A 203,864-nucleotide genomic window follows, 5' to 3' on the forward strand; every position below is an offset into this window, starting at 1 on the left:
TATGTATAAAATTAGATATTCTCCATTGTAATTTCCACTGCTAGTGAACTGTAAAATTATTTACCAAGAAGAGTATTTTGTTATACATTGAAGTTCATTATTAGGGAAATAGAAGTAGAAAGATAAAGTACTAAACCTTGATAGCGGAGGCAGAGTGCTGCACATGTGGCAGTTGCAGCATTTTGAAGTTGGTGAGATCCAAGCATTGACAGCTTTACATCAAACAACTCAATGAACTGCAAGATTTGACATACAGTTGACAGTATCAATGATCATTAGACATAAAAGAACACAAACCATGACCTACTCATGAAGTCCAAGAAGTTGAAGAAAAAAAAGCCAAAAGCTTACCAATTGCAAGTCCTTCTCAATTTGAATTACTATGTCACAAACCTGGCCCGGTTTACCATATAAATTGCACAAGCCTTTTATTTTGCTTCTGTTTCCAGGATCAGATGCAGACACTACAGATGCAGACATTGATGATGCTTTATCACGAAGAATATGCTCAATATGTGGAAGGAATGGTCCACCCAGCACCACCTGAGAAGATTAGCCGATCAGTGTCAAGTTTGAGCACCCAGCATCAAATGAGAAATTGGGTCCAGTAGGGACATTATAAAACAAAGGCTGGATATGTGGAGTGGTTGAAGATTAATGCAGCACAATCAGTAGAATGAACATAAAGTGAAAGATAAAGCTGCTGCACAGAATGTATACCTGTCAATCCCAAAGTAAAATAAAATGAACAGAACTAGTTGGAGGTACTATATGTAGATTAGATATCATAACGAGCGTTAAATGCCACAAATAAATTATACTTGATTTACTGAAGATGAAGCTCAAATGATCAAAGCCAAAGGTTATATGATGTACTTCACTTGTTTATGTCTACATAATTTAATATGGGATTGAGAATACAATTACAGTTTTTCATCCATACTGTTGTTTCATGGATCCATGTTGCTGAGTTGTTTCATGGATAACTCAAAACACAATTACAGTCTCTACATGAATGTTCAAATGTTAACGTGTCAAGATGGAATTTGGATCTCCAAACTTTTCTACCAAGAATGTAATATCTCCATCTAGGAATTGATCACTTTATGGTGTATTTTCAAGTGTAAGCCTCATGAGGTAACACAGAATCTCCAAAATCTCATTGTCCGATAATCAAGTTCTGTCATCTCTCCTTCAAGGATCTACTTCTGTACTACCTGTGAGATAGCATGTTGATCTCCATATTCACTTCCCCCAAAGATTGAGACTTGATTCACCTCACCACACATCCTCAGCTTGACCAACATAACTCTCTGCTCAAGTGTCTCCTCATGCATTCCCTCTGCCATGTAAAGCCAAGATCTCCAAATTTGTTATCCATTAAGTTCTTAAGAAGTTAATCTCCAACCTCAAGAGCTTAAATTGAGACAGAATTAGGTCTCCATCTGTATGGCACTTACAAGGCTTGCCAGTTAGAGACTAGAGATACAGGTTCCGTCAAGGCTTTGATCCTCCCTAGGGGGAGCTTAGTCTCTATCAATCTTCAGCCATCATATTCCTGTAATTATTCATTACACCCTATTCATAGAGTGTCGAGTCATATCCAATTGCCCGCTTCACATCCCTTGCACTTGACTTTTAGGACAAACCTCCTTTATAAATAGGTGTCTCAAGCCATTGGAAAGAGAATAATCAAAATATTGGAATTCTCTCTCCACCGCCTCTAACTTACTTTCAAAATTGATTGCCAAGCTCCAGCACTAGCTATTCATGTATGCTTGATGCCTACCACCAGTACAACCCTCTACAAAAAATCATAGCAAGACTGGATAATAGGTAGCTTGAATTCAATTTAAGATTGAAGGGGAAGAAAAGAAGTTTCAATAACCAATCTTGGGATTACCGTCCTTGTGCGGTCCCCCACCGCTCGTGCCCTCGATTTCGACAAAGGAGGTAAATCACAGGTGGAGGCATTGCCTCACTGCGCAAGACAAGGAATCGAGCCCACGCCAGGCCAAATAGGTTGATCATTTATCTTTATTCTAGAGCCTTAATAGTTCATTAAGCTATGTCCTGAATTCGGTAAAGAAAAATTGCAAATGGAGTAAAATTTGGTTCCCTTATCTCAAATCAATTCAAGAAAACTTGTGGCCAACAGAAGAGACTTGGTCCTTTAAAAGCATACTTACCCACACTTCCGACACCGCCAATTCCATTAAGAACTCCAAATCCAAGTATATTCAAACACACCACATCATTGGGGAACCTACACACCAATTCCCCACCCCTCAGATCTGCTCTAAATTGTCCACACATCAGACCAACCAATATCCCATATTTCCAGATAACAATCATCATTAACATGATGGAATCTAAAACCACACCACAGCTACTGCAGATAATAAAATAAGTTGAATTTACCACAGTGCTCTACAGTCTACATTGGCAACTGCCCGTGTGAGTCCAAACAACTGAAGTACGTCATGAGGAGCCTAATATTGCTAGCATAGATCTTCACCGGCCTATTGCAACAAAAAAAATCTTCTTACGCAATTCTAGCAGAACTTCAGACTTCAACATGACTTCGGCCTGAGTTTGGAACACTCCTGAGTTGCATAGTCCACAAAGTGATTGCATCTTCTAACTTGCAACTGTGGAAGCCAAAAATCAGCCATTACAAACTGCCAACACAAGGGCCACACTAGTAAATGCATCTACTAATCATGGGGAAAAAACTTCAGTGTCCCTAGTAATCAAGTAGCCTATGGGTTAGCTGTCTGACAGTTCAAATGATTAATACATGCCCCATATCCATTAGTCATAAACAAGTTACTCCATCTAGACGTACATAGATGAAACAAGCAGAAAATGATGTTAAAATTGAAAAAGGGATTAGCATGTAAATTATGGTATCTAGCAAAACTGATGCAGATAATTTTTTTTTTTTTTTTTTCCCTAGGTAAAGCAGATTAAATTTGAAAAAAAAAAAAAAAATCATTAGGAATATGTAAGGAGGAACCACCTAACTGGACGACCATATTTGATTATTCCTGACTTTGCTATTGCAATGCTTTCCAAAGAACCCCCAAGTGCAGCCAGATGTTCTGCACCAACTGTTGTTATGATTGAAGCAACAAGCCCAGAACTAGAAATAATGTTTGTTGCATCCCGTGCCCCACCCAACCCTGCCTGTTCAATTGGAGAAGTCAATATTAGTCCCAAGTGACTTGCTATCAGCATTTGCTACCATGGGAAACAGAGGGGAAAACAAGTAAAAAATTTAAATTAACCGATGAAACACCAAAAGCCAATCATAGGTGGTTGAGATTTACACTGACTGGTTCAAAAAATATATCAAGGAAAAGATTTACCTCAATAATTGCAATATCAACATTCTCTTGAGCAAATAAGCTGAATGCTATGGCAGTGAAAACCTGAAACATCAAAAATAAAAGCAACATAAATATAAAAAAAAAAGGAAAAAAAAGAGGCAGCATTTACATCAAATTGTCAATATGTTATAGCGTTAGGTGTACATTATAATCCTTGGAGAGAGAGAGAGAAAGAGAGAGAGAGAGAGAGATCACGCTTGTACACATGAGAATGTCAAAATCAATAACAGAATGCATGATCAAACAAGTGAACAAAATATTAACCAATATACGAAGGAGGTACAGGTTGTGGTGAAATGTGAAGTTTTGGAAAATGAAACAGACCATGCAACTTAAAAATAAAATTCACATAATAACCAGTCTAGAATTACCATTCTGACCACAAGGTAAGTGATAGGTCCCGATTCATTGGACTTATCAAAGAAGGTCCAAGAGGCAGGGTGGTAAATTGGTTGGCTGGCATAACAACCAGCCATATGCGTAAGGGATAGAGTGGGGAAATTGTTGGGTTGTGTAACAACCTAGCAAGTGTGCATAATAGAATGCGGTTGAGGAGGAGAGAGAGCGATATATGTAAAGGGTGAAGATATTTGTAGGGGGAGAGAAGAATTTGGTATTGAGTTCTTGGGAGAGTTAAGGGCCTCTCGAATGCCTAGTTTTCTTCTTGTAATCGGATTGAGTTGGTGAATTGAATAGAAGTTTCAGTGTTTTTTTTTTTTTTTCTGGTTCCTATCAATTTGGTATCAGAGCCTCATCAATCCTAATTGTGAACTTGATGGACCAAGTAGGAAAATTGGAAGGGAGGATGGAAGGCATGCAACGGGAACTTGTTGCCATGAGGGGTGTGGTTCAATCGGTGGGGAAAAAGGTAGCGAGCTTGTTGGAACAGTTCGCTTGGATGAGAACGAGGTGGGAAGAGCAAGAATGGAGAGGAAGAATGAGGAGAGACGAGAGGACTAGGAGAAAGGGAGGAAGGGGAAATAGTCTGGCGAGCACTTACCGATGGGGCCGTCCCTCACTGAGAAGGCCACGCCGTAACTGGGAAATCGGCACATGGAAGCTGGCAGTGAGTACGACGTCTATGGGAGGTCGGACGGAATGGGCCAATGCCTGGAGATGCCAATGTTTGAAGAAGACGACCCGGACAGTTGGGTGTTTCGGGCCGAGCGATACTTCTCTGTGAATCAGTTGTCGGATGCGGAGAAGTTAGACTACGTTGCTCTCGGCTTCGAAGGAGCTGCTCTTGCTTGGTTCTAGTGGGAGCAGCGAAGGCGACTGGTGAGGAGTTGGGGGGAGCTTAAGGCGACGGGTGAGGAGTTAGGAGTTGCGGTGAATGGGCTGGCTGACGAGGAGAAGATGGACACAACAACACTGTGTTTGGAGGGTGCTGCACTTTCATGGGTCCAATCCGAGTAACGAAAACGAAGAGTGAGAAGCTAGGAAGAGTTGAAGGGGCTGCTAAGGAATCGCTTAGGGTCCACGCAGGGAGGCGCGGTGGAGAAGTCGGACAAGCTGCATATTGAAGGGGGATTGGCGATTGAGCAGAACATGGTGTCGCGAGGTAGAGTGGCTACCGACGACAATGGTGTTGGGGAGTTCTCCGTCGAGGCAGAAGGGCAGCCAACGATCAGTCCATTTAAAATGCCACGAACAGCTGATCCGATGACAGCCAAGGAGAGCATCTTGCCGAGAATTGGGGCGCCATCAATGTTCCATGATGTCTAGGAAGCTGGTTTGACTCATAGCCAGGTTTTTCAAAGATTTTACATGGGGTTGGTTGATAATGGAGGGCCCCCTATGTATTCTCACCATCATGAGGGGGTGGGTGCCTCGTCCAAGCAGGTTATGACGGTGGAAGGGCAGCATGTTACTAGTAGTCGAGGGCTTAATTTGCATTATGTTGTGGAGTCTAATGGTATAGACCCAAAGATCTTAAATATTGATGGGAATTTGGGCATAAAAGTTATCTACGGAGGATTGACTGCTGCTGCTCTAAGAAACTTAAAGGTGTGGATCATGTTTAGGGTGCCAATAGGCTCTTCAGATACACTACCTATAGTTTATGAACGAGACCATCTCTTCTCCAAAGTTAAAAAGAGATGTCATTTGATGGTCGTGGTTGCTGAGGTTGACCAGATTCTCAGCTTAGAAGGGAAACTGATTGTTCGCAACAAAGTGGAGATCATCAACGAGGTGGAGGAAAGGATTGGGAGGATGCCGTACAAGCGGTCTCTAACCCCATCGTATGTGTTATAGGTGCTCATGCAATGGAAGGGGCTACCCCCATTGGAAGGAAGCTACTCGGGAGCCTTACCTTTTGATCCAGCAGCAATTTCCATTTTTCCACCTTGAGGACAAGGTGAAAGTTGGGGGGAGGGAGTAATGATAGGTCCCAGTTCATTGGACTTATCAAAGAAGGTCCAAGAGGCAGGGGTAGGGTGGTAAATTGGTTAGCTGGCATAACAGCCAGCCATGTGTGTAAGGGATAGAGTACACAACCCAGCAAGTGTGTGTAATAGAATGCGGTTGAGGAGGAGAGAGGGATATATGTAGAGGGTGAAGATATTGGTAGGGGGAGAGAAGAATTTGGTATTGAGTTCTTGGGAGAGTTAAGGGCCTCTCGAATGCCCAGTTTTCTTCTTGTAATCAGATTGACTTGGTAAATAGAATAGAAGTTTCAATGTTTTTCTTTTCTGGTTCCTATCAGTAAGCACAAGAAATTTTGAAAAGGAAAGGAGAGGCACTGAAAGAAAGAGAGGTCAACTAGATTAATCAAGATATAACTTTGACTTAGACTTGAGGAACTTAGACCAACAGTTATTGCTTTAATGAAGGCATTAGGAGAATCTCACAGGTAGTGAGTTTCTATTTGACATAAAAAAAAAAAATTAGTATTCATGCAAGCCAAAAAAAAAAAAAAAACAGTATTGTTCTTTCTTCTATAAAAGAACACAAATGTACATTTATTCAGTTAAACGGCTTTACATTATGTTGCACAGGCATACAGTACATACCTCAAAATGACTGAGACACCCGTTTTCAAGTTCCACTGCCTGGTCAAGTACCTTCTTAATCCTTTGAAACAGATAATTCAATGCCTTTACTGAGACTGGCTTGCCAGATCTTCCCACTGATATGCGTTCCCTGATGGTCTGAATATGAGGGCTGCTCAAAGAAAATGAAGCCTGCTGTTATGAAGATCTACAAAGAAAATTCATTTCCTTGAGGTAAAAAGTGGTGAAGTTCTTATTTTATAGCAAGCACTTTTAGAAACCAAGGCAGGCAGAATAGTAAGAGAATATACCTAGTATAGCATCCAACCAAATAACCTTCTGCTCGTAAAATGTTGGAGATAAATGCAGCAGTTGATCCTTTTCCTTTGGTCCCAGCAACATGAACTGCCTATAATTCATTAAAATCAAGTCCAGCAAAAGCTACTGCAACAAGAAAAACAAGGTGGAAGGCATATAGATCATATACCAACAAGCTTCAAATTACCCAACAACCACATGATCAAATGTGATAATTAGCAGAATTAGGGGGAAGATGGGGAAACCCAAGCTTCAAAAGTTCTATTTTTGACCAATATATTTTTGAGTATTTCTTATAAGAAACTATCTTTTGGTCATCCATAACAGTTTGGAGGTCCGCCACTAGCAGCTAAAAAAGATGCCTGCCGTTTCATATTGATTTCCTTCTAATCAAGAAGCTAAAATATTCCATTAGTTTCACAAATGATGCTTCCTGATACCAAGCGCATCTTCATAATTTCCACAGTTCAAGCGGAAAATAAGATTCGGAATTGCTATGTCCTTATACTGGATTTGTAGTATGTACACATTTTGTATGAATCAATAACAACAATCTCTCTTCACTTTATTATCATTCTCTAACCTTCGCCAAAAAAAAAAAAAAAAAGTTCTCTTTCAATTTTCCTAAACAATCTCAACCACCAAGCGGAGCTCAAGAAAATAATAATCCACTGGAAGATAAAGTATAACGCAGACCTTGAACCTGGATTGAGGGTTACCAAGTAATTCCATTAGCCGCCTCATCCTTCCGAGGTCGAACCCGTCTTTCGAGTCGGTTCCAGCGCCTTTGGGGACGCCAGACTTTTCAAAGTTCTTCAGATTGTCCATGTAATCCATAAACTCCTTCAGCTCTGGATCCCCTGAGTCGGCAGAGAAGCCCCGACGGAAGAATTGGTTGCTGAATATTCTACAAGGTGCTGAAACCAAGGCGTCTCTGCGAGTGAAGATGAATCCTCGAGTGAGAACTCCGAGAATTTTCATTTTCTCACCTTTTTTTCTAGGGCAAATCTGTTCGTTGTTGCCGCCGAAAGCAACCGCATCGACAGCGGCGGACGACGATAGGAAGAATTCGTTACTGAATGGTGAGATATGATCGCGGAAACTTATCGGGGGGCGAGTGTTTTGAAACGCCAATAATTTAAAAAAAAAAATTTATGATTATTTTATAATATTAAAAAAATATTTTAAATTTAAAAACGTATTTTTATTTACGAATAGAAATATTTTTTTATTTTTAACTTAAAATTTTTAATTTTTTTATAATTTATTTCTAGAATTTATTTAAATTTATGTTTATTTTAAAATAAATAATTATTTTTTATAAATTTGTATATTAAAAATTATATTTAACAACTTTTTTATATTTTTAAATTTATCCATATTTTAATTTATTAATTTTTTAAAAAATAATATTTTTTTATTTTTACTTCGTATCATATTATTTTTTCATTTCTATTCTCAGATAGTGGCCAGCTGCAAGGAATTGGTTAAAAGAAAATAATATAAAAATTGAAATGAAAATATTACTTAAACACAATTTTAATATCTAACATAACATTCAGTAATCAGTATTAATACTAAAAGTTACGTAATTATCAATTAATAAATAATTTATTGGTTTTTAACTATCAATATTAAATGTCAGAAATTATGTAAAAAATAATATTATTAAAATTGAAAGACGAATCAATTTAATAAAGTATGAGGCCGTCACCCATTTACTTACACATTTGAAAATTTGTTTCCTTTTTTTTTTATTTGTATTTCATATTTAAAATTTAGAAGTATTCTATCAAAGGACTAAAATGACTAAATTCCTCTCAAAATTTATAATTTGAGATCCTTAATTTTTTATAATTTTATTTTTATGATATATTTTTTTATAACAGATTAAATTTATATGCTAAAAAATAAACTAACCACAATGTCACAATAAATTTTAAATAATTTTATTATTATAAATTAAATAAAAATACAAATACAAATTATACAAAAAGATTGATATAACTTGTTTTGATATAGCAATTGGAAAGTCCATACAGTAAATTTCCTTCATATGCGTAATGAAACCAATAATTTTGGAAGATATAATGTATGAAACTTGCACTTTATTAAAATATTCTTTTAAACTTGATATTATGGTTGTTGTATAGACTCATGCTTTCGATTTTGACAAAAAAGATAAATCGTAAGACTTTATTTCACTGCACAAAGCAATGAATCGAATTCATGACCTGCTAATGTAAATCTTAATTTATTGTGACTTAACCACTTGAGTTATGTTTTAAAAGTAATATTTTTTTAAAATTTTTTTAATAGTGAGTTTGTACTTCTAAATCTCTCTCTACTTTAGTATCTGCATCTTTTCCCAAGTTAAAGTTTCACGCCATAGACATGATACATTGATAAATTATTTGAAATTTTATATAAAATATCAGAGTTTGAATCAGTACAGCGATTTAAAAAATAAATTTATTATTAAAATATAATAATAATGCTAGAAGGTAAGTCTCATAGATTGCATGAATGTCTAGTTATGAGTATATATAAAATGTGTCTATATTTAGATTTATTTTGAAGATGTATTAAGAAAAGATTATTTATTTTTTAGAATTAGTCGGACGGAACTCAGGTAAGATAAAAAAAAATTAAAGCTTTATTGAATATTGACTATTTACCATTTGATTAAGACGGCCAATTGGAACTACAATTGTCCCACAAGGTAAAGAATCGTGTCTTGGAAGCCGCAGCGGCAGCGGCGCTCCAGTTTCCTTTCTTTCTTTCTTTCCTGACTGCCCGCTTGACCGGACGCAAAGCACAGTTTCTATGATTTCTTTTTCTGTTACTTATTTGCTTCACTGATTGCGAACCCTATTATTGGAAGAGCTCTTCGTCTCCGAAACCCTGGAATGAGTCGGTGCGCCATGCTTATCTACTGTGATAACTCCATTCTACTTCACTGCAATCTATTCTACTTGAATTTTCCTTGCCCTGTTCCCTATTTGGTTGGCCTGAAACCCTGAAAGAAGAAAGATAATTTTGAAGTGCTTCCAGCTCTATGTACTTGCTGCGGGTCCTCTTTGACTTTCTTGCCATCTATTCTCACTCCCCTTTTCGTATTTCCTGTTTGGTTGCCCGAAAAGTCGGGTAGGAGAATAATAATTTGAAGTCTAATTATCTGCTGTAAGTCCTCTTTTTAACTCCCTTGCTATCTGTTTCGATTTTTCTTTTTCCACTGCTCGGCGTTTGGTTGTAGACAAATGCCTGACGACGTTCAATTTTTTTCCGTATCTTTTTCAGTTTTATCTGGTAATCTTTGTGATTGGTGTTTTTTTGTGGCAAGATCATAAAGTGTATGTTGGTTTGCTAGAGTTGACTGATGGATTTGGAGAAATCCACGGGAGTTGGTTTGGTAATGGAAGGGAAAGAAGCTATGACGTGTGAGGTGGGTTCACATACAGAGTTCCAACACTGTAGAGATAAATGCAAAGAATTGGAGGAGAGGAGTAAGAAGGCTGAACAGAGGTGCATGGTGCTGGAACTAGAGATTGAGAAGCGGAAGGCTGAGTTTGTATTGCTTGAAGGTAAATTCAGAGCGTTAGAAGTTGGAAAGATCTGGATTGAAGATGAGCTAAAGGTTTTGAAGAGAAGGAATGTTGAACTTGAAAAGCAAATGGCGAAGATTGGAAATGTAACTACAGTTTTAAGCGGAGAGAATGGTGGGGGGAAGGTTGTCGATTTGACTGAGGAGAAGGACGAGGAAGAGAAGGTTATGCAACTGATGGTTGAGAACAAGATTTTGGAGTGTGAGAAGAAAAGGGCTGAATTTGAGGCTGAGCGTTGGGAGTTGAAGTATAGAGACTTGGAGTTGCGATTCTTACAGCTGGAGAAAGATACTTCGACCTTGATGGTGCCCAGTCCATCAGAAATGCATGAAAGGCAGACAACTAAAGCAAATGGCTTAAAAGCTGGGCTAAATGTAGTAACTAGTACAGACTGTTTGGAAACAGAAAACAAAACGGTTGATCATGAGGAAACTATACGTGCTGCAACCAGAGTAAACTCAACTTGTCCTAAGGCAACTGATGATATGCAAAGGACAGGTATTAAAGACATTACTTATTGATTTTAATTGCTTCTTGGAGGTTAAAACCCAACTTTTCTAGGGCAAAGACATTTGTTTCTCAAATTTTCCATTTTAGATAATATTGTCAAAAAAAAATCATGCATGCTGATCTTCAAGTTTTTGACCATCCAAACATTTTTGCTTACACGGCAGATGATTTTTTTAGTTGTGGAACAACTGGGTATTGGCACAACCACATTAAAGTTGTTGCTACTGAACCTGTTGCTTGGTGATTTTTTTCAGTCTAGGAGGATTCTATAACTTCCCGATTCTATTTTTGGATTATATACTTGGCCTTTTTGCAAACAATTGTGCCATATCTCATAAAGGGTAGTGAGCACATCCATGAAATTAAACATGTTTGGAGCGATTATTTGCATTCAAAAGTGTAAGGATGTTTTAGGTGGAAACCGTAGTTACCAGGAACATCATACGATTTTGGGTCATGGTAGGGGAACAGGTGCAGGGTTCTTTTTTACATGCTAATTTTGTGGTACAGAAGGGGTAGGCTCACTTGCTTCATTATTTTGGGTCTTGGTATGTCTTATAGTTGTATTCAAGTCAAAATTACTTGGATTGATACTTTGTTATTATGTAAGCTGATTTGCTTTGTTTTGAATTCTTTTCTTTTTCCATGTACAATGAATGCATTGAACATTTAGTTGGCATTCTAGAGTTATAGACTTTATGAAATTCATTTTCCATTCATAAGAACTAGCTTAAGTTACTATATTATAGAAAGTAGCTCTGAAATTTATTTATATATTTGCTAAGGCTGAAATATATATTTCAATTCATAGCAGTAGCACTGAAATCTACATATTTATTTTGATGTTAACTTGTGCATTGAACCAGCAGTATAAATCATTTATTATATATTTAGATGGTATTCTAGAGTAAAAAAACATTTGGCTGGCATTGAACATTTATATATATTACTATCGAATTGATTTCTGTAAGTTAATAAATAATTTAATTTTCTTAAGAAAAGATAAAAGTAAAGGAAATATCAACAGGCCTTCCCCTTCGGGGGAACATATTCACTTTTATTACACACCTATGCACCCAAAGAAAAAAAAAAAAGGAAAAGAAAAGCCTGAATCATTTTGAACAGTGAGTCTAGGAGAGACTCTTTTTCTCATCCTCTGCACCCCATTTTAGGTACACCTCTGATTGACATTCTAACTAAGCAGTCTACACAAGCTGAGGAAAGAGGAGGAGGTTTCCAGTTCGAAACTAGACTAGGCCATGGTATCCGAGTGAGAAAACAGTTGGCATTTGATGAAGAGGGCAGTCTGAGCAAGAAGTTGGCCCCACCAACACCAGGGAGTGAAAGAGCTTCTTCTTTTGGCATCATTGATATCAGCGACAGTGAAGATGAACCGACTAATACAAATGTTCATATGCCTCTTGAGAGTCAAGAAAATAGGATGGTTTGTGTTTCAACTGATTTTCCATCAAGGGATACCATGGATAATGAAAATAAAAGGATTCCTGATGGTAATATAAAGAGGCCCCTTTTAGACCAAAGCGACAAGGTAAATACGGATGGTCGAAAGGGGAATTCCCCCTTCATTTCAACACCCAAAAGGAGAAGAACTTCCAATATCGTCACTACTGACAGCGAGAGTGATGATGATAATGTTCCAATCTGTAAGATCAAGACTAAATATCCACAGGAATTAAAGAAGGATGAATTGAATTGCTGTCCAAATACTGCAAATGTTTATGAAGAGAAGGCCAGAGAATCTGCAACTCCTAGGCGGCGCCTTGTGACATTGGGAAACTGCAATACGAAAAATGCACCAGAACATAATTCTCCTTGTAATTCTAATCACGACAGAGCTAATTATCATTCTGGAGTCCCTACCAATCAGGGTATTGAAAATGATGAAATGGAAGATGAGTCAGAATCAGACACTGAGGATGAAAGCTTGGGTGGATTCATTGTGAGTAGCTCTGATGTTTCTGATAGTGATAATGGTTCTAGTGCATCAGAAGAAGTCTCAGATGATGATGTGGACTTTGACGAAGTTCTATCTAGATTTCGAAGGAGCACAGGCCAGAAATTGAAGTGGGAGTTTGAGGCTGATATGCTTGCAGCATTTGGTAAGGATCTTGAGCTGTGCATGAAGGCTGTATGTGCTCTTTATAGGCAGCAGACATCTGAGGAAAAGATTAGCAAGGGAACATTATATTCCAATCAGCGAGGGTTTAGCCAATGTGATGCATTCAGGTACGGGTCTTGAATGTTAACTTTTATGAACTGGTGTCAATTAATGTGTTTTTTTATTGCATATATTAAATAGTCGTCACATATATGTTTGTTGTTGAGACAATGGTTTGTGTCTCTGTTGAAACAGTGGCATTATTTGTTGTTGATGTGAAGCTATGGGCCATTTGTTTTGTTGCAACTAGTCCATACTTGTTTGTGTTACTTGTATCCATCCTCCCTCTTGCCTTGTTACGATGCAGTGGATAGAAAATATAATTTTTGTTCTCCCTCTTTTTATTAGGGCAAAATCTACCTCACTGTAAATCGAGTAATTTTGTTGCTTGCTAAATAGGAAAATTAGACTTTACCTAAGTTTATCTTTCTAGTTTCTCGGCAAGAAACATGTACTGTTATGCCATCTCAGATGCTTTAGTCCACCTTCTTTGCTATTGGACCCCTGCTGTTTCCAACAATCAAAACATTAGTCCTGAATTTGTAAATTTGAATTCTGAATGCATCGATGATATATTTTTGTAGGTTAAATGTGTTCTGTTGGTTTGATAGATTAATTTGCCGTTTAAAATTCGGTCAACATTTTATAGGGGTACTACTTTGGCCGAGTTTCTTGCTGATGGGGACCCGAAAGGTGATCTGAAGAAAACTGTGGAGGAGTTAAGCAAGTATGATCCCAAGGGGCCGGAACTTTGCAGAACACTGGCAACGCGATACTCCAAGCAATTGTTTGCAATCTACAAGAACAATGAGGATCCCCTTTTTCTCCCTCCTTGACATGGCTAGCCTTTTGGTGCTACTGCAGAAAGTTCAGAATCTCTACATTTTGTGTTTCAGGAAATTCAATGGTTTTCAATGCTTAAATAAATGAATATGGTCGGTTAACTTTCCACGTTTTGTTGCCAGGAATATTGGAACATATAAAAACTCCTATATATGTATAGATATTTGTATTTCTGCAGCCACAGTCAAGAGCTGGAGACTGCATTTTTTGTTTGCTGTATATTGGTGAAATTGAAGTGACAGTTCCATCTTTTCTGTATTCGTATATTACTATGCTGTCAAAGACAAGGTGTATGCTGCCTTTGCCCGCCCTTATATACGTATATATTGGATTGGAAGCTGCATGCTTTAGTTAGGTAGCATCTTTTTACATCAACAGTAATACATCATTAAAGCCTTAGTTCCACTCATCGGCCGGATCAGTTATTTCTATTTATGATTATATATTTTCACTAGGTTCCTGCCAAAATTTTCTTTGATGTGTTGTACATTCCTTATGTCTTTGTGGTCACTTTCTATGTTGTTTGGTCAATATCAGAAAAGTGTTTTTAAATGGTGGGTTCAAGTTATTTTTCTTTTGTGAAATAGAAGCCATAGTTTAGAACTTTTATTACAGATGAGAAGGAGAAGCTGAAAGTAATATTGTTTTTAGATCAACCAATAATTATTCTCACAAAAGCCCCTTTGTCAATGATTTTCCCTATTGAAGAATTTCACACAGCAATGTCAAATGGGCATGAAGCTGAAATTTTTCCTGGTTGTCACGAGCTTAAATAATTTACTTGTTTTAATCTTCTATTTAACTTGAACTCCACACCACCAACACTCCAAAATTTTAATTTCGTAAAAATAATTATATATATAATTTCATCAATCATCTTTATAATTGTTAGTTTATAGAAAATTGTAGCTCAATTGGTCTTAAAGAGTAAAAATAATTGTGTTGATCTGAAATTTAAATTATGTAAATTCAACTTGAATATGTTATTTCTTAGAATTAGAACTTATTTTTCGAGTAGAGTCTTACTTGATTTATGTGTATGAATCGGTATATATAAATTTATATAAAAAAAAAAAACTAGTTAGGTAAAATCTGAAACCGTGCATTACCTCTAAAAGAGAGAGAAAAAAAAAAACTCCAATTGGTCTGCCCAGACAAATTGCCATGCTACTCTTGTTTGTATTCCTCCCAAATTGCACCTAGAATTCAATCTGAGACTCTTTGAGATAAAAATTCAAATTTAGCCAATATTTTTGGATAGAAGTTTGTCGTATTATAAATGATATCATTACTATTTAAGAGTTGAGAAGACCATTATATGTATGCAAGATGAGAGAATATTATCAAAAATTGTAAAACTAAACGACGGAAATCCCTGCAAGGAAGGGCATACCAAGATGGGAGAATGTTCTAAGTTTAATGTTAATTTGATTGAGGTATTAAAATTGTGCTCTATTTGAATTTTTAATTTTTAATTTTAAATTTATTTTTATTTTTTTATTTTAATAATCTATTTTTAGAAAATTAAAAACGCCTTCTATTTAATATTTTGAAAAATTATTTTTTAAAATAAAAAATTAAAAAACGTATTTTGTTTGAAATTTTAAGAATAATTTTTTAAAAATATTTTATTTAATAAATTTAATTATTCAATAAATTAGAACTACTTAATACTAATATATTATTAAAATATATATATATTTTAAAGTTGATGAATCTTACAATATTAATAAAATATAAATAAATAAATAAATTGACTTAATAAAAAAATAAGAAAAATAAAAATAAAAATTAAAGACATAAACCGATAATTATATAATATAATTGTGAATGATAAGATTGTATTAAACAATTTAATAATAAGTGTCATACGATTACAAGTCTCAATATAAATACTAAAAATAAATATAATTTAAGAATTAAAATAATAAAATAAATATATTATTTAACATATATATATATATATACCTATTATTATTATGCTCAAAAAACCCACCCACTTGTTCTCTTCATTTCTCTCTTTTCTTCTCTTCCTCCCTTCCTTGGCCTCATATCTCTTTAGTGACTTGAATCCAGTGACAGAGAGGCGATCGAGACAAAGAAGCTGGTGAGTCAACGTGCATCAACGGATGGCGGAGTTGTGGGCGAGAGGGGCTGGCCCTCGTTGGCAGCCGTTGTTTGCTTCTATCGCGGCCAGGTTCACCGTCAACTTCGTCGTTGCCACTGCCACCCATTGTCGCTTCATTGTGATCGCCACTTCGCTACTGTTTGATCTTCAGCAGTCGTGCTTTCTCGTCATCGATGGCGGCTACTGCCTTTGCCGCTTGCTTCCCTTGGTCACGCTTGCCGTCGATCTTGTCACCGCTGCTATCGATGGTCTCTCACGGCCGTCGTCTCGTGCCTGCCTTTGCCGCTTGCTTCCCATGGGACTTCTGGAATTTACCCATTTTTTTTCACGTTTTTATTGTTTTGGCTAAAAGCAGTCAATTGTTTTGAGTTTTTTTTTTTTTAATTTTTTTATTTCTGAAAATAATAAAATAAACATATTTTTACTATTTTAAAAAATTAAAATAAATTAAAAATAATAAAAAGAACGCAATCAAAAATTTTGGCAGAATGAATGTTTTAGGGCAATGTGAAAGTTTTAACTGTACACTTATATGCCATCAACATAGATTTGATAAAATCCAGAATTTTCACAATCCTTAAACTGAAACCAGAATTTTCTAACTATGGCTCACTGCCGGGATATTGAGTTTGTAATCGGCATTAAGCTGTCATTCGGCTGTATATTGGCTCTATCTGTTCTCTATGTATATCAAAATTAATCTTGGGAAAGGTAATTCCAATCTACGTTGTCCCTTTCTCATGCGAACAACAATTCCTACAAGTGGATCATTCTAATTCAAGCCAAAGATACACATCACGATTCCATGGAGTAGTTTTTTTATTTTTTTTTATTTTTATAAGAGTAAAATCAACATTAAGGAACTCTTACAATCTCGCCTAGTTCTCACCTCGACCATGAGGCTTAAGCTTTATAGGGTCGTTTTAACATTCTTTTGCTCATGCTACACAAAATTATCATCTAGGCCTGCTAATGTGGATAACTCCTAACAGCCAATTGGTGGCAGTATCATCAACCATTTCACCTGACTCTTAAACCTCATTTAAGCATAGTAGGCACAGCAGCAATCTAAGTCGCATGCGGCACAACTCTCGAACTCAAAACCACTGCTTCAGTTTCCTGAAACACATTGTATGCAAAACAATGCAAGCATGTTATAATTGATGTAGTTTTTTCTTTCTTTCTTTCTTTTTTGGGGGGGGGGAGGGGGGGTTGTAATAGTTAAGAAGTCCAAGAATTGTCAAAACTCTGGTTAATCCTCCAGGAATTCTGACAAATTTACCCGAATTTTCCAGGGAAAAAACAGTTAAAGCAATAAGCAAAGAATTGGTGTGCCTAAGACTTGTCCTAGCCAATAAATTTCCAGAAAGAAGCAAAATCATGCATGCCGGATAAAAGTTCATCAAATTCGTCATTTCCAAAGTCAAAAACGTAGGACACTTAATAAACCTTGACAAATCCTCCCTGATTACCTCTTCAAGTCCAAATAGTGTAGCTTCTCTAGAATATCATAGTTTTGAAAGAAGCAGAGCTAGTTGCTTGTCCGACATCATAACATCAACACATGCTCCCAGTGATGCTGCAAGTCTAGCAGCTAATTGATGTTTACACTGGTGAAAAAGGGCAAATAATAAAGGCTTTACACGAAGAATGAGGGCTTTTGACAAAAGTAACCATGGCACCGAAGAAATAAACAAGGGATTTTGCCAACATAAGTAATGTATAACTAGAATATGCTCAACTTACACAAAGCTGTTCTCCTTTGTTTACAATGTCATAGAAAAATGAATAACAACCACAGTAGTTTTCCGGGAAACAGAAATATTCCTCCTTCCTCCGAGATTCACCTACAACCTAAAAAGCGTAAATAAAAAGCATCAGCGTTACAATTTCTCCAAATAAAAGGAGGGGTGGAAAATACCATCTATGACTAGTTTGCAGTGAACACGCAAAAATCCGTGACTAACACCTATGTGGTTAAATTTTCATTTCCACTTTCTGTTTCAGACTTTTTCTAGTTATCTAGCTATAAGCATCAAATTCAAATAAACTTCTAACTTGCTTCACCTACATTTTGGGAAGATAAAACAATAGACGGAAATAATTGACGAGCAAAAATTTATTTAGCCAACCCACATTCTAATTGCTCTTGTTCTCCATGATCAGGAATTCTGAATTTAGTGCAGAATCTGCTGAATTTCTTTACAGCTCACAATTGGCAATTCCAAAACTGTAAGGCTGCGTTCTCTTTGACTTTCAATTTTTAGTTTTGAGTTTTAAATTTATTTTTAATTTTTATTTTGGTAGTTTATTTTCAGAAAACAGAAAATGCGCACTATTTGTCATTCTAAAAAATTGTTTCTCAAAATAGAAAACTAGAAAACGCGTTCTGTTTGGAATTTTAAAAATAATTTTTTAATGATATTTTATTTAATAAATTAGAACTATTTAATACTAATATATTATTAAGAAATATATACATTTTAAAGTTGATGAATCTTGCAATATTTTTTTCCGTTACAAGAATAAAATACGAATAAATAAATAAATTACCTTCTCTTTTCCGGTTTTTTGATTGTTTTGGATAAAAACAACCAAAACAACTTTTTGTTGTTTTGATTTTTCTTTATAATTTTTTTTTTATTTTTGAAAATGCGTTTTTGAAAACAACAAAGTAAACACGTTTTCACTGTTTTAGAAAACTGAAAATGACTTAAAAACAGTAAAGAAAATGGGCCCTAAGTTGCCCAATTTTGAGTTGGCTCATTTATGAATTGGATAATCCGTGATTTTGGTGTTGTAAAAACAAAATAACCCCCAAAACACTAGGTAAAACCAAAACAACTGAACACGTAACAAATTATTTTCTATGGAAAATCCAGTCCAGTTAATTCTTTCTAAACTGTGGGGAAAAAAGAATCCATCTGTTCCTACACAGAAGTTGTATAAGAAGATCTTGAATATATAAGTTGGATCATATAACCTGATTGTTCAACTCCTTTAACCAATTCTTTTGATTTTGAGTGAATTCTTATAGTTATGTGACTGTCTCTACACTTGTGTTATGCTAGGACATCAATAACCATCATCTGAAGAAACGACATTTTGAATACTAGAGATTCAAGAATACACCATCTATAGCTAACTCCTTGAAAAATGATAAATTATAAAAAGTACTAACCTAAATTCAGCAGGTACAAAGAACACCATAGAGCACAATCTGACCAACAGGTATACAGAATACCATGAGAGCTCGATCTTGTGGTTGTTCCTTACAGTATCAAGAGCAACAATTGTTCAACTACATGATTACACTCTTTGGTATCACCCTACTTCAGCTGATTTGCTTTCAACAAAAGCATTGAAGTATTTCCCCCAAAAAAAGAGGTTTTAATAAAAATTATTAAAATAACAACCTAAACAAACCATTTACCAAACTAGCATTAGATCTGCCACCTCAAATGCACATGAAGTGTAGGTGAATAGCAGCCGGTTCTCACATGGCATGGCCAATTCAATGCTAATTTGGAAAATAATTTGTTTTTAATAAAGTTTACTAAACTAATATTATTTTGAAAAACTCAAACACATACATTTGACATTTAAAACTTGGGAAATTGACATACATAAATCTTGAATTGCCTCATTATATACTGAGAAATGTTAAATCTGTCCAATCAATAGAGAGTAATTTTAATTGCACAACCAAGAAGGCCCTCACTGAATAAGCAAAAGATAAAGAGTATTAAAGACTGCAAATAAAATGAAAGGACGGGATACGGAAATTAACCTGAAAGATGGATCGCCCACTTGGTTCACCGCAGATCTTCTTCACACCTCGTTGATCTACTATCCTAGTAGCCCGCTCAAAGTTCTTCCCGAACAAAAAGTGCAATCTGTAAGCGGACAAATGGCATGTTATTTTCCAAGATCTGCATCTACAGGCGCTTCTTAATCAATTAAAGTAGCATGCACTTATGCATCTGTATGTCCACTGACATTGATAGCTGTTCGTCGGTGACTATAGGATTCACAAGAAAGTCGACGGCCCGAGGCAGATAGAGATGCAGAGTCAAATGAAACAATCAGTAAAGAAAACACAGAGAGAGAGAGAGAGAGAGAGAGTTTGAAATGAAGAAACATGGAGGATAATCGAAGGACCTGAACGAGCCGAAGCGATGTCTCTCCACACGGTTTCTGCAACCAAATTACTGCTAGCGTTCATATTCTTTTTCTCGAAACCTTGCGTCGTTTGGTTGATGAGAAAGCGCAAACGAATAAAATGAAGCCGGCGGAAAAGCAACTGGGCTTGCCCGGAGTCCAAGGGTGGGTTGGGCTTTCCGTCCAGCCGCCGCTTGGTGAATTTAGTTGTGGTTTCGCAATATAATAATTTATTAATTTTGAATTATTTGAATTTTAATATATTTTAGGTTGTACTTGAATAAATGATTGAATGAATTTTAAATGATATAATTGAAATATTTATATTTAAATAATTCATTTAAAATTCTAATATTTTAAATCTAATTATTTATATCATAGTTATTCATCTCATCTTAGACTAAGTATTACATATCATATTCAAACAATTAGTGTTACATGTACTAATTGTTCAATATATATTTTTATTTATCTTGTTTAATAATATATGTTATAAATTTTTTATAGTGACATATCTAAAAGGATATTTTTTGTACTTTTGTTAAAAATATTTATTTTAGATATGTTATTATAAATCTATCATAAATGATACTCAGATATATATCTTTTGACATTAGTAATTTACATTATCAATGATAAAAATTATATTTTGTTCGATATAGTTTGGATAAATATAATAAATAAAAGGATTTTCAATTTATTATTTAGGTATAAATCTTATTTTGAATTTATTATTTAGTAACATTCTGGTAATATTTTTATTCATATATCATGTTTTATGAAAATGAAAAATAGACAAAACACAGAGTGTGATTTAAATATATTAAATTTATAAATAAATAAATGTTTAATTTTTTAAATATCCAAATGATTTTAATTAAAACTTTTGTATTAAGAAGATTATCCAAATTATTTCCTTTTGCTCTGTTCCATTATTTAACATTTCATTCCCTATCCCGTGGGTCTCCAACCATAATAAACATAAATATAAGAAGTGTCTAAAAAATAATCAAATTACATGGAATTTATTTTTTTAAATAATAAAAAATAAAAAAATTAGCTTGCTTTTTCTTTGCTGTTTTTAAGTCATTTTTAATTTTCGATTTTCTAAAATAATAAAAATGCATTCTATTTGTTATTTTTAAAAATTTATTTTTGAAAACAAAAAAAAAAAATTGTAAAGAAAACTTAAAACAACAAAAAGTTATTTTGAATGTTTTCATTCAAAACAAATTCTAAACTCAAAATACATTTATTTATTTATTTATTCATATTTTATTATTATAATGAAAAAATATTACAAAATTAATTAATTTTAAAATGTATATATATTTTTAATAATATATTAACATTAAACATTTTTAATTTACTGAATAATCAAATTTATTGAATAAAATATCATTAAAAAATTATTTTCAAAATTTGAGAGATAACGCATTTTCTAATTTTTTTGTTTTGAAAAATAATTTTTCAAAATAATAAAGAGAACGTATTTTCAATTTTATAAAAATAAATTTCCAAAACAAAAAACTGAAAATGAATTCAAAACTCAAAATTAAAAATTGAAAAATAAAAACAACACAGTCTTACTAATTTGGAAACCACCTCTCTAGTTTACAAATTTAGAACTCATAATAAACAATACTTTTGCTGTTAACCAACATTAGTTAACTTTAAAAATAATAAAAACATTATTATAGGTTATTTTCTCTATATTTTCTCCACTTTTCTCTTTCTTTTGCATGGAAATGATGATAATATTATAGCTTATTATTTGGGAATGTCATGACATATCTATCCTTGTTTTTTTATTTATCTATTTTTTCTCTTTTTCTTTATCTATCTTGGTGATAGTTAAGGTTGAAATCAAATCATCGTTGAGATTAAAGCCAAATATCACATACTAAAATTAAAACCTTAAATTTTGTCAATTGTTAACATTAGTTCTGCTGATGTTTAGTGATTGATAAATCTAATTTTTTATAAGATGAGAGAAAGGAAGAGAAAAGAGACAAAATGCAAGGATATAATTTTTAATTTAATTTATTTTAAAAATGAAATATTCAAATAATATTTTAAATTGAATAAGTAGTTTTTATAAATTTGATACCAGCACTTATTGTAATGGAAAATATTATTTATATTTTTTGGACAATATCTTAAATTATATAATATAATTAAAATGATAAAAATATTTCACAAGGTGATAAAGTAGGAAAAATATTTTAAATATTTATGTGCTTTTGTAGTCAAAATGTAGCCCTTACGAGCTTATTGTAATTTGTAATTTGAGTTAATTTTATACTCGTATACGCGTGAGGTTGAGGGTAATGGTTGCAATTGTAGCTGTAAAAGGCAAAGCGGTAAATTGAACTCATTAAGACGAGAAGTCCTCCTCCTTCCTTTTATCTTCCATTCCGCGAGACTCGCCCCATCTGGCGCAATGGCAAACCCTAGTAAAGCCCGTGGCCAAGCGTTCCCCGATAGACTTAAGGGTATGTTTGTCTACCATCGCGGGATCGCATTTTATTTTTCAATTTTGTGCGTGTTTTTGGGCTCAATTTTTGAGGCGCCACCAAACGCAGCCCTAGTTCCAGAGACTTCTCTTGCTTCTCTCCCCTCCTCCAGTCCAAGTATTTCAATTCTCGCCTTCCGTTACAAGGTTTCCTATTCCCCAAGGAACTTGTATAAACGCTTTCGTTTCTTTAGGAATTTTCATCTCAAAAGACCTAATCCCCAAAGCTTAAGATCAAAAGGTACTTTCTGTTCCTTTTTTTCTCCATTGATTCCATTGATTATGTTTCCAGAAACAACAATTGAATCGTTTTACGTTCAGTATTTATTGTATGGTTCGGATAGCAGTGAGTTGACTGTCTGTGGACACGCGTTACAGGTTGGACCTTTTTGATCAAGTTTTGGGAGTACAGATAGCGAAGTTGCGAAAAAGAATGGTTGAACAATCGGTCGATACTCGGGATCCATGGATGAGTTTAGACCAGTCCTCGAGAGTTGAGATTGACAAAGCCGTGTCGTTGATGACGGATTCGATGGTGACAGAGGCAATTGTAGCGTCCCATTCTCAGCGTCCGCGTTTAAACTCTGCATCCGATGGCCAATTAGGTCTCGCAGAGAGAGCATTCTCCGCCGCCGGTGCGTCATTCGTATCGGCAATCCTCGTCAACCCGCTTGACGTTGCCAAGGTTTTTTTTCTTTCCCTTGCGCCTTTAATTATATTCTCTCTTGTTCGATTATGCTGTTTTGTTCATTTTCTTTTTCATTTGTGATTACGCTCATTGACATGCCCACGCTTTTCTGTTTTATTTTTTTGCTGCTTTGTAGCTTGATATATGGTATCTTCTAGTTGGGCATTCTGGCTTGCAGCTGTGATTTTTGCTCTTGCGGCCATAATCTATATTGTCATAGACCCTAGTTTGTCTTTTGTATTTGTTTCTGGTGCCTTTTTCACAAACTATGTGAAAGAGGCACCAACTATGTCATAAATCCTAGTTTGTCTGTTACTTTCATGGTCTTGATTATTTTTTTTTTGTTTGTTTCTTGGTTTGAGTAATTACCTATAGGATGGTTAATTTGGTTTCTGTTAAATGTTCATATTTTTTGCACTTCTTATATCGTGTTACTTCGATCATTTATTCATGTCTCAATCCCGATTTATATGTTATGTTATTTGCCACTAGTGCCACCTACGGTACGCTCGATGTGTGTTTTCTTGCTTGAATGTTAATTATTTATAGTTAAGATGTTCACATTCAAGGTATGGAAAGATTATCTGTTGCTTTTATTATTTTTTTTAAATACCATTGACAATTTGTGTAGGCTAAATTTTGCTGATCATTCTCTTATGTGGTGTTTTGCAGACAAGGTTGCAAGCACAGGCTGCTGGAGTTCCTTACACCCATCCCCTAAGTAATGTTACAAGTCGAATGGCATTTTTTGGACCAAACATGGTTTGTACTAAATCCATTTGTTTCTTGTCGAGTAAAGCTTTGGTTCCTTAAGTATATTGGTTTTGAAATTGATATATATGGAGATTATACCAGAAATATAAGTCCAATGACAGATGACTGATGAGCAAGGCATGATTCCTTAACAGTCAACATGACATTCTACTACTTCTATATTATGCATTCTTCTTACAAGCTTTTTTTTTTTTTTTTTTAATTTATTTTTACTTTTTTGCAATTGTACATGCTCAAATTTTTGTCATCAGTTTTTTCTCACATCATAGGAGTTTTCTAGGACCGTTACAATCTGTACTACCAATGACATTAATCTACCTCTGCTATATTTTTGTTCAGATTTTTGCTGATCTAAGGTGTTGTCCATCATGCACTCGTGCTGGTATTCATGGAACTGTAGCAATTTGTCCTCCTGATTGCTTCCAATACAAAGGAACTTTAGATGTTTTCTATAAAATCATTCGGCAGGTTTGTGGTTCATGCAATAATTTATAAACATATCGATTATAGTTCTACTTTTATGGCAGAATGCTTTTGTAGCCAGGTGTGTTCTTCCACACGAATTTATTGTGAAATTAATGCTGCTAAATTAGTTGTTTTATCAGACAAAGTGTTTCTAACTTGTGTTTCTGCATGTAAGTGCTTTTTTAAGGACCAGTATTATTCCATTTGTTTTCCACAGGAAGGATTTGCAAGGCTATGGAGAGGTACAAATGCAGGTTTGGCTCTTGCCGTACCAACTGTAAGTTCCTTGATGACCTGAAGATCCATATATATTATTAAGATTTCTTGCTTGCTACATTATTTTTGTGTCCATATTCTGAAATTATTAATGTTCAATCTTGCCCCCTGAGAAGGTTGGAATCTACTTGCCATGTTACGACATTTTCCGCAACAAGTTGGAGGAATTCACGGCCCAAAATATTCCAAGCATGACTCCATATGCACCTTTAGTGGCAGGTTCATTAGCACGCTCGTTAGCTTGCACAACTTGCTACCCTATTGAACTTGCTAGAACACGAATGCAGGTATGCTACATATTTTTGACATAAATACTTTTGAATTCTCCATTGTATGGTTTGGCAGGCTTTTACTGCCGGGTCGGGGTGTTTGGGGTGGCGGGTGCGGGTGCTTTGAGGGACCAGTTTCTGTTTGCTCCCCCCCCCCCCCCCTCCTTTTCCTCTCTTACTCTCTTTTTAAATTTTTATAGTTTCTTTGTATTTTTTTTAGAAGTATATTAAAAAACACCACAAAAAAATGCGGCAAAACTCTGCACAAAAAGCATGTCTGCTAGGTTATTTTATCATCAAAATAGACAAAGGAGGGAATACCAAAAGTGTAATCCTGTTTAGCCCCAAAAACAAAAATTGAGAAGTGTTTTCTTCAATAAATTTGTGGATCACTCACACTTTCAAAAAATTCTTGTTTTCTTTTTATTCATTATTTCATTCTTTAATGTCTTTTCCCGTGTTGTTTCTTTTTTTCTTTTTGGTAGCTTCTTTTTTTTTTTTTTTTTTTCTGATATTAGCTTTTAGAACAACCAAGCATTTTGATTTTCGTCATGCCATTGCAAATCATGAACTAAAATGCCATGTACTCGTTATTTATTTACAGTGTCTTTATGCATAGCATCTTCCATGTATACTTTTAAGCTAATCCGTGCTCTTATGTTATTCTTCATTTGTTTTATTCTGTTCTTCTAATTTCCTCTTTTCTTTGATTTATTGCTGTTTATAGGCATTTAAAGGGGTTCACACTGATAAGAAGCCGCCTGGTGTGTGGAGGACTTTGATCGAAGCTATGTCTAATGTCAAGAGCACAACTAACCATCAGAACAACTGTAAGATAACTCTTTTTTTTTTTTTTTTAAACATATATGGGTTTTACATGTATTAATGATTACCTTTTAGTTCTAGACTATATAACGTATTAGCTTGCCCAAATTAGATGGTTGTACTGATGTAGAACAATTGAGGTGTAATACCCGGGAAATTCTTGAGGCTATAAATGAGATTTTACGAGGGATATAAGTGGAAATTTTTGGAAGAATAGGGCTATAGGGTATACTATCACAGTTTTGTGTGACTGAATCGATGGCAGGGAATGCCCCAGACCCTAGATATTTAAGGAAAATGGAATAGTATCGACGAGTAACTCGAGGCATGATTTTAGGTGTAAAAAAAAATTGGATCGGGAACAATTTTCGGTATAGTTGTGGATCGGGCTGAAAAATCGAATCGTCGTAGGGGACTTTTGAAAAGTCAACAGAACCCTAAGGGGGCTCCAATTTTGCGTAAGGATTAACTCTGAAGTGGTTTCGGGATGAAACAAGTGTCCTGTGAGGGCTCGAGGGCAAAATCGTCCTTATCGTAAGTCTTAAGTTATTAATTTTGGATTTTAAGTATCTCAATGATTATTAATTTAATATTTGAGGATATAATTGCAATTATGCAATGCCTAAAGTGGGATTAAGAATTTGATTGAGGGATTTATATACAATTTTCATGATTTTAATATATATGATATAATAATTTATATATAAATTATACATATGCGTGGGCATCAAGTAGTGGTTAAGTGATGAAGGAATTGGAATTGAACTTGAGTTGCATAGGTATATAATATATATACCAAACCGTGGCTGCCAAGGATAATTATATATCCATGTGATGACCACTTTAGTTATTATATATTATACATGCCTATGTTCATGCGTGATGGTGGTTAAGGCAAATGAATATATTAAAGAATTGAGATTAAATCAAAGAGCATGTGCTTATGAGTGGCAACTTTAATATAAATATATATATATTATGCAAGTGAATGAATGGAGGCCAAGCTTTGCGTGTGATGCCCAAGTGAAGTGGTAGCCAAACATACCATTAAAATAATACATATGATGCTTGGTCACTAAGGGAGGAAAGCCTATAAATAGGCTTGGGCACAATGGGCAGAAGGCGGGGAAGGAAAATAGGAAGGAGGAAGGAGAAGAGAAAAAGGAAGAGGAGGAGAAGGAGAGAAAAAAAGAGGAAGAGAAAGAAAAGGAAGGAAAAAAGAGGGAGAAAAAAATAGTAAAAGGTTTTTGAAAAATTTTAGAAATTTATTTGAAGCTCGAGGATTGTGTTGGGGTTTGAAATTTAGCATTTAAAAGCTTGACACCAAAGTCGAGGTTGAGCTCTAATTTCGAGGCATTTTGAATTACATTTAAGGTGAGTGTTCGCCTCCAAAACTTGATTTATTGTGGGTGTTTCCACCATAAAACTTGGTATTTGTGCTACCTAAATGTGTTATGATTTCATGCAAAATGATTTTGTTGCATGCGAGGTTTAACCGGTGACGTTTGGTTTCATGTGGGAGGTTCGTCCCGAAACGTTTTATACATGTGCATTAAATTTTGTGCGATAAATTATGTACATGAAGTGTTGTTTATATGATGCATTGAGTTGTGAAATGTGGCATTGTCATGCATTTTGTGTTGTTCATATGGAATGTTAGCCTGAAATGTTGTTTGGATAGTGTAGCCATAATTCCCCAAGGGTGTTGCCGGAATAATATATAGGGGTATCTTGTGTTGGTGTGCATGCCGAGATAGTCGCCTAGGTTTTCGTGCCGGGCTGTATGGCCAGAGAAGTTGCACTAGGATGACTGGTGGTCTATATGGGATTTGTGTTGGGATTGGGTAGTGGTTTCTGGATGCTTTTGAGTGGGAATGTAATCCCTGACGTGATTGTGGTGAGCCGGGTTCCTGCGTTGATGTGACCCTTCTGGGTCGGGAGTGGTAACGATTGTTCCCGAGGTGTTGGGGAGATACGTTGACCTTGCCCCTCTTAAGCTAGGACTCTGTTGTGTCAATATGTCGGTGTGGTGATATTGCCTTTAAAGAGATTACTCTTTCTTTGTGATTGGGTTAAGCGTTGTGTGGGATTCTCTTAGGTTAGGGCTTCTCGGATTGTATCGGTTTATTCATGTCTTGCATACATTCATGAAAACGTGTTTTAAACTCTCACTTAGATAATTCATCATCTAATATGGATTTTACAACATATCCAGCCTTTATCCCACTATGTGGGGTCGGCTACATGAATTCTAGACTTCCATGTATTTCTGTCTTTTATCATATCTTCATTGATGTCCATACACTTCATATCAAACTTTAATGTTTCTCCCAAAGTCTTCTTAAGTCTGCCTCTACCTCTTTTTTTGACTAATTGTTCCATTTCATCCACTCTCCTCACAGGAGCGTCTCTTGGTCTCCTTTTCACATGACCAAACCATCTTAGTCTAGTCTCTCTCATCTTCTCCTCTATTGGCACTACTCCTACCTTATTACGAATAACTTCATTTCTGATTTTATCTTTTCTTGTATGACCGCACATCCATTTTAACATCCTCATCTCCGCTACGCTCGTCTTTTGCTCGTGCTGGTATTTGACTGCCCAACATTCTGATCCGTACAACAAAACTGGTCTTATAGCTGTCCTATAGAATTTTCTTTTCATTTTTAATGGGATTTTACTATCACATAACACCCCCGATGCATTTCTCCATTTTAGCCAACCTGCTTTAATTCTATGTGTGACATCCTTGTGAATTTCTCCATCTTTTTGAATCACTGATCCCAAATATCTAATATGAATTTTGTCCCTGGAATATTCAAACGTTCCAGATGAAGGTAGCGGTGCGAAGGGAAAAAGGATTGGCGAGGAGTGACGGCGATTAGTAGATAGTTTATAGAATGTCGTTTTCAATTAAGTTGTTTATTTTGATGACGTCACGTAAAACGCTAGTTTGGCTTTTAAGTTATGAATAAGATGGTTTCGGTTGTATACCATTTCAGGTTATGATCTAACTTTTGCATTTGAGATAAATTATATGTTTTAGTTTATTAATGATTCTAAGTTGATATACTGAGAAGGTGTATTGAGATTATCGGGGAACGGTTTATGTGTTGAGTTTTTGTTGGAAAAAAAAAAAAAAAATCCCTAAAATCTTACGTTATCTAATGCTCTGGGAATGTGGGGTGTTACACGAGGAAATTGGGTCTAATGCTGCCTAGAATTGACAATCGTGATGGGTTTGGGTTACAGTTCTAAAGGTTGTAAACGGCTTTCAGGGTTCCTAGATGGAGGAGAGTTTTAGCTTGTGTCCAAGAAGTGTTTGGTTAAATGATTTTCACAGAATAATTACTAAGTCTTTGGAATGAATAATTTATCCCCCCCCCCCCCCTTTTCTAGTGAGACCAATAATGGCTTTGTGGGGATATGATTTTAATTTAAATCCAAAGGATACTTTAAAGGTTAACTTGGGTTTAATAGAGAAAGTTTTGGAGATCATGGATGGATGGTATTTTGGACTATGAACTAAAACCCTAGATCTTTTTTTTTTTTTTTTTTTTCTCTTTTCTAACTTTCATGAATGAAATGAAAAATAACAATATAGTTATTGGAATTCAAACAACAAAGGCCATTTCTAATGTTGAATTGTCCTATGTTATTTGATAAAATGGATAATATTTATCACTTTAAACTTCGTATTTTTCATTGCAACTGGAGTGCAATCTTTAGGTTTCCTTGTTTTTCTTTTTACAAAATTTATTTAGAGAGATCCACTCTAGTACTACAACATCAACAATTGTTCAGCAAACAGGAAAAAAAAAAAAATCAACAATCACAAAACTTAATCCCACTAGATGTGGTTGGCTACATGAAGTCTATAGCTCCAACCATCTCTATCCTTGGCCATGTATTGTATGATATTGTTCTTGCAATATGTGACTTTTAATATTTCCATTGCAGTGCAGAACTACCGTGTATTGTGGACAGGCCTCGGGTCACAGCTTGCACGTGATGTTCCTTTCTCTGCTATATGTTGGTCAACACTTGAGCCAGTGAGAAATTGTTCTCTTTGACACGCTTTTCTATTCTGGTTGCTCGCATTCCTTATATTCTATTTTTCTGATGTATCTGGACAGATCAGAAGAAGACTACTTGGTTTAACAGGTGAAGAATCCAATGCAGCCACTGTCCTTGGAGCAAATTTTTCTGCTGGTTTTGTTGCAGGAAGCCTTGCTGCTGCAACTACATGTCCATTGGATGTTGCAAAAACCCGGAGGCAGATAGAGGTTTGTTTTCTTGCCCTTGAACTGAACTTTTATATTGAACTATTGGAATGTAGAGAAAAATCAGTAGATGAGACTGAAGCACATTATCTGATTCCCGTGTGTGCATATGGAAAAATGTTAATCTTTTGATTCCCAAGCTATAAATTTGTTAATGAAGTTAATCTCTTACTCTGATGGCATTTATTCCCATCATTTGCCATATGTGAGACGTCTCTAGCTTTGGAATTCCTTACTTTTCCTTACTTTCTTATGCTTTGACTCATTACCAACCCCTACCTAGAGTAGGTTGTCTAACCACCTTGGGCTCTTTCTTGTTCTTCTGTTATTTCCTTTCAGTTGACATCATTAGTAGCTGCTCTCTCCGTGTTCCTGTCTGCCTTAGGAGTTCAAATAACTTCATAACTCCGTACCAGTGCTTCTATCATATATTGTGCAAAATATGAGTAAAAAATGAATAGCATAATCAACTAGTGCTTGTTGAGATAGAGTTATATGATCAGGTTTAGTTACCTTATTCTCTGCTTGAGCTTCTGGTGCAGTCATTGGCATCTGGCAAAATACCCCTAGGCTGGTTGTTGTTTCCATGTTGACATATGAACTTTGTGATGCTTGTTCGTATCAACTATATTTGAGAATTGGAATAGCATGATGATGGATATTGTGCAGTAACTATTTTAACTTACACCCCTTTCTCTCTCTACTCCTCAGAAGGATCCTACAAGGGCATTGAGGATGACAACAAGACAAACGCTGATGGAGGTTTGGAGGTAAAAGCTATAGTTACATATATATAATGTGTATCTGTGCATGCCTTGTATGCAGAGCATGTACCAATTCGTTTGGGTTAAAATGAAAATTGTTAACTGCATGTTGGTTATAGACTACTACTGAATTTACCGATAGATATGATGGAACTATCTGTTTGTTTTTGTTTTGATTTTTTTTCTTATTTATTTATTTATTTTTTTGTTTTAGTGGTGGAAAGTTTTCATCTCTGTAAACAATAACACGTGACCTTACTGAATGGTCCTAGCCATCCAATAACATTCCACTTTTCCTCTATTTTCTAGTTTCAGTTCTCATAGATTGGTTCCCTGTATCAAAATACAGGTAGAACCCCCAAAAAGTGACATCTATTAGGCAGCACTCCATCTTGTTTGATTGTTATATTATAACTGTTGCATTAAAGTCCATCTTTTTGAATTTCAACTAAAATTCATTGGGAGGTTTTCACAGAAACCATTTTTTCTTATTTCATTAGTTCAAATCTTAGTTATAATATCCCATTCTTGCAGTGTTCTATTTCTTATTGGTACCTGTAACTGTATTTTACTGTACAATTTTGAATTTGTTGCTATATCTATTATGTTTTTAAATATATATACTTTATCCATAAAATTTAATCTACATTATATAATATTACCTAGCCTTACTATCGTTCAATATTAAGTTGTTTCATAATAGTATAACAATATTGTCAATCGTACATATGCTTATAGACACAGCAACTAAAGGCTTAAACGATACATATTCAAGATACCAATATAAATCTTTTGTATGATTCTTGTTATTTATTAATTAATCTTGATAAACTGTAACTTGTGGTTTTTCAGGAGTTTTAATTTTTTTTTCAAAAAAAAAAAAAAATACATATATAGAAAGAGAATTAATAATGTAGAACACATTTAAATAAAATATTAAAATTTAAAACTGTAAATATCCAATGCAAACTGGTAAACTCATAAAGTGCTGGTATTGTCTGGTACTACTTGATAAAACCGCTGTGTAAATTGTTACAAAATTTTGTATAGCGCCTTTGATTTGGTATGAGCATGAATTGAGCTAGCTAATGATATGTTCCAATATTTGGAAGTATGTGGCATGAACGCATCCAAAATTTTGTTTGCTGCAGGGATGGAGGGATTAAGGGACTGTTTACGGGTGCTGGTGCTCGTGTTGGCCGTGCTGGCCCTTCTGTTGGGATCGTTGTGTCATTTTACGAGGTTGTGAAGTATGTCGTGCATCATCAATATGCAACTTCATGAGCATACTCCGAGGGTTGGCTTCTTCCTAAGTTTTGCTACTCTTTTACGGAACATTGCTTGGCTTAACAGAGACACTTGTTCCATGAGAAAACACCTAAACGGTATTTACATGGTGAATATTGTAGCATACAGAGAGAAGTTTTGATGAGTGTAGAGTTCAGGAAATAATCACTTTTTAACCCCATTTTTTTCCATCCAATTTTGGCTGTTCTCTTTTTAACCCTTTAGGTTTATAAGACAAACTTTGTAACCTTCTGGTTCTTCAATAAACAGTAAGCAATTTTTTCCTGAGGTGATATCTCAGGTTTGCTTTATTCAGCTCTGCCCTTGTCATTGTCTCCTAATTCCGAAGTTATTGATCAACATGGAAACACTCATTGAAAGGGTTCGTAACTTAATTGGCAAAATGATGCTATCGCATATCATCTTCGTTGGTGAGTTAAACTATGTATCTGTTAACCGGGCAGCAAGCAAGCTAGTTGTTGGAAAACATCACTGTTCAATACAACACTGAATGGAAGAATGTGTTCTCAAATAAGATAACATTACATCTTTTCCAGGAAACTAGCAAATTATTCCTTGACATGACCCCGCCCCGTATTCATTTCCTTCGCCAATTCATGAAGAAGATGAACCTCGCTATTTGATAACTCTAAAGATTTTATAGCGAGATCTTTATTTAACATAATAAGACTCCCGTCAAGTGTTTGGAATCTTCACAACATAAAAAGTAAACCAAGGTTACCACAATGAGTGGTAACTTTACAGACAGATATAGAATAACATACTAAATTTTTATTTCATTACGGGCTGGGCTGAGCTGAGCTGAGCTGCCCATTACATGAATTATATCATTTCATTCTCGATCTTAAATAATAAACGGTAAAAACTACCATTTTCAGATATGATTTTCTTGCAGAGTCGTGAGAGCTTTTAGTCGCAAACATTCATTTGGTTTGCAATAAGCGAACAAGTTAGAATAATAAAACTAAGCAATACAACAGTAAACAAACGAGGCAAAGAGAATGTAGAGAGAGAATCCATTTGGAAAGATAAGCATTATCACGAGAAAAACATCCAAATGTACACTTTACAACTTAATCCAATAAACCCCCAATCCCATCTACCAAAATATAAACAAAGAAACAAATAAGAACATTCATCCCCTCTTTCTAATGAAAAGAATTACTCCAATTGACGAACACAATCTTCTTTTCTTTTTTTTTTCTCTCGTCTTCTCTCTCTGTCTCTTAAGTTTTGATCATAAATCTTGAAGAAAACCGAGGGGCAAACAATGAATCAATGACAATTGCGCATCGGCAAGGTCAGTGAATCAGGTATGTCAGCGCCAAAGCAACCAGCATCAAAACGCACGCTACCCCTTGGTCTATGGTTGTTCCTGCAAAATTTGGAATTCTTTTAGACGCGCATGGATGGAGGAATTTCAATTTCTTTTATTTCTTGAATCTGAATTCAAGGTGAAATGATCCTCTTGGAATGCAGTGCACAACAAAAATTTGTTCATATAATAAACATCGTTTCATTTTCCTGTTTCTCTACACATACCGTCGCTGGTCGGAGCGGGAGCCGGAGCGGCAGATTGAGCGGCAGCGGCCGGGAAAAAGACTGTGAAGATGAGAGCGAGCATGGCCACCGCCAGCAGTGAAGCCCTAGTAACCTCCATTTTCCTCTGTAAATTAATCTCTCTCCACCTTCTTCTCTCTCCAATCGGCGTTAGGGTTAACAGGAGAGATAAAAAAGCAGAGAGAGAGGAGAGGAGAAATCAACTTGCCCGCAAGAACGTGCAAAAGAATCGGAGCCGAGTCTCGGAGGTGAACGACGTGTGTGCGTGTATATGTACTTATATAGCGATGAAGAGAGATTCTGAAGATTGATTGGGAGAAGAAGACGGGAAAGCCACACAGAGAATATATGGCCCATCCGCTAATTTTGGGGGACCGATCCCATGTGACCGTTGATTCTCTGCTTCGCTTTGGTGGCTGACACTCTGGAAAATCTGGTTCCTGAAAGCTGTTGCCAGCACAGATTCCGCCATTTTTGAGCCTTCCTGGTTCAAGCTTATCCACCTTTTTTGGGCTTTTGCTTTTGCTGTTTATACTTTATACCACTTCTCATTACAGTGATTTTTTTATAGATATATATTGTTATGTTTCCTTCTGTTAATCCCCAATTTTCCTTAAAAAGAGTTTGGCGATGCAAACTTGTGCAATTTTATTATTCTTTCAGCAACTCAAAAATAACATCAACATCATGAGAGCCTATTACTTAGATTCACACACCAAGACAATTATTGATTTAGTGACAAATGTAAGTGAAAAAAATAAATTGTGCCCCTTATGTTATTTTATTTTATTTTTTGTAATTTTGTATAGAATAATAACAACATATATATTAAGTCTTGATTCCTATATGGGTTTTAGGTTGTCAATCATCTCAGTTGTGTTCATATAAATTCACACATCTTTTCCATGATTTTCATTTTTACATACTATTTTAAATAATACATGTAATTATCAAATGAATAGTATCGTGCTGTTGCCACTAAATTACATAATGATTTTTGGTAGCATTTATGCAATTAATAGTTGAAATTGATATATATGATATGGAATTTGAAAATTTATGACTTAATGACAATTATTAAATTCAATTTTTATGTAATATGCATTATATATGTATATATTATATGCATAAATATATAACAATATATGTTGCAACATTTCAAATTTGAAATTCTACAGAGGGAACCCTGGTGGGGGCGGGGGGCGGGCCCGGCATGCCACAAAATTGTGTTGGCCCGGCCTGCTTAACATCTATGTGGCACACAAATAGGACTTAGCTGGAAGGAGAAAAGGAAGTCGGTTGACTGGAGAAGCGGACATAGAAATATGCTCCTTCGTAAGAAGCAACTCAATAAATTGGAGGCTATCAAGGGATAGTGCCATAGTGGAATTTTTCCATCTAAAGTTTGAAATAACCTACCCAATAATTTTCCAGAACGAAAGGTTTAACCTTGAAAGAAGTCACGTCGAAGAATATCTCCAATTCTCTGTCGTGTATCCTGACTTTGACCTTGTGGGCAAGGTTATTTTTGAGGATGGAGATACTGAATACACAATTAGGGTTCAGCTAGAAGAAGAGAAGGAAATCAGTTGACTGGAGGTTTGCAGCCAGTAGACTGAAGAGACCAGAATCCTTAATAGGGTTGCTGCCTTATGACTTAGTCGACTGAGAATTTTAACCAGTCAGTTGAAAGAGAGTAGGCTGTTGGTCATTGGTGTCCTGCTAGAGGGTTATCAAGCGCGATGGCAGAGTAGCTGGAAAAAGGGCAGAGATATAAGGCAACAGTGTTGGAACTTGAGCTGAAGGAGAATTGATGAAGAAGAGTTGTTGGAGCATGTTTCAACTGAGATGGAGAACGAACAGCCAAACTCGTATAGTTAGTTTTCAGTTTGTTGAGCTGTCTAATTTAGTTGGAAAGTTTGAAAGAGGTTTAGAGTCAGTTGTCAATTCTATAAGACAATTGCGGGGTAGTTTAGATCACAGAAGCGTTGTATAAAAGGGAGGTCTCCGATTGTATTGAAATTTGCTCTTGAGAGGAGCAAGTTCCATAATATTGCTGAAATGGAGGGCAAGTTTCTCAATGTTGCTAAAATAGTTTGAAAGTTATAGTATTTCTTTTTTAACAAGCTTTTAAATTGTAATATTTTTTGTATAAATTTTCTTACAAACAAGGTTATATAAGATTGTGGGCAAAGGCATATATAAGACGTACTCTCTCAACCTTTGCACAAGTGGGAAGTCTTGTGCTCGGTGACACCCTTTTTGTATTATTCCTAGATTCTATGGAAGCTCGTGTTCTGGGTTCTAGCATTTTCTTTCCAAGTGTCCTAGCAAATCAAATAGGCAGTGGCAATATAATGCTAATGACCATTTGTTACCTCAGATATTTGTCTACTTCATTTTGTGAGCACTGATCAATTCTTTAAGTCTGCCCATTGTTGGCCAGCGGTTCATTCCCATGTGTTATTTACATGACTTCTGTTCTGCACGCCACATACACGTATTTACGTGTGTTTCAATATATTTATATAATTCATACATCTTGACTTTGGTTTATTTCAAGTCATGTATCAGATTTTCTTATGCTGATTATTCTTGATTTTAGTCACGATTTGAAACTACATTTCTTGCTCTACCTTGCAAATGTTGACTTATTAATGTATCTGTATCTCTCTTCTTTTAGTTTCTCATCAAATGTGTACAGAATTGTTGTCGAAAGGATTCGATCGGAGGTAGCTTGGATGAGACCACATCGAGTCAAGTCATGTGCATATATGCATTGGACTTCCCATAAGTTATGTTTCTGCACTAATGCTTCTTCAGTACGTAGTTTCAATGAAACTGGGAAATCAGAACTCAACCTCATCACCCGCTTAGCCTTATAACTGTTCAATCCCACTACTAGTACTAAAGCTGATTAGGATCAATATCACCATACGTCGTTTTAAGTTGAATCCTAAACCCAATAAATAAGGTACATAAAAGCGAAAGCTTGATTAGGACCCCTTGTCTATAGATTATTGATGATGAGATTGAGAACGCATTTTGGGCTCTTCTCTAAGAGAAGGGACAAATTAAGACATGCATTAATGCCAACCAAACAACTGGCAGTCAATCCTAGCTGTCCACACCATAACAGATCACATATGCCAAAAAGATCCCCAATATCAAATTTTAAAATTAGGAACAATATTTTGGTTTCATTTATCTCAAGTAAAAGGAAAAAAAAAAAAAGTAATTTTGAATTTCAATGCATACTTATGTTTGTAGATGGAGCATACGTACACAACTCCACCCATTAGGTTATGTTTGGTGGGGTTAATTTTGTGTTAAACTTTCTCTTATTGTACTCGTGTAGTATTTATGGACTTCACATTCAATATTTTATGCTAACCTTTGATTACAACATCATTAACTCTTTTTTACCCTTAAATTATCCCTCTAGTGGTATACTAATTTTTACTGGAAGTTTTAAGTTAGTATAATTTGCCAGAAATAGAAGAAAGAAAATTAAAGGGGATTAAAGTTTAAATCAACGTATTCAACGAAATAGCATTGCACTTGGTTACGCATATCCTTGATTTTTTCTAAGCAAAAGAATATCCATGTAACCCTTACTTTGTTAATTCCCTTGTTGTTAACCAAAGACATAGTTTTAAACGTCTTAATCTACAATATAATACTAGATAAAGCAAGTGTATATAATGTCCCCCATAGCACACAACGCTAGCATTAGCAAGTCTCTCCCTATCGGGAAAAATGGCTTCCGACAACCTTGCTATGCTCAATGCTCTCGACACTGCTCGAATTCAATGGTACCATTTCAAAGCCATTGTTATTGCCGGCATGGGATTCTTCACAGATGCTTATGATCTCTTCTGCATCTCCACCATCTCCAAGCTCTTGGGCCGTCTTTACTACTATAATCCTTCCACGTCCAAGCCTGGGAAACTCCCTCATAATGTCAACAATTTTGTCGTCGGAGTTGCTCTTGTTGGAACCCTCACCGGCCAGTTAGTCTTCGGTTGGCTTGGTGACAAGCTCGGCCGGAAGAAAGTTTATGGCATCACGTTGATTCTCATGGTCATCTGCGCCATCGGCTCCGGCCTTTCTTTCGGTTCCACCGCACAATCGGTGATAACTACCCTTTGCTTCTTCCGGTTTTGGCTGGGCTTCGGAATCGGCGGTGACTACCCCCTCTCCGCCACCATCATGTCCGAGTACGCCAACAAGAAAACTAGAGGAGCTTTCATAGCAGCTGTTTTTGCCATGCAAGGCGTTGGGATTATCTTCGCTGGGCTCGTCACCATGACCTTGTCCAAGCTCTTCCTCCTCAATTACAAAGGCCCGATATTCAACGACGAGCATGTCCTCTCCACGGAACCAGAGGCCGATTTCATGTGGCGAATTGTGCTCATGCTCGGAGCCCTTCCGGCAATCTTGACTTACTATTGGCGGATGAAGATGCCAGAAACTGGACGGTACACAGCCCTCATACAAGGGAATGCAAAGCAAGCTGCTCTTGATATGGGTACTGTAATTAATTTAAGATTAGAACCAGATCGAATTTGAATTAATTATTTGAAGCAATATAATTGCTTAATCATGATGATATTTTAGATAACTTTTTCTATAATATTCATTCTTTTAAGTCCGCGCATATTTCTTCTAACTGCAGGTATGGTTCTTGATGTGGAGATCCAGGCTGATCAAGACAAGGTGGCAGAATTTAGGGCTTCCAACAGCTACGGCCTGCTCTCTAATCAGTTCTTCCGAAAGCATGGACATCACTTGATTGGAACCATGAGCACGTGGTTCTTGTTGGACATAGCCTTCTACAGCCAAAACCTGGCTCAGAAGGATATATTTCCAGCCATGGGTCTCACTGATAAAGACGTCAACGTCAGTGCTCTCACAGAAGCTTTCCAGACATCCAAGGCCATGTTCATAATTGCGTTGCTTGGTACATTTCCGGGCTATTGGTTCACAGTGTATTTCATCGAAAAGATTGGGCGTTTCTACATTCAACTAGTGGGCTTCTTCATGATGTCGGTTTTCATGCTCATTATGGGGCTCAAGTATGATGATCTGAAGGAAAACAAATTCTACTTTGCTGTTTTGTATGGCCTCACCTTCTTCTTCGCTAATTTTGGCCCCAACAGCACGACGTTCGTGCTGCCAGCAGAGTTGTTCCCGACCCGGCTGAGATCCACATGTCATGCGCTGAGCGCGGCTTCAGGGAAGGCTGGTGCCATGGTCGGGACGTTTGGGGTGCAGAGCTACACCTTGGATGGAAGCTCTAAGAAAATCAGAAATGCTATGATCTTTTTGGCCTTCACAAATATGATTGGATTTTGTTGTACCTTCTTGGTGAGCGAGACCAAGGGGCGGTCTTTAGAGGAGATCTCTGGTGAGGATGGCAGCGAGCAGGAGACCCAGAAGGGCAGTCGAGCGTCGGGCGCTAACCAAGAAGCTTCATGGGGGTGACGAAGAGCTAGAGTTTGCTGCAATTCGTGTGCGCTGCAGGTCTAGTACTCTTGGGTATGGGAATTACTAGTTACCAGGAATAAGGGCCTAATAAAATAAAACGATTGTGCTCTCTCTATATAATATACATACATAGATGGACTATATACCCTCAACCCCACAAATAAGAAGTGCTGGTGTACCTTTACAGTTGTCTGAGAGGGAGATTTTTTTTGTTTTGTTTTTATCACGAACAGTGTTATGAGTCTATGAAATGAATGGATGTGTTTTGCAATCGTATTAATCCAACATTTATTTTCTTTCAATATTATTAAACACCAAAAATTAAAATATATTGTGCACTAATTTAATATTTTTTTATCTTACTTTTAAAAGTTAGTTATATTTACATTTGATTAACTCTTTAAAAAATGTGATGGATACTTGATCACTCTTATATTAAGGAAAATCAAGATAATCTCTAAAACGTTGGATTTTGGAAAAATAAAAGATGTAAATTCTAGTTAGCTCAGTTAGACGGCTTTTAAAAAATTTAATACGGTATTATAATATTGGCCTTTATTAATTAATAATAATAATATTATTATTTGTATAATAATAGAATTTGTTATTTTTAAACAAACAAAATAGAAACTGCAGTGCCAGTGCACAGATAGACAGAGTGGTTCTGGAACCTTTACAATTTAAATTCTGTTCGTATGATGGTGAATGGGCCTGGTAAGTGTCAACAACGACAAGCCCCCCCGTTGATTGACCTTCCAGAGCAAGCCCCAGAATCTGGGATTTCCCTCCAATTTCAAACCCCAGGATATGGGATTTCCCTCGTGGAATTGGAAATGGAAGAGATCGAAGCAGATCAGTCGTCGAGATAATCTCAGGCTTGCATTGCACGACAAGCTTTGCGACGCTCTCCGTTCCATCATGTCCTTCGCTTAATCTGACGTCGTTTTCTTCAACAAGCCATTTCGCTGCAATTTCAAAGGTCCGGAGCACGACAAATGCAGCCGGATCGGGTTCGAGTGTCTCGATCGCGATCATAGCCCGAGCTCTTCCATGTGAGTTATTTATTTATTTCGACATGTCGTTGTGATTTTGATAGGGTTTCGTTTTTGTGTTTGATTGCGGAGGAAGTAGAAGCAAATGTAATGGGTTGGGGAGTAGACTCCTATGGTTCATGATATCCTGTCGCTTTGCAGCGTGGAAAGATGAAGAAGCTTCTTATTGGAGCCTTGTTTACCTCCATTTGGGCATTATTTTGACTGCTATGCTGCAGATAATGCAAATGCTTATAGTTTTTGTGTTTATTAAGCTCTCTATATGCTGTTCCTTTTGGTTAAATGAATAGTTTTCCAAAATAGTTGAGAGGCGTTAATCTTCAGAAAGGAATATGAAGTTGCTTATTTTGTATTGTGTGCATACGAAAGCTTATATGCGAGTGTTCTATTTTCTAATAAGGGAAATAGAATATTCTGAGAATATACATAGAATCAGAGACAAGATATATAAGATTTCTAACATCACCCCCAAATTCAAGGCGGATGCAATGAAGCCAGCTGGAGTTTGTTAACTAAAGTAAGGAAATACCTGAGTGGGTGAGCTTTGATGAAGATGTCACCAGCTTGATCAACAGAGGAAGGAACAAGGTAAATGGCACCACGAAAATATATTTGGTGTGCTCATGAAAAGCATCATTTTGAGCAATTTGAATTTCTCATCGATTGCCACAAATGATAGGCATTGTTGTTGAATGAGTTACCCCAATATCATGTAAAAGCTCTAGTAGCTATAGCAGTTCAGATGTTGTATCTGCAAGAGGTCAGTATTTAGCTTTTGAACTAGAGTGAGCAACATCAATTTGTTTGTTGTTGCCAAGAAAGAAGAGAATTGCTAAGGAAGAACCAGTATCCTGTAGTGGAGTGACTATTTTAGTCAGATCACCGGCCACAATGGCATCAGCATAGCCTTGTAACTCAAGGGAGGATTGGGCAGAGAAATGAAGACCATAAGAGACTACCCTTAGCATAATGTAGGATACGAATTATGGCAACAACAGTGAGTGATACGAGGAGGGAACATGACTAATAATATGCAGAACATAGACAATATTTGGATGAGTAACAGTGGATGAGTACCATTAGTAGTTGTAAAGCAAACGTTGGTCCCTAGAGGAGTAGAATCTATTTTTCTATCAGAGACCTCAGCTTGAACAAGAAGATCAGTAACATATTTGACTTGAGATAAAAAATATCCCGTATCATTAGGGCAAACCTCCAAGCCAAGAAAAGAACTGAGGAAACTGAATCTTTCATTTCAAACTATGCACTAAGAATTTTTTTGTGGTGAGCAATACCTGCGAGATCATCTCTACACAAGGACTAAGAGAACAACATAACCAAAGACAGATTTGTGAACAAAAAGACAAGTGGATAGGGGATAGAAGAGAAAGCTAAAACTTAGGACGTTAGAGCTAATTTGACAAACTAGGCTCGAGGAGCCTGCTTCAGGGCATAGGGATCTGAGCGAACGTGGCACACCTTATTGGGTGATACCATGCTAATCTTAAGGAAAGAATATAACGTTGTATATCATATTATGTGCGTACAGGGCTTACAAGAGTCCCATCTAATAAAGGAAATAGGGTATTCTGGAAATTTAAGAGAATTGAAGAAATACTGAGAATATGCATAGAATCAGAGAGAAACTATATAAGATCTTATCTCTATTCTCTAACTAGAGGAACAACAAACAAAACAATGCCAATCAACTAGGTGAGGCTTGAGAAAGAGTTAAAATATGATTAACAACATGCGGTCTCAACTGGGGATTATTGTGCTTTGTCATTTCGAATGATAATTCGACACGTCAATCTGTGATGTTTTAGATGGTCATACAGGCAAGGGAACAAATGAGTGGAAGAATGTGAAGAGGCTGAAAATGTTTGCTAAAATTGTGAAAACTAGATTGCCTCTCTCTCTTTTAATCAAGAGCTTTTTTTTTTTATGAGTCTCCTAACCTAACAAATCAGTGATCACTGGCTGAAAGTTCTTATTAATCTCATTTGCTGAAAAGTGCTAAGGTTAGTTTGGGCAGGAACTTCGGACTGATATCTGTTTTTGGATCACATCCCTTCCCTTATTCTCAGCACTTATCTCCTAGATATTGGAAATTTAGTGATGTTAGAGTTTCGTTCCATATCTAGGAATTAAATTATCGGGAAAGATGGAAATCCATTCACATACTAGAGGAGTTGCTGATTGCATATCCCATCAGCAATGATTTTATGAAAAATGCGTGTCTTCTCCACTGATTTTGGAACTGCAATGATGTGACAACTTTTTTGTTAATTGATTTAATTGTCTTATGCTCTTGATATGGGTAGAATTAGTGTAAAAAACTGGGGATTGGTGATATTTTGGAGCACCCAGTGAGTCCCTTCATTTAGCTTTGTATAAGAAAATCAGCATCTCGATGTAATTCATGGTGCAGCATTGATGAAGTTCAGAGACTGAACAGAAGGTTGAAGGATGCAACCATGGGCTTCCTGTTTGTTCTTACTTTGGTCACATATCCTGAAGGTGAGGATATAATTTGGTTACAGCTTTATTCTTTTTAGAACTTGTTTCTTTTTTTGTTTTTTAACATAGGTATTATATGCACAAGTGACCAATTGTTATAGCTTTTAATTCGTTTTTGTCCTCCTCTCCCTGGAAGGGTAGACAAGGAGGGCATTTTCACCATAGTTTGCATGGCTGGGTTAAAAGCATGAATACTTGTGACTTTAAAGAGTAGTAAACCTATACCTTGGGCCATTTGAGTTTAATTTCCAGTGGATGAATATTAATGCTAGTAATGCTTCATGGTAATATAATTTGTTGTCAATATTAATAACAGATGGTCATGATGCAATAACTGGTTCTTGATTTTGAGCTAGCGAGGAGCTTCTTCTTTTTTCTTTCTACTACTCTCTTCCACAAATACTTAAAAATTACACAGCATCACTGCTATAGCTGTATCATGTATACTAGTCTTCAGATTAGTGCGGTTAATGTTATAATTTTCTGCAGTTTGCTTGTGGGCTCTAGAAATGTGTTTATGCATTTATTGCCATTTCACGTTTGCAAGTGCTTTTGGATGCTTTGCTGTTTTGTTCATTTTCTATGTTGCAGTCTGCAGATTGCTCAAATGTAGCAGTGGGCATAAAGAGACGGTGATTGCACGCATAGAGCCAGCCATTTTTGCAATGGGATTGGCTGAGCATCATTATCCTGAACCTGGTAAGAACTTTGAATCTCATTAAAGTAAGAAGATCAAGTGATCTCATAAAAGTTCCTCTTTCTAGTTCAATTTCACCAGAAATCCCTTCAAACTCGATCATGATAGTAGTGTTAAATTTACTATTCTATCCATCAATGCTAATTCCAATAGAAAAAAAGACTTAGACCTGTAAATGGAGTAAAATAATGATTTTGGACTGTTTTAAGATTAGATTGCAGGATTGGACCAAATTAAAAGTCTATTCTGTTGATTTTCAATGCTAGTATAAACATAGATGATTAGGTTGGCGTTGTAATTATGATGTCATTATAAAGAACTTCACCGACTTATATCAATTGGAAAAACAAAATGCTGCATTTTCTACCAATTTTATGCTAGTATAAATGTAGATGATTGGATTCTTTTTGGTTGCCTCTAGCTAGGTTATTGCTTTTATCTGCTAATCCCATGTTTCGATGCCCACTCCACGCAAAAACTCTCTTTCCTGCTTAGGATCGATTGACGTAGTTTTCAGTTTCTATTTTTAATTTTTTGGCGGTGAGAGGACGAAAATGAATGAAAACAAAAGAAAAGCGTGAAAATCCTTTTTATTGTTTTCAAAATGATTTAATAAAATTCAAAATTGAAAATGAAGGCCTAGGAGAGGGTGTTTGGCTTGGCTTAAATTGTGGTTGAATGGAGTTTATAAACTCAACAACAAATTAAATATTTGTTTTCTATCTGTTAGCAAATCTGGATTAGCTTCTAAATTCTTCCAACAATTTATTTGGTAAGTTTAGTATCTTTCTTATGGCCTTTTTTTAAATAATTTATAAGTTTTCTCAAAATAAATTAGTGTTAGCAGGAATGATGTATTGCCCACGTGGGACTAGAGGGGGGTGGGTGTGTGTGGGTCCCACACCTTCCATGAACCCACGCCCTCTCTCTCAATTTGTCCACATTAGGCATAAAAATTTCAAACCAAATAAATGTCAAAATTATAATCTTTCATCTACACTCTAGAACATATATATGAGCCCTTAATTGCTAGTGGTACAAGCAAGAACAATTGAACCGCTTGAATACTCCCGTGCCCCTAAGGTTTAATTTTTCTCCTTGAGTATATATTAACGGAAAAATCGTAAAGTGTTTAATTTGATAGTTAGATAAAATATATATATATATTTTTAAAAAAAAATAAATATTTTTGAGACATAAGTTTGTCAATTTTTGATTGACTTATTTATTGTGCGGAATTTATAAATAATTGTGTGCATTTGAAATTTATTTAATATATGTTTAAAAAATAATGATTATAAATTCGTTATTAAAAAAAGCTCCAATATTCTATTGAGCTAGGCTTGAGCATCCATTCCATCCTCCTATTCTTCAAACAAATCCTTCAAAGTGGCATGCATGGGCCCGGTCTGCTAGTCTACATTGATCAGAGTCATCAGACCACCTGACGGTTCAAAATCAAAATGTATATCACGGCCGGTGTGGACTGGTCACCGGCCCAACGTAATAAAACATAGTTGTGTTGACGTGATCCACGCCGAGAGTTTTTATCCGCACCTCAGCAGCAGCAGCTGATAGCGCCTACCATTACTTACCAACAACCATGGACCCAATACATGTTTTGGTGCCCCCATCACCATGTGAAAAACATCTCCTCCTCCTCCTCATCATCATCATCACTGTTTTTTATTTTTGCTAGATCATCATCATTGATTTCAAGTTAAAAAGAAATAATATCACTATGATAGATAGTAGCTCAAGTTAAGTGGCACAAGAGTTCAGAGTGTTGTGTTAGAGAAAAAATTTATGTTTTGAGTTATCTTTTGGAACAAGGTTTTTTTTTTATTCTTTTGAGGTTTGATTTATACTATTTCTTATAAGATTGTATCTTGAATTTAAAAGTGAGTAAACTAATGAAACTCTCATTCATACTTAATAATGAATAATGAAGAAGATCTAAATATTATACATGTTCTTATATATATATATATATGTATATATTAATTTCTTGTTACATAATGACTAATAATTATTAGAATGATGGTGTCTTTATCATCTTCACAACCATCTAATGAATATTAGAATGTGAAGGAACGAGGATTGCGATTGGTTGGAGGATCGATCATTCATTCAGTCATCCACAAATTAAGAATGAAAAAGTCATCATCCAACTAAAAGAATGTCGAAAGTTTCAAAGAATGTCGGAGAGGACTTTGCGGTTGTTGACATTATTATAAGGCCTTTCCTTTTGACTTTCTTTTTTTTTTTTCTTTCCAATGAGAATCCCACCCCATTATATATCTTGCAAAGCTATCATCTTTTGAATTCTTATTGGATCCAAAGACCAAAATCCTACTTGATTTACGCCAGTGATAATGATAATCCTATCCCATTCGATCCATACATAGAAGACAAGACCAAAACCAAAAGCAAAACAAAAAAACATACTTTTCCTGCTGTTTAATCAACTTTCCATTAATCTTTCTGTCTAATCCAGCTCATCCAGAATCAAGGCATCATAAATAAATCTCTTGTTTTCGCGCGTAATGTAATGTCGGATGATTAATTACTCTCCAATCACTTCACTAGATATGCTTAACGTCAGTCATATCTCAACTTCAATCGTTAATTATTCTACCTTTTTTGGAATTAAAAGGTTGCATTATGATTATAGGCAGGCAGGCATGCATGCATGTATATATGCATGCTCAATGTTTGAAAATTAATGCTAGTCAGCAGTCAGTCAAACTCATTCCTTTTTTTATTATTACGGTGAATTATATTGTGCACTCTTTAATTAGATTTTATGTAAATATATATAGAGAGAGAGAATATATCTCACATCTTAAAATTTACATTGTCTGTCTATCTATTTATTGTTTAAGAACTGCATCATATCATCTCATGTCATTTAGATTTACATTTAATTTGTTTATTCAATTACTTTTTATTGTGACATTTATGCTAAAGCCAATACTCTTGACATTTATAGACTTGTATGAATTTTATAATATTAGCCATTGTGACTTGAACCAGGTGTGAAGCTAATGATGGCCACTTTTATAAAGCAAGATTTTGCCAGTCACAAGGCCAATCACCCAATTTTTGTAGGGTAAACGGTCGGCTTAATGGACCCCCCCGCCCTACAAACTGGGCTCGGCCCACGTCTCTAAATAATTATAATAATCAGTCATATTATTCTAAATATTTTTTTAGAGGGGTTAAAGAACTAAAACAACATGTTAAATTTGGTCACACGTTTGTTTTGAAGTTTCAATTTTATCAATCGATTATCAGAAAACTTTAAAAACTGTATCAATTGTGATTTGTTATCAAACTGTCGAGTGCGTAGGAAGGAAACAATGTGGCAGTGAATTTGAGTTAGCTTGGGTGAGTTGGCCAGAATTTAGAGGAAAATCAAAAGGGGAACACTTACTATAACCATTGCGTAATTTTCTTTTAATACAATGTTGATGTCAAACCACAATTAGCATAATTTTTTAAAAGTTTGGTACTTAATTGATGAGATTAAAAATTAAAGATAAATCTGCAACGTAGGCTAAAGTTTGGTCATTTACCCATTTTAACATACATTAAGATCCCAAACGAGCTTTTGAATGATGACTTTTTTGATAATACAGAAAGTACATATTTCACATGCCACCGCACTGTTAGTTATCAATAAATAAGTGGCAGTGTGGCACCCACTCACTCTTGATAGTTCAAATGATACCATACAGTAGAAGGTTAAAGAGTTTAATGTGGATGCAGGAATTCTAGACATTTCCAATCTTTTCATAGATGGTTTTGTGGCCCATTAGGTGTGGAAAGCTTTGTAGGTGGCTGGAGGTAGTAGGGCCAATATGGGGCCACCATTAGATTTGGATTGGTAAAAGATCTAAGACTTCGGTGCTTCATTTTTTTCTTCTTCTCACGTGATTAATGGGGTAAAAAGAAATTGTATATTCGCTATCTTTGGAATAATAAAAAAAATTGAAAGTGACATCTCCCCAGATTAAGTCAGGGTTGGACCAAAACTTTAGTCTCTAATTAAATTCTCATCCTAAAATAAGAACGGATTGTCACAAAAGGTAGGGAGAGGAGGGAAAAAAATGGTGACCATAAGAGCATTAATAGCTTGTTTGGGCATAAATAAATGAGTCAAAAAAAAAATAAAAAATCAAGCGGATGAAATCATTTCACTGCAATTTTATGCTCTTTGGCTGATAACAAAATGTATTTTTGCATGCCAACGATGGTTATTTTTATCTTATCATCGAGAAAAATGATAAAATATGCTCAATAAAAATAATTAGCTTTCACATAAAAAAGACACATAAATGGTTGATTCAACAGGGTTGTAATCTTAAGTAGTAACGGTCTTGATGCTCTAGAAAAGTGTTTCGAGTTTTAGTCTTAGGAGGAAGGACTTGCTTTTATTTATTTATTCATTTTTACTCTTATAGTCTGATTGATTTTGCTAATTAGATAAAGTTAGAATTTAATGGGAGAAAAGACTTGGTAATACTGTGAAAGAGCTCCCTAAAAGCAATTTTACCTAAAATTAAATTGGTGGGTAACTTAGCACTACAAGAAGCCTAAAGACGTGAAGGAGTGTTGTGTTGTATCATGAAGCTTCCTTTCCCTAGTGCCCTTCCCTTCCTTTCCCTTCACTACTAGGGTAAGAAAGAGAGGTGGGGGTGGGGGGACCCCGATGGTAGGGAAAGATGCAGCGGGTTTGGTTACAAATGCACAGTTACCAAAAACCAATACAACCAAGCAAGTGGCTAGTAAGTATTATACATCCAATCCCCATCCTCCATGATGCATGTCCAAGCGAGATGCTCTGTTACATTTGATTTGCTTATTATGAGCCATCTCTTTCAGCTGGTTGGTTTTTTCCTTAATTGTATTAAAAGCCTAGCCTGCTGCTAACTTAACACTTGACACTTGCCTCTCTTCCCCAATCCCCACTGCCCTCCTGCCCCAGCTTCCATTTTTATTCAAACTGCATCAGTCCAGCGGGTCAACTGAGCGATCGATTGAAAGCCCACTTCTATCGTTGCAGCTAAATCCAATCAACCATGCATCTTTGAAAATAAATAAATAAATAAATCACTATTTTTGTCTTTTACATGAACATTAAATAAATCCATATATAATAACTTACAAATCACTTATATATAAATTAAATAAATAAATATATATATATATATATGACTTGGTTTTTTTTTTTGGGTGAGTGGGAGTGGGAGTGGGAGTGGTTGCATTCATTATTATTATTATTATTCTTTCAAGTACGTACTAATTGTGTCTTATTTGAGCAATGGCAGTTTTGGCTTTTACGTGAAGCTTCTGCTAATTTTTGATAAGGTTTCCTCTGTTAACGGGGGGCAGCTGGCAAGTTCTCTACCTTTCACCCACCCAAATCATCTGTCTGAAATCTAGATTGCAGCAAAATGGAAATCTCAAGTAAGATATAAATTAAAAAATATAAGATAAAGAGTTTTTTTTATAAATATAATTTTTAATATAAAAAATAATTTAAATATAATACAAATAAACATAAATAATATGCATAAGTTTTATAATGTATTTCAAGAAATATAAACATAAAATTTATAGTGTATTCAAACAATCATCAACAATATTTATAATTACAGCCAATCATTAAAAATGTCAAGTCAATGGGGTCAACGTACACAAAAAAATGGGTTAGATTTAACAATTGAATTTCGATAGATCTAGTTTTTTAAGTTTTTGGCCAAAACGGAAAGCACACTGCCAATTGCCAGAGCCACTATGGCCGGTGGATTCTGGCCATCAAAGGTAGTCATTCGACATTGTTACTCTCAACGACTAACATATTAAAAATTAGCAAGATTTAACGGTCATATATTCGTAGATCTAGGTTAAACTTTCTAGCCAAAGACCCAAATGTGTATATATACATATATATCAATGGATCTTGCTGCAAAAGTTGCTAATAAAATTGAAAGAATTATTTCTTTATAGATCTGAGCCATTTTCATAATGAAAATGTGGTATGATCGAAGATTAGATAGTTGAACTTTACAAAATCTGTGAATCTAGATGTGTTCTTAAGAAAGTGTTGTAGAAAGAACGAGAGAAAAAGAAAAAAAAAGAAAAAGAGAAAGAGAGGTAATTCAAATAATAAAATGGTGGCGATCGAGAGAGAGGGAATGATTGGCGGTGTGGGAATGGTAATCTTTGGTGAGGGAACAACGGGGAAGCACCCGAAACAACAACTTCTGATGACCGAGAGAAGGAACTTCAAGATTTGGAAACAAAATATTGAAAGAAGAAGAAGAAAAAGAATAAGAAGAAGACTGAAAAAAGATAGAGAACTTTGTGATTCTTGATATTGGGTTGACAGGGCATAAATGTGTTTCTGGTCATTTTATGTAATTTGTGAAATGACTCCAAAATATTTTACAAATTACATAAACGAATTGAAAAATATTTTAGACCATTTTTACAGTTTTCAAAATAGGAAACACTAAAATGATGTATCCAAACTGTTTTGGTCAGCATGAAATTGACATATTATTAATTAAAGGAGATTAAATTAACAAAGATGTCCATTTTAACCTTCAACATTTTGCCTAATACAGTAACACGAAAGACATTATGGGCGTGCTTTGAAAAGTCAACTTAGTCAACTCTCGGTGGCTTGAGCTCGAGGAAAAGTAAGACATAGCAAATCAATACATCCTAAGAACTTCGCTAAAGATTAGGGGTGGGGTGTCAAAACAGGTGGGTTAATTTTAGTGTCGCTCAGATCATTATTGGCTGGTGATCTATTAAGTACTAATTTTAATTTTAATTTAATTTAATAGATTAAAAACTCTCCATTTTATTTTAATTTAATTTAAAGATATTAACTAAACAAATAAACAGACTAATTTGTTAAATATCTATTAAGGGTCAACTCAACTTATTAATTTCATATTGAGTTTTGGTTGAGCCAAGTGATCTATTAGTAGCTTTCCCTAAAACATAAGCATACATACTTGATGCATAAGTAATTTAAAACAAATTAGGTAAAAATGAAACAATTATATTAGCCAAAACCAAAATCAAATGAATAAATAGATAAATAAAAGGGGAAGAGCAGCAATTAAGTGACAAGAGAAACTGTGGTAGGGTGCATGAATTTGGGAGTCTTGGTAATTGAACACCAAAGCCATCCATCCAGCCATGTCGGCCATCTACGTTTGCATTTGAGCTCACATTTACCTCGATCTTATTCATACCAATTGTTATTATTGTTACTCTGACCACTGAGCAAAGCTAATGGTTTTGAAATTCAAGATAATAATATGTTTCTGTCATTTCATATAAGTTATAGTGAAAGTATATTAATTTTAAAAAATCAGAAATAAAAAGAGCTCTTCAAAGACGCATAAAAATCTTAAATGTTAAACAAAGAAGAATTCTTATTAATAATAGATTTGCCCAAAAGTATAATTAAATATTCTTTTCTCTCCATCAACTTGTCAGTCAGTCAGTCAGTCTTGGTTATCATTTATTTGCACCCAACTTGCACATATGACAGTTTGACCCACTCATCACTTACTATTTATGCATTCCACTCCAGTAGTTTTGTTTCATAATCACGATTAAGAACAGTTTAATGGTAATTTAAGTTAGATGGTTTCGCAAGAAATTAAACTTGGAATAGATTTGTGTTGTTAATAAGAAGAAGAAATGGTGATTTTTAAATTGAAGAGAAAAGGAAATATGATCTCACGACACGTGAGGAAATTAAGAACTCATCATGAAGACTGATGAGAGGCAATTAAGAAGCCGAGATTGATTAATTAGGAAGCGATCGAGGAGGAGGAGGGTTGAAGAGTAAGACATGACCGGCTACGTAAGTACGGTACGAAGCCAAAATTTATTTAATAATCCAAAGCCTACCCACGAAAACAAAAAACAATGATTACGCGATGATTTTACAGAGCCCTTTCCTCCTCTGGAAGAAGAGCTTCTCGTGTTACGCCCATGTCTCTCTCTCTCTCTCTCATCCACGCTTTGAGTTTTGAGTTCTGATGATGCGATTAAAGCAGCCGTCCGATCAAACTGCCCATTTTGATGATCCAAGTTTCTTTAATCCAATCATCCCCAAGCAGCTGCACTGCATCATCATCTCATCTGTGCAGCTTAATTACTTATTAAGAAAGCTGCCAAAAAAATATATATATATATATTAAAGAAATTAATGTAAGCCAATTTGATTTGATCAAACCCTTTGATGATAACCTTCAATAATCACACTTAAACACCAATAAATTAATACACAACAGGAGGTGGCCTGAGTTCTGAGAGAGGGAGCATCCGGGACTTGTAAAATTTAAACACAATCTATATATCAAAATTTCCCAAACAAGTCAATTCTAGCTAGCACACTAAATATGACAAGTAATGGAATGAAATAATTAATCATCATTCCCATTACTAATTAACAATCATACTAAACATGATGACAGCTAAATAAAATAATCATTCTATTTCAATTTTCCAATCTGCAAATCAAAAGGTACCTTAGATGACTACCACCCAACCGAATGGGAGAGAATAAAAAAAAAATGAGGTCACGGATGAGGTCTAAAGTCGCAGGTAGGTAGGCTAGAATAGTCGGACTCCCCTGGAGACCAGACCAATGGCACCAGTGGTGGGAAAATAAGACCCCCTTCCCAGGAAACTATATATATATATATATATGTCTTGTCTCTCCGAAATTAAATTCGGCGATTCTTTTCACTTGTTCGACGAATTAACGTTGCTTCCTCGGAACACGGGGGCCCACAACCCAACTCGGATTTCATTATTTTTCACATTTTCCTGAAGCTATTAGCTATATGTTAGGAGAGACCGTACTGATGAGGCTGACTTAGAAATAACGGCTAAAATCGATTTCTTTAATTTGTATAAAATGGTTTCCAATCTCAAATTTAATTTATATATATAAAATTTCTAGCTTTTATTTTTTTATTTAAAATTTGGAAAAGCATTCAAATGTAAGAACTAATTTTTAATCTAAAAATTATAAAATATGTAATTTATTTTTAAGACAGTCGACTGTGTTGGGTGCGTCGACTAAAGGGCGTATGGGAGGTGGGACATGCAATCATCGGAACAACTATCCCGGGCGGGCGGTGTCGACGACCCTGTTCTGACTTGGGTTAGCTATACGTTAAACACGTGGAATGCGCATGGTGGCAGAATTCAGAGGCAGTGCCCCTTTGAGTAAGTCTGAAGTTATAGTCCTCCTCCTCCTCCTCCTCCTCCTCCTGCCTCCTGCTCGTGGAAGTGTATATACATACATGCAACTCACACCACATGCACCTCATGATTATATACACATCACCGATCGATATCATCCATCCCACCACCACCACCACCATCTTTCTCATATCACCCCTAGTTCCATTTCTTGTACAAAATTTTGGGAAAAACATCATTTTCAGTAAAAAAGAAAAAAACAAAACAAAAAGATTATCCTTAAAAGCCTAAACAATGAACCAATAATTGAACTCATTATTTCTACTTCTTTTATGTACAAAGTCTCTCCGGACATAATACTATAAACAAAAATCTTGATAAGATTTTCATATGGGCAATTGAAACTCTCTCGATCAATCTTATAAGTTATGCTTAATTTATATTTAAAAAATAAAGAGTCACGACAACACAGTTGAGCAGCCAAGCAGGAGTGGGTCAGTACGTGGGAGTACATTGATGCTCAAAATGAAGCCTAATTTGATTGAACCCCACTTCCCCTACCCTACCCTTCCCTTATTTGTTCCGTACTCCAACGAATTTGCGTCGCCTTTTGGCATTTGGCTCTCTTACTCTTAGAGGCATAATCAATTGATTTACCTTCTTCTTATTGACTATTCACATTAAACTTCAATTTTCTGTCTCGTCGAATCGATGCTACAATAATTCTTTCTGTTAATAATCAAAATTGAAATCTTTTATCAAAGCGCAAAAGGATCAGACACAGATTTCATTCTATTGGATTCAAAATACTTGGTTGGACTCACTCGGATTAAGCAATCAAGGAGCAAGGAAGCAGAAAAAGGAGTGATCGACTGGGGTTCCGTACGATCACGCCACCGACCCGGCTCGTGCCAGCCAGCCAGCCAGCCAGGCAGTCAAAGAGCAGAGCACCAATTGCGCCGCGCCAGCCCGTGTGGGGGCAAAAAGAATGCCACTGTGGCGAAGGAGATCTCCTCCCATTAACTACTACTGCCTAAACAAACATCACACGTGCCATCTCCATCTCCATCTCCATCTCACGTTTAACTCTGTCCATTTAACTTTAAAAATGTAAAAAAAAAAAAATTGGGTGCACTAGACAACTTTATTTTGGAAGATTATAACATCTTCGTGTGGCATCAATTATTACTATTTTATTAATTGAAATTTTATTATTTAAAAAAGTTAAAAAGAGATTGGAAAGAGAGTTGGAGAAAGAAAATTTAATTCCAGTCCGTTTTATTTATAGCGAGAGCATAAAATCTTACATAACTCCGTACATATCTCCGTTAATTTTAACGGAGACGCCTACCACAAACAAACAGACAAACAAACAAACAAACCACCGGTGTGTAGAGCAGACGAACAAGGAAAGCCCGCCATTACGCTGTCACCGCCGGTACAAAATTTGCCGGAAAATCGACAATCCGGCGGCGACGGGACCTCATTATAGCGCCATTGAAGGATCCGAGCTGAAGAAATCGCAGCCCAGATCTTGGAAGTAATCGTCGACTTGCCACGTCGACGGCGATCCGAAGTCCTTGGCTGAATCGACGAACATGTCGCCTAAATCTTCGTTCAAGAAGACACTGTTGTGTAGATTCGGCGGTTCGTCGAATGGAACTGGTTTGTCGTCGAAGACTATCGGCTCCGGCGACTCGAAGTTGAAGAAATCGTCTAAGTACGGAATGTCCATTGGCAAGTAATCGGGGGCCTCGGCTTGTAAATTCGTTTCGTCTTGGGATTCTTCCTGCGACTGAACCGGATCTGGTACCGGTTCAGATAGTTTGACTGGCTTGGCGGTCTTTTCTGGTTCGGTTGTTCTGAATCGCAAGACTGATGTTGGAGAAGCCAGGCTGTGGGAGTGGGACTCGTTGCCGGACTCGTAGCCGGAAACGGAGGTCTGGTTAATCTCCGGCATGTCTTTGGCCGGCGGCGTCAGGAAGTTCGTCAGGGCGTCCGGTCCACGGAGCTTGATCGCCGCGTTGTCGTACACCATCGCCGCCTCCTCGGCCGTGTCGTAAGTCCCCAGCCAAAGCCTCACGCGCCTCGCCGGGTCTCTGATCTCCGCCGCCCATTTACCCCACGGCCGCTGCCGCACGCCGCGGAACTTCCTCCCACTACCGCCTGCCGCTGCCGACTTCATTGGCTTCCGGCTCACCTTCACTGGCTTCTTCCCAACCAAAGCACTGGTCTTCCAAGCAGTTTCGATGTTGATCTCGTTGACGTATTTCTTCACTCGTTGCCGGCCGAAGAGGTCGTCCTCCTCATCGCTCGATGAGTCCGTGGCATTCGGGTCCGTCACCGATATCCGAACAACTCTGGGACAGTTCATCTCCGGCGGGATCCTCCGGCCGTCGGAGACGGCCCCTTTTCTGGGCTTTTTAACCTTCTTGGTAACACTTCTGTGCTCGGAGTACTTGATCGGCCATAGCAAGTTCATACTCTCGTCCATCTTGCTCAAGCTGCTGCTCAGATTCTCACTATTCGCATCGAAAACCATGAAAAGCGATATTCATAAGAGAGGAGCGTGAATTTAAAGGAAGATTGCTTTGAGAGAGTAGACACGGGGGAGAATAAAGATGGAGGAAGAAAGTGAAGTGAATCGTCCAAGAGAAGCTTCAAACGCAGAGAAAACCAGAAGGCAGGCCGGTACAGTAAAATCTGACAGAAAAGGAAACATTAAAAGGTGGGATTGGATTCAAAAGAAATCAAAGTTGACACAAAGGCTTTGTCGAATAATAGGGGCAAGCCCTTTTACCAAAGCGAAGGAGATTATATCGACCCAATAAGGAAACCAAGTCACTCCCCACAAATCTAAACGTTTCCGGGGGGATTTTCCGGGTAAGTTTGAGGGATTTCCTGGGAAGAATTTAAGGAAAGGGCAGGGCCAGAAGCTCGGAGAGAGAGAGAGAGAGAGAGAGAGAGAGAGAGAGAGACGCACACAGAGACAGAGACAGAGACAGAGAGGGAGTACGAGTAGAAGGAAGGCAGGCTTAGTCCTTGCGGTGGAGACTCAGAACACTGAAATCGCTGTTTTATAGGATCCAACAGCCGAAATCGGAAACCGCGAAACCTGCAGCCCATTTAATAAATAAAATCTTTTTCCTTTTCCTTTTCTCGTAATTAACTTCACCATTTCATTTTCTTCTCTCTTTTCTCTTTTTTCTTTTTTCCATATATTCCTATTTCCTCCTCGATCCTAACATATGTCCGCAACGTAACATCGGCTCCACCGCCGGCATAAGATTCCGGCAGCCGGCGGCCGTGAACAGATCGCCACTTCCATACATACGGACCTGTCAGATTCGGCCACGTAGGGAGCGTTGGCCCAATGAGTGAAGATCGGAAGGTGCCGCGTCAGCACGTGCGTGAGGATTTATGATTATGATTCTCTCCAAATCTGGGTCGCCGGTCACGTGAGGGCGAAGATGCCCGGCCCGGTTTAAATATGTCGGTCAAATTTGAAGCCTCCCCCCAGTGCTTTGACCAGTTTTGGCAAATTCACTTTCACATTAATAATTTTAGTTAACCGACCTGACCTTTCGGATTAGCGGTGAGTCACAGCTAAGGAGGTTAATAATAATGGGAGTTCATGGAGGGCAGTGAGGTCGATTTAGTAAGATTTTTTTTTTTTTTTTTGGGTTTTTTTAAACTGCTATTTGGAAATCATGTTTTTAACATCTTTAATATTAATAATTAAAAAATTACTTTTGTAATTATTCATTTTAAATTGGGGCTTTAAATTTTCGGTTTTTTTTTTTTTAATCTTTTAACTGTACTTTTTTACAGCTAGGAATAACATGGGAGGGGAGGCAGCCTAGAATTCGCCGCCATTTATAAATCTGGTGAAGTGTACATCTCTGGGTTTTTCTTTATTCCCCTTATCGAGACGACGTGTCCTCACCTCGACCTCGTCTCGCCGCGCGTGTCCCCACCTCCCCTAATTCGTCTAGGATTATTATTTGGACTCTAATTAGCAAGTAACTTACCAATGTTTAGAAAATCAAATCAAATCAAATTTGAAACTAAAATGGAAATATACTGATCGAATTAAAGTAAGCAAATATGTTACCCCAAATTCATTGTATATTTTTTGAATTTGACTCTTTGGCATATTTATTTAATTAATTTTTAATTTTTTTAAAATAATCAAATTCCAGGTGAATTCGTGACTAATCCAGTGGAGATATTTAGTAAATCTATTCACACTAAGGACTATGAAAATTAAAAAATAAAATTTATTACAGCACACGTAATCGATTTAAAAGTAACACTATCCTATAACTAAGAAAGTTTGTATAACAATATTAATATAAATTGGTAGTGAAAGCAAAATAAAATAAAATTCAAGATTAAATATTTCAATTAGAAATGAAATGAAAATTATAGATTCTACCTAACTAATAGGCATCAATTAGTTTAGAATAGCTTAAATTATTATTATTTGTTATGGGTATTTTTCGGAAAGAGCTAAGTGAGTTGGTCTCGACCTAACAGACAGTCCCAATCTCTTGAGGCTCAACAGGCCCAAGGCCTAAACCTTCGGAATGAGATTATTCGTCGATGGACTCAATCTCGATCGTGGATATCAAGCGACCTAACAAACAGGCCCAATTTTGGATTTTATGTAAATTGTAAACATCTCACTTTATAAATAGGAGTTAAAATCATTGTATAAAGGAGAAGAAAAAATAACCATAATAATACATTGTTACTATGTCGGAATAATTAAAGAACAGTCGTAGAGTATGTATCGTTCTAGTCGAACCACGTTAAAATACTTTTGTGTGCTTTCTCTTATTCTCTCCCATATTTATTTTTTCAATGTGAGTAAGACGAATCACGATCAACTAATTTTCACCATCAATATTATTATTATTATTATTATTAAGTTCCTGAATTCATCGGTGAAATCAGCCTAGTTTAGTGAATTAATTAATTAATTCAGCTAGAATCTTACAAAAAAATAATTAATTAATATATATTATAAATTAGACCGGAATAGTCCAACTAGTCCAGTAACAAACATGATTCCACCTCATCCTGATATAGCTGCCCTGCTCTTATTATAGAGAAGGTTTGAATTTATTTATTTTTTCTTTTAATTTATTAAAGAAAGAGCGCGACATCAGATGAAATGAGATAAGTGTACAGTGGATGGATTGATCGCGAAAAAAGGTTGGGTTGGGTTGGGTGGATTAGTCGTTTTGTTCCGATTTAATTACTTAGTATTTATTATGGGAGCGTTTGTTAAAACAGCAAGAAAATGTGGTATTAAGATAAGATTAGAATGTTTTTCGGATCAAAATATGAAATGGTTAAAATAAGACTGAAAAGTATTTCAAAATTTCTATTAAACTGTTTGTTAAATTTTTTAGAATCTACTGATAACTGTATTTTTTCTTTCCATATGTTTGTTAATACATATGATAAGTATCAAGATAAGGATTTTTTAACCAAAATATCTCTATTTCCAAATTTATGATTAAAATAGTATTTTATGATTAATATGAATTGTCAAAAAAATTAAGATTAAAATTAAAAATAATATTTTATTTTCTAAATTCATATTCAAAAATAAATTTAAAAAGAGTTGAAAAGTATAAATAATAATTGTTAGAATTACAATAATTTCACCTAAATAATTAAAAATGACTAAAACATATTTTCATAATAGATAATAAAATATAAAATTAAATAAAATAATTTAAAAATTGATGAAAGAAATTATATTAGTTAATAAAATATATAGAGAGAGAAATTTAAATTTTAAAAATGAATGAAATGAATAATGTCATTTAAATTTTAAAAATTATCAAAACATATAATAATTTTAAAATATATTAAATAATATTAATTATAAGAGTTAAATAAATAAGTTTTTAATAAATTTAAATCTGTAAAATGCATTAAATAACATTAATTATCTTACAAGGGGCAGATAAGTAATTAAGTTTTATTTTGAAAGAGCCAGATAAATTTATCCGAGGAGGAGGTCGGATAAATTTATCTTGAAATAAGGAGATAAGAGGTTACGTAAGGATTTTTTTGAAAATAGTCAGATAAACTTAACAAACACGTTGAAAATATCAAATATCCGGAATGCTTCCCATATCTGACATTTTTTTCCTCTTATCTTGATTAACAAACGTCTCCTATTTAGTAAAATTTTTAATAATACTTAAATGTAACATTTATTAGATAAATTATTGTTTGAAAAGCGGTACTGTTAATTGTCGCACGCACGCACCCATCAACGGTAAAGAAATTTGCTCTCAAAGTTCGCCACAGGCAGACGTGGCTGAGGAAGATGGGAGTATGGTACAGAGTGAGAGAGAGAGAGAGAGAGACAGCTCATCGTCGGTTGGCTTTATTAATTGTTATTGTCTACGGCGATGCGCATACAACAACAGTAATCGTCGTCGGACCTTATTATCCTTCCCCTCCTTCCAACTCAAAACTCTCAAATGAGATCGATTGAGAGAGAGTATTTGGTGGACTTCGCTCCACTCAGGGTCAGGACTCAGGGCTAGCTTAGCTAGTAGCCCCACCCACCGATGATGCTGTGGTGTGGTGTAGTCGTTTTAAGGTAATTTGTATAGTTTTGGAACAACACTATTATCCAATTTCCCACTTCCATCTTCCATTTTGCAATTTTCATTTTTAACCCCATTATTATTTTATTGTTATTATTTGGCCCGCCGTCTTGTGTCTTTCAAAATTTGTACTTTTTAACTCAAAAGAGTTTCCAGCTTCAACCCTATTATATATTAATTTTCTTATAAAAAAAAAATTATCTAACTAAATTTGTATATGTCGTGTGTACTAGCTTGTATTATTTATGATGCATGCGAGATGTTAGTAATTAATCTAACACATTCCTCTAATTAATTGGCGAATAAAGATGTAAAATGTTAGCTGAGATTACCTTTTATTTGTTTTCCTTGTCTATTCGTTATATAACACATAATTATGTATATATAAACATAATTTCTATTGACAGCAGAGCAGAGGCTAAGTACGTACACGGGATGTCGCTTTTGTATATATATTTATATGCATGGTTCAATAATTGGCCAAACAGCTCACTGCGTCAATTTCTCGAGTGAATTAATGAATTTGGGGGTACCTTTGTTGTCACCTCTGAGATATCTTTGGCTCACTGTCATCTGTTTGTGCAAATATTAATTAATTTATCTCTCCGCTTTGAAAGTTGTCTGCTGTTTGCATGCAAAGCTTAATTCAAGAGCTGCATTCTCTCTACACCCAAACACGCCCAGCACATGGATTCACACACAATGCCAAAAACCTCCGAAGAAATTGAAGCTGACATACGATCGATGTGAAAGATCAATGGCGCACATGATCGATGTTCTAGTGTGATGTTCAACATGGTTTCTATTGTCGGCATTCGCATTGAGAGAGTTAGCATATATTCATCCATTAAGCCCACTTTTGTGTTGCCTCCATGCCTAGATGTCAAGGTGTTGTTTGGATTGGTCCAGGGAGTGGCACTTTTACCTTACCTCGTCCTGTGAGTTCGTTTTATAAATTTTATTTTTTTTTTATCTAAATTTATAATAAAAAATTAATAATTTTTGTATTAGCTGTGATCTTCGTACCCAACTAAGTGGATTTTCAATTTTAAAATTAAAATGAGAAACAAATACTCAATTTAAAATGAATAAACATAATTTCTTTCATGCTTGACCCTTCCTCGCAGAGACAAATGCATAATTTTGTGAATATGTGTAATCATTTGTCTAAGTAAAATTAATGTGTAATTCAAATGTCTATTTGGTTTAATTTTTGAGATTTAGGATTTGAAATCTCAAATATTAAATGATGAAATCAAATTTGATAGAATTTTTATAGAAAGAAATAATATTGGAAAGACAGGCAGATATATGTTTAAAATGGTTCAAACTTTTGTTCACTTTCCCTTTACTTTTGCATGCAAAGGATATATAGGTAAGTATGGTACCCAACTCAACCCAAGCTATCTTTTGTGGTAAAACTACAAAAGCGCATATGCTTTGAGTTTCTCCTAATATTAAATTATATTAAAATTTTTATGTATAAGACATTACCATGCACATAAATACAGCATGATAATAATATTTTGTAGTAATAAATCATATAATATATATATAGCTATTAATTTACAAAAACATATATAGCAATAGGTGAATATATATATATATATAATTAAGCATATAATATTAAAAAAAAAAAAAAGATGAACTATTATTTGGTGGGTTGATAGAAGTAGGTTAGTATAAGTCAATCAGCATCAAGTCCAAGGTCCAGTTGGGTGTTTTACTAAGTTACTGGCTAGTGCTTTAATTAATTAGCTAGCTGGTTATATAGTTTTAATTGGCATGAATTGTATATATACATATATAAACTTCTTCTTCATCAGCCCCCATATGGCCTTGGTTACAGTGATGATCTCCAGCTAATCTTTTGATACTGCCTTCCTTTTTCTACAGTTGCCCCCATCGCTACCCACCTACCTTCCTGGTTCATGCATGCACAGCCACACCTCAAACACTAATTTTCTCTCATATATATGTATATATATATTCAATACAGAAAGTGATATTAGTACACAAAATTATATTTTAAGATAATTATATTTGTTAATAATTTTTAATAAAATTATATTTATGCCCAATCTTCACTTTAATCTCTTCCTCTTCTTGTTTTTAGGTTTTATTTTTTTTCTTTTTCATAATTTTAAAGTTACAAAAGAATAATTTTTTTGTTATTCCTACACCAATATAAGAGCAACCCTATCAAGTTAGGGTTTAGGTGATTTAAAATGAGAATACTCTTGTTGTTTTGGGTTTTTTTTAATAGACATGTCTAGTAATTTGCTTCTCATTTCTTTTCAAAATAACTATTTCATTAAGTTAAAAATATGTTAATCCTAAAAAATAAATTTAAAAAACCAAATTATAAGGACTCAGAAGAAATACAAAAGACATTCCTTAAGTGAAATATTGCCTTAAGGAAAAATAGCGACAGAATGAAGCTAAAGAATATTAATAAAGAGAGGAAAATGGGGAAGAAAACAGTGAATAATAATCCCTATGTTTCGCTAATTAATCCCCCCCAAAAGGGAATTAAAATAGTGAAACGGTAAGATCTGTTCTAAAAAGAAGGGCCAGCAGAAGCAGCAGCTCTGAAGCTTTTACGAGAAGGAGAGAGAGAGTCGGAGAAGAAGCACCCTCATCACTCACTCTCTCACACACATACACTCAGCTCGGACTTTGATGATGATGAGAGACCAACTTCTTAAATTGAAAACAAGGTTTTGCTGAATCCAATATTGTTATTATTATTATTATTAATTATGTTGGAGAAGCTCCCCAATATTTACATTATCTTTGCTCAGAAAATTAAAGTCTCCTTGTCTCAGCTCATCAGCCTTCTCTTTGAAGCAAGAGATGTTGGTCTCTTTCTCTCTCTCTCTCTCTCTCTCTCTCTCTTTCCCACCAGACATTAAATATGCATAATGAAAGCATAATAACATGTTAATTCAGTAAAAACAGGGTTGTAAAAGCACCACAAAACCAATAGAAGCCATTATTATCTGTCATGAAATGGAAAAATACTTGTACCATTATTTAAGATCTCTTGAAAGAGTAATTAAACCCATAAGACTCAAATTTAAAATTTATGTTTATTATTAATTGTCACTATAATATAACTCCAGTGTCAATATGCCATTCCTCTGGACGGACCATGCATGCTATAATAAAGAATTTTCAGTTAGTATTTTCCAACAAAATTCACTGATTCAGTCCCAAAAAGGGAGTGGTTGGACTTCAGATTTGAAATTGGACAAAAATTGATAAAGAAGATTGACTTGTGGTGCTTGATTTAAGGCCGACCCAAACCAATCCCGCCCATAAACACTCCCAAGTGGAACTAGTAGGACTCTCTTTTCTAAGCTCCTTGGTCGTAACAATTACAAACTAAAAAAATAATAATCATATAAATTTAGGATGGGTGAGAGAGAGAGAGAGAGAGAGAGAGAGAGAAAGATAATAATAAAGATTAAAAAGGCCAGTCTACGTATGTATGTATGTATGTATGTACATGGAAAGGGACTCGGCATGGCAAAGGCGGTAACGCGCTGCTACACGGACCGGACCGTGAGGGGATTTTGTCCTGTGACTTGAGGACAGTGCGGTGACCGGCTCAGGCCGCTGGGTCCCCACTGACACCTTCCTCTTTTCAGCAACCGGGAACCGGCGCCGTTTCCGCGCTTGACCTTGACCCACTCGCTTCCAGGCACGTGTGCCTCTCCACGTGGGCTTGCGGGGCCCGCATTTGGACTAACTATGCTCTTTCTTCGTTCTTACTCCCCCAGTGTCGTGTTTCTGCTTCTGCTTCTGCTTCCCCCTTTCCATCTTTTCCATTCCAAATCCCATTACGATTAATGCACATTTGTAATTAATTATAATCATATTTATTATATTCTTATATAAGTTTAAGTTTATATTGTTCTTACAAATTGTAAAATAAAAAAGTAAAATTAATCTTTTCTCACATTGAATTGTCATTAACAAATTAAGGATGAAGCCTGAGTAATTATAAATCTTGCAATCAATCATAATTTGATGACATCCAACATAACATGATAATATTATAACTAGATTGAATTTTTGTGAGAAATTAGGAGTTTGATATAGGTTGGTTTGGGTGCCTCAAAACTAGGGATTTGGCAGAGGGAAAAACATGTCTGTCTTCAATCAGTTTGATTTTTACGTTGTGATTATCAATGTCCAAGTTGTAAAGGCTAAGAACAAAATGGGTTTGGTGCATGGGCTGTAGTCTGAGTTGTGATACCATAATTAGGCCATATAAAACTAGATTGTTTCATCATTGAAAAAAGAAATATATCTTCTGATGCCTCGGGTGATAGTTTAAGTGATTATTCATCTTTTGTGACAAACAAGAGATAGTAAGTTTATTTTATTTTAATTTTTTAGTATGAATATTTTCTATAATAATTCTTAAATATCACAAAAATGTATATATGTCCTAGTGTGGTAGTTTCATTGGACTTATTATTTGTATTAGGACTTAGAGATTTCAAAATCAAATATGGTATTTAGGAATTGTTTGGTTCGTTATTTATTATATATTCTTTAAGGTTTAAGGTAATAGAACTAAGGTTACTCCTTATGATAATTCCCCCCCCCAAAAAAAAAAAAAAAAACTTTATATGATGATTTAAAAATTATTTATAGGTAGACGCAAAAAGATAACATGATCCCACTGGGTGTCTCTCCCAATCAGTGCACTGCAGCCCCACTGTGGTCTGTAATCCCATTCAAACAAGCACTTTCGACAATTGTTTCAATCAGTATTCCTCAATAATTTTTGGGCAAATGTTGTTAATCAAGCTTTGGCATAAGGCGGCAGCTCAGCGAGCGAGCGAGCGAGCTAGGCAGTGGGAGTCAGCTAGGCGTTGCTCCTCCATTCTGCCTGCGGTAGGTAGAGACAAAATCTCAGTCAGGTCAGGTCACACACATAATGAACCAACCCATTAATTAATTAATTAATTAATTCATTCATTCATTAATTAAATTTGGGGGGGGGGTTTCTATTGTATATTGTATATTGTATTAAATGGGGGGGGAGGGGGGGGGGGGGGGGGCTGATTTTCAGGGGCCATGCCCCTTGCCCGTCCCCCACTCCACTCGTGGGCACGACCCATTTGCCGCTTCTATTTTAAGACTTTGTTCGTATTCGTATCGGATTCGCGACAGGATACGGAACTGACACGTGGAACCCTTGTCTTGATAATTAATAAACAACATTCAAGTTCGACCCACGGCACATCGGACATGGGTCGCCATCCCATCTCCCCCTCCCCCTCCCCCTTTGCAATTATTATTATTATTATTAATTATCACTTTAAGCGCAGTCCCTCTCGTGCATGTCTAAATAGACTAACAAATTTAATCGATCAAATTATATATATATATATATATTTAATTTTTTAAATACTATTTAAGTTAAAGTAAGTTTAGTTTTTATAATATAAAATATAAAAATTAGCTTTTACTATAACATAGTTATAAAAATATATGCTTTTTTTTTTTTTTTTAATAGAAATAGAATCTCACACTCACACACACCCTCCCCTCTCCTCGAATGGCTTTGTTCAATCTCTGTTTGGGCATAAATAATTAATTACTAAATAATGCTTCTTCGCGTTCCAAGCGTTGTCGTTTCGCTCACTCTCTACTTTTCTAGCTTAGCTTGTTAAATTTGGCTGCTAACAATTTCACTCACCTCTTCATTTTCCAATCTCATTTTTTTATAAATAACTCTTATAAATTAATATAATTTCATAATAATTTTGCACAAATTTATAATAAGCATATTTAAAATTAACAATAAATTATTCACTACAATAAACTATTATGAATTTATCTATGTCGTACCAATTTATAAGTGTTAATTATTAAATTTATTTGTAATTATAATATTTCTTTTTGAAAATTGTATATATGTGGATGTGCATGAAATTTTATTTTAATGAAGAAAAGAATATATATGCCGCCGAACATATACAAATCACAACACAACAAGCAGCTGCACAAATTATGGGATTCTATTATAATAAAGGAAATAATATATATATATATGTTAAAGATAAATATATATATATAAGTCATAGAGAAGATTATTTAACTATCTGGCAAAAGAAAATGCTGTATTCCTTAATAGAATGTAATTTTTCGAGTGAGTGATGTGTTCCAATAAAATACCTTGGATAGATAAAACTTCTAGAAACTTTATTTCTAGCATGCAAAATTGGGTTATTATTGATTATTCTAAATTTGAAAAATTATGATAGAATATATAATTTTCATGTGACATGGATCCTAACCCATGTGGAAAAATACTTAAAATGACTAATGTATAGGGCAAAACCCATTAAAAACTTGTGACATGAGATTGAGGGTTCTAGTGAGAATCATTATTATTAGAATATATGGTTAAACCTTCCATTTATTATTTGATTATAAATGACTCCTTATATACTATTACAATACTATCTACAATATATATATATACTTTGGATTCATTTTGGTAAAGGTATATCTTTATTTCAAAAACAATGAATTAATTGTTTTGTGGAAGCAACATTATGGGCATCTATATATATAGCCATCTTATCTACCTGACAAGAATGGAAAGAAAATGACGGCACATAATTAATGTAAGGAGGCATAATAATTATAGTGGGAGGACTAAAGTAAATCACGTGGCCTGGCCTTTGGGTCATCGATGCAGAAAGAACCTGTAGTTGTCTTCCCATTTTTAACAACAATATTAAAATTCTCTAATTGGGTTTTATATTATTAACGGATAACCGGCTAGATTAAGTTGGACCCAATGTCATGTCCTTAATAATGCTGCTGCTGCTGCTAACATATATCTATATCTATATATTTGGCTCTGACTGTGACTAACCACCCATATTTTAGTGTACAAAAATTATGAGAATAATATGATAAATAATGTTTTTATAGTGACAATTACGTATTTTTCTTTTTAATATATATATAATTATTAATATGTTATTGATGCCATCTAAGACAACCGAAGGTTCGGGCTCAATCGGAAAATGATTTAAGTTTGGTTTGGGCCTGGACCAGCCCACGAAACGGGATGTAGCCTACTCTCAAGTTTGGGTTATGCATTTAGCCAGCAACAAAAAGTCATGCATGTACCATCCCATCCATACAGACACACTGGAATAAAATTATTCATCTCAATATCACGTGACATCCACGCACATCACAGCACAGCACAGCACAGCGATGCAGGCATAGGTAGTGACTAGAGTCAGTCATTAGCTTAAACTTATTTATTCGTGCATTTAATAAGAAGATACAGTTTGATCTTGTAAATACCAAAATCAGTTATCTCCTCGCGCTTTGTGCTTTTCTGGATGCTCAGTGTTTCAACTCTCATCGTGCTATACTATAAGATAGTGTTGATAAATCTGAAATATGCAATTCTACTAGTCCAATTAAATTGAGTCGTCCTTGTATGGAGTATGAGAGAGTCACACAGGGGTTTATATATTGGGGGCAAAAAAATGAAATTACCCTGCTCTCTTCTCTCCTCTCCCATAGTCGTCGCTGTCGTCATCTCATTTTGCCTCGTCGATAGTCGATGCAGCCACTGTCGGCGAGACGAGATGACGACGGTAGCAAGGTGTGGCGGTGAGGCGAGGACAACGACGAGGCGGCGGCCATGAGAAGGGAGAGGAAAGAGGAGAGCATGGGGAAAATTCATCTTTTTAGCCCTATTCAGCAAGTTCGTCGATCATTCTCTCGGGCTCTCAAGACTTTTCCTAAATGAGAGAGCAAATTTGTCTTTTTGCTCCTATTCAATAAGCCCGTTAATCATCCTCTCGGGCTCTCAAGACTTTTTCTAAATTGAGATACGAAACAGATTCATTTGATCCATGTTTAACTTTTCTTTATTTCTGTTTACAGACAATAAGAATTGTAAATTTACACAGGCTTTTTCTAATGATCCATGTTTAACTTTTCTTCTTCCTCAAGAGTACGCCATTATTATGTCTGTTGTGCTGCTGCTGCTTTTGCTCTTCCTTTTCCAATGATTTGGCACCGGCAAAGTCGGCTTCTCCTTCTCACCAACCATGCTAATGTGGCTCGTATCTAATGTTCTCATTGGTATCTATAATATTATCAAGTACTATCCTCCAGTTTTGAAGGCCATCTCACCTAAGTTCATGGTCATGTTTTTTCTCAAAACATGGCCCAAAAGGACGAACAATCTTGGGTTCTGTTGTCTTGTGCATAACAGGTACTCATATATATATATATATATATAATCTTTAACTAATTGCCAATTCATGGAATAGGAGCTGAAGCTATGTTTGCTTATTTGGGCCACTTCAACTAGACTTCAATTCAGGTAGCTCCTAGCAAAAAGCATACGACTTGTAAGGTTGACCAGTTAGTTTCAGAATTCGGATAGTCTTTTTGGTAAGACTGATAATTGTCTATTGGTTTTGTGCAGTTGGCATTCTCAACTTTTGTGTACCCGGTGTTGGTGTTCACGTACGGTGGCCAAATACCTTACTTGATCAAACATCCTGACCAAATTAGCACTGCTTTCTACAATGCTATTCCTAAGCCAGTTTATTGGCCGATGTTTGTTGTGGCCACCTTGGCTGCAACTGTCGCTAGCCAGGCTATGGTGTCGGCTAGCTACTCCGTCGTCAAGCAGTCTCTGGCTCTCGGCTGCTTCCCCCGTGTCAACGTGAAGCACACTTCATCCAAACACGAAGGGCAAGTCTACTTGCCCGAAATCAACTACATTCTTGTGATCATTTGCATTTCTCTTGTGGTGGGATTCAGAGATGGTGTTCAAATAGGAAATGCTTATGGTAATCGTTCTCGCCATCTAATCTTCTTCCTTTTCTTGCTTGCGTTTCAGGTGATCGAATAACTAGTGAAATTCGTTGCGGTTTTTGCAGGAGTGGTGATTATCTGGGTGATGATCATAACAACGTTTTTGGTGACTCTAGTGATTCTGGTGACCTGGGATCTCAACGTTTTTCTCACCATTGCATTTTTCGTTCCTTTTGTACTGATTGAAGGCGCCTTTGTGATATCATTGCTGGAGAAAATACCACAAGGAGGGTGGGTACCTTTCGCTATCTCGGCATTCTTCATGGTAATCATGCTCAGCTGGACGACGACGGGTAGGAGTAGGAAGAATGCTTATGATATAGAGAGGATGATGAAAGCAGATGAACTGAATCAAATGCTATCAAGGAGCAGCAGCAGCAGTCTTCATCGTTCACCCGGCATCTGCTTCTTCTGTGCTGACCTTGTCAATGGAATCCCCACAATCATCCGACACTACATTCAACACACCAACTCTGTTCGAGAAATCATGATCATCGTCACAGTTAGGACTCTCCCCATCAAGATGGTGCTCCCGGAGGAGCGTTTGGACGTGGGCAAGCTAGGAGGAATCGAAGGAATTTACAGGTGCTTGGTTCAATATGGATACAAGGACCCAACCAACCCGGAGAGAGACGACTTCGTTGCTTCTGTCGCCGATGGAAGTGCAGAGGCTAGAGGCTGGAAGGCACATGGGGCCGTGTTCGTGCCTGGCAGGACCATCCTCAAGTCAAAAGAGAGCAATGGGTGGTTCAGCCATTTAATCAATCGACGGCCTCCATCGCTTCTTCCAAAAGAATTCGAGGTCTGCTGTTTCTCAAACTGCCTCCAGGGAAGACAATACAGGTTGGAATGCTCTATGAAATCTAAGACCACCTAATCCTCTGCAACTCTGCAAGTTCGCTTATGTTGCACAAGTATGTACATTTAGGATTGAATTAAAAACATCCATGTTTTTTGAAAGTTTATTTTCTTTATTTTAGGTTTATACTTTTATTTTATGGTTTGGCCCTCGTGATGGAATACCACCAATCATCCAAACATTACATTCGTAAGTGTCCACAAAATTTGGGGAAGCTAATGTTTCATTTCAATATAGACAGGCGCCAATCGTGATAACCGAATAGCAGACTATAAACAGCAGAGCTGAAAAGCATGGACAGTAGAACCGTTTTGTAGAAAAATATGACAGAAACTGGAAGAGTGAGGCACAACCTCGAATGAAGCTGGGGAATCATAAAAGCACTAGATTTGGGAAGGATTAATTGGTTCTTAAAATCGAGTGCCCATACAAACAACTTTAAAGAGCAATATCTATGTTCCCTCCTTTGAAGGGCATATTTGGACCTCCCTCTGTTTTCACGGTTCAAGAGGAAGTTCAGATGTCATTCATACATAAAAACTGAAATTAAAATGTATCACCAAGGCCACCCCTCACACATACCACAGCAAATTAGCCCATGGCATACTTCTGGGTCCAGCTCCTTGCAGTTGTCTCGTACTTGTTTCTGTCCGTCTTGTACATGTGAGCAATCTCCGGCACCAACGGGTCATCAGGGTTTGGGTCCGTCAACAAAGAGCAGATCGAAAGCAGCACCTAGGAAATCATGATAACTGTTTCAGCCACACTAAATACCATATGTTTGTGACTACCATCTGGAAAAGATAACTCAAAGTTTGATCTCTATGTTATAGCACAAGAACCTTGGAAATGGTTAGGGCAGGGCTCCACTGTTCCTTCAAGATGTCGAGGCATATGCTCCCATTGCTGTTGATATTTGGGTGGAACACCTTTGTTCTGAATGCCACCTGCAAGTTGGATCCACATGAGAGAGAGAGAGAGAGAGAGAGAGAGAGTTGCGTCCAAAGTTTGATCACAAATACAAGAAAGCGGTTAAAACAAAAAAATATAAGGCAATAGCAATGACAATGCTGAGAAGACATCAGATTGGCACTTGTACAATGATGTAAAAAAACAAAACTGTATTGAGTTCTTTAATAAATCTGAAGCCAACTGGAACAGAGAAAGCAGGAAGGACTACTTGCAAGATATGGAACATAAGCCAAAAAAATCTATAGAAAAGAAAACGCAATACTTATCTGCAAGAGAAGAAGTCAATAATATGGGTAGTACTCCCAGTGAACTCATTGTTTGATTCTCTTACATCTTAAAATGGAAATAAAAAATCACTACTAGTCTAAAAGAATGCAGCAATAAATGAACAAAGAAATTGAGATCATATTTTTAGTTAGATGACAAGTTCAGGGACGAACTCAACTCCAAAATCCATGGTCGTTCTCAATTGCAATAATTTGCCATTTCATGCAGCAAATCTTTTTCATGCCCTTTCTCAACAAAATTTATCTTCGAACCAACTAGTAAGAGGGGGAGAAATTCTACTTTGCTTTCTACAAAAGCATTGCAAGGCTGATGTTTTATAAAAATCATTAATCACCAGCTGCCATTTAAAAGAGGATGACATGCTAATCATATTCCGGGAGTGTAGTAATGCAATTCCATATGCATTCAAGGAACTGCAGGATCAAAGAGAATATGAACTTTGGAATTTGCATAATGTCATTACTGAGACAATTTAAAACAAGCAAATTGTTATTATATATTGGATGTGTTTGAATATATACATACATATATATATATATATATATATATATTAGATAAGTAATAGCATGATCAAAAGAACCTTAAACCTATAGAATAGAATGAGAACATTTGAATGTGTAATTTCAAAGAAATGCATAAACAAGCAAAGCAAAGAGCCAAAGACTACAGCAACAAAGACAGATCTTTGGGCACCCACAAAAAAAAAAGGTAAACAGGAATGGTTCCCTTAAAACTACCTTTCTAGACTTCTCAAAAGCTCTATTATTCCTTTCTCTCCAAATGTGTCACACTACATGGTAATGAATAAAGCTCTAAACCCAAAGATGCCTCCTACTCAAGTAAGCACACCCTAGCGAATTAAGAAATCCAAACACAAATTTTTCCATCACACATTGTACAAAAAAAAATAAGGAAAAAAACGTTCTCCAAATACATGAGCCACCAGACAGTGAAAAGGAAGATGACCGTCTTGCATGGTTAACATCAGTCAATCACTAAAGGGGTTCCTTTCTTATAAGTCAAAATAAAACTAAACAAAATTGTCCAGGCGAACAAAAAAAGAAAGAAAGAATAGAAAAGCCACTTTAAGAGGGCTTTTAAATACCACAAGTAATTTCAAAGAAAGTGAATAATATTATACCTTCTTCCTTGTATAATCAATATGGGTATTTTAAGTTATTGTTGCTTTGGTCATGCAAGATTCAGTAGAAAGACACAATCAAACCCAAACAAACAAAACGTTGAATTGAATTGTACCAGTCTCTACTGGGGGTTATTACTCATTTTTGCACTTGCTGTTTTATTTTCCAATTATTTCTTCAATTAAGAAAACAAAAGAGAATAATATCTGACTGTTCATTTAGAAGGATCGCATCGCATAATTATCTGACTGTTCTTGTCTCTACTCCAAAAAACAGAGACCAAAAGTTATTTCAGTTTCATCGAGTGAGTAAGCATGCCAAAAAGAGCAGTCATCCATTCAGTTCCCCAGTCCAAAAAGTTACCTTGAAAAGCAGAGACCAAACCAATGGCACAAAAAAAAAAAAAAAATAGAAGTTACTTATAGAAGCCAGCCAAATTATCACTAGCTAAACTAAACAAATCAGGAAAAAACTCATATCAAGGCCTAGCATCTATGGCCACAGCAACTGTCAAAACAAAATCCATCTGAAGAACCACAAACAATTTCAAAAGTCGAAAAAATGGATCCCAGACTTTCAAGATTCCTTTCCATAAGTGCTTGTATAGCAACCTACTTGGCCTAGGAGATCACCTACCCCATTGAGAACCATATTTAGCCTCATGCGCTTTCACAGCTAAATATTATTTATTTCCTCATGCACTTTCACAGAACCATAGTCTTCAGTATCATCGTGTATCATATGATACGATATATATATATGCATGCTCAATGATACAAATCAAAGAGTGTATCATGTTTTGCTTTGTTTCCCCAACACGTATTGCATGTATCATACAATACAATACAATACAATTTGGGTGTATCACATGATTCAGGTGATACAAAAAAAAAAATGAGGTTAAAAATAGAACTTTTGCAGCCTGGTCAATAGGAACAGTCTTCAAAAATGCTACTGAGTCTAAAAATCAAATCAGTTTAAATTATTCAAACAGTCATGCAAGGCTGCAAATTCGAAGAGTCTTATGGAATCCAAACAGTGATAACAGACTCCAAAGCAAATTATTGCTGACTACTGAGTTCAAAAATATACATCAATATTGAGCCAGGTTAAAAAGAAAACTTATGATGAGCATATGAACTGTCTCTTGAAGATTATTGCTCTCCAAGAAAGCTTATTTCTGGTCTCTGCCCAGCATATGAAGTCTCTTGACTCTCTCTGCTCTTTCCTATTCACAAGACATGGTTAATTTCGGATTCCTGGTAGCTTTGTTAGTGCCATACACGATATCAATATTGTTAAAATTATTAGGTTAAAATTATTGAGTATTTTCTTCATTTTATAAGTATAAACATCTTTTATATTGTATTTTTTTAAGCTATTTATCAAATTGTTACTGTGTGGTATGATACAATACAGAACAAATAAAGTAAAAATTAATACCTCTGTATATGGAATCATTTTTCTAGCTTTTCATATGCAAAAAGGAAATTTAAGTTATCTAAAGTCTCCATTAAGAGGGTGTTGGCGTAGATTAAATTTTGGTCAAATGAAGCTAATAAGCTCTCCAAAGCTTAAATTTTTTTTCTACCTGTAGCAATTCATGAAGAGCTTTAAGTTACCCAGCTTATAAGCTCTTCCAACAGTTTATTTGGCAAGTTGATACCCTATCACTTATTTTTTGATAGCTTATAAACTACCTCAAAATAAGCTGGTGGTGGCAAAGTAAAGGTCAAAATTACCCTCATTAAAATAAATAAAAAAATTCTTCAGACAAATCCCTAAATCCCCAATACCCAATCTCTGATAAGACAAGAATTATTACTATTTTCCCTAAAATTGTTAATTTGATAAGTGTCTTAAATATTTTGGATATTCCATATTTTATAAAATTTTCATTATCCACCATTTATTGGATTATATTATGTATTTATTTTTTATCCTTCAAATTATTATATCAACCATGTAAATAAAAATTAAGAAAGCTATTAATTAAATAACAAAATTATTATACTAAACCTAATATATGTTGTAATTTGTCATAAAGCACAATCAATTAATTACTTACCAAAAAATTGCTTTCAGATAGCTTTTTTTGTTAAAAAAGTAGTTTGTCCTTTTTTTATCATTTTAACTGTTCTGACAGCTTATAAATGTTTCCTTTACCGAACACATAACTTATTACTAACAGCTTATAATACACTTTATCCAAACACTAACAATTTATTAGCAAATAAGTTCTTAGAGCATTTAAGTTCCTATGATAAAAGAGTTTATTTTCTGATAAGTTATTAAAATGTTTGGATAAAGTGCTAATTTTAATGAGGATAATTTGGATATTTACTTAGTCAACACCACTGTATTTTGACATAGCTTATAAGTTACCAAAAAAATTATCTATAGTCCTAGGGCACCAGATTACCAAATAAGTTTAAAGAACTTAAAGACTAGGTAGCTTACAAGCTCTTCATATTTGCCAAGGTAGAACAATTTTTTAAGCTCTTGAAGAGCTTATAAGCTCCCTTTGACCAAAATTTAACCTGAGTCAAACACCCTCTGAGTAATTCTTCTAATTCAATGGAAACATGTACTGGGGTTTCTTAATGCTTTTTCCAGAACTAGGCATAATGCCAATGAGACTGTAGTTTTCAAGCCTACATTCCTTCTTGTTTCTTCTTCTGTACACAGATATAAACATACATACATTCCACAGCTTTATGCCCTGTAACCTAGAGCACAAACTGAAACATTTTTATTACCCCATAAGAACCTTATCACACACCAAGCTTTTCAGTAACAAAACTTGATATAATCGGCGTCCGAAATAGCCAATTTACACTCCCCAATTACCACTTGCAATGTGAGCTTAAAGAAGATAAGCTTTTTACCCATTCTCCAAAGGAAAGTAGAGCAAATGTATGAAAAGCCTTCCTAGGCTTCTGCCTATACATCACAGAGTAGGTAAGGATATGAGCTTAAAGCAAAGGAAGGCTGCTGGATTAGAAATTCATTTCCTCATAATTTTCCTAACAGGATAGAAGCTAGACAGCATAACTTCATTGGGCCAAGATTGTATATTCCTCCACTTCTCATTTTCAAAAGGCTACTCTTGTATAACCCAAAAGCCTATTCACATGGCTCATCCCTCCAAAATGACCCCACAAAGATTGTGCAAGAAATACAAACATATCCATGACATCAAACCAAGACAAATAAATGCACAATGAACAATGCTCAAACTTGACAAGATAAAGTCCACAGAGAATTGAACTCGCTACTAAAAAACAGTTACAATTACCTTCTGTCAGATCTGCGAGGATCTGGCAGTGTTCTAAGGCTGATCTCTTCCGAATGGGAGAGACCACGAAGAATCTTGTGTGAGGGAAGGAAGAATTAGAAGAATAGGGAGAGAATTGGAGAGAGAAAATGAGAGGAAAATTCACATTTCATTCAAAAATATTCATGTCCAACAGAATAAGGCCGGCCACTATTTATAGCCTTCCTCACGTGCTACATCTCCCGCCAAGGATAACTGCCTAAGTTCACAGCTCACTACTACCCTTATACAATTGTTTATATCATCTCCTCCCTACTGTTTTATTTATTACAGTATACCCCAAGTATATGACAAATACCCTCCCTTTAAAACATTTTTTGTCCTCAAGAAATAGTTAGGAGACTAGCAGCTCTTGGAAACTACTTAAGTAAGTTTGGGAGGTACTCCCAAGTGCTATTGTTGACTGGCATGTTGGACCACTGCACCAGCACCTACATGATTGTGGCTCCATGTTGATAAATAACTTTGCGATCCACAATGGCAATAGGTTTTGGGGGCAATTCAGCGTCGGATGTTCTTTGTGGTAGATGGACATTGACTGGTTGGTTCTCCACCGACTTTTTCAATAGCTATACATGAAATACCAAATGGATGTGAGTTCCCTCCAGTAGTTGCAGTTTATAGGCTACATTTCCTATCATAGCTAGAATGGGAAATGGACCAAAGTATCTGGGACTCAATTTAGAGATAGGGCCCGACGTTAAGGCTTTGAGGTGTGGTCCTTTTAGCTTAAGGTAGACTGTCTCACCCACTTGGAATGTTCTCTCACTCCTCCCTTTGTCCGCTATTTGTTTCATCCGATTCTAAGCTATGGCTAAGTCCCTTTTTAGTTGTTGAAGGACCTGCTGCAGGTGTTCATCCACCTCCGCCACACTGGTAGATACAGGAAGGGTTGGTAATAAGGGGGGTTGGTAGCCAAAAAAGGCCTCGAAATGTGTCATTTTAATGGCACTATGGTAGGAGTTATACCACCACTGTGTAACTGAGATCCACTTATGCCAACCTTTTGGGTGCATAAAACAAAGGCACCTAAGGTTTGTTTCGAGGCATTAATTCACCCTCTTGGTTTGCCCATCAGTTTGAGGGTAATAGGCAGAGGAGAGGCTTAGCTTAGCTCCCAATGATTTCATTAGCGATTGCCATAAAACGCTAGTGAAAATCTTGTCTCGGTCTGACACTATAGTTTTCAGCACTCAATTCACTTTCACCACCCAGTCTAAGAAAACCCAAGCTACTTCATGTGCTATGTAAGGGTGAGCAGGGCCATAAAATAAGCAAATTTGGAGAACATGTCTACCACCATAAATATGCAGTCCTTTCCTTCTAACATTGGAAGCCCTTCAATGAAGTCCATGGAACCACTCTCCCATGCTTGCCCGGGAATGGTCAGTGGTTGTAAAAGCCCTGGATAGGCCACAAACACCGATTTACATCTCTTGCACACATCACACGCAAGTACAAACTTCATCACCTCCTCTTTCAACTTAGGCCACCTAAATAGTTGCTTCACCTTGTGATAAGTATTTTGGACTCCAGAGTGGCCTCCAAGAGGAGATTTGTGTAAGGCCTACAGTATCCTCCTCTTCAGTTCCATGCTATTTCCCACCACCAACCTACCTTTGAATCTTATCACCCCATTCATTAGCGTATACCCCACTTTACTCGCAAGAGCAATTATCAGTTGTTTCAGAAGATTCTTGGTATGCTCGTCCCCTTCATAACTCTTAGCCACTTCTTGACACCATTTTGGAACCAGCGCTGAGATAGCAACAGTTGTCCCGTCTTCAGGGCACCTGAGGGCCTGGGTGCGCCCAGGCACGCCTGGGCAGATCTCGCCCGCCTGATTTGTTGCTAGGCGCCAGGCTTGCCCCTGGTATCAAGGCGCACTTAGGCACACCTTTAATAACACTGGGTCTAACCGATTACAATTTAATTTTACAAATATGGGAGATTTCTGGTTTTTAATTAATAGGTCTCATTTTTCACATGCAACGTTTTAACATACATCAACTATGTAAATAAACATTGCATAAAAATAGTCGATATGGTCATGGACTCAATCATGTATTCTAGGTGCAATTCCAACCATTGGAATTGTGTGGTGCATTCATGGGTATATAAATAAGGAAAACCGATAACTATTACAAGCATAATTCTTTCACATAGGGTCTTCGTTTCCTTGATTATTACAAGCATAACACTTACAACATAAACAATATCAGGCCTAATACATAGCATCACATACATTAGTCTTTCTATTGTTGAGGCATAAGGAATCCTAGACATGCATTCTCTCTTTTCTTATGTCTTGGGGCACATATCTCAAGAGAGGTGGATTCCATGTCTAAAGGGCAGCAGTCCTCTTTTAGAATCCTCTATGTTGAATCTCTTCAACACTCTTTCTATGTACTTATTTTGTGAGAGTCTTATCAATCTCTTGGTTCTATCTCTATAGATTCGTATATCGAGAATATAAGCTACTTCTCCCAAATCTTTCATAGAAAACTTACTTGACAACCAGACATTTATTGTTGACAACAATACTAAATGAGGATATGACAAAAGTGGTAGGATCATCTGAGGTGTTATGTGATGGTAAAATCCCATTAAAATTGAAAGGAAAATTTTATAGGACAGCTATAAGACCAGTCTTGCCGTATGGCTCAGAATGTTGGGCAGTCAAATACTAGCATGAACAAAAGACGAGTGTAGCGGAGATGAGGATGTTAAGATGGATGTGTGGACATACAAGAAAGGATAAAATTAGAAATGAAGTTATTCGTAATAAGGTCGGAGTAGTGCCAATCGAGGAGAAGATGAGAGAGACTAGACTAAGATGGTTTGGTCATGTGAAAAGGAGACTAAGAGACGCTCCTGTGAGGAGAGTTGATGAAATGGAACAATTAGTCACAAAAAGAGGTAGAGGTAGACCCAAGAAGACTTTGGGAGAGACATTAAAATTTGATATGAAATATATGGATCTAAATGAGGATATGACAAAAGACAGAAATACATGGAAGTCTAGAATTCATGTAGCCGACCCCACATAGTGGGATAAAGGCTGGATATGTTGTTGTAACAATACTACATGATTTCCAATGAGTAAGATATCATCTACATATAAGACAAAAAATGATATTCCACTCCCACTAACCGTTTTATAAACACAGGATTTATCAACATTTCGAATAAACCAAACAATTTGACTTCATCATCAAAACGGATGGATTTAAGCATAACGATTGGGGAAAAGGTTTCCTCATAGTCAATGCATTGCCTTTGACGATAACCTCTTACCACAAGTCTTGCCTTATAGGTCTTCTACATTTCCATCTGAACCTATCTTCTTCTTGAAGACCCATTTACATTTAATAGGTACCATACCTTCTGGTGGATTTATAAGAGTCTAGATCTAGTTCTCATACATAGAATCCATTTAAGATTTCATAGCCATATTTTTTAATCGATATCTAATATCGCCTCTTGATAAGTGGTAGGATCATCTGAGTGGTCATTGTCTCCTACAAGGAACAACTCTCCATATCTCTCAGGTTGGTGTGGTATCCTCCCACTTTTTCTAATGGGAGGTGCAACACTCGACCCTGACTCCACAATTGATACTTGGACGTCTCGTGGCATAGCTTCAGGTTCGGCGAACCCTTCGCTCAGTTCTATTTTCCTTTCATTGCCACATTCTTGAATAAACTCTTTTTCAAAAAAAATGGCATTCCTGCTAACAACTACTTGTTCCAGTTCAAGAATGTAAAACTCATATATTAAGGAATAACCTATGAAATTATAACCTCAAATTTTTCTGATTTAAGCTTTCTTACAAAAGCTGTACATCCACAAATCTTAACATGTTTAAGACTGGGCTTCCTATCAAACCATATCTCACGTAGAGTTGTAGGAACTGACTTGGAAGGAATTCTGTTTAGGATATATATTGCAGTAAGAAGGGCGTGTCCCCACAAAAATAAAGGTAAATCTGTACAACTTAACATACTTCGAATCATATCTAATAAAGTCCGATTCCTACTCTTTGAAACTCCATTCAGTTGAGGCGTTCCTGGTGGAGTCCATTGTGAAATAATACCTGAGACCTTAAAAAAATCTTCAAACTCGTTACTAAGATACTTACCTCCACGATCTGATGGTAAGGCCTTTATCTTTTTACCAATTTGATTTTCTACTTCTGTTTTAAAAATTTCAAAAGATTCTGATTTAATGAGATAAACATATCCATATCTAGACATATCATCTGTAAAAGTTATGAAGCATTGATAACCTCCTCGGGCTATTACATGAATAGGCTTACATACATCAAAATGTACAAGTCCTAACAATTTTGTGACCCTTATACCTAGCCCAGTAAAGGGTAATCTTACCAAGAATGCAAGATTCACAAGTTGGATATGGTTTAGAATCTAATGGGCCCAAAAACCCATCTTTCTCCAACTTAGTGATTCTGTCATCCCTTATAAGACCCAATCTATACTGCCACAGAATTTGATTTATCACGTGGTCTTTTATTATAATTTGACACACATAGATGTTTACTATCATCAACGGTCACATTCAAAATGTAAAAACTATTGACAAAATTACCAGTAACAATTAATTTATTTCTAAAATAAATTTCACAAACATTATTCTTAAAAGAAAATTCATGATTTTCTTTCACCAAGACAGGAATAGAAATAATATTCTTAAATGCTTCAGGTATACATAAACAATCGTTTAAAACTAAACTATGTTCATGCGATAAAATTAAAAAAACAATGTCGATAGTTGTGGCTGCAACTCTTGCCCTGTTTGCCATCTTTAGCACAATCTCATCATTTGCGAGCCTTCTACTTTGCTCCAGATCATATATAGAGGCACAAACATGAGTTGTCACTCCAGAATCTAGAATCCATAAAGTAGAAGAATAAGCAATGGAAAAGTATTCGTGAACTATCATCATACCTTCTGTTTCCTTCTTCAAGGAACTGAGGTAATCTTTATAGTTCCTCTTCCAATGCCCATCTTTGCGACAATGGAAACATTTTTCTTTGGCGACAATTTTTCCCTTCTTCTTATTAATCACTTTGGTTGCCTGACTAGCCTTCTTAGTCTTACTAGAAAAGGACACGACCATCACAGTGCATGTCTTCATGTTGCCTTGGGTTGTTATTAACATGTTCATAAGCTCCGCAGGAGAGCACTCAATCTTGTTCATATAGAAGTTTGAAATAAAACTCTCATACGAATCTGGCAAAGACTAAAAAATTGCATCCATTTGAAGATATTGATGCATCTAATTCCTTCAACTTATCCATCCAAGAGATCCTTTTGAGAACATGGTCCATCCTCTAGGAGACATCTTTGCCCGAAAGATTGCTTTAGATATCTCATATCTTGCACTACGACTTTGCTCGCCTCGCCATACAACTATTGTGAGTAACAATCGTATATGCATCCGGCATGTTATTATGTTGTCGTTTCAACTCAGTACTCATAGAAAGCATGATGTAACTCTTAACGATAAGATTATCATCTCGCCACTTTATGAAAATGTTCTGCTCCTCCTAAGTAATGCGCTCAGCAGTTAGCCTAGGGATAGGCGCATCCAAAACATATGTGATTCTTTCCAAGTTTGTAATCAGTCTTAAATTTAGAAGCCAATTATTAAAATTTGGTCCAGTTAGCCAGTTTGCGTCAATAAATCTAGAAAGTGAGTTTAGTGAAGCCATTTGATGTATCTGCAGAAAATAAGTAAATTATTACATATCTTGTTTTCTTAATTATCTGATTTTGGTCTTTAAGTAGATTAAAAATTTAGTTTGTAGGTATCCCATTTTTCAGAAAATATGGTTTAACAAATTGAAGGCAAAAGCGAAAGATTACCTAAACGGTGAAATCGAATTTCATCAAAGAGATAATCTTTCATTTTTGCCTTCAATTTGTTAAACCATATTTTTTGAAAAATGGGATACATACAAATTAAATTTTTAATCTATTTAAAGACCAAAATCAGATAATTAAGAAAATAAGATATCTAATAATCTACTTATTTTCTGCAAATACATCAAATGGCTTCACTAAACTCACTTTCTAGATTTATTGACGCAAACCGGCTAACTGGACCAAATTTTAATGACTTGACTTCTAAATTTAAGACTGATTACAAACTTGGAAAGAATCACATATGTTTTGGATGCGCCTATATCCCTGGGCCAACTATTGAGCTCATTACTCAGGAGGAGCAAGACACTCTCACAAAGTGACGAGATGATGATCTTGTCATTAAGAGTTACATCCTGCTTTCTATGAGTACTGAGCTGAAGCGGCAACATAATAACATGCCGGATGCATATACGATTGTTACTCACTTACAAGAGTTGTATGGCGAGAGATATCTAAAGCAATCTTTCGGGCAAAGATGTCTCTTGGAGGATGGACCATGTTCTCAAAATGATCTCTTGGATGGATAAGTTGAAGGAATTAGATGTTCCGATGCATCAATATCTTCAAATAGATGCGATTCTTCAGTTTTTGCCAAATTTGTATAAGAGTTTTATTTCAAACTTCTATATGAACAAGATTGAGTGCTCTCATGCGAAGCTTATGAACATGTTAATAACAACCCAAGGCAACATGAAGACAGGCACTGTGATGGCCGTGTCCTCTTCTAGTAAGACTAAGAAGGGGAAAGGGAAAAAGAAGGCCACCCAGGCAACCAAAATGATTAATAAGAAGAGGGGAAAAACTGTCACCAAAATAAAATGTTTCCATTGTGGCAAAGATGGGCACTGGAAGAGGAACTATAAAGATTACCTCAGTTCCTTGAAGAAGGAAGCAGAAGGTATGATGATAGTTCACGAATACTTTTCCATTGCTTATTCTTCTACTTTATGGATTCTAAATTCTGGAGCGACAACTCATGTTTGTGCCTCTATACAGAGTCTGGAGCAATGTAGAAGGCTCACAAATGATGAGATCGTGCTAAAGATGACAAACAAGGCAAAAGTTGCAGTCACAGCTATCGGCATTGTTTCTTTAATTTTATCGTATGAACATAATTTAGTTTTAAACGATTGTTTGTATACCTGGAGCATTTAAGAACATTATTTCTATTCTTGTCTTGGTGAAAGAAAATCATGAATTTTCTTTTAAGAATAATGTTTGTGAAATTTATTTTAGAAATAAATTAATTGTTACTGGTAATTTTGTCAATGATTTTTACATTTTGAATGTGACCATTGATGATAGTAAACATCTATGTGTGTCAAATTATAATAAAAGACCACGTGATAAATCAAATTCTAAAATTTTGTGGCATTATAGATTGGGTCATATAAGGGATGACAAAATCACTAAGTTGGAGAAAGATGGGCTTTTGGGCCCATTAGGTTCTAAACCATATTCAACTTGTGAATCTTGCATCCTTGGTAAGATGACCAGATTACCCTTTACTGAGCAAGGTATAAGGGTCACAAAATTGTTAGGACTTATACATTCTGATGTATGTAGGCCTATTCATGTTATAGCCCGAGGAGGTTATCAATGTTTCATAACTTTTACAGATGATATGTCTAGATATGGATATGTTTATCTCATTAAATCAAAATCTTTTGAAATGTTCAAAAATTTTAAAACAAAAGTAGAAAATCAAACTAATAAAAAAATAAAGGCCTTACCATCAGATCATGGAGGCGAGTCTCTTAGTAACGAATTTGAAAATTTTCTTAAGGTCTCAGGTATTATTTCACAACAGAGACCACTAGGAACGCCTCAACTGAATGGAGTTTCAGAGAGGAGGAATCGGACTTTATTAGATATGATTCAAAGTATGTTAAGTTGTACAGACTTACCTTTGTTTCTGTGGGGACATGCCCTTCTTACTGCAATATATATCCTAAACAGAGTTCCTTCCAAGTCAGTTCCTACAACTCTACATGAGATATGGTTTGATAGGAAGCCCAATCTTAAACATGTTAAGATTTGGGGATGTACAGCTTTTGTGAGAAAGCTTAAATCAGAAAAACTTGAGACACGGTCCCGAAAGGGTAATTTCGTAGGTTATTCCTTAGTATATGAGTTCTACATTCCTAAACTGAAACAAGTAGTTATTAGCAAAAATGCCATTTTTCTTGAAAAATAGTTTATTCAAGAAGGTGGCAATGAAAGGAAAATAGAACTGGGTGAAGGGTTTGCCGAACTTGAAGCTATGCCACAAGACGTTCAAGTACCAATTGAGGAGCCAGGGTCGAGTGTTACACTTCCCATTAGAAAAAGTGGGAGGATACCATGTCAACCTGAGAGATATGGTTTTCTAAATGAACAAGAGTTGTTCTTTGTAGGAGACAATGATCACTCAGATGATCTTACTACTTATCAAGAGGCGATATCAGATATCGACTCAAAAAGATAGCTAAAAGCTATGAAATTTGAAATGGATTCTATATATGAGAACCAAGTCTGAACTCTTATAGATCCACCAGAAGGTATAGTACCTATTAGATGTAAATGGGTCTTCAAGAAGAAGATAGGTTCAGATGGAGATGTAGAGACCTATAAGGCAAGACTTGTGGCAAAAGATTATCGTCAAAGGCAAGGCATTGACTGAGGAAACCTTTTCCCCAGTCATTATGCTTAAATCCATCAGAATTTTACTAGCCATTGTTACTCATTATGACTATGAGATTTGGCAAATGGATGTGAAGACAGTCTTCTTGAATGGTTATATAGATCAAGATATTTATATGGAGCAACCTAAAGGCTTCACACCCAAAGATGACACAGAAAAGGTATGCAAGTTTAAGATATCCATTTATGGTCTTAAACAAACATCTAGAAGTTGGAACATCCGTTTTGATGATGAAGTCAAATCGTTTGGTTTATTCAAAACATTGATGAATCCTGTGTTTATAAAAAGGTTAGTGGGAGTGCAATAGCATTTTTGGTCTTATATGTAAATGATATCTTACTTATTATATGAAATGATGTTATCCATTTCATCGAAGAATACGAGAATAAAATTTCTAAGGTATGGCTCGAAGATCTGGTTCATTAGGAATTGAAAAGTGGCTGGAGCATTTGTTAACCCAAAAGGCATGACAAGAAACTCATAATGGCCCTGGTGTGTTCTAAATACGCTTTGGATTCGTTTATTGGGTTCATCCAGATTTGGTGGTATCCGAATCTTAGGTCCAATTTAGAGAAGATAATGGCCTGTTTAAGTTCGTCTAGTAGGTCATCGATGAGTGGAATGCGAAATTTGTTTTTGATGGTTATCTCATTTAGCTGGCGGTAATCAATGCAAAACCACCAGGAACCATTTTTCTTTTTGACTAGCAACACAGGTGATACAAAAGGACTGTAGTTGGGTCTTCTGAGGGATTTGTTGAGCATCTCCTTAACCAATTTTTCAATCTCAATTTCCTGGAGAGTAACAGTAGGCACATATGTTAACAGGTTCTGTGTGGGGTTTGAGGTTAATAGTGTGGTCAACAGCTCGGTTTGGAGGTAAAGATTGAGGCTCTACAAATAAATTCTCAAATTCAACTAGGAGTATATTAAGTAGATCAGAATGGTATACCTCAATGTGGAATGGGGGTGAACTACTAATGGTTAACATGAATCCTCCATCTATAATTAGCTCCTCTTCTCCTTCCTCCGTGGCCTAAACAGAGAAAAGTTGAGCCACTTGGCTCATCTTGTGTTTAAGTAGCTTCTACAACCCTTTACCCATAATCATCTTGCATACCCCAACCTCCTTACTACCTCTAAGTGTCATATTCCTTTCCTTTCGAATGTCACCTCCATTTTATTAAAGTCAAAACAAACTGGACTAACATTTTTCATTCAATCGACTCCCAATACTACATCACATCTCCCTAATTTTAGTAGTCTCAAATCAGCCTTAAATCCCTCTCCCTGCATATCCCAACAGAACCCGCACATGCAAACTTGCTCATTACCTTATTCCCATTGGCCACTGTTATTGTCAATGGTTGAGTTGGAATCAGGGGGCATTTCAACCTCTTAGTTGTGCTCTCATCCAAGAAACTGTGGGTACTCCCACTATCAATTAGAATCATCAACTTACTCTCCTCCACTTGACCTTCCACCTTAATTATCTTACTGTTGGTGAGTCCCTTAAGGGCATGTAGGGATATCTCACCATTGTCTTCTTCTTCTTCTTCTTGTGCGAGTGTTGTTTCTTCCCCTTCTACTGGATTCTCTTCTTCTCCTTTTAACAACAAGAGTTGTTTCCTGCATTGATGTCTCACATAGTACTTATCTCCACTATGAAACAGAGGCCCACCTGTCTCCTTTGTTCTATGGTCTTCCCTCCTTGGGGGTTGGGAGTCGGTAGCGCCAAGTTCTTCATCCCCTAAGATCCCCTTCCCCATTCCCTAGTAAAGCTCTTGCCAGGCAGTGAATTCATTGGAGCTACACTCCTATTCACCGCCCTTTGTTTCTTCATCAATGCTTCCACCGCCACCTCATGCAACATAGCACTATTAGCAGCATGCTTAGAGTACGCGGTCTTAGCACTTTCACCAGGGGTCTCAATTCCTCGTTCAAGCTGCTTATAAAGCTTGAAACGAAATAAGCCTCGATTAGGAAGGGATTGTGGTTGAGCATTAAAGCCTTCAACTCCTCAAATCTAAGTTGGTACTCCATCAACGTTCCAACCTGTTTGATTTTGTTAAATTCTTCAACCACATTAGAGAGTCCCCGATCTCCAAACCTTTCGCAAAATTCTTCTACAAATTCTTCCCATCTGCAAAATTCCCTAACCTCGGACCACCCTTAATACCAAACGTCTCCTGCATCGTTCAAATACGTTGCAGCTATTGCTACCTTTTACCTCTCCGCTACTCCGTACCATTCAAACACTCTGTCACACCTCCTAACCCACCAGCAGGGGTTAGTCCCATCAAACAAGGGAATTTCTAGCCTCAGCATGGGTAAACCATGCAGGTTGTGGTTTATCGACGCCTCTTGTCGTCGTTCCCATCCAACTTCCCCTGGCTCACCTTGATCTTCTTCCCCAACCGATGTCTCAGTGGTCCTCGAATTCCTTCTTCTCCCCGATATCATAGGATCCGTTCTGCCTTGTCTAGTCAGAATTGGATATGTCCTCTCTCGCGGAGGAAAATCAGGTGAAATACTTACCTGATGCTGCCTGGTGAACATCACCATAAATCCTTGTAGCTCCTCTCGAATCTGAGCTATTGCTACATCCAGCTTCTTGTCCATGGCGATGATCGCCTCATGATTCCTATCTGATCCCAACTCCAATTGATCTACCCTTCCCTACAAGTCGGCCATCGAGGATCCGCATTGCTGCACTTGAGCCTCCAATCTTTTCATCTGTGTGCCTTCCACCATTGATAACTCCTTCGCTCACGATTCCCAAAAGGTGGATCTGATACTAAATTGTCAAATCCGCGAGGATCTGGCAGTGTTCTAAGGCTGATCTCTTCCGAATGGGAGAGACCACGAAGAGAATGAGAAGAATCTCATGTGAGGAAGGGAAGAATTAGAAGAATAGGGAGAGAATTTGAGAGATAGAATGAGAGGGAAATCCATATTTCATTCAAAAATATTCATGTCCAACAGAATAAGGCTGGCCACTATTTATAGCCTTCCTCACGTGCTACGTCTCCCGCCAAGGATAACCACCTAAGTTCATAGTTCACTACTACCCTTATACAATTGTTTATATCATCTCCTCCCTACTGCTTTATTTATTACAGTATACCCCAAGACACCTTCAACTAATTAGAAGTTAAAGGAAAATATCATGATATCTATCTATTTGTCTTTGTTTTTAACTTTTTATCATTGTTGCAGTGGAACTTAGTTTTATGGATTATTAATTTGTACTCCATTTTAAAGTAATACAAGCATGCAAACAAGTATTATCATATAACCTTCTATTTTCCATGAGTAACATTAACAAGAAAATTCAAAATAAATAAATAAACAAAAAAATCAAATAAGATGTGATAACAACCACCCTGAATGTCCATAAAGTGGATGAAATTAGAGTTTAATGAAATATGGTGGATCTAACAATGCTCAAGATCAAGCAAACTTTACATTCAAAGACTTGGCATACAAAAGCTTTTTGTGAACAAGTAAAACAAACAGCACAAGAATTAAACAAAATTAATAGAAAGTTAAAGAGTACAAAAGCAAATTATAGTGCGAAGCAGAACCTTAGGTGGCTTGAAAGGGTAATCTGGGGGGAAATGGATGGTGACTAGAAAAACCCCACCAGCATAAGGGCTATCTGGAGGACCCATGATTGTTGCTTGCCAATGGAACATGTCTTCAGCTACAGGACCTGAAACCAAACAAAACAAAAACAAGGAAAACAAATCATCCAAAAAATTTGCACAAGAAGTTAAAGGAGAATATTGTCTGCATCTTTCATGGAAAGAAAAACCAGTCAGATTATTAAATGAGCCACCGTAAATGAGAAGACAATAGCATTAAAATATAAGAGTTCACATGGATAGTGGATACACAAGGTGGATGAAAGAAGAAACAAAAATAGTTTAGTTAACCAACTCCAGTTCTTTTTTGCAAATTGGGAAAAATTAAAAGAAAAACAAAAGTTTACAATGCTCAACAATGTCTAAAATCATGCCACCATACCTAATCATCAAATACAGCACTTTTGGTGATGCAGGCCACTTGGTCTAGTAAGCAAGTGCCCCCACACTAATCAGAACTTGTTCCAATCACAAGATAAAATGCCTAGTTTGATAGTTAAAAAAAGTTGCATCTTCATAGCATTGTGGTACATTGATGATGAGACTATTATAATTTTACTAATAATAAATGGGTGGTGATTTCTTACTAGTTCCTGCTGTTATACAAACTCTTATGATCTAGTATGAAAAATTTGGTGGTTATGGTGCCTTGAAAACTTGGAAAATCATAAATGTCTAACACCTAAATGCACAATCTTGCCAGAAATTCAAGCCAACTCATGTAGCAAATTGCATGCAGATCATTGCTCCAACCAAAAAATCTTGAATCTGGATTGACTCTGAGAAGAAATGATACACACATAATCAAGAGCAACACAAAAAACCAACTTAATCCAACTGGAATATACAGCTCCTACAGAGACTTAGTCTTGAACCATTTGGACAGCAAGAGAAAAAACAAAATGCATACATGAGCAAACTGAGTAAGTCTGGATGCAAGATCTGATTCTTCTTCTCAAAAAGTTAGAAACCCACAATTCCATTCAACTATCTTTCCAGATCAATGATGCGATTTGTAGAACTCATCCATAAATCCCCTCAATCTGAATAAAGGCACAACCCAATCCCCCAAATCCAGTAGCCTCTATCAAGAGACTTCACAAATTAAGTCAGGGCCAACATTCAGCTGTGTTTAAAATCAAAACTTGTCATAAGTTCCAACATGTAAGAACCTTTCTATAACTCACGATCTATCCACAGAGAAGAAATACATAGAAAACCAAATCAAAGCCCATTTCTTTTCTCCTTTTTTTTTTTTTGTGTGCTGTCAATGAAAACCGAAACCACTGCCCGTAGAGTATGCACGGATAAACTCACCAGGCACACGCAATAGCCCACAAATCATCGCCCATTTCAAGTAACAAAGTATATAATCCATATAACTCATAACCCATCCACGAAGGAGAAATGCATAGACAACCAAAAAAAAAAAAAATATTTCAAACCGAATAAAGCCCCCTACATCAACCAGTAAATCAACCAAAGAAATTAAATCAACCAAAGAAATGAACATGCATGTGTAGCTAATCAAGAAAGAAAGCCGAGGGAATTCGAGAAATATACCGGCGCTGCAAGAGGTAGGCGGATCCTTCTGCAGATCCTTGAGTTCCTTCAAGATACGCTTCGAAGCCATCGATGGACCTGCAAAATTCCAAAACCGCAAGATCCAAGCACCAACACCAACATCAACCAAAAACACACGCTAGCTAGCTATTTGGAGCAATAATTTAGGGTTTATCCACAGAGAGAAAGGGAGAGATAAAGAAGAAGACATTACCTCCTGGGGAAGGGGGTTGGATCTTGAATCAGGGAGAAGAAGAAGAAGAAGAAGAAAGAAGAAGAAATGGGGGATTCTGTGGAGGTGAGGCGAGGCGAGGAGTTTTGTAACAAATCTGCAACCCCCACCCCGTCTCTCTGTATTTGTCTTTTGAAAGAGAAATTGGATAGGAGGGGATGCCCCCAGAAAAATAAAGTTATTCCCTTCCTATGGGCTCCACCTCCACCTCCACCTCCACCTCCACCTCCGCGCCTCAACTCAACACCATTTGCTTTCCGCCGAAAGCCTACCGAATACCCATATCATCCTCCTCCTCCTCTTCAATTTGAAAGTCTCCTCTCTCTTACTTTTTTACTATTTTATCATCATATCTATCTATCTATCTATACATTTTATTACAATTTAATGGCATTGCCAGTGCTACAATTTGGATAAATTTGGACTGAGGGCGGTGTGATCCTCATCCACTTCCACTCTTTACTTTGCTCATCACTTTCCCTCTTATTCGACTCTTGCCTTACATTTTCTCTTTCTTTCATTTATTATTATTAATTTTCTTTGATTTGTAACCGGTTTATATTTATTGTAATTTTGTTTGTTTGTTTATTTATACTTTGGATTCTTTTATTAATTAATTAATAATTAATTGATGTTAAAAAAATGGGAGGAAGATTAAGTCCATTAAGCATGATTTGAATCGTTAAATGAGGGGTGCAAGCAAGCGTACTATTATTTTATTAGTTAAAAGTGCCAAGTAAAAACAGATGATGGATTTACATTACATTCTCCTAATTATTATATGACTCTTGAGGTGAGTCATCATCATTACATCAAAAGGTTTAGGGGGTCACCTTGTAAAAATATATATATATATATATAATAGTTGAGGGGTTTAGGTGTAATTACATTCTTATCAGAATAATCATCAAATTAAATCATTAAGAATGTCGAGAAAAGCGGACATCATGTCTCATACACAGCTCATCTTCGCTCATTCATTCTCTTTAATTTTTAAATATTTGACTAAGAATAGGATTAAATTGAATTACTTTCCTTAATAATAATAATAATAATACACTTGTATGGTCATTTCGATGTAACGTTTATCTTATCCTAATGATGGTTATGGGACCAATGGCCACATTTGCCGACGTCAGCCATTGAATTACCAAATGATTGGCTGCTTTTGCACCCAATATCCATCATTTATTTTTAATTTTTCATATATATAAAAAGAACAAGTAAAACAACTGATCACCTCACATTGTATTATTATTATTAGTTTATTTATTTATAAGTTTGAGTCAAGCCACGTCCATAGGCGTTATATTGTTGAAAAATACTATTAGAACACCTTTGTGTACACTTTAGACTATATAAAAGTATATCAATAACAAAAATATCCTTATGAGGTGCATAGAGACGCGTGAGGCGTATGGAGAGGCGCAGAATATTTTTGTCATTGATACACTTTGTGTGGCCCAAGATGTACAAAAATAATGTATATGTAGCATGACTCTATATTGTTAACCCAATTTTCACATGTTAATTGAATTAAATAATATCATACTGATTACTGGTGTAATTTTTATAACGAGTATCCTTAAATATAATATCATAAAAAATGACCTCAAATCATAAATAAATATAATAAAACTGTAATAGCTTAAAGTAATATTACTTTTAACACATTTAAGTTGACGATATTTTATTAATTAATTATGAATACATCTTTTATCAAATTATTTAAGTGAGATGTGTATTGTTAATTTGTTTAAATATTTATATTTATTGTTTGAATGAATTATTAACATATTTTTTATTAAATTATTTAAATAAAAATATATTAATAATTAATTGATGACCTGTCGGCAACTAGCATTACTCGCCCACAGAATTTACAGAATTGGGCTTCAGCCTTCAGCAACTTGGTTGGTTTTGACGGTGGAGGTGGTCCAGGTGGAGGTGGAGGTGGAGGTGGAGCAGCCACTGGCCAGCCACAATATTATTGTTATTTATTTTTATTATTACCGCAGCCCAAATTTGGTTTTCGAGAAATTCTTCACGAGCCCCAGCCGCCAGCTCTGGGCTGGACCCACGGCTCCAACCGGCTCGATTCTACTTGCAAGTTGCATCTCCGCCTTCTAAGGCGCCTCCGGCGATCCATCGGAGCCACATTCGCATCCAAGAATGAGCCGGTTCTTGTCGCAGCGCCGAGTCCAAGTCGCCGACGCCCAACCGATTCGCCACAACGAGCCGTCAGAAACCCCTGCAAACGACGGTGAGGATGAAAGCATCATCAAAATCAGGCCGTCCGATAGCAACGTGACGGAAGATCAGGAGCCGTTCATGGGGATCAAGATCCGCCGGAAAGCCTCCAGCCGCAGAGACTACAGGGGTGATTACGTTGACATCCCTTCGCGTCCCTATCTCACGAAGATCCTCGAGAAACAAGGTCATTCTCGACTCGACGTTTCCTGGTTTGATGGCTTTTTTCTGTGATTTGTGGTGTGAATATTGTGTATTTGTGGCTTGGTGGATCAGATTTGATAAAATTTGCAATCAAATGATTAGTTTAGTACGATTGCTGATGATATAGGTTTTTGAGCCTGATTTCAGCTGTGAATTAGTTAAAAGTTGGGAAGCCATCTGGTTCTAGGTGTTTGTTTTTGTTGTAATTTAATATAAACAGGGATAGACTCTATTGATGTAGAAAATATGGAACCTATCTAGCAAGCAAGACATCAAAAAGGTCATTTAACTTGGCCTCCTTGAACATTGAGCTGGGCTACTCAGAATTTGGAAAAGAGGAAAAGCAGAAAATTGTTACTTGGGCTCCCTCTCTACCTTTCTTGGAGTTGGCAACGAGTTATTGGTATGGGAGTACAGGTAGAACTTATTAGCAGCATACCATCAGGTTCCTCTTGCTTCTATTTGTCACTGGTTATGAAGTATATTATTGGACTCTGATAATTCAGCCAATTTGATTGGCCAAATTATCATTACTTTACATTATTATCTCGTACCAGGGAATTTTCAAAATTGTTCGCTTGAAATGCGCATCTGGATCCTGTGACCCATGGCCAATTAAGGCTTCTGAACAGCAATTAGATATTTTAGCAACTGACTGTTTTGTAGGTAGCTCATGTACATTGTATTACTTGGTGAGTTTGGTCAGTTCTATTGAACACTGTCGTTCTATTTCCTTAATCTCATTTTAATATCAACCTTGTTTCTTAGTATTTAAATTGGTTGATTGTGATTACTGGGATTGCTTAGTAACCCTCTTATTCATGCTTCCCTGTTAATCCTTGGTACTGCAATGGAGTGTTTCAGTTCCATAGAGCTTGCTTACAAACAGCACCAGGAAACTAAATGTACTAGATTCCTGTTTCTTGAGAAGTCTCTTTCTACTTGGTAATGCAATTTCCCATAGAGGGATTGTAATACCCTTCACACAATGCCTTTCTTTCCCCTAGGGATGTCAGTGTTGTCTCTGCCTCTCCTCATCCACTATTTTGAGTGTAGTTCCTGATTATTCAAGTTGACTATTCATGTTATTTAAGTGAATTGAACTTCTCTTCTTTGATATCAATTAAATCAATCAAAAAGCACATTCATTTGACTCATTACAATTCACTTGGGAGAGAGAAATTGTGACCCATATAGGCTAGTAACCATAATCTGAGAAGTACCATTACAAGCATGAATAAAAAACAGATACGAAAATGGTGATTTAGAAGCAATAAAGATACAAAATTCAAGATAAGGATTAGATCTTATTCTAAGCAAGTCAATGGGTGCAACAAGGGGTGTACCTAACATGTATTTTGATTTGTCACATGAGTTATGTCACCAATGGACACATGTTTTAGTTGTATGATGGTTATGCATGTACAAAAAACATGTTAATTGTGGATACTACATTTTGGGTTTCCCAGATTTAATAGAACATAGCTTACAAGTTACAAAGATGTATAACAGTATAACCTTTTGGTCGTCCTGTCTTTGTTATTTCCAATTTCCCCTTGAATTGGACTGTCCAATATTCATATTTTTATCCATATCCATACTTCTTAGTGGAGACGGAGTCCTCCTCAAAACTCTTAGTTCTTACTTGTGAGCTGTTTCTGCTTGAAGATTTGAGAGCTTAAGAGGTTGTATCTGAGCAGTTTTCTGCATGTGTTTGGAGAAATGTGCTGGAGACCTCCTTTCATTAGACAGGAACATAGTACACACATTGGGAAAACTTATTATGCTTTTTTTTTTTTTTTTGAGTTTATAGACATTTTTTAACTATTTAATTTACTTTTTCTATTTTCATTTTTGCTTTTCTGGATAAAAGAAATCAGCTTTGTTGTTACAGGTGACAAGAAAGTTCTCTTTGCTGACAAAGTTCTCAAGTTTACTGGCTCAGGGAAGATGAAACAGCGTATTCTTCTAATTACTGATTTTGCCATTTACATGATTGATCCTGAGACCAATGCACTTAAGAGGCGGGTAGCACTAGCAGCTGTTGACAGGGTTTGCTTGAGTGAATTGAGTGATAATTTCTTTGCAGTTATCATTCCAACCGAATATGATATACTCATGGCTAGTACTCGGAAGACTGAAATTGTTAATGTTTTAGTAGAAGCTAACAAGAGCACATCAAATTATGAACTTGAGGTGGCTTTCTCCAATAGGTAAATGCATATATGCCATTACTATTCATGCTTACAAAAATAGTTGATATTCCTTTTTTTCCCTAGTTATATCATTAAATATGCTGGATAATGTTAGCTATCAATGCACGGCCACAGAATAGTTGCATACTTAATCTCAGAAGAATATTCCCCATCTTCATTGCTACTTTAATCTAGTTATCACTGGGGTTTCCCTTCTGGGCTTGTAATCTTTCTGAATTGAAGCTGGTTCAAAATTTTTGCTGATCCTTTTCTACCTTTCATGAATTGAAATGTCACTTGTTGGGTAAAAATCTTGTTGCTCTTAATGTACAATTCAATCTATTTGGTGTTGGTACATTTACATCATAGGTTTATACAATGGACCTGGATTAACTTGTAGAACTATTAGATGATGTAAAAGTTGCTCTTTGCAATATCCACCCCACTTATTTTCATACACCAATGAAACTGCTAAGAATGTGTATATGAAGATATCCTCACATGCAAGGAAGCGTGGTGTCTTTTTTTACTTATTCCTAAAAATTACTTTTGCATTGCAGAGCTGTCAAATCAAGTTAGACAGTGAAATTTTGAATATATCAGACAAGGTAGTTATTTCAACTTTTTAGAGGATGTTCAAGATAGTTCTGCCTTCACCACAAATATATATGAATGCATACTTAGGAATTGGTTCTATGGATGTACATGTCAAAACAAAATGAAGCAAGTGTTGAAAAAAAATGAAAAATAGTAAAAGCAGTTGGACTAGAAAGTATCCCAATAGAAGCATCATGGGAGAAGGGGGCATTTTTTGGTAAACAGAATTATTTAATGTGATCCTTAAATAAAAGAGGATACTAGATGAGTGGAGGAAGAGCACTTTAGTGCCTATTTATAAGAATAGGGGAAATATTCAAAGTTGTAAGAATTATAGAGTAACTAAGCTAATGAGTCACACTATGAAGCTTTGGAAGAGAGTGATTGAGCAAAGTTTAAGAAGAGAAACCAAGATGTCTGAAAACAAATTTGGGTTCACTCCTGGTGTTGGTCTCCTATTTTTGGTTTGACTCAAGAGGGGATGAATTGTGTCAATATAATTTTTAACAAATTTTAATTTTTATTAATTATTTTTGTTTGCTGTATGTTTCGAATAACGATATTAAATTTAAAATTAAGCCAACTACCTCAGGAATGAACACACAAGATTTTATGGTAGTTAGGTGCTAATCATTCTTACATATAATCTACAAGGCAAACCTACCTTGTGTTCCATTATCAATCTTATTGAGGTTTTTCCCACAAGTTCACCTCATAAACTTGATGTACAACCCCTAGATTTGATCAGACTTGTGGCAGCCAAACAACATAATGAAGGTATATATAGAGTTTATAGATCTTTGCCCATGCTTGGACCAAGTCACCAAATAGAGAAATCAAGCTCAAAAATGCAACGCTGCAGTAAAAAAGAAGATATAAACTTTACAGAGCTTAATACAAAAAGCTTTGATAATGGATCTTTAAAGTGCCTGATAATACTTGTTTTGAGCTCCAGGAGACTTGTTTTTGCTTTCTCGAGTATATAAACTCTTAATGCACTTTCATAAACCTTCCTTTGTCCCAATGATAGCTTATTTTTTGCCCAAGGACCTTTTTGAAGCTCCCGTAATTGGTCTTTTGTGTAAGACTTGATTGAGGCATTCATCCAAAAAGTCAGAATGTACAAAAACCTGGTCTTTATGGGCCCACAATTGATTGCTAGGTCAACTAAGACTAACAATTCAAATTTAAGCAAGGATGAAATCTCAGGAAGATTGATTGTCATCCTTGATGATCAACCCTTGAAACCTCATTGAAAAACCATATTTCCTGCAAGGCCAGCTGAGCCACTAACAGTCAGTTGTGAGATTAGCTGCCAATTCTAGTGACCAAAACACCTCGACTAGCTTGAGTGATAGTTGACTATTCTTGTGCTATACCATAAAGTTTCTTGGAACATTGACTCTCTTGTAGACAACTAGTTGTGATATTTTTGTGTAGTAAGATTCAGGTAAAGTTAAAAGAACAATTCTATAAGACGGTTATAAGATTGGCTTTGTAAAGATCAATATTAGCAAAATATGAGAGCAATAGAAATGAGGATGTTTAAATGGATGTGTAGCTATACAAGAAAATATGAGATTAGAAAAAAGGTTATTCATAATAAGGTCCAAGTGGCTACTACTGAAATTAAGATACATGAGATGAGACACAATTAAGATGGTTTGGTCATATGTGAACAAGACCAATAGCGGTTTTTGTGAAGATGGTGGATGAAATGGAACCAGTCTCTAAGTGTAATTTGAGTTATAAAGGCCTTCCATAAAATATAAACATAAATAAAAAAGATTGGCTAGCTATAATTCATGCAGCTGACCACCTAGTGAGATTAGGGTTTGATATGTTCTTGTTGTCATTGAAATGTGACAAACTGGAAGATATTATGGCTACTTTTTACTTTGATTGTTATCACCAATATTGTTGCTCTGAATTGTAGTTATCTATTGCCCTTTTTGTTCTATGCAATTTTGGTCGAGTTCCTGGATGTATAGGCGGCTACATATCCGTAGGTATGAAGTTATACATATGTTTATATTTATGTATGCTTGCCGTGCTTTGGCAGCTTTGAGTATCATGCAGCCGCTGATCTGGAGAAGGAAATTCAATTCGAGGAAGTAGAAGGTATGGACAAACAAAGTATCTTGTCATCTGACTAATCTTTGGTTGATTATTGTTTTGATCCTGAAATCTTTGTGTTTCCACTTTTCAGGTGGGGTCAAAACAAGAATTGTGCGGAAATAAGTTGCGTGTTGTATTTGCCATACCGTGCCAGAACCAAGCCCTTATTCCTGCCATGTAAAGGTGATTGAATTTGTTTGCTACCCAAAAAAAAAAAAAAGGTGATTGAATTTGTCCTATTTGTGAAACAGTGTTCTCAGAATTAAACCGACAAGCAAGATAGTGTAGCTCATACTTCTAAAGTTTACCCTTCCAATTGTTTTATTCCATAAGCCAAATCTCACATTGGATGTATTTGATTGTGATTATTAGTTCTTTCAGTCTATATATAAGGTAGTGTCGCCATTGCAACAGAACATCATCCATCTTCAGAACTAATTTTTTCTTTTATTTTTGAGTGTGGAGACCTCACAAAGGATACGAATACAACCTTGGATAGAGGTGACAAGATTTCTAGAATTCATTCATGATTTTTCCATGGCAAATTTTGCTCAAACGGAACATCATTCATCTTCAGAACTTGATTTTTCTTCCTTTTGTGTGTTTGTGGAGGCCTTATAAAGCATACGATCGTGAATAAAAATAGCTGGATGTCTAATTTATTCATGTAGTCAACTTCACGTGACAGGATTAAGGCACATGATTCTTCTTGTTGTTTCATGTTTGCCAATCTATTATATTAGCTCGTGACTTAGTTCTGTAACAATAAAAAAAGCAAAATCAGAGCAGTAAAGTGAATATAAATGTTGGTTCAGCTTGATTTTGGATTTTTAAGATCTACAAACTTACAATGAAAGAAATAACCAATAAAGAAATCATAAAGCTTGCATGCACTCCCATCCCAATTGGAATGAGGATACTGGCCCGGGTATGGGGATGGAGAGATTTATTTATCTGTTGCAAAAAAATTTAGTTAAATTTTAGCCAAACCATACCCTTGTGGGTTTAGTTTTAATATTTTTGGTCTCTATGGTTTGATTTTTTATTTCAAAATGAACTGGTCAAAATTTTGTCTAAAAAAATAAATTATAAAAACTGAATACTAAAATTAAATTACCGAAGGTAGTTGTAAAAATAATTCAAACCATAAGGGTAATAGGTGAAATTTATATAAAGCTTTTCTATTAGGGGTGGGTGGGTGAGAAAGTATTTTGTACCTATTATCAATGTTTCAAATTAATAATAATATGTTATCACGTGTTTATAATAAGAGTAAATTTATAAATATATTTAATAAATTTTATTTTATTACGTAGATAAAAAATTGAACTCATAATCTATTTACGCGAATTTTATCTTATCGTGATCCAACCACTTAACATTTGTTTTGAGAATTATTTATAAATTTATTCTTATTATTTACGATGTATGATTGATTTAAAATGTCTCTTAAAACATAAAATATGTTCTCATATGATGGAAATTATCAAAAACAGTTGAGCAAAAAGTAGCAGCAGCCAACTCGGGGTTTCCTTCCCTAACTTAATCATGGTTGGTTACACTTCTGTGGGGATGACCATTGCAAAAGCAGATACTAAACGAATATATATTGTTGACTCTATCCTGAAAAGGTTAATACCAATACCTAACTTTGAATATGGCTATTGAAACAGAAACAACACTGTTAACAAATTGACACCAAAAACCTCACTTTTCATGTGTAGTTAAACTAATCTGCGGTCCCAATAGTAGTCAATCAAATACAAACGAGGCAAATAGCAACAGCATGACCAAAACAATTGAAATCATGTCCCAATGGTTGACCCCCCCAAAAAAATAATCATCTAATGACAACTAACAATCCGATGAGAATCTGTGACTATGGAACTGGAACTGGAGGGGATCCTTCTTCAGCCACCACCGGTGTCCGTGCCGGCGTCGAGTCTTCCGATCTGTTTTCCGGCGACAGCCGATTGCCGGCGCCTATCCGCCGAATGTCCTCAATTCTTCTCAGAACATCAGGCGTTTTAGGCCTCTCCTCCGGCATCCTGGCTGCACAAGCCAGCCCTATTTGCAGCATTTCCACCATTTCTTCCTCTATGTTGGGATACCTCAAAAGCTCTATATCAAATACTTCAGCAGTCCACTCCTCTCTAACTACGGAATGAACCCATCTAACCAAGTGTACAACTTCATCCCCCCTTGTGGAGTAGATTGGAGACTTTCCGGTCAGAAGCTCCAGCAGCAAAACTCCAAAGCTGTAGACATCGGATGCCTGGGATGCTTTTCTGGTATCTGTTACTTCGGGAGCCCTGTACCCTACATTCCTCGTGACCGGAGAGGTTGTCGGGCTCATCAAGGTTGCCAAGCCGAGTTCAGACAAGCAACCGTAGCCTTGGGAGTTGAGGAAGATGTTTGAGGCTTTGATGTTTCCATGGATGAGCCTCCCCCCATTTTGTGTGTGGATGTGAGCCATGCCTCTTGCTGCACCAATTGCGATTCTCAGCCGGGTTTCCCAGTCTATAGGAATCCGGCATTCACCTCGTTTAGCTGCAACATTAGGATCTGTTAGAACGTTTTTGTACTTCATGTAACGGTAGAGAACCTTCCGCAGATGTTTCTATGCACAGTTCAATGATAGCAGGATAGGATAGGAGATGCAGAGAGCTAGAAGTGGATTGTTTTCTTCTAAATCTATGACTAGTTTTGTATTAGAATTCAGATGATTCGTAACAGTTGATGTTACTAAGACATGTAAATAAGGCAAAATCTAAGACAGAGTTATTGCCATAAACTTGAGCCAAAATCAAAGACGGACCACATTGTAAAAGTGTCAAAATCAAGAACTGATTACAAGGAATTGCTGGAAATCTGACAAGGACAGAGTAACCTGTCGAATAGAAAATCATTTTATAAGCCAGTGAGGAGAGGGCAAGCGCTTCCTTCCTATAATCTTCAAGACAAGCCTGGTTTGATCCATTTAATTGGTTCTTATCCCACACGATTGTGTTTAGAAGTAATTGTCTATAAAATTAGCAACTCTCAAACAGAAGTTTATTTGAGTTGAAAGGATTAGCTTACAGTAAAGAAATAGAATTGATCACCACGAGAAAGCATATTGAAATTGCTAGTAATAAAGTTGTGGTAATGAACTGAATTTATGTAAGCGATTCTAGAAGAACAGTAGTGATTCAAAATTGTTTAAAATACCGTGTAGCATGGCAGAAACGCTCCCCTGACTGTAATAGTCGTACACAATGAGCTTTTCATCCTTGTTATAGTAGTATGCTCTTAATGCAGCCACATTGTCATGCCTGATACTTCCAACAACTTCCATATGCTGCTCGAAATCTCGCTTAGCCATGCTTGCTTCCTTCAACCGCTTCACCACCACTGTTGTTGCATCTTCTAATGCCGCTTTATAAGTTGTCCCAATCGTACCCTTTCCGAGCACCTCAGCGGAGGCCCTCAACAGGTCTTCCAAGTCAAATGCAAGATTGCAGCCCTCAAAGAATACAAGCCTGCCACTCCCATCTTGGCCCCTGGAAATTGTTTTCTCCACAGACCCTGTTCTCTTCTCAGACTTGGCCGAGATCCCATCTTCGCCATCTTTCTTCAAGTAGCAAACCATCACTAGAACAGCTAGGACCACTAATCCCAGAGCACAGCCACCAATTGCGATTCCTAGTATTGCAGCTTCACTGAGGTTTGAAGATTTCTTTGCTGGTTGTTCATTGCGTGGAAGAGGTGGAGCTGTCGAATTTCCAGTCAAAAGATTGGTACCCAAAAATGCCTCTCTTGGAAACCTTTGAAGAGATTGAGGTATAGTTCCAGTGAGATTATTGTTGGATAGATCTAACAGTTGCAGGTTAGGGAGATCCAGGTCTGGAATTTCGCCGGAAAGTGAATTGTTGGCAAGATTCAGTGCTTTGAGGTGAGTTAAACTTGCAATGGAAGAAGGGATGCTTCCATTAAAACCATTGTTTGATAAGTTGATGATTGAGAGATTGTTCCAAACCGAGAAATCCACAGGCAATGGTCCAGAGAAGTCATTGAACTGAAGATGGAGGGAAGTTAACTTTCCAAGCCTGGAAAATTCAGAAGGAAAAGAACCCGACACGCCATTGGATGCCAGATTCAAGATTTCAAGAGCCGATAACTGGCCAAGAGTGTTCGATGGTAATAGCCCCTGGAACCCGAATCCAGGCAGCCGAAGAGCGATAACTCGCGATTTATCATGGTTGCAGGTCACTCCAGTCCAGTTCCTGCAGGCTGAGGTGCTCTTATTCCAGTTGAGACTCTTCAAAGGGCGTGAATAGGAAACTTCCTGCATGAAGTCAAGCAAGGCTTGTTTATCTTCCACTGGCTCACCGTTCACCGGCAGGAAAAAAGCTTGCAGCAAGAAAATTGCTAAGAAAATGAACTTGCCGGCCATTTGTTCACTCACTCAATGATCGAACCTAAAGTTGTGTATCCTCGTCTTTAGGCAGGTGGGAAAATGAAGGAAAGAAAGACGAAACTCTCCAGGCTTCACCACCCAAAACTGGCCCAAGAAACACCAGGCAGATAGTCCTCTGCCTCATTGATTGAACCTTGGTGTAACTGTAGAAACATTGAGTGAATGGGAATTAAAAGATGGGCTGCTGAAACTTGAAGGGACTGGCAGTTACGTTACAGAGAGAGATGATGATGATGATGATGATGAGGGGCCTGGTTATTTTTGCTTGTGGGAGCAGAAAGGATTAGACGATAAATGGTGATTAGCAGAGAGAACGGAGGAAGAAGAAGGTGAAGGATGAATGGACTTAAGAAAGAAGAAGACGATTTGGGAGATTGAGAATTAAGATTTCTATTTGGCCAAGGGGAACCTTCCCCACCATGCTTGCTTTTCTCTCGGGTCTTCTTAGAGATAAATATTATAAACTTGTAACAGTTTAGCAAAGTGCTTATTTTTTTAATCGGATGTTTCCCACCATGTTACTTATTTTTTTTTATTGTTCTTCTTTTCTTAAATTAAATTTTAGGGTGTGTTTGATAACATGAAATTTTCATAAAAAATGTCTATCCAAGAAATTTAATTCCATCATTATTTTTTGACACACAATATTTTGCATAGAATTCAATTCCATGGTACAACTATTTAAAACATATTTTGACCTAATTTATATGAAAAATTGATTCCAAGGGATGGTGATTTTTATTTTTCATGGAAGATACCTTTTCCAACTAAATACAATCAAATATAAGGAAAACATTTGTCATCTTCTATGGAAAATAAAAACCATCACCCTTTGAAAATTAGGTCAAAATATATTTTAAATGATTGTACCATGAAATTAAATTCCATGAAAAATATTGTGTGTCAAACAACAGTGATGGAATTAAATTTCTTGGATATGACGTTTTCTATGAAAATTTCATGCTATCAAACACACCCTTAATAATAATATCATTAACTCTTTCCTTCTTTAAATATAAACATATTTATGATGCAAAATCGCTCATATTAATGATAATATCTACTTTATTTGTTAAATAAAAATGTGTTTATTTTTATATTTAAAAAAATATTTTTATTTTCTAACACGCATTTAAAAAAAATTATACAAACTTAATATACAAAACGTAAATCAATACTGTAAAATTACATAAAGTTTTGAGTAAATTTAGCTAAAAATAACCCTGCCATTGTGAAACTGCATTAAAAGTACCAAAAGGGAAAACATTTGGCCATTAGGGAGGATAAAGTTAGGGTCAAACTTTTGTGTTTAAAAGATAAAGAAAGAAGGAAAGACAAACAACAAAGCTGGAATTAGAAATCCAAGGCGGCGTATAATTCCTGAGTGGGTGTGGGGGTGGTTGATGAGGAAAAGAGCCCGGATTCCTTCAAATTCCAGGGTTGACTTCTCTTCTCTTCTCCCCTCCCTCTCAGACAGATTGCCGCCGAATACGGATACCCTTCCCTTCCCTTCCCTTCCCTTCCCTGGTTAGCAGCGTTACCCCTTTCCCATTATTTTATTTATTTTTCCCACACTACCAAAAGATTATATTTCTTTACCCCCCACCCAAAGAAAAGAAAAAGTTAAAACACAAATTCCGAGACCCCAATTATTTACATTATTAAATTAATTTTGTAAATTATTATGTAACAATACAACAACTAGAGAAATTACTCAAATTCATGTTTTAATTAATATATAAAAAATAAGATAATATTAAGAATTATAACTTATAATGATATCATTAATTATATGGCGCTTCATTATTAGAGAAGATTAAGTAGATTGTGTGTTATTGTCTCTTCTATCTAACATATTTTTCAATAAGAATACGACACATAATTAATGATACCGTTATTAATCACGATCCTTAATATTATTTTCAAATATAATTATATTAAGAAATATAAAAAAATCAAACATGTTATCTCATTTATTTATTATGAGAGATGAATGATCACTTGAGTTACTATTAAAAAGATAATTTATTTATGCTATTCATTAAATACAACTCTTCGCCAACTTATTGAAATAAATTGACTACCCATAGAATAATAGAATTAAAATATAATATAAGGTAAGAATTCATTTTTTATAAAATTTTGGTCTAATGACACTATTTTTGTACCAATTAGGCACGATTCCAAAGGAATTCCATGACGTTATGCTGGAGAAAATAAAAATCAAAGTCTGGATAATCCAGCTACTTGGATTCCGAAGCTGATGATTGTTAATTAGCAAGCAAAGTTGGATTAAGGCTTTGGGAGAGGAGAGGGGGCTTTAACTTTAAGGATTTATTCGTCGAAGGCGGGGCGCCGTGGTCGCTTTTAATTTGGTCACATGCCCTTTCAAACTTTGACCTTAATGCACCGCCGCATAATAAAGCCATTCAAATTGGTAAGTTTTTTCTTCTCTTAGCCTAACATAACCTAATCTTCACCAACCTTCTTAGCTTCTCTCTCTCTCTCTCTCTCTTTTCTTTTCATCTGATCGTCTTAATAGAATTTATCAAAGTTGGTTTTCTTCTAAAACCAATCTTGGCTCCAAACAAATCATTATCAAACTTGATTTTCTTTTAAGGATTTATTTGTCAAAGATGAGCCATGTGCGTCATTTCTTTTGATGAATTGAGTTAAATTTGACTTATATTAAAAGAAAATTCTGACATAACTCATAGATCCCTAATAAAATGATTATAGAAAAAGATGATCGTATCATGTGCTGAGCCAACCTTAATCTTAACAAGTTAGATTATTGGATCAAATTATCCAACTTATGTAAATTGAAAAAATATATATTTTTTTAGAAAGTATTTCACAATTATTTTAAGATATAAAATTTGTTATAAAATATAAATAAACCTCTAACATTTTGAAAGTTCACATTGTATCAATTTTAAAATTTAAATTATAAATCTCATAATCATTTATATTTATTTTATTTATAATAATTTATTCGCGATCAATTGTTAAGTAGATGAAAACAAATTGATTAAAGACCATATTAAATTTAAAAAAATAAAAAATATTATGTTCTGCTTCTTCAATGTGTGCTAATTGTGAATCTTTCGTAATTAAACTTACAATTTTTTTATTAAAATCATCCATAGATTAGTGAAATTATAATTTAGATCCCATAACCTCTTCACAAAATGGTGTTTTTAATCTTTTAAATTGAATCCATAATTTTAAAAATATAACTTAAATTTATTATAATAAATTGTAATACTAGTAATTAGACTAATGTGTAATGCTCTAATGAGCAATGACAAACAAAAGTAAATGTTAAATATAACAATAACTTCAAAATTTAAATTATTATAAAGACTATTTGATATATTAATGTTTTTTTTACTTTTATAATTTTTTTAAAAATTTCTTCAAACATACTAGGATCAAATGGCCATGATGGCCAATCTAGCACGGAAACGACTCAAAAATGTCATTTCGATATTTTTGAACTATTTTTCGTTTTAAAATTATTTACGCATATTCTTTTAAAAGAATATCCATTTATTCATTTTTATTTTATATTAAAAATATTTTCTCATTTTATTTTCGTGCAACCTATATATTGGCAATGTCATGCTGTCCTCCTGATTGGGCCGTACCAAAATGACAGGATCATGTTGTGCTGAGGTATAGCGGTGGCAAATCCCTAATGGGTTGTGTCTTAGTTATATTTTATGTTGCACGGAAATGGGAAACGTTTTCGATAGAAAATAAAAACGTGAAAACAGATATTTTTCTAAAAAATAAACATAAATAAAGTCTGAAACGAAAATAAGAAACGTTTTGAAAATGGAAAAACGACATCTATGAGGTGTTTCCGTGCAACATAAGTTATACTAATAAATAAACAGGACAGTCTGGGCACGAACATTATTTGAGTAGAATTTTAGAGCTTTTGTTATAAAATAAAATTACTTTTTACACGAATTATTGGATTAATATTTAAAATTACAAAATATTAAATTTATCAAATAATATTAATTACACAAACATTTTTTGATAATTTTATCATTAAAAATAATTTTTTATTATTGATCAACACATAACATATGATAAAATTAAATATATTTTTTAAATTATTATTATCTGGATACAATAATAAATTTATTTGACTAAAAATGCATCGTTAATTTGGCTAAATTTATAAAAAAAAAAAAAACAAAAAATAATTCAACAACAATGCTAAATTATCTTTGTTTAACAACGATGTTTAGAAAAGTATATTCTCTGGAAAAGTGATTCAAGCAATAGTAAAAACTTTATAATAGTGCTACAACCGTGACTTAGAGTCTTATTGATTGGACTTAAAAAATCTCTATTTCTTTTTTAATTTTCTTATGTATTTGGCTTTACTTAATGAGCTTTTTTTTAAGTTATATAATTTAATACATCTTGGAATACTATTTATTAATCTTTATGGTTTAAAATGTCTTTAACAATTATTGTGATTTAATTTTTTATTTATATAATTTATCTAAATACATTTTTAAACTAACAAAATGTATGTTTTAAAAGTTTACAAGGCATAGATCAAATGATAAAAAGATAAGTGATATACCGGTGTAGTTTGGTGGGTTGTGAGTTTGATTCTTTTTTTACGTAAGGACCAAATGCCTAATCTACAATTTATCTTCTTTTTCATAATCGAGGGTACGAGTACAGAGAGCTGCGATGATTGTTGTAAGAATATGTCTGGAAAAAAAAATTAGGAAGACATTTTTAAAGCGGGTCTATGTGCAATGGGCAGAACCACAGGGGTTTAAATACAATTTACATTTAGCTATTTATCGAACTAAAACGGCGTCGTCTCGATCAGGCGCGTTTGGACATCGAAATGTTTCGGTGAAACGTTTCGGTACGCGATATATCGCCCTCTGCAGATACAGAAAAGAAATATTAAAGTCCATTTTTCCTAGGAAAAAAAGAAAATGGAAAACGAGAAGGATGAGAAGATCAGAAAGGCAGCTGAATAAAACCCTAACCTTCCTTCCCAAAATATCGCGATAAATGAACAAATTTTCTAAATCTGCAAGTTCCGATTCCATCTCTCTATCCGGGGCGATAACTTCTCACTTTCTATCTCTGTAAGCTCTCTTCAATTATATTTCTCGCTATTTTCTTTTTCTCTTGCTTCAACTTCCTCTATTTTCTCTGTTCGATTGTCTCCTGCGGTTGAAGTTCGAACCTATATTTATATCTGCATTCACAAAACCTGTTTGGTTGCAGAGAAAATTGGAGTAAACCACAGAAAATGTTAAAACACAGTTCCTAAATTTGTTTGATATGTTAGAAATCTCCCTAAATGGAAATATTTCTGAATCTTAATGCAGATGCAATCAGTTCAATTTGTTGTTGCATTAGTTTTTTGTTTTCCTTTTTTCTTTCTCATCTGCTCTTCTCAGCAAACGAACAGAAAATTTGTTTGTTGCACTTCTGATGTGAATCGTGTTGGTTGCTGACGCTGATGAAGCTATTATAGAGAGTTGAGAGTGTGGTAACAGTAAAAGAAATCAATCAAACAGGCAATTCGAACTTTCGCATGCTGTTTTAATCTATCGCGGCTGAGGCGGTATTGATGAGAGTTGATAAAACCCTAACTTCTTCAAGATTTTTGACTCCAGTAGTGGTTGTGATGAATTCAAGGGGTGGAAAATACTTTGTGAAATTCATTTTGCTACAAAATTTTGGGGAATGTCGGTTCTGAAGAATTCTGATGCGAATTTGAATTTTGGCATGCATTTTGGAGTTTGTTCTTTATTGTCTTGACGAATTCCATACATTTTATTCTGATTTCTGAACATCAAATTTTCAAGTGAGTGTATGAGGTTGTCACCATCTATAACAACAATTGAAGAAGAATGTTCTGCAGTTACTTTTGAGACTGGGATGTTTTTCAGGGGCGTAGTTCTTGGGACATTTGTGTTTTTAAGTTCAATTTCTTGCAATGTGGTCTTGTAAAGCAACTATTTAATTACTTGCTTTGATTGTCTTAGTAAGATTCTTGGAAAAATGCTTATTTAGGTATGTTATCCCCAGAGATAAGCCAAACCCTTCCATTTCCTGGAATATGGGACATCATCATATTTGAGATCTAAAATTGGTGTGGGCTCATAAATCAACCTACTGTTGATAGCTAAATGTTTGCTTCATTGCTCATAATTATGGTGCTAGTGCAGTTTTTATGCTAGAGGGTTCTGACTATTTACCACCGAGCACTTAACCGTCAAACTATGAGTTCTAAACATGTTCATTTATATTATCAAATCAGTTATTAATTGATGTAGCTAGTTTAAAACTTTCTTTTTTCTCTCATTCTCTTCCCATACTTTTTCTTTTAATTTAATTCTCTTCCCATACTTGATGCCTGAGTTAGTTTGTTTTCTTCTATTTTGTTCACCCTCACCCCAAATTAACTATTTTCTAATATTGTTTATTGACTTTGGTTTTCTCCCTGTTTTAGTAAGTTCAAAGGAAGCAGAACATCTCAATCATCAGTAAGTCCAAACCTTTTTCTTGTTATAAATCCCTGTTTAAGAAACTAAGTTGTCTTGAAGCAATTTAATTGCTTTCTATTGGGCTTATCATCTTCATGTTAGTTGGCATTATCTGGTTTCTGAAGCTTCTTATACACGTGTAACCTAATATTATTACACTGGAAAAAGAAGAAAATGAAGAGGAAAGAAAAAAGAAATTTTCATAATTTTACTTCTTATATCATTGGCAAAATTTGGTTTTGGTCAAAAAAGGTAATTTGATGAATCTTATTAGATATTGACTTTGACCTTCAATTATAAATTATTGACCCTGTAGCCAACCCCACCTAGTGGGATTAAGGATTGTGATTGTTGTTGTTGTTCTAGTTATAATTACTGATCCTGTGTTTATGAAGTTATAACCCAAAGATAAGTAATAACTATGGATAAGGTAACCTTTCAATTATGGGATGTGATTTAGAAGTTTGTCCGATCACAGCACCTGTAAATTGAAGAAAAGTCAACATTGACTTGTCCCAGTAATCTACATCTAACCATATTAAGGGATGCTTATTAGTTGGTTATGACTGCACTCATGTGAAATTAGAACCTTAAAAGCAAATAATATCTTTCTAATTGGAAAAGTTCCCTTTTGGTTTGTTTTTAAGTTTATATTCATTAGAAATAAATTAAGCTGTGCCAAAATTTCAAAATTAATTCTTTGATTAGATAGTGGAGAAAAGGAAACTAACTGAATTTTTTTGGCTTAATGGTTTTTGTTTTGTTCTGGCAGTGGTTCGAGAAAAAGATGTTTGTTGGGAGTATGCTGATAAGTTGGATGGAAACAAGGTGAGATGTAAATTCTGCGGCAGAGTTCTCAATGGCGGCATTAGTAGATTAAAGCATCATTTATCACGACTTCCCAGTAAAGGTGTAAATCCGTGTACCAAAGTAAGGGATGATGTTACTGATAGGGTGAGGGCTATAATAGTAACAAAGGAGGACATCAAGGAAACTCCTACTGTTAAGAAGCAAAAGCCAACTGAAGCCAAGGCCCCTGTGAGCACTTCTGCAAGCAAAGCTCTTTTGTTGATTGATGCAGCATCTCCCATTTCAAAACTTTTTCCTTCAACCCTACAAATGGGTTTCTCCCATACAAATGACCAAGAAAATGCAGAGAGAAGTATTGCTTTGTTCTTTTTTGAGAATAAATTGGACTTCAGTGTGGCTCGTTCTTTATCATATCAGCTTATGATTGATGCAATAGGAAAGTGTGGGAATGGATTTAAAGGCCCATCTGCAGAAACACTCAAGACAATATGGTTGGATAGAATCAAGTCTGAAGTGAGTTTACAATCGAAAGATATTGAGAAAGAGTGGGCTACAACAGGTTGTACTATAATTGCTGAAACATGGACAGATAATAAATCAAGAGCCTTGATCAACTTCTTAGTTTCATCTCCATCCAGAACATTTTTTCACAAATCAGTAGATGCTTCTGCATATTACAAGAATATAAAATGCCTTGCTGATTTGTTTGACTCTGTAATACAAGATTTTGGCCCAGAAAATGTTGTGCAGATAATTGTGGATAATACGCTCAACTGTACAGGTATAGTGAACCATATACTTCTGAACTATGGAACAATCTTCGTTTCCCCATGTGCTTCCCAATGTTTGAATGCAATTTTGGATGAATTTTCTAAGGTAGATTGGGTTAATAGATGCATCCTACAATCACAAGCTATTACGAAGCTCATATACAATAATTCTTCGTTGCTTGATCTGATGAAGAAGTTCACTGGGGGACATGAAATCATCAAGACTGGTGTCACAAAGTCTGTTTCCAGTTTCCTCTCCTTGCAGTCTATATTAAAGCAGAGGTCAAAGTTGAAGGCAATGTTCAACAACCCTGAGTTTTCTGGGAACCCTGCCTATGCAAATAAACCTCAAAGTTTAACTTGTATTGGCATTATTGAAGATGTTGAGTTCTGGAGAACAATTGAAGAGTGTGTTGCTGTTTCTGAGCCGATTCTGAAAGTGCTGAGAGAAGTATCTGGGGGGAAGCCTGCTGTGGGGTTTATATATGAGTTAATGACCAGGGCCAAGGAATCAATAAGGACATACTACATTATGGATGAGATTAAATGCAAGACATTTTTGGATATTGTTGACAAAAAGTGGCACAACAATTTCCATTCACCTCTCCATTCTGCAGCAGCATTTTTGAATCCTAGTATTCAATATAATCCTGAAATCAAATTTCTTGGTACTATAAAAGAAGATTTTTTCAGAGTTCTGGAGAAACTTCTCCCCACGCCCGAATTGAGACGAGACATTACAAATCAGATTCTTCTATTTACAAGGGCAACAGGAATATTTGGTTGTAACCTTGCAAAGGAAGCAATTGATACAGTTTCACCTGGTATGTCTCTAATTTCTTGGCCTCTGTTGTTAGATGAGAACCATAGTTGTGATTTGTGAATACTATAGTGTACCAGTGGTTAGGTACCATATCAGATGAAAAATTTTACCAAACTAAGGACATTCCATACCAGCTCATATATTGGTCTGTATTGGCTTGTTCCAGATATTTATGTTTTGTTAGTTCTTTTAATTTTTTATTTAACAAAGATTTAGGGCATGTCAATTAAAAATTTGGCTTCTTTTACCATAAACAAATCTCTTTTGTCTTATCTCTCTTTACTTATATCTTATCTTTTGACATATATTAACCTTTTAAAATTAATTTTTAATTGTTAGAAATATAAACTTTTCTTTACCATTCTTAAAGAGAACCACCAAAAGTTTACAAGAAAAAACCCCTCTTAAACCCTTAGTTAAAGTTGATCAATATTTAATTAATAAATAACAAGGAGGAGCATTGAAGAAGTTTATGTTTCTCATTTTGGATATGTAGAAAATTTTAAATTGTTTTATATATATGCCTATATCCAGTAGTATTGTTATATTATGAAATAACTTAATATCGAGCAATATGATATTAACTATATGGGGCTTTTAGAAGATAAGGTTATGAAGGAAATGAATATAAAATTGGAATTCATTTAGCCAACCCTACATAGTGGGATAAAGGCTTGGTATATATTTAACAATAGTAAAGATATGTAATATTATATTATCCAGGTTAAATTTTATGAATAAAATTATATATCTTTTAGCATATAGCAGATATGGTAATAAGTCTGAAATGGTACGTTGAAATGCACTGATGTTAATATGTATTTGTACTAGGTTCTCTAGCACAGGATTGACAACTATGATGAGAACTTTAGGCATGAAATTCTTTTTTGGTACAACTCTTACTGTTTCCAATTCCTTGCCAGTCACAACACGTTTTGTCTTTCTATAAACAGGTCTTTTCCCAGTTTAAAGAAATTTTCTTGTTACAAACAAGGAACTATTAGGATTCTTCTGTGCTATGTTATGTTAAGTCCATGTCCACGAGTGATATTTAGTTCTTTATATAACATTGAGGGACTAGCTTCCCATTATATGATGCAACTTTGAAAACCTTACAGCAATGTAGTTTTTAAAAAAGTTTTTTCTTAGCAATCTGTGAAAAGATATTCACAAACCTTACTTTGAATTGAAACAATAAGAAGATAATTATATTATGCTTCATAGTTCTATTCTATATATTGACTTTGTAAATGAAGAAAGAACATGTGTGAGGGAGATCACTATACAAACCTTTGAAATGGATGGATGAAATGGAGGAAGTTTGTAGCAAAAGAGGTAAAGGAAGACCAAAGAGACCTTGGTGAGAAACCATTGAACATAGGATTTAGTGGCCTTACAAAGGATATGGTCATGGATACAGATGGTTGGATACCCAGAATTCATGCAGCCTCCATCTTGTGGAATTAAGGCCTGTGATTGTTGTTGTTGTTACTTTATATGGAGAAATAGTAAATTTTCATCATAAAGTTTTCTACCTATATCCAACTAATGCCAAGAAGTTCCAAATGCACTTTTGTGTTACCTGTCATGCATCTCACTGCTGCTGCATTTCTGCAGGTGCTCCCAGTCATTCAGTTGGACTGTTAGCCAGTGATTAATAGACTATCTTGCTTTTGTAGCAAAATTGCAGCTAGACAAGTTTAAGCTCTGATTGACCCATGTTTTCCTTTCTTTTCCTTGTTTTTTTTTTTTTCTTTTTTTTAGGATTGACCCATGATTTCAGTGACGAGTCTTGTAGTGTATTCTTCATTTTTGGGGATGTACGTGTCAAAGTTAATCTATTAGTTGTACCATACATAAATCTTTTCAGTACATCAGAAATAGATATCTAAAATATGAGAGGACAAGCGTGTTTGCATTCCATGGTGAATGCTTAGGGAGAAGCCTAAAATATGAGGAGGATAAGCCTGAGTGCATTATATGGTGAATGCGAGCATCGATGTTGTCTCATTTGTGTTGTCCAATTATCTCTTCAAATGGTTAACAAGCTGCAGAAAAATTGCAGGGCTTTGGTGGGAGCAGTACGGTGATTCTGCACCTGTGTTGCAACGAGTTGCCATTAGAATATTGAGTCAGGTTTGCAGCACTTCTTCTTTTGAGAGGCAGTGGACCACGTTTCAGCAAATCCACTCTGAGAAGCGCAACAAAATTGACAAGGAAACACTGAACGACCTTATCTATATAAATTACAATCTCAAGTTAGCAAGATCGACAAAGTCCAAGTCTTCAGAAGTAGATCCTCTTCAACTTGATGATATTGATATGACTTCGGAGTGGGTAGAGGAGGCTGAAAGTTCAAGCCCCACTCAGTGGCTTGATCGCTTTGGTTCTGCCCTGGATGGTAGTGACTTAAATACAAGACAGTTTGGTGCTTCTATATTTGGTGCAAGCGACAACTTATTCGGTTTGTGATCTTGCAACTCTGATCAAGTTGACTCCTTAGTATGTACAAATCAATCTCTCATGTCAGTTTTTAGTTTTATAGTCATTTGCCTTTGCGCAAGATGAAGTAGTGGATTGATTTCTCTCCAAAAGGAGAAAAAAACGAAAAAAAGAAGAAGAAAGAAATAGTGGTTTTGTAGTTCTTGCCCTCCTGTTGATATCTTTAGTCATAAAACCTGTCTCTCTATTAGGAAAGTAAGCCTTTCCTTTGTATTTGCTTATAAATCGTACGTAAATAAATTAGATTCTTACAAGCCAGTTGAACACACAAAGGACTAGAGCTTCGGCCTTTTCCTTCTACAGCTGCCTTGAGGGGTTGTATGCTGGTGAGTTTTCAAGGGAATCAGTTTTTGACAATTCTCATTTTCATTTGCTTGTACTGTTTTATTCTTCTTAAGGGCATGCTATAACTGGCGAGGAAGTTACAAATTGTTGTCAGTTTTTTCATAAACAATTGTTGTGGGTGATTTTTCTCCAAACTAATACTGTTTTTTTTTTTTTAATCCTAACTACATGCTATCCGAACCAAACTAATTTCCATACTACTACTCTTAACTAATACTGAATTTGGCTCACATAAGAACCACTAGTTGAACCAATGTTTTTATGGTCACGTGGAAAAATCACTAGTATTTTGAAAAACAATTTGGGAGCAAGTTTAGGAATTCTTTTTAAAGAAAAGTGTTGGTTTGGGAAAAAAACAATACTTGTGGTTATTGTTCCTGGCATGCCCTTGGTAAACTATATCCTTTTGGAAACGAGCTCTATAATCCCGGGTTCTCTTACTGCATGAATCAAGATGATGCAGCTTTGGAATAATAGGCAACTGGTAGACAGGTTAGAAGATGAATTTGCCCCCCAGAACTGCTAGAACATCACATTTTTTTCTTCTTTTTGGCCGAGGACAATTGTTGTCTTACTGACGAAATATCATATTTGATGAATCTTCCCCAGAATGTTATGCTGGCATTAGTAATGATAAACCAACTCTTTTTAAGTACCACTTTTAAACTAATACTTAAACCCGCATAGGAATTTTGCAAAATGATAAAGGAAACACACGTTTTTAGAAGTCCGATAACCCCTGCAAACCTCTTCATATACATTCTCTTCACAAAAGCTCAGAAAGGAAGCAAAAACCAAGATTTAATAGAAGGCTAAACTACAAGATTTATGAAGACATCAGTAAGTCATTCGAATTGTTGACTTCAGCCTTTATTAAATGTCTTGTACAATCAGTCACCAGAGTAACATCACCAAGGCTTATAAGACACTACATAGTCCAGGTGCACGTCGTATGATACAATCCAATAGCATGAGCTTGCCGCAGCATTCTCAAGACGAGCTGTTAAGGAAGTGTGCCAAGGCCTTGTCTGTGTCGTTGTCATACATGGCCAATGCTTCTGCAACATTCTTTGATGAGAATCCCATGTCTCGCAAAAGGGTATATCCATTAACGAATTCTCTTACCTGGAAAATGAACATTTGAGTATTAACAAGTTTTAAATAGCAGAGCTAAACACGCAAAAAGGAGAATCCTTGCAAGCAATAGGAAGCGGTGGCAGCATCTTTTGAGGTAGGATTGGGCCGACCAAATCAGAACAGAGCTGTGATGCATGTGAGATACCTTAGCCGGATTGTCTCCATAACTTGCTACTGCTAGAGGCACGGCCTCTCTGCTGAGACCCGATGCTATGTATTTGCTAACAACAGGATCCACAGTGGAGCCCTGCAATTAAGTCAAATAGTGCTGTTTCAGCCTTTAAAATTGAGAAGCTAGAAAAATAAAATCAACAGACACCACGGTAACATTACTCGCATGCATGTATCATAGAAAAGCTGACAAACAATATAAAAGAACATTTGTAACATCAAAACTAAAAAAACTAAACCAAAATTACATGTTTGTAGAACTTGGAAAAAAAACAACCATAGTATATAGACAATATGAATTTCCTAACATCCAAACATGTCAAAGAATAATAGAGTTTGCACTTCTTTTTCTAAAAAAGATGTTCCCAAGTCCCAACACAAAATTCTCACTTTTGAATAACTCGGGGAGGTTCATTTTCATATACAACTACCTGACTTTGTGAAGAGGCTGTTTCACAATTTAAACCCATGACCTTCTTGTCACAAAAGACCAACGTTACCACTGCTACCAAAGCTCACCCTTAAACAGCCTCTTTATTAAGACTTAAAATTTTGGTAAACCTGGAAATGCTTCATGTTTTGTTTCACCATATAACCAGCAACAGCAGCACAACTACAATACCAAGCCTTAAGTCCCAATAGGTGGGGTTGGACAAAAATAGGCTCAGTGGAATACCACTGCAACCATGAAGACCATTTATCATAGTTCCATAGCCCCACTGTATGTAAACGACATATACATGTAACAATGCTGAATTCCAGCCACCAATGACAGGCATTTTAATAATGCCCACCATTCTTCTGGGCATAATGCATAACTTCAAATTAGTGCATGTTTTAGAACCCTACTCAAGCTTTACTATCTATTAAGTTCATAACAAGTTATATTACTGTCAATGGTTAACCTTTCATACAAAATCCAGGAAAAAAACTCAGAATAGCCTATCCTGACATGCTGCCCCCCTTGCCACATTACACAGCTTCTACAGGCATGCCAAAATTTAGTAGCTAAGAATTTGTAACATCCTGAAGAATTGGTTCACTAACTTAGTGGAACATTTTACTGTCACCTTGGAGAAATGAGATTCCTCTTTATCAACCAACTTTGCATCTGCTAGAAGTTAAATCATAACCAAATTCCCATTCATGACCAGATAGTTGTGTTTTTCCAGATAGCACTTATTTGTGCAATTCATGAACAATAAACAGCTCTCATCAACAATCCCTGTAATGCATTTTACTAGAGGATATAAATGCCCACAACTCAATCAAAACTTCATTCAACAGTAATATCTCCCTAGTTCAAATTTCAACCTGTTTGTGATAGAATAAGGCAACTATATGCCAGATGTGAACTTAGAGCTGCCTTAAAATGTCACATGTCAAATCCTTCCGCTATAATGACACACACAGCTTAAGGCACTCAAATTGAGGGCAGACCTTGGGGCGGCAGTCACAGAAATATTCTCATGCAGAGAAAAGGCTGTATAAATGCAACCCTGACCTCAGTGGCAGAAGCCACATGCACCAGGTCGCCCTTCTTGGCATTAACTACAAATCAGAAATCATGCTTCAGTTCAATTAACATTATAACCCAACTCCCCAAGTCAATTCCTATCAGTGCCTTATCCTGATACAATCTCATCCCAAAGCTAGCAAGTTCATATGACCAGATTTAGGTGAAATGACCAAGGATCAATACTAATCTCATTACAATACTATAATGCATCATAAGATGTAGAATATTAAACATCAAACATCTAAAAACAGACCAAAGAAGGTGTAGATTCTGCAATTTTAGGTGAAAGGTTTTCCAGCCCAAGCCTGCTCCAGTTTTGGCTTTCCTTCTCTGCTTCAGCAATTATTTTCCTTTCTAGGTCAAAGTCAAACTGGAAGGTGCTTCGAGGAATATCTGCGATGTGTGGTGACAGTTGAGGCTACAAAATGAGCAATATATACGTTAAAACAATTGAGCCAGGTACTCTTATTTCTTTGAACTAAATAGAAATGTGCAAATAGGAAAATTGAGGGCAATATTGTGAACAAATGGCTTATTTGATATTCAAATATTGCTTCTCCTGCCAGTATAAAGCCACACAATATACCATGGACTTTATTATTGTTAACTAGGGATCACTGGAAATTGATTCTTTAGACAGATTTAATACCTCTTACAGTCACACCCACTCATGAACGAAATATCAGGACAGAAATAGACAGCAATATCAGAATTGAAAAGAGATAAGATCAGAAAGGCAAACCACACAATGACACCAGTATTTATCCTGGTTCAGATCGTTCTTGGAACGACCCTACGTCCAGCCTTTAAACCTCCCAACGAGAGCAGTCTTCTTTATTTAGAATGATCAGTACATACACAGCCTTACCCGAGTACAATCTTGCCTTACACCTGAGATTATAAAGGACTATCACAATCTCCAGCCTTTTCTCTCTATTTGCACAGAATGCACTCACAGTAAATTGAATTGTGTCAAGCGCCTACCCCCTTGCCCCTTATTTATAGAATAAGTGGGCGGACATCTCAATATAAACGACCAGGATTGACATTACTGGTTTACCCCTCAACTAATAACAAAATTACAGTTGAATAAAACCGCCTATCTAATGAAGATACTTGACACTTGCTGCTTCCACCTGAATCCTAGACTCTACTCGAGGCAAACCTTTAACAATTATGATGACTTCATAAATACAATTCCTTTTGGGTTGCTACGAGAAAATAGAAAATTAATATGATACTTTCTCGATAAGTGAATATTTAAGTCTTACTAACGTCTTAAGCTTTTTCTGCTCAGAATGCAAGCAATAGCAAAACGAAAGCCTGTTTGGCATTACTTCATTGTTATCATTTAATGTTTTCATTCCTTTTTTGGTATTCCCAAAATTGAAAGCAGTAAAATTTGAGGGCAAAAACAAGCTTGAACGGTTTCTGATTTTTAGCAACCTGAATATTTGAAAACTTGAGAAACTTTCAAAAGAACCTCCTGAAAATTGTAACTAGAAACTTGACATTGAAATGCAGTATTAACCTATAAACATGATTATGTACAAATATAACACATATAAAAGCTGATATATTAGGTGGGAGGTTGCTGCTTTCAAGGATGGATTGACCATGCGAGGACAGATGGACCAATTAATAAGAGCACTCAGGATTGCTCTGCTATTTAATCTTTCATTTTATGTTTCCATTACCAAGATTAATTAATGCATCAATGTCTATTTGGAAGCAGGCACCCTTTCTGAACAGGCTACCTCCACTTGAGAGAGTCCCCAAGAGTTGTTACAACACCTATTATATTCTTCTCCACACAACCGCGCTTATGATCTCCCATTCTTATCTATAATATTTTTGGAGATTTGTGCTGTAAGCCTGCAACTCTCTCTCTCTCTCACGCAAATTTCTTCCGAGGAACGAGGATCCTTCAAAAACTACAAAATTTTGCATACCGATCATCCAAGTAAAATTCCTTCTAATAGGTGAGAAAGCTCGAGGAAGAAAATCATAAATATATTCATCACAGTGTAATCAACCCAGCCAAACTTAATCTAAATGATTATCAAATCATTCCAACTACGAAAAACAAAATCACGGCAAGATAAGATCAAATTCTAACAGATAACTTACAGGCGGTGAAATCCGATGCTCCGGTTTTATCGCAACCCTAATGCCCAATCCACCTGCAAAATTTCCCAACCAAAATGATTAGATCAAAACAAACAAGTCACGTAAATAGAACAAATACCAAGCGGTTGTCCTGAAACCACTCAAATCACGAAACCGAAGGTTCGGAAGCATGTTGACTTCATTCAATTCGATCTATAAAGAGAATTGATAAACCTCAAGATTCAAAACGCCGGTATGAGACTACTTACCAGGAGCGGACGGAGACGAAGAAGAAGGAGAAGAGTGACGGCCGGTCGGACCGGGCTGGCCGATCCTAGGGTAGAGGGAGGATGGTCCGTGGACCGGACGTTCCGTGGTTGGCCTGTACATTGGAATCTGGTGTGGATCGTACGGTGGATTCACTCTGTTCCTGAAATCGTAATCCATTTTTATCGCGCGTTGATCCGATCAGTTGCAGCAGAACAGAGGGATGTATATATGATACAAGAACGCAGAGCGAAGTCACCAAATTGTTCTTCGTTGACGTTTGGCAAGCAACCGCGCTTCCACTAGATATATAGAAACGCGCTCTCCCCCCGCAACACCCCCCCCCCCCACACAAAAAAAAAAAAAAAAAAAAATTGTTTATTTGGTTTTTTTAAGGTAAAAATAAATACAGAAATACATAGCAAAAAGCTAATAGACAAATAAATAAAAAACACAGTGTTCTCTCCATTTTTTATTTGTAATTCTTCATTCTGTTTTATTTTCTTTTATGCTTCCTCCCCCTCTTGCCTTTTAAATGTACAAATTTGTTTCATTATGATTTATTCTGAATCTCTTTTATTTTCATACTTTCACATGTTTTAAAAAATACATTACTGTATGAATTATTTTATAAAAAAATATTTATTTTTATTTCTTATCTTTTACATCTAACACCCTCAAAATTCGATAATAAAAATGAGAGACAAGGGAAAAAAATATTTTTAAATTTTTTAAAAAAAACTAACGATAAATGACCATCCATTCATTTGTTATAAAAGTTTTAAAACCCTTGATATAGGGGGTTTTAGTTTCATGAAAAAAGAAAAATAGAGAGATGATAAGAGAAAAGGGACAGGTATTTAGGGTATTTTAAAAATTTTAATAGGTAATTTCACATGTTAAAAGGGAAAGTAAAATGCAATATATAAGTCAAGCTAGGTTTTTATTATTTCTAATAATTATGTTTTTTTTTGTCAAATCTCAATACTGTCGTTATACTATTTTTTCATGGCACATAAATTAAAATTATTATTACGTTTGATAATATTTTAGGTTTTTTTTTTCTGAATAGAGTTGTAAATTTGACTTTTAAAATGTTTATGTACAGAAAAATGCAAAAAAAATATTATCTATGCAATTGACTACACTCTTTGTTGATCTTCAATAAAAATATCATTAGTTCATTTACACTTAAATCAAATAAATTCACAATAAATGACCAAAGCCCCAGAGAATCTCAAACCTATGACCTTTATTGAAACATCTCAACTCTCATACCACTTGAACTATTATCATGGCAGTAACATATTTGGTTTTTTTTGGGAACGGAAAATACATTTTCTCTTGAAAAAAAGTGAAACTTCGGTTGGGAACATCCTTTTGTGTTTTTGTCATAATTTGCAGAAATTTTGAAGGAAATAATGAAAGCAAAAAGATCGCCTTCATTTTGGACTTTTAAGAAAAAAATAGGAAATCAGAAAAATAAAAAGGTTACCTCACAAGCCTTAATGGATGGTCGTGCTTGGTACTGTGGCTAGCCAAACCAACTTCAAAGGGGCTCATGAATTTGCCATAGTTGAAATGAAGCAGGTGTATACTTCCAAGCTTTAAATAACATGTTTGTATACAGAAGAAACAAACAAACAAATATCACACAAAGGCTGTTTGAAAATACTGTGAGATTGTAACTTCTATCGACTGCTCTTTCATATTTTTGGGACGCTATGTCCAGTAAACTTTTGTGCGTAAAATTTCGACAACTACTCTGTGATCTCTACTCTACGGCCAAGTTTATGAACTAAATAACGTTTTATGTCTTATCTACCTGTGTCACTGCAAAATATGCAGTCCCCAAATCACTGTGAATTTTCTTTTTGAACTCAAAGGCATTCCACTAAAACCCAAATGCTGATGATCTATGCTATTTCCGCACAAAGAAAGCCTAAAAAGAATGCCGGCATCCTTTAAAAATAGCTGCAGCGCTGTAATCGTTTCATTATTTCCTTCAAATTGAGCCACGCACATCATACGCCTGCACAGATGGCTCCTGCAACCGAAACAGAACCGCGTTCATTCAGTTGAATTTGATGATTCATTATCGACCATAAGATATGAAGAAAAACACCCGCAAAAGTACTTTGTCTAAAAATTCTATAAACAGAATTGTTTTCCTATGGCAACAGATCAACTATATTTTCGCGCGCGCGCGCGCACACACACACATATATAAACAGATGTCAAGTTTTCAACTATTGGGACTCAGAACAAGTTTGCCATGTTGCTGTCAGCCTTCTGCAGCGGTCATAACTCTACCTATGTTGAGAGATTAAATTTGCAAGCCCTCCGATTTATTTTGGATGGGGAACAGTGCCAATTTACTCGATCAGTTTTCAGTGAAGAAAAATCTTCTCGTTACGAGAGAGAGAGAGAGAGAGAGAGAGAGACCTGATGACCAAGATGAACAGCAAAATGTCTTGTCGTCAACATGTTTGACGTCAAGCCCAATAAACCAGGACCCAACACTAACATCATCGTGGGCATATGTACGAAGAATGGATCTGCCAACTCAAAAGAACAAAAATTTAACAACTGTTCCTTCACACATTGAGTATAAAGAAACTACAGTGCTTCAGAGAACTGAAATTGACCTGTTTATTGAAATAAATTTTGCCAATGCTTGCGATATGATAATCATCTCGCCAGAAGCATGACGGAAGTACCTGTTCCATACAAGGAGCATTGGTTCACAAAAATAATTTGAATGTGCTAGTGCAAGAGAATTTTCTTAGGATGCTTGCAACACAGCAGTTCAACAAGTCATGTAACGCCAATTAAGCTTAGCAGCAGAAATTTAGTTTGATGAGTCAGCTACTGATAAACATATGAAGATGTGAAATTAAGAATATTATAATGCATTTAGAATGAAACTAAATACAAAACTAGCCAGCTAAAGGCAACTTTATTCTTCAATTTTGCATGTTCTAAAATCAATATACAGCAGAGAGATTAGAATCACGATTTTAGTTCACAAATTTGTTTTCTCTTTGGTTTTATAATCAAATTATTAGATAATCACAATAAATAGATTAATAAGATACATGACATGCTACATTCAAACTTTAGATTTATGGAGACAACATGGAAAAGGAAAATATATGAAAAGAAGAAATTCATCTCATTTCTGTTAGATGAGAGTTTAAAGAATGAGAAGAAAATGGATATATACTTGTAAAAATACTTTCTTTTTGGTTTTTCAATTTCCTAACAAAAACTGAATGCTTGTAAGTCAATCTCATGTTTCCTTTCCCTTGGCAAATGCAAGATTGAGAGATAGCTGCATACATTTCATTCTCCTTTCCATTTACAAATACAAGATCAAATCATAGCTGCAGTGAACCTTCCTCTTAAATCGTATACATTAATTACATGAAACAATCAGATCCCATGCCACTTACCCTTTTCTATCCCCAAATTTCCACCAATCTGGTTCATACCATTTGTGGCTCCTGCCAAATTCCAGCAAAAATAAAGGTTTCAAGAGCAGAGGAAATTGACATTGAAATTCTAATTTCTGCATGCAACTATTTTTTTTCTAAAACCATTCATAATTGAGAGAAATTTGTTGCAAAACTCACTGTTCAGAGAAAACCTCGCCAGATTTCATACACCCAATATATGCACGAGGCTTGTCTAAATGAGCTGTAAGTGAATTTCCTAGGGCATCTGCACAGAAAATATAGTACAAGCTGTAAAATCGACGAAAGCTAATCCACAAGGAGCATCTATGTGTCCATAGCATATCTTTATCTTCTAATAATGGGAAAAGTTAAGACCAAAAAGCCTATCTTAAACATCAGATTAGCTATTACTTCCAGTGTAATTGCAATTTTTAAAGCTAATTCTTCACATGCCTAATATCCACTTGGTAGACTAATACAGTAATACTTGTTTCAAGATATAAAAGGTCGTGTTGAATTAGATGAGAAAATCATAATTTTGTTTACAGTTGGTTCAAGTGTTATGCAGAAGGAACTATATTTATGCATCTATTTTTGAACAATGACCAGATCCAATATGCCTCAACCCTTAATAAAGTAGAATCCAAAAGACACTATGAGAAACTGCAATATTTTTGCTGCACTTTAGTGGAATGAAATTGCAAGTAGCTTCTAGAACTATTTACTAGACTAAACAGGTGGCTGAAACATAAAGTGCACTGAAAGTTTCCTAGTCATTCAAGTACTGCAGAAGTCACGTTATGAATTCTGATATCAAGATTCAGATATAAATAACTCAGTGATAACACAGGGTAGGAGATAATCTGGAGAGACTCAGATCAGTTTCTGATTTAGTAGGATCTAGCTTCTGAATTTCCATAGTTCTACCTAGATATTCTTAAACTAGAAATACAATTCATCTAGAAAGTCATATTTGAGAATGCCTTGATTACTGACCAATATTTACATACACGTCATCATTGAGCTTGGCATAGAACTCAGCATCCCAATTCTCTACAGCATGAGCAAAGAACAATTTTGCCTTCTTTGAAAGCTCCTCAGGTGCCTCCACATGGTTTTCCTATAAAAAAGGAAAAGTAAAAATTGCAAAATATCTGCATAAGACAAATAGGCCAGATTACCATAATAAAATGGAGTGGACAAGAAAAATATTTGAACTCCACAAGAAACTATAATTTAAACATCTGCAGCATACTTACCAGTAAGCAGTAACAACTAAGGCTGTTGTTTAGAATTTATAACATATTCAAGTCAATGATTTCATGAGAAGAATGTAGGTTGTCCTAAAATGACAACTCAGATACAAGCAACAAAGAAATGTGATTTCCTCAGTGACTTCATGAGAAGAATGTAGGTTGTCCTAAAATGCCAACTCAGATACAAGCGACAAAGAAATGTGATTTTAAAATAATTAATGATAACAAAATAATCACTCTTTCTGAAAATATTAAAGGCAGAAGATTATATATGCCTTTCAAGTCCAGAGATTATGCTTTAAGTTGTGCCTCAAAAAGTTAACTTTACAAAAATGCGCAAGGCAGGCATTCAGTATTATCTGTATATTTGAGGAATTCCTACAGGAAATGCCTTGGAGCAGGTTCTTTTGGTTGTGGCCCATGTTTCCTACACTTAAGCTTATGACATGAATTTAGAATTGACTCATCTTGATTGCTCAACCAGAAGAAATATAAAAGAAATGTATTAATATATACAAGTAAATCACAATTAACCAAAAAAAATTATATGAAGAAGGAAAAATAGGACTCTTATCTTACTAAAGCTCAGAAAGCATACAGTCTCAGGAAGTCTATCCAGTGCAATGACAGTACACCAGTTGGAAACCAAGAACCCTTGGTGCTCATGGTGAGTGCAATTGACAAAAGCCACTTCACTGTCATATTTATGATAATAAGCAAGAAGGAAGAAACCTAGTAGCCCCTAGAACTTAAATTGATGAAAGTGTGAATCATCTTCTACTGATAAATCCAGAACAATAAAATATCCTTTTTGAGGAAATAAAAAGTCCAGTTCAAATGACAACATACCAGCTGGAAACTGACAGCCACTTAGTTTTTGTTCTTATTGCAATAGAGAAGATCCCATTCAACTCAATAGACTTTGGAACTCAGCATTTTATGATATAATCTTTTGGGATTACCTAATTAGTTTTTGTTTTTCACGCGAATGACATGATAATCAAAACAATTTAAGATATTTTTGTGGTATCATCCATACCATGCACACAGGATAAAAATTGATGCAATACTGCTCAAATGGGAAAGAAGAAAAGGGAAGACAATAAAATGGGATTTGCCCCCCAAAGGGCTTCAGAATAAAAGCTAGTTTGAATTCTTCACCCAACTCCAGCAGTGCCACTATCTCTACCATATAAGTGATTGGAAATGTGTTGTGTTGCTTGGAGGCTTACTCATATTAGAACAAAATTAAACGAGGTCACACATTCATGACTAAACCCATCGCTGTGTGCACACATAGTAACAAATGAATTTCCCAGCACATAACAGAAATGAAAAACTAGACATTCAACCACAAGTTCAATATAAAATTTGGTAAAAGAATTCATGAATCGCTTGAACATACAAGAATGAAGAAGTCATCAGTTTGCTTATTTTCGTTGTCAATGCCCCTGTCTGAGCTGTCCCCACGATTAGCACTGCAAGCCAAACAATTGATCATAACATTGAAGTCCAGCTAACTACCACTGTACTTCAGATGTAAACAAAAAACATACTTGCACAAGCACGCACGCACACAAAGAAAAAAGCAACCTTCTTCCAATGACAAATCGAACAATGACACCCTTTTGGTCCTCCATCTTTTTCAAATTTGCACCTGCAAAGGTAAACAGCAGGTTTGATATTCCAAAGACGGCAACCGTACAGTAATTTTACTAATATAAGAGATTAATTTCATATTTTAAAACTTCACAATGCCAGTGGATGTCAAGTATAAAGAACTGATTCACAAAAACCTAGAAGCTGAGCCAGAAAGAAAAATTACAGAGAGAAGTCATAGTGATTGACAAAGCTGCCAGTGAGTAGACAAATGTGGCTAACAGAAGATATCTCATCAAGCAAGAATTAGTGTCAGCTTGCATTGTCCATATTTTTGCATATACAGTATGGCAGCCTTAAACACTTATTTTCACCTTATATCTTGCATTCTATCAACATTCCCATAAGGGTGCAATATTTATATCAATAAACCCCCTAGCTGAAGTAGAGATACAAGACAACCATACCCTGCAGGGTTATAACTGCTTCTCAACCATGAATTTGCCAAGCTTTCAATGAACGAAAAGTTGGCAGGGACAACAGATAAAAACTTAAAAAGAAAAAATTTAAGGCTTTACTTAGTTCAGCCGAACTCAGGCATAGCCAATGAGCTTCAGCACCATGCTTCTGTAGCTAAATAAAGTTTGCTCCATTTACGACAACATGAGGCATCTTAGATTCAGCCTGTTGTCTAACTTCACCTTTCCTCCTGCCATCTCCTTCATTCATTTCTGGCACATATCAACTTGATTATACAACTGCCTTGGTGTAAGTACAGTTCTATAACAGCTTGCTCTTTTTAATCAATTTGAAGTAAACTTGATCAAATAGCAATACATCTTAGCATCAATCTTTCTCCTGCAAAGTCACATTCTTTTCAGATTATCAAACAATGTGCATGTTTTTCAGGTTAGAAATAACATGCTACAGTGCTTAATGCAAACAAGTGGGATCCATATTCCTACTTTTAGCACATAACTTATGGATCCTCAATATTTCACAAAGCCATACTTGGGTATCTTACTTCTCAAACTAATGATTTACTGTACTAGTATAAAAGAATGAAATCCTTTGCAAGATTGATTAATAGAACAAATATCACTCAATCAAGAGAGACAAATAAAATAGGAATGTTGAAGTGCCAAAAAGTTTATATTAGCAAAAACATGACATGGAGTCCAGGACTGAACTAATAAAACATATATCACTCCAAGAAACAAAAGTAAAATAGAAACACAGTATGCTACTTTACCAGTTCCCATCCATGCTTTGCGAATCGCATCTCTGTTGTTCTTGTGACCAAACCCTGTCATTACCCCTATGACTACTAGAGGCCTCTTCTTTGATGTTCTTTTAGACTCTGACAAGTGGTTCACAGTGAAACCCTCTTGCCTGGCTGCAATGAGTTCCATCTGAAGAGCTATTAACTTCTTCTGTTGTTCCCTAATAAGCATAAGATCCTTATTTAAACTTGTTTAAATAACCAGAAATTTAATATAAGTAAAAATAACTGATGAAATTTTACCTGCATGATATAATTTTCAATGTATCATCCACTGAGATTGCAGATCGTCCCTAAAAACGAAAGCAACTTTTAACTCAACACCAACAAAGAAAGCTAAATTGTCCACTGTAAATTTGTCCATTTTGTGCTCCCTTTTTTTCCTAATTGAAGTTCTTTTTGTGCACTTGTGATTGTGAAAAGAAATGCTTCTCAGCTTGAATGCAACCAGGTACAAAAACATGAGATAGATGAAAAGCTGCTTACAGGGATCTGGCAATGCATAATGCTTCACAAACACCATCAAAATCCAAACTTCTTATTGACCTCAAACAACGTAAATTAAACATAGTTGATATTTCCACTTTGCCAATTAAACTAGTGGATATTCTAATATCATCGGCATAATAGGCCAAAAGGATTCAAATTCCTGGATACCTGAATGCGCATTTCTGCACAAGCTTATCCAGGAATTAGGAAAGGCATTGTAGGCCACAGGTATTCTCTTGCATGGTAAAACAATGTTCTATGTGGTCATGGAAATTGTAATCATCTAAGGTACAACCATATAGTCATTATCATATGACTCTTTGTATATGCCTGACTAAATTAGAATGTACTATGTGCTGATTTGGCATGCAAAAGAATTTCAATGCTACCCAACCTCAATCCCTAAAGAAAGTCCTCTGGACCACCTAATTTGTCGAGTACAACATCTATCCAGAAGAAATTGCAAGATCAACAAACATTTTATTACCTGTCCAGTAATCCTGTCAAGCTCTTTCATTAAATAGACCCTGTTCTGGGAATCCTGCCACAAACTAACTCCAGAGAATAAAAGAAAAGGAAGCATATTCAGCGATATGTCTCTTAAAAGAGAAATGACTGGTAATAATCAAATTCCAGGTGTGCTGAAATGCTTGTAGCTTGTGCATGAGCTAAAAATGCTAACTACAAATGTTGTGATCTACGTAGGATGAGGTTGGATGATAAATGTGTCTTGATAGACATGTTATATTAGATTCACATAAGCATGACCTTGTATAGTGCGTGGCTGTGAGCTAAAAAATCCTTCCAAACATCAGTGGTATTAATCATAGTTACACGGAACGTTGAACGTCCCAATTCATGGTACATATTCGGGTACAAACGTTGTACGTCCTGATTCATGGTATGTATTCGGGTACAAGGTATGCTACTTAGCTAGATACGTATTTGTGGGGGTAGGATTAGTTGGTATACAGGTTTGGTTTGTGGTTCACTTTGAATAATGTATTGGTACACTTATTACAATTCAAAGGAAATTTTTGTTATATTCATAAGATATTGCAATGAGAATAAGGTTCAACTTAACTAAAACAATAATAGTTCAACCAAAACAAGGGAAGAAAAAAAAAAATACTGAATGCTAAGATAACAAACTTGAAGCTAACAATCATCTCAAAAGCTTAATGATAAGAGCACCTAAATCCCAAATCTCTAACCAGCTTGTTTATAATTTACTTTTTTCCCCTATCTTTACAATTGCTTCCTTTCAAAAGCTTAGATGATGGCTTGTTGTATGTGGCAGCAAGCAAAGCTCTTGAGCAATCTTATGTAGCTTCCTCTTTGTTTGGCATTTCAACATATTCACCATCTAGAGAACCCAATCTCATCTCCTCCAATCTGGTAATAGAATTCTCTATGTTATAAGGTCCAACTTCATAATTTTGACAAAATCGTGATTGAAGACGAATATTCGAATGAATAAAAACCAGTTTATCAGCCCTTCTACTGTTCATAATTTTGGGATTGCCATTTTTGGCTATCCAAGTCGCATCCCTCCCTGTTTCAGTACGCATTCGTACTGCAAAACAGATTCACGCAATCGGAAATATAGTTCATGGGGGATGCCACAAATTGTGTAACTATGGTATTAATAGGGACAATTAACCAATAACCAAACCACAAATTTTGTGTTCTTTTTTCTTTCATTTCATTCATTGTACATCTTTTTTATATTATTTGCACAACAATGTGTAGTAGAATATGGTTGAATGACTGCAAAAATGAACACAAATATTTTAGGTGTCATTAACAAAGATGAAAAGTTTGATGGAAATAGTCTTGGGTTACAGCAAAATGGGCAAATTATGCTACAAGGTTTGGTAAAAGGGTTAACCAAAAAGAAACCAGAGAAAGTAGCTAATGATGATGGTAAGAACTGCAAATGAAGGGGCCGTATTTGGCTCTGCTTGGAAAATAGTGTTCTGTACCATTTCATGGAAGAACAGTTTCCTGTTCATATATGATTAACGGCAAATTCTGTGGAAAAAATATACCAAACTTGAACAAGTTTACTAAACAGGTTGATGTGGCACATATTTTCCACATTGACATCTGTTAAACACATCAGCTTGCTACATCACCCCGCTTCAACGGAGCTCTACTCCGTTAGATAATTTATCACCGTATTGTATAACTGATACATGATTAAAAGTTTATATGCAAAGTTGATAATTTTTAAGGTTTGGTGTAGAATTGATAAACTTATGAAAGTTTGGTATTTTTTAGTAATTTACCTTACGATTAAAGCTGGAAAGGAGGTATGTGTCAAAGTCCCTTACAAGCAAGCTACATCTTAGAGGTAGGGTTTGAAATGAAAAAAGTGAAATTTTAACATAGCACATCACTGGATATGCTTGCATGTATACAGGTCATACACCCAGATCCGTCAAAGCCCCACATACGCGCATATGCATATGTATTTATTTGTGTATATGAAAATATCTACTATGGAATGACAGGAAGATACATTATGGATTAACCGGAATTATGGTGAGCGGATTGAGAAATGGATAGGTAGCTGACCTAACTAGTTTGCATAAGGACTAGTCGAGCCGTGTTCACAGATGTCTACTAACTTTTATCAGTTATTTTCGGAGATAATAGCTAAACTTAATAAAACTGCGGACGTTAATCATAAACTACCAGGAAATGAAAAACATGTAATGTTAACGAACAACATATGGATCAGACAAGTAAAGTCGTGACGAGGAGATTGAGAAAACCTAAACAAAATTGAGTTACAGTTGCGAAGAATTGAACAGAGAGGGAAACAATTACCGGCCGGCGACGTAGAAGCAAGCCATGGTGGCAATCATGGAGAGCATCAGAGTCGAAATCCTGGATCTATATGCCAAGCCGGAGAGCCGGATATTGGATCCTTTGGTCTGCATTTTTCCTAATTCAGAATGAAATTTGTTCAATCTACGCGATTTCTCTTAAACAGATCGTACTGGCCGGCTTCATCAATAGATCTACATAATTCGATCGGATTTCGAGTTCAGTTCTGGTAGTAAGTGCTTTTTGTTGGAACAGTAGGGTGGAAAGGAGAGGAGAGTCGGCTTATGTGCCAACGTCCACACATTAGCCAGGTTGGTGTTTGGATTTCAGTGCCATGACGAGAGTACCACCTGTCTTTTGGGGCCGGGAAAGGCATATTTTTAGGTCGAAATTGACCCTAGTTTTCAGCGTGCCAAACACGGAAAAAAAAGTACCTTTGTTTGGGATAATTAGGGTTTGTTAAAAATAAAAATAATACTTAAAAGGATAATCGTCTATTTTTGTCGATAAGTTTTAAAATCCAGTAAATAAAAATTAGGAGTCAGGACCACCAAAATTATTAATGGTATCAGTATGCATTAAGCAGGATTTGTTTTCAACATATTAAAATATAAAAAATGCCTTCCGCTTTTCTTTTTTCTTTTTTGGTTTCTTTAATTGCAAACTGTGATGCTAATTAGCCAGCAACTAAATACAAGTCTTGGTACAATTTTATCTAAATATAATTTTATATAATAAAATCATTTAATATATAAAATTAAATAATTTTGAAATTTATATTAACACATATCGTGCTAATTTTTATTAACATAATTTGATAAAAAATAAAAAACTAAATTCGAACAAAAATTAAAGTCAAATGATTGTAATAACAAAAATTAAGTGCAATAATTAAGTAGTCACATAATATGAAATTCACTGACAAATAATAATGTAATTTACTCAAAATTTAAATGACATTATTTCAACGTTATGTCCAAACAAAACTTTTAAAAAAGAAAAAGTAATTCCAAACCAAAGGAAATAGAGGCGCCATTTTCCTCTTTCCCGCCAAACAACAGAATTCAGATTTCAGATCTGAAAGTCGAATCAATCCCACCTTCTCTCTCTCTCTCTCTCTCTCTCTCTCTCTCCAGCATTCCTCTTTCTTATCCGCAAGGCTGGAAAACCTCAGAAATCGACAATGGTGGATCCAGTAGATTACTCACAAACACAGAGGATAGTCTTGCTCATAGATCTCCAGCCACTGCTGCGCCTCCAAAACCCTAGCCCCTACCTCACAACCATCTTCGCCGCCGCGAGGAACCTAGTCGCCTTCCGACCACTCTCGTCTTGTCTCTTCGCCTTCAAGTTCTTCTTTTCATCTCTCTCGCCTCTCCTCTCCTCGTCCGCCGTCCACCGCCTCGTCCACAAACCGTCCTCCGCCGCCGCCTCACTCTCATTCGACCACCCTTCCGAAACCCTCAGTTCCCTCTCCCGAACTCTCGATTCTCTCTCTTCTTCCCCAGTATCGTCAGAATCTGCAACTTCACCCCCACGTGCCGCTCACGTGGCCGGGTCCTTGCTTCAGCTTGTCCACGATTACTCCTGGGAGTCGCAGAATGAAAATCTTTCAGGTAGAGTCAGTAATTTTCCGAATGTTCGGCCTAATTTGGTTCTTTTGTTGTTGCCACTGGACTGTGTATCGAATTCCTTATCTGAATTTATGAATGTCGGCGTGGACAATGAGTTACTAAGCAATGCAGATTTGTTCTGTAAAAATTTTCAGAATTTTTTTGGTTCTGTTAGTGATGCTTATGTTAGTAGAGATATTCACTGTACTTGGGTTGGTGTTAAGTTTATCGTGGGGGACAATGGAGACAAGATAGAGACAGATGAAACCTTGTCACAGTTGGGGTTTCTAAAGGATGGGATTAGGAGTTTAGGCTGGGGGTTCTGTTCAACGGACTCCATTATCTTGGGCTCTGCTCTTATTCCGTTTCAATTGATTTATCCAATGATGGGGATTTCATTCAGTTGTCTTAATTGTAATTATTCTAAAAGTTTCCACGCCCAACTGACTCTTGAGATATCGGATGTAATGGGAAGGCCTTTGGAGTGCAAGTGCTGTGATCTTGAAATGCTGGATTTGAAGAAGCCATCAAAACTTATGACAGCTGAAATTATGCATACACTAGACTTTAGAAACACAGAAAGTGAAGCACTTAAACAAGTTGACAGATTTTGGGAATATCTTGGTGAGGGAGTTATAAAGATTCACATAAGAGCAGTTCAGAAGTGTAAAGAGGACATGAGAATTGAAAGCTGCTCGTCTAATCTTATTTTAGTACGAGGAGGCTCCGGAGAATTAGGGAGAAGTATGAAGAAAAAATTAAGCACTTTTTTTGCTGATAGAGTTCTTAAAATTCTATTAAGTGAAATGGGTGAGCTCATTCATGGAAAGATATTTCCTATATGGCAAATTTTGTTATGTTTTCTCTGTAGGAAAGATTATGTGGCTGTTGTCTCTCTTTCAAGAGGAAATGGGAATTGTTTAACAGGTATCCTTAAGCCTTTTACTGCTCATTCCGGCCTTCTCTATATTGTAGACGAAGATATTTGTGGAAGAACTTAATTAAAGTAGATGAGTTTTTGAAGCCCTATTCTCATAACATTTCAACTGGGTCTGTCAGCTCTCAATTGGGAATTTTGTCATCTCTAAACAATGAATCTCTGGGAGATCAAAATAGAAAAAAGAATAAAAAAGTTGCATATCAGAACCTAACTTGGTTCTCATTCCACAAAGCAGCCTTTGAATGCTCTGTATTGGAGTTGGAGGAGGTCTACTTGGCCAGCAAATATAATGACTCAAAGAAGTTGAAATTTTTCAAGTGCTGGATGAAACAGATTGAGAAATCAAACTATGGTTGCTTACCTGTACCAAATGAATCCAGATCTTGTCAATATGTTGAAAGAGACATAGATGAAAGACTAATTGGAGCACATGATGAAAGTGAACAACCAATTGCCTCGTATTTCTGTAGTGGATCTTCTAACATACATGAGGGAGCTGCTTTTGTTTCTTGTTCAGAAACTTCAGAATCCTTCTTCAGTAATTTGCCTAGGAAGATCCAAGATGGTATTGAGTCCAAAGGGGTGGACTTGCAGATCTTGGCTGAGCGACTAGTGAATTTGTCCATTTACTGGTTATACCAAAAGAATGATGCAGATAATAGTCTGGAGAGTGAAACACCAACAGGAAATTCCGATACCTGTTGTGGGAAGGCAGTTGCTAGTAGTATAATAAAACTTCTTCTTAAGGAACCCAAGCAATTGAAGGAGGGGCCCAAGGATGCTGATGAATCATTTCCAGCGTCTGATCCAGGATCTGCCAATTTAACTTCAGCAGAAACAGTTAGAGAGTATCCTTTATTCCTTTATTTTTTTCTTTTCTATTTAATTATATACTACTCCATACATCTATGCATCATAAATTGGTGCTTTTGTTTTGTTAAGAAAATAAGTTATTTGGAGGTAATAATTTAGCTCCACTTCCCATGTAGTTTCCTTAATTAGTGCAAGACATGAATTGCAGATTTTATTACGCATGGAGATACTCCGATCAATGGTTGGGGAGGGTGTTGAAGCATCCACAAAACGAAAGCTTGTGAAGGAGATTTGTATGCTTTTAGAGATCATTCAATACCTTGTAGAAGGAGGGCTTCATGGCCATTTGAGCCTTTATGATTATGTTGAGAAAACCATTAAAATCAGGTATAAAGCTAGAAGACGTACCTTGACAAAATTTTATGCTACGCAGTTTTGTAGCTTGTATAGAGTGGTTGCATACTAAGATCTCATTCCCATTTTGCATGCTGGAGCAATAATTCATTCTTTGCCTAATTAATTTCTCTTCCAGATTTTCATTTTCTTTCCTTCCAGAGATTAGTCACGCAAGTATACCTATGTGTATATATTTTACTTATATCCAAGCATGTAAGCATATGTATATGGTTATAGAGAAATGCATACATTCTAAACATAGAAACTTGATCTATGATTACAATTAGTTTCACATTAATTGTTAGGAAAGGGAATTTCAAAATGAAAATGTTTTTGATCTAGTCAATGGTGTTAAACTTAATAGACCATGATCCATTCTTTGATTGTTTTAAGTTCGCTAAACAGCCTATCAATTCTCCCTCAGCGCTATTTTCACTGGCTCTCTTATCAGATTCATTTTATCATTGGACTCTAAATCAAATAAATCTGCCCTATATGTTTTAATTGCTCAATGCATGTTTCGCAATTCCTTCACAAATAAGACTTTTTTTTTCCTTTTTCTTTCTCTGGTGGTGGCAAGTGAGTTTATAGTAGTACTTCATAATTAAACTTGTGAACATTAAAGACCTCAAAAGTGTTGGATCCCACCAGGAACCTTCAGAACTGAACGCTTATCATCATGCCAAAAACTTAAACTGTTAGTAGTGACGCAACTCTTTATCCCTATCCATACTGTGTGTGCAACCTTCTTCCTAGGCCTCACAAATAGGCAATCCCACAAAGTAGTTGCTGGGGCATGAGCAATGGACCAACAATCCCCCCCTCCCCCCCCCCCCCCCAACTGCGCTGGGCCATGAACTATGGATCACTAAAATCTCTCAATCCCCCAGAACTGCCCCGGAGGAGACTCGAACCTATGACCTACTCTAATACTAGTTGGACCTCACCAAGAACCTTCAGGACTGAACGCTTATCACTGGGGCAAAGTGCTATGGATTTTATCTTTTGGAGATGAGACTTCTAATTTCTTGTTTATCTTTATTTAGTCTTTCTCATATTAAAACATATAAGGCTGTTCTTTCCTATCACATTAAATTGCCATTCAGGTTGGTTTTCCAGTTGGACTCCTTTTGGTATTTCAAATTGATCTTAAGCTGAATACCTGTCAGACAAATAGATTCATGTTCATCTTGATCGACAGCTTCAGCAATCATGAAGTTTGAATGCCCTATTTTGGTTTGTCACTTGCTGCTGAAAGCACAACAGCAACAGCGATTCCATCCTTTAATCTTATGGGTGGGGCCAGTTACAGGAATTTTAGCTTTCCATCCATCTCCATTCATGACCATATCATCTGTAAAACCATTATATCTCATGTCATGTATTATCTGGTGTTGAATACTACGACACCCCCCCCCCAACTCCAAGCCTTAATCCCACTAATATATTGCATAATACTTTTACAGGGAGCACTCTAATGTTTACAGACCTATGATTTAGTTTGCATTCGTTATAATTCTTTCAGAACAAATGATGAACGTCACTGTGTTCTTTCATTCTTGAGTTTGCAGCATAGCAGCAGTGTGATCATTGCATTGTTTACCTGAAGTTAGAATTAGAAGCAGTCAGATTAAGTCATGTTTGAATGTTAAATTTCAGGTACTCTCATGTCCTTTGCGAGGTGGTTCACAAAATCTATAGGAAAATGGATCTGTTACCATACGGTGATGAGAATGAATCCTTGATTCGACTGCTCAACAGCGAGGACAGTAATCACTCCTGGAGAGAGAAAGACAGATATGAGGCTGCTGAAACTAATAGAATTCACGAATCAACCTCAGCAGAAAATGAGTCTCTCCAATCACTGGAACATAATCAGGACAGTCCCCTTGATGTTAACAAAGAGGAGCACGCCCGCAGGTTAACCGAGGCTCAAGAGAGGAGAGAGAGGGCTCGCAGATTTGTTTCGTTCACAACCTGGGTGCCGGATTTGCAGAGGGTTTGGGCTCCAAAGCAGCCAAAGGCTGCAAGAGCAAAATCTGAGTTGTCACAGAAGCAACCAAAGAGGAAGGCTCGGCATAGGGGAAACCACGATGTAGTTTGTGAGACACCAATGATGGTGAAGAACCACAATGGGAGTAACCCCTCTGTTTCTGTTTCAAAGGCTTTGTTTCAAGATGATAGGTGATTCAAGGTCCAGATATTTTGCTGACTTGCCTGAAGAGGCGTTAGCTTTCATGCTTGGGCCAAGTAACATCCTTAATCCATTGCACACATCAAGTCAATAACTTAGCTTACACATAAGATTTGTTCCTTTATGTACTATGGGATGCCAATGTAAAATGCTGTAAACCCTTTCTAACTTCATGATACCTCCAATTGTTTATTAGTTAGCTACTTATATATATATATATACATATATATATATGTGATTCCATGTACTTGAACTCTTGCTTCTATATTTAGCTCAGTCCAATTCGATATTAGTTCAGGATTGAAAAGCTGTTAAGGTTATTAATAATAATATATTTTTAATTATACTTTATAATAATAAATAACATTAAATATTAATAATACGGCATATACATTCTACATTCTCTTCTTTTGGCACCCCAATCCTCAACCAAAGAAAACCCTTAAATTTGGTTATAAGTTTGTTTTGTAGAGTTTAAAGTTAAATGTTATATTTTGTTATTGTTTTGTTTTGTAAAGCTTGATGTTAAATTGAATGTTGAATTTGGTTATTGTTTAATTTGTTTTTTGGAGTTAGAAACTAAACTTAAAATAAAATATTGCATTATGTTGATTCTTGTTTGAATTTTTTATTAAAAAAATTTATATTAAAAATAAAAAAAGGGAGTGAATTAATTAGAACCAAATTAATTAGACCATAATAGGTTTTTATGCTTATTGTAATCATTATGCCCCTATTCTTAGTGATATAATGTTGTGCTCACCTAATATTGAATCTTAGAATTATCAGCTTTTCACGGTCTCTCGTCGTTTATGTACTCAATTTCTGTAGAAGAGGTAAATTACATATGAAAGCTTTATCTCATTACGTACGATAAAGAATTGAACTCATAATTTATTAATACAAATCTTAATTTATTATGATCCAATCACTTGACCTGTACCCTAAAAGTGCCTAATAATGAATCTTGTATGATGTATCATGTATCATGCACACCATGGCCATGTTGAAATAATTGCCAATTATTGTGGATGGGTTAAGGCTTAACCTCTATAATATTGGAATTGTGCATCGAATAACTGACGTAGTACGAAAAGAATAATGTTATTAGTATATCTTTGTGTATATCTTGAACTACATAAAGATATATTAATGATAAAAATGTCTCTTATGAGACGCATAGAGACACGTGAGGCGTATGAAGATGAGAGATATTTTGATCATAATATCCCTTTATATAATTTAATATGTACAAAAATAACGTAAAGTGAAAAACACTTTGCCTAACTGCATATTAAGTGATATGACACATGTCAATCCTCATCTGTGCACGATCCGTCGCGCGAGTTGCTTTCTTGATCAGATGGTTTACATCAACACTCCTCACTTCAGCCAAAGATGGCCGCCTACGCCCAAGCAGAAGCCGGAAAGCATAGCATCTATGGGGATCGATTTATGCACCTTAGGCTCATCAAGACAACTACTCCCATGACCACGAGGTGTGGGTTTCATTCATTCTCTAGTCTCAAGTTCCAAGCACGTTGCGATCAACGATCCCCATGCCGAGACCCTTCACGCTATCCCGCCATTTTTCAACCGCAACTAAGCTAGAAACCCCCCTTTCCTCACTCCAACCACCTAAATTTTCTCGAGAAAGCACAGCCATTTCGGAGGAGTTTTGTGGTCAAATATTGGACAAATACCCAGATATCAGAACGTTAAAAGGACTGCATGCCAAGATCATCTTTGATCAAGGTTTGCGCTCAAACCCATCCATTGGCATCAAACTTATGAGGGCTTATGCTGCTTGTGGCCATCCCGAGATCACGCGCCACGTATTCGACGAATTTCCTGACAGAGGTGTTATCTTCTTCAATGTCATGATCAGAAGCTACGTGAACAACCAGTTTTACCAAGATGCTCTTGTCGAATACAGGACCATGTCCAAGTATGGCGTTAGTCCTGATCATTATACCTTCCCTTGTGCGTTAAAAGCGTGTTCTGAGTCGGATAATTTGTTGCTTGGAATGCAAACTCATGCTGCGGTTGCGAAAATAGGGCATGATTCTAACCTTTTTACTGGTAATGGTTTGGTTGCCATGTATGGCAGATGTGGTTGTTTGGTGGAGGCTCGCAGGGTGCTCGATGAAATGCCTCACAAAGATGCTGTTTCCTGGAATTCAATGGTTGCTGTGTATGCACAGAATGGACGGTTTGATGACGCGCTTGGAGTTTGTCGAGAAATGGAGTTATTCAACATAAAAGCAGATGCTGGCACAATGGCTAGCCTCTTGCCTGCTGTAACTAACACATCTGCTAAAAATATTTCATTTGTTGAGGAGCTGTTTATGAAATTGGCTAAAGAGAGTGTGATCTCATGGAATGTGATGGTTGCAGTCTATATGAAAAATTCTATGCCTGCATTAGCAGTTGAACTTTATTTGGAGATGGAATCTCGTGGGATGGAACCTGATGCAATCACATTTGCCAGTGTTCTTCCTGCCTGTGGGGACCTCTCAGCTCTGTCACTTGGTAGGCACATCGATGAGTGTGTGGAAAGGAAAAGGCTTCGACCCAATTTGTCATTGGAAAATGGCTTGATTGACATGTATGCAAAGTGTGGATGTTTAGATGATGCAAGGGAAGTGTTTGATGGAATGCAATACCGGGATGTTGCGTCATGGACTTCAATAATTTCTGCTTATGGTAAAAGTGGGCAAGGCTGTGATGCTGTTGCTCTTTTTTCCAAAATGCAGGATTCGGGTGTCACTCCTGATTCAATTGCCTTTGTTTCCATCATCTCTGCATGCAGCCATGCGGGATTGTTGAATGAGGGAAAGTATTTTTATAAATTAATGACTAAGAAGTATAGGATGGTACCAAGGTTAGAACATTTTGCTTGCATGGTTGATCTGTTAGGACGTGCTGGGAAACTAGATGAGGCCTATGATTTCATTAAGCAGATGCCTTTGGAACCCAATGAGAGGGTTTGGGGGGCATTGTTGAGTGCTTGCCGGATTTACTCAAAGATGGATATTGGGATTATAGCTGCAGATCATCTCTTTCAATTGGTTCCGGAGCAGGCTGGTTATTATGTCTTGTTATCAAACATTTATGCGAAGGCTGGAAGATGGGAAGAAGTTTCCGCCATTCGATCAATCATGAAGGGAAGAGGAATCAAGAAAACACCTGGTTTTAGCAATGTCGAGCTTGATCATAAGGTCCACACCTTTCTTGCTGGCGACCAATCCCATCCACAATCCAAGGAGATCTACGAAGAGTTGGATGTAATGGTAGGAAAGATGAAAGAGGCAGGTTATGCACCTGAGACAGACTCAGCGCTTCATGATTTGGAGGAAGAGGATAAGCAATATCATCTAACAGTTCACAGTGAGAAGTTAGCTATCGTCTTCGCACTTATTAATACCAAACCTGGTACGCCAATCCGGATTACCAAGAATCTACGTGTTTGTGGGGACTGCCATATTGCTGTCAAGCTTATATCCAAGATTGCTGAACGCAAAATCATTGTCAGGGATACACATCGGTTTCATCATTTTCAAAATGGGGTTTGCTCATGTGGCGATTATTGGTAACGCTTCGCTTACTTAGGCTCCGTTTTGTTTGGCCAAAAACATTTTCCTTTCTCAAAAAGCACTTTCCTTGTTTTCTTGTGTTTGGCTAGCTCTAGGAAAACAACAAAGTAAAAGTAATTTACTTTCTGGTCAATGGAAAGTAAATTGCTAAAACACAAAGAAAAGAAAATTCCGAAAAGTGACTTCCTGAGTTGAAATTAGGAAGTCCCTTTCTAGAGCTTCATCATTTGCACTTTCAAAGCTTTCCAACACCTTCTCCGCCTTTGTTTTTTTGGATTACACATCATCACTCGCACTCTCGCTGAACTCATCCCTGAGTCATCATGAGAGAAGTAAACCGAAAGATATGCCCAAGTGACCAAGGTTGGAGATTGTGTCCACTGACACTTATCAAAGACCATCCCTAGAAGGAATTGCTTCTCCCAGAAATTAATCCTACACTAGCAGCCTTCAGCATCCTTCTTCGCCTTTGTTTGTCGAGCTCTACTTGCGTTGAGCGTCTTCTTCTTCTCACTCTATTAGCCTCTGTCTATGTCATCATATTAGTCGACGTCTCTATTAGGCTCCATCTCTATATAGATTTGCCTTCTACATCATCATATTGGTCACCATTTGTGTCCTTCTCCACCTCTTTCTATCTCCGCATGTGTTATCATCTTTGTCGAGGCTTCACCTACCTCAATATTTGCCTAGTCGCTATCATTATCTTGTAGAATTTATGTCTTGTTACTTTTATTATGGAGAATTTTTATGATATATGATATTATTATGTTTTGTTCTTTATTGTTATTATGTGTTTATTATATATTTTTATCTTTATGTTATAGATTTGATAATAAGAAAAAAAAAATACTATAATGGTGTTTTTAGTGAAATTTCATGAGAAGCCTAATCCCTTTTCTCTCTCTCATATTCAAATTTAGATCTAGGTATGAGATTAAGTTGATAAAAGATAAATTAATCATTTTAGTCTATGTAAAAAATAATTCTTACAATTACATAAAATTATAAATTGGTTATTTCAAATTTCCCAAATTTATATTATGAATGACAAAGAACTTAATTATATTGATGCGATGGCTAAGATTGAATTGTTGGTTGTGGAGGTTCCACAATGACCGGCACAATACATTGGGTCGGGTAAACGGGGCCATTGGGTCAACCACACATCCCTCCACTTATCTAAAAAATAAGTTGGTATTCTATATAAAACTTTTGTATAAAATTATTATTAACATAAAATAATAATAATAATTTTTATAACTGTAATTTATTTTTATAAACATTTCTAATTTTAGAATGCAGCCCGTTATTACTCTGTCATGCTATTTTATATGTATAATTTTTTATTTAATAATTTATACATATATATATATATATCGTGTATGCTGGCAGGCAACCTTTATCAGTAAGCCAAAAGCATGATTCTTAATTGGTGTTTTGCTGAGCTTACAGTAAAAATGTACATTTCAGATATTTTTGTATTGGAAAGTGGAGTTAGAAGTCATTGAAAAGATCTCCACTTGGTATATGTAAACGTAGTGATGTTATTATATTTCAACTCCCATGGTGGAGAAATTCACGACTTAAATGATATTCTGTAGGAATGCATGAATAGTTTATATTTATGATCAGTTACGGATTTAGAAATTTTTAAATAATAAAAAAATAAAATAACATAATACTAAAGAAAATATATTGATAAATTATTATAATTATGCTTGACGTGTTTTTATATTTTGATAATGTCATTATCAATTTTATTTAATATATATTTTTTAATATACATAAGTAAATTGTTATTCAATCATTGATCTCCAATTCAATTACGTAGTCAGATCTCTTGGCAAGTTTTATAACTAAAAATATTCTTTCTACTATAATAGTAACAACAAGAAGAATTAATAACAGTATCACAATTCTATAAATTAATGGATATACATTATTTTTTTTTACCGTTACTAATTTCTAGATAAGATCACTAAGATTCGTAGTCCTTCAAAATTCTTGTCAGTACGTATATTAATAATATATATTTCAAGTACATCATCAATTTATATTTCAAGTACATCACCAAGTATCAAGAGATCTGTTGATAACAAAAAAAAAAATGTATAAATAAATAATCAAGTACCAAGAGATCTGTTGGTAAAAAAAATGTAGACTGTTTAGAATCATTTTCCTTCAGATGTGCCAGCCATGCAGCTGGTAAAGCAGAAATGAAACAACAATAATTCTCAGAGCCAGCTCAAGGGGTTGGCCCTAGGCCATTATTAATTTAGGCACTAACTCCTTAATAAAAAATAAAAAATAAAAAATTATTAATTTTATTTTAATAATGAAATTAAATTAATTATTTTGTTTCAGTAATTTTCATCATTTTTTATTTTAAATTCTTTATAATTATTTTTCTCTCTCTTTTCAATTATTAATTAAAAATAAAATAATTTTAGACAATAACTAGAAGACATAATCGGCTTCTGAAATTTTTTTGGGCCCCCTAGTTTGGGGCCCTAGACACATGCTTAAATAGCCTTAGGCCGGCCTTGATAACTCGGAGTGGGTGATTTCATCAGTTTGGGATTTTGTGTTTGATTTCTAGTTTTTCTAATGTTATAAGGTTCATTAATTTAAGTGGATGAATGACATAATGCACAATATCCTTCTAATATTCTCTAGCCATTGAATCATTTTGCTACTATTTTTGCTTAGGAAAAGAGGAAATCCAAGTCAAGCACTTGAACACCACCACAACAAACAGGCCCTTAAATTAGCTCTATAAAATCCACATGAAAACAGAGTTGTTCTCATTGATTCACCACCAACAAATGGCTAGAAAACCTCAACCCACAACTTTCATCCTTTCCCTCCTCTTCCTCCTCCTGCCTCTAACCCTAACCGCCGTGGCCGGCGGAGGCATCGCCATTTACTGGGGTCAAAACGGCAAGGAGGGTACCTTAGCCGAAACATGTGCCACCAAGAAATTTTCCTTCGTAAACATAGCCTTCCTCTACATATTCGGCAAGGGTCAGACCCCAGTAATGGACCTCTCCGGCCACTGCAACCCCTCCGCCAACGGCTGCACTGCCGTGAGCGACGGCGTGCGGTTCTGCCAGAAGATGGGCATAAAAGTCATGCTCTCCATCGGTGGCGGCATTGGCAGCTACTCCTTAGCTTCCAAAGCCGATGCAAAAAATGTATCGGCCTATCTATGGAATGCTTTCTTGGGTGGAAGGTCAAAGTTTCGGCCTTTGGGCGATGCTGTATTGGATGGCATAGATTTTGACATAGAGCTTGGCTCAAACCAGTACTGGGATGATCTTGCTCTCTTTTTATCAGCTTTTGGGAAGTTCGGAAGAAGGAAAGTGTACTTAACTGCTGCACCACAGTGTCCATTTCCAGATTACTTCTTAGGCTCTGCGCTTAACAAGACTTGCCTTTTTGACTATGTTTGGGTTCAATTCTATAACAATCCTCCTTGCCAGTACACTGCAGGGAACACTGATAAGATTATCAAGTCCTGGAAGAAGTGGACTGCTTCCATACCTGCTAGGAGGGTGTTCTTGGGGTTGCCGGCGTCGCCGGGGGCCGCCGGAAGTGGGTTCATTCCGGCGAGCGTGCTGACGACCCAGATCCTGCCGGAGATAAAGTCGTCTCCCAAGTACGGCGGCGTGATGCTGTGGTCAAAGTACTGGGATGATCAGAGTGGGTACACCGACACGATTAGGGGCAGTGTTTGAATTAAACTAGTTGTCGCTTTGTTCTCAGCCTGATTAATAAACAATGCGTTTTTCAAATTCTTAGCCTTGAGTACTGGGATGATCAGAGTGGGTACACCCTCAGAGTGGTTTACTGTTTTAGTGTAATTTTTGTTCTTGCTAAATAAATGCTTAAACCACGAGATTAGATTAGGTTTTATCAAGTTAATTTGAGACTTTGTTATCTATAATACATACATAAAACGTTCTCACTACTGTATTAGTAACATCATAATAATTAACCCATTCACTTTTAAATTTGACTTAAATATAAAATATACTTAAATTGGAGACTTTTAATCTTGTTTTAATAACAACTTGAAGAGTTAGCAAAATTGGACATTTTTTTTAGATAATTTTTTAAAAAGCTGCATTTTAATTTACTAATGCATTTTCTTAAATTTATGAGTATCTGGTTCTAAGAACCGAATAGATTTTGATCACAACATAAGGGTAATTTTTTTTTTATTTTAGAGGGCTAGCTCTTTGTGGAGATAGCTCGTACTCGGACGGACCCAGCTCATCCGATTCAGTGCTAGGCCGTAGTTTGCCATAGCATGGGTTCGTGAAATCTTCTGGCCTCTAATTCTTTTGGGTCCCAAGCTTTCACTTTTTCATGCCTGCCACGTGTTTGTAAATATGCCAGGCCCAAACATTGGTTGTCTTTGTTCATCGACACCATATGCCCTGACATCAGAGACCACAAATCCGAGCCTCGTTGCCGTTGGAATATAAGAAAATACGTTTTAATAAGGTTAATCTTGTTGGAATGAAATCTGAATTTATCTAGGATATTATGCATATTAACAACAAAATGAAAACATAACTATTCAATGAAAGAAGATTTATAAAAGGACCATAAAACCTGATTGAAATGAGGTATGTCAAAGTAAACTTTCTTAAGATAAATTTTGCCTCACTAAAAGATCAATGGACGTCTATTTCCTAAAATACAACATTTATTTAAAGAATTAGTGTAGTACAATACTAACATTGACAGGTAAATCAAATTTAATAGTACTCTATTTCTTTATTTGATAGAAAAGATTAGAATCTTTTGTACTTGAAAATAATAGAGAATTATAAAAGTACGTTAGAGAACAAACGTATCAAATTAATGACTTGAATTGATTTTTAATTGTGAAATGTCATGTTCTTTAATTCAATTTAATCTGAATCTTCAAATTATATCTTTCATATTTAGACGTGACTTGACAGTTCAAATTATACCATTTGGTAAAGGTATATATCTCTTCCCTTACACCTTTCATATCCAAATAGACATGTCCATTCACCTAAACGAATATGTCCACTCTATCGCATCTCATATGAATAGTCGAGTCCGATCTTAGAAATTTTACCAATTCATATATTTAAAATCCATTAATTTCAACAAATTTAGTTTATAATAAATTAAAATTAAATAAAAAGGCAAATAAGTTATAAAATGATGCCGAGTCAAATATATATTTTAGTCCTTTACTTAGGCCTTTTCTTCATTTAGACATTAAAACTTTTTGTTATTTCAAACATATATATAAGTTACGGAGTTTCAAATCAATTACACTCTTAAACAACAAAAAAATTAAGAATACAATTGACTTGAAATTGTAAGTTCAATAGTACTTTTGAAAAAAAAAAGTTCGAATGTGTAAATGAAAAAAAATACAAGTATAAAAGGTTAAAATATGTATTTTGCCAAAAATGCCAATCTCCACTGCCGAATGCTATTATTATTGTAATAAAGATGACTATAAAACTTTTAAATGTTGGCACAAAAGAGTTAAAATATAAAATTAGAGTTTACAATTTTCAAATTTTTGAAAAATTGTATAAATCTCCCTATTTTTAATAAAATATCAAAATTATTTATTTTATCCCTTTTCTTAAATAATTCCTTTATCTTTTCTTTCCATGTCTCTCCATTCCCCTTCCACATCTTTCTATCTCTTCTTTGCAATATTTGTCACCAACAAAAAAGATCGTTGCCAATAATGAGTGTTCATTTAACTATAAGAATGTTATATTATTTATGTTGGATAACATAATATTTATAAAACACATGAGTAAAATTCGAGAGAAGCATTGGCTGAGCATGGACCCCACCCCGCTTACATGCCCGCGTGCAAGAGAATAAATCTGCATTTAACTAAGCCCTTCAATGCTTTGTTGATTGTGAAGAAGTTCTGAGTTTTACAAGTGAAATTTATGCAAAAAATATGATAAAATTTTTTACTTTTACTTAAAGTAATGTATCATTGACTGTTTATATTAATTTTTTATGTAAATGGATACAAAAACATATCTTCAACGATAATATTTGTTAAAATAAGTAAGATAAGATTTATTAATATAAGACTGAAATAATTTTCAGATCAAGATATGAAAATTGTCAAAATAAAGATAAAAAATATTCTAAAACTTTTATTTGACTATTTATTAAATTTTTTGAAATATATTAGAAGATATATAAGTCATTTTTTTTATCTATAAGGTTTAAGATAAATTTATTTGAAAAATCTTATATAAGAAGTCACGTAACTTCTTTTCAAAAGATTATCTTTTAAATTTAACAAATACAATGAAAATCACTTTTGTTCGAAATATTTTTCATATATCACTTTTCTCACCCTATATCTTGATCAACAAACACTATCTAAACAAATAATGTATTTTTAAACAAAAATAAAAATGTCTTGCTCAATTATTCATACTCTTGTTTTTTTTGTAAATTAAAAAATAAAAATCAGTAAAAAAAAACCCAATTAACAATAAAACTACCCATTAGAAGTAAAAGGAAACAAGAAGTGAGACTGCCATAAATATATGAAGATTGGGTTTAATAATAAATTTGTGACGGTTGAATTTAAAAAATATATATTTTTATTATCAACACATACACATGTATAAGATTTTAAAATTTACTATCTTACCAAGAGGGCGCTTTGGTACATCAAGAACGAAATTAGGTATCAGTAAAACCTATCTTAAAATTAAAATTATCAACTAAAAAATTTAAAATTCAAAACATCCTAAATTTAAGGTGATAATAGTAACATATTATTGTTGAACTGTCTTGGAGAAGACTCGAACTTGTGACCTACTCTCATACTAGTTGGACCCCATCAGGAATTTCAGAACTGAGCGCTTAACACCGGAGCCAAAGTGCTATAAATTTTATATTTTGGATATGAAATTTCTAATTTCTTATTTATCTTTATTTAGTCTTTCTTATATTAAAACATATAAGGCTAGCTGTTCTTTCCTCTATCACGTTAAATTGCCATTCAGGTTGGTTTTCCAGAACTCCTTTTGGTATTTCAAATTGATCTTAAGCTGAATACCTCGTCAGACAAATAGATTCATGTTCATCTTGATCGATAGCTTCAACGATCATGAAGTTTTAATGCCCTATTTTGGTTTGTCACTTGCTGCAGAAAACACAACAGCAACAGCGATTCCATCCTTTACTCAAACATGGATATTGGGATTGTTGAGTGCTTGCCGGATTTACTCAAACATGCATGGACATTGGGATTATAGCTGCAGATTGTCTCTTTCAATTGGTTCCGGAGCAGGCTGGTTATTATGTTTTGTTATCAAACATTTATGCTAAGGCTGGAAGATGGGAAGAAGTTTCCGCCATTCGATCAATCATCATGAAGGGAAGAGGAATCAAGAAAACACCTGGTTTTAGCAATGTCGAGCTTGATCATAAGGTCCACACCTTTCTTGCTGGCGACCAATCCCATCCACAATCCAAGGAGATCTACGAAGAGTTGGATGTAATGGTAGGAAAGATGAAAGAGGCAGGTTATGTACCTGAGACAGACTCAGCGCTTCATGATTTGGAGGAAGAGGATAAGCAATATCATCTAACAGTTCACAGTGAGAAGTTAGCTATCGTCCTCGCACTTATTAATACCAAACCTGGTACGCCAATCCGGATTACCAAGAATCTACGTGTTTGTGGGGACTGCCATATTGCTGTCAAGCTTATATCCAAGATTGCTGAACGCAAAATCATTGTCAGGGTTACACATCGGGTTGAATTATAGGTTGGGGAGGTTCCACAATGACCGGCACAATACATTGGGTAAACGGGCCATTGGGTCAACCACACAAGCATGTCAGGTCCAATCTGCATTATATGTCATAGGTAAAGCAACAAGAAAAGGTGACCCAGAACATATTCACTTATTCAGAAACTGTGCAACTTTTGCAAAGAAGAAACTTCAGAAAGCAGAAATTACATTTCTATGTGGCAAACTGCTTGATTCTGTAAAGTTGGTATATTAGATACTTGGAATTATCGTTTTTGTGTGATTCTCTTATACTCATATTCTTAATTTTGCAGGAAAGATAAATCGCAGAATGTGTCTAAAAAATATTAGGATTAAAACTCACAATTCATTTAAATGACACCAACATATTATGGTTCAATTTTTGTCATTTGAACCATGTCCTGAAAGCACAAATGGAGTGGTTATATATCAATTTACATCTATTATAACCTTGCCTTTCTTTGATACGCGCACACACACAAAGAGCACATAAAGACACTGCAAAACAGAAAAAACCTCACAGAATCAATCAGTTCTGGTTGCCTTTCTCTTTTTTTTAATAATTAATTTTTAAATAACTAAAAAAAATATGCAATGGCCACCCTTGACTATACGTGGATCCGCCACTGTTTATGACTAGCTTCTTCATTTTCGTTTATTCTAAATGAAAATTATTTCATAAAAATGTTGACTGTTAAAATCATTTTCCTTCGTATGTGCCAGCCATGCAGCTGGTAAAGCAGAAATGAAACAAAAATAATTCTCAGGGCCGGCAGAAGGGGTTGGGGGCTAGGTGATTATTAATTTAGGGGTCTAACTAACTCTTTAATAAAAAATAAAAAAAAAAATTTATTAATTTTATTTTAATAATAAAATTAAAATAATTATTTTATTTCAGTAACTTTTACCATTTTTTTATTTTTAATTCTTTATAATTGTTTCTCTCTCTCTCTCTCTTTTTAATTGTTAATTAGAAGTAGAACAATTTTGCACAACAACCAGCAAACATGACTGACTTTTGAAATTTTCTTGGAACCCTAGACACATGTCTCAGTCTCAGTAGCCTTTCCTTTGAGCCGGCCATAATTTTGAGTGGGTGATTTTGTCAGTTTAGGATTTTGTGTTTGATTTCCGGTTTTTCTAATATTATAAGGTTCGTTAATTTAAGTGGATGATCAATGACATAATGCACAATATATTTCTAATATTTTCTAGCCATCGAATCATTTTGCTACTATTTTTGCTTAGGAAGAGAGAAAATCCTAGTCAAGCACTTGAACACCACCACAACAAACAGGCCCTTAAATTATCTCTATAAAATCCACATGAAAACAGAGTTGTTCTCATTGATTCACCACCAACAAATGGCTAGAAAACCTCAACCCACAACTTTCATCCTTTCCCTCCTCTTACTCCTCCTGCCTCTAACCCTAACCGCCGTGGCCGGCGGAGGCATCGCCATTTACTGGGGTCAAAACGGCAAGGAGGGCACCTTAGCCGAAACATGTGCCACCAAGAAATTTTCCTTCGTAAACATAGCCTTCCTCTACATATTCGGCAAGGGTCAGACCCCAGTAATGGACCTCTCCTCCGGCCACTGCAACCCCTCCGCCAGCGGCTGCACTGCCGTGAGCGACGGCGTGCGGTTCTGCCAGAAGATGGGCATAAAAGTCATGCTCTCCATCGGTGGCGGCGTTGGCAGCTACTCCTTAGCTTCCAAAGCCGATGCAAAAAACGTATCGGCCTATCTATGGAATGCTTTCTTGGGTGGAAGGTCAAAGTTTCGGCCTTTGGGCGATGCTGTATTGGATGGCATAGATTTCGACATAGAGCTTGGCTCAAACCAGTACTGGGATGATCTTGCTCTCTATTTATCAGCTCATGGGAAGTTCGGAAGAAAGAAATTGTACTTAACCGCTGCACCACAGTGTCCTTTTCCAGATTACTTCTTAGGCTCTGCGCTTAATAAGACTTGCCTTTTTGACTATGTTTGGGTTCAATTCTATAACAATCCTCCTTGCCAGTACACTGCCGGTAACACTGATAAGATTATCACGTCCTGGAAGAAGTGGACTGCTTCCATACCTGCTAGGAGGGTGTTCTTGGGGTTGCCGGCGTCCCCGGGGGCCGCCGGAAGTGGGTTCATTCCGGCGAGCGTGCTGACGACCCAGATCCTGCCGGAGATAAAGTCGTCTCCCAAGTACGGCGGCGTGATGCTGTGGTCAAAGTACTGGGATGATCAGAGTGGGTACACCGACTCCATTAGGGGCAGTGTTTGAATTAAACTAGTTGTTGCTTTGTCCTCAGCCTGATTAATAAACAATGCGTTTTTCAAATTCTTAGCTTTGAGTTCTGGGATGATCAGAGTGGGTACACCCTCAGAGTGGTTTACTGTTTTAGTGTAATTTTTTTTCTTGCTAAATAAATGCTTAAACCAAGAGATTAGATTAAATTAGATTAGGTTTTATAAGTTAATTTGAGACTCTTTGGGACCAAAAAGGTGAACTCCCTCACTTGAGACCCCAACAGTTCAGCTCCAAAACTTTTGTAAGAGAGGTAAATTACGAAACTCAACAACGAGATTCGAATACGAATCACTACTGTATTATTAGTAACATCATAATAATTATTAATAACATACATAAAACGTTGTCACTATTATATTATTAATAGATTTTATCAAGTTAATTTGAGACTATTATTAATAACATGATAATAATTAACCCATTTACTTTTAAATTTGACTTAAATATAAAATATACTTAAATTGGAGACTTTTAATCTTCTTTTAATAACAACTTGAAGAGTTAGCAAAATTGGACTCTTTTTTTAGATAATTTTTTTAAAAAGCTGCATTTTAATTTACTAATACATTTTCTTAAATTTATGCGTATCTAATTCTAAGAACCGAATGGATTTTGATCACAACATAAGGGTAATTTTTTTATTATTTTAGAGGGGTAGCTCTTTGTGGAGATAGCTCGTACTCGGACGGACCCAGCTCATCCGATTCAGGGCTAGGCCGTAGTTTGCCATGGCATGGGGTCGTGAAATCTTCTGGCCTCTAATTCTTTTGGGTCCCAAGCTTTCACTTTTTCATGCCTCCCACGAGTTTGTAAATATGCCAGGCCCAACCGTTGGTATTCTTTGTTTGCTCCCAGAGCAATCCGAGCCTCGTTGCCGTTGGGATATAAGAAAATATGTTTTAATAAGGTAAATCTAGTGTATAATAAATTAAAATTAAATAAGAAGGCAAATAAGTTATAAAAAGATGCCAGGGCAAGTATATATTTTAGTCCTCTACTTGGGGTTTTTTTTTTTCATTTAGACATTAAAATTTTTTATTATATTAAACATACTACTAATTATTCACCTCTGCGATGCACGAAAAAAAAAAAATCACAAATAGAGAAATAAAAAATATATAAATTTTTAATATATATTAGAAACACCAGAATTTAGTTTTATTAAATTGTAAATATCATAACAAATAAAATTTATAATAAAATTAAAATTACAAATTTTTAAAACCTTCTTTGAATACAACGTTTGTGGTTGAATTTATTTGTTCTCCTTCCTTATTACATATTAATATCTTTAAACCATTCCAACTTATAACTCTTGATACAATTACGTATAACTGAACATGACTGAATATTGATTTTTTCAAATAAAGTCCTACATACAACAATGATCGCCCCCTGACTTTTGTTGATGGTCATAGCGTAGAATGCAATCAAAGAAAATTGTCTTATCTAAAACTTGAAATACAATTTTGAATTTGATGGAGTCAATGACATCCTTAGAATAAAGACCTTGTGTCCTGATACATACTTTCTAATTTTCAATATCAGATAATAGAGCAATCTATGTGAGAAAATCGAACAATCCAGAATCTGAATATTGCATAATACGTTTTCAAATGGATTCAATATATAACATGTTTTTAACTGAAATGAATAGTACTTCCTGAAAAGAAAAAAAAACTAAAGACAGTTTTTTAGCATGAAATTGTATGCAATAATATTGAAAATATGGATTTTGATTTATACTATTTAAATTTAATTTATGCAATAATAATAAAACATTGAAAATAATTAAAACATTAAAAAATATGGACGATTTTTTATGACTTAATTAATAGTTTAAGTTGTTTATTCATATTTCTCATAAATAATATTTATTTTTGATTGATTGAGGGATTAATTGATGAGAATATATGATAGAAAATATTTATTTTTGATTCATTAATTACATTGGAAAACCCGTTGGTTATTGGTGATGCACATTTTTCAATTTTCAATATCAGATAATAGAGTAGTTTATACACGAAAATCGAAGAGTCTATGATCTGAATAATGCATAACACGTTTTTAAAGAGATTCAATAACACGTTTTTAACTAGAAGGAATATTATTTCTTGAAAAAAATAAAAATTAAAAGTAGTTTTTTGACGAGAAACTGTGTGCAATAATTTTGAAAATATAGATTTTGATTTATACTATTGAAATTTAATTTATGCAATAATAACAAATCATTAAAAATATTAAAAAATATAGACGATTTTTTATGACTTAATTAATAATTTAAATTATCTATTTATATTTTTCAGAAATAATATTTATTTTTGATTGATTGAGGGATTAATTGATAAGAAGATATGACAGAAAATATTTATTTTTGATTAATTAATAAGATTAAAAAATCTTTTGGTTATTACTGATACACACTTTTCAATTTTTAATATCTGATAATAGAGCAGTCTACGCACGAAAATCGAATAGTTTAGAATCTAAATGTTGCATAATATGTTTTCAGAGAGATTCAATAACACGTTTTTTAACTTCTGAAAAAAAAAACTAAAGATAACTTTTTGGCAAGAAACTATGTGCAATAATATTGAAAATATGGATTTTGATTTATTTTATTGAAATTTAATTTATTTATGCAATAATAACAAAACATTGGAAATATTAAAAAATATGGATATTTTTTATCACTTAATTAATAGTTTAAGTTGTCTATTCATATTTTTTAGAAATAATATTTATTTTTAATTAATTGAGGGATTAATTGATGAGAAGATATGATAAAAAATATTTATTTTTGATTAATTAATAACACTGAAAAATTAATACAAATTTAATGCAAATTTTAGAAGTAGTTTTTGGATGAGAAACTGTTTGCAACAACTCTGTTACTTTAATATATATTAAGATATCTAAATTATATAATTTTAAATTAACTACACTCTTAAACAACAAAAAATTTAAAAGTATAATTAACTCAGAATTATAAGTTCAATAGTACTTTTGAAACAATAAAAAACTCAAATGTTTAAATAAAAAATATACAAATACATAAAGTTAAAATATGTATTTTGCCAAAAATGCCAATCTCCCATATTGAATGCTATTATTATTGTAATAAAGACGATTATAAAGCTTTTAAATGTTGGCACAAAAGATTTAAAAATGTGAAATTAGAGTTTACGACTCTCAAATTTTGGAAAATAGTATAAACCCCCCTTATTTTTAATAAAACATCAAGGTTAATTATTTTATCCCTTTTCTTAAATAATTCCTCTATCTTTTCCTATCATGTCTCTCATTCTCCTTCTATCTCTTTCTCTCTCTTCAATATATTTGTTACCAACAAAAAAGATCATTGTCAACGATGAGTGTCATTTAACTATGAAAATGTTATGTTATCCGTGTCAAATAACATAACATTTACTCGATAGGGGCGGATCCACAATTAAAAATAATTTTTTAATATTAAAAAATTAATATAAAAAATTATTTTTTTAATATAAAAATAATAAATTTTATTAATAATTCAGTCAAAAAAATTATAACCCATCCTAAAATTTGTGAAGTATAATTTTATATCTCAAAAAAAAAAAAAAATTACCTTCTCCTACATAGATTTTTGAATCCACCCCTATTTACTTGATGCCAACAGAAAAATAAATCTATATTTAACTAAGTCCTTCAATGCAACAGTGAAGAAGTTCTGAACCATCAGAATGGTCTACAAGTAAAATTTATCTAAAAGTATGATAAAAATAAAATTACTTTTACTTAAAAGTAATGTATCATTGACTGTTTTATCTTAATTTTTTGTGTAAATGGACACAAAGATATATCTTCTAAGATAACATTTATTAAAATAAGTAAGATATAGTTATATTAATATAAGATTAGAATGACTTTCACATCAAGATATAAAATAGTCAAGATAAACATAGAAAATATTTTAAAATTTGTATCAAACTATTTATTAAAAATTTTGAATGTATTGGGGGGTATATGAATCATTTTTTCTTATTTGTAAGTTTCAAAATAAATTTATCTGAAAAATCTCATATAAGAAGTTACGTGATTTCTTTTGTAATGATTGTCAGATAAATTCAACAAATACAGTAAAAAAATATTTTTGTTTGAAATATTTTCCATACTTTATGTTGGTCCCCTAAGGTATGGCCACTCAAGAGGAGCGTGAATTGAGTGTTTAAATTTTTTTTCCCTTTTAATGAATATTTTTTATTAATAATTATTTAAGAATATATATTTGATAAATATAATAAATTATATTTGAGATTAATAATTAATGCAAATCACAAAATATAATAAGAATAAATAATATGAGGTACAACACAATTTTATAGTGGTTCAGTGTTTCCACATACACCTAATCTACTCTCCCAATGTCTAATCACCTTTGGGGTTTAACAAAATCAAAATCATCAAGATTTCTACACTAACTCATATTGGAAACTAAATAAACACCTAGATTACAATGGGTTCTAAGCAACCACTACACCAAGATTTTCTTCCTAACTTATCTTAGAAACTAGATTCACATAGATTTTAATGATTTTATAAAACCTATAAATCCACAATAGTAATTTAAATGTTACAAATAATTTGTTTACACTTGGACACAAATAAACAATTAAGAATAAATTATACAAGACAATAATAGTTAAATAAATAAATAAATTTATAACCTCAAATCAAGAAATTCGGATTTGTCGTAGAAGATTTGAAGAACTTTTCTCCTCTTACTTTGTGGCTCTTCGATGGATGTTGTGACGTCCCATTCCCACTTACAGGTGCCACTCGTGAACAATTACCCGAATTGTCCACCTGCTCGGCCTTGGGTGAAGGGCAGACTATGTTTCAAGACGAAACGTCCTAGGTGGGAACTAGGCTCATCATTCCCTTCTCTCATTCCCTAGGATTTACTAGGGGAATTGGCTTTTAATCACACCGCATTGGCTATAAATAAATCACTTTAAGATGCCCAATCGCCATTTTCTTACTTGCTATTAATTTTTCTTCTTTCCAAAAAGTTCACCGGGCTCTTTGAAATTCACAAGCTCAATCAATACATTGATTGTACCAATTTTGGAGGAAAAACCCATCATTTTCAATTTTCTAAAATTTCTGCATTATTCTCCAAAATGCCCGAAAAAATCCCTTTAATTTGAAAATTCCTTTAGGGCCCAAAATCAATTAAGAATTTCCCCAAAAATCCACTATAATTTCAAAACTTTGAAAAAAATTGGCCGGCAGGGCCTGCTGGCGCGCCCGGGGCCTCGCAGTGCGCTGGTCGAGTGGGCTGGCCAAGCGCCGCAGCTCTGCTGCCACCTGTTGCAACTTTTCTTTATTTATTTTTTTTCTTTTGGGCCTTTAAACCCATATTTGCAAGAAATATGTACACCTCATACATGCATCAAAACATCACCTTTCACATCCCCAAAGCCTCATTTCACAACAAAAATCATTTGATTTAATTACTTTGTGCTTTCCACAACACACCAAAAATAAGGCTTTCACCAAAACTTAGGATTCAACATGCCATAAGCCACAATCTCATTTTCACAATAAGGTTAAACATTCCCAAAATATAAAATACACATGATCTTAATCTTTAACAACACATTTCCAACCAAATAAATTACAAGAAATGAACTAAACACAACAATATAGGCCTTTTATATGCTATTCACTATTCTTGGATCTTCTTTCCATGCTTTTACATGCCATTCCACCATTGCCTTTACCTTACCATGCTTTCACAATCTATATGTTAGGGTAAAACCTCATGAACTATTAAGCTCAATAAGGGTGCAATACAAAATAAATATGAACATAACAAGATTATATGATGCTAAATGCATGCAAGTGTAGCTAGGTCTCTTTGCCCTCACAACCCACCAATGTTAGATGCATCAACCCACCATTTCAACAATATTCCCAAACTAACCTATGGCCATAGGTCTCATGAACATAAAAGAACATGTCAAATGCAACATATACATTTATGAAACATACTTATAACACATTGCAAGGCCACCCTCCCATGGGGTCATCCCTTACCTTTTTCTTCTCTTTGAAGCTTTAATCCTCTTTTCAAGAGAGCTCCCACCATCATCTTTTCCCATCTTGATTTCTTCTTCATTTCTTTCTTTCATCTTCTCTATTTCTTTCTATTGGAAGATTTCAACCTTACTCTCTTGAAATGGAAAAAATTTGAGCATAAAGCTCTCTTTCCTCTTATATACTTCTTCCATTTCCTTTCTTTTCTTTTTGGATTAATTTTCTACTCTTGATATTTTAAATGCAAGACTTCATCTCCACCCTCAATTCTTTTCTCTTTTAGAGAGGAAATCCTAGCCTTCCATAACAAGCACAATCCATGTGCTTTGGAGGCTTTAATCTCATCCATCCAATTTGCAAGATTCAATCTTCACCCTTAATAGAAAACATACTCTTAAGGAGTTGGCAATCCATGCCAACCACAAGCTTCCATCCACCACCATTGGATCACAATTCCACTAAAAGATTAATCACAACCATTGGATTTATTAATTTCTCAACATTTACTAAATGGAGACAATTTTCACATATTAAAAATGAATGACATAAATCATTTCTTTCTCCATTAAATAAATCTTATATTTTCAAAGCATTAATGGGAGAACATTTTCCCATTTTCCTTTAGATTTATTTAATTCACCATAATTTCAAGCATTAATGGTGACCATTTACTTTTCTTTTTGGATTTTCTTTTAATCTAATACCATCATGCTTCTCATTAAATGCTTGAAAGACCAAAATCATTTCTTTTTGTATTTAATTAAATCACCCATTTATACTTGAACAAGACTTTGTCAAGTGTCACATTTTAAACCCATATTTGGCTCCTAAGTTCTCATCTCATCTATCCACATGGCATTACCACATTTATCTACAAAATTTAGGGAAATTCAATTATTTCTCATATACTTGAATATTCTCCATTTTCCACAATTTAATTCCTTTATGGAATTTTATTCCAAATTACAAAAATACCCTTTGTGAATTATTAATCCCATATATCTCCACATAAATACAAATTTGGGATTTAATTCACTTACACACCTAAACTCCACATAGGAATTATTTCTAATTCACCAAAATACCATTTTATTGGACTTCACTATCCAAAATACCAAAATGCCCCTCTCATAGGGCACCAATATTTTCAAGGCTCTAACACATTCACAAGGGCATTTTTAAAAGTTTTCTTACTTCCTTTCTCGTTCTCATAACTCTGGGATTACTGGGTGTTACAGATGTGCAATAATATTTCGAGAGTCTCGGATTGCTTGAATGTTTTGTTTGAAAGCGTTTGAGAGCTTTCAAGTGCTTTGGATATGCAATGAAAGTACTTGCATGCTCAAAAAATGAGTTTATGGGATATTTATAAGCATTTTGTCACTAAAGAAATGGTTAATATGAAGTTTGAAATTCAAAAAATGTTTAGAATTTCTCAAACAATAAGAAAACGTGTCTCATCTTTAATTCAAAATAAATTTATTTTTTGCATGAAAAATCAAGATTTGAAAATTCAAATATAAGCTTTTGAAATATGTTTAAAAGCAATTTCCTTTAATTCAAAATAAATTTACTTTTTGTATAAGTAAGAGAAAACATGTCTAAAAATAATTCTTCTTTAATTCAAAATTTAAAAATTCAAATATAAGTTTTTGAGACATAAATGATTAAAACAAGAAAATATTTTTAAAATTAATTATTTTTTAATTCAAAATAAATTTATTTTTTGTACGAGTAAGAGAAAATATTTATATCATAAAAATATTTTTGTTAATCATCAAAACTTAATTAATATAAGCAAGTTGGCTCAACACTTGTCGATATTCGGAATTGATCGACCGTGATTTGTCGGTTCGCACTGATGTAATGGATCTGAGAGGGAGAAAAAGGGGTAATCAGGTTCGGTTTGTTGATCCGTCGGTCGGTTGGCCCCTGCAAAATATTCCGATGCTCAAGTAAGTAAGCAAGTAAGGAAAATGTAGAGTATCAGCAAGTTAGCAGGAAAAGCATACCATGGCTGTGGGAAGAGCTAGCTAATATATGGGATGAGGAGATGTCCTCTTGCATGTGCTGTACGTCTGCAAGTGATGGGACCCAGTATCCTGTGTCGGCGGAGGTGCCCATGCAGTAGTAAGGTGCCGACGAGACCCTCATTAATGTGGATGTAATTCGTCATTAATGAGGATGAGATCTCAGGTGGACACGTGAAAATCCAGAAGTGGTTGTAATGATGTTGTAAGAGGCTAGGATGAGACTGACATGGGCTGAGAGGACGAGGCCAGGTTGGGCCTGAATAGCCCAGTTGGGACGGCCTCTAGCCCATTAATATTTTCTGGCATATAGCCTTCTCATTACGCGAGCTAATTAGTTAGACTGGCGAATTGCAAGAGTCGCTGGGAGCTTGCTCAAAGCGTAGTTGGGAGCTCACTCATATTAAGCCTGCTTGGTCCTGCGATCCAAGCTCGGGCTCCAACAATATGCGAGCTCGTTTCGATGAATTCAGCTCGCAGTCTACCGGGCCTTATGCGATTGGGCTGGCTTGCTGGGTCGAGCCCAGCCCATAAGAAATAGAGCGGAGAATACCCGTAACAACACTTTATTTTTTTTTCAACCTATATCTTGATCAACAAACATTATCTAAACAAATAATGTATTTCCGAACAAAAATAAAAATGTCTTGCTCAATTATTCATGCTGTGTTTTTTTTTTTTTGTAAATTAAAAATAAAATCAATGAAAAAACCCAATTAGCAATAAAACTACCCATTAGAAGTAAAAGGAAACAAGAAGTGAGACTGCCATAAATATATGAAGATTGGGTTTAATAATAAATTTGCAACGGTTGAATTTAAAAAAATATATTTTTATTATTAACACATAGACATGTATAAGATTTCAAAATTTACTATTTTACCAAGAGGGCGCTTTGGTACATTAAGAACGAAATTAGGTATCAGTAAAACCTATCTTAAAATTAAAATTATCAACTAAAAAATTTAAAATTCAAAACATCTAAACTTAAGTTGATAACAGTAACACATAAGAGATAAAAAAAAAAAAAAAAGATATCAATTTACAAATTATATGACTTTAGTTATTAAGTACGAGATTGGTTTAAAAATTAAAAAATAATTTATGAATTATTTGAGTCTTTTCACAGTATTTGTTACTATAAAATTAGGGACAAATCCATAAATCTATGTAGGGGAGACTAAAATTTTTGTGTGAGATATAAAATTACACATCACAAATTTTGGTGTGAGATGAAATTTTTTTTAACTAAATTATTAGTAAAATTTATTATTTTTTATATTAAAAATTATTTTTAATTATGAGTTGGCAAAGAACTTCCCATGCATGGATGCGCCCCTGAATAGAATTATATGAATTCAGTCATTGAATTTGAAGTTGGTGGAATATTCGAAAAAATAAAGATGATGTTTGTTAATTGTTATGATAAAGTGGTTGTTAAGTAAATTTTTTATTTTTTTGTTGAAAAATGATAATAAAAGGCAGCGGCCTTCAAAAAAAAAAATAAAAAAAAAAAGAGAAATAGAAAGTCAAAACACGAGAGGAGAGTAGTAGCTGGCAGGCAGGCATTTGGCACGTATTGTGTACTGAGTACGTGGAATCAGAAATCACTATTGATGGAGTGGAAATTCTGTTCAAAGCTTGCATTGTTTTCTCCTACACCTCATCAAATTTCACATCAATTTTAAAATTTTTATTTTATTCCTCTCACATCTCACAACTCACTTTCTCCTCCGAGCACTCTCGATTGTCAATCTCCGTCTCTCTCTTTTTCTCCCGTACCATATACATACATACACACACAAACACATATATATATACACACACACATATGACTGCTATTGTCAATCCACACACACTCTTTCTCTCTATATGTGAAGACATATACACAAAAAAGCATGAGCGCATATATATACACACACATGCAATCGTGTGTGTATAGGTGTGTTTGTGTGTGTATATATATATATATATCTGTGTGTGTATTCGAGAGAAAGAAAAAGATGGAGAGATAGGTATGAAAGAGTGAGAGAGGGAAAGAATTTTGACAAAAATGGCCGCCATCGTCGACCCACCTCACGACCCACGTATATAGAGAGAAAGTGTGTATGAGTCAACTGCCATGCTTGACCTAGCAATGGATTGGGTTTGCCATGACAGTCGCATGTATATACATATATATGTATGTATTTGTATATATATATATGTATATTATGTGAGAGAGAAAAAGAGAGGCGAGATGGATACTAACGGCTGAAAGGAGAAAGAGAATTGTGGGCTGTAATAGAGATAAAATAAAAATTTTAAAATTAATGCAGAATTTGGTGAGCTGTGCGCCTTGAAGAGCAAATATGCGGGAATATAATTTACCTTACGGCCGTTACGTGCGCCTCTTCCCGTATCCTACGCCCTATTTCTACCGTGCGCCCCCCGTTGCTTGCTTTCTTTTTTATGCTCCGTTCCCCCCCCCCCGCCCCCCTATTTTCTCCGCAGCTTCCCCTCTCTCTCTCTCTCTCTGTATATCGCTTTCTTTAAACCCTAGCTCGTTCTCTCTCTCTCTCTCTCTGATACATCGAACGGCGAACTGGATGCTACTATGAAGCGATAGAAAGCCAACAATTTCGAAGGTAATCGATTCTGTTTTGCTCAAAGTTTTCTGATTATTCTGTTCCATCGGCTTATGCTAGATGAGCTTCGTTTTTCTACGTCACGTTTAGCTGCCGAGGAAACCTGGACCACGGCCACGGATTGAGTGGCTCTGTGGAATTTCTAGGTTTTCTTATCCATAGGGTCGTTTTTTCTTCTCCTCAGCAGCCAAACGTCGCTTCTTAGGAAGAAATAATCTTTTTTTCTGCTGATTTGTGATAATTGATTCAGTATTTTGATCGTGGGAGTTGATTTTTTTACCTAATGATTTATTGTCCAAGGTTTGGGTCGGAGTCTTTAGAAGCGTTTATTTGTTCACACTGATTGGTCTAATATTTTTAATCTGGTGGAATTGATGGTGTCGATTACGTTGGTGGCGGCATAGAACTTCAGTTTCAGAATTTTTATGATTTGTTTGTTTCTTAACTGTGCAGGGCCTGTAGGCCATGCATCTTTGGTAGTGCTTCTGCTCCTTTTGTGTGTACGGCCTACGCTAACGCGATGAGCTGAGAACTTTTGCACATGCTCTTTCGAGAAGAACAAAAGAAAAAGAAAAAAGGAAGTAGAAAGAATAAAGAACTAAAGAAGGGTTTGATGGGTGCTGGTTTTTGGAAGACAAAATCGGAGAAGAAAACAGAAAGAAAAGATTTTTTTTTTTTTTAGCATAACCAAGAAACTAGAGATACTTAGATGTCTTTTATTGCATGTCGTACGTTGAACTTTTTTCCTGAGATATGATGATATTTGATCTTTATTGTTAGCTGGTACCAAGCTCTTGATTGTTTCTTTTTCGTTTCTGGCCTTCATTTTGAGACCCAATGCATTGCACCTGAATCATGATTCTTCTTTTTTGTGGATTTGGACATTCTTTTCTTTTCTTTTTCTTTTTCTTTTATGTCAGTGCATTCTGTTTTCTTGGCCTGGATTTGCATTTTTATATGGACTAAAAGGGTCCTCCAGGCTTGCTGATATTGTTGACACTAACTCCCTTTTTCTTGTGTTTTAGCATATAAGATATTAAAAAGTATATTATAAGAAAATACTTATACCTTTGATGTGCCCTTCTCCTCTTTTACCTTTCCACTGCCTACTAGTTAAGGGCCACTCCACCGTCTATTTCTAGATCCATTTTTCTTCAATATCTGTGGCTTTCCCAGCTTTTGAGCAGGGCAAATTTGATACGGTGTGTGTGCCTTTGATGACCTGTAAATGCTGGCAAATTGTTTGCTGAGTTCATGCTATGTTGATATCCAATACATCCAAAGTATGGAGCATCATATGAAATTAATTGAACATTATAGTAAGTTTTCAATAAAAAGATTTGCTCATCTTCCTTTAAGGGACAACTCATCTACTTAGGTTGCATTAATTGAACAAGACTCAGCAAGGTACCTGTCCGAAAACAATAAATAAAAAGAAATGTTAGTGTACTCAAAAATATGTTCCTTCCATCTGGAACAAATTCCCCCCCTCCCCCCTTTTTTTTGCTGAGTAGCACAAAGTTCCCCTTCTAATGAATTTATTTGTTCCACAACAGGATGACTGGCCAGGATGCTTTCAAGAAGGATTTGAGGCTTTGTGGATTAATGTTTTACTGCTGCTTGTGATTTTGTCAATCTATTTGTGTGTTTTAGAATGGATCGCTGTGATACATCAGGATTTGTTAGTGGGGGGTGCACTGTGTTTGATTGAGACTCTTTGAACCTCATTGCAACTTCTAAAGTCAGGAAAACGGTTTTCTGACAATTTCCAAGTTGGTTTAGCTAGGAATCTTTCTATCTGTTAACCTTAATGGACAGCACTTCTCAACATCTTGTCACTAATTTTGCATCAAAAGGGTCCAACAGTCGAGGCAATATTAGTGATGCCAGGCTTGTTTATTCCACCACTGCTGCTTTTCAACTGGATCCCCTTAGTTTGTCACGCTCTTATTTCTCAGACTCCATGGGAAGCAAAAGAAAATGGTGTGCTAATGATAATACCGGGCACCTGCAAGATGGGGCTTCTCTAGCTCTTAGTTTGGGCCATTCTTCAAATTCTTGCACTACCATGTCCTCGGGGAAAGACATCAAGGACTCTTCTTCAATGGATCTTGGTCTCAGTGTTAACCTTCATCTTCAAAAGGAGTTGATAGCTAAACAAAAGAACATTTCCATTTTGATTTCCAAGGGACTGGAAGTGGAAAAATCCAAGCTGGATCTTGAGCTGGGTCTTTCTACTAGGCATGCTGATTCTGATATAACTACTGTTACTCCAGGACTCTCATCATTTCAGAATAATAGGGAGTCTTCAGTTGTAGATGGTTCTGCACAGCTTGTGGATGAAGGATCAACATCATCTCGATGGAAACTGAGGCCTCTCGTCCCTCCACTGCATACGTTATCAAACAAAGAGAGTTCTACTCTTACTGATCTTGCTTGTAGCCATACTCACTTGCCTCCTGCCACCCCAAACTTTTCGTCAACCAGAGTAATCATGCCAAAAAGCTCCGTTCCCTCGACTTCTGAGGTAACTCATCAACAACAGAGGCACAATATGGGTATCAAAACATGTCAGTTCAGTGGATGTACTAGAGGAGCAAGGGGTGCTTCTGGCCTTTGTATTGCACATGGTGGTGGCAGAAGGTGTCAAAGGGTTGGATGTCAGAAAGGAGCTGAAGGTAAGACCGTGTTCTGCAAGGCCCATGGGGGTGGCCGTCGTTGCCAATATCTTGGGTGCACAAAGAGTGCTGAAGGCCGGACAGACTACTGCATTGGCCATGGCGGAGGGAAGAGGTGCAGCCATGAGGGTTGCACCCGTGCTGCAAGAGGAAGATCTGGCTTGTGCATTCGGCATGGGGGTGGCAAGAGGTGTAAGATGGAAAATTGTCCCAAGAGTGCTGAGGGCATTTCTGGCTTCTGCATTTCCCATGGCGGTGGCCGTCGTTGCCAGTATCCTGCCTGTACAAAAGGTGCTCAAGGGAGCACAATGTTTTGTAAAGCACATGGTGGGGGCAAAAGGTGCACATTTTTGGGGTGTACAAAAGGCGCAGAAGGGAGTACACCATTCTGTAAAGGACATGGCGGGGGAAAGAGATGCTCGTATGAAGGGGGATGCACAAAGAGTGTTCACGGAGGAACCCTGTTTTGTGTTAATCATGGTGGAGGCAAGAGATGTGCTGTTCCTGGATGCACCAAGAGTGCAAGGGGTCGTACAAACTACTGTGTTCGACATGGTGGGGGGAAAAGGTGCAAGTATGAGGGATGTACGAAGAGTGCTCAAGGCAGCACTGATTTTTGCAAGGCTCACGGTGGAGGGAAACGTTGTTCCTGGGGCCAGTTAGGTTCAGAGTTTGGTAGCCAGCCTGGTGGTCCTTGCGATAAATTTGCGAGGGGGAAGTCTGGCCTATGTGCTGCCCACGGTGCCCAGGTGCAAGAGAATCAAATCCATAATAGCAGTACATTGGTGCATTCACTGAATGCCCCACAGTCTAGCGCATCTGAGAAGATGAAAGGGAACAACCACTCCATTGATATTGAAACTGCAGGCAGTATCAGTTCCTCAATTAATTTTATGGGTTATGGGCATCAGTTGTTTCCTGTGCAGATTCCTTCCCAGGAAAATTTACCTTTTGAAAATGGTTTACATCACTTTTCACTTCCAGAAGGTCGCGTTCATGGAGGAAACCTAATTGCAATGCTAAGAGCTAGCACCGGCGTTGGTGCAGGCAGAAGTAATCAAGCTGCTGGTGGCCCATCCGAGCAAGGAAACTCCCGTCCAATGTCCTACAGCTGGGTGTAAGTAACCTTGTCTTGGAATTGAATCTTATGCTTTTTTGTCTAGTTTAGAGGTTTGGTCATCTTGGATGAGAAATTAAAGTTCTCATCTCATTAGGTTACATGATTAAAAATTGGGGAAAATAGGTTAGATGTGTGATTGCATTCTTGTATAAATCATTCCTGTAAATATTAATATATCATTATGCAGATTGCTGTTGTACATCTTTTCCGTTTGGTTCCTTGTTATTCTAAGTCTAATTGTTAACATAATGCTTTCTACATATCTATTTTCGTCACTGATACTTGTAAAATTCTAATTGCATTGGTAGACAGGTTGTGGATTGTATCCAACTGTTTTTAACTAACCTTCTGTGGTCTATTGCCATTTGCTGTATATGGGAAATGAAGCACTGTGACTATAATGTAATATATATTTTTGGTAACGAATGGGACAAGCCCGTTTGAAGTTCAGATTTAATAGTAATAAGTTAAGAATGAGACAAATTAATGATGGAATTAAATAATTTTAACTCATATTTAGTATCACACAAGGGTGAAAGAAGGTTAAGTAAATTTATCTCATTTTTTATATAATAATTTTGAAAGTAGTAGACCACTTGGTAAGTAAAAAGAGAAGGAGAGAGATTTGAGCTTTCATGTTAAAGGGGCAAAATGGTCTATTGAGGCTGCGAATTTATTGTATGGTGGAGATGGGAGTGTTTAATTCCACTTTTGATGGGATTAACTAAGTCAATTAAGCCGTGACTAAAGTAATCTCGCCTCATTTTTGTTTTTCGAATGAAGTATTGTCATGACTTATGTAATTTAACTTTCACTTTTTGTTTCCCTAATGAAGTATTGCTACATCAAATATAAAACCTCCTGCTAATCCGTGTTTAGAAGCCAAAAACTTTGTGAAGAACATAATATGCATAAGCATTGACAATTGTGAGGCAGCAGTGTCAATCTCACTGAAAGCTTCCTAGAAGAGGTCAGGATTTTGTCCAAATTTGAATTTGAAGAAACAATGTGTCGGGTCTCGGTTTGGACGTGTCTTATCTGGTTGCAGAAAAATTGAGCTTATTTCTTGAAAGGTAGTGTTTGGCTCTTGGCGCCTGCAAGTCTGTTGGGAAAACCAATCCCATAACGCCTAAGATTTAATGAATCCGGTATTACGAAGTAGTGCCTATTATTGTAAGTAACAGCTTAAATGGCAAAAGGTTGGGTATGAATTATTTAAGATGGTTGAATTCTATAAAATAGAGAACCTTGTAATTGTACGGTTAGCAGTATTTTGGAATCTCGGAATTGCACGTACTGACCACCCCATCGATAACCACCATTCATCGAGGAATCACAAGTCTTCGTGATAAATAGAAGTTCTCATATTCATGCAACCCTTTTTCTCTATTTCATTGAACCACCATTTTTTTCATTATTAAAGAGTAAAATGAAGAAACAAAAGGAAAATTGACAGAAAAAAAAAAAAACAGAAAAGAAAAAGAAAAGCACAGCCGTTGTATCTAGTAATACAACTTTGCAGAGTTTTATGAATCCAAAAATGACAATCCAACTAGGGAAGTGAGAAAAATAATATTAGGGCTCCAACATTTGAGAGATGTTCAGCTTCTCCATACGCACTCCTATCTAAACTTCCCTGACCTGGATGTTGTGAGTGGACTGGAAGCGCCATATTGGTCGACTCCCACTCTGAACAAGGGCTACCTGCTCTCCACCCTTCACCATCCCTTGCTTCTGTATATGTGAGAAAAAAAAAAAAAACAGTTCCACATATTAGAAGCCTTGTACGTGCCGCATGGCAAAAATAAACGACAAAAAAAAATTCATGCACAAATATGATAAATAAGTATCCGATTGTCCAATCTGTCCGTTTTTTGGAAGATTTAGTTCAAGCGCCAGAGTCGCAAGATTTCTCTAGAATGTATAAGGCTCACTACTTCATCAATGGAAACAGCAAGGAAACCAATTCTTGTAACTTATACCATTTGTGCTGTACATAAATTATTGGATTTTTAGGGGTTAGAAAGACCCACAATCCAAATGAGGCGTTAAGAGTATTCCCTCCCGATAACTATATATGAATTGAATGGGGTTCTCATTTTGGAGGTCATTATTTAAAAGGGAGAGCTTTATATCTGAATGCTTGCATGAAATAATTTAGCCGGTGACACCTCACCTTCAACAGATCAAATGCATTTGCAAAGGTTTCCTCAGCGTCTTCAGAGAACTGCATGTATATAGGACATACTCCTTGGTACAAAGCCAATCTTTGTTGTATTCTCTTCCTGCATGTACACCATATCACTCAGTCAAATTATTAAAAGAACTTGTTTCAAGGCCAAAATACCCACCCTTCTCATAGTCAACTAAAATATGTAGCAATGTAATTATTTCATAAAATGCACCACACACACACAAAACAACGTGAAACACCTTTTTTGGGGTTTGGGATCCATTGATTCCAACATGATACAGAGCAAACAGATAATAGGACAAGAATGTCGTGAAACTCACTCATTCGTGAAGGCAAAGATGGTGCCAGATGGTCGATAATGACTCAGTAGAATACCCATGAAGCCAGTTCTAGTGAAGACCACTGTTGAGATACCAAGAGTGTTGGACATCATTGTTGCATGGAATGCAAACATCTCGCTCATATGGTTCTGCAGGATACAAGAAGCTTTTGGTAAGTATTTAGGGTTGACATGAAATGAACCTTTTTATTGAGGTTGCATAAATTAATGTGGAGATAAATATCACAAATAAAAAATGGCACAACCTTGAAGGCTTTGCCAAGATTAGGAGGTGTTTCCCCACCAATCACAGTAGCCTCAGTGCGTAATGCTACAGTGTGCATAACTTTCACAGCTTTCAAAGGGAACCTGAACAGCAGAAATCGGTTCAAATTAACACATAAAGGAGGACTTTTTCACCTAGCAAAATACCAAAAAAGAGAAAGTACAAGATGGACTTTTTTATTTATCTACCTCTACACTTTTCTTTTTCTTTTTTGATTAGTAAAATGCATGTAAATAACCAGCAGAAATGGTGGAACTTTACACAGCTATCTCTACTATTAACAACTCAGCTTTAGATATTCAAGATGATCTCTAGTATGTTTATCATAACCCATTCGTAACAGTTACTTCTAAAAATTCTAGAATTGAATCCATACAAAGTGGCACAACCCTTTAGACATTAAAGATGTAGCCATAAAGACTCAACACGATCATTATACCAATAGGACCACCTAAACCTTGATCTGGAAGCAATTCCTCCATCTGTTTATACCCTGAAACCAAACTTGGTGCTTATGCCAGCCTATACTCCTGAACTTGATAATTTACATTGATTTTTTAACCAGTGCACACTACTTCCTCAATTGAAGTGCTGGAAACTTCAAATAACTTACTTCCCGTGAGCAGTTTCTCCAGAAAGCATAACTGCATCAGCGCCCTCTCGGACAGCAATTGCAATGTCTGACACTTCTGCCCGGGTTGGTGTTGGATGGACAATCATGCTTTCCAGCATATTTGTTGCCACAATAACAGCTTTCCCCATGCTACGGCATATCCTGATTATCTCTTCCTGCATGTTGATAATAGTTCTAGTAAATTATTGAAATTGATCTTTTCCTATATCAGAAATGCAACTGACAGATGGTGTTCTTGAATCCTCAATCTACCATTAGCACAAAGCTATACCTGCAACAGTGGAACTTCCTCAATTGGCAGCTCTGCACCAAGATCTCCTCTTGCAACCATTGCCTGTTATCAGAACATGTGTATATATGCTAGTTACAGATAAAGCAACAAAACATTTTGGACCCAGAAAGCATGAAGTCAAAATGCAACTACATGACAATCAAATGCAGTTTCTGGGAATAGCCATTGTTAAATGAATGTGAAAGGATTTTCTGAATCTCTTTCCATGAGTTCCCAATATAGGCAAGAAAGTGAAATCAGTGTCGATGCCATTTTGCAACTAAATACAGGCCCTCCACAAATTAACAGCCAGTAAGAACTGGGCCTCGGACCATGTTCAAAGCAACAATTCAGAATTTTTCTTCCATAAAGAAAGTGAAAGGAATAAAGAGGTCATGACAAAACCAAGATCAAACTCACCCCATCAGATGCTGTGATAATTGAATGCAAATTTGCAATAGAATCTGCACTTTCAATTTTCACAATAACATGTATATCAGCACCACAGCCTGCCAAAGAAATAAGAAAGAAGAAGAAAAGTTAGAAGTGTTACAGAGCCCATCATAGAGGCAGACAATATTTAACTCCATAAGGCATGCATCTTTTACATACTTTGCAGATAATTCTTCAACTCATGGACCACCGCAGCATCCTTGACAAAGGAAACAGCATAAAAGTCAACTTTATTGTCCACTCCAAACTTGATGTCGTCCCAGTCCTTTTCTGTAGTAAATTCATTCAAATGGTTACACTCATTGTAGGTATTGCTAGACAAGAAAAAATGATAAAAGCAAAAGGCCAGTAAACAGTATCATCAACAAGATGATATTTGAGTCCAACCGGTAATAGATGGCAGTGTTGCACTTTTTCCTCGGACATTCAGATGCCTTCTAGATTTGAGCTCTCCTCCATCAACAACTTCACACTTCACTGAATCTGATGTCTTGGACTTTACCATTAATGACATCATACCACCTGCATCACAAGCCAAGAGAAAGTGGCACTTAAGATCAGAGCAACAGATCTCTTATCGGGTTACTGAACAGTCAAGACGTTGATATCTCATTGAAAGTGAACTTTGTGGCATCAGTTGACTTAGAAATGCTCAGAATGTTGATATACTGGAAATGAAAGAAATATTATACTGTTTATGTTGGACACAGGCCTTCATTCTTTATTCGATATAAACTTTCTGGACAACTCCCTCAATATATTCATATGCCCGATTCATTCTTCAATATCTGTCTAGTCAATGAACATCCAAAAACTCCATCTAATGTTATTGGATATGAAAGATTTTGATGCCAGAAAATGGTGGCCTCCCATTGGAGCTTATTACTAGGCTAAAACTTCAAAGCATGTGAGAAGAAGGGAGCTAGCAGCCTACCATCAACAAGCAGCATGTCACCCACTTCCACATCATTGACAAAATCATCATAGTTAACACTAACGCAGTCTGCAGTGCCAACACCTCTTCGAATTGTGAAAGTGAATTCTTGGCCAGTTGTTAATGTGATTGGTTGAGGCAAGTCACCACTTCTAACCTCAGGGCCCTGCCAACCAAGGAAAACCATACCACCACATTAAATGCATAGAACTATACGAATAAATCAAAGAAGAGAAGTTCGGGACATAGAAGTTTTCTGTTTTTGTTAAGTTTCTGAAGAGGGTGCCATTACATTAAATTTTTAGGAAAGATCTCAGGATTCTGTCTAATTGGGAGGTCAAAATTCATACACCACTTTAGTTGCAGCAGATATAGTACATGTAACCAATTGTTTGATAATTGAAGACCAACCCAACATGTCATGGGGGGAAAATCAGAAGTTACTGATTAAGTTGTTGGTACCCCAAGATAGCACATAAAGTGCCACAAGAATCTTTTTATGCTTGATTAGGATCTTGCAGATACTCTGTCATGGCACACTTGCAAGTGATTTTACGCTTGGAGAAGTTTTAGGCCAAGTTAACCTAGGAATCCTGGTATAATAACCAAATGGTGGATATGATCTTTTTGCACTTTGCCAGTCAACTTTCACAGAATTTTTATCAAACCATACAAAGTACAATACCATAATCAGTAAATATTATAAGTTCTTTATATAAAGAAAAATTAAGGTTATAGATTTCAATGCTATTAATCAAGCTTATAATTTTTAATACTTGAATTGATGAAAATTTAATAAAGAAGAAAGACATAACAGAACCTACCTTCGTGTCAAGCATGATTGCAATAACGTTGTCCTTGGATTGAGCATTATATTCTTTGACCAAATCAATAACTTTCTGGTGAGATGCATGATCTCCATGAGACATATTCAGACGAGCAACATTCATTCCAGCCTCAGCCAGCTTCCATATCATTTCTCTAGTGTTGGTGGAAGGACCAATTGTGCAAACAATCTTGGTCTTACGCCTAACTGTAGGCTTAGACCACATGCTCACTGAATTGTCACCAAGCTGCTGAATCCCTTGTAGGTACTGGATTTGCTCTTCCATCTGATCAATAACAAACAAGAATAGTGAGAAACATGACTAAGCTGTAATTTGCAGAAATATGAACATTTACTATTATAAGATGCTTCCAGGATACAAAATCTGACTCAAAACACAACAATGGCATATAAATTTAATTGTTAAAAGAGTTATAGAAATCAGCAAATTTGACATTTACACCGACACACACAACAATGAGCCAGACTCATACAACTCAAGAGTTAATTCTTCATGCAAAATGAACACAAACAGAAGAAAAAACTATAACCCATTGAAAGAGGAAAATTATAAAAATACTCTTTTTTAGAAGGAAAACAGGAACACATAATGTAATAAAGCTTTTATGTTCGGAGCTAATTTGGCACCTAATATCTCTGTCACTGATCACTCACGCTGCCATTTCCACATCATTGTCCGGACAAATAATCTTGAAAAATAATCATATCTATGAAGCAAAACCGGGAAATAACTTAAAGGCAGCTTATTTCAAAGCCCAGAATTGAAACTTTAACTTAAATCAAAGCTTATTTGGATATAAATATAGATAATAAATCAATTTTCCCTCTAATTTCGACAATACTTCCAGCAGAAACTCAAACTAGCGAAAAATTGAACAAGCACAAGAGTTACTGTAAACTGACGCACATAAAAAAGCGACAATAACGGCAATCAAATGAAGAAAAAAATGCGACAATAAATAACGGCAATCAAATGAAGAAAAAGCGAAAGCATCAACAGAGAAAACGACGAAACAGGCGCAGAAGCTACAACCTTGGGCATATCCTCGGGCGAGACAGGAATGACCTCGGGCTCGGCATGTGCAGATCTCTGAGCGGCGAACGATGCACGAATCCCGAACACTTGGCGACTCTTCCGTGGTTGCCGAGCGAGAAGCTTTGAAGCGAAACCGGAAGATTTGATCTTCTCGACTTGGCTTTGCAGAGATCCATAGCTAGGGCTCGCTAAGGAACTGTGAATTGCCCCGGCGGAAACTGCTTGAGCCATTGCAGAAGTATTTGCAGAGAGCGCAAAGAAAAGGAGGCGAGGGAGAGACTATATAAAAAGTAGCTTCGAAGAGAACTTTGGATGTCACGGCTCTCTTCGAAGAAATCGCCGCCTTATAAGTGGCGGAGAGGAAAGAAAAGCTTCGTTTGTATCGAAGAAACGGCGGCTTTGCTCAACAACGGTTGGATTTCAGGGTTACTTGCACATAGGCCTCTTAATTATGATTTAATATCGTTTAGACACCATTTAGTTAAATATTAAATAAATGACTTGTACAATAATCTTTCCAAGGGAAAAAAAAGGATACAAGTTTTACTTCCAAGGTGCGGGTCCTACAATGGAGTGAGCAGCTTACCATAATTCACGATCCATACGACGGCGTTTAGATGCCAACAATTGCACCCTCAGCTCTTTCCTTCTTTTTTTTTTTTTTTTTTTCTTATTATCTTTTTTATTTTTCTTTTGGCTTAAATTCTTCGTTATTTTTTATATTACATTTTTTATACATTATATATTTTTTATATTGCACCATAACTATCTATATCCAAAAATATTATAGAAATCCACTTTATTTTTACAATAGAGAAGAAACTATCAATTTGAGAGTTTACATTTCATCAATTAGTTAAATTAAAATAATTACTAAATTGTTAATTGTAAAGATTATTGGTTAAAATATCCATAAAATCAATTTGCTGATTGAATAAATTATAAAACATATGCACTGTTCCTTCCTTGCCTAGATGATAGATAAACAGGGATGATTCCAATAATGTCGAAGATAGTTTTGGTGATCGGAGTGGGAAGTGACAGCACCTATAAAACACTCCGATGGTGCAACGAGTGAGAGATTTAATTGATAGAGTATCAATAAGTTAAAAAGAATATACATTGACTTGTGAGCAAACTGACTTATATAGAGGGAAAAAATAGAATTTATTGACATGCAAACAGGCCTTGGGGTGTTGCAGTGAAATGTGACGGAGATATCCAATGCCAGCGAGACTTGGAGGTATGGTGCTGACAAAATCTTCATTAAATGCTATATTAAATAACAATAGATTCAATAATAAGCACGATAATGTTACAGGTACAAAGGTGATGATGATCACTGCTGGTATATATGGGGTTGAGACTGAGCCGAAATATTGATAGAGGTCTTAAACTTTCATCGGGCTAGAGTTAATTGGGACATTAAGGTATATGGATGTACGTAAATTATTTATTAATAGATTTGTATCTTATGAGAGTATATTAAAAATGCACTGTGATGTCATATCATCGTAATGTAATAATTTTAAATTCATAATACATGATAATTAATAAAAATATATTATTTTTAAATATATGATAAGATACTATTAAATTTTGATATTAGCCCTATAATTTCCCCTAGTCCACTCCACGGCAAGATTGACAGGGTCCGTGTCATAAAAGTGCGAGTGTGACACCCGTTGTTTACACGTGAATCTTGAATGATTCTTCAATTACATTTATACCCTGGGGATCACGGTGTTAAAGTACGAATCGTCCTTCCCATCCCCGACTCTGAGAGAGGGAGAGAGAGTTTGATCGGGTGATCCACTCCAATTTGGAATTTGTGGGCCCAAATGAGTTGGTCAACCACCGGCTTAATGTTAAATCACAATGAGCTGTTTGGGATTCTCTCAAAATTGACTACTTCTATTCAGTCATTTGATTTTCTTATATCAATAAATAGTGATGGTTTTCAAATAAAACGTGATTCTTTTATTTGAGAAATCTAAATTCTCATCAAATAGTAAAATACTCAATTTTCAATTTTGATCATAAATTCTCATATTTTCATAATATTTTTTATTATGACACTTATTTTTTTTCTTAATATCAAATCCGAGAGAGTCACTTTATAAAATTATAAATAAAACCCATAGTCATAGACAATGTGAGAATCTACATTTTCCAAACAAACCTCCTTCCCCAATACCCTCAGGGTATTGCCCCTATCAGTGGCGGACTCGTGTTAGTGACTAGGGATAATAGTCTCTTTAGATTTTTTAAATTTTGTTTAAATATAAATTTAAAACAAAAAATTAAGGAATTGTTTAAAAATGCTGTCAAAAAAATTTCATTTTATTTAATTATATTATTTTTATTCCAGTTAATTTCATTCATTTTTTTTTGAAAAAATAAAAATTATTAATGTTATTATTTTTTTTGTTGTTAATTATGAATGTTGTTAATTAATTAAAGTTAACATAGTATATAGTATTATTGTATAATATATAACGTAATTATAATATTAATTAATTAATTGTATAATTAATTACACTATTATATTAATTAAGAAAGGGAAGAAATGGGTTTTGAGGGCAAAATGGAATGGAAAAAATGGAAGTGGAATGGGCTTTTCTTTTTTTTTTTCTCTAATCATTATTTTTCACTTCATTTAAAAAAAAAATAGAATGGGTTTGGAAAAAAACGAAATGGGTTTTACACTTTCAAACACCATGGTTTTTTTAAAAATAAAATAAAATAAAAATTATTGAAATGATGATAATTTCAAATAGACCCTAAAAAATGAATTATTACTGGATTCTTTAAATTTTTGAAAAAAAAATAGTATATAATAAAGCAAAGAATAAGAGTATTATTTTTATTGACCCTAAATAAAATTAAAATTTCATAAACTTTGAAAACTTATAAATTTAAACATATTAAAAGACTAATTAAGACATAATTATCTTAATAATAAAAATTATATCGCATAACCCACACACACGTGTTCGCCCCTAAGCCACGGTGGACACTTATTTGGATAGAAAATAATTTTTTTCCAATTCAGCCTTCTTTTTATTTTTTTTATTTTTTAAGAAACGGGTCGGGTCAAGGACTTAAAAATATGGTCGGCGGTCTTAATCTGTCCGAAACCGAAGCCCCGGTCCACCAGCGACGGGCGAGGGAGGCGAGGAGAGATGTGAGGAAGGGAGAGATGATCAGGCTTGCCCGACGGCTAGGATCCCATCGTCGTCTTCGAGAAGCAAGGAGGATCTCCTGACGTTGTGGCAGCGGGTAAGTTTTCTCTCTCTCTCTCTCTCTCTCTCTCTCTCTCTCTCTATCTATCTATCTATCTATATATATATATCTCCTTTTTCCGGCCCTCTGCGGGGAGCTTATTCTTCTCCGGAGAAGTCCCCTTCACGCGCACACCCTCATTTCTCCCTCTCTTTCGTTCTCTTCTGTATTCCCTGGCGCACAATCACACTCAAAACTCTTTTTGTATACATTCTTACACTCACATGCAAGAACTCTTACTTGATTCCATTCTCCGCGACCAAATTATAGAGACTTTGCCACTGCCCAAACTGCCGATATCAATCGTTTTGGTCATTATTGAGCCGCCGGCAGCTCCGCCATTGCAGAGTTACGTGTAGGGCTAGGGTTTCTGCAAGAGTAGCATAAAACCCTAATGAGCGTGGCCTTTGGGTCGGGCTTTTTGGGTTGGACCCCTTGCTTTTTGGTCTTATTGAGTTGTTGGGTCAAGGCTAGGGCTTGTAGTGGATTGGATTGATTTTTATCTGGTTGAATTGAACTTAGTTGTATTTGGGTTAAGAATATGAACATGATTCTGAATTTTCTTCAGAAAAGGGTCACCGGTGCAAGGGGGAGCCTTTCAGCCAGTCGGAAAAGGGTGGCCAACGATGATGTGACTGGCCGACAGTGGGGAGCCTTTCTGCGGAAGGATTTAGCAACACCGTGTCAAACGGTGTTGCTGGTCTTCCCATTCAAACCCTTGTGATGGTACAATTGTGACCCATGACAGGCCTCACATTCAACGGGTCTCTTTTGAACTGATAAGTGATAAGCAGAATTCTTTGAACAACTTAAATGGGGGAATTGTGACGGATGTCCACCGACGCATAACTTTTGGCGAAATGGCATTTGACCAAAATAAGGTAAAACAATAATTGAATAAATTAGTAAATAATGAATATACCTTTCTTTTCGATTTGCTCCCTAATCCCCTTCATCTTTATCATTTTCGCTGAGAGAGCTGCCCAACGTCCACGACAAGGTTGGTAGGTGTGATTCACCATCCTCTTCAATAATCATCAAATGGCCGCCACTTTCTCCGTCAATGTCTAACCCAGCATCAAGTGGAAATCCTCCTATTGGTAAACTCCGTTGCACACCTTTTCTATGCATATATGTTTGTTTACCTACAGTTGCGTGTCATATTTTCAATTTTGGGCATCTGGGTTTGTCGCATTTCAAATGTTCTTGGTTATTTGCTTGCACTTTAATGTTTCCCATTCATATATTTTAGGGTTTTCTATTTGAAGAAATTTCTGATTAATCTACGTTTGAAGTAAATGGTGTAATAAGGCTACAAAAATACAAAATTTTGGCCCTTAATATAGTGTAATGTAGTTGTGATGTCATTAATTTGGCACAGATTGCAACTTTTGCAAATCGTAGAAGCCAATGTAATTTGAAAAAGTTTCAAGTTTTTTTTATTCTGCCTGTTGTATGTTTGAATGCTGTAAGAAGCTTCTGTATTTTATTCCATTTTCCTGTTGTCCACTTAATGTGATTTGATTGATGAATGTGGTTTTGAATCGAATTTGAGATAAGGGGATGACAAATTGAACACAGAAAATATCTTAGTTGAAAGTGGTTGTGAATCAGTTTGTTGGTTTTCAAACACTCTTGACAGCTAACCATGTGGATCAATTAGCAAATGGGCTAAATGGATAAATGCTCGGTAGTGTTGGAATGATAATTATTTTAATAGCAAATGCAAACAATTGGAAAAAATGTTGATTAGTTGTTTGCTTTTGTGTTTTTGTTTCTTTTGTAATCAGAGATAATCTTTTTCAAGATTGATTAGTTGTTTATTTGGGTAGATGGAAAAACATTCTATTAAGTTTTTATGAAAAATAAATGTGCATCATTTGTTATTGAACTATTATATTTTTGTAATCAAGATTCACTTGCACTTTGCTATGAAACTATTTTATTTTTTTATTCATTTGTCAATAAAATTATAACATGCTTCTAAGGAAATAAATTTAGACCAACTTTTATCTAATAAATCCAAAAGATTAGTTTATTCACTTGTGAGTTAACTATATATAATTCGTTAACTATACAACGACAACAAATCAGCTCTTGGAAAATGAAAGTTCAAGTTATTGTGTAGATGTCATATGCAATTCCCATGATGTGCAAACTGGTAGACATTTCTAAATGCATGAGGAATGCTTGTGCCACGGTCCAAAATAATCGTCAGCTTATCCGTGTCACTTGTTATTTCTCGCAAGTTACGAAAGAACCAAGTCCATGAAGTTTCATTCTTCGAGTCAACTATACCCCATGCAAGTGGATAAATTTGAATATTTGCATCTTGACAAGTGGCCACAAGTAGAGTACCTCAATATCTGCATGACATGAATGTTCTATATACACAAATTACCCGTCGCATTGAAGTTTGGTATCCACGTATACTTTATCCTAGGACCATGAAAAAGTACTTGAAATGCATGTTATCATCAGTTTCAATGATTGTCATTGTGCTGAGATTTCTTTGCTCCAAAACATGACAATACGATGGTAATTTAGCATAACTATCATCAGGTGTCCCTTGAACAAGTCCATAAATAAAATACTTGGCCATATATGCCTCATTATAGCTTATAGTTATGTCAAACTCTTCACGAATATCACTGATGATATTTCTTAGTTTGTAAATCCTATTGGCATCTTCATACTTGGAGACAATGTGACTTCCAATCAGTGAATAGGTAGCATGTCTATGATCTCTACGCCGAACACTCATGGAGCAAGTGTGTTGGTTAAAGTAGCTTCGAACTTGAAACATATAAGATTGATTCAACTTTACTGCCCTTAAACACCACTTATAATTTTCCTTAAGACAAACAAATGTATAAATGGATTTATTTAACTTCTTCACTTTAAACTCAAAGTGACACCTCATTGCAAGCAAGTACAACTTCGATATCAAAGCCTTTTTGGATGAGAACAATTGTTTTCTCTGCACGTCCTCACACTCAGGAATCCTCAATGATGTTCCATAGGGGATAAAACTTATATCAACTGTTAAATTTGGGATGTTGTTGTGGATAACAGGTTCACGTTGATAGACATCATCACCATTCCCGCTTGCCATAAGAGATTCTTCGCGAAGATCTCGTCTTTCAGGGCTAAATGGAATTATATTCAAACCATCACATTCTAAAAAGTTTCCATTATAAAAAGTTTCCATTAGCATTCTCATTTTCCATATTACCCTCAGTTTGCACAAAATTTAATTTTCTATTCACGCCTCCAAATTATATTCTATCATGTAACATCCTGCATTGAACGATAGGAAGGATCGGAACAACTTACCCTGATGAGCCTATGCGAACTTTCCAGGAGGTCATCCATCCTTGAGCTTGGAAGTTCAAGTTCGCTTAATCTAGGAGTTCCTTGCCTACATTTAGTCCAAAAGGTATCCCGTTTGTGTTATTTCTTTCTTCACTTATTCTCGATATATACTACCATTTTCTGGACTCTTTGGGTATTACATTCTCCCCCCTTGAGCACATGACGTTCTCGTTATACGACCTTACAACTGGTTCCAAATTTTCTCCCATTTGGGGGCTGCTATCCTAGAAGTCTGACAGAAGCCGCTCCTTGTACAGGCTCTCGAGCCCCGACGTCACTCTCTGCCCTCATCGGACCGCCTTTACCAAGGGTCGGCTTTGATACCACCTATAACATCCCGCATTAAGTGATAGGAAGGACCAAAATAATTTACTCTGATAGGCTTACGCGAACTTCCCAGGAGCTCACCCATCCTTGAGTTTCTCAGCTCAAGTACGCTTAATTCGGAAGTTCCATGCCTAAATTCAGCCCAAAATGTATCACGTTGGTGTTATTTTCTTTTTCACTTATCCTCGATATATACTTCCATTTTTCTGGACTCTTGGGGTATTACACATCATCTGTTTGCATTTCACTAAATGAGCCATCATGTGCTTCAATAGTTGAATGTTCTTTGTTATCTTTTAAACCGCCATTTTCTTGATACTCCTGATCTTTCTTCAAAAGGGTTACACAAGGAAGGACTTCCATATAAATAAAGAGATACTATTTCATATTGTTGTCACAATCAATCTTCATTGGTGGAATTGGAACATTAGACATCCTAGGGACAATAGTTGTCATGTCTATATTATTTAATCTAGAATCCAACTCCAATGCCAATCGAACTTTATCGTATAGCTCCGCATAGGTAATGGATTTTGAAACAAGAATAGGAGTCACATTTGCTCGACCATTCCCTATATGCCTCCATGTCCACCCACCACCTTCTTTCTTCTTAAACTCAACGAAATAACAAACTAATATCCATACCTTATCCACAAGATCCATAACTGCAATTCAACATAAAACAAATATAGTTCAGTTGATCATATCACGAATTGCTACATTATACAATTCAAAGTGTATATCATACATTTTTCAATAAAGATATGAGTGTCAACTATTAGAATAAGTCCAATAACACTAAACTAAACATATTTTTATTGCCAATTATCACACTCAAATATATATAGATGGTGACAGTTAAAAATGAGATAATACTACTGTTGCCGTTATACATTATAGATAATGGCATACTTGTCTTTATTTTAGAGTGTTATTGAATTCATATGTTAACTCACTAAAACAAATATATATATATATATATTTATATATAGTTATCACATTCAAAGTTATACACGCTAATAGCTAAAAATAAGGTAATGACAATGGTGTTGTTATACATTCCAGTTAACGACATATGTGGCGTTATTGTAAATTTGTAGACAGATACATGTATATATATCAACAACAATACAGTAAACCAATCATAAAATAGACCCTAAAAAAAAAGGTGCAGTAAATAATATGTACTTTTTTTGTTCTCTAAATGCAAATGATAAATGTGGAAGGATTCAACAAGTTTAATAATAAATCAAAGCTTAAAAAGGAAGATTGTAGGGTTTTGCCATAGAACAAGAACAATGTGATTGATGAAGGAAGGAATCATATTTTCGCCTGTTGATGTTGCTCTCTTAGTCGACTCTTTGTGAATGACGTGGGTTTGGGGAAGAAACAACTTTCCCCCACTCTCTTAGTCTATGAATGATGTGCGATTGGGCGAGGAAGAAACACAAAATTATAGCCATTAATTGTTAAAACAAGATGGGGGTATTAAGGTCTTTTGACATAGATGATTATTTTGGACATTTAATAATAATTTTTATTTTTTATTTAATACTTGAGGCCTTTTGTACAAATAACATTAAATGAAGACTTTTTAATCAGACTTATTCTTTTACTTAGGCTCTTTTAACTCAATTCTTTTAATTGTTGACATATGTTTGTAAAACGTTCTTGTGATTTTGGAGATATTCTTAATTTTTTTTTTATTTAAAAAATAATTTTTTTTCATTTTTAAAATGATTGTTCTTGCATGGCTCAATGCTTTACTTTTTTCCATCCTTACTACTTCCCGATATTGTCACCCAACAGATCTGTATATAAAGGCCTTACATATATTCAATTGATACAGAAAGAATACATATTTTTTATACCCACACTCTTTTTCACCTTTTATCAGTAATTATTAAGATATGATGTTTCAATGAGAAGGTTACAGTTACACCACTTGTTCATTAGCGTGTGTGTTTATATTTCTACCGGTTCCCATCCTTTGACAACATCCAACCTTTCTAATCTTTATTAATTAAAGAGTGGTAATTCCATGATGAATTATATGTGTGATATTTAGAGTTTATTAATTACTATTTGGAACAGTTAAGCAATTTCATGATAATATATGTTACTGAAAATTATTTCTTCAACGTGTCCAGGAAACTCCTCAATTGTGTTAAAATAACTACTCTTCTTCAGTTTTAAAAATCATTTACACATGGACACAAAATTTGCATGAAAATGAATAAGGTTCTTAGGATTTTCATAAATTTTATTCCAAAAATTACCAAGAGAGAGCATATATTTTCCTGTGGCTTGGCAAGTTACATAATGGCTTCACCGGATTTTGAATTTTTATTTCTTTTAAAGTCCTTACAGTTTGCGCGTCTCCACCGTATTTCACACCTTTTGCAATCAAGAAGTCATGACATGACGTCTTGCCAGCCAGAGTACGTAAAGATAATAGCAAAAAGTCTTTTGTAAGGGAATTGACTCATTGACTATCGCTATCGCAGTGAGAATGGTCCCTGGTTAAAAAAAAAAAAAAACTAAATTCTCTTGTGCCTGTAACATTACAAATAGTTGCCTGTAACATTACAAATAGTTGTAACCAGAACAACTAGGAACTTAAAAAAAAAAAAAAAAAAATCAATAATCGAACTCCTGATTGTAGTAACGCTGAGCTCGATGGCGTATGGGATAATATCCCTTCAAATCTTCCTTCTGTTTGTGGGAATGCTACACTGCATAAAGTCCAGTTCCGGGCTGCCTCCAGGTGGAGGCGATTCAAGCATCTTGTGTTTTGAGAAGGAGAGGCAAGCACTTCTCAAGATTAAGGCAGGTATCGTAGATGAATATGGCTACCTCTCTTCTTGGGCAACCCAAGAAGAAGACATGGACTGCTGCAAATGGGGCAGGATCAAATGCAACAACAGAACTGGCCATGTTGTTAGGCTGGATCTACACTCAGCATTTGGTATGCCTATGACGGGTGAGTTAAACACTTCAATGCTTGAACTGCAACACTTGGACTACCTGGATCTCAGTTCCAGTGCTTTTAGGATAGCTCCCTCACCAAACTTGCTTGGTTCTTTCTCTAAGCTAAGGTACCTCAATCTTTCTAAAGTTGGTCTAAATGGGAATTTTCCTTATGAAATTGGAAACCTCTCCGGCTTGGTTTCTCTTGATCTCAGCAGGAATAACTTTGTCAGAGTTGAAACCCTTGGATGGCTTTCTCGTCTTCCTTCTCTGAGTTACCTTGACATAAGTGTAGTTAATCTCAGCAAGGCTGCAAATTGGCTGCAAGAAATCAGTATGCTGCCTTCTCTCACATACTTGAGTCTATACTTTTGTAGCTTACATGATCCTACTCCTCCAATTCCCTCTCTCTCCAATTTGTCTAGATCTCTTCAGACCATTGATCTCAGCGCAAATTTTCTTACTCCTTTTACTTTCTCTTGGTTGCCCAATATGAGCACCAACGCTGTTGATCTTAAGTTGATGTACTGCTTCATGAATGGCCCCATCCCTGATGTTTTTTGGAACATGACCTCTCTTGCACATCTCGATCTTTCTTACAATAAATTTAAAGGCGGGATACCAAAAACTTTTGGGAACCTCTGTAGCTTAAAAACATTGGATTTGTCAAAAAACAGTCTCAATCAGTCACTTAGCGATTCAATAGATAACTTGTACACACAATGCTCAGCAGATCCACTTGAGGTTCTGAGTTTGAAAGCTAACAGATTCATTGGAACATTGCCTGATTTTACAAGATTTTCATCTTTAAGAGAACTTTATCTCGATATGAACAAACTAAATGGGTCCATACCAGAAAGTTTTGGACAACTTTCTAGTCTTCAGCTTCTGAATATTCAAGATAACCAACTGAGTGGATCATTGCCATACTTCCCAGAGTCTTTGGTAGAACTATTTCTTAGCAATAATCAACTTGATGGTTCTTTATTCAAGAGCATAAATAAGCTTCCTTACCTCATAGCTTTGTACGTCTCTTCCAATAAACTTGCAGATGTTATCACCCAAGCCCAATTGATGAATTTTTCCTATTTGGAAGACCTTGTCTTGTCTCACAACTCTTTTTCTTTTAACATAAGCTCCAGATGGGTTCCTCCTTTCCAGTTACAAATAGTTGGATTGAGCTCATGCCAATTGGGGGGCCAGTTTCCTGCTTGGCTTCAAGGGCAAAAGAGTATCAGCCACCTTGATATCTCCAACAATGGAATTTCTGGTACCATACCCAGTTGGCTATCTCAACTAACTCCCACCTTAATGTACTTAAATCTCTCTTACAATCAGGTCAGCGGTACCTTTGGAGCCTTTGTAAGTGATGAACCCTTTGTTGTTGTTGATCTAAGTTTTAACCATTTTGAGGGCCTGTTGCCATTGTTTTCTGCTACACCCATCCTGTTGGATCTCTCCCACAACATGTTTTCTGGATCCATTTCGTCAATATGCAGCATGACAACTGTGGCATTGAATCATCTAGATTTGTCAAATAATATGTTGTCCGGAAGCATACCAGACTGCTGGGAACGATCAGTCCCATTATATGTTCTGCGTTTAGCAAACAATAACTTCACTGGAGAAATCCCTGCCTCAATCGGTTCCTTACTTTTGCTTTATACTTTGCATCTTCAGAACAACAGTCTCACTGGGGGATTACCCATGTCCATAAAGAACTGCACAAGTTTAACAATTATGGACGTTGGGGGGAACAGATTATCAGGAGAAGTGCCGGCATGGATAGGGGACGATAGCTTATTGAATCTGATCGTGCTTAATCTTCGGTCAAATGCATTCTCTGGAAGCATACCTTCCCAGCTTTGCTATCGTCAAACTATTCGAATACTGGACCTTTCACAGAATAACATCTCAGGAACCATTCCATCATGCATTAGCAATTTTAGTGTCATGGCTCAGGAAGATAGTTCTGGTACCCCCATTATCTATAAATATCTTCGTGGCTATGTTGAAAATAGGCGTGATATTGGCTACTACCTAGACAATGTATCAGTTACATGGAAAGGAAGAGGCCATGATTTTGGCAAGAATCTTGGGCTCCTGAAGGTCATTGATCTTTCAAGCAATAGCCTCTCTGGGGTCATCCCTGACCAAGTCACAAGTCTTTTAGGTTTGGTTGGCTTGAACTTGTCTAGAAATCACTTGACTGGGACCATTCCCCCAACAGTTGGCAGGTTGTCACAGTTACAATCTCTTGATCTCTCCAGAAACCATCTTTCAGGTGAAATACCGGCAGCCATGGGGAGTCTGAGTTTTCTTCAATACTTGGACTTGTCCAATAATGATTTTTCAGGGAGAGTTCCATCTGGCACCCAGCTCCAGAGCTTTAATGCTTCTGCATACAGTGGAAACCCCAAACTCTGTGGACCTCCACTTGTGAAGAAGTGTCGAGAAGATGCAGTGGTAAAAGGTTCACCAAGCAGAGACAAGGACACTGATGAAGAAAGTGGGAATTGGAATGGCATCCCAGTGTTCTATATTACTGGAGTGATTGGTTTTGCTGTTGGCTTTTGGGGAGTGTTCTTCACCCTAGCGTTAAAAAGGTCTTGGAGGGCTGCCTATTTTCGATTTTTTAAGTTGTGAAAGTGAGAAGCTTTACATAACTACTGATTTTGGCATCTATGAGTTTGCCTTGTAGTGTATGTGCTATTCGTCTTATCCCCAATATTTCTATTATTTAAGGAACTTGAAAGGAGGGTTCTTTAAGCATGGTTGGCGAGGTAATGTGCTAATTGGAACTTGCCTGACCCGGGAAGATATTGTAAAGAAGAAACAGGCTAATAAACATGGGCGTTTTTGGCTTTGCAGGCCTCAGTGAATGAGCTTGCAATTATGTCATGAGAACCACCTCCTCCAGATTGTGTTATACTAAGAGATGGGAAGTTTGTATTGTTGTGCTGAGCAATGTTTTGGTGTGTTAATGATGTGATAATGGTATTGACAAAAGTAATGTTTGACAACTAGTCTTGTATTGTGTTTACTAATGTTAGAAGTATGTAATAGATATTTGTTTAATATTTTGATGTTGTGCTGTTACATATATGCAAAATGATTAAAAAAAGACAATAGCATATTAGATAAGCAATTTTTACTTAAAGTGCTCGTTGTATGGTTATTCTAGTAATAACATGTTGGTGATTCTAGCAAATAGTAGTAAAAGTTGTCAATTGTAACACGAAAAATTATTAATTTGCATTCATATTTACTTCCAAAATTATATTTTTAATTAATTCATATCAAAGCATAAAAAGATTTTAATGACTTTTCTTATTACATGTAAATATGTTAAAAAAATAAATAATAAAATTGTGACAGTATAACTATGAGTCACAATTAAAAGTTGGTATTGATTTTTCTAAGCAAAGGTAGTACACTCATTCTCGATATTATTAATTAAAAGCTATTATTGATTTTTTCGAGCAAATGTTGCACACTATTTTTGATGTTATTAATTTTGAACAACTAAAAAATATATTTATTTGAACAAATATAATACTTGAGTTCTAAGTTTTGAATTCTGACGAACCACTTATCACCCTTGAAAAGCACATTTGTTGGAAAAGAATCACTGCCATTGTAAGAGAAAAATTATAGTGGTTACAATCAATCTTTCTTAGGAAATAAGAAAGAATGAGAAAAGAGAGAATAAAGTGAAAAATATGAAAAAAATCTTATAAAAATATAATGACAAAATTTTGATAATTTTATAATATTTAAGTGGAATTAACTAATAGTAAAAAAATGATAACATCATATTAAATTTAAGGTACTTACTATATTTATTTAAATATAAAAAATAATTCCTAGTATCTTTATCTTTATATATATAAAAGTAGGATAGTCTTGAAAAAAGAAATTTCCCCCCAAAACTTGCATTAATGATTTGTAATTAATATTTATTGTATTAATAATTTATATTTTGTAATTTATATTAATAATTTAAAATTTTCAATTACTTTGAAATAATAAGTAGTAATAAATAGTATGCAAATATTTCTTCCCTAAAAAAATCTGTCAAACTATTTTTTACATCTAAAATTTATATTAAACTTGTATGAATTTTTTAATACTATTAATTAATCAAAAATAAATATTTTCTGTTTGATCTTCTTATCAATTAATCCGTCAATCAATCAAAAATAAATATTATTTATAAGAAATATGAATAAACACTTAAAATATTAACTAAGTCACGAAAAATTATTCATTAAATAAAATTTTATCTTTGTATAATATAATAATATATTATATTAAAATAGAATAGTTTACAAATTTTTGTTCCCTCCAAAAATCTGTCAAGCTATTTTTTGTCTCTTAAATTTGTATTAAATTTGCATGAGTTTTATGAGAAATATTAATAGACAACTTAAACTATTAATTAAGTCATAAAAAATTGTCTATTTATTTAAAATATTATCTTTATAACTTTATTCTATATATATTTATATAATATTAAAATATGATACTCAAACAAAATATTTTGCCAAGTATTAATCAATGGTGAATTTTTTCCCTCAAAAACTTGCATTAAATCAAAGGTAGTGATTAATTAATTATTAATTACTTTAATAATTATATTATAATCTTGAAAATGTGATATCTTAACAAATTCATAAAAAAATATTTAAGGTTGTTAAATGTTAGGATTTTTCAATGCTAATTAATATTTAAGGTATCACATTTTTAAGACTATGGAAAAAATCAAAATTCATATTTTTAAAATTTTGTCATTATTGAAAAATTTATTCTTACTTATATTTAAGAGTTTTAATTTATATTTATAATTATAATAAAATAAATAGAAAATAACGAACATCTTTGAGTGAATATATTATAGATTTTATAATATTTATTTATAAATAAATATAATATAACAAATAATAAAATTTATAAGTATTTTGTCAAGTCATCTACTTAATGTGTTAATTATTTTTTAGCATATTGAATGGCATTACATTGAATTAAAAGTGTTCTCCATTAGCATATTAAATAACGAATAATTAATTAAACTTAAATTTTGATAAATAATTGAAGATTAAAAAAATTATAATTATCAATTATGTTAAAATTATTTAAAATAAAAAATTTATTTTTTATTTTTAAATTAAATTCTCCCGTGTATCACACGGGCTCACCACTAGTATAATCTTAAACTTGAAGGACAAAACGCGTAATTTTTTCAATTATCAAAAACTTATTAAAATGCCACGTCTTGGCTAGGTGTATCCCCGCTGGCGCTTAAGTGGAATGTCATGTGATGACATGAAAGCGCGGGAAAATTCAGATCCTTTTGGCGCCACATAATCCCAGATCTCTTAAGGTATAGTCCGTAGCAGCTAAGGGCAGACCCAATTTCTTTTCTCGTCGGAGCTACATCTGTCACATCTGATTGATCGAGTCTCTCTTCTCAACTCTTTGTTTTTCTTCTCTAGTATTCGGACAAGCCGTATTCAAACCCTTTGGAAAACATAATTTGCTCGATTTCAAGTTCAGATCGGCATGGAAGGCTTATCGGCCATTTGCGCCGGTATCGGAACTGTCGAAGAGGATGATAATGGCAATCGGATCGGCTACACCAAGGGCGAGTATTGTTTAGGTATCACTGCAATCTCCACTATCCCTGTTTATTTTCCTAGAAAATGAGTTATTAGAGGACGAAAAGAAAATGAACTCGGTGAATATTTTTGTTTCGTTTTGGAATGCTCCTCAATTGAATATGGTAAACCAAGTTTATTGGCTATTGAAGATTCTTCAACGGGAGCTTTTGTCTTTTGTCGCTTGTACTAGCCATCAGAAGATTGTGCTTGAGTTGTTTCCATAGGTTTCTTAGAGATTTTTGCTTTGAACGATTGACTTGCAGATAATTTGAAAGATTTGTTGAGGTTTCTGAGGCGGGATGATCCACAGTCCAGAGAAGTGTTCAAGCAAGTTTGCAAATGGAATATTGTCGGCAAGGATTTGATACCTATCATCGAACACTGCCAGGACGATCGTAATTTGGTGCTGAATGCAGGTAGTAATTAATAGACACATTTCATGGCCATGAATAAATTGCCAAAATAGAAGCTTGGCTGGTGTACTATACCTTTTTTTTTTCCCCGGTGCTGTGTGAGGCACCAGGATTTATAAAGGGAAAGGGAAAAGACAGGAAAAAGATAAGAAAAGAAATCCATGGCTTGAAGTCTAAATTTATTTATTTACTCTGTTAGGTTTGAGAATCAGAAGAAAATGAATACATATTTGTATATTATACTCATTATTGCTAATGATTTTGACAGTGAAGGTTTTAGTATTCCTGACTATGCCTGTTGAGCCCACATCCAATGACATAGCCCAACAAATAGAGTATCTTTGGGCCTTGAAGTCTTCAATTACATGCAGTGACACCGTTCCAGTGATTGTCTCACTTCTAGAGAGTCCACTGGAAAATTTAGAGCGGTGAGGATCCCCCTCCATGTTTGTTTATTTATCTTCTCTTTAGGTGTTTGGTTTGGTTCATTTCTTTCAGCGCCCTGGTTTTATACCAGCTATGTGAAACAATTAGTTGAACCATTGTGATTAGGGATCCTTATAATGGAAAAATTCATATCATGGTGATGACTGGTTCCTTCGATTCTCTCTCTCTCTCTCTATTCCCCCACTAGTTTCCTCTATTTTATTAAATTAATGTCTGATAGAGCATGCATTGATAAGGAAATGAGTGGAAGTTTTGGTTTGTTAAGATGAGGATTCTTGTTCTTAGTTTGCTGTAGAAATACAAGAGTCAAGATGATGTTTCATTTTCATCATTTTTCAAAATTAGTGGATCCTTTTCAAGAGTCCACACTGAAACCTAATTTGAGGCCGTCTCAGTTGTCATGCTGCTAGGGAATGTTTTCCTCAATTTCAGGATGTATGTAAGAGCATTGTTAGCTAAACTTGATCAAGCAGAAGAAAGTGCTAATGCCTGCCAATAGATATTTTAGCGGGGTGAACATTTGCAAAGCATTATATATTTCTATTGAGTTTTAATTATATTTTAACAATGTTTAAATTTGCCTTCAAATTCAAAACTGTATTTACTCTTGCAATAAATTAAGTGCCATGAATGAAATATATTTGCTCTTATCCTTGTTGCCTATACTACAGAAACTTGTCTCATGTGAATGCAAATAGCAGTAGTGAAGCATAGACATGCTTTTATCATCAGAAATATGAATTGCAACACACATTTTATACTGCAGGCTCATTATTTAATCCATGTGACTAGGAGAATGGGTTGGATATGGCTGATAGGATCAAATGATCATGCAATTCTTAGAATCTTGTAGGATCACATGATCACTCAATGCTCAGACTCTTGTTGGAGATTTTTGACTTTTTCTTCTATTTTGTCCTCCATCTCAATGTCTTTTTGTTTTGTCATTTTCTGGTCTTCAGATTTCTGTCTACCCTTTGCCTTTGCATGCGTACTGGTTTGTGGATATCACTGCTATTTATTATGTTATCACTGATATCATTATTAATTTGACTCTAAGCAGTGAGGCATTTACAGAGGATAACTGGAAATTAGTCCAGCTGGTGCTTACTTTATTTCGCAACATTCTTGCTGTCCAAGACATACCTGTGCATCAGCAGGCTGGGGGATCTGCCACACAATTCTTATCCCTCAGAGATCAGTTTCTAGAACTAATGTTCCGTGAGAATGTAATGGATTTGATATTAGTTCTGACACAGCATATTGGCGGTTCTTTTGGCTATCTCCGTCAAGACAACTTGCTTTTACTGGAAACATTTCATTACATATTTATGGGCCAAGAGCCAGAGTTTATTGCCAAAGCAAATTACAAGGGCTTGAAGGTCAGCTCCTGTTTAGTTTTTGCAATTTTCTTTTAGCAATAAATCCTACATAGTTTTTTCCATGCTCAAGAAGGAAGCAACATGAGGAATAAATTAGAACTTAAGATATGTGCTCCTTTCAAGTTCCTAAACTCTGGAGCTTTTAGCTCCTATTTCTACTTTAAAACCAGGAGACAAAGTAAAATGTGATTGCATGCTATTCTTTACGGCTAAAAGTAACAGATTATTTTTGCAGATAATTTCATACAATTAGCATTTTGGTGTGTACATTTATGATTTGGTTATTACATATTTATCCCTTATACTTGTTATTCAACTAGTTTACACATCACAATCAAATGGAATCTTTGTGATAAACTACTAAAGGAGATGTTTTATCAATTAGGTGGATGGGGATGCCAAAACTTCCATCAACAGTCTTAGGTCCATTATGGAGCAAGAAGAAGAAAAGAGAAAGCTCATCAGAATGCGTAATCTGGGTTTTCACACACAATTTAGGGGAACATTTACTTGGGTAACCATGGTAGGTTGTGTTTTTACCATTGTTGATGCTGTAACTTTTTACTAAAACTAAATTTAGTAACTCCACAAACCTTTCCAACAGGATGGTTCTAAAACATTATTTAAGGGAAACCCTTGTTCTGCTTCTCGTGATGCACTTTTCAAGTGTCAAACGGTCCATCGAGGCCCATTGAAGAGAACAGTGTGGGACTATGGAAAATTACCATCAACAAAGGACAATATTCTCGAACTGCTCCATGGTTTTGTTAATCAACTTCTCTCAGGGGGTTATAATGGTATAATTTTTGTAATTGAAATGAAAATTTTTCTTTCTTAATTTTTTATCATCACCATAACTCACCAGTTGGTGTTCTTACTCTGCATGTAATGTTTCCAGTATTAATGCAGTCCATTCGCGAGGACATTGAAAAGGAACATCATATAATCCAGAACAGCGACATTGTTATTTTTTTTCAGGTTGCTCAATTTGTTACATCCTTTCAGTATTACAAATCCTTGTTCCTTAAGGTAAGTGGTATACTCAAGGAGCTCATAAACACCTTGGGCACTTTACATCTGTTTCATGGATCAGCATTTTGTGTCATTTGATTGGTTAATCTGGTTCTAGTGTTCTGTGTTAGCTTCCAAATGGATATGTTTAGTTTCCATGAAATAATGGGATGCTAGCAACACTTGTTACGAGATAATTAATTATTTTGATGTGATACTGGTTGATCAAAATTGTAAGATGAATTAATGTTGCTTATTGCATCTATGTACATATGCATTTTAACATTATCTAAAGTCTGTGGATCTGAAAAGATTGAATGGCCATTTTGGGATTAGAGTCATTTATTTAAACCTTGGAAATGTAAATTTATTTTGGTGGTTGACTATCTTGATTCCTATGTGATTATTTGTCTCATGAATGGACTTAAGCTACTATGGAATCTATTTATGAGAAGAGAAATGCAAGACATTTGCACCAACTATGGCGATGGATTTGGATGCAGAAAAACCCTCCTAGAAGCCTTGTTAGGCTTAATTTTGATGTTTTATAAATGAAGGGTATTTTTGTAATTTTGCATAACTTTTTCTGTCTTATGGTAACGCTAATTATGTGTTAGGGTTTTATTTATAGTGTTTAGCCTTTATTTATAGTCGTTTCCTAGTATTATTATTAATAGTTTTAGATTTTGTTTAGTTCCATAATAGGAAAAGGATTTCCTAATTCTAGTAGGAATAGAAATTGCTAGAAATGAATGAATAATTATCTTCAATTTTCTCTAAGATTTGATGCTTTCTTTGAACTTTGTGATGCAACTCTAACCCTAGGTATGATGCCTAGTCTCTCTAATCTTTCAATTTTTATTTGCCTAATTGTAATAGGAATAACATTACTAGAAATGAATGAATAATTATCTTCAGTTTTCTCTAAGCATTGATGCTTTCTTTGAATTTTGTGATGCAAATCTAACCCTAGGTGTGATGCCTACTCTTCCTCTAATCTTTCAAATTTTTTATTTTTGATTTTTGTAGCCCCAGTTTCAGATTAGTTTTGAGCTCTTAAAATTTCATCTTTTCTTAACCATATTTTACCTCTAAATTTTTCTACCAATCTATTACATATCAAAACCTTAGCCATTTCAACAATTTCCCCTTGTATTCTAACCATAAATTAGCCTCCAATTAGTCGGTATTCTCAAAGTACCAAATCTGTCCTACATCATAGGGTGATACTGAAGTGATATTTAGTTGTGAAGTTCTGCAAGGTGAAGGAGAAGAGTCTAAAACATTTGAAAATGATACTGATCAGTTGGTTTCTGGACATGGAATGTTGATAGGTATTCTCTCACTTGACTAGAAGATGAGAGAATAGGATGTGGTGTATCTTGAGTTACAAATGTCTGCAAGCTTGTTTGGTTCTGGTCTTGCAGTGCATCTTGTTTGTTGATGGCATTTTCTTATAGCTCAAATTTGATGAAGTGTTAAGACATTGATGACAAGGATGATTGAAAAACCATGGTTATGCACTCTTAGATTCATTATTGGTGAGCAAGGCATGGGAAGAGAATTTCTCGTGGAATAAAGTCAGATAGATGAAGTGGAAATATTGCTTTTCCAGTGTCTGTTTTGTACCATAATTGTCAAGGAAAGATGCCCTTTACAGGATGTCATTTTAGTACAGACATATTGATGAATTTAAAATGAGGTGTGAAATAGAAGAAAGGATAGAGTAAAAAATGAGTGGAGTTGTAAAATCTAGACCAGGTACCACTTCAAGAAGATAAGAAACAGAAGTACATATGATGTTCAAAGACCATATGCATGCATCATTTACAGATGAACGAAGAGTCTTTTGATTGATCTGAATGTGCTACACAGGTTACTTAGCGCACCCCCCCCCCCCCCCCCCCCAAAAAAAAAAAAAAAAAAAAAAAAATAATAATAATAAAAGAAAGAAAAAAAAAAAGAGAATGTTCTGCACAGGTAACTGAGAGGTCAAACTAACATGATTGACCAAATCGGAAAGGCACGAGGGCTAAAACATTGCAAAAAGGTTCCTGCAATATATATAGCTAAATGGTGGAGAATAGTCCCTATATTGGCCAAAGTACTTTGGACTTGAACATTTTTTTGGGTCTTGGTTTAGATTAGGTGCATCTGATGTGAGTTCCAAAATTGCTAAATTTCCTACCTCAAAGATTATGATGTTGCATTTACATCTCTACATGTATAGAAATAGAAATTTGGATTATTTAGAATAAATGTTTGAAACTGATTGAGTTTTCTGTATTGGAAATGGTAATGGTTTTATGGATGAAAATCAGATTAAATGATGAAAAAACTATGATTCGGAGATCTGAACATTTTCTTGTCTGCACAATCTGATTCTTATTCTATATATTACTTTGTGTTGATCTTTTGTTGCTCAAGTAGTTGCTGGCTTTATTGTGCTGTCTCAATGTTGCCATCATTGATCACAACTGAAACACTCATATGGTCTTTCTTTGCTTTAACAGCCTAACCAAGAAGATGACCCAGTTGAAGCTTCTGTCAATCATCATGCTGATAACACATTGTTTAAAGGCAACATATGTGGACCAATTGCTGCATCAATGAATGAATCAATGTTTCTATTAGTCGTTTCAAAGTGGCGTTATGCATATGAAAGCTTGAAGGAGACAAGTGACTATAAATTTGTATCTGCAGCAGAGTCTCTTATGAAAATCATGGTGATCCATGCTTCCTTATTTTATGTTGTATTTCAACTTGAAATTTCATGGTTGAAAATTTTACACCTGCTGTTCTGCTTGTTTCTCTTGCTGTTATTGCATGTAGATAGGTTCTAGAATTACTTAGTTTCACCTTTGTGAACTTTAATTTTCGTTGCACATCATTTGTAATGTCTGCGGAAACAGTCTGCAAAAAAGACGCTGCATACAAATATGACTTTTGTGTATCCTTGCAAAGTGGGGAGCAGTGTGCATTGGGGATGATTCCCCTTTGATCATTAATAATGTCATTAGCATAAAATGTACAACTAGGTATAGATTTATGGTTGTGTTTTTGAGGAAGTAGATCAAATCATTATTATATAATGGGAAGGATTTGAAGTAGCACATTCTACTGTATGAGCTGTAATATTTTAGATGGCAGTTGTACCTGATTGTCTGTAGTTTCTAATGGTTCCTTTTAATTTTTGAGGAGTGTGTTAAGCTTGTTAGAGCAAATACTCTACTTTTATTTTGTCATTAATGTAACTCTTACAAGTTTCCACTCTATACCAGTTTAACCATTATCAAACAGTGTGATTTGCAGCTCAAATCTGTTCAAATATGTGCCTCTGTGAAGGTTATTTAACAGAAACTGTGTCAAAAGAGATGTCATGGTATTTCTTGGCATGTTATATTCAGTGTGCAAAGTAATGAGCTGCTTCTTTCCACTAGATGGTTGTTCCTTTGCATGACCTCTTTCCAGCAAGTGCATGCAAAACACCACAATGGTTTATTTTGTCTTGCTCTAGATGATTTTGGTACTTGGCACTTTTCCAGTTCAGTGCATTTGCTACAGGAAAAAAATGTTAACTATAACATTGTGATCGATGCCTAATAAATAGATTTTTGTGTGTATGTGTTCTGGTTTCTATGTGGACAACTTTTTCAAAGTTGCTCACTTGTTGAGTTAGGATAATACCATCTGTTAATGGTTTTGTTTTTTGTAGATTCGCATGTTGGATTTAGTGCTAAAGGTATCTCCAGAAGATTGTAAAGAGCCCCAAACAGCTCGTATCCTTCTTTACAAGTTATTTTATGATCAAACAGAAGAAGGCATGACTCAGTTCCTTTTGAATCAGATCAAATCATTTGATACTCACAAACAAGCCAAAAGGTTTTTCTAATTGTACTTAAACTACTTAATATTTGTTCTTTTCCCGTTACTAAAAAATTATGTCATGTAAGTGCTGCACCTTTGAAACTTCATATCTATTGTAGTCTCATCAACGTAAAATGAAAAATTTGCATTTTGTTTTTAGAGCATAAGATTGTATCATATAATCCTCAGATAGAGAATTTTACTTTTGAATTCCATTAGTGCAACATATACTTCTCTGGAAAGGGGAAGTTGTATATTACAGTGCTGTTAGCAGCATGCTATTAACTATTTCACCTGATTCTTTGAGGGGAATAGCTTCTGGACTGATCTGCCTTTTCTCATTAACACAATTGTATGACATATATACTTTCAGAAATGTTGAGCTGATGATATTAGTTTTCTGTATGTTTACATCTATAAGCAAGTCTTTTGATCTATGTTTTTGATTTTTCTGTGAGTTGTAGGTCTTTTCTTTTCCAATTCTGTATTAGGCAGCATGGTCAACATGGGTTGAATTGATAGACCTTATAGCCAGTAATATCCGTGCACATAAGCCACTGACATTGTAACATATGCATTAGGAATAAATTATTGAGGGCATCTTGTTTTTGAAACTAATTGTTGTTTTGCTCAAATTTTTCCAGTAAGTAGTCTACATTTAGGAAATAAAAAGTTCTTTTTAATCAAACCTTCCTTTTTAAATTTCTCCTTTTTAAAGGACTTCTCAGACTCAGATGATGCACTGGCATAATGCTCCACCAATAGCAATGTGCAAATACCAACGTAAAGGGCTTATCTAAGAACTATTGAATATGTCAATTATTATACATGAATACTGCACGTGCATAGTATGGAGAAAACTTTTATGCCCTGCCAGCATTTTGTCAGTTGACACTGTTTTATTGTTCTGTCGTGCCAGTGATCTTGCTGACTTGGTAGAAACGGTGCATGTAGTTATAAGGCTTATGGAGAACCTTCAAGCTCGCGGCACATTAAGGGTATCTCTTGTTTCTATTTTACTATTGTTTTGGTGAAAGTTGTAAAATTGTTTGCATTAATTTATAATTTTTTATCTTTTTATTGTTTGAGATGAATATGTAGGGATTCAGTCATTAGGCCAAGCAGATTCGATTTATAATTTCTTATTTTTTGGTTAAGGTTTCTCGAAAGTCAAGGAAGAAGAGGTCAAAGAAAATGTTGCATGAGAAGGCTGATAACATTGATCAACCAGATGCAGATCATGCCTCCATCCAAAAAGATATTGGTAGCTCTGGTTGTGAACAGTTTGCACATTCAAACATGTTGACTAGTGAGAAGCTAACGAATCAAAGTTCTGATGCAAAAAGAGAGGACATCTCAATACCTGTCCAAGTTGACAATCCTGAAGCATATGAGCTAGAAACGCATGATCATGAAAGCAATTTGCCTGAGATGAAAAATAGGTCTGATCAAAATTGTAATGATCTTTCTGATGGAATTGGTGATTCTTCCAGTGATGAGCAGTTGGCTGCAACTGATGAAGTCGATTTTAAGGTATCTACTTTGGTTTCTGCACTTGCAAACAATTCAATTATTCAAAAATTATGTTGGCTGCTGAAGTTTTACAAGAGCAACTCTGTAAGTGCAAACCACTATATTATATGCATGTTGCGTAGAATTTGTGATGATCTGGAGCTTTCGCCAATGCTATATCAGGTAAAGATTGTAAATAGTTTATCTTTCCAATTTGTCAAGAGTGTTAATTGGGGTATCATTTAATGAGCACATCTTCTTGACAAATTTTGCAGTTATCACTTCTAAATACATTCTACAATATCCTGGATGAGCAGAAGTCAAGTCCATGCAAGGAATATGAGAATATAGTTTCATTTCTGACAACCTTGGTTAGGAGAATGCTCAGGAAAATGAAGAGTCAACCTCTTCTTTTTGTGGAAGTGCTTTTCTGGAAGACACGTAAAGAATGCCACTATATCAACTGTGAATCTTTATTACATGAAGTTGGAAACTTGAAGAGGGAAAGTAAAAGGTGGGAAAGTGTCTCTAAAGATGGAGAAATTGGCTCAACCCAAGGGAAAGGATGGGCCCATAGAAATATAGCAGATGCGCTTGGCGATGATGAAGCCGACTTTGTTCTCTCGCATGAAAAGATAGACACAGAGAAGTAAGTAAAAATTGTTATGAAATTATGATAATAGGTTAACACAACTTGTTAACTGTTTGTGTGTATATAGATTTGTTTGCCTTTTATTTTTGTTTTTTACTCTGATAAGTCATTTTTTTGTTATAATATTCCTTTATATGATATGAAATTTTAGTAGAATCAGATTCTGACCTGACATTTTTTTATAGCATTATAGGCAATAAATTAAATGGCCAAGAGCTATCAATAGTCTGACAATCTTCTTATTTTTGAAAAATTCTGCTGTCCAACTTTATTGATTTTATGGAACTGTACAATCATGTAACTTTTAATGAGCTGCGATAAAAGTCATTGGAAATGTTATTTTTATGGGAGGAGTTCTTTGTGGAACCGTAGGAAGGAGGATGCAAATTTTAATCATGAAAGTATCTACTTCTATTAATAGCATTTTTTCAGTTATTTGACTTTGTATGATTGAAGAAATCGGACAGTCTTTGAAATTCTAGATGAATTCTCATTATGAAAAAATCTACAGGCAGTAGTCATTAACAATGCCAATGACTTGGCTCCTTTTTGGAATCTCTTCTGTTCTTGACCTATGTTTATATCGTTGATTAGGTTTATATCATTTCCATTTTCTGATACTTTATCTGTCTGATTCAACATTGTAGCCCTGTTGCTGAAGACCTCAGTTCAGATGGAAAAGTTTCACAAGTTCAGCATACCAAAAAGCTTAGAAAGCTTGGACCAAAAGTCCTGTCAATTAAAAGGATGCTTCAAGCTGGATGCTCTAATCAAAGTGGGGAAGAAGAAGAGGCATTGGGAAATGAGAATGATTTTCCTAACAAGAGTGAATTGAAGGAAAGTTCTGAACTCAGGAAACCTCTGTAAGTAATATGAAGGTTTCTGGATATGGCAGTTCTTTACAATATTTCTTTACGTAATCAAAAGAACAATTTGGCTGCAAAAGATACGTCTGTGGTGGGATAACAATTTGGCTGCAAAGCGAGGTTTAACACTGCGCAAGTCTAATTCAAGAGAGAATTTGTGGTGGTATAACAAATTCAGCTTGATTGGTTTTGTGGTGAATTGGCTAATCATTTGCTTTTTCCTTTTCAGCCACACTAGAAAACGAGTACGTGCTTTTAGCGAAGATCAGGAAATTATGATCAAAACTTTGTTTGAGCAGTGAGTGCTTCAATTGTTTACCCCAATCTCGATACATGTATATATATATATATGTATGTTTCATTCTCTTTTGCTAAAAGAAGTGCATTACATCAAGAAGATTCCAAGTAGATCTGTGAGGTGTGCTTATTCACATTTCAATCACGACCTTTTTCTCATTTGCTTCTGCAGGTTTAAGGATCACAAGAGGTGCAGTCACATGATTGCAAATGCCCTGGATGCTGATGGCACATTCACAGCAGCACAAATATCACGCAAACTTAGGCAGCTTGGCCTTCGTGTTCCTCGGAAGAGAAAATCTGAAGTCAACATGCATTTAAGAGATGAAGATGTTATCAACTCATCTGCAGAAAAAGGAGAAGAATCTGATGATGAGACACTATTATCTCTGATAAAAAGGTACTTGTCTCCTCTTCTCTCTAAATATTCCTGCTTTTGTTTCAGACGATAAATCTTGCTTGTGAGATGGGAAGAGGGGATTGGATTTGTAGTTCTTGCCCTGACTAGAAATGGTTATATATTATTGTTGCATTTTAAATGGGTTAAAAGTAAAAGGTGACAGCCCTATTAAGTTTAGGATGTGAATTCATAAAATAGTATTAAATTAAAATTGAAAAGATCTATTATTAAAAACATCAAAGTTGAGGTGGGGTTATTTACATTGAGCTCTTTTATTTTTTAGAAAGTGACTTAATATGATGAGGCATTGGATAGGAGAGATAGTCACGTTTTACATTAATTAATTAGAGATAAAATGTAATATGATTGTTACATACGATTTAAGATCAACTCTACTTAATAATTAATTAATTAATTAATTTTAGTATAAAATCATTAATATTGTTGTTATATGAGCTTAACTATATATGTATGCATATATTTTATATGTACTGCTTTCTTATTATGCAAATATATGTGTATTTGGTATTTTATAACTTATAGTAGTAATAATTCAACTTGCAAGTCTAGGTTAATATCAAAATATATTGGTATGCATTGATATGCCAACTTAATTGGTATAATAATATGTTAATTTATTATTGTATTTTATATTAAGATAAGAAATATATAATATTTCTTGTTAAGTTGCTTTCTTATTTGTTTAATGAGGTGATAAAAAAATAATTTGCTTATTTATCTATACAATAAATTAAAAAATGATATTTTTACTATATTTATCATATCGAGTCAATTATCACTCATTATGTCATTTTATAAAAAAAAAATTTAATATGACATACTAAATATTTCTTAACAAGAGAATGCATTATAAAAATATCACATAATGGTATTTTTTTAATTTTTAAACTTTATTTGATATGATTTTTGGTAGAGTTAAACTTAAATTTATGAGTGTTTTTTAAAAGTCAATTCGTTCAAAGTTTAACTGGAGTTCTTATTAAAAAATAATTTTTAAAAATTGTATCAAACTTTAGAAAAATTTTGTAACTACCAACCACAAAAATCAACTAAAATAGCCATCGAAAACGAAGCGTTACTATAAAATATATCGATTATAATCTTGCAATATCGTGGGCAAATCAGTTCATTTCCAGTCATATCCTACAAACCCTAGAGAAAAGCCACCCGATATATCCATCTTGGCAAATACTGGAAGAATGGAACCTTCCACGAATTCTCCTCGGGGACTGAAGATCCTTGACCATGAATCGCGCACAAGTTCTTGTCCTCAAATTGCTCAATCGAGTTCTCTTCTGCTGCGACTGCATTGCTCAGGTGTTGTAGATGGTCTTCCCGACCAATCTCCTGGCCCAGCGCTGGAACCTGTGCCGCTCCTTCACCCCTCTGGCCGCTGGCACCAGCTTCCGCTTCTTTCACGAGATGCTTTCTTCTCGCCTGCCGGGGAGTCAGCCTCTTTCGTGCCATTGTAGTTCTCGAGAGAGATTAGGGTTTTTTTAGTGTTTGGTAACGAGGTATATCTTGTCCATGTTAACTGCGCTAGATATCATTGTGACTCATCTTTGCCGCCTAAAGTTTCCGGTGCCACTCGATTATTCTATCAGGTCTCTTCTTATACGTCCATCTTAACAATGTTCTGCTGTACTATTTGGGCATTTCAATGTGTGCTTGACTGCCATCTAGCACGCAGGGTGATACTAATAATGTAATAGTAATAAATGTAAGTCAGTTATCCTTTTCCTATGGTACCCCCCTCCAATCATATGCATAAGGAGTCTTTATGCATTGCCGATTGTAGTTTTTGTACTTATATTATGCAAATACTCTTGATGTGCTACTATCTTGTGGTTGCTTCCATTTATTTAGTTATTTGCTATTCTTTTATAAGATATCTCTTTTAAAATTGGAGGGAAATTCTATGTTACCAAAGGGCACTGGTGCCAAAGGGTACTTTGTACAACATGAAGGCTTGATGTACAACAGGAAAGGTGTATTATTTAAAACCCTTTATGTTTAAGATAAATCCTTCGTGTTGTGTGAAACACATTTCATGTTGTACAAAACATCCTCGTGTACCACTACCCGTTGGTTACCATAGAATTTCCCCTTGAATTTGATGAGCTTTTGAATATGGAAGATTATCTGCTTTCTGATTTGATATCAGAATTGTCTTTGCTTGGCTAAATTGAAAAAACTGCAGATTAAATCCAGATGTATCATTGGTTTTTTAAGGACTGTTTCATGGAGGACAATGGTTAAAGGGGATCCTTTATACTGCCATTGGGGTTTATTGGTTGTAGGATTTTACTGATTTGCAATTTAAATGAACTCAAATAGAGAAAAGAAGATTAAGGGAATCATTATTTAGTGCTTTGTTGGTCGAGCAAAATGGCATAAGATTCCCATGCTTAGCTGGGCTTTGAAAATTTAAATGCTAACTAAAATGTTATATGCACCATGTTACAGCCGTTTTGCATTTGAGCCATACTTGTCATAGTTAATAACGATACATATATCTTGTGTCAATAAGGATATGCATATATATTATATTGTTTGGCTCTTCTGCTGAAATTTAATCGACCTTTGGTACTTCAGAAGCAAAAGAAAAAAGAATGGAAGAGATATTGAGGATGCAACTGACAAGTCAATTGAAGGAAATTTGTCAGGGGACAATTCTGGCGGTGAACTTCCAGGGTCTTGTTTGGGGTAATTATTCTCTCTCTTAAGAAATGGAGCATGATTTCTTATTTATGGAGTGTTCGTTTTATCATTCTTAGTCTGGAACTTCATAACCTGGTTGGATGCCTGCTTTATGTTTTGTTTCTTTTTGCATTTATCAGCAACTACAATTTGCCATCCTCTCATCTTTTTTATGGTTTTATCATTGAAAGGGGACAAGTAGGCACAGAGGGAGAAATATATCTAACATTTCCTTTCACTTTGTGATTTTCTATTTCTGTATTATTTTGGGTGGTTGAAGAAGGTATGCATTATTCACGTAGATGGTAGGAAGTGATCTTTCTTGGCAATTCTGGTGAAACACAGTTTTGATTGATGACACTTACTACATGTGTATGCATCTTAGTACTCATCAGTTTTCATCCTTACCAAGAAAAGAATGCTACATGCATGAGTGCAGGAATCTAGATTGTGGCTCTGAGTCTTTGACCACTATAGTGTGTTGGAACGATTTGTACTCCTCAAAGTATCTGTAACTTGCATCTCATCTATAACTGTCTCAACCTGTAAATCCGTTTACTTTCAAGATCTGTTCTGTTCTGTTTTTCTTACCTTTTGAATGAAATGTATTGATGATTTGACTTAGATTGGCATTAGAAGTTGCCTTATGAGAAGTACTGAACAGGATTTATTCAGTTGCATAGATACACTGTAGGATTGCTTATTGAATTTTTTGGAGGCATGTGAACTAAAACTTTTCTCAATAACTTCTATTTTTATAATGCGTCTTATGACATCATAAAGTGATGTACCAGATATCATTTTCAGATTTAAGTGCTACAAGTGTTATATGGCTGGTGTATGGACTGAATTTTCCTCAAGCACAAATATCAGATATCTATGATATAAATGTAGGAGGGATCAGCTTAGAGGGATTACCTAAATTAAGAGATTTAACTTGGTTTTTGCATGGCAAGGTCTATGATACCACTGTGTTGTAAGGCTATGGGAGGATGGAGATAGGGAAAGTCCCAATAATGGAGGGAGAAATGGGGTAGAGTGAAGGTATCGTGAATATTCATGATTCATCATTGTGTGCACCTTTCTATCATAGGTCATTAGATTGTGTGGAACTACCCAATCTTATGTGGATGCACATTCTCTAATGGCATGTTTTGAACTGCTGATTACGAGACACCAATCTCTGACAACCAAACTATGCACTGGCTAACCTTCAAAGGGAGGTGGTTGTTTCAGACTCCCTCAAGGACTCCAAAGTAAGAAAAATATTAGGAGGGAATATTCCTACAAGTCCTTGTGCTAATCTCAAACTAACGTAGTTCATAGCTCAAATTACATTAAAATTATGGGGTGATATATCACAATAATCAAATGGTGCAATAGATATGTCTTGTTCTCCTTGAGGGAACCAAATTATTATATAGTATTAAAGTTGTTTATATATGTTTTGTGAAAGTTGCTTTGATTCGTCATTATATATTTTATTTTAGTTTTCTTTACAAAACAATGAAAATATGTAACACTGGGAGTTTATAATTATGAAGGGCACTTAATAATTTTTCCTGCTTGGCACGACTAGTGACCTGATTCCAGACTAATTGGGAGTTGTGTTGGCATATATTGGTATTGCAGTGTTATACTAGTTGTAATCAGTGAAGTATTAAACTGTGTCATGAAAGATGCAAGTTTTGAACATTTTGGCATGAGTTCTTTGATGTAGCTTCTGTTGAAGTTAATTGATTTTAGCATTTAATTATGCTCACAACTGTACATTAGAAGAAACACCAGTCTTGGGGGAGGATCAACATGGTTTGGGTCAATTGTAACCGAAATCTGATCTTTGGTGGCCACTGCTTTGCATAATTTGGCTACTTGCTTCCTCTCTATGCAATTTTTCTTTCATGAAGGTGAAGGGACATATTACTAATTTACGATGCAATAGTTTACGGATAAGTCTGAGTATAACTTAAATATACGTGCATGTTTCTTTTTCAGGGATGGACACGAACGTGGCATTCATGTTACCGAATTTGATGATGCTAGTCTCAACCATGCCGCCCATGGAGAAGCTGAACAACCAAGCAGCGTCAACAATGTAAAGCAAGAAGCATCAAATGATATCCCACCCGAGGATTTACAGGATCAGTTGATGTATCTTGAGGATGATATGTCGAATGATGCGACTCCTGTTGCATCTCACCAAGTGGCCATACCAAGGAGAAAGCTGAGGGTGATTGATTTTGAGGATGATGAATAGAGAGCTGTATCAATGGCTGGTGTTTTGCCATGTCTGTATATTTTATTTTGGCTTAGAAAAACGAACAAATAGTGTGCAGATCTAACTGTTTGCAATTTTGGCTGAAGGTGCCGGAAAAAAAAAGTTCCCGCGACGGAGCCAGCTTGTATTGTGGAACGATGCCAGTTCATTTCGGCTACTGGTCCTATTGGCGCCCTAATTTCTATCTCGATCAGAATTAAGTTGCCAGGACCACCTGGATTTGGCATCGGTTGTAACGCGCAGTTGTGGGTCAATCAAACTAATAATGAAAGGTCCATCGTTCCACGGATTAGGCCGACCCAACGTCCTTTTGATGGGCCACAAACCTCATGTCCAATGTCTGAATTGGATATTCTACATGAGATGGATCACGTACCCAGTATCTTGCCCAATCTCCCTTGAGATGGGCCGTCTGGCCCAACATAAGAATGTCGTTATGATTTGACATCCCAGACCCATAAACTTCACGACATGGGCTACACGCCCAATTATGGGTCAATATCCCTTTAACGGGCGGATGGGCCCAAAATTGGGGTTCAATGTGTCACTGATTTAATTTCCAGGCCCATTATCCCCATAATATGGTTCACACGCTCCGTTGCTGGTCCAATATCTTATCTCCAAAGTACGAGCCACGGGCCCGGCGCCTATATTCCCCGACCCAAAGCCTCCAATGACATTGCCAGAGCACATTTTCTAACCCGAACGTGTTGGGCTCAATATCCCCATAAATTTGTTTTCAAGACCCATCCCCAAATACGCATTTCCATTCTCGCCCCAACGTTGCACATGTAGAGTCAATCCTTTCATTAAACATTACCTCTTTATAATTTACTTAAACAAAATCTTCTATATGATTTTTTGTTCTCCCTGCTTATTTAAAACTGAAATCACACAAGTCCATTCATATCCAAGAAATAGAAAAGGCCATGCAAAAAGAACTCAAGACCGTTGCTCATTCCATTACCGGGACAAAGGCTCAAGTGACACCTAACAGGGTACATTAGAATGTGAAAAATGATACAAGATTTTATTTGAAAACTTAATAAAATGCCACTGAACATTTGCTTATATACCGCTTCTATGAATTTTTTCCCCATTATATCTAGTGTTTAAATATTAATATATCACGCCATTCTATATGATTTTTATGTAAAAAAAAATTTACTTGTGCATATTTACGAAAGCAAGCCAGAAGCACCACTATCAATATGGGTACTTATCTCTTCTGCCTTGAAAGGTGCAAAGCTTGTAGTTGTCAAGCAGAAATTGTTAAAAGCACTAGGCAAACCCAAGCCGGAAGAGATTCGAGGCCATGAAACCCCCAAAAACAAGACTATTAACACCAACAGTCCATTATCATATACATTTTCCCTACTTCCCTATAATCACAAGAAATTGTGGCCCCTTAATTGCAATGTGCTTATTAGACCTGCAAGGAAATGGTTAAGTGTAAAAGTGAAACAAGGAAAATGCTATTGGTACACCAATTTTATACATCTTGAGCTACATAAGGAGGTATTATGACAAAAAAGCCTCTCATGAGACGCATGTGAGGCACAAGATATTTTGGTCATAATACTCCCTTATGTATCCCAAGATGTACAAAATGAATGTACATCTAGCATGATTCGTGAAACAAACCCAAGCCCCATAAACAGGCATCAAAAGAAGCGTAGCAAGAGGCAATGCTGAATAACGCTCTCAATTTGCTAAGCTAACCTGCGCTCATATATGGATTGTTTATCTGCAGCATAAAAATAAGTACTCCGCTTCTTGTTCACGAATGTGCTCATCTAAAAAATACTAATCTGATCAGATTAAATCCATGATACCAAAGTTTGATCCGGACAATTAACACTCAAAATATTTCGGCACCATCTCAAGACTTATTGCCGCTAAGCGGGGTCATCAGTAACATGAACTTTAGCCATCCAAGCATCACCATCAATAGCTAATAAAAATGTGGCTATGCTCACAAACTATAACTTTAAGAAGACGAAGAGAAGAAGAAAAAAAATATCAATTTTTTTTTTTCTACTTGAAGATTTTGCATATAGAGGTTTCTATCTTTCCCTCGATAAAAAATGCTCAATTGGAACATCAATATATATGAGTTCCCAAAATTACCCCGACAACTATCTGGCAGATCATTTATGTACAAAATAGTTGAACAAGTATTTTATAGTTGATATATATAGCGGAATGGAAAACAAAGGGTAACAGCCATCGACTTATCATATGTAATGCAAGGCAAATGCACTAAGATTCTGTGCCTAGAGGCCCAAATGTGTCTACTACTCTATTATTTGCCCCAATACCTCGTCATCAAAATGTAAATCTAGACACTCCAAACTGAGAACAAAATCAATTAGCAGTCTGAGCATCAGTCATTGCAGCAGTACAAGGTTA

At 35.5% G+C, this 203,864-nt stretch overlaps 23 protein-coding genes and 1 long non-coding RNA gene across 40 annotated transcripts in view; 15 read left to right on the forward strand and 9 right to left on the reverse strand.

Annotated features, from left to right (window-relative positions):
• Positions 1-7,800, reverse strand: part of LOC127810175 (dihydrofolate synthetase) — an 11,830-nt gene extending 4,030 nt beyond the window's left edge. For all 3 annotated transcript variants that reach the window (XR_008025382.1, XM_052349498.1, XM_052349506.1), the window contains exons 1-7: positions 7,400-7,800; positions 6,697-6,794; positions 6,407-6,557; positions 3,372-3,434; positions 3,028-3,189; positions 352-543; positions 137-236 (exon numbers count right to left, since the gene is read on the reverse strand). Coding sequence is in view for 2 of the 3 variants with exons in the window: in XM_052349498.1 (XP_052205458.1) it covers positions 137-236; positions 352-543; positions 3,028-3,189; positions 3,372-3,434; positions 6,407-6,557; positions 6,697-6,794; positions 7,400-7,684 (1,051 nt within the window). In the remaining variant the exon portion in view is untranslated. The remainder of the gene's footprint in view (positions 1-136; positions 237-351; positions 544-3,027; positions 3,190-3,371; positions 3,435-6,406; positions 6,558-6,696; positions 6,795-7,399) is intronic.
• A 1,625-nt stretch (positions 7,801-9,425) lies between these two features.
• Positions 9,426-14,098, forward strand: LOC127787811 (uncharacterized). 4 transcript variants are annotated; one of them, XM_052315828.1, is made up of 4 exons: positions 9,426-9,886; positions 10,004-10,806; positions 11,991-13,065; positions 13,647-14,098. In XM_052315828.1, the coding sequence occupies exons 2-4, from the start codon at positions 10,083-10,085 to the stop codon at positions 13,831-13,833; spliced, it is 1,986 nt and encodes a 661-aa protein (XP_052171788.1). In that variant the 5' UTR covers positions 9,426-9,886; positions 10,004-10,082; the 3' UTR covers positions 13,834-14,098. The 4 variants fall into 4 exon arrangements, with proteins under 4 accessions (XP_052171788.1, XP_052171797.1, XP_052171805.1 ...); XM_052315837.1 differs by having other exon boundaries at positions 10,047-10,806; XM_052315845.1 differs by having other exon boundaries at positions 10,056-10,806.
• Positions 14,099-16,847: 2,749 nt separating this feature from the next.
• Positions 16,848-20,297, reverse strand: LOC127807098 (uncharacterized). 2 transcript variants are annotated; one of them, XM_052344760.1, is made up of 6 exons: positions 20,130-20,297; positions 19,968-19,989; positions 19,759-19,864; positions 17,715-17,822; positions 17,441-17,578; positions 16,848-17,087 (listed from the first exon to the last, which is right to left on the reverse strand). In XM_052344760.1, the coding sequence occupies exons 1-5, from the start codon at positions 20,191-20,193 to the stop codon at positions 17,477-17,479; spliced, it is 402 nt and encodes a 133-aa protein (XP_052200720.1). In that variant the 5' UTR covers positions 20,194-20,297; the 3' UTR covers positions 16,848-17,087; positions 17,441-17,476. The 2 variants fall into 2 exon arrangements, with proteins under 2 accessions (XP_052200720.1, XP_052200792.1); XM_052344832.1 differs by lacking the exon at positions 17,441-17,578.
• A 2,261-nt stretch (positions 20,298-22,558) lies between these two features.
• On the forward strand, positions 22,559-32,590 carry LOC127811339 (mitochondrial carrier protein MTM1). Its single transcript, XM_052351102.1, has 11 exons — positions 22,559-22,885; positions 23,023-23,329; positions 24,005-24,094; positions 24,446-24,574; positions 24,789-24,848; positions 24,964-25,134; positions 25,844-25,946; positions 29,902-29,993; positions 30,078-30,227; positions 30,936-30,994; positions 32,140-32,590. The coding sequence occupies exons 2-11, from the start codon at positions 23,078-23,080 to the stop codon at positions 32,270-32,272; spliced, it is 1,239 nt and encodes a 412-aa protein (XP_052207062.1). The 5' UTR covers positions 22,559-22,885; positions 23,023-23,077; the 3' UTR covers positions 32,273-32,590.
• Positions 32,591-33,300: 710 nt separating this feature from the next.
• On the reverse strand, positions 33,301-34,358 carry LOC127811348 (arabinogalactan protein 41-like). Its single transcript, XM_052351114.1, has 2 exons — positions 33,839-34,358; positions 33,301-33,671 (listed from the first exon to the last, which is right to left on the reverse strand). The coding sequence occupies exons 1-2, from the start codon at positions 33,954-33,956 to the stop codon at positions 33,598-33,600; spliced, it is 192 nt and encodes a 63-aa protein (XP_052207074.1). The 5' UTR covers positions 33,957-34,358; the 3' UTR covers positions 33,301-33,597.
• Positions 34,359-37,552: 3,194 nt separating this feature from the next.
• On the forward strand, positions 37,553-39,479 carry LOC127813917 (low affinity inorganic phosphate transporter 4-like). Its single transcript, XM_052355055.1, has 2 exons — positions 37,553-38,387; positions 38,535-39,479. The coding sequence occupies exons 1-2, from the start codon at positions 37,616-37,618 to the stop codon at positions 39,341-39,343; spliced, it is 1,581 nt and encodes a 526-aa protein (XP_052211015.1). The 5' UTR covers positions 37,553-37,615; the 3' UTR covers positions 39,344-39,479.
• Positions 39,480-40,074: 595 nt separating this feature from the next.
• Positions 40,075-44,207, forward strand: LOC127786512 (uncharacterized). The gene is made up of 3 exons (XR_008019985.1): positions 40,075-40,398; positions 42,830-42,918; positions 43,510-44,207. It is a non-coding gene; the product is annotated as an uncharacterized LOC127786512 (long non-coding RNA).
• Positions 44,208-54,126: 9,919 nt separating this feature from the next.
• On the reverse strand, positions 54,127-56,035 carry LOC127795768 (ethylene-responsive transcription factor CRF4). The gene has a single exon (XM_052327650.1). The coding sequence runs from the start codon at positions 55,404-55,406 to the stop codon at positions 54,351-54,353; it is 1,056 nt and encodes a 351-aa protein (XP_052183610.1). The 5' UTR covers positions 55,407-56,035; the 3' UTR covers positions 54,127-54,350.
• Positions 56,036-64,311: 8,276 nt separating this feature from the next.
• On the forward strand, positions 64,312-69,265 carry LOC127793945 (potassium transporter 26-like). Its single transcript, XM_052324772.1, has 3 exons — positions 64,312-64,413; positions 67,994-68,363; positions 68,454-69,265. Exons 1-3 carry the CDS (start codon positions 64,312-64,314, stop codon positions 69,263-69,265), a joined length of 1,284 nt encoding a protein of 427 aa, XP_052180732.1.
• A 341-nt stretch (positions 69,266-69,606) lies between these two features.
• LOC127807993 (ubiquitin-conjugating enzyme E2 10) lies at positions 69,607-89,287 on the reverse strand. The gene is made up of 5 exons (XM_052346283.1): positions 89,042-89,287; positions 88,828-88,905; positions 87,205-87,332; positions 70,090-70,194; positions 69,607-69,982 (listed from the first exon to the last, which is right to left on the reverse strand). The coding sequence occupies exons 2-5, from the start codon at positions 88,895-88,897 to the stop codon at positions 69,839-69,841; spliced, it is 447 nt and encodes a 148-aa protein (XP_052202243.1). The 5' UTR covers positions 88,898-88,905; positions 89,042-89,287; the 3' UTR covers positions 69,607-69,838.
• Positions 89,288-91,046: 1,759 nt separating this feature from the next.
• On the forward strand, positions 91,047-96,839 carry LOC127791596 (uncharacterized). Its single transcript, XM_052321581.1, has 4 exons — positions 91,047-91,496; positions 93,408-93,726; positions 96,368-96,426; positions 96,515-96,839. The coding sequence occupies exons 1-4, from the start codon at positions 91,232-91,234 to the stop codon at positions 96,544-96,546; spliced, it is 675 nt and encodes a 224-aa protein (XP_052177541.1). The 5' UTR covers positions 91,047-91,231; the 3' UTR covers positions 96,547-96,839.
• Positions 96,840-97,935: 1,096 nt separating this feature from the next.
• LOC127812878 (probable inactive receptor kinase At4g23740) lies at positions 97,936-101,313 on the reverse strand. The gene is made up of 2 exons (XM_052353820.1): positions 99,634-101,313; positions 97,936-98,973 (listed from the first exon to the last, which is right to left on the reverse strand). The coding sequence occupies exons 1-2, from the start codon at positions 100,856-100,858 to the stop codon at positions 98,303-98,305; spliced, it is 1,896 nt and encodes a 631-aa protein (XP_052209780.1). The 5' UTR covers positions 100,859-101,313; the 3' UTR covers positions 97,936-98,302.
• A 4,549-nt stretch (positions 101,314-105,862) lies between these two features.
• LOC127792687 (uncharacterized) lies at positions 105,863-112,689 on the forward strand. 2 transcript variants are annotated; one of them, XM_052323313.1, is made up of 4 exons: positions 105,863-106,017; positions 107,394-107,427; positions 108,200-109,831; positions 111,896-112,689. In XM_052323313.1, coding segments are annotated over exons 2-4 (2,040 nt in total). In that variant the 5' UTR covers positions 105,863-106,017; positions 107,394-107,426; the 3' UTR covers positions 112,303-112,689. The 2 variants fall into 2 exon arrangements, with proteins under 2 accessions (XP_052179273.1, XP_052179281.1); XM_052323321.1 differs by having other exon boundaries at positions 111,885-112,102.
• An 813-nt stretch (positions 112,690-113,502) lies between these two features.
• On the reverse strand, positions 113,503-118,171 carry LOC127806315 (uncharacterized). Of its 3 annotated transcripts, none has more exons than XM_052343537.1 (5): positions 117,883-118,171; positions 117,635-117,687; positions 115,758-115,922; positions 113,960-114,061; positions 113,503-113,735 (listed from the first exon to the last, which is right to left on the reverse strand). In XM_052343537.1, exons 1-5 carry the CDS (start codon positions 118,058-118,060, stop codon positions 113,586-113,588), a joined length of 648 nt encoding a protein of 215 aa, XP_052199497.1. In that variant the 5' UTR covers positions 118,061-118,171; the 3' UTR covers positions 113,503-113,585. The 3 variants fall into 3 exon arrangements, with proteins under 3 accessions (XP_052199497.1, XP_052199502.1, XP_052199507.1); XM_052343542.1 differs by having other exon boundaries at positions 113,503-113,802; positions 117,883-118,168; XM_052343547.1 differs by lacking the exon at positions 115,758-115,922 and having other exon boundaries at positions 113,503-113,802.
• A 756-nt stretch (positions 118,172-118,927) lies between these two features.
• LOC127806330 (hydroxyproline O-galactosyltransferase HPGT1) lies at positions 118,928-129,133 on the reverse strand. The gene is made up of 12 exons (XM_052343558.1): positions 128,800-129,133; positions 126,452-126,515; positions 125,719-125,768; positions 125,446-125,636; positions 124,188-124,251; positions 124,000-124,072; positions 122,335-122,458; positions 121,516-121,603; positions 121,336-121,386; positions 120,529-120,600; positions 120,326-120,438; positions 118,928-119,927 (listed from the first exon to the last, which is right to left on the reverse strand). The coding sequence occupies exons 1-12, from the start codon at positions 128,910-128,912 to the stop codon at positions 119,905-119,907; spliced, it is 1,026 nt and encodes a 341-aa protein (XP_052199518.1). The 5' UTR covers positions 128,913-129,133; the 3' UTR covers positions 118,928-119,904.
• A 705-nt stretch (positions 129,134-129,838) lies between these two features.
• On the forward strand, positions 129,839-135,010 carry LOC127796767 (uncharacterized). Its single transcript, XM_052329144.1, is given in 4 exon segments — positions 129,839-131,400; positions 131,403-132,200; positions 132,361-132,552; positions 134,221-135,010. Coding segments are annotated over 4 exon segments (2,937 nt in total). The 5' UTR covers positions 129,839-129,982; the 3' UTR covers positions 134,750-135,010.
• A 1,058-nt stretch (positions 135,011-136,068) lies between these two features.
• Positions 136,069-139,644, forward strand: LOC127788306 (putative pentatricopeptide repeat-containing protein At3g49142). 2 transcript variants are annotated; one of them, XM_052316454.1, is made up of 2 exons: positions 136,069-136,703; positions 136,866-139,644. In XM_052316454.1, the coding sequence occupies exons 1-2, from the start codon at positions 136,315-136,317 to the stop codon at positions 138,349-138,351; spliced, it is 1,875 nt and encodes a 624-aa protein (XP_052172414.1). In that variant the 5' UTR covers positions 136,069-136,314; the 3' UTR covers positions 138,352-139,644. The 2 variants fall into 2 exon arrangements, with proteins under 2 accessions (XP_052172414.1, XP_052172404.1); XM_052316444.1 differs by having other exon boundaries at positions 136,069-139,644.
• Positions 139,645-140,947: 1,303 nt separating this feature from the next.
• Positions 140,948-142,257, forward strand: LOC127788328 (acidic endochitinase-like). The gene has a single exon (XM_052316474.1). It carries the CDS (start codon positions 141,141-141,143, stop codon positions 142,089-142,091), a length of 951 nt encoding a protein of 316 aa, XP_052172434.1. The 5' UTR covers positions 140,948-141,140; the 3' UTR covers positions 142,092-142,257.
• A 3,376-nt stretch (positions 142,258-145,633) lies between these two features.
• LOC127793953 (putative pentatricopeptide repeat-containing protein At3g49142) lies at positions 145,634-146,167 on the forward strand. Its single transcript, XM_052324785.1, has one exon. It carries the CDS (start codon positions 145,634-145,636, stop codon positions 146,165-146,167), a length of 534 nt encoding a protein of 177 aa, XP_052180745.1.
• Positions 146,168-147,499: 1,332 nt separating this feature from the next.
• LOC127788319 (hevamine-A-like) lies at positions 147,500-148,611 on the forward strand. The gene has a single exon (XM_052316465.1). The coding sequence runs from the start codon at positions 147,538-147,540 to the stop codon at positions 148,450-148,452; it is 915 nt and encodes a 304-aa protein (XP_052172425.1). The 5' UTR covers positions 147,500-147,537; the 3' UTR covers positions 148,453-148,611.
• Positions 148,612-159,048: 10,437 nt separating this feature from the next.
• LOC127807305 (uncharacterized) lies at positions 159,049-163,214 on the forward strand. The gene is made up of 2 exons (XM_052345026.1): positions 159,049-159,217; positions 160,774-163,214. The coding sequence occupies exon 2, from the start codon at positions 161,028-161,030 to the stop codon at positions 163,014-163,016; it is 1,989 nt and encodes a 662-aa protein (XP_052200986.1). The 5' UTR covers positions 159,049-159,217; positions 160,774-161,027; the 3' UTR covers positions 163,017-163,214.
• Positions 163,215-164,492: 1,278 nt separating this feature from the next.
• On the reverse strand, positions 164,493-170,388 carry LOC127807317 (plastidial pyruvate kinase 2). Its single transcript, XM_052345038.1, has 12 exons — positions 169,987-170,388; positions 168,931-169,218; positions 168,107-168,272; positions 167,560-167,694; positions 167,332-167,442; positions 167,140-167,228; positions 166,720-166,782; positions 166,428-166,603; positions 165,795-165,897; positions 165,530-165,678; positions 165,192-165,300; positions 164,493-164,749 (listed from the first exon to the last, which is right to left on the reverse strand). Exons 1-12 carry the CDS (start codon positions 170,218-170,220, stop codon positions 164,642-164,644), a joined length of 1,731 nt encoding a protein of 576 aa, XP_052200998.1. The 5' UTR covers positions 170,221-170,388; the 3' UTR covers positions 164,493-164,641.
• Positions 170,389-173,110: 2,722 nt separating this feature from the next.
• LOC127801323 (receptor-like protein EIX1) lies at positions 173,111-183,101 on the forward strand. Of its 7 annotated transcripts, none has more exons than XR_008023002.1 (4): positions 173,111-173,271; positions 173,843-174,374; positions 176,591-176,713; positions 176,907-179,629. XR_008023002.1 is itself a non-coding variant. In XM_052336322.1 (4 exons), exons 2-4 carry the CDS (start codon positions 174,135-174,137, stop codon positions 182,590-182,592), a joined length of 3,093 nt encoding a protein of 1,030 aa, XP_052192282.1. In that variant the 5' UTR covers positions 173,111-173,271; positions 173,843-174,134; the 3' UTR covers positions 182,593-183,101. The 7 variants fall into 7 exon arrangements, 1 of the variants encoding a protein (XP_052192282.1); XR_008023007.1 differs by having other exon boundaries at positions 176,638-176,713; XM_052336322.1 differs by lacking the exons at positions 176,591-176,713; positions 176,907-179,629 and adding an exon at positions 179,642-183,101 and having other exon boundaries at positions 173,843-174,155; positions 174,254-174,374.
• LOC127793960 (uncharacterized) lies at positions 182,718-201,634 on the forward strand. The gene is made up of 19 exons (XM_052324798.1): positions 182,718-182,729; positions 185,279-185,329; positions 185,503-185,605; positions 185,870-186,022; positions 186,288-186,447; positions 187,530-187,848; positions 188,234-188,371; positions 188,453-188,645; positions 188,747-188,877; positions 191,373-191,585; positions 192,575-192,741; positions 193,646-193,724; positions 193,885-194,421; positions 194,514-194,887; positions 195,538-195,753; positions 195,986-196,054; positions 196,226-196,453; positions 199,070-199,180; positions 201,170-201,634. Exons 1-19 carry the CDS (start codon positions 182,718-182,720, stop codon positions 201,429-201,431), a joined length of 3,516 nt encoding a protein of 1,171 aa, XP_052180758.1. The 3' UTR covers positions 201,432-201,634.
• The last annotated feature ends 2,230 nt before the right edge of the window (positions 201,635-203,864 follow it).

Source organism: Diospyros lotus, chromosome 1 (genome assembly GCF_014633365.1).
Source record: "Diospyros lotus cultivar Yz01 chromosome 1, ASM1463336v1, whole genome shotgun sequence".
Taxonomy (NCBI): domain Eukaryota; kingdom Viridiplantae; phylum Streptophyta; class Magnoliopsida; order Ericales; family Ebenaceae; genus Diospyros; species Diospyros lotus.

Excerpts from the sequence above, each read along its gene's own strand:
- LOC127807305 (XM_052345026.1), top strand. The coding sequence starts at position 161,028 with ATGGACAGCACTTCTCAACATCTTGTCACTAATTTTGCATCAAAAGGG.
- LOC127792687 (XM_052323313.1), top strand. Across the intron at positions 109,832-111,895 it reads AATTGATACAGTTTCACCTG|GGCTTTGGTGGGAGCAGTAC; the intron begins GTATGTCTCTAA and ends GAAAAATTGCAG.
- LOC127795768 (XM_052327650.1), bottom strand. The coding sequence starts at position 55,406 with ATGGTTTTCGATGCGAATAGTGAGAATCTGAGCAGCAGCTTGAGCAAG.
- LOC127801323 (XM_052336322.1), top strand. The coding sequence starts at position 174,135 with ATGGCATTTGACCAAAATAAG. Across the intron at positions 174,156-174,253 it reads TGGCATTTGACCAAAATAAG|CTGCCCAACGTCCACGACAA; the intron begins GTAAAACAATAA and ends TCGCTGAGAGAG. Across the intron at positions 174,375-179,641 it reads AAGTGGAAATCCTCCTATTG|TAACGCTGAGCTCGATGGCG; the intron begins GTAAACTCCGTT and ends TCCTGATTGTAG.
- LOC127806330 (XM_052343558.1), bottom strand. The coding sequence starts at position 128,912 with ATGCAGACCAAAGGATCCAATATCCGGCTCTCCGGCTTGGCATATAGA. Across the intron at positions 126,516-128,799 it reads TGCTTCTACGTCGCCGGCCG|TTTGTGGCAGGATTCCCAGA; the intron begins GTAATTGTTTCC and ends CTCTGGAGTTAG. Across the intron at positions 125,637-125,718 it reads TTGAAAATTATATCATGCAG|GGAACAACAGAAGAAGTTAA; the intron begins GTAAAATTTCAT and ends TATGCTTATTAG.
- LOC127788319 (XM_052316465.1), top strand. The coding sequence starts at position 147,538 with ATGGCTAGAAAACCTCAACCCACAACTTTCATCCTTTCCCTCCTCTTA.
- LOC127788306 (XM_052316444.1), top strand. The coding sequence starts at position 136,315 with ATGCCGAGACCCTTCACGCTATCCCGCCATTTTTCAACCGCAACTAAG.
- LOC127793945 (XM_052324772.1), top strand. The coding sequence starts at position 64,312 with ATGTTGTTAATCAAGCTTTGGCATAAGGCGGCAGCTCAGCGAGCGAGC. Across the intron at positions 64,414-67,993 it reads GCTCCTCCATTCTGCCTGCG|TTGGCATTCTCAACTTTTGT; the intron begins GTAGGTAGAGAC and ends GGTTTTGTGCAG. Across the intron at positions 68,364-68,453 it reads TCAAATAGGAAATGCTTATG|GAGTGGTGATTATCTGGGTG; the intron begins GTAATCGTTCTC and ends CGGTTTTTGCAG.
- LOC127807317 (XM_052345038.1), bottom strand. The coding sequence starts at position 170,220 with ATGGCTCAAGCAGTTTCCGCCGGGGCAATTCACAGTTCCTTAGCGAGC. Across the intron at positions 165,898-166,427 it reads GGAGAAACTGCTCACGGGAA|GTTCCCTTTGAAAGCTGTGA; the intron begins GTAAGTTATTTG and ends TCTGCTGTTCAG. Across the intron at positions 165,679-165,794 it reads ATCTTGGCAAAGCCTTCAAG|AACCATATGAGCGAGATGTT; the intron begins GTTGTGCCATTT and ends TGTATCCTGCAG.
- LOC127807993 (XM_052346283.1), bottom strand. The coding sequence starts at position 88,897 with ATGGCTTCGAAGCGTATCTTGAAGGAACTCAAGGATCTGCAGAAGGAT. Across the intron at positions 87,333-88,827 it reads GCCTACCTCTTGCAGCGCCG|GTCCTGTAGCTGAAGACATG; the intron begins GTATATTTCTCG and ends GTTTGGTTTCAG. Across the intron at positions 69,983-70,089 it reads CTGCCCTAACCATTTCCAAG|GTGCTGCTTTCGATCTGCTC; the intron begins GTTCTTGTGCTA and ends ATGATTTCCTAG.
- LOC127793953 (XM_052324785.1), top strand. The coding sequence starts at position 145,634 with ATGGACATTGGGATTATAGCTGCAGATTGTCTCTTTCAATTGGTTCCG.
- LOC127811339 (XM_052351102.1), top strand. The coding sequence starts at position 23,078 with ATGGTTGAACAATCGGTCGATACTCGGGATCCATGGATGAGTTTAGAC. Across the intron at positions 25,947-29,901 it reads AACTAACCATCAGAACAACT|TGCAGAACTACCGTGTATTG; the intron begins GTAAGATAACTC and ends TTTCCATTGCAG. Across the intron at positions 30,995-32,139 it reads ACGCTGATGGAGGTTTGGAG|GGATGGAGGGATTAAGGGAC; the intron begins GTAAAAGCTATA and ends TGTTTGCTGCAG.
- LOC127791596 (XM_052321581.1), top strand. The coding sequence starts at position 91,232 with ATGAGCCGGTTCTTGTCGCAGCGCCGAGTCCAAGTCGCCGACGCCCAA. Across the intron at positions 91,497-93,407 it reads GAAGATCCTCGAGAAACAAG|GTGACAAGAAAGTTCTCTTT; the intron begins GTCATTCTCGAC and ends TTGTTGTTACAG. Across the intron at positions 93,727-96,367 it reads GAGGTGGCTTTCTCCAATAG|CTTTGAGTATCATGCAGCCG; the intron begins GTAAATGCATAT and ends GTGCTTTGGCAG.
- LOC127787811 (XM_052315828.1), top strand. The coding sequence starts at position 10,083 with ATGGATTTGGAGAAATCCACGGGAGTTGGTTTGGTAATGGAAGGGAAA. Across the intron at positions 10,807-11,990 it reads TGATGATATGCAAAGGACAG|GTACACCTCTGATTGACATT; the intron begins GTATTAAAGACA and ends ACCCCATTTTAG. Across the intron at positions 13,066-13,646 it reads AGCCAATGTGATGCATTCAG|GGGTACTACTTTGGCCGAGT; the intron begins GTACGGGTCTTG and ends AACATTTTATAG.
- LOC127788328 (XM_052316474.1), top strand. The coding sequence starts at position 141,141 with ATGAAAACAGAGTTGTTCTCATTGATTCACCACCAACAAATGGCTAGA.
- LOC127812878 (XM_052353820.1), bottom strand. The coding sequence starts at position 100,858 with ATGGCCGGCAAGTTCATTTTCTTAGCAATTTTCTTGCTGCAAGCTTTT. Across the intron at positions 98,974-99,633 it reads CGTTTCTGCCATGCTACACG|CTAAACGAGGTGAATGCCGG; the intron begins GTATTTTAAACA and ends CTAATGTTGCAG.
- LOC127793960 (XM_052324798.1), top strand. Across the intron at positions 186,448-187,529 it reads CCACTGGAAAATTTAGAGCG|TGAGGCATTTACAGAGGATA; the intron begins GTGAGGATCCCC and ends GACTCTAAGCAG. Across the intron at positions 188,878-191,372 it reads ACAAATCCTTGTTCCTTAAG|CCTAACCAAGAAGATGACCC; the intron begins GTAAGTGGTATA and ends TTGCTTTAACAG.
- LOC127807098 (XM_052344760.1), bottom strand. The coding sequence starts at position 20,193 with ATGAACGCTAGCAGTAATTTGGTTGCAGAAACCGTGTGGAGAGACATC. Across the intron at positions 19,990-20,129 it reads CATCGCTTCGGCTCGTTCAG|TCACCGACGAACAGCTATCA; the intron begins GTCCTTCGATTA and ends TGAATCCTATAG. Across the intron at positions 17,823-19,758 it reads GTGGGCGATCCATCTTTCAG|GTTGTAGGTGAATCTCGGAG; the intron begins GTTAATTTCCGT and ends TACGCTTTTTAG.
- LOC127811348 (XM_052351114.1), bottom strand. The coding sequence starts at position 33,956 with ATGGAGGTTACTAGGGCTTCACTGCTGGCGGTGGCCATGCTCGCTCTC. Across the intron at positions 33,672-33,838 it reads TCCCGCTCCGACCAGCGACG|GAACAACCATAGACCAAGGG; the intron begins GTATGTGTAGAG and ends CAAATTTTGCAG.
- LOC127806315 (XM_052343537.1), bottom strand. The coding sequence starts at position 118,060 with ATGGATTACGATTTCAGGAACAGAGTGAATCCACCGTACGATCCACAC. Across the intron at positions 115,923-117,634 it reads AGCATCGGATTTCACCGCCT|CCTCAACTGTCACCACACAT; the intron begins GTAAGTTATCTG and ends CTCATTTTGTAG. Across the intron at positions 114,062-115,757 it reads CAGAATCTACACCTTCTTTG|GGCTCCACTGTGGATCCTGT; the intron begins GTCTGTTTTTAG and ends ACTTAATTGCAG.
- LOC127813917 (XM_052355055.1), top strand. The coding sequence starts at position 37,616 with ATGGCTTCCGACAACCTTGCTATGCTCAATGCTCTCGACACTGCTCGA. Across the intron at positions 38,388-38,534 it reads GCAAGCTGCTCTTGATATGG|GTATGGTTCTTGATGTGGAG; the intron begins GTACTGTAATTA and ends TTCTAACTGCAG.